Below are 288,358 nucleotides of genomic sequence, written 5' to 3' on the forward strand. Positions count from 1 at the left end.
GCGGGCTGCGTGTCAGGGGGAAGGTGCTAGGCCCTGGAGGTCAGGCTGGAGGGGGACCTCACACAGAAACGGGACCATCGTCTCCGTCCTGCGCTGCGGCCGCTTCTCGGATTTCAGGGCCGGGGCCTCCGGGAAGTCCGGGGCGAGGACGGAGGGTGGGCGCTGGCAGCTGGGCCGAGCGGGCGGAGCTGGGCTGAGGACACGGCCTCCCTCCCCGGTCCTCTCAGGTGACAGACCCCGCGGGCCCCCCGCCCCGCCCCGCCGCATATTCAGGGGGCCGGGCCCGCGGCGTTCGAGAGCAGCCAGCGCCGCGCGGGGAGCCTGTGCCGTCGGTGCGTGCGTGGACCCGGGACCCCGTCCTCCTCCACCCCGCCGCTGCCATGGCTGCCGGGGCCGCCCCCCGCAGCTTCCTCCTGCTCCTCCAGGTGCTCGGGCTCGCCCTAGCGCAGATCGTAAGTCCCGCTACCACGTAGGCGCCGAGGTCGGGGTGCGGGGTGCGGGGTGTGGGGTCCAGGACCCGGGGGTCTGGTGAGGGCTCTGCCTGTCCTCCATCCTCTATGGACACTCCCTAACCCAGGGGGCCACTTCGGACAGCCAGGCGGTGCACGTCCCCTAGGTAGGTGCACATTTGGGACACATCCCGGCATCACGAAAGGAAGTCGATGGGCCGGGGAGCTAGAGGGACCCTGTCTCGAGACGCTCGGCTCTGCCAGGGACAGCAGCGTGGGACAGGAGCTGGCGCTAGTTCCTGGCAGCCCCGCGAGCCCAGGTGGCGGGGGAGACAATGGTGCCCATTCACCAGGCTCCGGAGCCTCCGCCCCCTCCGCCGCCCAGGGGGCGCCAGCTCCAGCCAGACGCCGCTCTCACCCCGCCACTGCTTCTCCGTGGGGCTCGCGAGCCCGCGTGTCACTTCCGAGGGCCGCCTGGGGGCTGGGGATCTAACGGGACGCGGGCGCAGTGGGGCAGGGCCAGGGTGCCGTCTAGTGCCCTGTGCGATTCGCGCTCTCTGCGGGTCTCCAGCCTGGGGGGGTGCGGGCACCTGGCACACGCGGAACCCTAGCTTGGGTCGGGACTGGCCCCCGTAAGAGTGTCACCCTAGGGAGAGGGGTGCTCTGAATGGGAGGAGAGAACAGGCTTCCCCTCCCCACGACCACCCCCGCCCCCTGCACTTCCCCACTTTCCGTTGGGGTTTTACCCACACCAGGGGGAGGGGAGGGAGGGCTTACTCAGCATGCATACCCGTTGTTCATCTAAAAATAATAGAACAACCTCTCCCTTCATTGTACCATCGGTGACTTATTTGAGCCATCGGGACCTCCATCTATTCCCCACCACGACAGCACAAGGGTGGCGCGGTGGAAGGAGCTGGGCGGAACTAGGACGGAATCCTGGCTCCACCACTTCTTCTCTGTAATCATTCTTAATCTTTCTGAGCCTGTTTCAGCTGCAAACTGGGGCTCGAAATAGTATCCTTCTCACGGTTCTGAGCTTTCAGTAAGATACTATATGTAATGGTACACAGTGTCTGGTATATCGTAGGTTCTCAATAAACGGGAGTTTGCTGCTCCCTGAGGAGCTGTCTTTCCTGGGGGAGGTGCACTCCTGGGCCAGCTCCCTGCACTGTCTGAAGGCTACACCCCTGTGTGTATTTTCAGAGAGGTCCGCCAGGAGAGCCGGGGCCCCCGGGCCCCCCGGGGCCGCCGGGAGTGCCTGGATCCGACGGCATCGACGTGAGTCTCTAACCTGGGGCAGGAGGGGGAGGGAACTGCGGACAAAGGCGAACTTTGTGAGCCTGGGGGCAGGGTGGTGGATGTGGTGCCTGGAGGTGCAGTGCCCCCTGTCGCCAGTAGGCGGCGCCGACCCACACCACAAGGAGCCCATTTGTTCTGCCAAAACCTCAAACCAGCGGGGAGATGGAGAGCCCTTTATAGCTGCCCACCGACAAGGAGCTGCTGTGCTGTCTGCCCACCACAGATCACAGCGATTCCTTATCCCCCTCTTCTCCTCCCCCTTCTTGGAGTGGGAGACGCCTTAACCCCTCGCCCTGCGCTCTGGCACGTCTGGATGCTTCTTCAGAGGAACGTGGGAGCCTTGGCCAGACCGCTGACTAGTTGGGGCCAGACCCTTGTCTCTTCCCTTTGCATGTCTCTCCCCGATTTAGAACCATCTGGGCTTGTTCCCTGCTCTCCCTAGCGGTGACGGTTAAATACCTCATTCAGGAGGCTCCCCCAGGAGGTCAGCTCCATGTTTACCCATCTGGACAGACTTCTATTCAACCCCATGCCCCCACCCCCCAAACACAGCACGCTGGATCCCAGCCAGGCCCCTGGATGCTGCAGGCTCTGAAACGCCTAGAGGCCTCTCTGGGGCTGGATCTGACTCCAGACCCTTCCTGTCCTCCACCAAGGGTCCTTTGTCACCAGGGAAAGGCGGTCCTTCCTGCCTTGGGAAGATTGAATCTGCCTCCTTCATAGGCCCTCTTGGTCCTTGCTTCTGCCCCAGTCTCTTGTTTTCCTGATCCCAATCCAGAGGACAGCCACTGCCTACTTCACTCACCTCCCCTTCACGCTTTTCTAAAAGTTTCTTCCCACACTTCCCCAAATCCAAGAGGCACCAGAGCTCCGAGGTAACTTGGAGCCCACAACCCCATCTGCAAGTCTTATAACTGATACCTTACCAGCACTGGCTTGCCTAAAACCCACATGCATGTTGATATCACCCTCTCCAGCCTAGCTGGGGTTGATATCAATCAACCTATGAAATTTTTTTTTTTTTGAGGAAAACAGAGCTACTTTCCTAAAACGTGCAAGGCTGAGGGGCCCCACGACAGAAGATAAGATAGTGAAGAGAGAGGCATGTGGGCCTGGTCATCTAGGGCCTGCGTGGGCCCATTGGGGTAGCATGAGCCAGGGCTTGCTCTCACCAACTTGTATCTTGCAGGGTGACAAGGGGCCCCCTGGGAAACCTGGCCCTCCGGTGAGTGCTTTTTCCTCTTTGACCTTTGATCCTTCCAGTTCTTGCTCTCTGGCTAATATCTGCCCCACCTCTGTTTCCAAGGGACCTAAGGGAGAGCCTGGCAAAGCAGGGCCTGACGGGCCGGACGGGAAGCCCGGGATTGATGTGAGTAGCCTGGTTCTGGCATCATCCCTCATATTCTGCTCAGAGAGGGGGAGCAGGATGGAAACTGCAGCTATGAGCCCCCTTCCTCTTCACGTGACTTGTAATCTTGCTGGAACCCTACAGCCACCCTAGAAGTATTGTATCATGGGCAAATGGGATCCGCAGAGTGGTTCTGTTTGTCTGCAGCAGCCAGGTTTTGTTCCCACATTTCTGGCGTCCAAGTATCAGACTGAATACTCTAGGAAGAGCTGTCCTTGTTCTCCCCATTCTCTCCTCCCCTCTTCCTTCCCCACCCTACCCCCTCACAGCCCCAGGTGAAACTCAGGAGAGGAACAATATTTGGCTAATATGACAGAGTTCCCAGAGACCCCAAGGTCACAGGCTCCTGGACACAGGCAGGGCCATTGGGCCAGTCATCTGGTTGGGGGACGCACTTGGGTCAGTCACTGAAGGATGGGAAGAGGAAGAGGCCCCCATGAGTTGCCTTTGCCCTTTTGGCTCAAGAGGTACCCACCAGAGATGTGCCCAGCCACCAGGGCCCTCCAACATGTCCACACCCTATAAAGATTACAAAGCACATTGCTTTCCACATCAGTTCTCATATGTACTAAGAGAGGTAAGCATAATTATTAACCCATTTTGCAGATGAGAAAACTAAGGCTCAGAAAAAGTTGCCAAGGGCAGACATGAAAAAAAAAATCACCATTCCAGACTTATACCTAGGTGTTCTAGACTCCTAAACTGGGAGGCATGAGGCCTGGGCTGACAAATCTTTGAGACTTGGTTTCTCATCTTTCAAAAGAGGATAATCCTTCTGCCTGTCTGCCTCCCATAATTACCATGGGAACTGGGCAGAAGGGAAAGTGAGGTGTTGAGGCTCCTAGACCCTCAAGGAGTGGGGTGGAAGCAGTCTGGGCCCACCCAGGAGAGACCTCTGGACCTCCTTGCCTGATGGATAAGGGAGCAGGTTTGCCTCTCACTGATCTACCTTCTTTCTTCCCCAGGGTGTAACTGGAGCCAAGGGGGAGCCTGGCCCTATTGGGACCGCTGGAGTCAAGGTAAGTGGCCTGCTGGAGACTTAGCATGGGCAATCTAGAGCCAGAGTTTGGAAGGGGCTGCAGTAGAGAAGAGCAGGGACCCAGGAGATCACAGCTTCTGAGCCTCTCCCATTGCTCTTGCAGGGCCAGCCTGGGCTCCCAGGCCCCCCTGGCCTGCCGGTGAGTATAACCTGCAAAGGCTTGGATGACCCCTTGTGGGTAGGGAGGGCTTGAAGAAGGTGCCATGAACTCAATCTCCTTTTCTTTCGTTTCAGGGCCCTGGCTTCGCTGGACCTCCTGTAAGTCCTCGGGGTGGGGCAGGGTCCCTAAGACTCCTAGGGAAGAAGAATACAGAAGGGCTTCTAGGGAACTAGCCATCATGGGGAGGGGCCAGCGTGTTCTGATAGTGTCAGGAATGGGGAGAATTGCCAGAAATCTCTGGGCCTATCCACTGGCTCTGGGATTCTCTCATCCTTAAAGCCCTCCTCTGTCAGTCCTCTGGGCTTTGTTGCAAAGTAAAAGTGGGGAAGGGGGCTCTGGGTGCCTGTGCCTACCTTTGCACGTGGGTGGGCTAACTCTCCAAGGCATCCTGGCCAGTGACATCTCTGTTCCTAGGGACCAGCTGGACCTGTTGGGCTCCCTGGTGAGATTGGAATCACAGGCCCCAAGGTGAGGACCAGACACCCCTCTGCTCACTCTGCCTCCAAGCTGGCAGGCTAGGGATTTTGCCAGGAGTTCCTGGGCCTGCTTTTGGCCATCAGGGAGCTCCTCCAGGGCTGGGGCCCAAAGCCCGCCTGCCGAGCCCATCCTGCAGTAGTTCTTTTGGGAGGTCAAGGGCTGGAGCCACCCCTTGTCAATCAGGTCTTGGATCTCTCCGAGAGCCCAGACCTCAGGGGCTGACCTGGAGGGAAGGCTGGGCAGGTGTATGATTTGGGCCCCTCTTGCTTCCAGGGGGATCCTGGACCAGAGGGACCATCAGGGCCCCCGGGCCCCCCTGGGAAACCAGTAAGTGTCCTCAGATCTCCCAATGGCAGTGTGCAGCTGGGGAAGGAGAAGGGTCCTTGGCGAAAGCCTGGAGTGGAGAAGGTTCGGGTCAGGCTCCATCTCCACTCATCTCCTCTTAGGGCCGCCCCGGAACCATCCAGGGCCTGGAAGGCAGTGCGGATTTCCTGGTGAGAGGTGGTCCTGGGGTGGGGCCAATGCAGGGAAGGGGTGGGTCAGCTGGAGAGGGACAGCGGTGGAGATAGGGTGGGTCAAGGGGAGACCGGCATCAGTGGGAAACGGGGAGGGGCTGCACAGAGCGGCTCAGACAGGTGGGGTAGGAGGAGGGTTTGGAAATTGGTAAGATGGGGAAGCACTGCCCAGCTAGCCTGAGGCAGGTCCATGACCACAGGCCCTGTGGAATTTTCTTTTCAGTGCCCAACTAACTGTCCAGCAGGTGGGAAAGGCCCCCAAGGGATGCGGGGAGTGAAGGTGAGCTAGCCCCTGGCCCGTCTTGGGAGGGCGGAGCAGGAGATTGGAAGGGGACCTCACACTGAGCTCTGTCCTTTCCTTTAGGGGCATCCTGGCAAACGTGGGGTTCTGGGAGATCCCGGCCGCATGGGAGAGACGGTATGTATAAGGGCAGAGGGCTATGGCAAGGGTATGTGGAGCGGACCCTACCCGTGCCGCCCCCTTCCTCCTTCCTCCTCCTTTCCTTGTGGGTCTCTGGGGACAGAGCCTTGAGCTGGGGGGCAGGAGGCCCATGTTCTAGGTCACTGTGTCCTGGGCAAGTCTCTTCTCCTGGCTGGGCCTCCGCTTCCCCTTCCGTCTCTCACATGGGATCGGGAAGGGATGGTATCTTTGGTTGTCTGTGTACTTGTCCCTCGATCCACTTGCCCGTCTGATCACTCATTTCTGCCCCTTAGGGTCCCAAAGGAGATGTGGGTGCCTCTGGAGAGCAAGGCATCCCTGGACCGCCGGTAAGGAACACTTCTCCTGGGGCCCCTCTCCTCGTCCTATGAGACCTTCATGGAGTCAACCCCCTGCTCTCGCCTCTAACTTGGAAAAGAGATGCCTGTGCTCAGCTGCCATGTCTCTGGGTGGGGAGAGGGAGACTGAGGCTCTCAGGACTTGGGGGGCAGGAACCAAGGCTGTCAGTCAGCAGATGTGGGTGAGGCCCAGGTTTTGCCACCATCCCTTTGAGTGACGCTGGCGAGTCCCTTCCCATCTCTGAGCCTGGGTGTCCCCTCTATGAGATTGGGACTCTGCTGCCTATCTCAGAGGGGCATCGTGAAGATTAGGTGTGGGGGTCAGAAAAGGTAGCATGAAGTGGGTCTGGCAGCTACCATCGCTGGCATTCTTCTGTCTTGACAGGGTCCCCAGGGCGTCAGGGGCTACCCAGGCATGGCGGGACCCAAAGGAGAGACGGTGAGTCTGGGGGTGTCCTGCAAGAGATGCCCTGACAGCCCTCTGGCTTCAGGGGTCCAGCCAGAACTGACCTGTGCCTCCTTCCTCTCCCCAGGGTCCTCGTGGGTACAAAGGCATGGTGGGCCCCGTTGGCGCCGCTGGGTCACGCGTAAGTCTGTTCTTGGTACCTCCCCACACCTCCTCCATGCTGGAGCTCCCGGGGCTGCCAAGAGGGGGGATATAGCTCCATCTGAGGCCTTTAACCTGGATTCCTGTTTGTCCTCCTTGCCAGGGTGAGGAAGGTCCGCGGGGACCACCAGGCCGAGCTGGGGAGAAGGGCGACGTGGTGAGTCCTCAGGCACCTCTTGTCTAGTCAGGGCTCCTGGGGAGCACTGGGCAGGACTGGGCTGCACCTAAGCCATGTGTGCGTGCCCACGAGTCACTGGTTCAGGGAAGCAGTGTTTGTGCCCTGCCCAGTCAGCTCCCCCAGCCCCCAGTCCTCCAAACCCAGCCTGCTGTTGATCAAATTCAGACTTTGGGAGAGACCATGAGATCTAGTCCCACAGTCACTGGGGCCACACAGTGAAATTCCAGCAAATCAGCCATGGGGCTAATGGGATTTGGTACAGATTCCGGTTCTCTTAACTCTTTTTTTTTTTTTTTTTAATAAATTAATAGACTTTATTTCTTTTGAGGAGTTTTAAATTTACAGGAAAAAATTGAGCAGAGAGTAAAGCTAACTGTCATTCTTTTTTTAGTCTTTATTATGCACGTTTTAAAACATGCAGAAGTAGAGAATGATATAATGAACTCCCATTTAACCTATCTCCCCCAAATTAACATTTTGCATGCTCACGTTACCCTTCCCTTTTTCCCCTTCCTTCCTTCACTTTGTTATTGCTTCACTCTGATATTTCAAGAAAATCCTTAATGTCATGTCATTTTACCCCTAAATACTTCCGTACCTATCTCTTAAAAATACTGATTTTTTTCTTATGTTATCACAATATCATTATCACACCAACAAAATGATCAATAATTCTTTGACATCATCAAATAGCCAGTCTATGTTCAATCATTCCCAGTTACCTCAAAGGTGTCTCTTTAGGGTTCTTGTCCCAATTAAGACCCAAACAAAGCCCCCACATTGCATTTGGTTCTTTGTTACGTAAGTGGAGCTCAGGGCCTTAGTGGGGTCTCAGTGAGTGCTGGCTCCTTCTCACCACCCCCAGCCCTGCGCAGCCCAGCCCCACTGCTTGGCACCAACCTCTACTCCCATCCACTGGGTCCAGGGCCAAAAGGGCACTCCCAGGCCCCTTTCCTCCAGCTCCTGCACAGTGTAGCTTGTGCCAGAGGGACCCTTGGATAGAGGTCACTGTTTTCAGCTTTTTGCCTCTGAACAGACAGGTTCAGCATCGTGAAAGTGAGCTCATCTCTATGTACTTTGCAGGGCAGCCAAGGTGTTCGAGGACCCCAGGGAATAACAGGCCCAAAAGGAACAACTGTAAGTGACCCAGGCCCACCTGGACAGAGGGTGGGGTCCAGTCAACTCTGTCCAAGCCCCCAGAGGACGAGGAGCCTGGGACTCTAGACTGAATTGTTGTAGGCTCTGTCACCTCAGGAAATGCCCTTTCTGCACCTTAGTTTTTCCATCTGTAAATAGGGTGGTGGTGCAGTAGGAGAGGTCATGGGAAACTTGCAGCAATCTGGGACCCTTGCCACCCACACAAGAGAAGGACTGTGGTCCAGCCCCCAAAGTCCTCTTCCCACTTCCTCTCCCTTCCCCCGGTTGGCTGGTGGGTCTCCGCAAGATGACCAGACCCACTTCCTACCTGCACAATGCAGCTGTCACAGAGGGACATGTGTGGGTGCCCTGAACCCAGGCATCTCCTCCTTGTGAGTCTACCCTCAACTCTACTCCTGAGCAGGGTTCCCCGGGCGTCGATGGCAAGGACGGGCTCCTCGGCATACCTGGGATGAAGGTAGGAGTGGGGACTGCTGGTGGGATTGGGACAGCGGTCAGGGCCCTCCCAGCTCAGGCCCTCAGTCCCATCACACTGATCCTGGAGGCCTAGGAGCCTGGGACCCTCAGGTGTGTCATTGACACATCCCTTCTTGCCCTTGGGCCATAGTTTTCCTGCCTGCATTCGGGTAGAAGCCATGGACTCTCTGCATGGAGCTCTCATTTGTGTCTCTGGTTCTCTGTCTCTCCCAGGGCAGTACAGGACTGACAGGGCGGCCAGGAAACCCAGGCCACCAGGGCCTTCCAGTGAGTATGGGGTGGAACCATGGGAGCTGCCCCACAGGGGCTGCCCCACGGCAAGCTGCTTCTCCTCAGAGAGACCAGGCACTCTGTCGCCCACCTCCCCACAGTGGCATGAGTGGCTGATGAAGTAAAAAGCCACACACCCAGGGCTCTTGCTCTAATCCTTGTCCCCGCCCAGCCCAGGCCTCATCACTACCTCCGTGGCGTCTGGCTGGCTTAGGCCTCATCTTTTGGCCATTCCAATCCTCCGTGGAGGCTAGGTAGAATCAGCATTTCCGTGCTACAGCACCTTCCGTGGCCCTCATTGCCTCCGTGAAAGTCAGTCCATCAAGTCAATCAAGAAAGTTACTGAGTACCCGAGGTACACTAAGTGGTAGAGACTTGAGGAACAGGACAGCTAGTCTGGTCCCCACAGCTCATCTTAGCATTCAAGGACCACCTCAGTCGGAACAGCTTACCCCTGCTGCCTTTTCAGCCACTGCTGTTCTTCGTCCTCTCCTTTCTCAATCCCGCCTTGGATTTTCTGCCCCCACTGCTTGAGGCCTGTGTGTGTTCCTCTGCTTAGAATGCTCTGTGCCTTGTCACCAGTCAGCCCTGCCTGTCCTACTTTGGGAGCCCCCCATGGGAACACATTACATCCTCCCCTCTCCCTGCCGCCTGCTCCCTGCTGGAGGTACTGAGACCAAGGCCTGCTAACGTGCCCATGTGTAGACTTTGTTCCTGTCTGCACCCATGTGTCACATGTGCCGATGAGCACAGTGTGCTCCTCTTCTCTGCATGGACCACCGGCCCCTGTGTCCCCCCATCTTCTCCCACTAGGGCTTGGGGGCTGGGCATAGTCCAGCTCACGATGACATATCTGGGCCTTCTGTCGTTCAGCTCCCACAACGGGGAAGGAGATCTGGATTAGATTTGGGGGAGTAAGGCACAGGTGCATGGAACTCCCCCATGCCAAGGCAGAAACTGATGTCAACTTCTTTCTACAGGGTGTGCCAGGCCAGGCTGGGACAAAAGGCGGCCCTGGAGACAAGGTGAGGTAACCCCAAGTTGGAAGCAGAATGGCTTCATCTGAGCAAGGGAGCCTGGGGGCAGGGACCAGGGGTGTGTTGTAGACCGCAAGGCTCAGGCCTCACCCCAGGCTCAGCAACTCAGCCTGGAAACAAGTCTCCTGGGCTTAACCACCTCCCTGCTGCCTCCCACCGCCAACTGCTCATCCCAGCTCAGTGGAGACAGCATGGCATGGCTCCAAATTCAGAGAAACAAACACAGGAAAATCAATGAAGTCCAGAGGACCTGACCAAGAACCCCCTTTCCCTTCCCCAACTCATTTGTTTCCAAAGTCTGTTTAGGGTTCACTGGGCTTCTCCAAGGCCAAGGGCCTGACTGGGCCACCCAGACTGACCTGAGACTTGTCTTTTCCTGTAGGGTGAGCCAGGTCAACAGGGCCAACCCGGATTCTCTGGTCCCCCCGGGAAGGAGGTAAGTGCTCCTTCCTTTGACACAAGAGTTTTTGCTTTGCCCCCCATCCCCAGGCCAGAGGACCCTGCACTCAGTATGTGGCGCCTGGGTGAGACTGTGGGGTGAAGCCCTAGCCTGGGAGTGCCCTGGTCAGGGCACTGCCACTGATCCAGGGAAGCTCCCTTCTCTCTGTACGATGCAGTGATGGTGAGGACTTGTTCTGTTCTGGGATATGACCTCCCCACATAACCAAGCTGACTGGGGCTGAGAATCCAGCAGACATTCATTCATTCATTCATTCATTCCATAAACATTCACCAAATACCTGCAACTATGCTAAATGCTGAGATAGATAGTCTCCTATTCACAGAGCTTAGTTTAGTGGAAGAGACAGACATTAATTAAATGACCACATGACAACTAATTATAATTGTGTTGGGTCCTATGAAGGAAAAGTAAAGAGACCTGAAGGAAAAAAAGGGAGTGAGGGAAGGCTTCCCTGATAAAGCAAATTAGCTGTGACCTAAGAATGGGTGGGCATTAGCTAGGTGTGGAAGGGAGGAACCCACCAAGCCTACTGCTTACCCCCAATTTCTCTGTCCCCCAGGGAGAGCCAGGGCCTCCAGGAGAAATCGGTCCCCGAGGTCTCATAGGGCAGAAGGTAAGTACCTGGTACAGTGGCGCCTCCTTGGGGTCTCTTGCAGCTGCTGGCTCTGCTGGACCCAGAATCTGGGTCCTCTCAGTGATTCCAGCACCTGCCTGTCCTGCCCAGCCTTGTGTGAGGCCTCCCCAGCTAGGGTCTCAGTTTGTTGGTCTGTGAAGTGGAGCAAAGGACCTCCATGCTGGTGACCACAGAAATGGAGGGCACCCTGACCATGTAAGGTCAGACAGGGGGAGGCCTCCCATGCTGATAGCCTGGGTGTGACCATCTCTTTCCATTTCAGGGTGACCAGGGTGAGAGGGGGCCAGTGGGGCCGCCAGGCCCTCAAGGACCGTCGGTAAGTGCAGGGCAGCTTAGATGGGGGTGGGGGGAGCATGTCTGGGCACCTCATTTGATTTACTCCTATGGTTTCTTTTCCTCTCAGGGCTCCAAGGGGGTGCAGGGGTCCCCGGGAGTTCCAGGGCCACAAGGCTTGCCAGGCATCAAAGGAGACAAGGTACCAAATGGGGCTGGAAAATATCTGGGAAAGAAGCCCTAAGACCCTGTGGAGTGGAGCTCAGATTCTTCCTGAGCTTCCAAATCTTGGCAGAAAAAATTACTCCCTGCGGGGGACTCTGGGGGGCGTGGCCGGGAGCCGGGGTTGGGGAAAACTCACCAAGTCCTCCACTCCCTTCTTCCTCCAGGGCGTCCCGGGCAAGACCGGGCCCCGTGGCGGAGTGGTGAGTACCAGTGTCCCGAGCGTTGCGGGGGTGGGTGGATGGGGTGGGATGCGAGGTGGGCGTGGTGGTGTTACAGCCTCAGCGCAGACCAAGCGCCGCTCAGACTCGCGGTTCTCCATTTGCAGGGCGACCCGGGGGTGGCCGGCCTCCCCGGAGAGAAAGGCGAGAAGGTGAGCAGGCTGCGGGGCGGGGTGGCTGGGGAAGCGGCGGGTGGCCTCGGGGCCCCGTCACTTGGTGACCGCGCTTCCTTGTGCTTGCAGGGCGAGTCTGGAGAGCCGGGACCCAAGGGACAGGTGAGTCCTGCCCCTGCGACACCACTTTCCTCCTCTCCAGCTAACGCCCCCCATCAATCGGCGCGGTGGGAGGACCGCCACTCCCCAGGCCCCCGCCCACCCTCCCCTCCCCCTTCCCCTCCCCCTCTACACGCTCTCCCAGCCGTCCTTCCTCCCCCTTTTATATCTCTTCTCCCTTCTGGCGCGTGCGTCCTCTCACCTGGCTCTGCACCCACCCCACCTCGGCAGCAAGGAGTCAGTGGAGAACCGGGCTACCGGGGCCCCAGCGGAGATGCGGGCGCCCCCGGGGCGCAGGGCTTCCCAGGGCTCCCAGGCCCTCGAGGACTGGCTGGAGACCGCGGCGTGCCGGGACAGCCCGGGAGACAGGGCGTGGCGGTGAGTTGGCTCCCCAGGGAGGGGGTCTCCCGGATAGGAAATCTCCTCCTGGTGACGCTTAAGCCCCAAAGGCTGGGAGCTCCCCGAGGGAGCTGGCGTCCCTGAGGCTGGTTCCACGTTCCAGGTCTGAGAGGATGGGTGTGGGTGCAGCAGGAGGGATTTCAGGCAGATGCTGGAAACACATCGGGGGAGAGGGTGGGAGCAGGAGGGGGCACAGGGCACAGGGCAGCAGCCCTGGCAGCCAGGAGAGTCTTCCTGAAAGGCCTTCCCTGCTCCCAGGGCCGAGATGCCAGCGACCAGCACATCGTGGACGTGGTGCTGAAGATGCTCCAAGGTGAGGGGGCGGGCAGCAAGCCCCCCTCAGACGAGGTCAGGGCGTCACTCCCCCGAGGCAGTCTCTCCAAGTGCCCTTTCTCCAGTGTCTGGAGTCCCGGGCGCTCATTCCAGCTCTGCCTCTAGGGGCCTGGGGACCTTCCATACATCCCTGCCCGCTCTGGCCTCTGACTTAAGCAGATGGCCTGAGGAAGGGGGTGGTTAAACAGGGGGTTTTCTGTCCGCACACTAAGAGCCTCCCAACGCTGTCCAGAGGCTCTGCCTCACGGGGTTTCTGAGTTGGGATCCATGTCACAGACCTCTTTATCTCCCTACTTCCCTCCCTCCAGAGCAACTGGCAGAGGTGGCTGTGAGTGCCAAGAGGGAAGCCCTGGGTGCAGCCGGCATGATGGGTCTCCCAGGACCCCCTGGGCCTCCTGGGTACCCAGGCAAACAGGGACCCCATGGGCACCCTGGGCCTCGGGGCATTCCTGGCATCGTGGGAGCTGTAGGTCAGATTGGCAACACGGGGCCCAAAGGTGAGTCGTGTTCTGTGGTGGGAGTAGGGCCAAGTGATGGGATTTACGCCAGGCACCCAGGGGTCTCAAGCGGGCTAACTGCTCAGCCTCCTGTTTTCTTTTGTTATTCCCCTTCCCAGCACAAAATCTCCTGGGCTTTCTTTCTAGGGAGCAAATTGATGAAAACGAATGTACTATTTTAAAACTTCGTTTTTTGCGTGTGGGGTTTTGGTTTTTGTTTTAAATTTGCTTAGTGGCACCCCAGAAACATCTTCCCATGTCTCTAGAAGTGGGGAGGCAGATGAACAAAACAGTAAAGCAGGGGGCTGGCCCGGTGGCTCAGGCAGTTAGAGCTCCATGCTCCTAACTCCAAAGGCTGCCGGTTCGATTCCCACATGGGCCAGTGGGCTCTCAACCACAAGGTTGCCAGTTCAACTCCTCGAATCCCGCAAGGGATGGTGGGCAGCGCCCTCTGCAACTAGCAACGGCAACGGCAACTGGACCTGGAGCTGAACTGCACCCTCCACAACTAAGATTGAAAGGACAACAACTTGACTTATAAAAAAATCCTGGAAGTACACACTGTTCCCCAATAAAGTTCTGTTCCCCTTCCCCAATAAAAAAAAAAAAATAATAAAAAAAAAAAAACAGTAAAGCAGGCAGAGTCGAGTCACAAGATGAGGTTGAGTCCAGACTCTGCCACTTTCTCATTGTGGCCCTTGGACAAGTTACCTGTTAATCTTCCTAGGCCTTAGATTTATCATAGATTTATAATGTTATTATTAGATTTGTAATAGCCGCATCTGTAAAATGTGGATATTAATACCAACAACCTCATGGTGTTGTCATGAGGATGATATTTAGAGGTAATTTACATAGAACTCTTAGTTCACTGCTTGCCAATAGTGGATACCAGTTATCCTTATTGTTAGACATGTCCCTGTAAAGATCTTTATCGGCTCTATAGTCTTACATCCTTTGTCTGGACCTTCTATTTAACCAGTTCTGCAATGATTTCCAACTTCCCTTTATTGTAAACTAGCACAAAACAGGAGTAACTGCTATGTGTGAAATAGAAATTAAATAGCAAGCAAACTAAAAACAAAAAACATTTTCCAATTCTGAAAAACTAAGGCCCCCTTCTTTCTCTGCAGGAAAACGTGGAGAGAAGGGTGACCGGGGAGACATGGGACGTGGACATCCTGGAATGCCTGGGCCCCCAGGGATCCCAGGTAAGACCTTGGCTCTGCCCGGCAGCAGTTTTTTCCCTCAGCTCTGGGATTAATGACCTGTAGACAAAGGGGCTTTTTTCCATGGAGGCCTCATGCTCGGACAGCTCAGTGCCATACACCCAGCTTTTGCTTCCCTTTGGAGCACCCAGGAGCCTCTGGGTGAGGTCTGGCTGGGAACTGGAAGCTAGGATTCTGAGTACTTTCTGGGTAGCACCAAAATCTGCTTCATGGGGGGAAAGAGCATTTGCTCCCAAGACTCACTGATTGAGAGTTGGGAATAATGTACCATCTGTGTGACTCTCAACCTGTGTGTCTGGGGCAGAGTCCCTTCTTCCTGGGGTGTGTTTGGCTTCCTTCCCTGCCCGCCTCCCGAAAAATGGAACTTAAGAATTCTAGACAGGAGGAGGCCCTGATATCTTGACCTTCTCCATTTCACAGGACTCCCTGGCCGGGATGGCCAGGCAATCAATGGCAAAGATGGAGATCGAGGGTCCCCAGGACCCCCAGGAGAGGGAGGCCGACCTGGTATGCCAGGCCCCGTGGGGCTGCCGGGCTTCTGTGAGCCTGCGGCTTGTCTCGGAGCCTCAGGCTATGCCTCTGCACGCCTCACAGAGGCTGGGTCCATCAAGGGACCGTGAACATCAGGCCAGGACAGAGCCCAACGAGCATCCTGGGGGGAAAGGCCTAGGTCCCCTTTGGGGGGCCATGTGCCCCATCCCTCAGCCCAGGGAACTAGCTTTCCCAGGACCTTCTGTCTGGGACCCCGGAGTCCTGAGGAAAAGGAAATTCTAAAACATGGGGGAAAGGAAGGGAGGGCATCAGAATGAAAAAGTGAGGCCAACAGACAGGGCAAGTGTCCCTGGAGAGTCCCAGCTCCAAAGAGGATGAGTGGCTTTCCTTCCTGGAGCACCGCTCAGATGTTACCAAAACAAATGTCTCCTTAATTTGCGCCATCCTCCACAGGCCATCTTGTCCTTGGGGCAGGTGGACTGAGGTCTCTGCTGGTTCCTGATTCCATTTCACCCCCTGGGCTTACTGGGTGACTGCTGATGGGTGACTACCTGAGGCAGCCATCGTTAAGCCAGCCCCACTACTTCCTCCCTGCCTCCCTCCCATCTGAGTATTTAAACACCCATCTCCCTTCTTTTTCTGGCATCACCTTCTCCCACCCTTCCCCTAGGTCCACGCAGGCCTTTCTGTAAATAAAAGCCCCCAACTTGGGTACAAACCAGGATGTGAGTTGTGGGGCTTCATTTCTCCTGGATTGGGGGTGGGCCTCCACTGCCTGGGCAGGATGGTCAGGGACTCTGGAAGGGGAGGGCAGGGGACGGAGTACCTTCCTCTGGGCACATCCTAAATTGTGAGCATTAGGATGGCACTGCATGTTTGAGGAACATCTGTGGGAAGAACCTGGGGGTGGTCAGAACAGTAACCTGTCTCACTTTGGGCAGATCCCTTCCCAGCCTTTGTACAGCTATGGCAAGGACTCAGCCAGGTCTTACATATCCCTGGTGTCTCGCCAGGGCCTGGCACACAGGAAGTCCTCTGTGAATTTTGGCACCCACTGCGTGCTAGTCCTGGGGCAGGAGCTGGCAGCAGATTAGAAGACTTGGCTCTTACCTTCCCTGAAGAAGACTTGGCTCAGTCTGTCCCTGAACAGCGGTTCACAGGCCCATGAGGAAAACAGACATGGAGTCGGATGATGAAAGCAGAAGTGACATTCACTCCTGCCACTTTTACTAAGGGGATGTTTAGGGGAGATTGGCTCAGATCTGATCTGTACACCTGGGGGCTCCCAGCCTCACAGCTGTGTAAGTGAGCAAAGCTGCTCCAAGCAGAAGCAGGGAAGGGCACGGCAGGTGCCCCTGGCCCATGTGAAGATAAGGCTTTTGCAATTCAAGAGCGACCAATCCCTTTGCTCCATTATTAATTTGGGCATTTCCTCCCAAATGAAGCATTCTGCCAGCCCCAGACCCTCCTGGAGACAGGACTCCAGCCAGAGGTCTGAGCATTTTCTGAAGCCTGCGCCCTCCTGCACCTCACCCTAAACTTGGCTGTAAGTCGTCACCCGTGATGGAACACCCTTCTCTTCCTCTGGCCAGCAGAGAACTCCCCTCACTAGACCACCCCCTCTCCTCCGTCCCTCACCCAAAACACACATACCCCACTGGTGACATCTCAGCTCCCTTACCCCAATCCAGGGACAGACAGGAAAAATAAGGTGGGATAGCCTTGAGGGCCAGAGGTGGCTTCGCAGTCAGTGCTTTGGCAAATCCTGAATCACAGCATTCCCGCCCCTTCACCCCACCCCCGCAATAAAAAAAAAAAGCCCTACTGTTGCTGTGGCTGCTGGAGCCTTGGAATCCAGAGAGAACTAGGGCTCAGTGAGGAGGTGAAGAGGATGAGTGACAGGAGGCAGCTGCAGCCTGTCCCTGAACAGGCTCTCAGGCATTTCCTATCTGCTGGGGAGGGGCTTCCCCCTTCCACAGGCCAAGTCACATTATTTGTCCTGGTGCCTGAATCCTTGGCCTTCGAGAGTCATTTATTTAAAACAGAAAAATAAACGAAAGTTTCAAAAACAACCCAGAAGAAAACCCCAAACAGTGCCTGACACATTGCAGGTGCTCAATAAACAGTTATTAAGTGAATGAGTATGTTCAGGTGCTCAAAGAAGACCCACCCATCACCAAACCAGGAAGGAAAGGATTTGGTCTCAGGGAGTCTGTGGCTGAGGCCCAGAGCATCCAGTTTATTCCTTCCACCGCCAAGAACAGGGACCTGCTCCTTAGTCACTGAACTTTGGGAGACAAAAATCTAATCAACAAAAATGAAGTAGGAAACCACCTCCCCCATTTGCAATTAGGAAAAAGGGGATTTAGAAAGCTGAACAGAGTATCACATTAAAACAACCCAATCCCTTCCTGGAGGTTCAGCAGTTTCTCCTCCAGAAGAAGCCCGTGAAGACTCAGAGTCCCAACCCTGGCCCTGGCAGGGCTGCAGAAATCTGCATGATGGGATTTTGTTTCAAGTAATTTAGCAAACTATTAATATTTCAGCCCAGCTGGCCAGCATCCAACACGTGCCACCAAAAAATCAGTGAAAGGGGCCTTTAGCCAGAGCTCTGCTGTTTTACTAACAAACAGGGTCTCAAGTTGGCGGCTGGTTATTCAGGCAATTTCTGAAGCGGGTAACGAGATGGTGGCACTGGGTGGGCTTAGAACTGACGAAGCCCTCTGCAAGGAAAGCACTGGCAGAACAGTGGAGCAGCAGTTGGAGGCTGCTCTAAAGAATCCTGGTAGAGACAGAAACATTCCCAGGCTAAATGGCGGGCCTGTTTCTTCTCCATAAAGCAGGACAGTTGAATTCCCACTTTATTTTTGTTGACTAGGTTTTTGTCTTCCATTGAGAGGACCCGTAAGCCAGGTGCCGTGGTGCTTGGGCCTCTGTCATACTCTTCATGAGGTCACAGTCAACTAAACTCAAGTGAATTCAGCTCCAGGTGTCCTTTGCCCCCTTTGCGTATCCTGTCTGATAAGCACCGCAAACTCAACTTGTCCAAAACTAGAGTCAAAACTGGAGCTGCTCCCTGACCCACTTGCTCCTTTAGGGTACCCCATCAGTGATTATTTCTACTATCTCCCTGGAACCCAAGGCCTGAAAGCTGCATCATCTTTAACTCCCTCTGCCTTCATACCTTATCGCAAATTCTTCTTCAACCCTGTTGATCTCTCCTTTTCACTCATTTGTTCAGCAAAAGTTCCTTCATTCCGTAAGTATTGCTCATTATCTCCCCAACTAGAATGTAAGCTCTATGAAGGCAGGGGATTTTGTCCTGTTCACTGCTGTACCCTCAGAGCCTACAGCAATGTACAGTATTTAGCAGGAACTTAATATATGCATTAGCTAAATGAATGATTATATTATTTAGGATAATAGCCACACGCTTTATTATGGCACACAGCCCTTTAGACCTGGACCACCTTCCTCTCCAGCCTATGTCTCCTAACTTCTTGCTATTCCTAAAACACCCCATGTTCTCATGTTTTTATACCTGCTGTTCCCTGGAATACCACCCTCCTGCCCTTCCTTGTCTAGCTAATTCCTACTCCTCTTTCAAAACTTGATCTTGTCCTCTAGCAATGCCCTCCTCACCCCAACTGCCAGCTGGGCTGGATATTTTTGTTTTTATATTTATTTACATCATGGTGACTATGGTGATTATCATTATGACCAATTATTACGATCGTTAATCAGTTACTGAGCTCTCATTATCATCAGGCACTGTACTAAATACCCTGCAAACATTATCTCATGCTACCTTTATAACCACCCTGTGAAGCAGGTATTAACCCCATTTGTCATGTTAAAAAATACAATCTCGGGGTGGCCAGTTAACTCAGTTGGTTAGAGCATGGTGCTATTACCGTGTTTCCCCCAAAATAAGAGCTAACCGGAAAATAAGCCCTGGCATGATTTTTCAGGATGACATCCCCTGAACATAAGCCCTAATGCGTCTTTTGCAGCAAAAATTAATATGAGACCTGGTCTTATTTTTGGGGAAACATGGTAGCACCAAGGTTGCCAGTTTGATCCCCGCATGGGCCGCTGTGAGCTGTGCCCTCCTTAAAAAAAAATTTTAATAAATAAATAAAATCTCTCAAATCCACTTCCACCTACAGCTACCATCCCATATTTTTGGTCCCTTTTATGGGAATAAAGGATTGTCGAGTATGGCTCCTAGCTCATCGTACTGTCCTTGGACTCCTTGCTGGCTTCTCATCTCCCTGGTCTCTGAGAGTCCGAGTGTCACGTGGCTTGATCCTTGAACACCTTCCTCTCTCACCTCTCCTGTGATCTCATTCAGTTTCGTGGCTTTAAACTCCACGTATACATCCCTAACCCAGATCTCTCCCTTTACCTCAATCCATTTATCCAACTGCTATTCAACGTCGCCCCTGAGAGGTCTAGTAGACGCCTATCTCAATTTTAATGTGGCTCAAATGTTAAAATGATCGGCCCTCTCAAAGCCCTTCTTCATCTCAGTTACTGGCATCTCCATCCTTTCAGTTCCTCAAGCTAAACTGTCTTGTACCGCACATCTGATACATCAGCAAATCCTGTTGGCCCGGCCTTCAAAATATATCCAGAATTCAGCCACTTCTCACCACCTCCCCGACTACCACTCCAGTCACCATATTTGTTTCTTGCCAGAAGTTTGGCAAAAGCCTCCCAACTAGTCCCCTGCTTGCACCCTTGCTGCTCAACTAGCAGCCAGAGTGGTCCTGTTAAAACTTAAATCAGATCATGTCCCCCTGGCCTAAAACCCTCCAATGCTTTCCCCTGTACTCTAGGAAAAGCCCGACTTCCTACAATGGTCTACAAAGCCCTGTAAAATCTGCCTCATCCCTACCCTTTTGACTTTATCTCCCACAATTTCTTCCCAGCCACTCTGGCCTCCTGACGTTTCTCAAACACACCTGGCTCCCTCCCGCATCAAAGGTCTTTACACGTGCTGTTCCCTCTTCCTGGAATGCTTTCCCCTAAACATCTGTGTAGGTCACCCACTCATTACTTTCAGGTCTTTGTTCAAACATTACCTTCAGTGATGTCTTTTTATGACCACCCTATTTAAACTGCAATTCCCCTCTACTACCAAACACCCCGGGCCCTCCTTTTTCTCCAAGACATGCGTCATCATTTCATGTACATTTTATATATTTCTATTGTCCCCATACTAGAATGCAAACTATAGGAGGTGGGGATTTTTCTGTCGTTCATTTACTAATGTGTTCCTTAGCACATAGAGCAGAGCTTGGTACAGAGCGGGAAATCGCTATTTTTTGACTAAATAACAGATGGAGAAATGAAGACTCAGTCAAGTTTCTTACCCAAGAACTTACTAATATGTGGTATATTGGATTCTAGAGCCTTCGTTATTACCCTTAAGTTATACCTTCCCTGTTTATCAACCACCACCCGGAGAGCCCCAGGGGAGCTCTGACCGGAAGGCAGAGGCTGTGATCTGAAATGCGGGCTGCATCCTGCTCACCGCATAAGGACCGTCCTGGTTTCATAGGTTTCAGAATACATAGGGGTATCTTCCTATCCATCTCGGGCCAAACTGTTTAAGAAATCCTCCTCCCTGGAAACCATCTGTATAATAAGAGTCAGAGGTTTCCCCATCCATCCTGTCTGAATAGGGCCACACTATTCACTACAGACCATTTCTGCCTTCCCACCAAACTGTACTTTAGTCTGACAAACCAGTTACTCGTTCACATCACTGTGGTCTTGAATCAGAAATTTCAAGATACAAGTTCTCTGTAGTTTTCTTTGTATAGAACCTAGGACAGAACTTAAGTCCCTCAAGTGGTACTTAGTAAGCTTTCTGCTAATGATGATAGAACACTCAAAATAGTCAAAGCTATATAAAGTATACGTGTACAGAAGAGTCCAAAGGATTGATGAAAAAGACCAAGTGGAAGAAGGCTTCCTCAGGGAGAGGAATACTACATAAAGGACCGCCTTTAGCACTAAAATCTCTAGCAATCCCGGGAATTCTGCTCCTATCCTAAACAGGTAGAATTTACTAGCAGCTCTAAGACTTCAGCAAAAGGGCAACGCAGATGAAGGCACTTTATATACACGACAGAGACTCTGCCTTACATTCAGAGATCAACCCTGCTGCGGGCAAGCATATTATTTACTTGCGGCCTCGATCTACTTCATTGAGCCCCCTGCATATCTGCCGAGTATTAAGGTGCAAAGTGGGTGCAAAGTGGCACCTCTTTCCCTCCTTGGTTGGCCTGTCTAATCCTTCCCCCGATTGGTCAAAACCTCAGGAAGCTACCAGTATCCTCTGGCTATTGCTATGCCTCTGCTATCCATAACCAATCCCATGTTAAAAAGCTAATGACTGCCGCTACACGTAAGGAGGACCGAAGAGGCAGCGGAGCACACCAGACAGGCCCAAGGTGATGCGAGGTCAGGAACATGGAGAGGGAATGGTTCCGAATGAAGCTTCTAGGGGCACACCAGCCAGAACTGGTTAACACTCTGGAATGGAGCAGGAGCAAGGCACTGAAGGGGATTGTGAGAGAGGCTCAGTGATGGTGGTGACATCACTCAGTGGTAGGGCTACTCTTCATGTCCCAGCACTCAGCTCCTCTAGATAATAAACATACAGCTAGGTAACAGATGACACAAGTTTTGTCAAATCAAAGACAAAGTACATCAACTTGCATTGGCAATTTTTAATGTTTCACTTGTGCAGAACTGAAATTTGTATTTAAAGGCACAGAAGGAAGGAGAGGCAGTTATCACAGCCTGAATTCACGATAAAGGATGCTGGATAAAATCAGAGGACGGCTCCTCTTTAGCCATAGGAAAATAAATAATGCAGTACTAAACTAGAGCTTTATTTTATTACATTTCCATGTAAAGACATCACCCAAATAGGAGTTAAGCAAGACTTTTTGGCCAGATACCAAGGGTGCACAGTTGATCCCACTTTGGAATAAATGCTCAGAAGGCAAGTTTTACCAGTGGGTGGGAGCTTAGGCACAAAGAGTTCTCATTCAGGAAGTGACAGATTTGAAGCAGTCAAACACGCAGCTTTGAAAACTGGAAAAGAAATCTTTCAAGACATTTGTTTTGAAAAGAAAAATTATCTGCCTATCAAGAACTGCAATTTTCAAAAATAGAACCAGGCCTGATTAAATAGTACTTATGACTTATTGATAAAAATTACAAAAATAAAAACTGAAACTCTTCTGTCCTTGAAAGAGATATAGAAAACTATATTTTTTTCCTATAATATCATAAGAGAATTGTCAGCATTTCACCCTCATGTCTCTTAAAATGTCATTTCTTCTTCTTTCCACATTCTGCCACTTTAAAAATAGCAAAACCTGTTCAATATGGCAATATCTGCTAAGTGAAAGTATGCACTATCTATTGAATAAAAGAGTATGAATGAGGAAAAAGCTGAATGTTTTGAAAAATACTAGTTTACCCCTTATGGGATCATACCCACCAGGTGGAAGAAAAGATAAAGACTAAGATTTTCTTAAAAACATAACCCAGTGATTTGAAACATTCTATACATAATTTCTAATTTCAACACACAATTGGAAATTCCTGATTGGTACGTACACCAAGAGAGGGAACAGTGAAATTTGGTAGAACAGTAGGGCATATTTCTGACTACTTTCATTTAAATAACATCAGACTTACCAATTATTATCTTTCTTCCTTATTTAAAACACTGATTAGCCAGGTTAAATCCTAAGAGTATGAAAGTAAAAACAAGTCTCGACTTAGATCTGAGCACGGCTGGGTGCCACTGGTTCTGCATTACAGAGAGGACTCAGGTGACCTCTTTTAAATATACGCACGAGCATGCCCCCAAATACCTTATATGCAGATTCTGTGTTAAGTGTGTAAATAAAACAAATTCTGTATTTTCTAAAATAACTTCAGAAGCTGATGGTAAATTCGATGTTAAAGATAAAACTATACCTTTAAGAACATTATGCCTTAAAATTTTATCCAGTGTTTTAAGAAATGGATTATTAAAATAATTTTTGAAATGAGATATTAAATGTATTTAAATCTGGGCTTTTCTGTACTTAATAATTTTTCTTTAAAAAAAAAAAGTTTAAAAACATCAAGAGCCGGAACATGCTGCCAGGACAGAAATAATCAGAAATGTCTTCAGTCGCAGACCCTGGACAACTCAGTCTTGCTTTGAATTTTTCAAAGCTTGAAGTCTCTCTAGTAGTGGAGGATGAGAATAATGCCACATTGAAAACAGCCAGTCAGAAACCGGGAATCCCAAGTTATCTTTGTTTAGTTTGATTAAAGCAGAATACAAGTCTTTAGCCTTCCCAAGTTTCTTGGCAAATGCATCTGCTTGAAACTCAAATCTGCGGCTTAGGACTGTTAGGCAAAAAGAAAGAACCTGGAAAAGTAAATAAAAGGGTTTTAACGAGTGCCCAGGCCTTTGTTGTCACTGAAGGTTTTATGAACTAAGACTGGAGAAGAAGTTCAGCTCAGGATAAGAGAAACAGCAGGCCCAAAGAAAGAGCAGTAGTATTTAGGGAACCTAGGATGGGGGAATTATTATAAATTGGGTCCCCCCCACCAACCCCGCCAAGCATCAGACCAGAAACAGATATATATCCAAATGAATGTTATCTTTACCAAAAATTACTAGTTTTTAAGAATCTGCCATGTGCCAGGCACTTTACATATTCTCCAACAATCCTATAAGGTAATTACTCTTACTCCTGTTTTATAGCTGAGGAAGGTGAAGTTCAGAGAGGTTAGATAACTTGCTTGAGGTCACACAGCCCGAAGTGCTGAAATTCTCAGTGACTCCAAAGTCCACACATACCACCTTCCTCAGAGTCAGGGTAAAGTCCTGGTAATTTATATCCAGATTCTTTTTTCTTTTAAAAAAACATTCTTGATCATTTATCCACTTTTAAAGAATAATGAGTCTACTGAGAATATTCTAAAAAATATGCAATAGATTCTAATGACAATCTCAAAATTGAATTTTCTAAAGTGTCTGAGCTCTGGTGGCATTGCCAGAATAAATATCCAGTCCCTGAAGGTGACACTATGAAGGAGACAAATTTCATTTGAAAATATAAATTTCTAAGGGAAAAATAACTTCTCTGCATACTAAAATATTGCAGGTTAAATGACATGATATTTAAGATATTTCTTATCTTAAAATAGTTCAGCATTAAAACAAACAAAAAAAAGTTTAAAAATTCTCTCGTTTGTACCTCTAGCAAATAGAAGAGTCTCAAAGTAAAGTCTGAGAGTTCTTGATAAATTTTAAGATATATCCAAAGCTAATAACTGAATTCTGCCTGAAATTTCTTTCCAATTCTTGAATATACTTTTTAGGATAGAATCATTAACTGGTCTGTGTGTGTGTGTGTGTGTGTGTGTGGTGTGTGTGTGTGTGTGATGATATTAAGTGCCCCAAGCAAACTTTTTTGAATCTCACTGTAAATAAATAAAGACATAAGTAGATACTAATGTGCCCTATCTGCTCTTACGTAGGTTTGCAAACTCTTCTTAGTTGGGCAATTTTCCCAAAGACAGTATCTCTTTCCTATCATGACCTCTTAAACACTGACATTAAACATAAGATTTTCTATTAAAGTATCTAGTCTTTTTGAAACAAATCTTATGGGCTCTCAAAGGTTTTAAAAATTAGTATCTCTATGATTTAATCACATTTCAAATTACTCTAATACCCCACATTTATTTAGATATGTTTTGAAGTGAACTCAACTATTCAATATAAGGAAACAAAACAAAAAGCCCAGAGCAACCCAATTAAATGCACAAAGGATAACCACCAACACTACTTATAAGAGAACCTGATACTCAGTCAGAATCTAGGAACTTTCACTTAATGAGTGTGATTATCTGATTTCCCAGTCTGTGGCAGTTTAAAGAAGAAAATTAGAACGGGATAGTGTCCGAAACGAAAAGTCACCATTGACAGTAGAAGGGATTATCAGCCTCACTGTGAGGGAAGAGACAAGAAAATTACTTAACTATGTAGCACAACTGCTGAGAAAGCAGAGCAATCTGAGGTCATGAGTATACATGACCCAGTGTCCTTAAGGCATTACTGAATTGTGACAGAAGACAGAAATGACAACATCATTATAAGGCGGTCTGTAACCTCTTTAGGAAATAACAAATAGGCATTTTATAAATATTTTCAATAAAAGTTAAATACAAACTTAAAACATTTAGAGTTTAAAGATAATAAATCTCAGTTCTCTGAAAAATTAGTTTAGTTTATGTGGACGATGCAATACAAATACGATTTGTTCCACTCTATTTTTCTTTTCTGATACCTTATCCTTTTCTCCCTTCTTACAAAGAAATAAGATTCATTTAGTTTATCTTAAAACCTTAAATCTATAGCCTGTCCCAAGAAAGAAGTCTTCTGAAAGGAGATAGCTCAAGATCCCCAATATTACTTCTTGGCTTAACCTGGAGCCTTATCAAATATTCCAACATGTTGCCATCATCAGATTTGTTAATAGAGAGTCTCATTAATCCATGTCTTATCATATGTATTGGGTCCCACTACTGAGCAATCACAGAGTAGTGCTTCTTAAACTTCTCTTACCGTAAAGTAGCCAGTTCTGATTTAGAGGGTCTGGGGTGGGATCAGAAGGTTATTTTGAAGGTGGTCAGAGAAAACAACCAGAGAAACACTACTGTACAGCCTCCTTTATCTAGACATACCTATACCCAATTATTGTTTGTCTTGTCCCCTTGCACACAGATTTTCACTCAGGCATTGGGGAATATGTGGTCTAGGACATAGTATTGCTACAGTCAATCTCCATCCACCATGTCTCTGAGGTATGTGTTATACCAAGGTTTATACTACTAAAGTCTAATTCTCTATTTTTCCCCCAAAACATACGCAGCAAACGTTTGTTTATCTGGGCTTGGATTTTTCTGCTACTTTTTAATATTGCCCAGTAAAATCAAGGGACTGAAGACTTTGTTTCATCTCCTTGTTAAAACTATAGTTTTTTTGTGTGTGTTTTTTTTCCCCACTGCTCTAGGGATTCTAGATTTGAAAGAGACAAGGGCATATGTGAGATAATTTTAAAGATTATACGTTACCTCATTGTAAGGTGAAAAAATAAACTGGAAGATGATCAATAGTCCGATTAGAGTGGGTTGGCTGTCATAAAAACCAAATGCAGCAAAAAGCTCCTTTCGACCAATTAATACAGCAAACAAGAAGAAACACAGGAAAGAATTCATCTAGAAAGAAGTATACAAAATTTCTAAGTTATTACTAAGCAGTTTTCACTGCAGTACCAAAGAAGTAGAACAAGACATTATGGCGTGATTTTAAAAATGCTGTCAGTGGACACAAAAAGTTATTTGGGTAGTTTTATAGTTTTTATTCTAGAAAGAAAAATAGGGGCCGGCCTGGTGGCTCAGGAGGTTAGAGCTCCATGCTCCTAACTCTGAAGGCCACCGGTTCGATTCCCACATGGGCCAATGGGCTCCCAACCACAAGGTTGCCGGTTCAATTCCTCGAGTTGCGGGATGATGGGCAGCGCCCCCTGCAACTAAAAAATTGAACACGGCACCTTGAGCTGAGCTGCCGCTGAACTCCCAGATGGCTCAGTTGGTTGGAGCGCGTCCTCTCAACCACAAGGTTGCTGGTTCAATTCCCGCAAGGGATGGTGGTCTGTGCCCCCTGCAACTAGAAACGTCAACTGGACCTGGAGCTGAGCTGCGCCCTCCACAACTAAGACTGAAAGGACAACAACTTGACCTGGAAAAAAAGTCCTGAAAGTACACACTGTTCCCTAATAAAGTCCTGTTCCCCTTCCCCAATAAAATCTTAAAAAAAAAAAGAAAAAAAGAAAAAGAAAAAGAAAATTTCCCCAACTGTATAAACTACACAGTTTTCTCTAAGGACAGGCTTAAGTGCAGCCTCCTAAGATTAAGGGCTTAAAGTAGACAATAGCAATAGGATATTTTCTTTCTGTAACAAGTTAAATGGCTAGAAAGGATTCTGACTTTGTTTTCACCAGACACAAGGCCTCCCACCTGACCTTGTTGTGGAGGCGCCAAAGAAAGAGGCATCCCTTGAATGCTCTCTAGGACCCTGGGAGCTGTACTGAATAGTTAGAAAGGCCCAAGAAAAAAGCAGATCTGTTTTTAACAGTATCTGAGAGAGAGAAAAATAAAAGTCTGCCCCAAAATACTTGTAAAGGAGTATTGGAATAAAGTTGGAGAACAAATACTTTTCCCTTAGCAGATGAGGCTCTCGGAGGCCACATATACCACATTTAAGTGTGCTGCTCCACACCATTTACCAGGTGACTCAAAAAGCTGCCAGTTTAGAGTAGGGCTCAGAGCATAAGGCTCACCAGCTGGCCCAGGATGAAGTGCCAGCAGCTCTGCCACGCAGCCTTTGTAACTCGGTGGATCCAATACAATGAGCTCCAAGATAAAACTTTACTCTCAGTGAAGGCCCCTAGAATTACGAGCTATGATGCCATTTCCACCAAGTAACCGCTGTCCTTTTGAGAAACGACTTTTGGTTTCCTACTGGAACCTACTAGAGACTGATTCTTGCCCATGGGACACCGTGATCCTGTAGCCTGAGCTGCTCCTCTGGAACTGGACGCTAGGTTGATCCACATAGTAGCAAGGAAATGGGTGTGCTCAGAAGTACTCCAACATCAGGTGTAAGTGGTGTATGTGGGAGTGGGAATAAAGAAAGTCATAAAAGAGGAAGCTAAATGAGCAGGTGGCTTATACTCCTAGTATGCCAACTCCTGACATTCTGCCACCCTTCAATCAACCCTCATTCATGGGGAGTTTCCCATACTCATTTAACTGAGGAGCAAACATTTGAGTCTCTTTTACAAATAACTTAATATATGTATGCTGGCACCAGCTGAAAGTGGACTGCTGTGGCATTACAGTACCATCTTGGAAGACAGTCATGAAAGGAAGTACTCTCAGTAAGGAACTTTAAGCAGTTTAGCTCACTGTTCACTCGGACTGGAAGGAGAGAGGGCCTGAGCTGAGGATATATATACTAATTCATTGGCAGTGGGCAACTAATGGTTTGGCTGGATGAGCAAGGCCTTGGAACAAACTAGAGGATTTTGTTTGGGAGATTTTGTTTGGGAACTAACAGGGAGATTTGGACAAGAGGGATGTGGAAAAACTTCCAAAATTAGCTCTGAGTATGGTAGACTTTGGTCTACTGTGAATGTTTACCAAGTATCACAGCGGAGGGGCTCTCAGTGATCTGGCGGAGAAGACGCCTGTTCTGTGGTGTTAGCCAGCCTTTCCCCAGCTGTTCAAGGACTTGGTCAAGGGGTCCATGAACAAAGTGGCCAAGGTGACAGGGATGGAGTCAGTGCATTAGTCAACAACGCAATTAGTCAACATCCCCCCATGGCTCCTCTGCGGTGCCCAATCTATCAGAATCAGCAGTCAACCCCAGCCCTGAAAAGGTACCACATTTCAGGGACCGGCCCGCCACCTCATGGTAGGCTGATTCTATCAGAACCCTACCTTCATAAGGTTCAATGATTTCATGTATTAGACTGAATATTTGCTTTGAACTTAGGTTTGGACTTATTTAATGTTTCACTCACTGCCACGTATCCATACAACAGAACTTCAAGTCAAAGAACTCATGTTTATACCTATGGATGTAAGGCAAGAGGAAAGTGCCTATAGGGTCCACGAGTCTTCCTGTAATCCATCACCCAGAACCAGGTGGCCTTTTAGAAAGGTACAAAGTCCCACTTAGGACTCAGTTAAGGCTACATATGCTCGAACCAGTCAACAAGATACAGTATATTTCACCCAGAGCCTGCAAACTATGGTTACTCTGTGGGTTTAGAGGTATTAATACCCAGAGGAATGTTACAGGAACTGCTATTTTCTTCTTTATATTTACTGCATTTTCCAATTTCTTTTCAATGGACGTACAATGACTATTAAATGAGAAAAATTTTTTTTTTTTAATTGGGGAATATTGGGGAACAGTGTGTTTTTCCAGGACCCATCAGCTCCAAGTCAAGTCATCGATTTCCATCTAGTTGTGGAGGGCTCAGCTCACTGGCCCATATGGGAATCGAACCGGTGACCTTGGTGTTATGAGCACTGCGTTCCAACCAATTGAGCCAACTGGCTGTCCCAGAGAAAAAGATGTTTTTAAAAAAGCATTTTAATTCCAACTTTTCTAGGTTCACTCCTTTTTATCTTATAGCTCCTATGGCTGAGTAACTCAGGAGGTAGTGATGACAGTGGTGATAACAATAAATGTTATAGTACCTACCACATTCCAGGTGCTACTCCAAACTCTTTACATGTATTAACTCGTTTAATTCTTACATCAGTCGTATGAGGTACCATCATTCAAGAAGGGAAGAGAGGCAAAGAGAGAGGCGTTTAGGGACTTGCCTGAGATCACAGAGAGAGTGAGTCAGGGAACCGGAGCACGAAGCCAGGCAGCCTGGCTGTAGCGCTTGTCTTAAGCTCTCTACAATATGACCTCTGATTTGACTTCCATACCATAAAAAGAGAATCGTCACTCCAAACTCACCTGGCTAATAATGATGTTTTTGACTGTGTGTCCCAGCTTCCAATGCCCCAGTTCATGGCCTAGTACAGCAAGCACCTCCTCATTTTTGCATCCTTGTTTCTTATTCTGAATCAAAGAACAAATTGAAAATACGTTATCAAGAACCTTCACATGGAGCATAGAATCATGAACAAGACAGATATACTCTGAATGCATGAAGCTTACAGTCTAATTTAGATGAGAGAAAAACTGGCGAAAATATATAAACCTTTATCAACAGGACAACAGTTAAATAAATCATGACAAAGTTATATGATAGTCATCTCATAAACCCATTAGAAATTTTGTTTTCAAAAATTATGTTGTGACATGAGAAATTGCTCATGATAGTGTGTCAAATAATAGATATATTATACATCCATTAGATATGTTTTCAAAGATTACATCTTGATGTAACGGTTTATTCGGTGAAGAAAACAGGAAACAAAATAAAAATATATAGCATGATTCTAATTATGAAAAATGTGAATGTGTCTGTAAAAATACATAAATATAGGAAACAGACGGGAAGTATATCAAAATAGTGACAGTAGTTTTTTTGCTATGGTAGAATTACAGTGATGTTTACCTATTTTATATCTTTCCTATATTCTAAATTATCTACAAAGAAGCACGTATCACTTATGATGCCCAGAAATATACCCGGAATTGCCATTTAAAAAATTGAGACTTCCCAGTGAAGACAGCAGAAAGAACAGTCACATCGAATTTTATTCCCTACAAAAGCCCAATAAAACTATAGTCAAGAGATACATATAGTTTTTAAAGACTAAAAACCCACAAGGATGGGGGAAACAGTAGAGGTGACAATAGCGACAGCATTTTGGAAGAAGGAAAGGAGATGGACAAATGATAACAGAGTACACAGACCAAAGAAGGCTGAATCAGAAGCCAGCCGTGGGAAAAAGAGAACCAGTCTGATTTACACCCCAGTCTTCAAAGGGCTTGGGAACTAACAGCACCAGGTACTTCTGGAACTGGGGGAAACGGGAGAGGTGACTAAAAAAAGAATTGGGTGAGAGCTGTTTGAGAAGTGGTTAAAGCTCCAGATTCCTTCTCCAACTCCACACTAAAAGGCAACTGCTCCTCCCTCATCCTGGCAGAAGCCTGAAAGTTTATCCTCTGGATAGGGGAAAAGAAGAGGACCTTACAAGTGGGGGTTCACTAAGCTTGTCAATAAAAAAGACAGTGACTATCCAGTTTGGAATTAAAAACAGCCATAACAACAAAATCTATCTACATGCTATGTACAAGACATCTAAAACATAAGGATGGCAAGGTTAAAAGTAAAAGGATAAATAAGACAGTGGTGATGGTTGCACAACATTATGAATATACTAAAAACCCCTGAATTATCCATTTTAAAATGGGTGAAATGGTGAATCTGATCTCAACTTTTTAAAAAAGTAAAATGACGACATGACATCTAGTGAACATTAACCAAAAGAAAGCTGGTGTAGCTATATTAATATCAGACAAAATTAACTTACAGGCAAAAAGCATTATTAAAGAAGGTCACAAAAGAATGCTAAAAGGATCAATTTTCCAGGAGGATGAATTTAGTCTAAATTTGTATGTACCTCATACTATTTCCGCAGAATATCTTAATTCAAAATTGTCAGATTTGTATAAAAAAATCTGACAAGCCTGTCATAATAGAGGATGTTAGCATACTTCTCTCAATAATTGAAATATCAAGCAAATAAAATATCAATAACGAGACAAAGATCTGAACAAAATAATACATGAGCTTAATCTATTGAAGACATATCATAGCCTGCAATAATTAGAGAATATATATCCTAGAAAGTCACGGCTACAGGTTTTGAAATAAACTTCCAGCTACTTAGAAGGGTGAAGAACAAAAAACAGATGAACATGGAACTGATTTTGTTTTATACAATTTATAAAAACGCAACCTAATGGGAACACAAGCAGCAAGATTTACTGGAATCTAGATATTCTACCACTTTTCCTCTCCACCAATTCTTCATTTTTAAGGAAAATGATCACTTAAAGCAAAGCTGGTTAGATGTGTGAGAAAAAGGGATTAATTAAAGAGACCTGCAAGATAGTATTTACATTTATTATCTCTTCTCCTTTTAAATAGTAGAATTTAGGTCAGTAAGTTTGGTAAAGAAAGGAAACAATGAGATTTACCTAATCTAGTTCCTTAAATGGCTAAGAGACACAGGTGTACCTTCAGGGCATGGCCATTAAGAGGGAGCAATGAATTAAAGCAACGATTAACAGACATTTGTTCTAAGGGGGGAAGTTAGGAGGGGCAACCAAAGATTTACATACAAAGACATTCACTGCAAGAATATTTTTAACAGCAAAAAAATTAGAAACAACCCATATATCCAACAAGAGGGGAATGATTAAAAAAAAAATGATAGTTTAGAAAGACTAGAAATATATATAGTAAGATGTTTATGGTTAGTAGGATCATAGATGATTTTGTCATTGATGTTTTCTAACTTTTCTATTACTTTAGTAATTAGCAAAAATATGGCTGTTTTTGTTTAATAATGACAATAGCTCCCACTCACGAATGAATGACCTATGTACCAGACACTGAATATATTAGGTATTTTAAATACAGTTCATTAATCTTCACTTGTATAAGGCAAGTATCATTAGCCTCATTTTATATAAATTAACAGTCTTCAGGTTTCTGGTTTCCTTAGTTACCTGCTTCCCAATATGAACTCTGAATTCTTTTATAAGACAACCAGTTCTCTATTGGATAGCATAGGCTCTTGTCTTTTGGTTTGATGTCTGGGTTCAGAAGCTATTCAGAACTACACTAGAGTCACATTCAAAGGTATGGAATTGAAAAGACCATAAACAAGGATCACTTTCCACGAAAAGGAAACTTGCTTATCTGTGGTAGAGTCTTAGGCAGAATTAGATTTTCTTTACTTCCCACACTAATTTCACATAAAGGAACAGAAATACATACCACACATCTTTTCTATAGTACTTGCCTTTTTATAAAATTCATACACTGATTCATTTGATCCTCACAATACCAAGCTGGGCTGGATGGAAAGTATTATCTTCATTTTAGAGATGACAAAAAGGAAGCTGAGAAATTAGAATGTCTTGCCTAAGATCATCTTGCTAGTAAGTAATGGGTAAAACCCAAACCCACGTCTTTGGAGCCTGTGCCCTTTCTATTACACTTAGAAACTGGGAAGACTGACCTAACCTTAACACCTACTGGGGAAGTACTTGTTTTCTTCTACAAAAGGGCAGCTTTTCTTTTTTCTTTTTTTTTTTTTTTAATTTATTGGGGCAACAATTGTTAGTGAAATTACATAGAATTCAGATGTACAATTCTGTATTACATCATCTATAAATCCCATTGTGTGTTCACCACCCAGAGTCAGTTCTCCTTCCATCACCATATATTTGATTCCCCTTACCCTCATCTCCCACCCCCCAGCCCCCAAAAGGGCAGCTTTTCTATACAGCTTTTATAGTTTTAATTTTCCTTTTACTTAAACTGCTTTTGAGATAGGTTGTTCCAATGATATATTCCATTTGTCTTCTCAAGGGTAAAATTCCAGACAGTAAGTTCCCTAGATAGCTTTTAAAATGTTAATAGCCAGTATAGGGACATTCATCAAAATGTTCACTGTAGTTAATTCTAAGAGGAGGGATTTGAGATTAACTTTCGTTTTCTTCCTTAAACTTCTGTTAAAAATGAAATGCTTCATCTTCTCTACATCATCCAGACTTCAAACCATTTTTGCATCCCCCAGTGCACTGAACATAGTAGGCAGTCAGTAATAAGTCAGTTTCCTAAACTTCTGCCACATCTGGGTACTCTCTATGTGATTAGTAACTTAATAGCTTTCTTTAAACGAATTCATTTTTTAAAACTTAGCCTTATCTTAAATGACAATATTCATGAAATCATGCTGTTAGTTTTATCTTTTTCCTAGAATACATTAATAAATAAATAGCTATTCAAAATATTGTATGTCAACTATAATTTAATATATATATAGGTACGGTATATAGAGTACAGCATAGGGAACAGAGTCAATGAAATTGTAAAAGATATATACGATATTAGAGGGGTAATAGACGGGGGGGGGTTATCACTTTGTGACAGGTGAAATGTATAAGTATTACATTGTTTTGTACACCTGAAACTAATAATAAAAAGTAAAATAAATAAATATATAGCTATTCAAATTTAAAATACTGATATACTACCTAAGATCATCTCACTGGGGTGGCCAGTTGGCTCAGTTGGTTAGAGCGCAGTGCTCATACACCAAGGTTGCCGGTTTGATTCCCACTTGGGCCAGTGAGCTGCACCTTCCACAACTAGATTGAAAATGACTTGACTTGGAGCTGATGGGTCCTGGAAAAACACACTGGTCCCCAATAAAATTAAAAAACAAAAAAACCCAGAAAAAATAATCTCACCAGTGGTATATGCACTGGAAAGCAATACAGTTAATGAGTGTTGAGTCACTCTTTGACGTTCTCCTTCACTCCCCTTAATAGCTGTCACCAAGTGCTTTAAATCCATCTTTTATTGTGACTCTTCCACTCTTTCTGACCTCTCACTCTAGTGCAGTCCCTCATTATGTCATGCTTATCTTGGCTATCACGATACGACAGGCCCCTAGAAGTCTCCCTGCCTCCAATCTTTGCTCTATCCTATATACTACCACCAAATTTTAATTTTCCTAAAACAAGTTTTGGCCTCTATCCAAGTCAATCTAAACTTTCCAGGCCATTGGAAACAACCACTTGATGTCTTCAGAAGGAAGTATTTTACAAACTGGCTCTGGCCTATCTTCTATCCCCATTCATAAGAATCCACTTAATCATTAGTCTCAGAATAACCATTGTGTAGGGGTGTTTTTGTCTCTATAGTTTTATTCATTCCGTATCTTTAACGTACAAAGGCTCATCTCCAAGTCAAAACTGTCTAGTTAAAACATCTTCTCTTTTAAGAAGTCTGTCTGGCCATTAGAATCTGCATTAATTTCTTAATTTCTAAAAGCCACACTATTTCAACCACTTATGGTATTTACCACAGTATGCCTTAAACTATGGGCTATTTGTATGCATATCTAGTCTCCTTTACTCTAGGTTCTTTAGGATAGGACAATGTCTAATGTATTTTCATCATGTAACTTATACAGAGATGCTACAATGTTTGTAGTTATCAATGAAATAAAGCAGACTTCAAGAAGCCAGGAAAATAACTCAAACTCCATTTAATACACTTCAAAGGACTACCCAACCTTTCTAAAGATTTAAGCCAAGGAATACTGTTGTCACATATACTAAAGGTCGGTAATTCCATTACATTGCTGGCAAGTAGTGGCCACTAATGTCCAGGTTTGGCTATAATGTAGTCCACCCTGTACGTGGACACCTCTTAAGTAGGCTGACTTGGTGAACGTGTACGATTCCCCAGTCACTGGGTCACCCTTTCTGGACTTCAGTTTTCCTATCCGTAATATGACCTGAAGATCTCTTCCTAGCTTAAAATCCTATGGCTCTTGGTCAGACCAAAGTGACTTTTATTCCAATACCCCAACTGGCAGAATAACCTCACTTTAAAAAAACCAAATACAATCAAAGGGTTATGCCTATCCCAATGCTATTTAAACCCATCACAGAATTTTGTTCCACCTATATAACAGGCTAGGCACTGTACATCTTTAGGGTCACAACAGATGCTCAAATGATAACAGTTATTTTCTGATACTTAGAATACATACAATGAACTACAAAGTATTTCATATGTTTTTTTCCATTTAATCTTCATGACCCATCTCAACTAGGAGTGAGCTTGCCCCCAAGCCGCAACCCCAGGGGTATCTGGCAATGTCTAAAGATTTTTGTTGCCACAATTGTTGGGGGTGGTGGTGGGGGGTCGATGCTGGCGTGTAGTGGGAGAAGGCCAGGGGTGCTGCTAAACATCCTATGATACACAAGATACCTGCTCACAACAAATTACCTGGCCCAAACGTCAACAGTGCTCAGATGGAAAACCCTGCTGGCATCATCTTTTAGTTAAGAACAAGATTTGGAAAGCTTAACTTACTTGCCCAGAGTTACACAGATCCAGAATCATCTCTGAATGACCAAAGCCAAAGGCATATCACTGGTGAGTTTTCTGATTAAATTTGTATCGTTTCTTATCATTGTACCCTCTGCCTCTAGTCTTGGTACTTTAGATTTTGCTAATCAGCATCAGCTGACCTCACCCAGGAAAGGATTCAGAAAAAGCTTTCTAAGACTCTTAGGTCAGATTTAAGAAATGTCTTTTCTTGTGCTCTCACCGTATCCAGCATACATACAGTACTGTGACTGTATGCCTGTCTCCCCTTTAAACTATAAGCTTCTTAAGAGCAAGGTTTGCCTCTTTAATTTTGTATTCCTAGTGCCAAGCAATGTATCTCAGCATAGTGTATATGTTTCATAAATATTTGTTAAACAAACAAAAGAAAACTGACCAAATTACAGCTACTAAATGACAGAACCAGGATTCAAATCCACATCTCTCCATTACCAAAGCCTATGATTACTATGTCTCAAAGAAGCTAAAAATGAGATGTTTATCTCCTCTTTATCCTGCATGTGGAAGTTCTTTGATCATAAACATGTGAAATACATATAAAGTCCCTGTTTTAAAGATAACTTATAGTCATAGAATTTTCCTACCTTATGCTTCCAATTTTAATGTGTACATTCTGGAAAAACTTGCAAGAAAGTTCGCATGTAACAATAGTGATGATGTCTCCCAAATACCAGAATTATAAAGAGGCCATGGTGTTTGCATTTGACAGTCTCCTTGAATTCAAAATTCATTACACAGAAATTGACGTTATTTTGAGTTGTCACAGGAACTGTTTATAAAAACTAAACCAGAGCCTCTTAGGAAAAGAAGAACTCACTTTAACTTTAGCTTTTATTTCTTCACTGTCCCCTTCTCCATCATTGCGGGGTTCCATGCCAGACTCCTCCTGGATGTCTTTGTTTAATACAGAATACTCTTCTAGTAGAGTGTCGAACAAAACTATTCGCTTGTTCTTGAAGAAGCCATAAAAATAGGCATTGCTGTGGGAAGAGCGTTTAGATCCTAAGGAAAAGACAGTTCAAAGCATGGAAAGTAATTAAAAAGTCTGGGGTCATTTGGAGAGACTCCTAGAAGTTCAATCACTGGAAAGGACATTAACATTTTCAAATTGTTTAATACATGAGGAAAACTGTGTCAACATAAATCACCACCAACAGTGGACTGTTTACGTGCAGTCTTGCCAACAAATACCTATGCTCGTCACAGCTGTATAGCAATAAGTAAATAAGTAAAGCCTAAATATCCAGCAGTACTAGAATGATTAAATTATGGCAAAGCCATGAAATGGAATTTTAAGCAGCCCCCAAAATTATGCTTTCGAAGAATTTTAACAAGATAGGAAAAAGATCACCAATATACTGAGAAGAATATAAAACTTAATGCATATAAGGTTCCATTATTGTCATGAAAAAGATGTACATGTAAATAGAAAAGCATAAACACAAGCTTATTAAGAAAGGTATCAAAATGTTGGTGTTTATCACTGGCTTCTAGAACTATGAATTTTTGTTCCCTCCTTTATACTTCTCTTTTCTAATGCTTACTTCTATACTTAGAAAAAAAATTAAAGCTATTTTTCAAAAGTCTGGAAAAAATATACCTAAATGTTTAACAATGGCTAACAGTTGTTGATTTTTATTTTCTTCTTTATATATTTTTGTATTTTCTAAATGTTTTATAGTGTGCAGTGAATTTAGTAGTTAAGAGTAGACTTTGGATTCAAATCTTGGCTCTGCCATGTATTAGTTGTGTAAATGTAAGAAACTTTCTTAATTGCTTTGGGCTTTATTTTCCTGTGTATGTTGGAAGACTAGTATCTACTTCATTGGACTGGATTAAAAATTACATGAAAAATTTTATGTAAATCAATTAGTAGACTGCCTGATCCATATAAACTATTACTATTACTTACGTGTTTTTTTAGAAAAGAATAAAATGTGTTTCTCTTGAGAATGTGAGATCTCTCACAGAAAATGTAAATTTTGTATCTACTCCTATTTCTAATGTAAAGTGTTTAGCTATACATTGAGAATATTACATATTCTACATACGGGGTGCCAAAAAAATGTATACACATGACTTGTACTCATCTTTTGTTATCAGTATGTATTAAGTATTACAATTTTAATATAGTTTTTGCTTTCTTAAAATGTGTATACATTTTTTTGGCACCTTCTGTATATAACAATATATTTGGCAGTATGTTTAGAATATAGTAAGACTTTCATAAACAGTAGCTTTTATTTACTTATTTTATTTTTTCACTTTTTGGTTTGGTTGCTTAGAAGTTAAGAGCCAAACTTGTGGTCCAATTTTGCCAAAAATATAGGTCTTTAGGCTCTGGAAAGCTGTGTATCATTCTGAGGTCTTACATTTCTAACTCATTTCTGTTTTCTCTGATTCTAATTTTTTAATTAAATTAAAAATATTTCTTAGAAGCTGCCTGAAGTTATTTATGGAAGTAGACAGATTGTGTGCATATAAATAAAATAAAATTAATGTCTCACTATCTCCCACTGGTTCAAGTATCTCAAAGTGTGGCTTAAGGAACACCTATACCCAAATCATCTACGGGTGCTTGTTACAAGTAGATACTAGAAACACGTATGAGGTCAGAATCTCTGGGAATGGAGCCCAGGAAACTGTCTTTTAACAAACACTGCAGGGAATTCTTACACAGTAATCACTAAAGGTTAAGAGTCCCTGCACTAGACCATAAGCTTTTTGTATTCCTGTGCTTGGGACGCAGTATATATTCAATAATGCTTGTTTACTGAATGAATTAACTATACCACTTGAGGTATGAAGCAATGTATTTGAGAACTCTGAAAATCAAAATATTCTGTGCAAATGTAGTTGAAAGTCATTGCCATCTGTGTCTTCATCTTTTGTTTATGATGTTTGATCTTAATCAACCGCTCAGCAACATTTGCAATTGTTGACCACTTCCTCCTTGAGACACTTTCTTTTCCTATTTCAAGAAAAACACCATTTTCTCCTGTCTTTCTTTCTACCTCAACGGTCTCTCCTTCTCAGCTTTCTATTCTGGCTTTTCCTCCCCTGCTGACTCGGACCTGAGCCCCCTTCTCTTCTCTAAGTGCTCTCATCTATGGCATTAAACACCATTTATGTGCCAGATACTTCCATGTCAATATTCTTGGCCCTGACATCTCCCTAGAACGCCAGACTCATACATCCAGCTGCCTATTTAACATCTCTGCATCTCCACATGGATGTCTATAGTGCATTTTTGTTGTTTATATTCTTCTGTGTGTTTTTTCCCCTGCCCAATATCGGAATCATCGGAACCTCCTTTCAGGGAATTCACACCACATAAGTCCTGTGAGAGACCGCTTCTCATCTGAGAAATCTACAAAGCCAGGCAGTATTTGCTTCCCCAGCATTTCTGAGCTAGCCCCATGCCCTGGTTCATTCAGTTGGATGCACCCGCTGGGGACTCTGAATAGTCAGCTAATTAGCAAAGAAGCAGGGCAGTGAGAAACTAATTGCACAGGTGCTAGTAGCAGGAATGTCAGGGGTGAAAACTGCTGAATTCAACAGGAGGAGGCCGACAGCAGTGTCCTCACCAGACTGGTTCTTCAGTGCGATTGTGAGTTCCTTGCCACCTAAGGAACAGCCCATTTTCCAAGCTTGGTAAACTTAACTTTCCTGGTGATTCTGTGAGCTATCAAATGTTTCAATAAGTAATATTTTTTTCTGCTTTAATCAGCCACAGTTGGTTTCTATTGCCTGTTTGCAACCAACTACTGCTTGCAGAACTCTAATGCAATGTCCAACAGATATCTCAATATGCAACACATCCAACAGAACTTAATCCCTCACAAACCTGCTGTTCTCCCAGTTTTTTCCATCTCAGTAAACAACCATTTATCCAATTGCTCAGGTCAAAAATCTAGGTCGTTATCCTTCATGTCTCCCTTTCCCCCTTATTCCTTTACAAGTAATCTATTAGCAAAGTCCATCAACTCTGTCTCTAAAACATATCCCCAACACACCCACTTCTCTCTATCGGTTACTACTGTCCTAGTCGAAACTACTGTTATCTCCTACCTGGACTGCAACAGACTCCTCACTGCTCCCCCTGCTTCTTCTCTTGCTGCCCCTACAATCTATTCTCCATACAAAAACCCAAAGTATTTTAAAAGTACAAAGCAGACCATGTCACTTTCCCACCTAAAACCTTCAATGGCTTTTCCCCCTGAACTTAACATAAAATCCAAGCTCCTTTCCCTGCCTTACAAAGGACTGACTACGTAATCTGCCTCTTGCCTGTGTTTCAGGTTTCATGTCATAAAACCCTTCTCCTATGTGGCAGCCACACTGGATTTTTTCCTGTTTCTTGAAGATGCAAAGCTCTGGAAGGTTTTCCCATTCATCTCAGCATGGATGGCTTCTCCCTTCAGGTTTCAGCTTAAATTCATTTGCTCAGAAAGGTCTTGCTTGATGACCCAACCTAAAGTATCTACTTAGTCATTCTTCATCATATCACACTAGTTTAATTCTCTGCACAGCACTTACTATCTGATATTTTTGAGAGCAGAAATCTTGGCTTCTCATTACAATATCCCTAGTAATTTACAAATCTGTGTGTTCTTATTGTTAGTAACTATATTCATTCACTTAGAGTATTTTTCAGGATTTTTACCATTATTAACAAAAAAAACATACATTACAGATAAGTAAACTTCTGTTGCCCAAAGTCACACAGGTAACTATGCTAGAGCTAGGATTCACACTGAAGACTGCTGACTCCACAGCCTGACCTCTGAAAATCTACCTCACCACCTACTCAAATCTTGATTTTCCATAAAGTCCCAACTCATGTTACAGCCCTCCAAAAAGCCTTCCCTATTTCACCTAAAATTATGTAGCACTGGTGGTATGTATCACACATCTATCAATTACCTCTGTTGTCACATCATTAGCTGTCATTTCATGTGACCTGATTATAACTTAAATGATCAGCAACACAGGTTGTCTCCTCAGTAAAAGACCCTCAAAGACGGTTCTGCCTTACTGATTGGTGTTAGTAGTTTAGTATTAACTAAGAGTGGCGAGCTCAGAGGCTAAAGAAATAGTATGAATCGGCTTATTCTTCCACCATTTCCCCATGGAAATTTTCCAATTGTGCCTTTAGTTGGGCTGTATAACCTCAGAAGCCACCAAATGTGTGAGATTTCTATACTCTTCTAGTTTCTGTAGATTTATTCTTTCCATTTGTGACCATCTCTGTTCTCCCCTGACCCTGCAATTACATACTTCTCAGTTTCTACTCCTTCATCCAAAATAACGGCTTCTCACTGGTGATTTCTTAGGTTAGAGGAGAGGTGGGCAAACTATGGCTTGCAGGCCTAATCCAACCTGCCACTTATTTTTATAAATAAAATATTAGAACACAACCATGCTCATTTGTTTTATGTATTATCTATAAGTGCTTTTGTACTATGATAGCAGAGTTCCATAATTGTGACAGAGAACATATGGCCAGCAAAGCCTAAAATCTTTACTATCGATGCCTTTACAGAAAACATTTGCCAAACCGTGACTTAGAAGAAGCAAAACTGAAACCTAGAGGAGGGAAGTGATTTGTTCTAGCTCTCACAACTGGTACGTGGCAGGGGCAGAACCAGTCTCACTCATCTACGTGCAGTTTAATTTCCAGATTCTGAAAGTCATGGTGCCACACAACATTTTTACTCCAGTACTTTGTAAGCTTCCTTGAGCGTGTAGTAGTCTTACATAAGCTAACAGACATTAGTTTAGCAGACTATAACTAATCTGAAGTACCCAATGGCACTACAGATTTTGGTAATCTGCTGGTGAAATCAGAGTTCCCCAGAACACTGGAAGTTTTGTTAAAGTTTTAAGAATAATGTACTCAAATAATACAAACCACCCGAATAAAAGCTTATTATCCCCAAGAGCCTTACCTTCAACAACATACACCTTAGTCAAAGGAAAGTCAATACTCTTTGCCATTACTTCAATTTCTTGTTTAAGCTTTCCCTCAGGCAGAGGTGTGAATTTGTCAAATAAAGGGGCAATATAATCAGCATAGATTGTGACAAGCACCTGAAAAGTAAATGTCAGAAGAATCTATGAATATGTTCTTAAAGAAAAACTACTCGTTATACAGATTCAATTACATTAAAACAGCTACTGTGTTTCCCTGAAAATAAGACCTAGCCGGACAATCAGCTCTAATGTGTCTTCTGGAGCAAAAATTAATATAAGACCTGGTATATATATTATATTATATCCAGTATTATATTATTATATATCATATTATATTATACCCGATCTTATATTAATTTTTGCTCCAAAAGACTCATTAGAGCTGATTGTCTGGTTAGGTCTTATTTTCGGGGAAACACAGTATGTGATCCCAGTCTTGAGAACAGGGACCTTATCTTATATGCTCTGATATTCCCAGCCCCAAATAGTACCAGATAGTAAGTGCTCAATCTATTTGATGAATTAAATCAAAATGAGCAGTCTACAGGTGGTAATATAGTTGAAAAGTCAAATGGTCCATTCAAGACTATCTTGAGGATTTCTGATACTTCATTAGCTCATAATAACTTGGAATTCTGCCTGTCAGAGTAATCATGATAGATGTGAAGTCACTGCTAAAAAGGAATTACTAGAGCTTGATTGTGTGCTGTTCTTTGGTTGGTCTGTTAAAATTAACTACCTGCAGTTCACAACTGTACACTTTGGTGGAAACATCACTTCCTTACGCATTTTTGGAGCATTTCCTCTGCTCTCTTTCTTCTCACTTCAATTTGTCATATGAGAGATATTTGTAAATTCAACTAGCCCCACTTTCTGATCTTGATCCCACCAGAGGGAAGTGAAGCAGTGAGCAGCATGGTAATTCATACTAAAACAAACCTCCTCATCAATGAAGAGATGATAGATAATATTTTCTGGAGGCTGTGAACAGACCACTTTGATTGTGTTGTAGTGTTTGTGCTGTGAAGCAGTTTAGAATATGGGAAAGAGAAGAGTAAAATAAGATATGAGGGAGGGAAAATGAGGGAGGTGAGAGAAAAAGGGAGGAAGAATAGAGAGGGAAGGCGAGGTGACAGTGGGGCAGTAAAGGAGAAGGGAAAGCAGGAAGAAGGGGGGAAAGGAACAGAGAAGAAGGGGTAAAGAAGGAAGAAAGGAAGAAGGGAAAGGCAGGGGAAGAAGGTGCAGAGGACAAAAGGTGTTTATGCTTTCTTCTTCTTGTCCCTCTTAAATATATTCTCTTCAAAACACCCATGATTTTTAGCAAATGGAATTTGGTCAAGTCATTAAATTATCAAACTTTGTTACCCATTCTGGTGGCAACTCACAAATGCATAGCCCAAAATTGCCCGACAACTGGATCATTAAAAGTAACTTAACAGGCGGCCAGATGGCTCAGTTGGTCTGAGCGTGAGCTCTGAACAACAGGGTTGCCAGTTCGATTCCCACAAGGGCCAGTGAGCTGCGCCCTCCACAACTAGATTGAAGATAATGAGCTGCCGCTGAGCTGCTGGAGGGGCAGCCAGATGGCTCAGTCAGTTAGAGCAAAAGATCTCAACAAGGTTGCTGGTTCAATTCCCGCATGGGATGGTAGGCTGCACTCCCTGCAACTAAAGACTGGAAACGGCAACTGGACTTCAAGCTGAGCTGCGCCCTCCACAACCAGATAGAAGGACAACAACTTGGAGCTGATGGGCCCTAGAGAAACACACTGTTCCCCAATATTCCCTCATAAAAAATTTTTTAAAAAAGTAACTTAACAACTAGCTCCTAGAATCTGTAAGAGTCAATATAAGAAGAAAATCAATGGTCAGAGTCAACCCCTATTTCTATACTCAAAAGCAGAAACCAAGTGGGGAGTTAGGAGCTCCTATTTATATTTCATCTGCTTCTAAAGAACTGTTTACATGCTAATGAAGATTAAATCACAGTTATTGCACCTAAGAACTTTTATAAAAGAAAATGAAAAAAAGATTTTACTCACCAGAGAAACAACTAATGTGAACAGCCAGGCATAAATAAAAAAATAGTCACCACCGATTTTAATAATGTAAAGTAGAAGCGAAGACACAGGCAATAAAATGCACTGGGTCACAATAAATTTTTTGATTGCGTCTTTCATGAAGAACCCCAAAGTCTGAAAAAAGAAAACATCATCACAAGAAACTGAGACACTGCTTTTTAAATAGCTAATAAATGAATACAAAGGAGACATTATTAAAGCAATTTTAAAAATTAAAAGGCAGTGAGACTATATTATTTGACTCTAGGTAGCCTAAGACAATAAGTAAATGTCTTGGATTTTACAGTTTAAAATAAACTCATTTAGGGGCTGGCCTGATGGCTCAGGCGGTTAGAGCTCCATGCTCCTAACTCCGAAGGTTGCCAGTTCGATTCCCACATGGGCCAGTGGGTCTCAACCACAAGGTTGCCAGTTTGATTCCTCGAGTCCCGCAAGGGATGGTGGGCTCTGCCCTCTGCAACTAAGACTGAACAAGGCACCTTGAGCTGAGCTACCGCTGAGCTACCAAATGGCTCAGTTGGTTGGAGCACAGGCTCTCAACCACAAGGTAGACGGTTTGACTCCCGCAAGGGATGGTGGGCTGCGCCCCCTGCAACTAGCAACAGCAACTGGACCTGGAGCTGAGCTGCGCCCTCCACAACTAAGACTGAAAGGACAACAACTTGACTTGGAAAAAAAGTCCCGTTCCCCTTCCCCAATAAAATCTAAAAAACTTAAAAAATAATAATAATAAAATAAAATAAACTCATTTAAATGTTATTAACTGCAAAGCACTCGACAGCAGTGCTAGGAGAGTTTATGGCAGGACTTTACGATCTTGATCGTATTTGCAGTTCCTGTTTTCTCAATTAGTTCATGCTCTAAAACAGCAAATTAGGTTTTAATTACTTCTAGCAGAGTACAAGAGCATAAAAGGTCTTCACATTTAAAAGAGAACATTTGCATACTCTATTATACCTGTTGATTGAAACCATGTTTTTCTTCTATCACAAAAGTATTATAAAGACTCCATGGCAAACCAGTCAATGCACTGAACAGTGTAGCCATCAGCAGAAACACCAAGGATTGAGTGATCTAAACACAAGAAGGAACAAAAAAATGGCAGTTTCTACAGTGTAATGTTAAGTCATTCTTGAATAAACCAACAAGTGATTGCTGAGTACTTAGTAGATCTCAGCAATATGCTTGATTCTATGGGTAACACATGGTCTGAAACATCATCTCTGCCCTCAAAGTTTACTTGCTAGCGGAGGAGGCAATTCCTCTTTTATTACGTAGGCACCGTATGAAAGTTACCTGAAGTCATATAGACAAAACAGTTAAAAGATTTGAAAATAGACATTTGTTCATCTGTAGTCTTCTCCCCCATTCTCCCTAGTTTATTAACATCCCCCATTCTCCCTAGTTTATTAACATATACCACTGCAGAGCAATCTTAATAATCAATATAAAAAACGATTATTCTGTTATCTTTAACAATTTTGGCTAACATACTAAAAACTCTCCTACTGGTAGGTCTAAATATATAGGATATGGAAAAAATAATAAAACTAATATTTATTTACTACACTGTAATTGAAAATATTAGAAATATTGAGAATTAGTTTTATTTCATTGTAAAACTTTAAGAGTAGTTTGAACAATGCCTGCCTTCTCACTGTGTAACTTGTCATACAGAAAGGGCATCTTTTCTCGGCCTTGGTGAACTGTCATACTCCTCTGAAAAGTTACATCAGCTTCTAACATTTTACCCTTTGAGCTTTCAATGTCACGAAGTATCTTCAAGAGGTCCTTGAACGTGAGAGTTTTTGCCAGTCACACTACTGCTGGGACATCGTCATCCTTTCCATCACAACCACTGTCCTCTTTTATATCAGTAAGGTGACCTACACTAAGCACTTCTGGCTGCATACGTAGCTCTGTCTAACGGTAGCAGGCTTAGCATTCCCAGGATCAGCTATTTCTTCTATGACGCCACATACATTAGACTCGAATTTGACTTCCTGCGTTATTTTTCATTTCTTTGCTCCACTTTGATGTTCACTGGCCAATTCCCTTTCAGTTATCCATCTTTGTAAAATGCAATGTGGATATTTAGCTGGGAGACCAGAAGGCAACACAATGCACACTCTGAATAACTGAATAACAGATGTGCAGTGACGGATCGCTGAAAGACTTTGAAAAAAGTGACATGGTTGGTCACTGAGGACCATGATCATTTATGTTTGCACGTGATTTGTGGACTGAAGAGCTAGCGGGCAAATTTGTACTTGATGCAATAACTAACATGATATACTATGGTAACTGAAATTTGAAGCATGTTATTTAGGGACTCATGTTATTGAACTAAACCATGGTAACTGAAATTTGTGTATACCAGAACCGTGCAAAGCAAGTTCCACTCAGCCATTAAAGAAAATAAAGATCTATATAAAACAGACAGGAAGCGATCTCTAAAACAAACTTAAATGCAAAAATAATGTCTCAGAAAATTATACAAAATATGTCCCATTAAGGTAAGGAGTATTTTTAATACGCATATGTATATAGATTATGTTCATTCATTCAATAAATATTTATGGACTACCTACTCTATGACTGGTATATTCTAGGCACTAGTGACACAGCAGTGAAGAAAACATATAAGGTCTCTGTCCCCTTAGAGCTTAAAATCGTCAGGAAGATACAAAGTAAATAAATAAACAAAATAACTGCAGATAGCAGTGAATGCCTTTATAAATAAAATAAGGTCATGTGCTTCACTGAAAAGTGACGGGGGCTCTATTTTAGATGGAGTGGTCAGGGAAGGCCTCTCTGAGAAAGTGATATTTAAGATGAGAACGGAATAAGGAGCCAGTCGTGATTATTATATGAAATCACCCTAAATCCTTTTTGAAACAATGCAGACTATGTATAATAAGTAAACTGCAATACCACATATGACAGGTCTGGAGACGGAGTCTGTGAAGATACAGAGACATCACAGGAAGAAGAGGTCTTAAAAAGAATTTGGCTGCTTTAGAAAAAGGTATACAGAAAAGGGGCATAGGATGAATTGAATTAAAGCCCAAGGTACCTATACATGTAGTAGAAATCCATCATTTCAAATAAGCAATGAGGAAGGAGGGACCAGACTTGGCGGTTTCTAAGGAAAAGTCAGGAAGCAGTGTCCCAGCACCCATCATGGTGGGAAGTCTCAGGTTCAAGGCTTTGCCCAGTAACTGCAGTTCCTGGAAGAGTGTGTAGTCGACTCAAGCAGTTTAATGGAGAGTCTAAAAGATACACACTCTGTCTTTGTTGAAGTATCTGCTAAGTGTGTGTGGCACAGAATATCTGATTAGTGTGGGTTCAACAATATTCATGCTTTCTCTTTCATTGCACAGAACAGTTCCCAAGAAACAGCTGCCTAACCAGAGACTCCAATACCGAGCTCCCTTGGAGCTGAGACTAAATGACTGGTTCACCAAGGACATGTGTATGCAAAGGTCAGGTATCACTTCAGAGCCAAGGGAGTTAAGAAGAGGGTACACATACCTCATACTCTGGTCCAAAGCCAGCATAGCCACAGAACCGACCAGAAAGTCTCCAGAGATAAGGGATTCCTCCAAAGAGAAGAATAAGCTATAAAACAAAGCATACTTTGGTCACATTTGAGCAGTACTAGAAACTATCATCAAAGGGCATGTTATAAAGAAAAAAGGACCTATCTTATTTAGGATAAAATATGCATTTAGATAAATACAAACCAATTGAGATTCTAAATTTAGACTGTGAAAACGTTTTTGCCTGTACGTTTTATATGGATGAATTGTATAGTATGTGAATTATTACATATAAAGCTCTTTAAAGGAAAAAAAACTTTTGCCAAAAGTCCGTAACAGAGGCTTTGTGAATCAGGAAGTAAGCTTAAAAAGGCTAAACAACTTGTCCAAAATCCCACAGCTAATAAGTGATAGGAACCAGCTTTTCCTTGAAAAGAAAACAGCCCACTCTAGTCAGGACAAAGTATCAGTGTCGGTCTGAGTGGAGAATCATGTCCACTTACCAAACTGGGGATAGAATGGGCTATCTGTGCCTTCTCTGGGTAAAGAAAAAAGGTGAGTCCTGAGGCCGCAGTCAGGGTTTCATAGCAATAGGCCCCTTCCTCGGCACACCCATTGTCTGGGGCAGATCAAGTGAACACAGATCTTGACCAAATCACCAGGACATTCAAATGAGAAAGCAGCTCTTAAAATCTGAGAAGAATATATGCTTAAGAAATATGATTTCCCACAACAGATACCACATATGTAGAACTCATTTTGTCAAAAGGAATCAATTTGTTTCTTTCTGTGGAGCTTCAGGAATACAATGATCAACCACACTGCTTGGCTAGAAGCACACTATTCCCACCAGTTCAGACGTGGTGGTTTGGGGCACCATGGTGGTTTGGTGCTTTGGGGGTTTGGGGCACTATAATGCAGTTCATGGGTAGCCTCCCAATCTATTTTCCATTTTCATGTATGTATCCATGAATAATACAGTGGTTTACGTGTTTCTTTAAGACTGTATATGACACCACATTGTACTTATCATTCTACAATCTGCTTTTTACACTCTACAATTTTGAAATCCATTCACAGTGAATTTTAACTTTATTCGGTATTACCTGCTTGTTCTCTAAAGTGTTTATACCAAATTACGCTCCCATCAGCAGTACCTGAGTGTTCTTGCTTCCTCACAATCTCACCCACACTGGGTGCTATCCATCTTTTAGAGTTTTACCAGTATGCTGGGTTAGTTAGCATGGGTCTCAAATATGATTCCTGGACAGCAGCGTCAACGTTACCTGAGAATGTGTTAGAAATGCAAATTCTCAGGCTGCACTCCAGAACAACTGACTCAGATACTGGAAGTGGAGCCCAGCAGTCTCCAGGTAAATCTGATGTACACCCAAGTTTGAAAACCACTGTTTTAATAAATTGTTTCTATAAAGGCTCCCTTTGCTCTATGCCCAGCTATTTCCGCTTTTCTATAACTAACTCAAACTTGGATGTAAATTCCGTTTTCCCAAGAGAAATGCTTTGGCATCACTATATGGTATAAGCTCCATTTGTTGATTTGGGATGGCATTTCTCATCCTATTTTCAATACTAATAAATTATGCAGAATTAGGGATTTATAATGCTTTTAGTAAAAGGCGGCAACACTTATTACTAAAAGTCCAGCTTTTAAATAAGTACCAAAGGTAGCTTTAATATGAAGTTTATGCATCTTTGCATTTGGCAACTGCTGTTGCAACCTTGTTTAGTATACTTTGGGGAATGGAAAACAAAGCACAGTGAACAATAAAGTTTTTCTGTGTTGATAATCTCACTGAGCATGCTCCCGGAGATGTCTTATGAGAACTAGTGATCTCAACAAAATAAGTCCAATGTCTTTACATATATTATTTCACTAAAGTCTTGAAAAGCAGGCAGGGCAGGAGCACAGTCATCTCTATTTTATAGATGAGGCAACTAAAACTCAGAAAACTTAAGGTAACTTGCACAAAGAAACACAATGAATAAGTAATTGCTATGTGTCGAGCACTCTACTAGTAAGTACTTCATTTACATTATCTTTCTCACTTAGTCCTTCCACAAACCATATGAAATATGGTTTAATACCTCTCTACTTCTCATCTTAAAGGGGAGAAAAATGGGGCTCAAAGAGGCTAAATCGCTCACTCAGAAACAAGCAGAAATTAAAGTAATAACAATTTGAACTTTTCTACTCTGTTCTGCTCTATTCCCAGCCATTCCATTTCTTAAGAGAGCTCTTTATTGACATCTATGAGGTATCAGGAAAGTCTGTCTCAGAGAGGCTGGACATTTTCTCTCTGGGTGTTTTGTCACATTTGTGTGAACAGTGGCACCTGTGGTCACATAAGGCTTCTGCTTATGTTCCCTCAGGTAAAAAATACTGAAGTAAAAAACAAAAAATCTAAATTAATTTTTGTACTTGGTGATGAAAGCATACAAAACTATTAATTTTAATCTACACAAAATGAAACTGTTTTCAAACAGAACAGGATTTCAAAGTAACACAAAATGTTTCTGATCTAATGGTAAATGTAGCTACTAATTCCCTAAGGATAAATTTAGCACATTCATGTTGCACTCCACGAATTTCAAGAATGGTATGTAATTTTAAAGACTCAGGAGAGCAAAGTTTGAAACCCAGCTCTCCCATTTATTAGTGTCACCTGGCTATTAAATGGGTAAGCCACTTAATTTCTCTGAGCCTTCGCTTTCTCACACATAAGAGAGAATAATAATGCCTATACTTTCTACCTCAGAGCACTGTTGTAAACATCAAACAAAACAATAAAGATAAAAACAATACATAAAGTGAAAATATAATTACTATGATGATGATTGTTTCCAGCTTTCGCCCATCATACTGCTTCCAGTGTGAGCCACAGCATATTACAAAGCTCTCGTTCTCTATACGTATCCTCCCTGCCTCTAGCACCACCTAGAACAAATTAAACCATTCCCATGGTCACTAACCTTAACAACCCAGCTATCACCCATGTTTTCTGGAATTATTTACTAACGACAACCAAGGAGACTGAAAATATTTTTCCTATCACTTTATAATGGCCCTGTCGGGGTAAGACAAAGAACTTCAAAGAACCAAATATCAATGAGGAAAGATGACAGTGTCTAAATTTACCAATTCTACTACCGTCTCTGAAGGCTGATTTCTTACTTAGGCCCTGTCCCAACCAGAAAAATGCTTCAGACAAGTTAACAAAAGTCAAATATAATCCACAACAATGCTGTCTTTCCTGGCTCGGTTGGAAGGCATCACATTTTAATACTAATCTTCAATATCTCAGTAACTAAACTTAGCTTGGACTAGTAAAGTTAAAAAATCAATACTGAAAAGACTAATTACTACTATCACTGTCTACCCCAAAAGCCAATGCAATTTTAGTTTTTAGATCATTTATTGATTTTTCTACAATAACAAGATTTAACTCTTTCAGAAGTTTTGCCATTTTCTATCATCGTGAGGAAAAGGGAGAGATCTCTAACAACTTGGTTCTAACCACACTAGTCTTACTATTACGTATTTGTCAAGGCAAATTTTGTGACTGGGTAAACAATTCTGTCATCATTGAACAAAGCTACCAACAGCCGGTTTCTTCTCATTAACTAATGAACCAAGGAAGATAGCCGATCTCAATTCTTTTCAATGTAGGAATACTTAGTACTTAGTACTTAGTGGTACTGGAGGATCTTAACCAGTTCTGGAGGAATAGTGATGACCGTCATGACCACGATGATAAACATAATACAAACCAACACTTATGGAGCACTTAGAATGGACAGGCACTGTCCTAAGCATCTTACATAGATTAACTCATTTAATCCTCTCAACAACACTGTGACTAAGGAACTATTATCACCATACAATTTGAACGGATGAGAAAACTGAGGCACAGAAGTGTTGAGGGACTTGCGGAGGTCACACAGAGTTGGTATGGTAGACCTGAGATTCAAACTCAAGCCAGCTGAGTTCAGAGTCAGCTCTTAACCTTTACCCCATGCATGTCCAATTGTTCCTGGGGGTGGCAGACCAAGAACTGGTTTTAGGGGATAGAAAAAAATCTTAACTCATTTTATGTATAAAGCACAGATATACATACAGTATAGAGACAGATATACAGTGTATCTGTGGTATTAAAATTTCATGGAAGGGAGATTAGGAAAAAATGTCTAAAAAGGTACATGGTCAGGGGTCTGGGGAAAGTATGAAAAAAAGATGGAGAAACATTGCTCTATTCTATAGAGCCTCTGTTCTTTTAGCATGGGGTTAAGACTGGCCCTGTTTTGCTAAGTAAAAATGATCTGTCACTCATTGTTTCATTCAATAAATATGAATTATATGCTTACTATATGCCAGGCATTAGGCATAAAATGATGAACAAGACTTTAAAGCATTTTCTTTAAGGAACTACCAGTCTGTCGACTAAACAAGCAAATTCGATACAACGTGGTAAGTACTCTGATAGGAACAATGATGGAATGCTGCATCATGCAGACTTGACGTTTCAAATGGTTTCTTAGAAGAGATTATGTCTCAGCTGGATCCTGATGGAAAAACAGGGATTAATTGGCCTCCAGTGAAGTTGAAGAGGGAGTGGAAGGGCACACCAGGCAAAGATACCAGCATGTGAAAAGACTCAAAGTCACAAGAAACCAAGTTGGGTATGAGATGGGAAATAAAGAAGGGGAAAGAATTGGGGAAGGAATCAAAAGATGAGGCTCAAGTAAGCAATGGCCAGGTCAAGAGAGACCTCATAAACCATGCCAAGAAATCTGGACTTCACCCTGAAGGAAACAGCGAGCCAGGGAAAGGTTTTATGTAGGAAAATGACATAATCAAAATTATTCTTCAGAATTCCTTTGGCTGCCATGTTGAAAGAGGTTGTAGGCATGTAAGGGCTGCTACAAGAACAACAACCTAAGGTTCTTTTTCACACCTGGCCTCAGGATGACTGTTACCATATTCGATAATTTTCAACTGACTAAACAGTTATGTTTCTACCTCTTTTGCTCCACACCCATTACTATCAATAACAAAGGTTAGGAAAGCATTCTGGGATTTGTAGATATGGTACCTTCTTTTGTGGCACAAAAAGGAAAACAAACATTACAAAGGATTAAACAATCTGACAGAATGTCTCATCAGAAAGTAAAGTACTCACAGTGCCTTCAATTTCTGAATAGAGTCCTGACCAGAAGCTGAAGGTACTTTTATCCAGCTGATAAAGTCGAGATTTCTCAAATGTTTCTGAATCCATGATCTGTCCTAACTCCAGTGGTACATGAGTTGTGGTTTTATATATCTGTCTCTGAAATATTTTGAAGAAAATACTTTAATGAAACAGTCAAACCCACTCATTATTTATTACAAGTCATTTGTGATTAAACATCGAATGGTTTACAACATTAACTTGTCACTTAAGCCTGTTGAATTTGCTTTATACATACAAATATACAAATATTGCATTTGATCAAGGACACTGTCTACCAAAACAACTGATGCAGGAAAGTAAAAGCAGAACAAGAGAATCTGAGGCTAGCAGACTAGGTAAAATTAAAAGTAGGATTGTCATCACACTTCAGTTTGCATATGTAAACCAGAATTGCAACATCACAAACAATACCACTCATTCCAGGTATAACATACATCCTATAATAAAGAAAAATTCATGGAGAGAAGAAGGAAGCAAATATGCTAACCATGAATATTAACAGATATTGTGGCTAATCATTAAATTTGGCCCTAGAAGGCAAATTAAGGGAAATTTGAGGAGTGACAGATAGAAACATATCAGATCTTTGAGAAAGATAAATTTTCTCATTATCCCAAATTCTAAAAGGTAATTTCTGCCCATGCAACATAATACAGGGAATAAATACCAAACAACATAATGGACACCATTTTCTGCAATAGTTTTATGACAAATGACTTCTCTATTGTTGTGCATCTTACCAAACCCTCAATAAAAGGCATTACATGAAAGCATAACTGAGTAAAGAAGACAATGCAGAAAAGTAGTGACTGTAACTCGTCTTATTATTAAAGTAAGACAGATAGATGTCCAAATACCCCACCCCCCAATTTAGACACTACATATTATGTTTACTTTATGAAAGTATCTTCTGCAGGCCTACAAAGAGCTATGTCTGAGGTTGCTGTGCTACACATCTTAACATCTGGACTAACAATTGGTCCAGGATACCCTGGACTAAAAGACGAGATCAAGATATAACCCAGACATTGACAAATATAAAAAAAAATTTTAATTTCAATTTAAAGATCCATGCAGAATGTAAACCGAGAGAAGAAACTTTCAGAGGAAAAAGACTGCAATGCTCAAGAAAAAGACTTCCAGCAGTTAAACAGAGGAAGGTCTTCATAACCATCACGGTTGACATAATTCAGAAACAACATGGAAGAACGTAAGGCGGTAAGAAATTGCAATAAAGCAATCAATTAAACTTAAAATCTATCTCATTTAAAAGGTCAGTTCTCTAATTCATCAAGATGTTGACTCTAGGGAACTCTTATTAAGTAACTTTCAATTTCTCCTTTACTGTTTTAATTGTTTAAGCAAAAATACTAAAACTGTTTTTAAGAAAAACAAGAAAATACTGCTCTTTGGGCAAAAATAACATACTGTATACTTTTTTTTTTTTTTTTAAGGAAAAAGAGTTCAGATGCTTGGAAGGATTGAGAAGTCTTTATTTTCAGAAAATGGTTTCCTCAGCCTGTGGTTGAGCATGATTACACAACTGTCATGGAGAAGTTGTCATCCTAAAATATAAACATCTTCCTTTTGAAGGCTTATCAGTCACTGCCCAAGATAAAGAAGGCAAGTCTGGGTCCGGAGATCGTCAGCTGTGGAGCAGGCACAGAGCTAAAGCCCGACAAGGCGGCAGCCCTGCTTTCCCTTTCACCAGGCCCTAACCGGCCTGGGTCCCACGATCACATTGCTGAAAACGTCCCTGAGGCACCAGAACCTCTCAAGGCCAATCCCGCCATCAGCCAAGTTAGGAGGCTCAGTAGGGACCCAGAGGGTCAAGGCTAGTGCTGGGTCCACAACATTCATCCAGGAACCTGGGGTCGAGACTGAGGCTCGCCTAAGCGCTGGCCAGGTGTCGGGGTTAGATGGGCCCTGTCTAGGCTCACCTGCCGCTGTGCTAGGAAGGTCTCCCAGAGGTACACTGTCCAGGAGAAGAGCAGCACGGCCCCAAAGATACGCTTCTCGGCCGGCATCTCCCACATCGGGTCCAGAGACGCCCACATCCCCATGGCCACCTGGTTTCGCCGGCTCCTTCAGCGTGCACCGGTGCCACACCAACACAGTCCCCTCAGAGCGTCCCGGCAGTGTCACAGCGATATCCGTCCCTTCCGAGAGCCCCTGCGTTGACACCCGCCTCCATCCCACCCACTCCACGCAGCCGGCAGTGTTACACAAACACTCTTCCCCGTGCCGACGGCCCCTAGGATCGCCTAAGTTTTTGCCGGAAAAAGACCAGCCCCACCTTCCTTACTTCCGGCCCGAAGAAGGCGGAAGTCCTGATGCCAAGTTCCGGCCTCCGCCCACCCCAGCTCCTGCGCGGGACCTGATCGCGCTGAGCTGCGTTGCACCAACATTGTTCCCTTCCCCCCCCACGCCAAGTTCCTGCGGAGGGTTCCGGCTTTTCTTCTGAGCCCAGCAGCGTGGCAGAGCACTCCGCTTTATGGCTTCCAGAGCCGCGTTTGCATCTTTTCGCTTCGGGGCTTGCCTGACTGGGCCGCGGCCTGTGCCTTACTTTCCCTGGCCAGGACAAGTCCACTGGTAGTTGGGACTGAGCGGGAACTGATGCAGAGTGGGCTGGGAAAAAAGCGAGCGGGACAGACTTCCCAGGCTCTGGAGACCATTACTCTAGCTAGTGTTATTCAAAGTGTGGTATGTTCATCTCTGGGATATTTTAAGACTAAAGGGATAGTTTAGAGCGAGACTAAGCATTATAAGAGGAGTATTTTGGCCTGTATCGGGGTGTTCTGAATTCAGGCGTGTTAAGAGTGGGCGGTAGTGATGAGATTTTCATTAAAGATCTTGCCTCTTCCACCGCAAGAGGGGCCGGAAGCGGCATTTTGCCTGAGAGAGTGCGCCCTGGAGCAAATCTGGCAAAGGGTAGCGTACGTTAGAAATACCTGAACTGAACGGGCCTTACTTGATCCAGGACCAAACTCGTATCAAAGCTCAGTGCCATGTCTGTCTGGGAATTCAGAAGTGAAAAGTGGTCACGCCTGTTAACACATCTGTTTGACTTGAAAAGTGAAATTTTTTTCTAACCGAGGATAAGTCTCACTTGGTTAATTGATTTGACAAAGACACTGGCGTTGCTAATTTACATAATTATTATTTACAATAAATCGAGCTGAATCTGCAGCTGCAACTAAAATATATTTACAGTGATATTGTAATGCTAAAGAAGTGTTGAAATTAACAGTATCTTGACTTTCCCAGCTTTCCCTAAATGCTTCTGAGAGTAATATAATTAAGTCACTTGAGAACATGACGGACTCTAATGACATGATAACAACTTCTTTTGCAAGTTACATTGTTTCCAGTTCTTTGCTTTGAGCAAAATTGTTGGACCTAATTGAACTATCAGCTAATGAACAGTATTTGATTTTTGGCGTATAACTCAGAAGGAAAACAAAGAATTGATTGACATTCCTATGACAAAACTGTTATTCCCATCTATTTATGAGTAAATCTTTCTTGGCACTATATCTACGAAAACAAAAAATTAATCTAGCGGTAAGAAATAGTCATTCAGACACATGAATTAATCTCACTGAGAGATGCATTTCCAGTAGAATTTTACCTTTTATGTTTATGTATTACCAAAATTTGTAATTGTATCATTTTGAGCAGATCATTAATTATAATGATTAGTCAATTCAAAGAATTCTAATACATAGGCCCATACAATTACAGGAATTTTTTTAAAAATTTTTTTTTTTTTTTTGGTTGAGAGCCCACTGGCTCATGTGGGAATCGAACCGGCAGCCTTTGGAGTTAGGAGCACGGAGCTCCAACCGCCTGCGCCACCCAGCCGGCTTTTAAAAATTTTAATACGTACAAATTTATCAATTTTATCGCAAGGGAGTGATCAATAAAAGGTTTTTAAAACATAAAAAGTATTACATTTGGATAACATTTTATCGGGAGTAGAATGTAAATGTATCGGGGAGTAGAATGTAAATGTAAATTAGAACAATGTTAAAAAGCTACAATGTAGAATTAACAAATGTTAAAAGCGTATTTGTGTAATTTTAAATGGATGATGATACTTATTCAATTGTTATGTAGATTTTGTTGGATACATTATAAAAGGTGATTTTACAATTTTATCTTAAATTGTCATTTACAATTTGCCAGAATTTACATCTATTCCCAACTATTTAATGATGAAAACTTTTAGGTATCAACTTTAAAATATGATAGGATAAACACTTTTTCAGAATTCTCTCTCCCTTGGGCTATCATTGCTTTGCTTTCTTCAGTCTTTTCTTTTTCATCTGTCTGGGTCCATCCAGCCTGCTACAGTTAGTCCAAAGCCTCACAGAAGGTCCCCCCACCCACACTTTGACTAAGAGCACAGGTTCAGTTAAGCTGTGTGAGTGCCCATCACAGCTACACCACATATTAGCAAATCACTTAACCTCTCTGTGAATCCATTTCTCATCAGTAAAATGAGAATAATAGTATTTACCTACTCCTATTGTATCAAATGAGAAAAATCATGTAAATCCCTTAGCAATGTATCTGGCTTGCCCAATAAAGATTAGTTACTAGCTCTCGATACTTGGGAGAATCATACCAGCGTGTTGATCTGTCACCATGTGTCTGGAAAGATAGGGGAACAGGAAGCTGATATGAGGTTCCTAAAAGTCAAGACACATTCACTTATTCATTTGACAAATATTGAGTGTGTGCTAAGTACCAGACATTGTTCTAGGTCCTGGGGATGTACGAGTGGACCAGCCTCTTACTGTCTGACAGCGTACATTTTTAGTGGGCTGGGGTGGGTGGGGGGGTTGATAGATGATGCCATTATGCCCAGTCTCTTAAGAACTTAACTTTTACTCAAGAGTTAAAGAATAAGCCACTGGAAGATTTTGAGAATAGTAACATGATCTCTTTGACTATTGGGTAGAAAACAAAATGAATGGGGACCCAGATGGAAGAACGTAGTCCAGTTAGGAGGCTATTTCAAGAATCCAGGTGAGAGATGATGGTGGCTTGGGCTAGGGTGATAGTGGAGAGAGAAGTGAATTATGAAAAGGGAATAATCACTTGTTCCCCTTTGCAGATAGTGTTAATAGAGGGGCTTGTCTGTCTAAATGGGAGCCTCAAAATAGGCTACAATCAGGATTTTGCCAAAGGAGAGAGACTGAATTTGGAGGATAAGGATTCTTTTCCCTATAGTGGTGGTACAAGGTAGTTCATCTACCCCAACTAACCTGAATGATAAAATAACCCTCAAGCCCTTTCCCTATCTTGCCTTAATTCTCTGTTGCCAAACATCCAAGTTCCTTAATTGATGCCCTGAACATTAGTGCTCTGATGGCAAGAATCACCCCTACTGGGAATGAATACTTTGTATCAATTTCTTATGATTGTGGTGTGAATCACACATTCCTTCTGGGGAGCTGAGAGCCAGGAACAAGGTGACCCCATAAATTTCTACCACACTTTGCATCTAGTTCATTCTGTTTTCCACACAGACTACCAAATCGATGTTAATCCTGTTTAAAAACCTACCATGGTCCATTTCTACCAATGTGGTTTAACTTTTAAAGGCCATTCATCACCTGACATGAGTCTACTCTTGTAGTCCTGGGCACTCCTTCAGCAACATAGTTAACAAACTTCTCATCTACACTGTCAGATAATGCACGCTGTTGATAACTCCCATCTGTTCACTACATGATGAATTAAAGCTGATTTGAGGATGAAGTTACTGTGTTTTGCCCTAAAGCCAAAATCCTTCACTGTAGCTCTGGAAATAGCCAGTTCTTCAGCCACCCTGAAACTCTCCTTGTTCTCCAAGCAAGCTACCCTCTTCTTTATATGGCTCCACGATGATCCCACCAGCAGAAATACTTTTCATTTCACTGCCAACCTATGTAACCCTTTATGGGACAACTCAGTGTCACCTCTGCAAACCTTTCCTGGCCCCACCAACCTGCTTTTGCACTGAGTACACCATACAGTGAGGTGTCATTTTACTTTTAACACCACAACAGTGGACAAAAAAAAAACAAACCATGAACAAAATTACCCTTGGAAATCCCTTATGAAGATGCCACTTGGGAGACTGGTATATTGTCTCCTGTTGAACAGCATAGCCAATTTTTGTCCAGCACAACAAAAAATCACTTTATTGTAAAGATTTTGTTGGGTATCCGACGGACATGTGTCCTATTTGGGAGACCACCTCAGGGATACTGTGGATACCTGACCATGGCATTGTACACCAGAAGCTAAACAATAATGAATGCCAACTATAATTTTATATATATAATGTGATGGCTCGGTGTGAGGTCGGAGGGATAGTGGATGGGGGGAGGGGGATTCACAGTGTGAGGGATATAAATGATGAATGTCAGAGTATTACCTTGTCTTGTATGCCTGAAGCTAATAAATTAAAATAAAAAATAAAATAAAGAAAACAAGACCCTTAAAAAAAAAACAGAGAAAAAAAACCACAATAAATCACTTTATTTGCACACCAAATGAAATATTTCATTTAGGTGTCAGATAGTGTTTCAATGAATGTAATCATATTTGTGACAATGACACACACTAAGGCTTGTGGACCATCTATTATCTTCTCCCCAGTAGGCCATCTTTCTTGTAAGCATACACACTCAAATTGGGTGTAACGACAGGTAGGTGTCGTCTCCTTCCTTTTCTTCCCTCCCTGCCAAGCCGGGATTCACATAAGCAGAATTCCCCTAAGTTCGAGATGCTATGACACCACCATATTATAATTCCTTGTTCTGAAATTACCTGTCCGATCAGCCAAACAGTCCTCCTGAAGCACTCAAGACAGATTTCCAAGGATTATCACAATACTTAGCACAGAGGAAGTATCAGTAAAAGTTGGATAAAATGAAACATTCTTCTTTATATCTACCCCCACCCTTGCTTACCTCTGAGTAATTAATGCAGGGAGATTCCTGGGCCAAATGTTTACCTTTAGGCCAAAGACCAGCATCAGGGCCAGCCTAGCTCTCCAGGACAGTCCACAGCATCACCCCTAAACAGCATTTCCTTGCTCTTTTTATTATATCCAATTCAACCTTTTCAGCATGGAACTCAAGGCCATGTCCCTGACCACCCTCTCTTCCCCCCCCGCCCCATTTATGGATTCGTTTGGCTATCCTTTACCATATGGTCTCCAGCCTGCCAAGTGAGCACCACAAGCTCAGAGACATTTTTAACCCACTGTACCCCACATTGCCTCACCACACACACAAGTAGGGGGACCCTACTGAATAGAGAGCCAGTCCTTGCAGGGTAATTTCAATATAGGTCTCTATCTTTATTGATACATCACTGCACATGAGGGAAAAAATGCTTTTCTGGAAAAGATTGGAGTCCATCACATCTCAGATGTGGAAGTGAATCCAGATGTGGGCAAGGGACTCTGGCAGTCAGAGCAGCTGCAGTAGGGCTCAGAGGAACAATCCCTCTTCGTGGCAGGTTTTTTGGAAATCATCATCCCCTCCAGGTCCTTCACTTTGTTTTCCACTGTCTGAAGTTTTTTCAAAATTTTCTCTTGCAGACCCAAAGACAGGAGCAAATTTTTGTTGTCTTCAAGTAGGAGACTTCCTTCTGGGTTGACCATCAAAGCCTGAAAAAAATCTGAGCCCTTCTTGTAAAGTTGGTAGAGTGTGATTATAAACAACAATATTTTCTGAAATAAAACAACAGAAGTTGAATGTTACTTGCTTATTCATGTAAAATGTCAGCTTACTACAAATGCAAAACAAAACAAAAACCTAACAGTACAAATAATCCCTCATTCTTTTGCCAAGCCTTCTGTTTAACAAAACATCCTCACACCTATTTCATACTTGATCTTCACCACAAAATAGAGTGGTAGGCAGCTCAGGGATTATTATTTGCTTTGAATTAATAAAGATTATAATCACAGATACCATTTGCTGAAAGTTTGGTACACGCAGGGCTTTGTGCTAGGAGTTTCCTTGCCTAGGCATGACCTATTTCTGTAGAAAAAGCAGAACTGAATATCCATTTAGATACTTTCCAGTTTGGACCCTGTCATTGTCCAAGTTCATATACTTGGAAATGGTAGAGCCAGTACTGGAATAAAGGAATTCTAAAAAACTAGATTTCCTGGTCATGGGAAAAAAGTTTTTTTTTTTTTTAATGTACCAAGAAAGATTCCTGCCACAATAAGAAAAAACCAAACCAACCCAATCATCTTTTTTCCTTATTGTAATACTAGCACTGTTTATTGAATACTTATTATGTGCTAAGCTTTACCCATACAGTATCTCTTTGAACCCTCACAACAACCCTAAGGGAGACACTGTAAGCAAACCCATCTTACAGATAAGGAAGCTGGGGTGTAGAGACTAAGTGATTGCTCTCAGGTCACACAGCAAGTGGTGGCACCAAGACGTAAACCCCAGCAGTCGACTCCAGAGCCCTTACTTCTTACCATTCTGGTATATTACCTCTTTTTCTTGGCTGAAGTGTCCAGAGGACTGCGAATTCATCTTTGTAATTGAGCTAAATATTAACCATACAAGAGCAGAATCCAGAATTACAGATAAGAGTTTGGTTTTTTGCCTGATAGTCTATTAGCTAATTAAAACACAGGTATGTGAATATGTATACACACATATCCCTGTGGGGGATGATTTAGGTCAGTTAGATTATATTAAATGAGATTTTGGGGAAGAATTGAATTTACAATCCTAAAAGTTGGGTTCAAGCCTCAGCTTTTCCAATCTATGTCAAGTCGAGTAGGGGATAACCAAGTTCCCTCACCTACAGAATGGAGATAATCCCTGCCCTGCCTACCATGCAGGGTTTTGAGAAATTAAGAGAATGGCCTGGTAATAACTTCTCCGGAGAATAACTGGTTTCTCCATGTAAACCAGTCACTCTTTAAGAAAGTCCTTTTTAAATCATACCTCCTTCAATTTCCACCGAACCTCAATTTACCTCAGGTTCCTTGTTTGTCATATGAAAATAACTTATATCCATTTCATGGATTGTTAAGATTCTCAAACCATTTTGACCATATTGTAAATATAGCTATTATTATTGATTAAACAGAAGTATGTAAAGTCTTAAAATGTTTCTCATAATCCCAACCAATTATACTCTTATTACCCCAAAAGCCGCTATATATTTATAGAACCCTATCTTGTTAAAATAAGGAAAAAATAAAATGTCATGATGAGGAAATGAATATACATGCCTCCTAATCAGTTACAGAGCAACGAATGGCAGAGTAACAACAGATGGACCAAACCCAGGATCCCAGTTATACGTGGGGTGCCTGCTCTATAAGATACCCCATCGTGTCTGGCACATGGTTGATGAATAGCGATCAAATAAATTTGGGGGTAAGCTTGCCTTATCAGTTTATAAACTTGTTTTGATCTATTTTATCATAAGACAAGCCAAAGACCATTGTGAGAAAGAGCATTTTTATGCTCAAAACCTAATTGGTACAAGGTTTTAAGGTTACTTATTTTCAAACAACTGCAGAGACAAAGGTTCACCCTTCCTCATCTGCATGGTCTTAAAACTGGTTGGCAGGCATATGGGAGAGAACAAATTTTGAATAATAACTATTTAGATTTCTCCGTAACAAAAGAATATAACCTGCATTGACCGAACACTTCGTTTCCATAAGGTATATAGTCCTATTCCCAACAAAACAAAAAAGAAAGTCCGCAAGATAACTTGCACAGCCGAAGCAAAATTATCTAGTAGCCCCAAACTGGTTTGCTGAGGTGCTTTTGTCTTGCCCAGAAGAGTTGCTTGTAGCCAATTCCATATCGAATTCAGAGACTCATTATCTAGGATGTTGTCCCAGACAGAAGATGGTGAAAATGTTGACATTTTAATAAGACAGCAGCCTCAGGAACTACATGTGCAGAGACTTCATATCTGAGTTAAGGAGAGTGGCCTGGGTGGGAGGCCTGGCATTGGAGCCATTGTGAGCTGTGCTTTGTGATGTCACAGTTCCAAAGGTCAGCTTGCTTCCCACTCACTTAGTGAACCTTCTCACTCAAAACCAACTGGCCTGGGTTTTCAGTTCAGTCATATTGTTTTCTCTGATCTTTGGCAAGTCCTAGTTCTAGCACAACACACTGTCCAACAGAACTTTCTGCAAAGATGGGAATGTTCTATATCTGCCCTGTCCAATATGGTAGCCATTAAGTCACTTGAAAGGTGGATAGTGTGGCTGAGGATCTGAATTTTACATTTTATTTAATTTTAATGAAATTTAAGTAGCCCCAGGTGGCTAGTGGCTACCTTCCTGGACAGTGTAGATACAATGTCCAAAAACCCATGGAAATGGACAGCAATTATTTTCACACAACAAATGAGAAAATTGAGGCTATATGGAGATTTGTGGAGACAGGATTTCGAGGGGGCTTTACTAAAGAGTGAATAGTTTGCTTGGTAAATGTGGAGGGAGGTTATTTTGTAGCATTCCCTTTTTTCATATGTCACTACTGTTTAGAGATTGTGATCTTTGGGAAGGCTTTTAACATACTTGATCCTCATTTTGCTCATCTGTTTAGGGGGGAGTCCACCTCCTTCACAGGGTTTCTATTAGAAATAAATGGTCTTATTTTCTAAGCACTTTGTAAACAGTAGCATGTTGCACTGTAACATATGACATGTCATCAAATCAGTTATTTACTGAGTAGTACCCACCTACTCAACAAGGAGGTATGAAAATATAAAATGGTCTGTTCCCAAAAAGCTCACATGAAAAAATCTAGTTCACACACAAATATATAATCTAAATTGCAAGATCAGTTACAAAGACAGCAAGAATCCAAAAGAGGGTTTGCACCAGGAAGCACCATAAGGAAGGTGAAAAGGGGTCAGTTATGACAAATAATGTTTAGAAAATACTGTCTGATGCAATCTCAAGTTGTTCATTATGGTTGACTGAAAGAAGAGGAATAAGGAAGGCTCGTGGGAAGGAATAACTTTTGTTTTTTGCAGGAAGGGGAGCTATGATAAGTTGCTTGAGGTGTCAGAGACGCATCCACAAAACGGAGTCTAGAATGCTGCTGGAAATATAGCACTTATGTCAAGGCGAAAAGGTTTAGGAGTGACTGCTACTGATGTTAAACCGAGTCAGCCAGTGACTGACCGTCGCCGGAATCCTTTCTAGCAAGGACTGAAAGTGACTCAGGTTAAGTCCTAAAGTTTGACTCTAACAGGTTAAATATAGGTCAGAAACCATTCAAGAATGGTAACCAGAAACTTTTTGGAGAAAGACAGGGTTGTGACAACTGAATCATTATCTGACTCCCTACACTAGAGTAGATCCCTGTTACATGTACATGTAGAAGTACCTTCTACATGTACTTTAAAAGCACTTAACACAGCTGTAGCTATTTGTGCAATTTTTGGTTTAAAATCCATGTTCCCTGACTATTGTAAACTCAAGGAAGACAGGGACCATGCCCATTTTATTGACTACCATATCCCTAGTGCTTGGTACATAGCAGGCATTAAAATGTTTTTAAGTCAATGAGACATCCCCTAGTATTCCAAATATCTTTATAGCCTAAATTGTTTATTCATCAAGTGCCTATTACCATTTGTGTATTATTACGTTGGTGCACAATTGCAATTACTTAATTTTAATGAAATTTAAGTGGCCCCAGGTGGCTAGTGGCTACCTTCCTCGACAGTGTAGATACAAACTATGTCCAAAAATCCATGGAAATTTTGCAATTTTTAACCTTTTAAACCTTTAACACAAAAAAACCAAAAAACAAAAAAAAAAAACAACTGCAGTGATTTTTGTATCAACCCAATCCTTTGTACAGAAGCTTTATAGAGTAGCTGATATGAGGACAGGCCTTTGGGAATATAATAAAACTGGGTTCAAATTTTGGCTCTGCTATTCATTAACCTTGTTACCTTGAGCAAATTACTTAATCTGGGGCTCAATTCTTCATTTGTAAAGTGGGAGTAATTTTTACCTCGTAGAGCTGTAGAGAGAATGCAGTAATTTGTATAAAAGAACCATGCATGCTACACGTATAGATAAGGGCAACTATTATCTGTAGTGATGTTTATGACCCAATACATGGTTTTATAAATCTCAGTATAAGGTGTCTCTAAGAGAATCTAGGCCAATAAACCCGTTTGATTCCCCACTTAGACACCCCAACACCTCCAATGACCAAGAATTATCAGAGGAAGGCGTCTCAGCCCACCTTTACATGGTATCATCCATCCACCTATCCAGCCAGCAAGCCATCACTCTGTCACATGCACTCAGTGGCCTTCCACATCATGCCCTATTAGGACTTTCTGACTTACACACTGAAACTTATGACACATGTAACACTTACTTTCGAGCCTTTGATAGGTTCTTTGTTGCCTTTCAAACAAAACTCAAAATCTAGAACACTGTTACAAGGTACTCAAATACCTGGTTCTTGCTTACCTATTCAACCCTCTCCCCTTCAAGATTTTTATTAAAATATTGCTAAAATACAATATTGTTTCAGGTGTACATCAGTTATTCAACATTCCTTTTCCCATTCATTCTTTCAACTCTAGCTATACTAGACTTGTTAATGTCATTACCACATCAAGGTGTTGCACCACAAACACCTTTGCACACAAGTGGATTATCCTCTCTGGCTCTTACTGATTCCTCCGATTTCAGTTTAAACATTGCCTCAAGAAAACTTTTCTTGTTCTTTTTTTGGTTCCAATCAGTCAGAGCTTCTATTGCATTTTTAACTAGTTATTTTTAGTGTTTCATTTAATGTTTACCTTCCTTACTAGACTTTAAGCTCCATGATGCCGAAAACTTAAGTGTGTCGTGTTCAATCTTTTTATCCCCAGAAGCCAGCAGATGTTATGTGCTTTGTAAATATTTGGCTATGGCTTTCCTGTGCCTCCTTTCTCTTCTTTTCCAGGCTAAACATACCAAACACAGGTTGACAGGTTACATCTCCTGACTATGCTGGGTACCTTACTCAAAGTGGTTCAGACCTCCAAATGTAGTCTATCACAGCATCTATTCCTGCAGGTGTAGACCCAGCAGGTCAGAGTAGAGTGGGCCACTCTTTCTAGACTCACCTTTACATAACAGAAGCTTTGCCCCTGAATCAGCAGTACAAAGCTAGGAGGCATCACAGTCTACTGTGGGGGAGGGAGGTGGGGAAAAGGGGATTAAGCAACTTTTCTGACTTAGAAGATTCAAGAAAAATTGATCTTTTCCCAGGTTACATGTTATTCACAGAAACTATGCATCAGTTTTCCATCTCTTTCCTCACATGAGTAAAAGTCAATACTGGATGTATAACTGCAGTTGGAGCTGCATGAGAGGATAGGTTGGGAAAGGAATTCCTAGGGAGGCTAATTAAAACTTTCTTCTCCATCGTTCCCTACCCTTTCACATATGTGCTCATCAACATGGGGAGACACTAAAACAAGAGAATTCTGGGTTAAAAACAAGAATGAATGTGTCTGGCACTCTCTATCACTACCCATCATTTTAGACGGCAATCTTACATTGAAAAAGGCTTTGAAAGCAAAGTCAACGTTTCCAGGTCTGGGACAAATCCCAGAAACATCAATAAAAATAATAGTACAAAAAGCTACAAAAATAACCCTTTGACCTGTATTATCACATAGTCACAGACGCTGCTTTTAACATAAAATGCTGTCTTCAATAACAAATGAAGCAAGCTGCCCCAATTGAAAAAGAAAATTATGTTAGAATCAACCATTTGACCCTAAGTACTTAAAGCAAACTTTCAATTGCATTCTGAAAAAAGGTTTGGTTCCATTGCAAATTGACTCACTTGGTCTTCCCAAGGGGTAGGAGTTAGGAGTGGTTGAATGGATATAGCCCAGCCTTAAACAAATCAGCACTCTTTTTCTGGGCTAAAAATCTCTAGTATGAAGAACTTTAAAAATGAAGCCACCAGTTTCTCATGTTCAGATCACAGAAAGGGACCTTTCAAGATAACCACCCGTTATCTTCTCTGTCTTTGTGATGACACTGAACCCTGCAGAAGAAATCAGCTCAAGATGCCAAGCAGTCAGCAGTGGCCTCAGCCTCTAAGATGTCCCACTGTTTCTGCTACTTTTTCTTTCAACAGATTCTTGACAATCCTGTTACCTACTGGGATCTGAGCCAAGCAATGACTTGGGTATAGAAGGTGCTTTAGACTTAGGGTGAGAAGGTGGCAGAATGACATTTCTAAAGAGAGGACAAAAAAGGCAACAAGGTTTAAGGGTCAGAGAAAAGGTCTTAAAATCCTAACCACAGGCATAATAAAGGGATGTCAGAAGTGTTTGTCATGTCATTGCTAATGAAAGTAGTTGAAAACTTCACAAGGAAAAGAGAATAAAGCTATCCTATTTATAAGAACACATTGCTATCCTTGTCATTAGACACAGATGTCCCACGGTGCACTGAAACTCCACATATCCAAAGACCAAATTCATCTTGGCTTTCCAACCTCTTCCCCATAACCCATTCCTTCTTTTCACTCCCACCTCAATTGGCTGCATCACTACTGAATCTGTTTTCCTCAAAATGTTTTCTTCACCCTTCAAGACCCAACAACTCTCTTTAAATTTCTCAATTTCACTTACTCTTCCCTCTGCTGCAAACGCCAGTACAGACTCTCACGAAGTTTGCCTCAATTATTTCATCTCATTATCTATTGTTTCCGTTCTCAACCCCTCAAATCACCCTAACCTGAAGTGATCTATAAATTACTGTTGTTTAAAATCCTTCAGACTCTCAGCTGCCTATGGACTCAAGTCCAAACTCCTTAGTGTTCACGAGTTGGTTCCTGCCTATCTAGCTCTAAACAATCTCATCTACCCTGGTGCTCCCACTCCCCATTCACTGCCCGCCTGTTCAATTATCTGTAGTTCCCTGGACACGATTTCATACCTTTGAACGTGCTAGGCCCTTCATGTCCTGCTTGGACATACCCTCTCCTTTCTACCTGGACTACTGGACATCATCTTCTGGGAGCTACCTTGACTCCCAAAATTAACTACTCAATGTGAGAATTTTCTTTCCACAAAAAATTGTAAGACAACAGTCATTCAAAAAGAAGCTTGATCTAAATTGTTTGGTTAGTAAAAAATGAAAAACTACTGGGGTAAAATAGAAGTGCACATTCCAGAATATACAAGTGCAATTCCAGTTTATGTATGGCATGAAAACTCCTTATGAGTAAACAAGAAATGGGTGAAAAATTGTAATTTATTGAAACTCAACTCAAAAAATATAAGATGCTGTAGTGTACAATATATTACACAAAGCACCCTGAGGTGCACATTCAAGTCAAGTAAGAACTCCATATCCCTCTCCCTAGCCCTCCCACCCTGGGATCTTAGTATTTGTTCCATATACAATCATGCACACTTAATTTGAAAAAGGAAGCCCCAATATATTTTGATGTATTAATTAGCACCAAACAAGAATACAGTTCCATTTTTTTAATAAACAAAAAACCCAATCAATAAATCAACTGGAGAGCTAATGGACTCAGCCAATAGTGCTGACATAGATATTACACATTCATGTAAATACACAGCCTATTCTACCCTAAACAATGGTATAGCTGGTTCTCAGCCTTTGTTCGAGTTGGCAATTGTCCCCATGTTGCAGTGTTGGAGCCAGTCTGTTTTGAAAACAAAATTGCAATTTAGGAACTTCCAACGCAAAGCTCATCTGTCTTTTTTGTTGGAAACAAGTCTAAAATTGGTGTGGAAAACTTAGATCTTTCAAGGACAACCACTGGCCGAAGATAATGAAGCTGTTTTAAGGCAAGCTCTCCACAGTCTGTTAATGCTTTGTCCAATACGACCCTCAAGTTTTCCAAGGAAGGAACTGTTGTTGTCTCAGCTACTATTAAAGGTGGGATTGCAGTCAGGTTCTCATGAATTGCAGAGTCACTGGAAGAATGAGGTATGTCAACTTCAGGGTCGTTGTCATTCACCATATTATTTGCCAGAACAGTCCCTGTTAAGTCATTACTGGGTTGTGAAGAGTTACTTAATGTTAAGTGCTCTGAAGGCTCCCAATCATCAAAATCATCTTCTTTCTCTTCACTTTCCTGAATAAATTTCAGAAATGAAGATTCAAATCCCATAGGCTTATAAGTCTTCAAATCAAATGACCTGGGCTGTGGGTGCTTCCTAAAATTCTCTTTGGGGACATGGGTTGAATTTTTTACAGTGTTTTCTTGCCCTGAACTTTGCTGCCCTGTTTCTGAGTCTTTAATCCTTGGTAAAGGCAGCTGGAAACTTGTGAAGTAAGTCCCATTTTCAGTCCCATCAGGATTAGGTATGGAATTTTCTATTTTACAAGGAGGAGGCTGAACTATATTACATTGTTCCAAAGAAGTGGTTTCTGAACTATGGTTGCATTTCAAAGTTCCTCTGTACAGCAGAGTATCTGCCTCAAATACTTGGTTGCTTTCCGTACATCCTTTCTGCCCATCCATTTCACCTGGATGAAGGGAATCAGTGTTCTGGACAGGTATGCTATGGTCACCTGGGGAATGGCTGTGCTTTGTGTGCTCTGATTCACAGCTTCCATCTTCTTCTTTCTTTATATAGGGCTCTATTTCAGAAGGGGGTTCCTCCTTAATTTTGGTACCGTACTTAACACAAATGACAAGATTTTCCATTTGTTGCTCTAAATAGGCACTAGTCATCTGATGGGTACGTTTGTAATGCCTCACTATGCTGCTCTCCAATTTCACCACAGATAAGCATCCTTGAACCATGCAGGGGTACTGTGTGTGCTCAGAATGTTCCACACACATATGGAGGGCTTCAGCTCTTGTTTTAAAAGTAATTGGAGCTTTCTTTTCTTTGATTAAACCACACTTCTTAGCCTTAGCACTAAATGACCTCCTGGTAGTCTGATGTTCATACCCCTGAGTGAGAGCTGTTTGACATACCTTTTCACTCCTTAGTAGCCTTTCATTTGCCACTTTCTGGCTTCTAAACAGATCATCGTAATAGTCCTTATGTCGGTAATAGACATGTTGAGAATAGTTACTGCGATGGGTGAAAATCTGGCCACAGCCATTAAGATCACAATGAATTTCATAATCTGAATGTATTTCTCCTTCAATATTATGCTGTTCCATCAAGTGGTGCTTCAACTTGCTGAATGTATAAAAAACAGCAGGGCACTGAGGCTGGTTGCAGGAAAACCTTGCTGCAGATTCAGCTTCAGAAAGCACTTTAGGCTCTTCAATATGGTCTAGATTATGAGAGTCACTACAGTGCTTAGCAAGAGCTTTGGAACACAGGAAGCGTTTGTTACATTCTTTATATTTGCAAGCAAATATCTTTTTACATTTGACAAGTTCCCTTTTGGTTCTTGCTTTGTCTTTCTCTAAACATAATTGTTCTTTGTTGTATTGATGTACAGTTCTGTAATGGCGAATCAAGCCTTTTAGATTGGTGAATGAAGAGTTACAAGTTTTATGGATACAATGGAATGGTTTGTGGTATTTATTCAAAATATAGCAGAGATTTCCTTTAGCAACAGTTCTCCTGCTACCTCTCCCCTCTCTTCCTTCTTGTTCTTCTCTATGGCTACCTATTGGTGATGAAATATCAGATGTTTTACTTTCAGTTTCTTCACAAGATGACTCCAAATCTGTTTCTGAACTGCATTCATCCTTTTTAGAATGGCAGTGTGGCTTCTCAGAGTTACTGTTGGGGTCACCTCCAAGTTCTGCAGAACAATCATTTTTCAACATGTCTACTGAGCATGGGCCTTCGTGATCACATTTTTCGTTATCTAACAGTTTGTGAGTTACTCTGTCACTGCCAATTTGATGTTTATTTTTATAATGAATCCGAAGGTGTGTTTTTCTTGTAAATGACCTTTGGCAAATGTGACACTGGAATGGGGAATACCGATGTTGAAACATGGTTAACTGAAGGACTTTTTCTTTTGAATAATTATGCTTTTTAAGATAATGCATTAACAAAGCCTCTCTGGTCACAAATTCATATTTGCACCCTTGAAGCTCACAAAAAAAAGGCTTAGCTGCCAACTGTGCAAGGTACTGACTTGGCATATTTTCATCTTGATTCTGAAAATTAAGGTCTGTGATAGTAGGTGAAACTGATTGAAGAGACTTAGCACCACTGGATGGGTACGCCTGCAATGACCCTGAGAAAGATCCATGTGTTATTGAGTTTTTCAAGCTTAAATGTTTCAAGCGTAACAGAAGTTCCAACATGGTATCCTCTGTACATGGCCTTTTTGAAGCACAAATGGAGGCTTCTGAAGAATAACCTTGATGTTCTCGTTTACATTTAGTATGAACACTGTGATCTAGACCTTCATCTGGGGAGTCACTGTTTGTATCTGAGCTGGGTTTAGGTTCTGCATCAAACTTTTCAGTCGTTTGTTTATGTTCATTGTCCAAACAGGGAAAGAGATCTTTCGTCTGTATCTTTTTGGGTTTGAAATGGTATGGATGAACCTTTCGCAGATGCTTCTGCATCCCTTTTGCATTTTTGTACGTGGAACCACAGCCATCAAAACCACAGGTGAACTTAGTCCCATCAAAACAAACTGCCACACTGGAACATTTTTCTTTTAAACCGGAGGACACAAAGACTTTCTCATGAGATAACAATATATCCTGCATGGTTTCAGAGTGATCCAGAGTGTCAATTAATTCTTCATTCATAGAAGCTGAAGAGCTATGACTTAACTGATCACTAGAATTACTGTCACTGTTTTCTTTCAGATTTTCTGCAGTTTCTGTTTGAGAACTCGCTGGTCCTGCACAGAAAAAAAGATCTTCAGGTAAATGTGATTTATCAGTTTGGTCAAGTAGATGGGGCTGATCAACACACTCTTGCTTGTCACCTGCTGCAGGCTCCTCAAGTTTCACTGATTTCTTCACATCTCCATTTGAACTTTCAACATTATGCATCGAGAGGTGATTCTGGTATTCAATTTTGGAATAATAGAACTTTTTACAGCCAACAAAGTTGCATGTGTAAGATGCATCCCTAAAGTGTTGTGCTTCATGGTGGTAAAGCTGTCCCAAGTCACTGAAAACAATATTACAGCCATTTAATTCACATTTATAACGCAGATCGTCATGTTTTTGTTTATGGTTAAGTAGTTCATTCACGGATCCAAACCTAGCATAGCAATCTATAGATACACACATGTAAGGTTGAGGACCACAGTGCACTTGTTCGTGCTCCCTCAGGTGAAAAGCAGACATGAAATGTCGTCGACAATAAGTACACTTCTCTCTTCTATTTTTCATATCCAAGTAGTGCTTGGCATTTTCATCATTATTTTGGTGTTCAGCTTTCAAATGCACACTTAAGTATTTAAATTGCTTAAACACACGGGAACAGTCTGTGCCAGGACATGGGTACAAATCTCTGTCTTGCAAGTGGCAGTCTTCTAATTTGCTGAATGTGACGTATTCATGAGACTCTCCTTTGGCTTGTTCATTCAATGACTGATTTTGCTCCAGGGCTGCAGAGGGGCTCTTGGGACAAATTCCCTTTTGAGAGCCTTTCAACACTAATTTCTTTCTAGAGCGGTCCCTTCTACTTGGTGGCATTTTAACATGTTCCATCACATGAGGAACAAATATTTCTTTTCTCTTGAACTTTTTAATACAAACTGGACAGGTATAAATTCCATCTTCCATATGCATCTTAGAATGATGAAGAATCCTGGCCTCTATACATTCCCGCTTACATAACAAACAGAAAAATTTATACTGAAGCCACCTCTGGTATCTTTCAGAAGAACCAATAGGTTTTTTATCTCTTTTCTCTTTGTGCTGATCTGCCAAATCTCTTCTTCTATATTGTTTATCTTCTTTACCTTCTTCATAGTCACTGAGAAATGACTCTAAAACATCTGTGTCATTTATAGACATTTCATAGCCACTTAGATCATCGTCAGAATCTGAGGCTTCCTGTCCTAGGAGTTGGTGGCAGTGTCGTTTTAAAGTTTTCCAGTCCCAAAATTCAGGATCAAAAGGCCAGTGGGCTTTTAAAGCCAGTAAGAGCTCACATCGGAGAGAATTTGGAACTGGTGCGTTTTCTTCATCAAATTTTTGATCTGGTTGCAAATATAGTTCTTCCAACATATTAAACCCATCCAAACTGGGTTCAATTAAGAATTCTGTAAGCTGACAGGCTCGTCTAACTTCTAAATCTTCTGGTAAAAGACAAGCAATTGTTTTACAAACTGATGCCTTCATTTCTTCATCTTCACTTGATCTCAGTTGAAGAGCTCTGACACAGAGTAAAATCGACACCCCAAGACCAACATCTTGTGCCTATAAGATAAGCAGGGAAGAAGTTATTTTTTTATAGAAACATTACATAACTTTAATTAATAAGATATGTATCTTATACGTGTGTGTATATTTCTTAAAATTTTTAGAATTCTTAAATTTTATCTTAAATCTCTCTCCCTGCAAGTTACATTTAGATCCTTCTTGTCTCAACATGCATTAGATGCTACAAGACGAACAACAACAATTTACATTTATATACAACTTTACAAAGCAGTGCCTAACCCTCAAGGAATTTACCTATGTGCCAAACCTGTAAAAAACAAAGGCACACGAATTTAAAGGAATTCGGAACAAAAAAGGTCACCCAAGGACTCAAAAAAAGGTTTGTCTTAGTTAGGTAGGAAGAATAGGGCTTGAATAAATGGGTACAAGAGGAAACACATGGATAAAAGTGAGTCTAAGATAGAATTCAATTTAAGAAACTCAATGTCATAAACATGAGTATTTTCAAAAACTCAAGTCTAAAATAAATGATTCTCTTCATTTCCTTCTAAAAGAGTACTTTAAAGTTACAGGTGTACTGACTCTTGGCTTCTCATGGAAAAACAACAGAAATTAGAAAATCTATAGCAGCAAGTTCTTAGAAACTAATCAATAATCAGGAAAAATAGTTATTTTGATAAAAGGCTAGTGCATACAAGATAACTTTTTTTATGTGAGAGGCTAAAATTGAAATAGAATGTGAAAATAATGAGAAGAAAAGCAGGATCGTTTGGCAGAATAGGTTAGAATGCATTACTTAAAGCACAGAATTTCAAGTCAGACTTTGACTGCCTCTGAACTCAGCTTCACTACAGGGACAAGTTCTTAACTCCTCTATGCCTCAGTTTCCTCATCTGTAAAATGATAATAGTGGTAGTATTAGATTTTCCTTCTAACATTATTATAAAAACAAAATAAGATAATACAAAGTGATTACTACAATGTTTGCACACAGTAAATATTCAACAGAATACCACGTAAAATAACTGAGGATAAATTCCATTGTCAAATCAATAATCAATTTGCTAAACAATTATTCCATATTGGGCACCATTCAAAATGCTGGGAACACAAACTCTTTGCATACACTTTGCACAAAAGTGTTCTTACTGATTTTACAAATTTTACTATTTCAATCAGATTAGGCTGTTTAAGAAAAAATGGACATTCTTAGCTATTTATCTCTTCCAAAAGGAGTGAAGTAATAGTAACTTGAAAACTTACAAATTATTTTAAAACTTACCTGACTTTCTCCAAGTCCTCCGTGCTCTGACTTACAAATGATAACCTTGTACCACTTTATGCAATTTGTCAAGATACCCTTAGTATAATCCTGACTCTGCTGTGAACTAGATGTATGATCCTTACAGATCACACGTCCCTAACTTCTGGCTTTATTACTAAAGAGAAGGGATTAAACTAGACAAAATCATGTTTTGCAAAACATTTGTACCTTATGTTCCACCAAAAAGGGCTCTGTGACTAAATAAACTGGATTCAAGATAATCTCTCTTCTTGAAGTACCCTCTACTTCAAAATACACCCACATCTACATTCATTCATACTATTTTGAAAGTCTTGAGAGAGACCCGGGATTCTCTAAAGTCAACCCTTCTACTTATGATTTCCTCAAGTCACAGAAATCAAAGTTTAACAACTCTAACCATCTTTATTTAAGTGATAATCTGCTTTAAACTCATTATTTATAGAAAACTAAAGCCCAGAAAATAAAGAGGTACTATTTCAGGGTCCTCTCCATTATATACTGTTGCTTTCTGCAGGAGACCTAATGCCCACACAAGCTTTTCAGCATCATTAACCTTTTCTATCCCAAGGACTACATGATTGGTTGCTAACTGTCTCCCAATATCCTTTCCCCTCTTCTACTACAAAAACAGAACACCCAATGTTTATCTGGTTAAAAAGTCACCTGGAATAATGAATGTTATCTCCTAGCCTCCCTTGCAGGTGGCGGGGTGGTGTGTGTGAGTGCGCGTGAGTGCGCGTGCGTGTGTGCATGTGTGTGTGTGTGTGTGTGTTTTGACGGGAATGGGGAAAGGTCTGTCAGAATGTGTTTTGCCCCATACCTTCCTTCTTGCTATCTGGAATGGAGACATTATAGCTGGGATTGGAATAGTTAGGTTTTGGAACATGAGACGGAAGCTATATGTTGAAGGAAGACAAAAGGAACCCGGGTCTCTGTAATGTTGAGCCACTAAAGCAACCCTAGCCTGTCTTCCTGAATTACCTACACGAAGAGGGAGAAACTTCTATCTTCTTTAGACCACTACTATTGTGGGATTTCTACCATTCACAGCAGAACTAGATTCAAATTAATATAGATTAGATCACCTCTCTCTGTTAAAAAGCTAGAGGTGAGTCTCTCAATTTGAAAGAAATTCTGCTCTCACTCCCCTTCCACCTTCTAGTCCATATCTTTTCTACCCTTCAAGCCATACATTATAAATAAGGATTATAGTGGAAAATACCCTCGACTGGAATTCAAGAGAAATGGGTTCTGGTATACAGCTGTACAGGAAATTCCTTGTTCTGTGTCACAAACCCACTTTCCCTAATCCTCTAGCAGCTTTTCTATGTTCTATGGTTCCTTGTGGTAAGCAGAATTCTATGATGGTCCCCAGTGACCCTTACCTTTGTATAATCTCCTTCCCTTGAGTGTAAGTAGAACTTGTAAATATGATATCATTCCTGTTACATGGCAAAAGGGACTTTGCAGATGTAATTAAGATCGCGATTCAGTTGATCTTAAGATAGGTACAGTACCTAAGTGGGCCTCACCTAATCACCTGAGCCCTTAAAATCTAAGTTTAGAAGTCTGAGGAGGTCAGATTCAAAAGAAAAGAAGTGCCTCTGCGAGCTTGAAAATAAAGGCATGGAATGAGGGAGGCTTCTAGGAGCTGAAAACAGACTGTGGCTGACAGCCGTCAAGAAAATTCGGACTTTTGTCCTGTAATTGAAAGGAATTGAGTATTGTCAACAATGAGAATGAGCTTAAAAGCAGATTTTCTACAGAGCCTCTAGATAAAAGCTCAGCCTGGCCAACACCTTGATTGCAATCCTATGCTACTCTGGGCAGCAAACACTGCCACATTGTACAGGACTTCTGTCCCATGAAACTGTGAGCTAATAAATGGCTATTGTTTTAAGTGCTAATTTTGTGGTAATTTGTTATGCAGCAATAGAAAACTAATACTTTCATTAAAGATTAAAAACCAAAACAAAATTTTTTAAAGGCCAGCGTAACACTAATTTTTTTAAAACAAGGTAAGTTCTATAATTACTTGAACATGTTCTCTCTGTGACAGGAGACACAACTTCATTCATGGTGATTAGAAATAATTAGAAATCTGACTATGAATGTGCTTCATAGTTTTTACCTTTTCCTATATTCACTGGAAAAAACTAGGTCAACATATTTCAAATGAAAAACAGGATCCATGCTCCATTAAAAATAGGGAATATCAAAGATAGAACTGTGCCTAGATTTTAGTATAAAAACAGTCCTTGGGAAAAAATAAATTAATTAAAAATCAAAACAATCCATGGATGTTCTCAAAAAAGAAGTAAGCCCTAAAACATCCCCATGAGGCATTATAGATGTGCGCATATAGAAAGACCAGTCATGAGTTAGATACCAAAAACAAAACAAAATAAAAATAGAGCATAGCATAAGACTCCAAATCTCTAGGCTGGTAGCCCTAGCATGTACCTATTGGGCTGTACTCAAAAAAACAAGGTTTTTTACATATAGCACTTCATTTCATTTTAAGCAATATTTATTTCCTAAAAATATCTAACTTGTTTCCTGTATGCACAGAAGTCTAAAATTTGCATAGTTGACTCTGGAACTGTTCTATTACTCCAAAACCCAGAAAAACGTATCATTCCATCTTCAAAAAGCTGAAAAATACAGTAATAGTTTCTCCATTTATAATTATGCTAATTTACAAATAAACATGCCTCTATACAATATAGAACATTATTCGAGGAAAAGCAGATAATACAGGGTGGTTAAGGTGACAGCCAAGAAACATAATCTTCCCTTCTTCCAGTGGTCTGTCACTTCAAATCACTATTTTCCATTAAGAAAACTTGGGGATTCCTAGGAAGTCAATCTACAGAAACAACAAGATATGTCCAATTCCATAACTGTACTGAACCCCACGACTTCTCATTTTTTCTTATCTGAAAGGAATTGCCTGAGAAGTTATCTCCCCCTTTATTTCTTCCATCCAGGATAATCAGCATAAAAAGCATAAATTACTCACTTCAGTTTGTATAACTCTAATGAGGCAAAATAAATGCTGCTGTGTTTTAGCTATGACACCAAATTGACGACAGCGTTCCAAAAAAGTGTCTAAAGAAGGGTCAATTCTTCTTTGCAGTTTACTCCAAAAGAGAGTCAATTCCCTATGAAAAGAAAGATTAAGATAAAAACATTTAAAGCAACTGGTGTTTGCTATCCACCTCCCCACCCCATTTTTTTGGTGTGTGAAAATAAACTGACAGTAACCAAAATCTAGAAGAGAAAGCTGTCTACATTCTCTATTGCTTCCTCCCAAACTATTAAAATTGTTATGAGTCCTTCTTGAAAATTCCAATTCTTTCTTCTGTGTGTCTGGGTAAAAATAAAAACAACAAAAGACTACTTCCTTTATGCTGACATTTTAAGACTTTAGATCCCACTTTGTTCCAAAAGGTTTTACCCTTTACATTGGCAACTGCACTGACTATCCTCGTGGGCAGGTATCATCACACATCACTACACTGCCAACAAATACATACTGCCAATAAATATTCTAATGGTACATTTCTCCACACTAATCTCATGGGCCTTTTCCAGATCTAAAATGTCATGATGCTACTTAGGGCCTATAATGTGGAATGTTTAAACATTACTAATTAAATTAATAAAATGGTACTCTTGGAAAACGCTAAAACACAAAAATCCTATAAATATTCATTATGGAAACAAAGAAATGCTTAAAAATAATAAGTTAAATAAACCCTTGAATGGGTTAAAACTTTCAAGGAAAAGTACTAGAAAGTCGAAACTGCCCAGGAAAGAATTGCTAGTACAAACGAACGTGAAGTGTGAATGCAAGGAAAGTTACTTAGCACAACTGAAGAGAATGTTATCACTTAAAAAACATGGTTCTTTTCTGTACAATTTCAATGGATATTGTATATTTAGTAAGTGATTTTCATTACAAAATAACCATATTATTTTCATAATCTAGTTTTAGAACACTAATATCCTATTAACTGCTTTTAATAACAGACTATTCCAAGAAGCTGGTTACAAATGGAAAGCTTAAGAAATCAATATACCTCTTTTTATATTGATGGAAAATAAACATTTAACAGAGCTTACTTTCTCACTTTTAAAAGGTAACTGGAAAAAAAAGGTAACTGAGACTCTCATAAGGTGAAATTCTTACATAGATACAATACTTGCTTCAAAGGTTGAAATGAGTATCTGTCTCAAAAGATACACGATTAAAGCTCATAATATTTAATGATGGCAAATTTGAGGTATAAGAAATTAAGTTAATATAAAAGGCTTTTAAATATTTGTCTTTGGTGACTAATGTTGCTTTCCTAACCAGAAAAAATAAAAATCTGAGATAGGTCAGCTTTGAAAACGGATACCATCCAGGCAAGTAACTGGGATGATCATTCATTTTTAAACTCACAAAATTGCTTCATTCAGATGTAAACATCTTAGTAACAAAAACTTTTGAGAATAGTGCAAACTTCTGAAGAACAAAGGAAATGGGAGAATTACGTATGCTTAGCGATATAAAGGAGTATATCAAAATATATGTATGTGAAATCTATCCTACTTAAAAAGAACAAAATTGTCAAAGCCAGTAAAACCTGATTGTAAAGATAAAAAGGAAAAGGATGTCTGCTATCTAAAATTCATCAACTAGCTAGAAGTTTAAAGTTGGGCAAATTGGATAAGGTGATAAAGAGGTTGAAAATTAAGATCTCTCAAATAATTTTTTTAAAATCCAGAATGTCTAGGGCTTGATTTATTCCAAAGTATTTCAAGCTTTAGCTATCTTCACTCCAAATAACCACAATAAAAAGGGTATTTTGTCATGTATTTTATATTTGTATACATATTTACACATTACAATTCACTGATTTAAAAATACCATTACCCCCACAAACATGTAAATGTGCCTGAAACCATGACAACCAGTATATTAGTCGTGAGAATGCCAGTATACGATTTTAATCATCCATTCCAATCTACACACTGGAACAATGAATTCACTAATGAATTGTAACTTGTAGCCTGCTGGATCATCCATGCACAAGGACAAATACTTCTTCAATTAGTACAACGATGTGGTTTTTAAAAATGTACAACAATTAAAGAATATACAAAAAATAATTCTATTGTAGATGCTTCCAATGCTCAGATGACTTACTGCATCCTCAAATTAGCCCACTGCCTATCTCAAATCAACGAATTATAAATTCATAAAAATTGGAAAGGAAATTTATTTCTATAAATAGCAGAAATAAATGGATTTTGGCAGAGATCTAGCTACCAAGCAAAAACTTTAAACTACACCGTGTTTCCGCATAGCAGGACGCCCCTGGAGTCTAGTTAACATGTCACACTGAGATCCAGAATTTAGGCATTTTAGAAATGAGGTAAACAAACAAACAAACTTTGTGGAATTAAGTAGGCCATGCCCTAAAGAAGGCTCCTGAAAATATTAGGTTGGTGCAAAACTAATTGCTGTTTTTGTGATTTTTTAACCTTTTAAACCGCAATTACTTCTGCACCAACCTAATATAACAAACAGTTGATTCTCATGACCTCTTTTTTTTCCCCCTGCAAAATTCAGGTAAATAAAACACACATAGATAGATATCTGGTCTTCGCCAGGTACCTGGGACTCAACTATGAATTAGACAACATAATGACAACCCTGGTACTTCACAGTATAGTTAGGAGAGAAAAGACAGAACATTACGTCTGAAGACACAAATATACAACATATAAGATTGAAGCTCAGAGATGTTACAGAAAGCAAAGGTAAATCTATTAAACACTCAATGAAAGCTTAGTGTGGAGGTTTAAGGTTCAACTGTATGATTTTATTTTTAAAGTAGCCGTGGTAATTTCACATCTATATGTACACTGTCCCATTCAAAATAGTTATCTTTCTCACTTGCATGACTAAATTATGCTACCATTGCCAGGCATTCACAGGGTACACATTCCTCCAGCACTTCTTTGATTTTTGCAGATAGCCAAACATTTTCAGGGGCCAAAGTTAATGAAAAACTGAATAATGTACCTTTTGAGATCAATACTACAGTCACTGCTATACAGTAGTAACGTGGTTTGTAAATGTCTCTGAAGGATATTTCTAAAAGAATAAAAAAGTGTTTGGGGTGATAGTTATATAGTTTACATTTCAAATTTTATCTTCCTTGGTGCCCACATTCAAGAATGACATTTCCAATAAATAAATGTCTAGTACTCACAAAATTGCTGTGTGTTTTTGTGTGTGTTAAAAATATGCGTGTTTAAAAAGGACTGCTTTATTATCATATTCCAACTTCATTATCAGAGTTTTACAAATATCTCGCCAAAATATCACTTACTTAAAACAAAACAAAAATTTCTTTTCTAGACAAATACTCCATATAGCCCAAAATAATCTATCTTATTTGAACGGGAATTCCTACCATGTTTCCCCGAAAATAAGACCTAACCAGACAATCAGCTCTAATGCGTCTTTTGGAGCAAAAATTAATATAAGACCAAGTCTTATTTTACTATTAAGACCCGGTTTTATTTTACTATAAGACCCCGTTTTATTTTACTATGAGACCCGATCTTATATTAATTTTGCTCCAAAAGACGCATTAGAGCTGATTGTACGGCTAGGTCTTACTATCGGGAAAACCTGGTAGGATTCATTTTCCTTAGTAAAACTCACTGTTTTATGTTATGGCTATTCTAACTCCAGTTTAAAAAAAAAAAAAAAAAAAAGAAAGCCTTTGAAAACAATAGGAGGGTAAAAAAAAAAAAAGTTTCCAAATTCTGAAATTCTAGATTCTATTTCTCTTTGAATTGCTTGGAAGAGGCTTACTTTTAACAAAGTGTGAAGTGATTTAAGATTTTTCTTTACTCAGTATAGCTCCTCAGGAGGCCAACAAGAGGGAATCCCTGTTAATCCCTTCCTGCAACAGGGGAACAGCATTAATCCCAGGGCCACTAACATCCTTGACAGGGCTAATGGTGGCTGAGTAAAGAAGGGAAGACAGAAAAGCAGGGGTCATTGTAAAAGGGAAACTGTATCAGGGTTGTTAGAAGAACTGTGTGGCTATAGTTTAAAAAACTTTATAATACATCCCATACTGGTTTAACGTATTTGCACTGAAAACCTAGCTATAACTAGTGGATATTTTTTCATTATAGACAAAGAAGTTAACTGTAACAAGAAAAATTGAAGTTTGTTCCTCAAGTGAATACATCTGTTTTACTGAAGCTAAAATCTCTAATGCATGACAAAAAACTCTTCTACCTGACTTAGTAATCAAAAACCTCACTGCTACTTAACCATTCTTTTTATTTGTATCACTTCTTTTTTGATTTCCTAACAATGCCCACAATGATTATTACAAAATATTTTTAAGTCCCTATGCCACTATCTTCTTTTCTCATAGGAGATACAACTCTGGCAAAGCGGATTTGGTGGTAGAAGACTGCAATTTGAATTCTGGCTCTGAGCCAAGAAAACAACCATGCAGAAGCAAAGCACAGGATTAGGAGCCCAGAACCCTGGACTTGAATCTCAGTTCTACACTTTAGCCCTGAGACACTGGGCAATCACAAGACCTCTCTGATACCTCTGACCCTCCACTGCTTCATCTTCACAATGATTATTATGAGAACTGGGTGAGATCATTTACACGAATAATATTTCTATATAGAGTAGCTAAAAAAGAAATATACTAATATACAAAATGCTAATAACACAAAACTATACAAATACATACAGATGCTCCAGAAGGAGATGAATGAAGGCTAAAGTGTATGAAAGTGTTTACTAGGTTTTCCTAGAAACAAAATGCTCATTTCCAACTTCAAGTCATCCTTAGGTTTTGAAATACTCAAATCAAGATTGTGCAAATCTAACCAATTTTCTGAATTAAAAGCTCAAATGCTACCTCTTCCCTGACATCTTTCTTAAACACTGGTGTACCGTGAGTACCTTTCGCTAACTTCCTGTAGCATTATCCATACCACTAAGCTGATTTCTTGTTGACAGAACCTTGCATTTTAGAGGTTTCCTGTGTATCAGGTTTGTCCCTCTGGCCTAAACAGATTCAGTGCAGTTAGAATGAAAGAACCATGGGTTACAGTGTTTCCTTTCTAACAACTAAGTCCTCACTAGGCAAATAAGATATAAATTGAACTAAAACCAAAATAGTGTAATTCTGCCATATAGTCCTAAAGTTGCAAAAGAAATTACTATAAAAGTGGATTTCCTCTAGTGTACGTTTGAGCTAGAAACCTAGATAATTAGCGGGTTTCTAAATCAGAGGGGGAAAATTGACTACCAGAAAATAAATAAATATAAAGGAAAACAACCTAACACCAATTTGTTTCACATTGCCATAATTTTATCTTCAAAGAAAAAAGCATACATTGGAGTTAACAGACAACCCTCTATGGGATCAAGACAAGCTCAAACTTTTTACCCTATATTTTTGGACTCTTCTGGAAAAGATTAAACCAATAATATCATTAATTAAATTATAAGCAAGATTTTACTCACAAGTCATCATTTAATTTACTTGAATTTGAAACAAACCAGTTTTACATAAACCTTAAATGTTATACTATATACTAACAAATAAAGGGAATAAAAAATAAATATACTCACCAAGAACAATATACACTTGCTGTTTGGAGCTGCTGCGTAAGGTAAGTTGTACAAAGAACAAATGCTGTGTTATCCTGACCCTCGGATTCCAGATTACATATGATATCTAGTACTTCTTTGCAGTCCACCTTTGCAATCTATCAAAAAATGAGATGACTAAGTCAAAAAGAAAACGGTGACTTTCCTGTACACTGTGTTATAAAATGCAAAGCTTCTTCTCTGTCTTTGATAATTGATGAGGCTAGAATTAGATAAAATTTTCTTTTATGACTTAATAATAACTGAGTCTTTTGGAATGAAATATTTCAATAAGAAAATATTAAACAGAGAAGAGATGCTATAAGGAAGCTCCACTGCAGTCCCAACACAGACAAAAACATTTTAGTAGTTTTTAAAAAAATTACTCATGAATATTGCGACCATATAAATTAATCAAATTATGTCGATTAACTTCAGGTTATTTTCACCTGAAGTACCATCATTTTTTCTTCCTTCCTTTCTTCCTTTCATTCATTCTCTTTCTCTCTCTCTCTCTCTCTCTCTCTCTCTCTCTCTCTCTCTCTCCCTCTCATTCATTCATTCATTCATTCATGTCACTCTAGTTACAGATAGAAAAATACAGGGCTTTCCCTTGCTGCCAGTAGGACTAGAGGAAGACAACTCAGAAACTGTTTTAGAGCATTTAAATACAAATGATCTATTAACATATCATTTTCTCATATAATTAAGGAAAAAATCTTGTGTGTAAATGAGTTTTCCAAACAACTAAAACATTTTTAGAAATATATCTTTTTCATTTACACTATTTGTAGAAATCTTAAAAAAAGACCACTTCTGGGCAAATCAGTAGAATTTTCTGGGGCTTTTTCGTATACTGGTAAAACAGAGAATAAGACCTCTAAACACCCTTTCTCACTCTCTATTTTATCTTCCCTGTCTTAATAAACAGAAGATAAAGAACATAATCTATTTAATGACTGTGTCAGCATTATAAACGTCAATTATACCAGACACCAAATATACAAAACAATGATAATTTCAGGACAAATGAGGTGTGTATCAGGGCAAATGAGGTATACAGAGTTTAGCTCATCTCTTCCAGAGTGCTATGCAGTTCCAATTGATCCGTCTAAGTCTCTAATTTTAGTCATACCCTCAGGCAGGCACAGAAAGGCTTGTTTTCAAAGCTTAACTCAAATGCCATTTTCTCATAGGATCCTTCTTTAAGAACATGTCAAAAACTCTACTCTCAAATTCCTCCTTTGCAGCACTTATCATAACTGCAATTCAGTCATTGGTTGAACAACTTATTAGCATGTCTTCTCTGTTAGAATATAAAATCCATGAGGTCAGGAGCTGCATACATCCTGTTAAAATTTAATACTGTGTCTGGAACATAGGAGACAGTAAATTGATGCTGATGAACTGAAAAACAGAATCAGGTTTTATCAGGGTAAAAAGCCCACGTTTACAAACTGAACCTTATACAATTCTGTGTTTTCTAATCTTTTCAGAGACAACACAATAACATAATAAGCAGTATACTGTAGTGCTTAAAAGCAATTATTCTAGAACCAGATTATGTATATTCTCTTTCCAGACTAGCTGTGTGGATAAGTTACTTGGGTAAGTTACTTCTCAGTAACTTAGTTCCTCAGTTTCCGCATCTGCAAAATGGAATTACAGAATCTCCCTCATAAAGTTGTTATAAGAATATCTTTTGGTATAATATATGACTATATTAATACCACATTGCATATTTTAAAGTTGCTAAGAGAATAGATCTTAAAAGTTCTCATCACAAGAAAACACTTTTTTTGTAATTTGTATGGTGATAGATGTCAACTACTCTTATTGTGGATCATTTGGCAATATATACAAATACTGAATAATTATGTTGTACACCTGAAACTAATGTTACATGTCGATTATACCTCAATAAAAAAATATATGTGTACCTATTAAAGTAACAGTTAAGTCTTTAAAAAAGATACTTCAAAAGGGAATTGGCAAATCAGTACCACTTTAATTAAAAGTGTTGTTAAAAATTGTTTTTGTGAAATATATAAATTTTTAAAAGGGGGGGAGAAATAAGAAAGTGAACCTTAAGAGTACTATAAAGTATTTCAAAGGATCATTCTCAGATGCAAGATCACTCTTGATGCAAATTTCTATCTAACGAGTACTGGGAAGCAACGTTAAGTGGTTCAAGATTAAAACATAATTCAAGTTAGATTCCATTTTCAGGGGGAAAAAGACACCTCATCATACATTACGAAGATGAAATTTTACTAAAATTTTCCCTAAACAAATATGTCCTCATCCATAGCTGAATTAATCAGAAAGGTCAGCCAGAGAGGAAATGCCCAGCACATGGTCACTTAAAACTGCATTGACTGAAGGACCAAAATGACAATTCCACGGTAAGTGAGAACAGCTGTTCCAGGGCGAACACCCACCTCCCATCTGTGCATGTTAAAGCTCTTGTCAAAAATCAAAAATAACAATCAGTCGCATTTCTAGAACATTGTTTTATCCCGTTCAAATAACTTTAATTGTATTAACTCATTTTATCAACATGATTAATTGTAAAATTGGCAAGGCAGGCAACATTATTTCTACCTCACAAATAAAAAATGAATCAAAGAAGTTTCTTATCTCAAGTCAACAGTGGCAAATAATCAGAATAGTAACAAAATAAAAAAATAATCTCATGTCATTTTATTCCTACAGGGAAGCCCTTGCATTTTAAAAGGGTACATTTCAGAAATACACAGGCTTTCATCTTATGGAAACAAAATGTTAAGAAAAAAGAGACAAAAGTGAAGTAAATTAGAAATATACATTTTAAGTAAAAATTCATTATCCTGAGATAATAGGGGAGGAGGAAATGATACGAAAAACCTGGATTAATAGTTTATAAAGCATAGTTTTATTATTTCCATTTATTACCAATAGTGTAGAGATGAACACTGTCTAACAGTTAGTGTAGAATAGGCCTAAACAGTCCCTCCTCTTGCCTGCCTAGGCAATTCGTCTCATTTGTCAAAATCCAATTAAAACTCTTTTTTCATTATGAAGCATTCCTTTATAGGCTACTCTAGCATCTAGTGATCTCCTGCCCTGCTTTGAATTTACAGGATCTTGTCAACATTTTATGTTTTCTTCTACTTTGGGTCAACTTTCGAACTAGTGACTCATTTCAGCCTTTATGATTTTACTTTTTTATGTGCTTTTACTTTGGCTCTCCAACTAGATTTTGGTCTCCTTGTAAGAGCACAGTCTTATAAATGATAACTAAAGTCCTCTGTGCACAAAATCCCATAAGAAGGAAAACAGCCATGTTAAAATGTACCTGTCTGTCAAAGCAGTGCTATTTATTAAGTACCTATACTGTGCTAAAGTACTGGAGATACAAGCCAGCTTGATTTTTGCCCTCATGGAACACGACCCAGTCAGGGATAATAAAAGAAGCAGGCAATTACTAAGAATTATAATGTATGTTAAATGCCACAATAGGGGAGTACAGGGTATTTTTCAAATACTTTTGGTAAGAAAACTCTAACCAAGATTTGGGGGATGAACAACAACTTCCTGTATGAAGTCACAACTAAGATGAGAATTAAAGAATGTAGGAATAAGTCATGGAAAACAGTAGAGTCAAATAAGAAAATTGTTCCAGACAGGGAGAAAACACATGCAAGAGCCTTAAAAAGGTCAGAGTGAGCATGGTATTGGAGGAATAGAAATAAATTATTTCAACTTAGGGTATCCCTCTTAGTGCCTGCTTCAGGATCTTTGCATGATAAATAAGCGTTCGATTAACTTGTTTTAGTTGAAGAAAATCTTAGTATTTTGCCTCCAAACATCTGCATTTTCTTGAATTTAAAGGAAAAAGAGGTATGACAAAGAAATAAAAGTAAGTAACAGAAAAATCCAGGTAAATTAAAATAACATGCTTTTAACACCTCACTAATAATACAATATGATTACACAGCTTATCCTCAACCTTTTGCAATAAATAGCTTAAGGCCACACTAAAAGCCAAATATATGCCACAAAACACTTTCCAGCTAAAGTAAATTAAAATGAAGGTCACTGACAAGCTTTTGAGAATTTCAATGATTATCTAGGAAAATAAATACCTTGTACCTAGAAAGGTATTGAAATAACTTTTTTGTTCTTAAATATGATTCCAATCTCTGGGGTTTACATTCTGTACCTATTAAGACAAGTAGGTCACATGCATCAAACAATTAAATCTTTGTTTACTATCCATCTTATCCACTACAAAATATATTCCATGACAGCAAAAGCTTGTTTCACTCACCACTGTATTTTCAGTGCCCATACAGTGCCAGGCATACGGGGAACATCAATAAATATTTATTGAAATGAAAGGTTACAAGGTAAATAACGTAGCAGCCACAGAAAGGCAAGATGAGTAAGTGGGACAGATTGATGACAGGAAGAATAACATGGAGTAAGGAAAGAAGGCTTCAAGCACAACAGCTCTTGGGCGGACCTCGGGGTCTAGATGCGTAAAGGTGGGATGGCCCAAAGAAAGATGCCAGAACTAGCAAATTACTAAATGTGAGAGTAATCATGGCATACGAGGGAAAAGGTTATCTGATGTAAAGAGTGATATTTACCACTTAATTGGCACTTAGTGAATGAAAGGTTATATGAATTAAATAAGGTTAGAGACTTAGGACAGAGATAGATTGTACACTGGAAGAGATCTTGAGTGAGGCCACGTCATAAAGCTGTGTAGTTTCATGCTATACAAAGTACCCAGCTAAGGTTAATGGGGGTTGAAAATTCAGTCTCTCTGCCAAGTCCTAAGTTTGGGCATGAGGCTCTTCCTCTCAGAAGGGAGACCTGTGAAAGGCAGCAATGTAAAGGGGAGCATAATGGAGTACTTTTTTACTGACTTCCATTAAGGTACCATACAGTGTACTGTCTATTTATTGTAATACTCCTGATTATAAAAATGTTTATAATAGAAAACCTGAAAAAGAATAGAGAATAAAAATTATCCTTAGAACTTTCAACTCAATAACTAATGTTAACAATGTCCAGTATTTTGTCTATGCACACTAACTGCACAGCATGAATTCAATATATGACTACTGAAAATAGGTACCTATCTTAAAGTGTGGGATTATGCTGGTTGTATATTCCTTCTTTTATCATAACATTCTGTTGTTACTTAAGTAAGAATTTTTATCAGCCCACAAGATAGACAGGAGAAGATGAGCAGACTGGAGAGGCAGAGAGAAATAAGGAGATGTGAAGACATAAAGGCAATTGAAAAGTAGTAACAATAGTGATGATAATATTTCTAACTATATGCCAGGCTCTGTTCTACAAGTCTACATAAACTAAATTATTATGTTTTCACAATAACCCAACAATATAGGGATAGTACTGTTATCCCCATTTACAGATTATAAAACTTAAATCACAGAGAGGTTAAGAATTTGTCAAAGGTTATACAGATAGTAAGAGGCCCAGGATCTATCCCAGTCTGGCTTGACTCCATACTCTTAGCCAATATGCTAAACTGAGATGTTTTAGACAATCCATTATGACTAAATTGAAAGGCAACAAACAGTATACCCTTGGTTTTCCCCCAACTATGTGCTCTTTGAAGACAAGGAATACGCTGTTTTATTTCTAAGCGCAGTAAATAAACATTTACTGAATTGAAATGAATGGACTGTGAGCAGAACCAGTGAAGAACTTAGAAGCATCTGAAAGACTATTCAGTATTCAGGATCATTCATTCCACACCATGTTCTCACCTTGAGCTTCTCCTAAATCCTTACCAAAGTCTACTTCATAACAAAGTCTGAAATGGCAACATATTGTATGATTCTAACTATATGACAGTAAAAATAGATTTCCAGGGGTTTAGGGAGGAGAGAGGGAATGATGAATAGGCAGAGTACAGGAAATTTTTAGGGCAGCAACAATATTCTGTATAATACTGTGATAGCAGATATAAGCCATTTGAATGTCAAAACCCAGAGTGTACACCACAAAGAGTGAATCCTAATATAAACTGTAGATTTTAGCTAATAATAATGTACTGGTTCACCAATTTTAAGAAATATAACACACTAATGGCAAGATGTTAATAGGTGAAACTGGGGATGGGGGTGGTATATATGGGAACTCTGCACTTTCCACTCAATTTTTCTGTAAACTTAAAACTGCTACACACACACAAAAAAACAAAAAACAAAAACAAAAAAAAACAAAAAAAAAAAACTGCTACACACACACAAAAAATCTATTCATTTAAAAAAATCACTTGACCATTTAAAAACTGGATTGTTTTTCTTTTTATTGTTAGCTTGAAAGAGTTCTTTATATATTCTGGATTCAAGTCTTTTATCAGCAATATGGTTTGCAAATGATTTTCTCCCATTCTGTGGATCAACTTATCACTTTTCTGAAGGTGTGCTTTGATGCACAGTTGGATGAAGTCCTATTTATTTTTTATTTAGTTACTTGTGGTTTTTGGTGTCAGATATACAAAACAATTGCCTAATCTGAGGTCTTAAAGCTTTATTCCTAGATTCTCTCCTGAGTTGTTAGTTTTAGCTATTAAAGCCTATGATCCATTTGGAGTTAACATTTGCATATGGCCAACTTCACGTTTGTGCAGGGGGATCTCAGTTATTCAAGAATCATTCATTGGAAAGACTGTGCTTTCCCCCATTTCACTGTCTTGGCATCTGTGTAGATAGATAATCAACTGACTGTAAGTAAGAGGGCGTATTTCTGGACTCTTGATTCTAGTCCAGCGATCTTTTTGCCAGTACTGAACCACACAGTCTTGATTACTGTCATTTTACAGTAAACTTTGAAATTAGGAAACCCATGGACAATAACACCAAAAGGAATAGGTTTTTTTAGGGACAAATTTAAAAATAGAAGTGCAAGACTTATACAGTGAAGACTGAAATGTTAAAAGAAACTCTAGGGCCGGCCCGGTGGCTAAGGTGGTTGGAGCATCATGCTCCTAACGCTGAGGTCCCCGGTTCGATTCCCACATGGGCCAGTGAGCTATGCCCTCTACAGCTAAAATTGTGAACAACAGCTCTCCCTGGAGCTGGGCTGTCTCAAGCAGAAGGTTCATGTCCTGGGGGCCCTGGATGGCAGCCATCCTGAGCGGCCTGCAGCGAGAGCTGCCATGAATGGCATTGGCCAACTGCCTCAGCTGGGGGAGCAGCAAGGCTCATAACACCAGCATGGGCCAGGGAGCTGTGTCCTATACAACTAGACTGAGAAACAAGGGCTTGGAGTGGGGAGGGGAGGGGAGGGGAGGGGAGGGGAGGGGAGGGGAGGGGAGGGGAGGGGAGGGGAGGGGAGGGGAGGGGAGGGGAGGGGGGAGAAAGGGGGGGAATAAAATCAGAAGATTTAATATAAATGACTGTGCATACTCCCCAAATCTGCAGATTCGATGCTATTATATTTGAATTATCTGCTCCCCTCTTCAATTCTTCAATTCTGTCAGCTCATATATTTTGGGATTCTGTTGTTTCTCAGATTGGATAATCTCAATTGACCTATTTCATTCAAGTTTGCTGATTCTTCTGTAATTTCAAACCTGATGTTGAGCCCCTCTAACAAATTAATTTCAATTATTGTAACTTTCTACTCCAGAATCTCTATTTGGTTGTTTTTTATAACTTCCATTTCTTTACTGCTAGTCTCAACTTATCGAGACATTGTTCTCATACTTCCCTTTAATTCTTTAGCTATGCTTCCATTGGTTCTTTGACTATACAGTTGTTCTTCATTATCTGCACATTCTGTATTTACAAATTAGCTTACTTGCTAAAATCTCTTTTTGACCCCAAATTCAATACTCATGAGGCTTTCACAGTCATCCACAAACATGCACAGAGTGACAAAAAAAATTGAATCCCATGGTGTGTATGTTCCCAGCTAAGGTCAAACAAGGTGACACTATTCCTGTTTTAGTTCTCATACTATAACAAGCGTCTTTTTCACGTTCTATTTAGTGCCATGTTCTGTGTCTTTGTGCTTTTGGCGAGTGCTTTTGGAGAGCTAAACAGTGAACTGAAGAGTTCACTGTTTAAAACAGCCCCAAGTGTAGTGTTGAAGTGCTGTCCGGTGCTCCTACGTGCAAGAGGCTGTAACGTGCCTTACAAAGAAAATGCATGTATTAAATAAGCTTCACTCGGGCGTGAGTTACAGTGCTGCTGGCTGTCAGTTCAATGTTAATGAATCAACAGTATATATTAAATAAGGTGTCCTTAAACAGAAACACACATAAAACAAAGTCATGTATTGGTCAGTTGACAAAAATATTGTGACAAGATGCTTGCAAAAATCTAACCTTGTATATATATCCTCATAGAAGCAATGGTTTCAGTATTTCAGTGTTTGTAGTGACTACATAGAACATAACTACCATGAATGACAAGAATTGATTGTATTTGTAATAGGCAATTTAAAGTCCTTTGTCTATTAAGTACAATATCTGGGTGTCCTTAGAAATAGTTTTTATTGGCTGCCTTTTTACCCTATGAGTGGACTATCATGTTTCTTTATATAATATGTGGATATATTAAATAATATATTGTGGTAACTCTGGAAATCTGATTCTCCCACTTTAAGGTTTGTTATTGTTACTGTTTGTTTAGTGACTTTCCTGGAATAATTCTGCAGTCTGTATTCTGTCACATGTGGCTACTATAGTCTTTGCTCAGTTTCCTTAATGGTCAGCTAGCTACGTATTCCACATATTTGCTTAAATGCCTTGAACAAGTTAAGTCTGCTTTTGCCAAGAGGCTCTGTGTTTGTGTGGGGCATGCTTTCAATATTTCAGTAGGCAGTTTACAACTCTGCCTTACCCTTCATTTCCTACTTGTGCAGAAAACCAAGGTAAGTAAGAGGTGAAGGATTAGGGCCTTCTCAGGTCATTCCTTGGCAGACACACAGCCCTGTACATTACTTTACAGAGCCCTAGGAATACGTCAGAGGTTTTCAAAGTCCCCTATGAACATCCCATATCCGTTTTTCTTTTTAATTTTTTAGCCAGTCTCTTGTTAGTCTGACTGGTAATGCCTCCTCAGACAACTGTCATGTTAAACAATTACCACTGACTATTTCTGACAAATGTCATGGGGACAGAGCTTCTGGCAGAGTAAACTCTGAGTCAAATAAAGACAAGTCCTAAGAATGAAGCTTTTTAGAAAGTTGCTAGATAGGTCAAATAGTTACAATTCTCAGGGGATAAGCTTTTGCAGAATTCCAAAAACATTCTGCTTCCTCAGGTGGCTGCTAGGCTGCTGGTTTTCACAGCCACTGTAGTTTCAAGGCTGTTTTTAAGGTTACTGTGAAGCTGAGGTGAGAGTGATGGGAAGTAGGGAAAGTTAAAATGCCACCAAGCTCACTGTTCTTATCGAAATTCATCTGTTTTTCTTGAATAAAACCTCCTAGGATTGTGGTAATTTCCAGAGTTCTGAAAAAGTTAATCTCATCCACTCTTTGGTTTCAAATGCTGATGTCTTGAACTCTTAATTTTCAGCTCAGACCTCTCCCCTACGTCTCACATTGTCATTACTGTCTGCTGTTTCACTCCATTGTACTGTTCATAGGTATAGCCCCAATGCCTAGCCAAGTCCTCCAGTGAATATATGTTACATGACTGGGAGGCGTATCATTTCTTACAATAATGTGAATCTAAAATCTCAAAATAAAACGTTATTAAAAATGAAAAGAAAAAAGATCACCTTAGCTACTATAGAAAATAAGCTGTGGGGACAAGAATAAATGCAATTAGAAGACTTTCATAACAATCAAGCTAACTACCTACCAATGGCATGACAGGCAACCAAATGTAATATGAGAAGGTGGGTAACGGAGGCACATTTATCTTCCTAAGTTATTTTCATGCTTAGGCTACCAAGGTAAACTAGTATTCTGGCCAGTGCTATTACTGGAATATTTTATCAATTAACTTTCTCTAGAATAATGGTTTTCAATCTAGAGTTTTCCTGATCATTCTGAGATATAATGCAAATAATATGTTCCTAACAATACATTTTAAAAACTGAAACTGGCAAAAGTCTTTTCAAAAAGGAATCAAAGTGGATTTAAGGTTATCCATCCTCTCACTTGAGTAGAAGTGAGTAGAAGAATCCTTGAGTAGAAGAAAGGTGGGAGTTACAATTAGCAAGCCTACATTTCAGGTAAACCTAGGTCTACCTTTAGGAGAATCATCCCTGTTTAGGTTGATAGACATTACTGGAAAAAAGGCTGTGCTTCTAAAAATTGGGCTTCTTTTAAGCTTCAGCAATACCACAGACAAGCATTATGCTGAGTGGTCTCATGTAGGTTTCTTAAAGAAATAAACCGTCATTGATGCTTCTAATTAAACTCTAAGCTTGCTGTGTATCTGAGAGAAGCCTGAAACGTCCTACTGAATTTTTGAAAATGATGTGTCTGACTACTCGTAACTCTCCATAATAACCCCTCCAGTGTAATTATACAATACCCACATATAACCCACGAAAGTGAGATTAGAAGTGAGATCCAGATACACACTCAGCCATGGGAAGATGTCTTTCAAAGCTATTTAAAAGAACTCTGCTTTAGGAGATACATATTTAAATAGGCAAATCCTCAATTTCTTCATACAGCCTTTCTATCTTCAGTATATTTCTTGAGTATACATCTCATCCCCCATATAATCATAAGGATTATAAATAAAATTATTCAGATTTTAATTTTAAATTTAATTATATACTTTGTTATTATTCCTTGTTCCGGATCCATCTTAATCCTTATTTCTTATTTAAGCTACACCTGGAATTTCTATGTTCTTGTTTACTCCCAAACTGAACTCCCAATGGGTCCTGTTTAAATGTATTTGCTGTTTATCATTTATACCTAGTGACTGTGTCAATTCCCAACAGTGTTAGACTAGTGAGTAAATTAGGTCCTGTTTGTCTTTTCCCTTCCTCATCAAAAGAAACAAGCCTCTTCTGTTATGTCTGCCAACCACATTAGACACTGAAGATGTGGTTCATTCAGGGATCAAGGCTGACATGGACCCCTACCTTAACTGTGTAAAGAACTCTGCTGACAGATTTCTTGGTTCTTCATAACAGAAGTGCTTCATGTTTAAACATCATTATCCTTCATATTGTATGTGGAAAACTTGATCTTTGCAAAGATTTCCTCTTTCAGTAGTGGAAAAAAAAAAGGAAACATGCACTTGGGGCAGCAGGCCATGGCCAAGTCTGTAACTTTCACTGAAATCTTTTCATATGCAAAATTAATAGCAATGCTATCTTATTCAATTCTAAATGAAGTATTTACAAACTAGAACTTGAGGATTCTATGGAGTTCTGAATTTTGGCTTTCAAGCTGACCTTCTCAATTAATCTTAATTGTATGTGTCTGGCTAAATCTTCCCCAGCAGAGGTTTCCCATTACACACACCTATTACTGTGATACCCATAGGTGCCAACATACAAGTACTTTTATTCCCAGCTGTTGCTCAAGTTAATTTGACTCCTCTCCTGAACTCAGCTGAAGTAGATGGCTAAATGTGTAACTCTGCTACCTTAGAACACATGTTGATTTTAAATTAATGAACATCTAGTGATTCATTAGTACTTTTCCAAAGCAAATTTTAAAGATTCTCTTTAATTCTGTGGTCTCTTGCAAAAGAAAGCATCTCTGGATGAGACTAATTATGATGGAACCAGTGTTCCTTTTAAAATAATTTTATGATGTGTGCTAAATGTTTTTGCACTGATCTATTCGACAAATTAACCCCAACCATTAAAAAGTATTTTAAATCACACCTATATATGAATGTATAAATGTGAATGGAATAATATACCACCAAGACGTTTCCTATTAGAACTTGGCTCATCAATGCTTACCAACTGAAAATAAGTTGTACAGTGGAAAGAGAGCTGGCCAGGGAGTCAGGAGGTCTGTGTTCTGGCCTGGGCTTGGACTCTGTCATTAGCTTAATGCAGGTAAGGCCTTGGAAACAACTATCTGGACCTCAGTTATATCGTTGGTAAAACACAGAGGGTTAGGCTAAATGATATGAATGGTTGTAATACACTGGAAAATCTGATTCTTGCAAAGCAAGGGTCGGCAAACATTTTTCGTAAAGGGCCATATAGAAAATACTTTCAGCTTTGCAGGCGCAATGGTCTCTGCTACTCAACTACTCAATAGCTACTCAACTCTGCCACTGAAGAGAAAAAACAGCCATAGACAATAAACAATGGGCATGACTGCGTTCCAGTAAAACTTTATTTACAAAAATAGGGACTTGGGTGGATTTGGCGCACAGGCCATAGTTTGCCAACCTCTCAATTTTTGTCCTTTCAGCAAGTCCTGTCCTTTCTCCTTCAACTAATAACTCCAATTTCTTCTCCTAACCTAATATATACTCTTTCTAAGCTTCCTAAAACACTGTTTCAGTCATTTCACTTCCTACCTTCAAAACCTTCCTAATGTCTATTGCATCAAATCTAAGCTCTAATGCACTGGATTTTCCAAGGCCTAACTCCCCCGCCCCCAACAGGTCTTATTTCTCACAACACCTCAACACCCACTCTGCCCCAGGCACAGTGTTCTCCAGTGGGTCCGTGCAAAGTACACATTCATTTCTGTGCATCTGCTACTACAGTCAGTTATCCCAAAACTATTCTCTCTACCCATCGAAACCGCACCATTATTTCAAGGTTCAACTCAAGGATCAATGTTTTATAAAGCTTTATATGCCAGTCTACAAAGATATTCTCTATCTCGACCCATCTGCTGAATTTAGGGGCAGTATCATATGGCTTAGTACTTATCTTCCTATAATTGTTTCTGGCAAACCACACGAGGCCATCCACACTCTTCTGTACTTGTCAATACTTAATACAATGTTAGAAACAAGGCAGATTTTAAGTAAATAAAGGCTAAGACATTAAAGAAAAAGTTGTTATTGTTAGGATGAAGAGGAAAATCCAAAATCTAGCATTTTTGGTTCTTCTGAATTCTTTTGGCATATGTCAGGTGCTGAGAATAACCACTATTACATCTTACTCTGAGTAAGTTTCCCAAACACAAAATATTGCGGCTGTACTAGAGGTAAGCAGTCTTCCATCTCTTTATCCTTCCCAACACTGCAAACGCATATGCTTAGCATACGGGCTTGTAGTTAGTCCCTTATGAGTGCCTACTATGTGACTAAATATTCTTCCAGAATGTAGGGATATAGCAATTGAACAAACCTATGTCCCTGTCCTTACACAGTTTTTAATCTAGTTGGAAGAAATAGAGAATAAGCAAATATGATTTCTAGTAGAAGCAGTAATACATACTATAAAGGAAAAATAGGTAGATAAGAGGGCAAAGAGTGATGGGGCCATTTTAGATGGGTTTGTATATATTTATAATAATGATAGGAGATTTATTGAAGAAAAATAGGACAGTAGGGGGTTAGGGTATTATTTTAGATGGGACTGTGAGGAAGGCCTCTCTGATATGGCACCACTGAGGAAAGATGTGAATGCTATAAGGGAATGAGTGATCCAAACTATCTTGTGAAAGGGCATTCCAGACAGAGGAAATAGTAAGCACAAAGCTCTAAGGCAGGAATACGTTCAGCTTTTCAAAGAACAGGAAAGACAAGATGGCTGGAGAGCAGTTGAAAATTAAGTTGTACAAGATACAGTAAGAGATGGTTGGAGAAGTAGCCAGGGGCCATGGCACACAGAAGAAAGACTTCTAGATTTATTATGAAAAAGATGGAAAGCTGTTGAATGGTCATGACCAAAGGAGTGGCATGGCCTGACTAACTAAGAGATTATTCTGGCTACTTTTGAGAAGAAGAAAATGTAGGGGGCAAGAGTGAAAGCAAGTACACCAATTGAGGCTTCTGAATTCATCTTTGTATCCTCAATGCGTAAGGCAGCACTTGGTATATAAACCCTTACGTATATAACACCTTGGAGAATATTTATTATCCCATATCTTTAATATAACATACCAAACTCAGGTTTGCATCTCACCATAACCACTTTAAGCTTTGTAATCATGAACATACTACTTAATCTCAGCCTTAGTTTCCTCACCAATACAATGGAGCTACCTAAGAGTTGTGAGGATTAAATGTGACAAAGTATATAAAGCACTTAGCCTAATGCCTAACACATAGTAAGGACTCAAAAAAATGGTTGCTGGTTATTCATTACCAGCCCCCTCAGCTCAAACATTGAGAATACAATTGGAATGCAATGGACTTCATTCAGAAAAAAGTTCATAAAAACAAACAAAGCCCTAATACCAGGAATATCAGGAGCTTAGTTACGGACATGTTAAGTCTGATACACTATTAGCCATACAAGCAGAAACATTAGTCAGTTAGGTATATAAGCCTGGAATTCAGAGGAAAGGACTGGGCTGGAAATAAAACAATTGGGATTTACACCATAGTTTGTGTTTACAGTCACGAGTCAGATGAGATCACTAAGGAAATAGATAGAAAAGAGAATACACTCAAAAACAGAATTCTACAGTACCGGTAGAAGTGAGAAAGGGAAACCAACCAGGTAGACAGAAAACCAAGAGAGTGTGCTAGAACCAAGTGAAAAAACTGTTAAAATTTTAAAAGACAAAGATGTCAGATTGAGTAAGATGAAAACTGAGAAATCTTCATTAGACTTAGTGATGTGGGTGAACTGGCAGGGGTGAACGCCATATTAGAATGTGTTCAAGGAGAAAAATGTTCAACAGTAAATTTAGACAATTCGTTCAAATTACCCTGAAAGGCCAGGAGAGAAATGGGGTGGTAACTGGAAGAGGAAGTAGAATCTAAAGATTTCTTTTTTAGAGATGGAAGAAATAACAACATAAATTCTGACAAGATAGTTACAGAAGAGGAGGAAATGGACGATGCGGTAGAGAAAAGGAGAATTGATATCGCATTATCCTTAAGGGGGCAAAAGCAGATGGGATCTGATACAGAAATCAAGGGGATTGGCCTAAGCTAGGAGAACAGATACAGTTTTCCTTAATTAACAGAAGAGAAGCTGTATATGCATAGATGCAGGCAGGTGAATAGGTGTCATAGAAGAAACTTATGGAAATTCTCTTCCAACTACCTCAATTTCCTTAGAGAAATAGGGAGAACGTTCATCAACAGAGAATGAGATGGGGCAGGAGGTATTATATAGTAACCTAAGAGAGAGGGAGAGTGAATGGACTAAAGAAATAGTGTGACTGATTTAAAGTAAAATCAGTTGGCAGAAAAGCAAGTTTGGCTTCATTAGTGCAGGTAAAGATACACAGTTGGTGAAAATTTCAGAATAATCAGGATACTCATTAGTCAAATAAATACAATTAAGGGAGAGACCAGCAAAGGAATTGAGGGTGCATGCAAGGGATTGATAACAATGACCGACTATGGAAAAGCAGAATAAGGAGGGAAACGGGAACATGAGGAGGATGAGGGAGAGTGAGAAAGTGACAGGATTAATAGATTGTTGGTCCTAGTGGTCTTTATATCAAAAGGAATGAGGTGGAAAGATAGTTGCATTTGAAGAGGAGGATGTTTATAGTTTAAATTGTCATACAAATTTAAGAATTACTACAGCATATACCCAGATTCCTGGGATTCCTACATTTAACAAGAAAGTTCAGTGTAGAGGTAAAATGAGAATCCATATGGAAGGTAAGAGAAGTAAAGGGAAGTGGTGGAATACAACCTAGGAATTCTTCATTTTCCTCTGTATAATTTATCAAAAACTATTAGAGAAAACTAATTTCAACTTTTCTAAGGAAAACAGTGATTCAAAATTTAAAAAAAGAATGCAATCTGACCGATAAAATAGTTTAAGACTCATTTACTTTATTATTTTCCATGGCATCCAGTTTGTCCACTTACATCTCTGTTCAAAATGTACTCGTATCATGGGTTCTAAAGTCCTATATGTCTCTGCTTACAGTTAAATGTATGAAGTCACCTAAGCTAAAGTTAAATGCCATTCTCTTTAGTTTATCCTTTGACACCAGTATTAACAAATTTCTGCATTTCCCCAACATAGAGAAATCATTCCTTTAAAAAACAACTTACACATTTAAAGATTTCAAAACAAACTATCGCCCAATCATGAACATCCACCTGCACATTCTTTAATTATCTACTTTACAAATCTGCCTACAACGTAACTTTATATTAAATCTGTTGAACAGTTAAACATACAATGAAAACAGCACTTTTCAGTAGCCTGGGAAAAAAATCAGTTTTGGTTTTCATCCTGTCATGCAACATTTATCAAATTCTATTAAAGTTCATTGTGTGACCTACAATAGCAGTTATTTGCTTTACTCACCTCCTTAATAGCATCTTCATTAGGAAGAACGGAACATAAACATGTGATATAGGCTTGCTGGAAAGATGACACATTTGAAATTTCTTTAGATTCCGCACATAGCTTTGACAAAGCAGTAGCCTGGGGGATGCAGTTAGATTTCAACAAATGTTTTATTCGCATTTGGAGAAAGAAAGGTCCTTCTTGTGCAATCAATTTATTGACTAGAAAAAGGAAAAATAAAACAGTTTTATTTTTTTAACAGGTTAAGATGAAAGTTGATATCTTTTATTGATGTTGGTTTGTTTTTAGTGAATAAAAATTCAGTTGATATAACTGGGAAATTGATTCTGGTCTCAATACTCATTTAATAGAAAAGAGGGCAAAATAAATTAATTTTGCTAATGATTCCCACATTACTTAGTTTTATCTGGAACACCAAATCTTTTCATAAAGCTACTAATATATTATCAAAATTAATTATCTGACCTTCTTCCTTACCTTCTGATAAAGATAGTAAGGAATAGTGAAATGAACTATAAGCATAAGCGCAAGAAAAAGCAAGTAACCTATGTGATATTAACAACTATAACTTGAACCCGTTTAAGGTACCAAGCTTTAAGCTGAGTGTTTTATATACCTCTCATTTATTCTTCACACCACCACCAAGGCAAGTATTGTCGTCCCCAGTTTAAGGTTAGGAAAATTAATATTCAGAGAAATTAGGTAACTTGCCAAGGATTCCAAAGCCAGTGGTGCTCTTTCCTCTAAACCAGGCATTTCTCAAAGTGTGTTCCACCGACCAAAAGACCTGAGAGATAGTCCTAGAAAAAAAAAGGATTCCTTGGTCAAATCTCTGAACAGTCCTGCAATAAAGAAAACTGTTCACTTTTATTTAACCCAATTTTTCCCAAACTGATTTGACCAGAGAACCCTTTTACACATATTATTATTAGTATAATGTAAAATATATGTTCCTGGTTCAGTACACACTTTGGAAAATGCTGCTAAGTAGTACTGAATATTAAGTACCTGAGCACACTGATTTGCAGTGTTCTAGACAAGCCCTCAATTTTTGAATAGTAAATACTCAACAAGTGTGTGGCGTCATTTTACATAGTATTATTTAAAGAATAGAGGTGGAAACATTGCATGTCACGACAAGGGTGAACAATTAAACTGCTTTAGGTGGCTCATCTAAAATAGCGTTCCTCAAACTTGAAAGTGCCTTCTGAAATCACCTGGGGAATCTTATTAAAATGCAGATTCTAATTCAGTAGTTCTGGGATGGGACGTTGGGACCTGAGATTTTGTTTTCCTAACAACCCTCTCAGGTGATACCCATGCTATTATGTCTATAGGCCACATATGGAGTAGAAATAATTAATATGAATGACAAACCACTGGTTGGGGGTGTGCGTGAACATAAACCCTGAACTGATCTTAACTGTGTATCAGAAGCAACTGTAGAGTTTTAAAAATTCTTTTTTTAGGTAGTACCATATATGCACATGACAAAAACTCAACAGGCATACAAAGAGGTATAGTTAAAAGTTGTCTCCCTTCTCCCCTGACTCCACCCCCCTAGTCTCCCTCCCCAAGAACAATAACCATTTCCAATTTCTTGTTTATACTTCCAGAAATATTCTGAGTACAGAAAACACATTTTTCCCCATTTACTGTATCACACAGGTTATTCTATCATCATTGTACATTTACAGCTATCTCAATACTTTTAACAACTGAATAGTATTCTACTGTGTAGATGTACTATAATTGATTTAATCAATCCCTTACTGACATACTTGCAAGTTGTTTCCAAAATTTGGCAATAGTCAATAATGCTACAATTTACAGCCCTATAAATAGGCTATTTCATACATGCATGACTATATCTATAGAAAAAAATTCCTAGAAGTGGAACTGCTGCCAAAATGATCTCCAGAGGTTGTACCAATTTACACTCCCATCATTTTACAGGTGGAAGGTACCCATTTACTGTGGCACTTCAAAAATATCTGGATCCCAGAGCTCCAACTCTGGAGATTCTGACTTAGTAGGTGAAGCCTAGAACTGGAGTGGGGAGAGGGGTATGTGTGGGTTCGGTTTTAAATTCCAAAGATACTCTAATATGTAGTCAAGGTCAAAAAGCATGGGCAGAAAACAGATCACTTTTATTTGGACTTTTCCATTTTAGTCTGACAGGCACTAAATTCCACAAAATGAACTCATAATCATATCTCTCACTCAAATAGCTCTTCATTCCTTAATTCTATTTTCAGTAATGGCAATTCTCTCAATCATACAGAAATGAAGTTTTGGCATTAGTCTGCCTTGTCAACTCCTTTCCTCAAGGAAATCAACTTATTTGTTGTGTCCTAGCAATTCTTTTTAAAACAGTCCAATTTAATTCCTCCACATTATTTCCTGCCACATCTGTCAGCCTTATATTCTATTCTGCCTAATACCAGATTCTGCTCTATTTATCTGCCCTACCAGGTTGTAAACATTTTCACAAATCCCATACCTGAAAAAAGGAACAATGCCTACACAATCCACCCCCTTCAAATGCCCACAACATTTATTCGTTCATCACACTTAGTTTTCTCTTTAAGTACAGTAATAAAGGCTTACAGTGTACAAATGTTAAGACCTCAGGTGTTGGAATCACCAGTTTGAGGCTGAATCATGACTCTGACACATACTAGCTGTGAGACCTTTGGACAAATTAATTGACCTCTCTGAACCTCAAGTTTCTCCATCTGTAAAAAAAAAAATCAGTAATATCCACCTCATAGGGATGAAAGAATCATAAATGAAATACTAGTGAGGCAGATATGACACTTAGCACAGGGCTAAGCACAGGGTAAATGCTCAATACCAGTTGCTATCATTTGTTTTTGACATCCCCCTTATTACACTATCGGAAATTTGTGCACAAATACCACATCTTGTTAACTTTTGTATTCCCTATAACCCTAAGCACAATGTCTTTTATATTAGAGATGTTTAATAAAACCATGTATTTAGCAACTGAACAGTTATCACTCCTCAATCAAAAACCTTTCATATTTCCTCACCTGGACTAAAATTCTTCTCCCATAATTTTAACTATGTGGCCGGGGGCATGTGTAATCTGATTTATGGATTAAATGAGGTATGGAAAGCACTCACACAGTGCCCATCACGTAAGAGGCACTCTGTAAGTCATAGCTATTATTTCTATGAGGTAAAACTATTTTACTCAATATATTACAACCACAGTTGAACTGCTGTCAATTTTTAACATAAGAGATCAATCAACCTTGTATTTTAAAAATCATTTTAAGTTATGTTAAAATCAATCTTAACTTTATTTTTTAAAAGGAAATCCATACACTTCAATATTTAAAGTGTACACTGAGAAGTCTCCCAATTGTGATCCTTTCTGTATTTTTTCCCAAACATGTTAATACAAAAATCTTTTTAATAGTATATCCTCTCCTCCATCTACATTCAACAACTGAACAGTTTTTGGCATATTTCTTTACCTAGTTTTTCTCTTTCTGAATCACTTAAAAGTTGCAAACATCATGACAGTTTACCTTATATACACTGCATCATATAAAAAATGGTAACATCTAAGGTCCAGTTTAAAAACAACTTTTTTTGGGGTGGCCAGATGGCTCAGTTGGATAGAGCACCAGCTCTCAACAACAAGGCTGCCGGTTCAATTCCCACATGGGATTTTGGGTTGCGCCCCCTGCAACCAAAGATTGAAAACGGCAACTGGACTTGGAGCTGAGCTGCGCCCTCCACAACTAGATTGAAGGACAATGACTTGAAGCTGATGGGCCCTGGAAAACACACTGTTCCCCAATAATCCCCATAAATCTTTAAAAGAAAAGAAAAAAACAGCTTTTTTTTTCCTAACAGGAAAGCCTATTTTTGTTTTTACTGGAGACTCAGGTGGCACATGAGAATTCATCAAATGGCTTCAGAGGTGTAGAAGGGAAACAAAAATTAAACAACCGGGGGAGGAGGTCAGAGCTGGCTGGTTCCTTCTCAGCCTGATTTAAGCGAGGGAGTTGGTGCCTCTGAACAATAAGGACAGATCCCTTCCTTTAATCCTTGGTAGGGGAGAAAAAGAAAAAACCAAAAGGTTATTGCATTGGCCCTCCTGAGTCTCAAGGAAATAGAGGGAAAGCTTGTTTTGATATCATAAATTATGGGAAAGGGGGGAGGTGGGTGCCGGGTAGGGTACAAGTCAGTTAGAAAATTGGCAGATACCAGATGGTAACTCTGGGTGACCTCTGAGTTGGGATCACTGCAGTGTGGTGGTGGGAGAGGCCTCACTGTTGATGGGGGTTGAAATCTCTGGGCTGTGGGCTGCCCAGGGCTATGGACTGCACCTACTTCCAGGGACTGCCATCATCCCGAAAGTACAGGAGGTTCTGTGGGAACTGGGCCTTAGGCCAAGAACCTTCCGTGGGCCTTGGCTAGAAAGGCCTCTGGTACCTGGGCCAGAATCTGAGTGGGAGAAAACCCCTCATTTCCCTGCTGATCATGCCAGGCAGAAGTATCAACAACTGGTACTTAGTACACACTTCAGTAATAAACTTTTTCAGGTGGGCGGGGGATGAGGGAGAAGCAGAAACAAAATTCAAGATAGGAAAAATAAAAATCTTATAAGCTTTTTTTCAAAAAGCTAAACTGAAAAGCATTTATTAAGTTCCTCAGAGATTAAAAAATATACACTTTCATGCTTCTGATTACTATATTACTGACCAGAAGACAATCAATAAGATGATAGTCAACGTTTTCTAAGCATTGAATATGTTGATATCTGGGCTGCAAGGGCAGTTGAGCTTCCTATAAAGGAAGCTTTCTTTTGATCTGAAATTAGGGTGAGGGTCAGTTGAGAAAGCAGGCAGGCCACAGGCTGCTCACCATTTACACTGTGGTTCTCAGAATAACTCCTTACATATGTAGGTATCCTGTATTCACAATCTTATAGACAGCGAGTGCTTAATTAATCTTTATTGAACAGAGAGGATATCATGGGATGTTACATAAACAGTGCATCTCCCTGCTTCCACTGTTTTTCTATGTGAAAAGAAATTAAGTATTGTTAGCTCCTATGGTGGGGTGGTATATTTGATTAGTACATCAGAAGAAAATTAATTGGGGGCGTTTAACTCAACTCTACACTTTTTCTTGGGTTTGGGTCTGACTACAGAGAGTACGAGTTCTTCTCTACCCTAGTCGAACCTTATCTAAACCCCAAATTCTGGGATCCTTTTGAAACTATCTGGTTGTGTCCTCTAACAACTTTTACTAATAATAAAGGTGATATTTTAGCCTCCATGTGCCTATATTTATAAAGGAATGCCATTTACTGGGAACCTCAAAAGAAAACAATAAACACCAATCTCTTTTCTATTTAACAGCTCTCTTCCTAATTCTTTTTTTAGTCAGTGTAACTGATAAGCAGAATTATCAAAGGAAAAGGACCAAGAGAAAATCTAAGTACCCTTATTGTTAATCTTCTCACTATACAGAAAAACTCAAACAGCATATATACAGTAAGCTGTCAATCTTGGTAAATGAAGAAGCTAACTGGATATTTTAACATTCAAATGGCCTGTTTTAAGACCTAAACTAACTAACTATATGTCAAAAGTGAAAATATAAACTATTCTGAAACTCGTTTTTATTCCAGAAACATATTTAACAGAATGTGATCCTTTAAATTTTTCATTAACTTAAAGCAAATGAAATCACAATTGTTAGACATACCAAATGAGATACTTTTGTGTCTAAAATGCAAATGTCAACTCAAATACATAAATCTTGTTGTCTTACACTGACAATATTGCAAATAAAAATGTTCATTCTTTGCATTTCTCTACAGAACACTAAACTCCAATTTTTGTAAGTTTAAAATAAAATAGCAATTTTTTCCATGGTCTTCAGCTGTAGCAACCAGTGAACAAAATAGAGGCAAAGCTCTACTACAAACCAAGTAAAAGCAGATTGTTCATTCCTAGCTTAAGCACTTTGTAGGAACATTGTTATGCAATGCAACATTTTAAAATAACTGCAAAGGGACACTTAAAACACTATGTAAAAATGCAAGAATCCTTAGGGCAAAAAATTAAATGCTAATGATTATTTTTAACTATTCCAAAGAGGACAGAATGACTAAGTATAGATACACAGATGAGATTTACAACATTTTAACCCATAAATCAATTTTAATTCTCTCAGAAGTAAGTCTTCCTTCAATACAGTCAGTAAAGTTTTAAGGCTTACCTTCTTCTGTTTCTACTGGCTGTTGAGACAGAATTTTAAGAAGAACCGGATTTTTCCATACCCCTTCCTTGGTAACATGAACCAATATTTGTAGGTTATTATTCCCAAATTCCAGTAATGCATCATGTGACTCCTAAAACAAAAACAGCATATCCAGAAAACAGGGTAATTAATAAGCAATATAAATAGTAGTTTTGCCTTTTCAATATATCTGAATGTCTAGGAAAGGACCTATATCTTGGATTTCCTGAAAAGAAATAAGCAGGAAAAAAACTAGTCTCAAAGTTTTGTAAAATTCTGTTGCTACTGTTTTTAAGTGAAACTAGGGTGTTTTCACAAAGTTAAAGGGTACCTTTAAAATGTTTTCCTGAATTCCCCGCAGGTAAAATTATCATAATTTAATCTATATGCTTGCATTACTAAATTATTTTAGGGCCAATATTACAGTTTTCCTTTAAAGTATTTCCTTTAAAGTATTTAAAGTATTCATCCAGTCAACCTATTCCTTTGAATAGAAATATTACTTGACACCAATTGTTACACACTTTTTAAATTGTTTAAATTCTTCTAACCAAATGACTTTTTAAAGGAGAGATGACCCTATGTAAAATATATATGGTAACCAGACAGTATAGGTTATTAGCTATCATTCTATCTCCGCAGAAAACAAATAAAACATTACCAATAGGTTGTTCTTTAAAATACTTATATACACAAATGGTGGGGGGGAAAGGGTCAGAAATTTAACTAGGCATAAATAATCAAGTATATGTCTCACTGTCCTTTATTATTGGGGGGATTATTGGTTCTTCCCATGCTCAAAAATCTTAACTTGTTCTCTCTTATTTTATCCTGCTGAAATTCTCAAGGAACATAAGCTTCTGTTTATAGCAATATATTCCTTTGAAAAATATAAGTTAAAAAAAGTTCACAGACCTAAGAATATAATGTTATATTCACTTAAGAGAAATATAAAAAATAAAGTTCATTTCCCCCGCTTAATTTTCATGTCAAAATAATAGGTTTTATTCTCTCTCTCTCTCTCTCAGTATGCTGAATTATCTTCTATTGAGAAAGGGCTTAAGATATAATATTGACACAGAAAGTGATATCTGCAATTAATAGTTTACTAATAGCAATATTTTACTAAGGCTGCAGTTTTTCTTTAATAGTTTGACTTGTCCTCAGGCTTCTCTCTCCTTATCTTAGAATGTCAGGTATCAAAAAAAAAAAAAAAAAAAAAAAAAGAATGTCAGGTATTTACTTTGCAGTGAAGATGAAAATTCCAGAACATGCTATGTGTAGTTACCATATTTGTAATATCTAAACATACAGGTGCCATTATATTTTAGCAAAATATACTATTACCCACAATGATATACAGCAACTAAAATAAAAAGCCACACTTTAGGTTAAAAACAAAAACAGCTTTCTACTTTTTCATATGTTCAAACTACAATTTATTCTGGGTAAGAACGATGTGTTTAATCCTTTGTTACCATTGGATACATACTTATTACAGCAAAGTTACTTTTAAAAATAATAAATAGGGGCAGCTGGATGGCTCAGTTGGTTAGAGCTCGAGTTCTGAATGACAGGGTTGCCAGTTGGATTCCCACATGGGCCAGTGAGCGCGTGCGCCCTCCACAATTACATTGAAGACAATGAGCTCCCACTGAGCTTCTGGAGGGGCGGCTGGATGGCTCAGTTAGTTAGAGAGCGAGCTCTCAACAAGGTCGCCAGTTCAATTCCCACATGGGATGGTGGGCTGTGCCCCCCTGCAACTAAGATTGAAAACGGCAACTGGCCTTGGAGCTGAGCTGCACTCTCCACAACTACATTGAAGGACAATGACTTGGAGCTGATGGGCCCTGGAGAAACACACTGTTCCCCAATATTCCCCAGTAAAATTTATAAGAAAAAAACCAAGCAGGTGAAATAAATTTTTAAAAACTTAAATAGAATTTTTTAAAACTATGGTGGAATTTAAGAAACATTTTTTGACTTAAATTTGTTTCTTTAAGGTAAAAATATCCTAGTCCACATCTTGAAATCTACAATACAGAAATACCAACATAAGATGTTCACTCTAGCACTATTTACATAAATAGCAAAGAGACTTGGTCAAATGATTTATGGTGCAACCACACAACAGAATCCCAGGTAGTCATCAAAAAGGGAGACCTATATGTACAATCCTAGACATTATATCGACCACTGCGATATGGTGATTTATACGATACTTGGTCTTCATCTATATAGTTCTCGGTTCATAGCTCCCCAAACTCTTAAAACTTCCTTATCGAGTGTTCAAGTATCTTTTGTTGTTAATGAGGCCACCTACGGACTCCATCCAAGGGTGAGAGCTGCTGGCCAGGAGAACGAACCACATGACACGAGATTTGGAATTTTCAGTCCCCCACCACCTTTGGGGAGGGGAGGAGAGAGGGCCTGGAAGTTGAGTTCAATTACCAAATGGCCAATACACTTAGTCAATCATGACTATTTAATGAAGTCTCCATAAACACCTAAAAGGACAACATGTTAGTCCTTTTTAAGGCTAAGCTTTAAGAGAGCTTCCACATGGAGGTACTGGGAGAATGTTGCATCCCGGAGACGGCATGGAAGCTCTGCTCCACTTCCAACGTACCTTGCCCGATGCATCAATTCCATCTGGCTATTCCTGAGTTATATGCTTTCATAACAAACTAGTGATCTATAAAGTCAAATGTTTTCTGAGTTCTGTGAGCTGCTCTAGAAAATGAATGGAACCCACGGAGGGAGACTGTGGGACCCTCTGACTTACAGCAGTAGGTCAGCAGTAGGACTTGCACTTGGTATTCTGAGTCAGAGGGGGTCATAGACCCGCCAATCTATAGCCAGCCGGTCAGAAGTCCAGGTAACAACCTGGGTTTGTGGCTGGTGTCTGATGTGTGTCTGGGGGGAGAGGATGGGGGCAGTCTTGTAAGACTAAATCCTTAACCTGTGGCATCTAGTGCTATCTCCAGAACTGTGTTGAATTAATTCTTCAACATCCTACTGGTGTCGGACAATTGCTTGTTGGTGTGGGAAACCACCGCTCATGGTGGAAATGGGTCTGGGGAACCCCATTTAATGATAATGTTAAGTTTTCAAAAAGTTACAAAAGATAGGATCTCATTTTTATTTATTAAAAAATCCACTTCAGAATGTATTTTTATATCCATAGGGAAAGGTTTTGATGCGTTACACATCTGTAAATTGTGATTGAGTGTTCTATCTGTGGCCTGCCTGCTCTGATAAAACTATTCTCTTACCAAAAGTATCCTCAAAACCTTTTCCATTTATCACCTAAAATAAGAAAACTTCAGTTTTACCTTTTAGATTTCAACAGGCATGTCTTACACTTATCTGTACCTCTAATGCATTTATTTTATTGAACACATTAAAAAATATATCCTAGATAGCTGATTAAAAAAACTTACACAGATGGGGGAAAAGGCAAACATTTTATTTAGGCATACAATCTAAGAAAAGAATGAAGAGATGTGAGAGTATTCTCTCTGCAAAGAATGCTAATAAAAATAACAGCAATAAGTAGATTTGCCCTTCTAGAATGTCACGTATCAGGACAAAACTACAGGCAGGCCTCAAAACAAAAAGCAATAAAATCAATGTGCAATGATGACTTTCGTAGCTATATGATTATGTGAGAAATTAGTACGGCACTACAGGGATTAAAATAGGCCAAGAACATGACAAAGAACCGCTTCTCCCCAAAGAGAAAAAGATTAACATTATATCATTTCATTTTGGGTTATATAGCACAGAGGGAAGAAATTTCCAGATAATGGACGTGTGTCTATTAATATGCAAGTCTTCACATGTGTCTACACAAAATAGGTGCAAGCTATCATGGAGTTTGGGTCTTTGAGAACGCAGTTAACAAAGAAAGCTCTGGGTGTTTAACTCTGGGCAAGATAAGTAACCTCTCTATGACTGTCTGCCTATTTGTAAATGGAGATTCAAATGTTTATAAGGTTTGTAATTTGATTAAAATATACAAAACATGTAAAGCATAATGTAGAGCAGTATTTGGCACATAATTAGTGATAATAAATAAATGACAGTTATTATTGTTTATATTATGCCTATATTTATAAAACAGTTTTTCTGTCTCTACCAGTAACAGGCAAATTTGCTTCCTGTCACTGGCAGCACACTTGCTTTTTCTTCCTACCCTACTCTCCCCTTCCCCAACTCGCTACTTGCTCTGATCTGTTTTACCCTAGGAAAGCTGATAATCAAGCCAATATGAAAGCCAACGAACATAAGCTCTCCTATAAGTAAAATGCACTAAATAGAATCTAAAATGACTATTTTGACACAATCCCTGAAGTGTTAGGGAGAAATTACTAGATAAATGTTCTACGAATGATCCAAATACTGCTACCTTATAACCATATATGAGTCTACATTTTTAATAGCTTTATCCTCTCTAAAACTGTTTTTGAATAATGAAAACTTTTTTGTTGATTTCTAAGCTATGTAAAGGTTAACAAAACCAAACGAACGAAAAAAAATTTTAACATACCCACTTCATCTGAAAGGTCTCTCATTTAATGAACTTACTATCAATATATAAAGAACTTTTTTTTGTTCTAAGTTTCCAATTTTAGTTTGCTGGGAGAAATTCATTAGGCCTCTTGGATACCTAAACAGAGCCCTTTTCTTGAACCCAAATCAACTCACCTGTAAAGACTGAAGAAAGAGTACCCAGACTTCACGTGGCAGTTCACTTTCAGACACTGAAAGTAGTAATTCAAAACAACTCCTACAACATAAATAAGTTAGTAAATAAAAGTGGTTATAGTCATAATCAAATACAGTATGATAGTGATACTGAATATATGTTTTACATTTGTTCAGACTATTTTATATTTGTTTTTTACTTTTCAAAATTTCCTTCAACATTGTTACATTGACTTTTCAACTTTAGAAAAGAAGAAAAACCACCAGGCTTTATAATTACATCGTTGCTTTAACATATTTAGTGAGACTATAAGTCTTTTATAAATCATATTCAAAGCAGTTTTATTTAGTTTATTAGGGTGTGTGACTATATAGGAACCATTCTGATTCCAGAAGACAAAAACAGGAGCTCATGCTATTGTCAATTTAGCTGATAAAGCGATAAATATATGTAACTGCCATCTCTGTATGTTCTTGTCACTTGCAGAAGTAGCAGAAAGACTATCAAGACCATTTTTTTACCTCTAACAAACAAATCAAGCAAGTAAAAGTTTTCTTCTTTCTACCCTAAGCAATTCCCCAAACACATAACAGAGAATTTAAAAAAATGAAATGCATAACAATTTGAATAAAGATCAACTCAAAATACCTATCAACCAACACCTCTCTAAAATCTTGCGGAATGCTACTTTACCACTTAGAAATTAGCACAGGTAATGTAGAAATTGGGATTTAGTAGAAGGAATAATGTGATTATAAAACCAGGAATGTTTGGATTCCATAAAAGGCACAATATATTAGAGGTTTCGCGTTTTGGAGAATGGAAAGGAAAATATATGAAGCCAGAGAAAAATAAAATGGACCACCCAGATTAGAAGTTATCCCACCAAACAATCTATAAGCTGAACCCAAGTGATTCCCCAAATAACAACTGAATAGCTAGCATATTTTTTCAATTTGCAGATGAAAATTACATTAGTTATAATTTTGTCTGCCACTACCCAGCCAAATATTAAACCAGCAGCTAAATTATCATAGATTCTTAGGGTGGTAATCTTTTGATGTACCCTGATATTTTCTGCTGGTCAAATGTTTAGTTCCAGTAATATAACTGAATTGCAGAATATCAAAATGTTTCCCCTCAAAGTGTTCCTCAACGATCACAAGTTTTCACATACTGTCACCTGAATTGATACCTCAGGACAGAGAAAATATGTATCATCATTGGATTCTAAACCTGAGTATGAAAAGAGACTCTAGAGGCAATTTAAGATTATGTTGCTTGGCTTGTACTTCGTCTCCAGGGAACCTGAGTGTGAAGGCTCAAAGCAAAGGAGATTACATTCAAAGGCAGAACTCTAATGGTGCTTTGAATAACAAGATGCATAGTAAACAAAAGTCAGGCAAACATTACAACCAAAAGCACTCAGTTTTAAGAGTGATTTAAGTTCTTAAACTTACAGTACTAATCTGCCAAGCACTAACAGGACATCTTCACATTCAGTAGTTAAATATGGGCGTGCACTGGCAAAGCTTTGGATGGCAAGTCGATATACCTCCAGAAGATACACCATATGCTCTGATGCATTCTTGTTGCTTGCATATTGCAAGAGAGTCTAAAAAAATAAAATTAAAGTTTTAATTATTTAGAAAATAAAAACAATGAAACAAACATTGTCAACAGATGCATACACCTTTTATTTGCCTGTACAGGCTCTGGCTTGTTTACGAGCCTATTTTCATCACTTAATGAACTACTGAGTTAAAGAAAAGGTACACCTGGTTCTTCTGACGTGAGAATAAACCCATGAGTAGTGGTTCTAGAAAGAACCACTATAGGTCTGGAGTTACCATCTCTGAAATTTAGCAATGAGTTTGGTATGCTACGACATTAAATTGAGCACCAACCACGTGCCAGGCTCAGGTATACAAGAACAAGACTGATCCCTGCCTTGTACAAGGAGGCTTATTCCTGAGTGTGGCGCTCAGCTCTACAGCTCCATAAAATCCTTTTCTTCCCCCTCCACACATAGGATTGATTATGCGTAATTTATACTAACCAATTTATAAAAGGTTGATGTTATATTTTTATTGTTAATGAAGTTTATTTTTAAAAATTAACATATAAGCCAAATGTTTACTTGTTTACAGTGGGGGGAAAATCATCAGCCAGGTACCCTTTTATGTACGAGATTATCTAGTGAGTACAAAATCTAAAACAAAGAAAAATGGAGCCACAATAAGGCCTGATAAATTCTGTGTTCAACACTAAAAATTTGTTCAAGTGATGGTGAAAAGCTGGCTTATGTTCTCTTGGACAGTGCTGGAAAATCACTGCCAAGTTCTTGTCTGGGGACTCTCTAGGTTCCGTGGAGTTGCTCTCTCTTCTATTAATGTATTTCTTCTAACAACTGATTGGGTTTTGCTTATGCTTAACTGATACAGCTGGTTAGGTTAAGACAGGCAGGATACAAGCTTTTCCCCACTAGAATACACATTCTGACAGGGCTAGGGAGTTCCTAGTGTTCTTAGTTTGGTGCTACTTCTATAGGCAAGTCTTCTTTTCAGGGGGCAGCTTTATCTTGAGTTAATTACATTATGTGAATTAATTACCCCCAGAATCATCTTTTCCAAGATTCCTAACTTCCTGTCTTCACTTTTTCTGCCTGAAGAACTACATATAGCTGTAGCGGCACTGGAGGATTCCACTAAATTTTCTGCAGCTTTAGTTTCCACAAACCAGGCACAGGTCCCGATATCAGTTATCAGTTCTGACTATAAAGAACTGCACTGGTCTTGATTACTTAAAAAAAAAATCTTACAAGGAAATATATAACTAAACATTATACAGTAAAATCTCTCTTAACTAACACTGGATTATCTGATCTTTGTGTACCTGAATGATCAAGCCAGTTAAGCTATTTCAGTATATCCATACAATTAAAATCAAGAATCCTGCTGCTTTACTAGTCACTTTAGAGAAGTGGCCTCCTTCTGTACTCTCAGAAGAGCATTAGGCCCCCATTTAATCAAATCCCAACTTTTAATAAAGAAAAAAAACAGTAACAGGATTACAAAACTGACCCCATAAAAACCCTGTTCCCAGCTAAATGAGAAGGAACACAGAATACGTGCTTTCTGTCACGTAAATAAGATTTCACAAAATATCTCTTAAGAAATTTATTAAAATGTATGTTATAAAATTCTGTTTTAGGTCAGCAAATTATTTAATATCTACATTGTTTAATCTAAAAACCAGAGAACCTTACAGATTTGTATTCAGTACCAGATTTTATGCTCCTTCAGGTCAGATTTACATCTTATCAATCTTCGTAGGCCTAACACTCCTACACCCTTACAGGACATTCTCAAGTGGCACTAAATGTTTGCTGAATACATGCACCATTTTATTTATTTGACAAATATTTATTGATAGCCTCCTCTATACACAGTGCTGAGTGCTGGGGAAAAAGACATGGGGGCTTATCCTCGTGGAACTTTCAGAATGAGTCAATACAACATAACAGTTGAAACCACACATGCAAATTAACCAATTGCTAGCTGAAGTATGCAAAGAGAAGGAAGAATGCATACAGATGAGTGGATCTTTCCACAGTCCACCTTTGCATTTAGAATGCTCCTGCCACCAATCTAATTACCTTCTAACACAGACACTCCATGAAGACATCCACAAGTTACACAATTTCAATTCTATACCCCATGGGTATTTATGCTTACAGTTTGCCTTATACTAGTTTATATATTTTTTAATATTCCTCAGTCTTTTTCCCATCATATGTTAGTGCAATTAAATAGTGAGGTCTCCTTAACATACCCACTAGGAGTGTACTCGGACATCTGAATCATCACTGGAAAAATCTTTACTATAATCCTTTTTAAACCACAAGATAAAGATGAATGAATTATAGCCATCTAAATAGTATTTTAACAGTAAAATGAAAACAAAATTCCATCAGAAGCAGTAAAGAAAAATGGCAGTCTCTTATTTCTCTTTAGAAATTTAAATTTTAGAAACCAACAAAACTGAAAAAGAAAGAGGAAATAAAATGATAAATATGACTCCTTTAAGTTCATCGGCATTCTACACATTGCAAATCAATGGCTTCTTCTCTTTGTTTCAGTAAACCCATTTATTCCACAAATGCCATGATGTGGCAATACTGTGCTGGATATTGAGGATGGTGCTATTCCTGCCCTTAAAAAGCTAGGTATTCTGACAGGTCAGAAATACAGCATGAAAAATTAGCCCACTTAGGCACTATCTTTGATGGTTTTAAACATTCTCACTGAGTGCTCTCATTCACATCCCAGGCAGATTACCTCTCAAGTTAAGTCCCTGCTATTACGTATACCTCAACTGCCCCTTTAGACATTTCCATGGGATATCCTATTCCAATCTCAAACTCCAAACATCTTTCCCAGCAAATATGCTCTTCCTCCTATGTTCTACCTGCCTCTTTTTAGGAACCAGAGCTAGAAAACTATCTTTGAAACCCCCACAGCAAAGCTTGCAGATTCAATCTCAGAATCACCTGTCTCCTGCCCCTAAGCTTTATTTCTAGAGCCAGTGACCTAGACCAGATCCCCAATGGCCCACACCTAGACTGCTTACTTCTCTAGGCTAAATAACCTCCAGTTCTGCATATGTGTTATCACAACATATCTGCATATAAAAAAATGCACAAAAAAAAAGGACCAGAAGAAATTTAACTAAAATGCTAATATGAGTATTAGAACTGAACTAGTAGTAGGATTATGAACAAATTTTTGTCTTTGTGTTTTTCAGAACGTCCCACATTTTCTTTAATAAGCAATATTACATTTACAATGAAGGAAAAAATACCTCCCCTCATCCCAATTCTACCTGCATTCCTCACTACATGGCAGTATCGTGACTAGTCTCTGAAGCTATCAAGGAGGGAGAATTTCTTTCAAGATGATATTTGATGTGGGGATGCATTCCAATTTAAAACTCAAATGGTTTAAGACTCCATTTCCCTAGGGAATCATCATGTTGGTGTTTGAGCATTTAGTGTGGGTTGGGCATTTTCCTAAGAGCTTGCTGCTAATATTTAATATAACAATCCCATGATCTAGGTGATTTATCATCACTCATTTTAAAAAACGAGGAAACAAAGGCATAGAGAGACTAAGTTATTTGCCCAAAGTCACCCAGTACGTGTTGAATTCAGGATTTGAACTGAATTCAGGTCATCTGGCTCCAGAGCCCACACTAGAATCACTGTGCTTCATGCCTTTTCAGAATGCACAAGTCTACAACTATTTTAAGTGTACCTTTAAATTCTGCTTTTACCCACTACTCATAAACTTTAATATTCTGCAGCAAGTAGTATGGTCATCATTTGGCTTTCTTCCTCAGAGTTTACAACATCTCATTTCCATTTAAAGCGATTGCTTCTGGGGCAAATTTTCTAGCAATGGTCCTGATTGACACCCCACACTTTAGCATGCTGGTGGTTCACGAAGAAATGACAAAAGATATCTGGTATTTATTGTTAAAACTGCATGTCCTATGGCAATAGGAAATTATGTTAAGAAAGGAGGATTTGCATTATTTCAAATTTTGCACATAAAGCAAGAAGCCTATTCTGATTTTAATTTCTCAATACATGAAATTCCCAGAATAAAATAGAGTAAAATGTGACTGCACTATGATAAACAGCTGGGGTAGCACTTGAGCTGGGTTTCTGAAGTATGGGTCAAGTTTGGAAAAGTGAGGGGAACAGGAGGACTCCAAGTGGAAAAGCACCTTGAACAAAGTCAGAAAAGACAACTAGAACAGATGGTGATGAGACTCAAACATCAGTTGGTGAGGAAGCACAGTTTCCCATGAACAGATGAAGCTGGGTGTGAGGTGAAATGGAATGAATGGGAAGAGAACTGGTGGCTGCTTACATTGAGGAAGTGGCTCGAGTAAATTAAAACCTTTAAGTCTTTCACATACGGTCCTATCAGACCTCACTTTGCACTTTCTATATTAGTTAGTTGTTTTTTTTAAATTCAGAAATATGACTGCTTATTTATCCTTCTACCTATTCATCCTGATTCTGTCGTGATTAAATTTCACTGGATTCGGCCCATCATCCCAACCTAACAAGATTATTTTTAGATACTGATTCTGTCATGGGATTTAACTATGCTTTCTAGCTTCATTTCATTTTCAATTCTTAAAAATACCTTTTACTGTTATGTCATAAAAGTTGTATCATGTTGTTTAAAAAACACATGAAGAAGTAAAAAGTATAATACTACCACCATACTACCATCACCCAGAAATAGACCAGTTAACAGGCAATATTAAGTTTGGGGGGTTTTTACACTTAAAAAAAGCATTTTAATGGAATCGTACTATACACTGTTTTGAAATTTTTCTTCAAAGTCAGTATTTCTATAACTGCACAGCCTTAGATGTGTACCACAATTTATTACCCAATTCTCTATTTCTGGACACTGTGGTTTCTAACTTTGCATTATTATACATAATGTTGAGAGCACCTCTCCACCCAACTTTTTCCATGTATGTATCCATGACAATTTTCTTAGGATGATGTCCTACACATGAAATTCCTGGGTCAAAGAGTGCTTAATTTTTAAGGCTTTACATAGTGCCAAATTCTGCTCCAGAAAATTTGTTCCAATTTACATTTCTATTAGTAGTGTAAGATAGTGACAGTCTGAGGAGTTGTAACAAGTATTATATGTTATAACCTAAGTACAATTTTTGAGGGCCAGCTGGATAGGGGAAATATAATGTTTTCTTTATTCAATTTAGAATCTTTTCCTTACTGTTGCAGTGAAATAAAATTTTTGCATGTTTCCTTTATAATTTTAAAATTTAATTTTAAATTTAGCATCTGTATGGTATCGTCATCTGAGTTATAGTAACAGTAAGGAAGGGAGTTTGGATGAAAACAGCATCAATAGTTATCTTTAACACTCAAAAAAAAAAAAATCAAAGATGAGGGACCACTTCCAATTCATTCTATGAGGCCAGCACCACCCTGATACCAAAGCCAGACAAAGACTACAAGTAAACTACAGACCAATATCCCTTATGAGCACTGATATAAAAATCAACCAAATACTAGCAAAATGATCCCCCAGTTTATTAAAACAGATTACATACCACGACCAAGTGGGATTTATTCCTGGAATGTAAGGATAGTTCAGCATATGAAAATCAATGTAATATAGTCATGTGCCACTTAATAATGGGGATATGTTCTGAGAAATGCAGCCTTATGCGATTTTGTCATCATGTGAACATCATATACTAGATGGAATAATCTACTACAAACCTAGGCTATATGTTTTAGCCTATTGCTCCTAGGCTACAAATCTTTACAGCATTTACTGCAGTGAATCTGTAGGCAATGGTAACACAATGGTATGTATTTGTGTATCTAAACATATCTAAACATAGGAAAGGTGTAATAAAGTATGGTATAAAAGATAAAAAATGGTACACCTGTACAGGGCACTTATCACAGAACTTCCAGACTGAAAATTGCTCTGGATGTGTCAGTGAGTGAGTGGTGAGTGTGTGAAGACCCAGGTCATTCCTGAACACTATTGTAAACTTTATAAACACTGTAAACTTAGGCTACACTAAATCGATAAAAAAATTTTTTCTTTCTTCAATAATACCTTAACCTTAGCTTATATAAAATGGCGTAAAACAATGTATACAGTCAGCCCTCCACATCCATGATTCCCAACTGCAGATAAAAAATACAGAGAATATTTTGACGGTTGACAGATGACAAGGATGTTAGAGGGATGGGTGAAAATGGGGAAAGGATTCAACTGTACAAGTTATAAAAACAGGGATGTAAAGTACAGCATAGGGAATAGAGTCAATAATATTATAATAAGTATGTATGGTGTAAGATGGGTACTAGACTTATCAGGGTGATCACTTCATAAGTTACATAAATGTCTAATCACTATGTTGTACATCTGAAACCAATATAGTAACATTGTATGTCAACCGTAATTAAAAAATCAGTCAGTCAATAAACAGACAACAACAACAAAGACAATATTGTTTTTGATCTGAGGTTGGTTGAATCCTCAGATGCAAAACCCAGGAATACAGATGGTGACTGTATATTTATTGGAAAAAGTACACATATAAGTGGACCAGTGCTATTCAAACCCATGTTGTTAAAGGGCCAACTGTACACTGTTGCACTACCATCAGCAACATCCATCCACAGAACTCTTCTCATCTTGCAAAGCTGACACTGAACCCATGAAACATTAACTCCCTCCCTCCAGCCCCTGGCAACCACCATTCTACTTCCTGTCTTTATGTGCAATATAGTTTTCATAATATTTTACTTTCTATTTTAAAAAGCAAAACAAGGGGCCGGCCGGTGGCGCAGGCGGTTAGAGCTCCATGCTCCTAACTCCGAAGGCTACCGGTTCGATTCCCACATGGGCCAGTGGGCTCTCAACAACCAAAAAAATAAAAAATAAAAATAAAAAGCAAAACAAGAATGTGGTAATGGCATCAGGGTAGACAAATAGATCAATGGAACAGAATAAGGTCCAGAAATAGACCCACATACTTATGGTTAATTGATTTTCAACAAGTTGCAAAGGCGTATTTCTTAATGCAGTGAGAAAGCAGTCTTTTCAACAAATGATGCTGGAACATTTAGGTAGTCATAAAAAAGAAAACTTCCACCTATCCTTTATACAACATACCAAAATTAACTCCAAATGGATCATAGATTTAAATGTAAATCTTAAAACAAAATTTCTAGAGGAGAACAAAGGAGAAAATCTTTGTGGTATTGGGTTAGACAGATTTCTTAAGATATAACGTGAAAAACATAATCCATTAAAAAAAAGCTAATAAATTGAACTTGATCAAAATTAAGAATTGTGTTCTTCGAAAGATATTGTTAAGAGAATGAAAGACAAGCCACAGACTAGGAGGATATCCTTGCAAAGGACATATTTGATTCCATTTTCTCTGACCCCATCAGCTCTGTGGTTATAGGAAGGATCAACCTAATAGTAATTAATCATGGCTTGGCTGCTCTTGTGCTCATCTAGTAATGTAGTACTTTTCTTGTCTGTTAAGCCTCACCCAGTTTTTCCTGGAAGTTCCTGATAGTATCTCATGAGTTCACCTACAGTTCTGTCCAGAACATGTGACATGCACCATGTTGTTCTACGTCAATTTATCCTTGTTAGGATATATCCCTGTAAGCCTTTCCACATGCCCACATCACCACAATGGAATCTGTGTCATGGCCAAGGGTGTTCCCTCCAAAGAGACACAAGTGAAACAGAGGCAGAATGTGTATAACTTAGAAGTGATACAAATTACCACCTCCATCTCTCCACCCTTTGCCATCTAAGCCTCAACACGTTATTTTTTTTAAAAGAGGAATATATCTGATAAAGGATTTGTGTACACACATACACTTACACTTCTCTCAAAACTTAACAATAAGGAAACAATCCAATCCTTTTTAATAAGCAAAAGATTTGAAAAGATACTTCATAAAAGATACAAGAATGACAAATAAGCACATAAAAACAGTCAACATAATAAGTCATTAGGAAAATGTAAATCAGAACCACAATGAGCTATCACTAATTTTAGAATGGCTGAAATTAAAAAGACTGGCCCACCCCAATAAATTAAAAAAAAAAAAAAAAAAAAAAGACTGGCCACACCAAGTATTAACCAGGAGGTAGAAAACTAGAACTCTTATACATCAGTTGGTGGGAATGTAAAATTATACAACTAATTCTGAAAAACCTGCCATGTGACCCAGCCATTCCACCTAGGTATTTACTGGAGAGAGAGCACTTTCCACACAATGGCTCGCAGCAGCTTTATGTGGAAACAAGCCAAATGTCTAGCGAGAGGTGAGTGAATAAACAAATCATGACATATCCATACAATGAATACACAATAAAAGGAATTAATTATTAATATATATAACATGAACAAATTTCAAAATAATTATATGGAGTAAAAGAAGTCAAACAAAAAGAGACTGTAATTTTATTAATTAAAATTCTAAAAAATGCCATCTAACTTATAGACAGAAAGCAGATCAATAATTGAGGGAGTCTCTGTATTGCGCGAGACAAAAGAGCATTTTAAAAATGGGTGATGTTAAGAAGAGCAAGAAGGTTTTTGTGCAGAAGTGTGCCCAGTGCCATACTGTGGAAAAGGGAGGCAAACACAAGGCTCGACCAATCTCCATGGTCTGTTTGGGCAAAAGACAGATCAGGCCCATGGATGTAACAAGAACAAAGGCATCATCTGGGGACAGGAGACATTGATAGAATATTTGGAGAATCCCAAGAAGTACATCCCTAGAACAAAAATGACCTTCATGACTATAGAAAGAGCAGACTTGATAGCTTATCTCAAAAGGGCTACTAATAAATACTAGTTGGTCACTGTCTTATCTATTACAAAATAGAAATGTCTCATGACTTTTTAAATGTGTATCATATTTAAATTGAATTCAGACCATGAATGGCTGACAGAACATTTCTTTTGGGCAGTCCTAATTTAAATAAGATTGGTTTGTGGTTAAATGAATATGATCAGCTTTTTTATCTTTCATGGTAATTTCGGGTCAGCAAGTGCTATCACTGTTTTCCCCTTCTAAAGATATGATTGGACATGATTAATCATGTTCAAATTTTTGGTACCATTTTAGAGATGGTAAATGTCATCTCAAAACCTGTAGGAAATTGATTTTATATTTTGATTTATATAACTGGTTATATTAATATGTTTAAATACTGAGGAAATCCCTTCACCATCTCAGAACAAGACTTGCTTGTGTTTCAAGTTGTGTTCCGTAGCTTGTTAACAGGCAAGGGCTGAAGGATAAGGTGGCAGTGTCCACTTTTATCTTTCTGGTCCTAACTGTGCCAATTTAATTAAAATTCCCTATATCTAAACTGTTGCCTTTTACTAAATGAAAGACATTTCTGTGTAGTTTATGTATAATATCAAATAAAGAATATTTAACACTTCTCACATTTTATAGATGATCTACAATTCCAGATGCTTTTAAAATTCAGTGTAACAAGATATAGTAGCGAACTTCGCTTGTGAATTCTTTATTAACTCAGACTAAGTTATAATTCAGGATTGTCTTTTAAACAACTATTCAAAAACACAACTGGAGAACTACTGTGTATGTGTGATTGGTAATGGCTTTTGACAACTCACTAGAAGGATTAAAGTAGAGGAGAAAAGACCATAAGCACAAAATTGTAAATTATGTAATCATAAGGCTTCAGATAATTAAAAACAAAATCACAAATCAAAAAGAAGTTAAGTGAGGATGGAAAAATGCGTAGGGAAGGAAGGTAAGAAAAGAGGAAATACTTAGGGGTAGGAAGAAACTTTAGGGGAGATGAATACATTCATTTTCTTCATTATGGTGATCAGTTCATTGATGTACAGATATGTTAAGCTTATCAAACTGTACATTTTAAATATGAGTAGTTTATTGCATGTTAATTATACTTCAATAAAGCTGTTTTTAAAAAAGACAAATGGGCCACAAAATGTACAAACTCATAAAACAAATTTGAAAAATTTTACGTTTCAGTTGTCAAATTTACAATTTTTACTGCAATAAAATGTAAAACTTCTGTGCCTAAGATAAACTAGACAGAAGATAATTCCAAAGTATATGACCAACAAAGGACTCATGTTCAGATTCATAATTTCATAAACTGTTAAGAAAAAGACAACCCAATTGAAAAATAAGCAAAAAATAAGAAAAGGCAATTCATAGGAAATGTAATATAAATAGCAATAAATACACACTAAAAAGATAAACAATTCCTCACAAGTAATCAGATGAAAAACAAATTAAAACCACAATGAAATACCCTAGTCCACTTACCAAAATGCTTAAAATTAAACTGACTACATCGAGTATTGGCAAGAATGTAGGGTAATGGTAACTTTCATACACTGGTAACTGGAATAAAGTGCTACAAATACTTTGGAGAATAACTTGGCAGTATTTATTATAGTTAACAATAGGCCTATATAAAAACCCAGCAATTCCACTGTAAACATATAACCCTAAAGAAATTCTTACATCCATGTATCAAGATATTTTGGAAAAATGTCCACCCCACCAGTGTAAATGCCTCTAAACCCATCAATAAAAGAATAGATAAATGAACCGTGATATATTTACATAATAAAATACTGCACATCAGTGAAAAATGCATCAAAGCTACAGATACCACCAATACAGATAAATCTTAGAAACATGATGTTGAATTTTAAAAGCTTGAAAAGAATACGTACAAGTACATCATTTAAGCAATGCTGAAAAACAAAATAATGCACACTGCATTAAAATGTACAAATAAATTTTAAAAAATAAAGAGATGCAGGGGAATGATTAAATATTCAATCATTTTATTTCTTAGGTTGTTTTCATTTTATACTCTTTACTACTTTGTATGTTGAAGATACTTGATTTTTAAAAAAGTAACACATGCTTCAAAGTTCTGAGCAGAACTGATTTTCAATCTAGACTCATATACCTAGCCACAGTAACATAATCAAGAGTGAGGAGAGACCTTGGGAAGCTACTAAAGGGTATCCTCCCACATTCAAAACAAGAAAAATACGTGAGGGCCAGGAAACAGAGGATCTAACAAAAGAGAGAAGCAAAGAGGAGTAAGTATTAAAATAACAGTTGATAAAATGAAAATTAATTTAAAACGGTAACATATAAGTACAAACTGTATAAAAACACAAGAAATAAATGAATGTTCCACTAATTCTTCACTGAAATGCAACAAATGGTAATACTTTAGTAATTGTCTTTTCAAAACTTTCTATACATCATTGCAACTTTTTCTTTAAACAACAGATCTTGTTGTTTATATCAATATATAGAGCACTGTTTTTGCCTGTAAAATTTTATTTGAAAAAATACTGAAATACACAAAAAATCACAAATAAAATTCACACATAATACCACTTTAAAATTTTGCATGCAATGAAGAAGTGGTTCTATCTAATTCCACTTCTGCTCCTCATCCCCAAATAACCTCTATAAACAACTGAGCACATATGCCTTATATACATAGACAAAAGCTTTCTAATTCTTTGTAATAATATCCTGGGTTCAAATGTTTTATGGCTGTGAGATGTCAAAGGGTACTTATTTTTTGGCATTTCCAAACCTAAAATATCTTTATTAAAGCCCTCATCCAGTCCAAAATAGATTCCTGCCATTCCTGCTCTTCCTTAAACAAGTAGGGTCTTCGCTTCTTAATCATACACCTGCTTCAAATTTTGAGTTTGGTAACCAACACCAATTAAGCTGATTATAGAAAAATGGCATGGAAAATCATGTCTTTATAATCTATACCAAGTGGCAAAGAGCAATAAGGTTGTCTATTTAAAAATCATTTACATTAGGCTTCAAAATTATTATGCAATAGTCAGGCATTGGGAATTGTTTTACTTATTTATGCTCCTGTTACCTAAAAAACTAGTTGGAAGGTAGATAAATACACATGATCATCAAACTATGACTACTGACTATGGTATCTAAAGCAAAGGTAATATGAAAAATTGTTTAATGTTTTTCCTCTCCACCAGACAATAAACTCACAGAGGGCAAGAACCACATCTGTTTTTTCATCCCTGTAGACCAGAACCCAGCATACTGAGTAGCATAGTAGGTATTCTGTAATTACTTGCTTTTGATGCTTTGCACTATTATTAAAGGATTTTCTAACTTTAAATTTGGTTAAGACAGTTTTACAGGTACACATTGTTGATTGGAGTGAAATATGCCTGATATATTACTAAAGCAAATTCAACTATGTGAATTTGATTCCAAATTCCAAATTCTCTCTACTTTGATTCAAACCCTAAAAAGGAGAGCAGCATTTTGACCAAACTGCACTTGTGTAAATTTTAAAAAGGAAATGCTTAGATCATATTTTTTAGAAGGATGCTTACACCAAATCACAATGATACACTAGTCCTGAATTTTGTTTGGTGGTAAATAGATATGAAAAGTACAGAACGTCAATGAAATTATAACCTATTCTGATGCTCAGCTAACATTCTAGACTGAGAGGGAGTTTCACCTTTAAAAGTTTTAAACGGAATGGGCTAGATAACCTCTAATATTTGTCCCCCGAAAATAAGATTCTATGATTTTATGAAAATATGGCCACCTTTCCCCCAGGCACTCAAATCCAATTATGTTATAGATTCAAATGACTTCTGCTAAATGCATATTTCAACATAATGAAATACATAATTTAAATCCCAAACAATAAACCAAGTTAAAACCAATAGCCAAATGAATAAAAAAATATTTTATATAGAATGATCTGTTGATTATAACAGGTCAAATCCATTACATCCATTATAAACCCAAAGAGCATTCACATTGCTTCAATGTAATAGAAATTAACTGCAAACTACATTTCCAGTATATAAAGCTCATCCATCATAGGCTCTCTGAATCTAACACTATGCTAGCAAACGCGCTGTGAACATGTAGGAAACTTTTTTGCTTTTAATGGGCTGTACATTGACAAAAAAATGGAGGTGCTCTACATGAAATACTTCTTTAAAACAATATTCAGGATAGAAAGAAAATAAAGAAACTGACACTGTGTACCTATCTGCTACCAAAAGCTATGCTACGGGTAGTGATATACTGTTCCATTGGGTCCTCACAACCACCTACGGGGTAGCTTTCTGTTACCCCAAATTTTATAGACAAGAATATTGATCCAAGGCAATGTTTCAAGTCACAAGTGTTGGAACAAGGATTTAAAGTGACTTAACGTCAAATCTACTTTCTATTGCATATGTTCTCCATTTCATAAGACAATAAAACATGAGACTGACCAAATGTGATGCTTTATCCATATTTACTGCTAAACTTTATGAGATAATTTGCTCTAGGTTTAACATTTTCATTTACCAAGTTCTTTAAACACTGAAATCAGGATTTTGCTATGAAGGAAAAAGCCAAGTAAGGACAGTGAGCATAACAACTAATGCAAATAAATAATTTCAGTTCAAATTTGTAGTGTTTTCTACTGGTTGGGCATTTAGAGGGGTAAATGATAACCCACCAGGAGGCAGGACCTAATATTAATTAATACTTTTATTTATGTAAATGAGTTTTCAAAAATCTTATCCCTCTTGTATTTTTCTGTTTGCTTATAATGTATATATTGATACTATATAAATCAAACATTAAGTATTCATTTATTTCAATACAGATGCACAAGACAAATATTTGGAGATGACTTAGAAAATAATCCTTAGCAAATGTTTTCCAGTAGAATTATATAATTTTGGAAGAGAATCAAACCTTACAGGTCATCTCATTTAAGCAGCAATTTGAGGCCCCAATTAACAAAATGATTTGACCCGAGGTCATACATCCATTCAGTGGCACTTTATTTGAAAACATATAAAGGTAGCAATATAAGAAAAAATTAGCTAATGGAAAGCACTATTTCCAGTTATTCAGCTATGACTTAGCCTTCCCAGAATGTAATAGCATTGATATATAAAAGATAAATAAATATATGTTGGAAATCAGTACACTGACAAATCTATCACAACAATCAATCACTATGTAGCATACATTCCAATGGCTTCAGATTAGGCTGCATATGTTCTGCTTCTGGAGAACTTCAAAGCAGCACAGAATCTCAAAATTACATGGTTATACTCGATGATTAGACACAATCACATTTTAATGACTTTCACCTAATAATTTAAAATACAGGTATGTAAGAAAAGTAAAAATAAAACTCATAGGAAAAAAGTTTTAAAATCTAATACACATGAAAAAATACCCAAATGCTGTTAAAATGCAAATTAATGTAACAGTGTGATAGCAATTTTTTAATATCAGATTGACAAATATTAAAAGGTTTAATAACACCAGGGTTGGCAAGAATATATTGAAACAGGGACTCCCAAACACTATTGGTGGAAATACATATTCAACTTTTTATAGGCCAGTATCCATTAAAATTTAAAATAAACATTCTCTTTAATCCAGTAAATTTCATTTCAGATATTTATGCTAGCAATATAAACAACCAATGTTTAAGGTTTAAGGATGTTCACTGCAAGTTATTTGTGAGAACAAAAAAAAGAACAAAAATAGTTTAAGTATGGTACATGCTCAACACGTACTGATATAGAAAATTGTCTTCAATGTATTAAATTAAAAAGTAAATTGCAGAAGAGTACCAAGTGGCAAAAACAAGCTGTTAACAATACATAAGAGACTGTTAACTCCTCTGAGGAGTGACTACATAGGGATTGAGGGCAGAGGGGGTTTTCACTTTTCCATTAAACCTTTCTGTATAGCATTATATATTTTGCCTTACACATTGCTTTTATAGTTAATTTGTTTTTAATTAAGTGTTGAGGGTTTTGCTACCTACAGAATTTTAAATCAGTGCAGTTGTCAATGAAATACTAGTTATTTTTTTAATGTAGTAAATATGTATCCTACATGGAAAGATGGTTACAATATATCAAGTGAAAGTAAATTTTAGTATGTAAATTTGACACTATTTTCCTAAAATTGTACATATATGTACATATCATACAGAAAAATTGTTTAAGGATACATTCCCAAACTGTTAACCTATGAAAACGTAGAACTGGAGTATAAGGGGATATGTGAGAGTTGTCATATTTTAGTCTCCTTCTTTCACATTGTTCTAATTTTTTACAATTATAATATATTCCCAAATTTCTTGGACACTTAAAAATTTTAACATTTATAGATACACACATAATACATATGTATTTTTTCAAAAATCAGATAGAAACACCAAGCTATTAACAGTGAGATTACATGGTAGTTTCGCTTTCTGCTTTATGCATTTAAACATCATCTTAAGCTTTTAGAATGAGCATGTATTAATTGGAGTCACAGGAAATTACATATATATTTAGTTTTACTACTTTAAGATACCATATATATTTTAAATATATATATATGAAAAAAGCAAGTTAAAAAAATGAAATCATAAATAAAAATATGCCTTGTTTATACAACCATATAGCATAAAAATGCAATTCCCCAGCTAGTCCATTCATTCTATCATATCTGGTAATAATTCTTACAAGTGCCCATATTAATGAAGCATTATTGTGCTAGCTAATGTGACACTCAGTTTATTTCCTTGAGTAAAAATACTCTGAACTCAAATGTCAGCACAGTAAGGTACTCAAAACAACACATTAGAGAAATCAGACATAACACAAAAGTGATGAGAAATAGACAAATACATTACTATTTCCCAAGCCAGCTATGTTGCAGAAATATTGGTAAACCTGAATAAATGTGAAATCAAGATATGTCTGAAATATAATTCATTTTCAACTTCCAAAATTATACATTGAAATATTTTTTCATCTGTGACAATAACTTAAAATCCACAAAGACTTTGGAGGAAATTTTTTCATAGAAAACTCACTCATATTTTAGGCTGAAACTAGGGAATCAAAACTCAGTGGTGTGCAGAAACATGAAGCACTCAACTCTTTGTGATGTTTTGCTTTATTATAATGAAAGAAAAGCAAGTGACTTTGGGGCTGGTATACGGTTTAGAACATGGTAAAATGTTAAATGTTTTGAACCTGCTAAATTTGGCAAATGCTGCACAACATTTAATGTCTCTCTAGGAGATTCACAATACATCTTAAATATAAAAGACACATTAAAAAATATAGTCAATGTTATAACTATGTATAGTGCCAGGTGGGTACTAGACTGATAGAGGCGATCACTGCATAAATTATATAAATGTCCAACTATCCTACTGTACACTTGAAACTAATATAAAATAATATCAACTGTCAACTATTTTTTTAAAAAACGACTCTTTTAGGTTCATGTTTTAAAAGAGCTAATATTAAACAAGTGGTACAGAGAAAAAAAACCCACTTATCCCAACTTATATGAACACAGAATCCTTACTTCAAGTACATGTACATACACACACACACGAACATGAACAAAACAGTTTAGGAAATGCTGACACAGGAGAAATAGATGGGCTCTGGAATCTAAAGACTTTGCCACAGCTTACTATCATGTGATCCTGGAAAAGTTACTTAATTTCCCTGGTCCTCAATTTTCAATCTGTAAAATAAAAATAACACCACCTACCCCAGTACTTGGCACATAAAAGATGCTCAATAACTTAAATAGCCCCTCTAATTTTTCATATACTGGTTTGTATACTGGCTTTATGTCTACAATGAAAGTTTTAGGAACTTATTTTTTTATACCATCTTGCTCAATCCCTTATCTGTGGTTCAGGTTTTCCAATACGATGTCAATCATATCCAAAATAAATGCTTCAATCTGGCTATGCAAACCTTGTGGAAAAAATCAGTACTTTAAATATTTATGGAACATAAGCTACCACGCGAAGTTCTTAGAAAACATAAAATAAAAATGAGGTTCTACTCTTAGGTAATCAAGATACTAAGAACAATAAGGTCTGACCCCTGCTGGGAAGCAGCATAAACTGGTTGACAAAAAAAGGTCCCTGTTTCTTGATAAAGACAGGTAGGACTTGAAACTGCTACCCTCAAGTAGTCAGGAATTTAAGGAAGGGAGGATAAAAGATCAATAAATACTGAGTAACCATTAAGTGCTAGGGATTATTCTAGGCACTAAGTAAACAAAACAGTCAACAGCCTCATGATGCTTACATTCCAGGAGAGAAGACAGACAAACAAACATATCAGATAGTATAAAGCAGTGAAGAAGTATACAGTAGTGTTAAAGAGTTAAAAAGATGGGGACATGCTATTTTAGATAAGATAGTCAAAAAGGCCTCTGGGAAAGGTGACAGTGTCTAGAACTGAATGAAAACAAAGTACATCGTAATATACTAATGCCTTTGCAGTCTTGAAATAAGTGGTGCTTTCTAGTCAGATTTTTTTTATTAACATTGTTCAGAAGAGCATGATCCACAGGTAGACACAGAAATCACTAGGGGTCACAGTACACAGCAAGAGACCCCGTGGTTTCACAGTAAGTTATAGCACCCAAAGTTCCCACTACTTCACAGGTCACAGTTATAATATGTTTTGGTCAAATGCACTGCAAAGCTAACTTCTGCTATTACAACTACCTGTTAATCTAGTTTCTATTTAGACATCTTACAAGAGATGGCAGTACAGAAAGAAATGCAAATGTGTCAAAAATCCTTTAAAATCAATGAAAGAGGTAAACCTCAAGAATATTCATGGCTACCAACCTCAAGGCAGACAGATCCTCCCCATCTCAACGTTTCCAAACTGTTGTCCTATTAGGCTGCTAACTCTTTCTCCATACTGTAATGCCTCCCATTTTCTCCCTCCATCAACACTATACTTCATTCCACATGTGTAAATATGTCCATTATTATATGAACGTATAAAATGATTTTTAACATACAAGATTTTACATTGGGTGTTCCTTTTGAAGTACTCATCTCTTGAGTATATCATGAAGTCCCTACAATATATTAATAATTCATTCAACAAATTAGTTTTGTGTGCCTGGCACTGTATTAATTGCTAAATACCAAGAATACCAAAAACAAACAAACAAAAAAACTAAACAAGACCCACACTCTTACTGGCTTACTAGTCAACACAAGAGACAAACATGACATGGAAACAAATATTCAGGCACCAGGCTTATGTATGAGATGCTAACGGAGCACACAAGGTGAAAGAACCGTGTCATTCTGCCTGCTGAAATAAAAAATGGTTCTGAAAGACGGTTAATATTTGAGTCAGGTCTTAAAAGGATAAATAGGCAGATGGGGAGGGAGGACCCTGGGATTAATCAGGCCACCTGAGACACTGTAGTGAAAGTAGACAAAAAATAAAAATAATTAAAAAAATAAATAAGAGGCTGGAGGGTGGGACCTGGGGAGGGAGAGGTCTAGATTCTAAAAGCTTTCCTATACTAAACTAATGATGCTGAATTTTATCTTGCCTTCGGGGCAAGAAACCATTTAAAGAATTTTAGGGAATAAAATGACTAACAACATTATATTTACAATTTAGAAAGAACACCAAACTAGATTGTAGATAAGGCCAGTCAGAAGGCAAGCGATAACTGTGAAGAGGTTGTTGCAGTAGGATATTATGAAGCCTGAACTGAGACAGTGACAACAACAAAAACAAGAGTTGAAACCATCGGTATGTACAAAGTATCAAAAGAACATAAACAACTATAAGGAAACCTATTTAGTGAAATCAGAGAAAATTCACAGAGGAAGCCACATTTGCACTGGGCCCTAAAGAAGGAAAAAGCACCATGCAGAAAATGAGAGAAAAGGATAGAGCAACACAATGAAAGGGAAAGACGTAAGTGTGCTTGATGACCTGAGAATTGTTAAAGTAGTCATTCTATCCCTTTGGAGATCAGTCAGTTGGTAAATATTTACTGAAAGCCTAACATGTGTCTTGAATTTTGAAGAATCAAATGAAAATTAAGATCGACTTTCCCAATATAATGCACTTGGAAATTCACAGGCAAAAGTTTACTCACAGAAGTAACAGTGATAACACTTTGATTCATGGACTCCAAGTACCCCTGAGTAAGTAAGAGTAGGATTGGGACAACAGGATTGTCTAGGTAAAGAGCTGAAAAGTAAGTTATGGGCAAGTTTTTGAAGGCTTCTTGTTCCAAAGCTAAGAAATCTGGATAACTCAGACAATTGCGAGGGCATTGTTTTTTCCAGAGATTGTCTTATTTAGTCCACACAACAATGTATTTACACAGAGAACAATAAGTACTATTATCATTCCATTTGCAAATGAGAAAACTAAGGTTTAAAAAAAAATTGCCCATGGTCAGACAGATAGTTTAAATGGTGAAGCCAAGTATGCCTATCTGATTTAGATCCTATGTATTCAATCTCTAATCTAGAAAAACTGCAATACATATATGCAGTACTTCTTATTTTAACAATTAAAAATTTACAAAGTCACTGTTAGTCTAGAAATTAAAAGTGTCTCATATATACAAGGTTTACTCATGAAAATACTTTGCCTGGAAGTCTCAAAGTATAATCATTCACCTAGTAACTTCAAGTTTGCTAATGAAGGCTACTTTAAAAGTCTTCAAAATTTGTGTTACAAATAGAACCAGTTGTAAAACTTTACGAATCTTGGTTCCCAAAATACAGCAAAAACTTGAGAGAATATCATCATTTTTTCAGCAAAACAAAGGGAAGACTGTTTTTTTGTAGTTAATCTTATCCACACTGTCTGGCAGACTGTTTTCAGAAAAGGAACCGAGGGAAAGAAGTAAAAAACAAAACAAAACAAAAAAACACATCCCATAGTCACTGAATACAAATTTTCACTGAATACAACTTGATCTAAGTACCATTTTCTTAGTAACTATTACTTCTGAAGTTTTGTTTTTATTATCTTCACAAACTTCTGAAAATTGAACACAGCCCAGAATGAGACAAGATTCTCTATCCTTTAATAGATTAGTTTATTTCTTGATTTCAAAGATAAAGCTATTTCTTTTAAGTGCTGTAAGAGATGAAGTGGATATGGTCCCAGTCTGCTGCAGTAGGGATCTACTTGGCACAATCTAAGTCTCCAGGATAACATTTATAAACTAAACACCTGATGAAAATACACTTGTGGCAATTAAGCATCCCAGAGAGCACAGGTCAGGCCTTTATGACATTATCATGTAATGCTACTAGTACCTATCTTTACACATTTATGTACTCCAAGAGAGCAGGTTTCCATCACCCGTATGTCAGGCACACACACAATCAGTATTTCTTAAAAGGATGGCTTTTAAATGTGAAACCAAGACTTATTAAACCAAATTTGAACGGTGAAATTTTTCCTGCTTCATAAAAATTTTAAAAAGTTTTTCTGTATCTGGGGAGAAAGAACACTCTAAGTTGACTTTATCTGGGCTATTGGAAAAAATGTGACAAAAATATTGTGATATTGTAAACAGCTGTATATAAACTTTATATTCTACTGTTTGTATAGGTATTAAAAGGAGATAAAGATCAGAAAACAAAATATAATTTTACAATCATAGTTTGTCCAAGGTTATCAACTAACAAGTGGGAGTCACAATTAAGATTCAACTAACTCCCAATCTTACATGCTTCCTACTACAACATACAACAGAACACCTTTTCATTTCATTTATTAGTCCAAAAAAATGTTTAGGGAAAAATTTTAGGCCAAAACAAATCACAGAAAAGACAAATTACAAAAGTACTTTCTTTTTAAAAATCCTCTGTGCCCTCACATCTCTAGGTGTGACTAAGACTCAAGACATTAAAACATTCATTTAAAACACAATCAGAGCTGCCAGAACTAGGCATACAGAAGAATATATATATGATATCCTCTGACAAGTTTCAATTTGGTTACATTCATTCTTGTTCTCTTTCTAGGAAAACAACTCAATCTTGGAAGTCTTACGCCAAATCCACAATTCTGCCTTCCTCCTCACTACTCCTTGTCCAAGTAGTTCCCCTTTCTCCCAAAGCTTTGTGTTCCTTCTCATCTCCACCTGTGGCACTGGAATGCTACACACACACACACACACACACACACACACACACACACACACACACAGCAAACATTCACATGGCTTATTTTCATCTTTTCAGCTACGGGGCCTTCCCTGACCACCATATCTAAAGTGGTCTCTCCCAGTTACTTCTTTCTAAGCACATATTGCAATCTATAGTTAATCTTTTTATTTTTACTGGTTAATTATTGTTCCCATTAGGATGTTCCATCAGGGCTTTCCTTCACCACTATCTCTACCCCCTTTCCCATCATTACCAAAACTGCACTGGAAATTCTGTTATTTCTACCAGCTGTTGTCTTATTCCTGTTTCCTCAGCACTTGGGTAAGTGCTTGGCACCATCCTATGGAGTCAGTAAAAGTTTGTAGAATAGATATGTGTAGTAAGTACAAATGATCATTACTAGTGAATAGGCAAAGAACAATTACACCTTAACACTTCATGGTGCAGGGAAATGCTGCAGGTTATAGACATAGAAACTGGAGTGATACAATGTATAGAAAACATTAGCAAGGACAAAATCCCAGAGATGAGGGGCTCCTAGAAAGGCAATCAAGCAAGTGCTCCGGACCAACAAAGCAAATTGTCCCACAAACTTATAATCTTGAAACACCACAATTTATTCAACACAGTCAACTACTTATTAAGAGTCCAACTGCCAATATTCTATGATTATTTTGCATTCTCCAAGGCATACCAGGTGAGGAGCACAGGGGTGGTGGCTCTGGAACCTGGTATAACAGAAGTAGAAATAGCAATGGCATGCATCTTTAAATTTATAAAGGACTCGGAAACATTGAGAAAAATCTCTGAGCGATCATGCAGACTAAACATACCAATAATACGTAATCACGGGTTTGAACCCACCATGGCACAGAATGGTCACAACGACTGCCAAGAGACCACACTCCACATCTTTCCCGACTCTCCTCTACTCGGAGATCTTAAGAATCACTACAAGGCTCACCAGCCTAATTCCTGGTAGCACAATCCTCGAGGGAATACAGAAGAGTCGAAAGAACGGCTTAAATGTCAAAAAAAAAAAAAAAAAAGAAAAGAAAAAAAGCAAAACCAAACCACCAACCCCGCAATCCCTCACCAGAAAGCCCCAGACGCCTTTCAAAGCCAACTGTCATACCTTTCAAGGACCCAGTAGACGCTGACTCTAAAGATAAGTCTCTGGCCCCAACACGTATCCCCGGATTATTCAGGGGGGGGGGGAAACCCATAAAAAACAGGTTTTCCATTTTGGAAATCTGCACGCTACTCAAAAACGGATCTCCTGGCAAGACTAGCAATCAATCCCTCGGCAGGCAATGGCGCTCCAACCACCCGGCCGGGGGCACAGGCAACGGGGACAGGGCACGGCCCTGCCAGGGCGCCGCCGGGGCCCTCAGAGCTCTCAGTCCGGCCCAGCGCAACCCGCCCAGGCGGTGGCTCAAGTCGGGCAGTGGCGGAGGGGGGCCGGTGGTTGAGCTTCCGAGCTGGGCCTCCCCGGCCCGGGGGCGCGGCGAGACACTGAGGTAAAGCCTTTCGGTCTGGCCGGGGCTGCGGCAACGGATTTGGGGCCTTTTCCCCTGGCCTCCCCGCCCCGCCGCCCTCAGCCAGCCAGTCAGCCCCTCACCTGGCAGAAGCTCCGGCAGTAGCTCAAAGATGAGACCTCCGACACCTCCTGCTCCCTCAGCTCCGTCTCCAGTTGCCACAGACACGGTCGCAGTCCCGGGGCTCCTGGCGCCGGAGATGCGGGGCGCTGACCTCGAGCCATGGATTCAGTCTCCGTTCCGTCTCCGGCTCCGGCCCCAGCCGGAGCCTCAGCCCCAGCCCCAGCCCCGGCAGCGGTGGCGGCGTCTCCCTTTCCGTCCGCCATCTTCCCACGGCCCAGCAGCGCGTAGGCAACCAAGCCACGTGACTCAACCCTGGCCCCGCCCCCGTTCGACCGCGCGTGGTGACGCACTCCCTGGCGACGCTGGCGCCCGCCGGATTCCGTCACTTGCTCCTCCTCTCCCGGCCTTCCCAACAGCTGCCTTGGCAACAAACTGGCAAAACTGGCCACAGAGGTTCCTGCCCACCTGGGTCCTTCCGATGATGTTTTATCATAATTGGGTCACCGAGCCAGTCATACCTAATAACTGCCACTATTCCGACTCCAGGGAACATCTCCACATCTCTTGTTCTGTGGACTAAAACTGAAAGGCACCAAAAGAATTGAAAGCAAGGACTTAAAACAGATATTTATGTACTCATAATCACAACAGTATTATTAATAAAAGCCCAAATCTACAAATAATCAAGTGTCCATCGATGAATGGATAAACAAAATGTGGTCTATATATACAATGGAATATTATTTAGCCTTAAAAAGAAAGGAAATTCCCTTTTTGTCCAACATCTTAGTGAGGCTGCAGTGGTATCCGAAGCTCTCCCAGCTTCGCTATGCCGCCCAAGGACAAGAAGAAGAAAGATGCCAAAAAGTCAGCCAAGAAAGAAAGACCCAGTGAACAAATCTGGAGGCGAGGCCAAAAAGAAGTGGTCGAAAGGCAAAGTTTGGGAGAAGCTTATGACAAACTCTGTAAGGAAGGAAGTTCCCAACTATAAGCTTATAACCCCAGCTGTTGTCTCTGAGAGACTGAAGATCGTGGTTCCTGGCCAGGGCAGCCCTTCAGGAACTCCTTTGTAAAGGACTTAAATTAGTTTCAAAGCACAGAGCTCAAGTCATTTACACCAGAAACACCAAGGGTGGGGATGCCCCAGCTGCTGGTGAAGTGCATGAACAACATGTCCCACCAACTGTACGTTTTGAAAAATAAAACTTTATTAAATCAGAAAAAAGGAAATTCTGACACATGCTGTACTATACATTAACCTTGAAGATATTATGCTGAATGAAATACATTCATCACAAAGAGACAAATACTGTATGATCCCACCTATGTGAGGTATCTACAGTGTCAAAATCATAAGAGACAGGAAGTAGAATGGTGGCTGCAAGGAGCTGGGGAGGGGAGAATGGGGAGTTAGCGTTTAATAGGTACAGAGTTTCAATTTGGGAAGATCAAAAGAGTTCTGGAGGAGGATGGTGGTGATGGTTGCACAATAATGAGAAAGTACTTAATGCCACTGAACTATAAACTTAAAAAATAGTTAAAATGGCAAATTTTACCACAATATAAAAAAACTAAAAGGCAATTGCATCCTAACGCCTTTAAAGTTTTGTGTTGTGCCACTTAAGAGAAACAAGAACAGCTTTGAAGTGCCAAGAGCATGTGAACAGCAGAAGCGCTTAGGTAAGAGAAAACACAAATTAACTTGTCGTGCCCTTCCTCTCACATAGTACAAATGCAATATATTCTTGCATAATCAAATATTGTTTCCCAGTAGTAGTGAATGTTCCTTTTTTAAATTGCCTCTCTTCATGTTCCAATTTATGGTTCTGAAACAACATTTCCCATGGTGGCTGAACAAAATTTTGCAACATTAAATCATTCCTATGACCCTTAAATTTTATAGGAATATTATATATCTGTCGAGATGTAACATGAGTGAAGAGCAATACTGATCCTTTATATTACCAATAGATGAACAATGAATGCTAGCATTAGGAATAATTTTATTTGTATAAAAATATTTAATAAGACAATTTACTTTTTTAAAATTAAATTTATATTTTCAGCATTATTTATATAATTTTGATTTAAAATTTTGATATTTTTGTATTTTCTATTTTTCATCTTAATTATAATAATTTGAATGTTTTAAGATGAAAATAACCTCTGAAAACACATGAAAAACAACTTTTGACGTTTTACAATTTAACTTTGTATCAAAATATATTTGTTTTGTACACTTTGAATAAATTACATTTTATTTTAAATCCTTTTTAGCCCATTATTACCATAGACACAAACTATGAAAAATTTTATTATAAAAATTTTTAAGTAGTGATTTTGCTAAGGCAAGAAAAATTAGTTGTATGAAATAACTATGTATTTATCAATTATACTTTATAATTTATCTAAACATCACTGGCCTGTCAATATAACATCCAGACATGCACAATAATTAAATTCAGTCATATTTGATATTTTGCCAATATTCAGTTATAAAAATTACAGCTTTATAATGTGTCTTTTTCAATTTTATTGTTGTAACGGTATATTTATCAACGTAGAAGGATAGAACATGTTTTATCTAACTGTGTGTTATTAGCTTGGTTATAACTTCTAAAGAGTTAAGACATGTGAGCCTCTATTTGTGTTCTTGCTCCTGACCCTACAAATAGTAAGATTGAACCTGCTGCTATTACCACAGACCTGAAATCCAGATTCAGCCTTTTAACAACGTCGTTTGAACATCTACTAGTAGGCATCTCAAATAAAACATGTCCAAAACAGCTCCTTTCCCAGTAAGTGACACACTATTCATCCAGTTGCTTAAGCCAGACTTTCAAGTCATGCTCAACTCCATTCTTTCTCTCATACTCCATACCTAATCCAAGCTCTAGATCTTAAATTTGACCCTTTCTCACCTCCTCCACTCTACCTCCTAGATGCCTTCACTACCACCTCCCATCTTTAGTTTAAAGTAATGACGTTTTTAACGGACTAGCTATTTCTATTCTTGCCCCCTGCTGCAGTCAATTCTCCACAAAATAGACACGTTAATCCTTTTAAAACATAATTCAGGTCTCATCACTCCCCCAGCTCAGGACAGTTAAGTGATTTTCCATCACCCTTACCAGAGCCCATTAAGTCCCACCTGTGTTGGCCCCTGCTGCCTCTCCATACTCACTTCCCACTGCTTCATCGCTCATTGGGCTCTGGCCATACTGATTTTACCATTCTTAAACAAAATAAACAAGCCCCATGACTTTTGCACCTCCTCTTTCCTCTCTGGAGAACCCTCCCTTTTTTCAGGTCATTCAGATTCAAGTATCACCTCAGAGAGGCACTCCCTCATGACCCTAGCTAAAATAACCTTCTTTATCCCCTTGCTCTCCTTTCATTTTTCCACATTAATTGGCTTTACATTATCACCATGTTGTGGCTCCCCTTGCTAGAAGATAAATTTTTTTTAATACTGATATATAATGGATATATATATAACACAAGGTAGGTTCTTTGAAAGTAGAGTGACTTGTTTTATTCATTGCTGTATCCCTAGAGTCTAGTAGTTCCTGGCATATTGTGGGTACTCAACATTTGTTAGGAGGCAAGGAGGGAGGGAGGAAGGAAAAAACTTTAAAATCTTATGGTATTTAAATGGGACTGGATGAGACCACTTGGGGGAAGTCTAAGTCAGGGGTCACAAATTCATATTCCCATATGCCTTAGGCAGGGAACCTAAATGAATGAAGTAGGCTGGATACCATTATTTTGGAAAAAGTGAACTGATTAAGAAAGGACCCAGGCAGCAGGTACTTAGGTCCAGCAAATTATTGCTATGTGAGAAAGCAGATCCCATTCTTTTAGATCTCCTCCAAGAGAAATTGGAAATTCAGTATTTAAAACATAATTTCCCATTTTTAAAACTGCAGGACATATCAGGTCCACCTGTGAGTTTGATTTGGTTGATGAGCCAACAGTTTGTGACCTCAAGCAGAATAAAGAGGAGAAGGGTCCAGGATCACTCCAAAACCGACACATCAGAGAAAGAATCCATCCAGCAAAAAATGTTGTGAAGGAGCCATCACAGAAGTGGAACGGAAACGAGAAGAGCGTGATATTCCTGAAGGCAAAAGAAGAAAGTGGCAGGGAGAGAACAGTCAACTGTGTAGACTGCTAACAAGAGTTTGGGTAAGATGAGGACAGAAAAGGGATCTCCTGGTATGACATCATGGGTTTGTCGATAACCTTGACTAGAGAAGTTTCTGTGGATTTCTGGTATGCAAGCCTGACTGGAGAGGGTTGAAGAATTCACTCAAGGTGAGATAGTTTAAAAAGAAAAAAAAAGGAGGGAAGGAGAGGAAGTTAACCCTTTTGAGAAGTTTTCCTGTGAAAGAAGAGCATAAAAATGGGGCTGTGCTATAAGGGCACATGAGGTTTTGGACAGAATTCTTAAAGAGAAGAAAATTTTAGAGTATGGTTGTATGCACAGGAAAACAGGGGAAAATTGATACAGTAAAGAGGCTGGGGGAACTGCAAGGAAAAAGTCCTTGAGAAGATAAGAGGAAATGGCATCCAGAATACAAGAAAAGGTTTTGTCTAGGATAGGAATTAGAGACACAGTTCTTTTTTTTTTTTTAATTTCTTAGAGACACACTTCTTTTTCTTTTATTTAGAGAATATGGGTATAGCTGCAGGTAGGTGTGTAGATTTGGTAATTGGAGATTCGGGAGGTACTTCCTGGGGTTTTGTTGTTTTTTTTCTCAGTTAAGTATGAGATGAAGTAATTAGCTGACAGTGAGGTGGGAGAAGAGAGGCAACATTAGACATTTGAGGAGAAAAACCTTTGTTAGAGTTGATTCAGAAAGAGATAGGAAAGAAAACTTACTAGATATATACAGGAAGATTGTAGGGCAGTGTTGAGCGGGATTTATTCCTTTGTTTAACACATATTCATTGACAGTCTACTGTATTTCAGGTACTGCCCTATCTAGGGATGGAAACGTGTCATGAATAAAAGAAGTCCCTGTGTTTTGTATTTCTTTTTTTCTCAGAAGTTACAATACGGTTAATTTACTTGCAACTTTCTTTAGTCATATTCCAGTTTTAAGGATACTCCCAGTTCCTCTTGATTGAACCTGGGGATTTCTCAACACACCGTCAATAACACATTTACAAGTAACAACTCAGGGTAGTTTTATTTTGAAGAGTCATCTACTCAGATTCAAAAGGCATTGTGGATGCCTACTATGGTTGTAGCATTTCATCTGAATATAGGTAAAAAGCAGAGAGTTCTGTTGTCAAGTTTGCTGGGATCGAATCCCAGTTCCACTGTTTATTACTTATGTGCCTTTATGTCATTTAATTTCCTTGAAACTCAAGTTCCTCATCTTACAATGGGCATAATAACATGTATCACTTAGAAATATTGTGGGTTCTCATGAAATATATGTGAAGTGTCCAGAAAAGGCCGGACACATACTAAGCACTCCATAAATATTGTTACTATTGCTTTTATGAGGTTCAGTTTCAGAGGATTAACTTTAGCTTCCCTTATTGTAGACCCCCACACATACTGACTTTGGAAACAATCTATTCTCATGACTGTCCTGTGAGTGACAAAGTGATCAGAGGACAGACCCAGAGTGTGTATCATGAAAGGAGCTGTTTAGGCTAGAGTTTCTATTTGCAAGTTCAGAAACTTGATTCTATCATTTCACCTACATAGTGATTAAGTCACAAGAGCCCAATTTACTAATTTACCCTAAGAAATATAATGGCATCCCTGTAGAAAATTTAGTTTGGGGAACAAAATTAGCATGAGAAGTTTGCTTAGGGAGGTTAGAATCGGTGTAAAGGGAATTAGAAGATCTTAAATCAACCCCCATTCCAACATGCAGGCGTCTCTCATAATTATTTTCTATTCTCTCTTTCACCTCCTAGAAATCTAATCAGGTTAGATTCCAAATCCTATTAATTTGTCCTCAGGAAATTATCTTCCATCCATCTTTTCTCTGACCCATTTCCACTTATTCATGCCCAGGGAATGAGAACATACAGATAACACAGTATAATGTCCTCTAAAAGTCTGAGGAGAGCATGAAGGGTGAGAGTAGTGGCCAGGTGAGGGAGCAGTATTTCTACTCCAGAACCTTCTTTTGAATGATTAGCCCCCTTTACTGTCAGCACACCCTCCCAAACCCTCTCCTGTGGACCCCAGGAGTATTGTTTCTTAAGGAGTTTAGTGTTCCTTTCTGGGAAAGCGGCTTTGTTGCTGTATTTTAATGGATACCCAGCAGGTATCCCTGCTTCTAGGTCATCCCACTCACTCCCTGAGGTTTATCTTCCTAAATTTATCTCCATTGCTTAAAAATGTTCAGCCCCTTTATGCTTCAAAGAGAATAAAAATCTTCAGCCTGGCTTCTAAGTCCAACCACTCGTCACTTGCTATTCCTAAGAGCACAGAGGTCCTCGCTAGCTCCCCAAACGTGTCACCACCCCCCCGCGCCCCCCCATTATATACAGTTTTCCTGCCTTTGCGTCTTTGCTGAATTTGTCACCTCTTCCAGGAACTCCCCCGCGTTTGTACTAAGTGGAATTAAGAGACAGTATCATCTAGTCATGGTAGAGGGGCCCCCGGCTATGTTAGCCTTCCTTCAAGTGTTTTGAATGCTAATCTTTTTCTTACCTCAGGGCCTTTGTACTTGCTGTTTTCTCTGTCTGGAACATTCTCACCTGTCCAGCTCCTTCTTTATCTTCAGAGTTCTTCTCTTAAAGTAGGTTCCTTGCTTTTCTCTCTTCTAGCATCCTGTTCTGTCTTCCTTCATAGCATTTATCACATTCTGTAACTATTTAAGTATCTGTTTATTTAACTCTCCCCTCCCACACACACCCACTAGATTGTAAACCTGCAGACAGTGTTCATGTCTGCTTGTTTCCCACTCCATTTCAGTGCCTAACACAGTGCCAGGCCACAATAAGCATCAATATTTGCTGAATGTAAGAGTGATTGAATGGGCTATAAAACATGGACCTCACTGGCTATCATCAGCAAAATCTCTTTTTGCTTTCACTTAGATCTAACTCTTCCCAAAGATCACTTCTCCCAAAGGCTGTCTTCTCTCTTTTGTTCACTTCATAGATTGGTGCCTAGCACAGAGGAGGTACTCCGTGTGTATTTAAGTACTATGGTATTTACTTGCTGTGTTGTTTTCCCTTCAATCTAATGAAGGGTCAAGAAGATTGCCCAACAGACTGAAAAGCAGTCATTATTCAGACAGACTTAGATTGAATTTGCTACTGACTAGCTGGTGATCTTGACCAACTCCTCTGAGCCTTAAATGTCTTCCTTGTAGGAGTATGCTTGACAGAAGAGAGCAGAGGTGTGGTGGTAGGTTGGCCTAAGGAGTTAATCTACACTGCCCCCTAGAGGACTTTTGTTTCTAGGGAGTGGATTCTGAATCCCCTGAACGTTTGTTGAGTATCTTTGTGGTGAGAGAGGAATGCTCCAGCACAGCCCTGCAAGGGTTGGCCCCAGCATACATAGTGGGGCCAGCTCTGGCATGAACAGATGAAAAGTTCAGTGGGCTACGACATGGCAGCACAGACTTCGACAAAGGTCAGCAATTCTGAAGAAGAAGAATGTCAGTGGTCGTTCTAGTTACTTCTGCAAATTAGGGAAGGACCTCACCGAAAACCTGGATTTACTGCTACTTAAGCATGTGGTGGGCTGATTAGAGCTTGGAGATTTGGGATATTGCTAAATGTCTGATACATTTGTGTCAACCATCCTTAGGTGAGGTCAGGGGTATTTGAGCCACATATAAAATGAAGATAATAATACATACCCACCTTTCAGGGTGGTTGTGAGGATCAAATGAGGAAATGGATTCATGTAAAGTGGGAATATGGTGCCTGGTACAAATAGATACTTAGTAAATGGCAACTGCTATTATTGTTCTTGAAAATAAGGCAACCTTTTCACTTTTTTCCCCTATGCCAAGTGAAAATTTATTCCTTAATAATAGAGAATCAGAAAAAATGGATTGAAACAAGAACATGTCTACAAACTATGCACTTTTTTGTAGACAGTGCTTTGCTTTTTGGTTTAATAATAAAATAAAGACAATCTGTTAATAAATTAATTGTGTGTAGTTAAATATATTTAAAATCCATTAATAGAGGATAATATAATTTTTAAGTAGTTGCCAGTGGCCAGGTGTGGGAGCTAGAAATTGATTGAGAAGGGGCACATAGAACATTTTGGGGTGACGGAAATGTTACATTAATTCTAATTCCATCAAACGTTCCTATTCAATCAAGAAATGGAATCTTGATTGTGGTCATGGTTATATGTGTATACACATTTGTCAAAATTCATTGAACTGTGCACTTAAGTGGGTATTTTATCATATGTAAATACCTCGTATGTAAATAGAGCCAATTTAAAAAAATGCAATGCTTTCATAGGTTTTATTATTTTAATAATTATTTAAATTAATTTAAGTAGTAATTGAATTTGAAATTATATTCATTATTCATTTATTATGCTGTTCACAGAATTCCTAAATATTTAGCTATTAGCTTTTGCAAGCCCTTGTGAACTGACTCCAGCCCCACACAATATCTGTGTTTGTGCGTATGTATATCCATACATATATTTCCTAGTTGATGTCCTATTTCCTTGTCCTACTGAATCGCCTATAAGAAGGACACCCTAAAAGCAATGAGCACACCTAGCATCTACATCTTGACTTCCAAAATACCATTCTTCACTAAGAAGGAACACTAGCTTTTTGGAGAAATGGCTGATTCCATGACTGGGGCAGTAAAAAAATCTTACTGTTTCCTTACTAAAGAAAGGAAGTGCTCAGAGAATGATGATGCAGTAAACTGAATACTGGCCCTCACAAATACCAGGTTTTAATCTCTGGAACCCACAAATGTTACTGTGTACGGAAAAAGAATCTTTGCAGATGTGGTTAGGATCTTAAAATGGAGAGATTATTCTGGAGTATCCAGGTGGGCTCTAAATGCAATCACAAGTGTCCTTTGAAGAAAGAGGCCAAGAGAGATTACATGGAAGAAAATGATAAAGCAGGAGGCAGAGACTGGAGTGATTCAACCACAAGCCAAGGAATATCAGCAGACACCAGAAGAGGTAAGGAATAGATTCTTCCCTAGAGCTTCCAGCATGGTCTTTCCCCCATTGTGTAGACTTGCCACTCTTGTCAAAAATTATTTGGCCACATATGTGAGGATTTTTTTCTGGACTCTATTCCATTGGCCTGTATCTGTCTTTATGTTAGTACCATGCTATTTTGATTACATATAACTTTGGATTAAGTTTTGAAATCAGGAACTGTGAGACCTACAACTTTGTTCTTTTTGTGGACAAAAAAGGGGTGCTGTAATAAATGTAACTAAAAGTAACCTCACATGGTGGTTTGATCATATATTTCTAACTGGGGAGGTCATGGTGGGTAGTCACACCCCAAGCATATATTTACTAGTATACTATATTTATTATATACATTATATATATATTAGTAAAAGGTCTATCTTTGCTTTAAGTAACCCTTATCCAGTGTTTTTGTGAACTAGTTTAACACACCATTGACATGCCTCTTTTTCAGGCCCCTCAGAAGTGTGACCACCCTCAAGGGAGCATTTAATCTTGTTAATTATCCTGTAATTCAATCCCTGCCTTGCTTTCTCCCATCTTCCTATAGTCTTCCTTATGTTCCCTCCTTAATTCCAAATGTATAGAAGCAACTGCAAAACTGTAATTCTCAGGAGATCTTGAGATCTTGCTTCTTGGCAATGCCATCAGTTTTGGCTCAAATAAGTTCTTATAAAAAAATCTCTACAGGTTTGGACGGTTTTACGAGAAAATTTTTGACATTGTTTTGGGGTCCCTTGAGATTCCTTTTGAAATTTAGGATGGATTTTTTCTATAAAACAAAGAAGTGTTAAAAACATTTTTCTGTATAAAAGATGGTACACATTCTTAAAAGTCAAGGTTATCCTTAAAATGGTCATGACTGGCCACAGATGTAAAATTAAGGACTGTTTGAGACACGCCTTAACGGTACTGGATCCTTGTATGGAGAGAGATGAAAAGCTCTAGACTCAGCATTTTATATCTCTCTTCCCTGTTTCTACCCAGAAGAGAGCAAGCTCAGTACTGGTCTACTTTCCCAAAGGACTATTACATCAAAAAACAGAGCTTATCTCTTATAGGTTTGTTTCAAAAGCCTTTTCAGAGTCGGGAGGAGTTTAGTAGTTCTTGATAGGATTGCTTTATCTTATTCATGAAGAAAAATTTAACAAGTACTACACAGTCACACATCTTTCATGGCCTACTGTCACTCAGCAGTATAAAATGATGTTCCATGAATGCATTTGAAATCAGACCACTCAACATGACCCTTCTCTTTCTGAGACAAAAATAAATAAATAAATAACGTGTATTTTTACAATGTATGTACAAAGATTCTGGCTCTGCACTTACTAGATAAGGCTCTTAATCCGTTTGTGTCTCATGTCTTTAAAATGGGATAAAAACAGAAACTACATCATGGGGTTGCTTGAGGATTAAATGTATTAGTAAATGCAAAATGTTTAGGAAAATGTTATATAAATATCAGCCATTATTATTACCTTATCAGGTGTTGTGAGGATTAAGGTAAATGAGGTAACCTTTGTGAAGCTCTTGGTACAGTGTCTGGCACGTGAAAGTGCTAAATAAATGTTGGGTATCATTATAAACAGATATTTCTGTGATTTCTTATGAAGCCCACCCTTTTATTAGGTACATTTTACCTTTCTTTCACAACTTGGACATATGAGGAACTTGTTATGATGATAAGCATTGATTTTTTTTCACTGTTATTCTTCATCCAAGCAACTCATTTTTGAGTCCTTATGGCTGCCTTGTCCAACATCGCAGCCTGTGGTCACATATGGCTATTGAGCACTTGAAATATGGCCACTAGTACAGATTGACATGAGCTGTGACTGTAAAACACACACTGGATTTCAAAGTTTTACTATGAAAAAAAATCTAACTAATAATTTTATATTGATCATATGTTAAAATCATAATATTTGGAATATATTGGATTAAATAAACAGAATTAAAATGAATTTTACCTGTTTTTTACTTTTTTAATGCAGCTACTAGACAATTTAAAGTTACATGTGTGGCTTACATTGTAATTCTATTGGACAGTACTGCTTTATAGGGTTAATTTGTGATTGTTTACTCAAATCATGACCACAGCTTTAGACATCTCATAATTTGGCTTAATCTATAAAAAAAATATTTCTAAATGATTGTAAACATATTTTGGTCACTTACTTCTTCATTGCAATTATATTTTAACCATACTTTGTTAATATCTCTTTTTCTTTCCATATTATCCAGGATTCAAGGCATTTTTATAGAATCAACTTGTTTCCACTCATTAGTCATTGATTTCAATATTCGGCTTGTCATGGCTTGACTGTTCGTGGGTGTGAAAACTTTATTCTCAAATTGCCCTGTTTACCTCCTCCAATACTATACATGAAATTCCCCCAAAACTGCTGCTTCCCACCAGAAACCAGGAAGAAACCAGTGCCTGAAGATTTGGCACTGTCTGCCCTCCTAGAAGCCCTGGTTTGTTTTAGTGGATAATGTAAAGGATTTAGGCATGAGGGCTGCATCTGTATCATTCTCAGTGACAACTGAGTGTCAGCTGGCAAAAACAAACCTTAACCATTTCGCTGGCTGAGTGGAAGCCTTTCGGATTCATAAGTTCAATTTAACCCTACCTCATTATTTTTATCTAATACAAATAATAATTCTAAATAAAAATTAAAATTCTGTATAAAAATTTGAATCATTTAACGGTGCAATTCCCCCTTTCCAGCATTCCTGAATCCTCTTATGCTGCTGTTTTTCCATGGTACTTACATTTTCCAACATACCATTTCTCAATTTTCATTATTTTCTTATCTGAATTGTAAGCTTTTTAATTTTAATACATGATATATTCATACCATACATAACATTATGGGAAAGAGAAAAGCAGCCTCTGACCTCCAGAGCTGTCCTGGCACCCACACCTGGGCCTTAACCCAGCTAGGAGCCAGTCTGGTACTCAGAGCTCAGCCATGGTTACCTCCCATTGAACACAAAACATTGTACAGAACACAAACATCAGATAGAGGCAGACAAGGATACAAGCAGACTAAACAAGATCGCTCCATAATCATATCTGAGTAGACAAAACCCAAACTGTTGTCTAAACCGCAAAAATGACCCAGCACATGCCCCTTTACTGGATAATCTGAGTGACTACTGCTTATTTACCAAGCACAGCTTTAACTTTGCTTTGTTCCTTCTGCTTTCTGAATAAAAATTATTAAAATACTCAATAACAGTATTACTCCGGCCTCCTGAAAGCATCCAATCCAAAGCAAAGTCCTGCTACCTTAAATCCTCCTCCAAAACATCTACCCCAAGCTCAAAGTCTATAATAAACACTTTATGACATCTTGTTACTGAGATGCCACACTGGCCGTATGTTTACTTTCTCCCTCATTGCAATGAGCCAATAAACCCTACTTCAATAGACTACAGGTGGTGTTTCTTCTAGTCTTTGACTGACAGACATCAACCCATGCTACAACTGGCTACATCAAATCATATGTTTACATTGTAATGCAGCCCAAAGTTTTAGAAACATTTATATTCAACTTTCAATGTACGCAGCTGGTTCCCATTACATTTATTCTGTCTACTAATTTCCTTTGGCTAGAAGGTCTGTCCTTGAAAGACTTCTGAATTTAACTTTCTTAGTTTACTTAGTATATTCACAGCTAATGGATACAAGATAATAGTAGCAATATCAAATTCACCAAAATTGATCTCATCTAAGGACATGATAAAGAAATATTCAGGAGCAGGTACATAAGGACTTGATAGGATAAATTTTTAGACATTTGAACTAACATATAGAATCATTTAACAAACAATATGCATTCAATTAAAAATATTACTTTTGAATTGAAGCATTGAAATATTGAAACATTACATAAAATCAGTATCACATCAAAAGACTTGACTAGCTCACTCATAGCAATCTTAATTGAGACGTCCCATAATTGAGATATCCCATAATTTACCATAAATCTTAAATTTGTTATGTTTACTATTTTTGAGTAAAATTTTTCATTTATTTTCATCTTCCCTTTTGAATGTTTACTTCCAAGGATACTGGCTGAGAAATCTTGTCCAAAAAAACCCTACTTTGGCTTTTTCCTGTCAGTAGGGGGGAAATGGGCTCCTTTGCTCATTTTTGTGTCATAAACCACTTGGTCAATAATTTAACTTAAAAAAAACATAACAGAAAAAAAATACCTAAGCAAGAAAGGAAATATAATTAATTTATATACATTATAATTCATGATTTGACTTTGCTCTGAATGATAGTCAAAATAACTGACATATGCGTATTATGTTGTTGATTTCAACTTTTGGAAGTTATAGACAAAGCACAGAAGATTGAATGTAAATGCTTTCCATCTTGATCACGTAGAAATAAAAGCACAGATGATAGGTGTTGGGGGTGAAAGTGGAGAAGAATGCTGACGTCTGCATGTTATGAGATGTGGAGTCTAGAGATGTTTCTGCTGTTGAGTAGACATAAAACAGATACGTAACCACATTGATTAGAATTACTAAATTAAGAAGAAATATCTAAAATAGTGCCATGACTGTACTAAGAGAAGGAAATGGGGTGTGTTTAAATAAGCTCCCTCCGCTTTCCTTAATGCTCACTCTCCTTCAGTCATATGGCCTATTTGCTGGTTCTCAAGTTCACTGGGTACACTTCTGCTTTGGAGCCTTTGCATGCATTAGTCCCTTTGCTTAAGAGCCTCTTCTCCCAATAGGCACATGGCTAAATTCCCTCTCCTTTGACAAATCTTTAAACAAATGTCCCTTCTCAACGAGACCTACGTTGGCTATCCTATTTAAAGTTACAACACTCCCACTGACACTAGCAATCCTTCTTGCCCTGTCATATAGTTTTTATTCCATTTTATATATCACCTTCTAACTTTATTTACTTTGCTTATTTATCATGTTTATTGCTGTTGTCTGTCTTCCCTATTAAAAGCACCCCAAGGATCTTTGGCCAGTTTGCTCACTGACTAATCCCAAGTGCTTAGAGTAGTGCCTGGCATATAGTAGCTATCAATAAATATTAATTGAATGAATGAACTTGATAATTTCCAAAGCCTTTAAATACATATAGGTATTCAGTATTCACTACCAATCTCAAATTTCCAAAAGATTTTCTAAAATCAAGATTTAAAAAGAAAAAATCCAAATTGCACATTATAAATTATAGTTAACAGTACGCTCTCATCTGCAGACAAGACTTTGAAAATCCATAGGTTATACTCTTACTCTACTGTGCTTGTATCCAGGAGATGAATTGCACAGCCAGTTAAGCTCTAACTGGATTCCCAGGATCTCAATGCTTTCATATTGAGAATTCAAAGATAAAATTGCATTCTGTTAAGCACTGAGTCAGCCTGCCTACCCCAGCCCAGCTCTGTCGATTGTATTTTGAGAAACACATTGCATTTAGATATTAACAAAATTAATTAAATCAACCTCTGTACATTTTTGTGTTTGCCCCCAAATTTTCCAGATAACTGTAGACACAAAAGCCACTCCGCCCATATAAACATTTGTACACATGTGCACAAATTACAGCAATAATTTACATTTAAAAGCAATAGTTTATCTTTGCTCATAAAAATTTTAAAAACTTTCAATTATTTCCATGAGTTGGGCAGGTCTTATTTAGCAATCAGCAATTTCATCACGTAGAATCAAATGATTCTTAATCTTTAATTCATGATAACTTAAAAGTGGATCAGGAAGGCAGCTTTTGTTTATTTTTCATTTTGTACTATATTTGGTCCACAAACATATCCATATTAAATTTATATGTTGCTAAATCATGAATTTTCTTAAATAATTAACTCAAAGTAAACTGTGTGTCAATTGTCAAATTGGAAAAAAGTCTAAAATTACCTCCATATTATAATCAAGAATTACATTAAAAGGAACTTTATAATAACATTTAGAAATATGCTAACCTAATATAAAATGTTTTACTAAAATCTACTTTATCATATATACAAAGTTGACAAATTTATCAACTTAGGTAGCTCACAAGAATATAGGTTACTTTGAAATGGGTTAAAAAATCAACAAAGTATGTTAAATGTTGATCTATAACATGAGTTGAAATAATTTAAGATTATTTTATTCTACTGCTTTGCTCAGTATCTGGCTCATAGATAATAACTTAGCTTGTTACATTTGTATTGTCTTGAACTGAAATTTAAGAGTACTTTATTTTCAATATCTAAATATGAAACTGTTGCCTACAACTTTTAATGTAAATTCTTAGACATGGTAGTTTTCTTTGCTCTCCTCTTTATTGGGGTTCCTTTTTAAAAAATGAAATAGGAAACTATTAAATTAAATTCTACTGGTAAATCTGACACTATAGAAGCACAGAATCTTGGAGCTGAAAGAATTAAAAACTAATTCAGTCTATCACTCCCCACTCCCAGTTTTATAAGCGAAAAAACTCTGGTAAGAGATGTTATAGAATGGTCTGGCTCCTACTCTTGGTCTCTTTGTACCAGGTCCATCTCTCATAAGTTAAAAAAAAGCTTCTATATCAACAATGTATGACTTATTAAATAGATTTATTAATGTCCAAACTCACAAAAAATAAAAATATTTGAAGCAACTTACAGCAAGAACACACGAAATACACTAGAAATAGAAATGAAGCACCATATGCATTGAGAAAACCAAGCACCCAGCTTTGGGTGCAGAGGCCTACAGTCCTTGGGCACCCTGATCCGATCTCTCTTCCTCTTATTTCTCTTCCAATAGTATATTTTACAAACTCCTTTGGAGTATGGAGAATAGTTGGAGAAATGTTCTTAGAATTTATCTTCTCTTTCTGTATTGCTAGATACTGGGGAAGAAATAGCCTTGTTGCGAAAGTATCAGGCATTCTTGAGGGTCCATCTGAGGGCTTTCCCGAGGCTTACGGGGAGGTGCTATGTGTTTCAACATTCCAAGATGCCACACGAAGATAAGGCAACAGGAACTCCACACCTCCCCAGGAAAACATCTCTTAATCTAGGCCACATGGCTTCCCCTTTCTGTATCTCCTGGTCAGAAATCTCCTCCAACCACCACTGCTTAAGTGCTACTGGTACACATATAGGACTTGACTGTGATGGGGGCGGGAGGCTGGCCTGGGAGGGAATGGGTTAACATGTGCAGGCTTAGACCATATAAAATCCTTTGTAAAAGTTGATTCCTCCGAATTGTGACTACAAGATGCCATTGTGCCTTGTGAGTTCATAAGTCTCATAAGAACTTGCAAGTCACAGATAGCAGTGAGGTTAGGCTCTGGAGTCAGGATTGCTGGCTTCAAATTCTATTTCTTATTTGTTGTCTCGCCTTGGCCTTAACTTCATGTCTGTTTCTTCATCTGAAAATTGAGGATGATTGAGCTCACTTCATAGGGTTGTTGACTTAGATAATCCCTATAAACTTCTGTGAAATAACAGAAAATATATATGTTAGTATCTGCCTCTGGATTCCTGGCACAGAGTTCCTAAAACGCTTGTAATTTCTCAAGTGATAAGAGCAGTAGGAACATCTTTTGTTCTAATATTTGGTCTTTGACCGTGGTTCCTGACACAGAGCTCCTAAATCCCTTGGAATTTCCTGAGTGAGAGGAGTGTCTTTTGTTCCAATGAGGTGACTCTGGGTGGGCTCCTGGATGGCTTCAGGATGGGGATGGTGACCAGAAAAACCAAGCCATGCTTAGACTCTTGGAACTTTCAGCCTCCACTCCCCCATCCTTTGGGAAGGGGAGAGGGGCTGGAGATTGAGTTAATGATCCGTCATGTCTATATGACGCAACCACCATAAAAATCCCAGAAGTATGGAGTTTAGAGAGCTTCTGGGTTAGTGAACACATTACATGCCCGGAGTGTGGTGTACCCCAACTCCATGGACCTTGCCCTGGATGTCCCTTCATCTGGCTGTTCATTCATATTCTTTATTGTAACCTATACAATATACCTTTATAATGAACCCATAAACATAAGTGCTTCCCTGAGGTTTTTTTGCTAGCCATTCTAGCAAATCAGTGAACCCAAGGAGTGGGTCATAGGAACCCAAACTTATGGCTGGTTGGTCAGAAGTACAGGTGAAAACCTGGGGCTTGTGAGTGGCATCAGAAAGAGGCAGGCAGTCTTGTGGGACTGAGGCCTTAACTTGTGGGATCTGACACTATGGCATCAGGATTGAGTACAACTGTAGAACATCCAGCTGGTGTGGAATAATTGCTTGATGTGTGGAAAACCCACACATCTGGTGTCAAGTGAAGTGAAATGTGGTGGTAATGTGAGAGCAAAGGAGAAAGACATAGGAGAATTGTAGATTTTCCTTTACAACCTCTAACAAAGTTCATGGCTCATAGTAAGTGCTTAATAAATGTTAGTGATAATTACTGGTCTTCATCTTCATCCTGGGCCTCCAGGGAGGCTAATGACTACGAACAAATATACAGCCTTCGGGTGATATTGATCTGACCCATAGATGGTGTTAAGAGTACCAACATGAGGGACAGATTCTACACTTACCCCTTCCACTCCTTTTTCTTTTTGTCCCTAAAATGCTCCCCTGTTCATCTCCAACTCCAGTTTTACGAAGTAAACATATGTTTCAGATCGCAGCTCAAGTGCGACTTCTTACAAAAACTTTCACTCACTTCCTAGTTTGGTCAAATCCCCTTTCTACACCTGCTCTGCATAGAACTGATCAGAAATGTAATTTTATAATTTTCTACATAGTTATTTCATTTATATCTGCCTCCCCACTAAGTTGCAGGTCCCTTGAGGGCAAGGCCTACTCCTTTCTGCTCACTTCTGTATCCCCAGAACCCAGCAAAGTGCCTGGAGTATGGTAGGTATTCAAAAAATATGTTTTTGTTTTTTTTATTAAATTTATTGGGGTGACAATTGTTAGCAAATTTACATAGATTTCAGGTGTACAATTCTGTATCACATCGTCCACAAATCCCATTGTGTGTTCACCACCCAGAGTCAGTTCTCCTTCCATCACCATATATTTGACTCAAAAAATATGTTTTAAAGAATGAGTGTCCCTTATGTAATCATCCATAAATTTAAGTTCTTTTTTTTAGGCTTTAATTTTTTAAAATTAATTTTGTAGTTGAAAAATTCTTTTTATACTGATTAAAATACTCGTAGACTTTTAATGGATGTTGGCAGCATAGAGTTGAAACTTGTATTCCCTGGTAAAATCCTAGTACACTGACCTTCTAATTTGCTGGCAGAGGTGACCTTAAAAGTAATGAGTGCCAAATAAAAGATGTACTTGTAACAGGCTACATTCTCCAAAAATTTCCTACTGTGGTATGTTTGCATAATCTAATTAAAAACTTAAAGCACTTATCCAATGTCTTCTGACCTGTAGATTCCCCCCTCCCCATGGCTATAATCATATTATTCTACAAAGATTATAATTCAGTTCTTCTACTTATTGTAAATTGCCATTCAGCTATTGTTAATAGTTGAGTTATCAAATTCTGGCAGCTGGCATCAAAATAACTCTGAGGGCAACCAGCAAGCAGTCAGGGATTGCTGGTTTCTATATAGTTCAATTACCTTGTATAGTCTGCAAATTTGGGTAACTGCTCCTCTGGTGAAATAATCCTGTGTCCATTTTCTATTTCACTTAGACATAAGAGTTTCTATTTGTTCTAAGTAAATAACTGACTGTGTCCACTTGAATAGACTCTGTTTACTCTAATGGCCTAGTGCTTCTGGCAAATATCCAATAAAGCTCAGCTTCAAACATCCCAGCGCTTTTCAGGACTAGCTTTTTATTTTGCTTCTCAGCAGACCAGAGCATCTCATCAAAGAGAATATTTATTAATAAGATGGCATCTGTTTTGTTCTGAATGGCTCCTGTGTGAGCCAGGAGAATTAAGGACAGAAGAAATTCCAATTCTTAACCCACCCACAAGAGATAATTGAATGGATCCCTCCTAACACGAGGCTATTAATAAGAAGAGGAAATAATTATTGGGTACCAGTACACAAAGGAATAAGCAATGGCATCAATAACTTCATTCTCCCAATTACTCATCCTTTTCCCAACGGCATTTGCCCTCAGGATGGAGGTGACTGGTAGTGCCGCTACAGGCCCCTTCCGAACCACAGACTTTTCCTGGGCTAACATCTTGTTGTGTATTCAGAAGGAAAAAGCCACCGAGTCACCTGTGGTTTCAGGATATCATCTGCACAAGCAGGGTGCATCCAGCAAGAGGCCCCCCCAGAGCACTCAGTCCTCTTAGAGGGTTTCCAACCCTCTGCCACCAAACTATCCCCCTTTCCTACATGACTAATCCCTGTACTGTTTGTCTCTTCTCTCAGGGCACGACCATCACAAGCAGAACTTTTAGAACTCCTTTAGGAAGCTTAGACGCCTGTGAATTTGGTTATTGAGAGTCAGCTCTGAGCCCGATCTTCTTTGGGCACACTGCCAGAGCTCAGACCCTGGGCTAGGAGACCCGTCTTTGGGCAAGCTTATCCACCTCTGCATGTCATCCTCTGTTTATCTAGAGGGAACCATAAGAGTTGTAACATTCTGTATTTTAATGAACACTATCCTACTAGAAAAAAGGTAGTAATGGTTTCTTTCCAGTTGGAGCATTCTTGTCTCCAAATTGAGCGTCTTCTCAATCCAGAGTTATCCTGTGAGCATGCTACGGATTTCTTACCTGGAGCAGGCCTCTCAAAAATGGTTGAGAAGCCTGCACTTTCCTAAAGAGCAGAGGACCATTTACCTTGGCAGAATTCCTAGACCCAGTCGGCAGTTACAAAGATCAAGAAGAAAGGAGCATGTGTTCAAAACTTTTTCTTGTTCTTAGAGTGCATGCCCCAGGCAAAATGCTGCAGGTATTTTAAGACGGAAAGACTATGCTAGGAGAAGCTCTAATTAATGAAAGGATTCTTGGCTAATGAGGAAAATGGGTTTAATGGAACACTGAGTCCTGTGAGGAGAAACAATTGGCCTCTTTGAAACTTTCCCTGATAGAGACCAACTCCCTATTGTGACTGAAGTAGATATATTAAGGAATAGGTTGTTAAAGAGGGCTTAAACAGCAGTAATCAAATGGGCACAGGGTTTGAAGAAGAGGAACAAATAATAAATACATGCAACAATATTCCTCCTTGCTAGTAATCACGAAAAAAATAATAAAGACAAAGCACTTGTAGGACTCTATATGATTCTTTTCAAATAAAGAAAATTATATTTAAAATAATAGCCCCCATTGCTGTTGAGATTGTGATAAAATTGAGGTGAGAATAGGAATGAAAATAGGAATATCATTTGAAAAAATAAAATAGCTATAACTAGCTATAATAGCAAGTTTTTTATATTGTCACCCATCACCACAATCTAGAAACAGTCTTGAAGTATTAATACCCCTGAAATTACTCCTGGGACAATAATAGTAGTAGTTATCCCTTATTGAATACTAACTCAGGACCAAGCATTTTACATGTAATTTCTTTCTTTCAATTCTTTCAACAATCCTATGAGGAAGGTGTTGCTAGTGACCCTATTTTACAAATGAAAGACTAAGAGTAAGTGGGGCTGGCCCGGTGGCTCAGGTGGTTAGAGCTACATGCTCCTAACTCTGAAGGCTGCCGGTTTGATTCCCACATGGGCCAGTAGGCTCTCCACCACAAGGTTGCCAGTTCAATTCCTCGAGTCCCACAAGGGATGGTGGGCTCTGCCCCCTGCAACTAAGATTGAACACGGCACCTTGAGCTGAGCTCCCGGATGGCTCAGTTGGTTGGAGCATGTCCTTTCAACCACAAGGTTGCCCGTTCAACTCCTCGACTCCCGCAAGGGATGGTGGGCTGCGACCCCTGCAACTAACAAGGGCAACTGGACCTGGAGCTGAACTGCGCCCTCCACAACTAAGACTGAAAGGACAACTTGACTTGGAAAACAGTCCTGGAAGTACACACTGTTCCCCAATAAAGTCCTGTTCCCCTTCCCCAATAAAATCTTAAAAAAAAAAAAGTTTAAAAAAAAAAAAAAAAAAAGACTAAGAGTAAGATAAATAATTTGACCAAAGTACCACAGATAGTTGTATGGCTTGTGTTAAAGACCAGATGTTCTCTTTCCAGAACCTGCAGTCTTAACTACTACATTACAGTAGCTTCCCCTTATCTGTGGGGGATAAGTTCCAAGACCCCCCGTGGATGCCCGAGATTGCAGATGGCACTGAAACTTATACATACTAGGTTTTTTTCTTATACATACACACCTAGGATAAAGTTTAGTCTATAAAGTAGGCACAGTAAGAGACTAACAATAATAACTAATAATAAAATAGAATAATTATTATAATGTAGTGTAATAAAAGTTACACGAATGCAGTCTCTCTCAAAATATCTTATTGTACGGCACTCACCCTTCTTGTGATGATGTGAGATGATAGCATGCCTATGTGTTGAGACCAGGTGAAGTAAATGAGACATTTTTAAGTAAAGTAAGGGTTACATGAACACAAGCACTGCAATACCACAACAGTCAATCTGATAACCGAGATGGCTACTAAGTGACTGATGGGTGGGAGCATACACAGCGTGGGTACACTGGACAAAGGGATGATTCACATCCCACACCGGACACAGCAGGACAGTGAGAGATTTCATCACGCTACTCAGAAAACAGAGTCCAATTTAAAACTTATGGATTGTTTATTCCTGGACTTTTCCACTTAATATCCTTGGACAGTGTTTGTCGGTAACTGAAACCATACAAAGCGACACTGCAGATAAGGGGGGAACTACTGTATAAGGAAATAATACAAGGAAAGTAAAAAACACTCCATGCAGGACGAGTTAACTGTACAATTCTGTAAGATTGAAAACTGGGCATAAGTTAAATGCTCAATAATCCAATACATAATAGGCTCGATTAATTATGGTATGTATACTACCGGCCATTAAAAGGAAAAAAGTAGAGCCTATAGAATTAAGGAAAATATTTATGAGATTCTACAACAGAGTATATTGATTATTGGATAAATGAATAAACCAGCAGAACCCCTGCCTTCCTCAATTTCTGGCCCCAAATGATCATCAATTTCTGTATACCCAGGGACGAGCCCCGTGGCTCCACTCACGGGGCTTTCCAAGTACCTGTGGGAAGTGAAGACTTCTCACTCAGTGAGCAACAGGCAAATGATTCTAAGGTCAGGCTCCATAGATCAGATCTGCAGACCTTGACCTTAGAGATATCCCTGTGGACAAAATTTTTATGGCATTTTCTGTGTTTGCAAAAGGTTGTAAAGATGTCTGCATGTGAAGAAAATCTGGAAGGTGGCGTGCAAAAATAAAAATAGTTGCAATGTCTGCTGAAAGAATTGTATGAAGTTACCTATTAAAAATTTTTTGTCTTCAATGGTGTTACACTGACTTTTCAGCAACATTTTTCTTTTTTAAGAAAAAGGTTCTCAATCTTCATCTTCATGTTCCTATGACAAAAGTCAAATCAATTGAGGGCTTACTGCTGGCTGCATCCAGGCAATTTTTACCTTGGCAAGAATTCATCCTAGAGAATACTTTGGTTAGGGATATTTAATTTTTCTAGGTTTCTGGTGGTATAGCAAAGCATAAGATAAACAAAGTCCTTGCTCTCTTAGAACTTACATTCTAGAACTGCATTGCCCAGTACAATAGTCACTGACTACATGTGACTATTTAATTTCAATTGATTAAAATAAAATGAAATTTAAAATTCACGTACTCTGTTGCACCAGCCACATTTCAAGTGCTTAAGAATCAAATGGTAACTAGTGGTTACTGTACTGGATGGCTCAGATATAAAAAACTTTTCCACCATTGCAGAAAGTTCTATTGGTCATCACTCTTTTAGAGAGAGGAGTCTGACTATAAACAAGTAAACAAAAATGGACAAGAGTAGAATTACTCTGAAGTAAATAAAAGACAATGATGTCATGTAGACAATGGTCTTTGGGGAAGCATCTCTAAAGAGCTGACATTTGAGCTGAAAGACTAACGAAAAGAAGGAGCTAGTTATACAAAGATCTGGGGGCAGAATGTTCCAGGAGGAAGGGGACGCAAGTGAAAATGCCATGAAGTGGGAATGAGCTTAGGGTATTTGAGAAACAGAAAGATCATTTTGGTGAGAAATTTGTGTGCAAGGAGGAGAATGTTCCAAGATGAGTTTGGAGAAATAGGTGGGGGCAAAATCTGTAGGGCTTCCAAGGTCATGATGAGGAGCTTGGATTTACCTTCTGCCTGTCTTCACAGGGTGGCCAGTCTTGAGGTCTACAGAGAAGCCTAGAAATTTTGTTAGGTTTCTGAGACTATGCATTGCGTATTCAGGCACCTGACACCCTACGGCAGAGCAGAGTTGAAGAGTCTGACAATGGTTCTAGAATTGAGTAGAAGATGGCTCAGCAAAGTTGATCTTGCCAAAGACAAATAAGAGGAGTTAGGAGACCAGCCAGCAGCATTGACAATCCCATTATTGGGTCAGGCGATTGACTCACTCAGGCAAGTTGGTGCTTTCACAGGGCTGCAGAGAGCTACTCCTTGGAGGGTGGACTTCAAGTTATAGCCACTTAGTTGATTTCTCCCTAAGAACAAAACATTTGATATTAAAGAGAGACAGCGTGGTTCGGTGAGCATAGAAGAAGCTGGGAATGGGGAAAGGAAGAGTCACATCCCCTTATCCTGCAGTGTTTCAAAAGCAGAGCTATCTTCCACCCTTATCTAAGACCCATTCATTCCCTCAACAAATTCGTGCCCTCAACAAATACTAGTTGTCTACTTAGGCTATGAATTGTTTTAGGTGTTAGGGATATAGCGGTACACAAGACAAAATTCTTGTTTTTGTGTAGCTTACAAAGCAGATAATACATGGATATATAATACATGAAAAATTAAATAGTAAAGGGACAGAGAGTGACATTTATTTTACATACATATTGTTTGGGGAAAGCTCTACGTAGGTGATGACTGAACAGAGATTGGAATGAAGTGAAGGTGTCAGCCACGCAAATACTTTGGGGCAGAGCATTCCAGGCAGAAAGAACAGCAGGTATCTTGAGGGGGGAGTCTGTTTGGTGGGCTCACGGAATGGCAGGGGGCCATTGTGCTGGAGCTCACTGAGTGACAGTGCAAGGGATGAGAGATGCAGTCAGGTGTGGGAGGCTGAGGTGGGTACAGATAACGTAGGGCCTTGCAGGCCATCATAAGGATATTGGGTTTTATTCTAAATGTGATTGGAAAGTTGAGAGAAAGGAGTAACGTGATCTGATGCAGATTTTCAAAGAATCACTCTGGCTGCTTGTAGAGAACAAATTATAGGGGCCAAAGTGGAAGCAAGGAGACTTGTTAGAAGGCCTTTGCAGGAACTCAGGGTACAAATGACAGGCAAGGATGGTAGCAATAAAGGCAGTGAGAACTTGTCTGATTCCAAATGCATTTTGCTGATGGGATTGGATGTGGCTTTTAAGAGAAAGAGGAGGGAAGGATGACTCCAAAGTTTTTGGTCTGAACAACTGGGTGGATATAATGTCATTTATAGAGAAGGAAAATCCTAGAAGAGGTTTTTTGGGGGTGGGGTTGTGGTAAAGAGGGGGATGATCCAGAGTTCATTTTAGACATGTTAAATCTGAGATGACTGTTAAACAATCAAGTAGAAATGTTGAGTAGACAATTGAAAATACATGTCTGGAGTTTAGGGGGAAAAAGCCAGGGTTGGAAATATAAATATGGAAATGTTCAGTTATACAGATTTGTATGTATGTATTTATTTACATTCTTGATTAATTTTAAGCATATACAAAAGTAGAGAAAATAACAATGAATATTCAAGTACCCATTACTTAGCTTAATCAATTATTAATGTTTTGTTAGTCTTATCCTGCCCCATTTTTCCCTGGGTTGGAGTATTTGAAAACAAATTTTGGATATTCATTGCTTATCCTGTAAATACTTCTGCTCGTAATAGGTTGTTTTTAAAGTCATTGGGCCAGGGGAGGCCGGTTAGCTCAGTTGGTTAGAGCCCGGTGCTCTTAACAAGGTTGCCGGTTCGATCCCCACATGGGCCACTGTGAGCTGCGCCCTCCACAACTAGATTGAAACAACTACTTGACTTGGAGCTGATGGGTCCTGGAAAAACACACTTAAATAAATAAAAGTTTAAAAAAATAAAATAAAAAAAAAGTCATTGGGCCAGATGATATCACCCAGGGAGTGTGTAGAAATAGAGAAGAGGTGGGAGATTCATGATCCTCCATCTTCAGAGGTGAGAAGGAGGAACCAGCAAAGAGGACTGAGAAGGAGCAGCAAGTGAGACAGGAGGATAGGAGGAAAAGTGTGGTGAATGAATGGTCTTGGAAGCCAAATGAAAAGTGGGTTTCAAGAAGGATGAATGATCAATTGTGCCAAATGCTGTTGAGAAGCTAAGAAAGATGAAAACTGAAAAATAACCCTTGGATTTAGTGAAGTGGTGATCACTAGTGCCCTTGATGAGAGCAAGTGAGTGCAGTTATACTCATAAGAGCTTGATCAAAAATGGGTTCAAGAGAAAGAGAGGAGAGGCAACAGAGACTTCAAGTACATACAATTGGATAAGGAATCTTTTTTTTTTTTTTTCCTGTACAGAGGAGCTGAGAAATAGGGTAATAACCAGAGGAAAGTGTAAAGTTCAAGGGAGACACATTTTTAAGATAGGAGAAATGACAGCATGTTTGCATGCTCATGGAAACAATCGAGTAGAGAGGGAAATTTTGATGACATAGAAGTGAGAGGGAATAAATTAATGAGCTAAGTCCTGGAAGTAAGTAAGAGGAAGTGGGATCTTGGGTCTTCAGAATTCTGAAGATCTGGGTCTTCAGAATTTACTGTAACTACTGAAATGAATTTAGATTTTTAAAAAATGTGCTAATTTATCATTTATTGTGGAGAGATGGTTTAAAATTGGTAAACGAATAAATAACTATACTGGTCGAAGAAATCATGATAAACATCAGGAAAGCTAAACAGCAGAAATTAACAGAATTGCATCTAGGACATGACTTAGTATGAAATGGAGAGGAAGAGAGACCGTATCTTCTCTTTTATGCCCCTCTTAAAACTTAAACATTGTACGTGTCTATATATGGTAAAAAAGAAATTTCAAAAGCTTTGAAAGTTGTTGCCATGTTACAAAATACATGATAGTCTTTTCTACTGGGCAAGAACATGAAAGCATCTTCTCAAAAGTTTTTAATGTAGGGCGGATGGTTAGCTCAGTTGGTTAGAATGTGGTGCTAATAACACCAAGGTTGTTGGTTCCATCCCCATATGGGCCACTGTGAGCTGCGCCCTCCTTAAACAAAAAAGAAAAAAAGAAAAAAACAAAAAAAGTTTTAAATGTAGATGGCATGTCTAATATAACTTTTTCACTTTCAATGTCATTTTTGTAACTCCCAATAGTTAACAAACCAAGCAATCTTGGTATTACTTGTATCTACTGCTGCCACCAGGTAATGGTATCATGATCTTTTCATGGTTCAAATGATGGAAATAAATAGTTTATCAGTCTAAGAACATTTATTATATGTGGTCACTTGGTGAAATCTCTGTTCGTTTTATTGAAAAGCCAGTAGGTATGTAGATCTTGATTATTAATACACGTTTTTAATAGTAAGAAGCTTTATTAAAAATTTGGTTTCTAAAAAGCATTTGTTTTCATCACTTCTGTGCAAAAAGGAAAACCGAAAGCAATGAGCATTCACATACTTCTCTATGTTCCGATTGTTCCTTGTTTATCTAGGGAATGGATATGAATCTTATTAACTTTCAGTACTCTTTGAAATTATACTGAAATTCAGGCTTTGCAAGTTCTCACTTCCTATTATAATATTAATAAGCTTCAGAAGCTACTCATTAAAAAAACTTGGAATTGACTTAAATTGAGAGAACTTTACTCGTTTCCCATTAAATGGTTCCTCTTAAAACCAAATCCAGAGGAAGTAAGAATTCTGTTGCTACTTCTCTACATGGATAATTTTAACTACTTGATTTAAAAATGCTGGGGCAGGAGGTGGGTGAGCTCTGAAGAGGTAGATGGAAGAGATGAACCAGAGGCTGAGCTTTGTGAGATGGGCTGTTATTTGTCTAGGTAGAATGAGGATGGCAAGCCCATTCTAGTTGGTAAAAATGATTTGGGAAAAGGAGCAGAAGCAGGGACTTTCAGAGATCACCACTTATAGATAAGCTCCATTAATGTGGGAGTAAAGGAAGATAGGTTTGGAATATAGTTTGGGTTTTTATTTTGAACACAAAAGCTTCACCCATATACTGAATACTAAGGAGAAGTGTTAAAGGTTTGTTTTACATTTTGTTTGTTTTTTAAAAATCAGTTTATTGGTCTTATAAAAATAACACATTTTCATTGTAAAGAATTTAAGCAACGCAAAACAAAAAACAAAAAAGGCATAAGGAAAAAGTATTTAAAAACTCCTAAACCCCACTATCGCAATATTAATACAACCATTATTAACATTCAGTTAACATCGTTCTAAATATCTTTCCATGCCTTTATACAGATAGAATAATAGATTAATAGGTATATCGATAGATATATCTACTTTTAAAAATGGTATACTATATGTGTTATTTAAAAATTAAAAGCTTACTTGAATTTAACAGAATAAAAAAACTGAAAAAAAGTTGGACATCAAATAAAGGTTTATTCACTACAAGAGATATTATTTCTTAAGATACCAATTAAGGTTAGGAAAAGCAATTTTGGTATTATGTTGTTTTATTTTGTTTTCAAAAAACATGTTTTAAATTAGCATCAATTGAGCCTGCTATGGAAGATCAGAAGATCACACTCTCACACAATCTTTCATAACCTTTCCCCACAGGGCCCATTATTTCTTAGTCATATTATTTTACACTGTTAATTTGTATGACATATATATGCTCTAAAACAAAATCCACACAAATGATTAGCATTAATGCTGTATTTAAATGGATTCACTGATCATCACATATCCTTTTACCAAGACTTCTCAATTCTTAAAGTCTTAATTTTTGTCCTATTTCTTAATTGACTGAATTTCACTTTCAAGTATTTCTCTTTTCTATGAGTTTTTTTTGTTGTTGTTTTGTTTTGTATTGGTGGGAATCTGCCTGGTACCTTTATTTTTGAATGACATCTTGGCTGGATATATTATTCTTGGATCACACTTTTGTTCTTTCAGAATTCTATAGAAAATGCTCCATTGTATTCTATCTTTGGATGTTGCTGTTGAGCAATTTAAGGACAGCGTGACCTTTTTTTTCTTGCAGGTTATTTGCTTTTCCCTCTTGAATACCTGAATTTCAATACATTAATTAAAATATGTCCCAGGATTGAATATTTTGTATCAAAATATCTTATTTTGACCTTTCAAACTATAGATTAATTAATTCATCATTTTAGAGGGAACTTCTGTTTTTCTATTTTTGAATACTTCTATTCACTTAATTAGTTCTCAACTCCAGGGACACCAATAACCTCCGTCATCTGAATTTATTAGCGTCTCCTTGATTGTTTTAATCTCTTTGTGATTTTCATTGGTCTGTATCATGATTTGAATCCTTTTTTCCACATCAATAATTCCACTTCCAGCCATGTCTATTCTGTTTCTTGCTGTTTTGATGTTTACACTAGTTCTATACTAATATTGTTTTGGTCTATGCATTATCAGATGTACAATTTTCTTTCTAGGTTTTTCTAGAGCTCAAAGCACTTGGGTAAATTTTTTCTTTACTTGCCTCCTGAATTTCTTGCCACTTTATCTGAAACTGGTTTGGTTTTCCTATTGAACTGCAATTTGAGGGCTGTTTTTTTAAGCTGTATGCACTTTTTCTATGCTTTGTAAGCTTGTCTGAAGGAGGGGGGAGGGAAGTACTCAGGGGAGGTGGTGTGTAACCTTTGTTAGAACATTTGAGTTCTGCAATCACTTCTGAGGTTTTCAATGTCTGTTACAGAGTTCACTCTACTAGGGGTTGGTGTATCCCAACTCTCTGGGGAAGAGCCTCAATCTCCCCCAATTCAATATGATGTCCTGGATTCCTCACTGCTTCCTACAAGAGTTAGTCTATTCTTCACTTCTCATTTCACCTTCTTCTCTCCAGTAGACATTTTCACCTTTCCGGAGAGAAGAGATGGAAGATAAGGAAATCACTTAATTTTCTTTTCTCTTGGAATACATGTGCAAGTCTATGTGTTAATTCCCAGGATTTTGTGGACCTAACAGTATGAGTTCTGATGGAATGGAGGCAGGGTTTGAAGCCTTGACAAGCTCCAGACGAGAATCTTCTATTTCTTTCCGTGACTGCCACTTGTTGATATCTAATATACTGAGTTGTTACCCTTTGTTTGCTGTGGATAAAATTTTAATTTTTTAAACTTTCTTAGGTACTGGTAAAAACAGAGCCTATAAGAAAGCTTTATTCCATTATCTTAACCTAGAAGTACAATATTTTTAATGCATATTATATTTATATTTTTCTGATTATAAAAGTTATGTATACATATATCAAATCATTATATTGTATACCTTAAACTAATACAATGCTGTATGTAGATTATATCTCAATAAAACTGGGGAGAAAAACCTGAGGAAAAAATAAAAGTTATATGTCCTAGCTGTAAATTCAAATTATACAGACATGTATAAAGCAAAAAGTGGAAGTTCCTTATAATACAGGCCCCAAGAACAATCACTTTCAACAGTTCTCTGATTTTTTTTATATATTTCTTTTTTCTTGTCAATGCCTTTCAGTGAACATCACTAGAAATGTGTGAATCCATAAATGTTTTTTTGAATCCATAAATGTTTAAAGAACAACTTTATTAAGGTAGGTTTTACATACCATAAAACTCTCCCATTTCACGTGTACAATCCAGTGATTTTAGTAAGTATGAAGTGGTGCAACATACTTTGCAAAAATACAGTTACTTTCTTAATTCCTGTTTAACCCACTCTCCCTATCCTACAATGTACTTACTGAGCCCGCAGCATACTAAACATGGTTAGGGGGCTACTTTGGAGAATTTCTGGATAGTTCTGTTCCTGCCTACTTGAACTTGACTACCAAATGTTAGTTGGGTTTATTTATCTTATTTATATCAGTAATATTTGCTATTGTAATTTAATTATATTTTGAAAACTTATGAAATATCAGTGTAAGATAAAAGAGATGTTTCTATGAAAGCTAAGTTCAATGCTTTGGAAAGGCTTGTTAAAGGCAAGTTGCTAAAAAATTGTTAAATTAGATATGTGTGAGAAATCTGTTGGAAAACTACAAATCTATGAGAATTTGCATTCAGATTGCTTCACAAGTGTCTTCTAGTTATTGCTCCACTTTAAGGAAACATTTGAAGAAATCACAGATGATTTGTGAAAGGCAAGAAGTACAAATCATTCCAAGAAACACTTCAGTCAGAGGTCCCATAATCACAGAAAAAGCCTGAGGCTATCTCAAAAGATTGGTGAAGGAATTTACATTTATAACTTAAAAGAAAATGCTTGTAATATACATACATTTATTTTTCTTAAAATAAAACAAAACTGTATGGGGTATAATGCTTTATGATTCTGCATTTTAATTGACTTTTTTAATTAACAACTAACCACCAGTCCCAACAGCTTCTGGTGGGTGTGTAACCAGTTTTTCCTTTACAATATATTTAGGACGTTTACCAGGTCACTATATATTAAATTTATGTTGTCCTTTATAATACCTGCCTGATAATATTCCATTGCAAAATGGATGCAATTAAGGAAATTTAATTTACTTAAATTCTCTATTTAAAATATTTCAATGTTTTTCTGAAGAAAAAAAAGAAAACAACCTTGAGCAGAGAACTAAGATGATGAAAGTGAATTGAGATAACGAATCTGGCAACAGAACAGAAAATGGATTAAAGAGGGAGGGATGTAAAGGGGGGAAAATGGTGTATGAGAGACTCCTGCAATAATTCAGCTCTGAGATTAGACCAGGAAGTGGCAGTGGCTTTTCCATCACTATTATACATCCAACAGTTGCTCGTTAGTCCTGTAAGCCCTGCCATTTCCAGAAAACACACTGTACTCTTCCTCCTCTCTCCCTTAGCCCATTCCAGTCCTCCCGTATTTCATTTTTGCCTCTTAAAATCGTACCTTTCCTTCAAGATCCCTAATACCACACCCTGCCTTAATTGGCTTTGCATGGAAATGATCCCTCCGCTCCTATTTCTAAGACAGCTGAGTCTTCCCTTCCATTCTTCCTTCCCGAAAATATTTTTTCTTCCAAAGGCAGTGGTTAAGAGCAACGACTTTGGAACCACCAATTTGCTGTTACCTTAGCACCTTACCCGAATTCTCAGTGCCTCGGTCTGCTGACTGTAAAATGGGGCAAAGGGTACACAGTTGTTATGAGGATATATCAGTTAACTGATGTAAAGTACTTAGAATAGTGTTTGATGTGTGACAAGCACTGAATAAACGTTAGCATTCCTTTTGACTCACCGTGGCGGACAGTCTACTAGAGCAACACGCCAGTGCCGACGCCCACCTCGCAGAGCAGCCAAGACAGAAGCGGCTGGAGCGCGGTCACGTGACTGGGCAAAGATGGCGTCGCCCAGCTCCTTGTGGTTGTTGGTTGTCTCTGTCCTGCCGGGGTCCTTCGCTGCCCTGGCGCTGGGGCATGTAGACCCGCCGGCGCCGCTGCCGCTGGTGATCTGGCATGGGATGGGTGAGTAAGAGGAGAAGCAAGAGGGTTTGGCGAATCTTCCTCTTCCAGCCTGTGTTCGCGTCTGCAATGGGCGAGTATGGACGGCGAGTGTGGTGGTCACAAGGCACCCGGCTGGCCAGACGTTAAGATTTGGGGGCTACTCTGCATTGGAAAGGGAGAAGGGGAAGGAGCTGTCTTTTGGTGAGCGCTCACAGAGGGCTGTGCACTGCATTCGGGCTTTACGTGCTGTCTTTGTTTAATCACAGCAGTGGCGTCAGGATGCAGCATCGGGCACTTGCTCGAAAGAGCTGGGCTGTGGCTACATGACCCGGACATCCATCCTTTTATTCATTCACGCATTGAACAGAGATTTGTTGGCACCTAGTGAGCATTTATACATTTAACATATCGTTAATGAGCACCTGCTAGATGCTGAAGATATAGTAGTGAACGAAACGGACTGTATACATTCTTTGCTCTTTTGGAACTTAAAACTTTCCAATGGGAAAGACAAAGTATAAAGAAATAAGTAAAATGTATAATATGTCAAATAATGATAAGTGCCATGGAAAAATAATAAAGCAAGGAGGGGGATAGAAACCAGAGATAGGGGCTTGCGATTTTGTAGAGCAAAATCAGGAAAGGAGTTACTGAGAAAGTGACATCTGAGCAAAACCCTGAAGTAGACAACAGAAGATGGCCATGTGGCTAAGTGATAGAAGGAGACCCAAATGAAAAGGCCCTGTGGCAAAAATATGTCTGATATGTTTAATAAAAAACATTTAGGTTAGTGTGGCTGGAACTGAGTGAGCAAGGAGAGGAAAGTAGGGGTGTAGGTTGTGGGGCGGTGCAGATGTTGGTACTACTAAGGCTACTGTAGGGACTTGGCTAGAATGAAATGGGAAGCCCTTGGGGAAGGGGTTGAGATGAGTGACATGATCTTGACTTACTTTTTTGTTGTTGTTGTATTGAGATTAGATTATAGGGGGTCATGGACATTTGAAGGGAGACAAATTAAGAAGCCATTGAAGTAATTTAAATGAGAGATGATGGTGGCTTGAAACAGTATATGGAGATGTTGAGAAGTGGTCAAAGTTTGGAATATTTTGAAGATGGAGCCAATGGGATTTGCTAATAGATGAGATGTGGGATAAGAAAGAAAGGAATCAAGGATGACTCCATGAGTTTTGGCTTGCACAACTAGAAGGATGAAGTTGTCGTTTTACCAAAGTGGGGAGGCCTGTAGGGAAGCAAACGTGTGGTGGGGAGAAGATCAAGAGTCTGCTTTTGGACTTACTAAATTGGAAATGTTTTAAGGGCATTTGGACTATGGAGTTTCGGACAGAGATACAGGCTGGAGATTTAAGTTGGGGGAGCCTTCAGCATATAGCTGGTGTTTAAAGGCCTGAGACTGGCCGAGATCACCTGGGGAGTAAGTGTATACAAAAGAGGAAAGAGGTCTAAGGATTGAGCTCTGAGGCACTCCCATCTTATGGAGGTTGATTAGATGAGGAGGAACTAGCAAAGAAGACCGTGATGGAACAACCAGGGAGGGAGCTGGAGGAAAGTCAGGAGAGTGCAATGTCCCGGAAGACAGGTGAAAATGTTTTAAGAGGAAGGGAGTAATCAAATGTATGGAATGTTGTTGACAGCTCAAGTAAGATAAGGGCTGAGAATTGGTGATTGGATTTAATGATATGAAGATCACTAAAGATCTTAACAAAAGCAGTTTTAGGGGAGTGGTGAGAGTGAGAGCCTTATTGGAGTAGTTTAAAGAAAAATGTTCAGAGAGGAATTAGAGTCAGCAAGTATATCAAGATTTTGTGCCAAGCCCTGGGGCTGCTACAGTGGAGTTAAAAGAACACAAGATGATCCATGTCCTTCCAAAATACAGTCAGTCCATAGGAAGGCAATTAAGTAACGAACAATTAGTTCAGTGCCATGAATGTTATTATGATAGAAATAGAAGATGCTTTCGGTCTTAGCTTTTCTTCTTTAAAAACTAATTCTTAACCTTCCTCTCAGGGAGGGGAAATGGGATGATTAAGTTAAAAGTGGAAAATGATCTCAGCCTCTCCCTCCCACTCAGTGGCTAGTCACTTTCCTTTCCTCTTTTTCATCCATCCTCCACAACCTCTCTCCCAACTGGCAACTATCAAAATGTTCTAGAGTGTAAAATTTAAGGAAGCACTCATTCTCTAGTTTGTATATGTTCAGGGTTAGCACTTGCATGAACCTGACAGTGAGTGTCTCCTTAAATTTTTTGTCCTAGATGCTTCACTTGACTTACCCTTGGCCCTAAAAGAAATCTGATTCTAAACTGCCTTTGAATCTATTAACCTCATGTTCCTGATGATAAGGGAGGGGAAATATGCACCTCTGCTTATTTTTCAATTGTAAATTTGGTGTCCCAATTATATTGTATGGGCTTTTGAAGTTTGTTTTTACTTGATAAACATGAGCTAAGCGTTAAAAAGAAAGTTGTTCTTTTTAAACTTGAGGTGAAATTCATGTAACACACAACCATAATATAGTATACAATTCAATGGCCTTTAGTATATTCACAATGTTGTACAAACACCATTTCTCTCTAGTTTCAAAACTTTTTCATCAACCCAGAAAACACCTGTACCCATTAATTAATTGCTCCTCATTTCCTCCCCTACAACCCTTGCAAAATGGCTAATCTGCTTTCTGTCTGTATGGATTTGCCTATTCTGGATGTTTCACATAAAAGGAATTATACAATATGTGACCTTTTGTGCCTGGCTTATACTAATATTTTCGAGGTTCATCCACATTGTAGCATGTGTCAGTATTTCATTTCTTTTTGTGGCTGAATGCTATTCTGATACACACACACACACACATATTCCAATTTGTTTATCCATTCATCCATTGATGGATATTTGGGTCATTGCCACCTTTTGGCTATTATGAATAATGCTTCTATAAACATTCACGTACAAGTTTCTGTATGGGTGTATCTTTTCATTTTTCATGGAAATTGCTGGGTCATACGGTAATTGTATATTTAACTTTTTAAGGAACAACAAACTGTTTTCACAATGGCTGCCTCATATTTCTGCCAGCAATGTACAAAAGTTCCTATTTTTCTATATCTTTGCCAACACTTATTATTTTTTTCATTTTTAATTAATTAATTATTTTATTAAAACCATCCTAGCAGGTGTGAAGTGGTATTTCATTGTAGTTTTGATACTGCGTTTCCTTAGTGACCAGTGATGTTAAACATCTTTTCATGTGCTTATTGGCCATTTGTATATCATCTTGGGAGATATGTCTGTTCAAGTCCTTTTTCCATTTTTAATTAGGTTATCTTCTTATTGTTGAGCTGTAAGAGTTCTTTGTATATTGTGGATATTAGAGCTTTATCAGATAGACGTTTTGCAAATATTTTCTCCCATTCTGTAGTTTTCACATTCTTGATAATGCCCTGTGAAGCACAAAAGTTTTTAAAAAATAAATATTGTTTTGATTCATGAGTTCCCACCGTTGTGTTTGTTGTCTAGGAGACAGCTGTTGTAATCCCTTAAGCATGGGTGCTATCAAAAAAATGGTGGAGGAGAAAATACCTGGAATTTACGTCTTATCTCTAGAGATTGGGAAGACCCTGATAGAGGTAAGGCTCTTTATAGCTCTGTTCCTTTGGAGGGTTGCTGACTAATTTCATCAAATGTACGATAAAAATGCTTTACCTTGTATTGTTAGCAGCAAATTATACAATGATATTTTAACTCTGGAGTGGCTTATATAAGGATACCAACCTAACCAAGTTCGCTTCTTAGAGAAGATGCCAGCAGTTGTTTTCAGCCCCATCCTTTCACTTCCCTGTGGTTCCTCTTTTAGGACGTGAGGAACAGCTTCTTCTTGAATGTCAATTCCCAAGTAACAACAGTGTGTCAGATTCTTGCTAAGGATCCTAAATTGCAACACGGCTACAATGCTATGGGATTCTCGCAGGGAGGCCAATTTCTGTAAGTCCCCTTCTGTTATATCAAACTATTTACATTGATTTTTTTTTCTTTTACTCAGATATATCCACTCCTCAGATTCTTTTGGGGTTTTTGACTGTGTATCTTGGAAGGGAAACTGCTCTAAAATGCTTTATGGAACTTAATTTGTTTTCTCTGAAAGAGTAAATATTTGTGTTTGGTCATATCAGAAGAAAACTCTGAAATTTTGTGGCATTGGGGAACCACAGAAAATTAAGTAGGTTAATCTGAGAAGTTGATTGTTGATGATACATTTCCATGTGACAGCTGGAGCTGATAATTTCTTTTTTCTCCAGGAGGGCCGTGGCTCAGAGATGCCCCTCACCTCCAATGATCAATCTGATCTCAGTTGGGGGACAACATCAAGGTAACTTTGACCTCTTTCCCTCCTTTTTTCTCTGTTCTAACCTACCTGACCACTTGATTTTTTAAAAAATTCTAGCAGCTTTATTTGTACAAGAAGTCAGCCATTTTTGCAAAATCCTGTTTTTTCAGCTTATAACGGACTAGCCAGCGTTCCTGAAGAAATAGGAAGAGACTTAGGATTGCAGAGGCCTAGAATCATTAGGTTGACATCTACTTCTCTCCAATTTAATTATCATGATTTCCTGGATTTCCTGGAGGTGAGATGGTTGCAGCCACATAGCAGGTGGTGGTTGAGGAATTAGGAAAGTCTAACAACCATTCCTGTTTTCTGACGTTGTGATGTCCTGTTGAGTTTAGGCTTTGGCAAAGAATAGAGTCTAATCATTTTTGTCTATAAAATTAACAGTAGAGATTAAATTTCCCTCAAAAAACAACAAGTTTTCTATTTAGATAAAATTATTAGTTTGGGGGAAGGATGTGTCTTTGGAATAGAACTTTATCTCTGTTCTGATGGATACAGCTATTAGCCGGTATAGTATAGGGGCAGAAGGAGTCTTATAATCAGGAAACCAGGTTCACCCAATTAACTGTTATTGATGGGCAACTAGTTTGGTATCTTAGATCCCTTTCACAGATGAGGGAAACTAAAATAAGGCTCTGCCCATCTTGTGGGAATTTTTCAGAGAATGAAACGAAATAATAGGTAGGAAAATACTTTCTAAAAGTATAAGTATTATTCAAATACAAGTAGGTAAAAACAGCTTTGTAATTCATTCATTCAAAATATTTATTGAAAACCCAGAAATAAGACAACGTCCCTGCCTTTGTGAAACTTCCATTCTAGTTGGAGTGGGAGCACAGATATGGACTTAGTAAACAAACAGTAAATATAGACAGCTGTGATAAAGATATAGATAAACTTTGATAAAGAAAAAAATGGGTTAATACCTGAGGGACAGAATCGTGGTTGCTTTGGTTTAAGGTGTGGGCTCTGGAGCCCAAACTGCCCGTGTTCAACTCCTGGCTCTATCACTTATTGTCTAACGTTGGACAAGGTTTTCAACCTCTCCGTTTTAAAGTTTCCGATCTGTAATATGGGGCAAATAATGATTTCTACTCCACAGTGTGGCTGTGAGGATTACATTAGTGTCAATATATGCTTTAAAGTATGTCCGGTACCCCCCCCCCCCAAATGTTATTGAGGAGGATGGTGAGGATGAAAGTGTCACTGGGGGAGGGGAAAGAAATGGGGTTGGACACTACTTGAGTTCGGGTAGTCAGATACGTCTTCTCGAAGCTTCGAGATACAAATGGGTCCAGCCATTGACGCAGCAAGAGAAGTACAGGCATACCTCGCTTTATTGCGCTTCACTGATGTGCGTTTTCATCAACATCCAGGCAGGACCCTCCACCAGCAAAAAGGTGACAACTCGCTGAAGGCTCAGATTATGGTTAGCGTTTTTTAGCACTAAAGTATTTTTCAATTAAGGTATATACATTGTTTTTTATGCTATTGCACACTTAGCAGATGACAGTATAAACACAGTTTTACATACACTGGGAAACCAGAACAAAATGTGTGACTCTATTGCAACCTTCACTTAATTGCGGTAGTCTAGAACTGATTACCTCTGAGGTATGTTTGTACATCCTCCCAGGAGAAGCAGGCGCAAAGGTCCTTAGGCAGTCAAGAGTGGTACCAGGAGAAAGCTGTGATAGTAGTAATCCTCGGTACATTATTTTCTTGAAGAATACATGAATGAGATCAGGGTCGAGCTCTGGTTTGTTTTTGTTTCTCATAGTGCTTTGTACGTAGGAGGTATTCCATACATGATTATTGAAAGAATGGATATTTGTCTTCTACTCTAGGTGTTTTTGGACTCCCTCGGTGCCCAGGAGAGCACTCTCACATCTGTGACTTGATCAGAAAAACATTGAATGCTGGGGCTTACAACAAAGCTGTTCAAGAGCGGTATGTATGGTTAGCTGAAAGGACACAGAACTAGCACTGCGTGAAAAGATCAGGCTGACTTCCGTGCCAACAGTGGTTCTAGGAGTAATTGCTAGTGATGTTCCAGTGAGTAACTTTTGGTAACTATCTCTATTATCTACTCAATTTTACTGTAAACCTAAAACTGCTTTAAAAGGGAGGGCAGTTTTCTATATAGGAAGAATGTAATTACAACAGAATACATTTCCATCTTTAAAAAACAAACTAAAAAGCTTTTAGAAAGTACCAAACTCAAGGAATTACTGTTAATATTGGAGGACAGATTCTTTATGTTGTCAGCAGCGAGGGGTTCGTCTCCTGTGTCAGTGTCCCCAGCTGCTCGAATGTGTTTGGCTGTTTAAAACCACACAGAATCACTTTTGCAGTGTATTCTTGTTCAGTTGTTTGCAAACTGAAATATACATCAGAACCCCTAGGAAATCTATTAACAATGGATTCCAAGTCTCCATTCCTAGAAATCCAGATTCAGTAAGTCTGGAACATTCTAGATGATAACTGAGATTTGGGATCAATTACTCTGGTTATGGTATCTATCCTATGGGTTTTCCAAGTGCATCATTCTTGTCTAATAATAACTCTTCAATACATTTCCTTGAAACTGTTTTGCAAGGGACAGCCTTGTGAGTGACACACATAGAGAACCTGTAGCCGGCTCTCTTCCTGTCCTTCCCATTGGCTCTACTGATAGTCACAAAGCTGTGTTGGGTCAACAGTGCCACTTGATGGTCAGTGAAGGAAACTAAGAAACTTTATATCTCTACCGCCTTCCCTCTCAGGCAATTCAAACCACTGTTATGCTTTTCTCCTTACCTAGTTTGGCTAGTCACAGGTTATATATGTCCTACATGTTCTCTGTTCTCATGGATATATGTGGCCTCTTTACGCCTTATGGTTCTTAATTGTTTACTCTTTATTCTAATTCTAGCTCAGATGCCTCAGAAAAATTCATCCTTTTCTTTCTTTGTATTTGTTTTGTGAACCAGACACAACCCTTGGCAATCACAATTATTAGTGACTATAAATGAGCAGTCAGTAGGGGGCTGGGGAAACACTGACACCTAAGTCCTGGTAGATTGATGTGTTTATCTTCACTCCCTCCTTAAACTTTAATAAAATGGTAGCAAAAGAATAAAAAGTGATAGATCCACAAGGGCAAAGAGAATGGGAGAGGAAATAAGAGATAATAAAGGATTTCAACAGGTTTTTGAAAGACAGAGAGCAGGTGAATGAGTGATAACTGTTGTAGCAGAGCAGAAAAAGCTGACGCCTTTAAGTCTGTAGAGGAATGATGCACTGACGACAAGGGAGGAGAGTCACTTCTTAGAGCTTCAGAAACGCTCAGGAGTTAGATGCGTAAGATACTTTGGGAGGTAGGGGTAAGTGCGCAGGACTGAAACAAGACATTTTGTTGAACATCTATGTAAGAAATGATCAGATTCCCCATTTCCCTTAAGTGCACATCCTAGTGACTGATCCTCCCATCCTTACAAGAGAAGCAAAATTTATTCTCTGGAGCTGTTTAACTAGAGAAGTACCAGACTTTGAGATAACAAGCACAGGACGGTGGTAAGATGCCATATTGAAAACTCATCCCCTCCCACTCCGCTTTCCTCCCACCTGCCTCTCAGAATGATAGCAGCCAGGCTTAGTATCTACTAAGCAGAAGTTTGGTGGACCCTTCTCTGGGAAAACTGACCGGCCCCAGAGAAAAGACCAGCAGGTTGATGTTTTGGCATCTTCCAACAAGTTGGGACTTCCGACTTCCATGTAGTGAAACCACCAGTGGACAAGCTCTGCTCTTGGTATGAAGAGCTTTCAGTCAGCTTTATAATTTAAATATGGACAGTGAGCCAAGGTCCCCCAGTCAGATATCCGAGGAAAGCTTCCAACATGAAAGGCAGACCAAAACAAATAAAAAGTAAAAAGATGACAATTCAAGGAATAGAAGAAAACCTAAAAAAAAAAGCCTATAATTACCTTCAGAGATGAGATTGCATCCATGACACTAGAACAGAATGCAAATAAAACCAACATCAGAGAGTAAGAGAGAGCTCTTGGAAATTAAAAATAAGATAAGCAAATTTTAAAAAATAAAGAGGTAGGAAAAAAAGGGAGAACAGAAAAAAATTAGAGAAGCCATTTCAGAAGCCTGAAATCTGACGAATAGGAGTTTCAAAAAGAGAACAGAAGAAAGGGTAGATTGGAATTATTAGAGAAGTAATATGAGAAAACTTCTCACAACTACAAGAATAAGTTTCCAGATTGAAAGTGTTTACCAAGTAATCAAGGCAAGGAATGAAAAAAGACCCACATTAAGATATATTACTGTGAAATTTCAGGGCACCAGGGACAAAGACCAGATCTCAGGGAGGCCACTTAGGAGTCCCAATGGCAGCACACCCCCTGACAGCAACACTAGTAGCTAAAAGGCAATGGTGCCTTTATTCTGAGGGAAAGTGATTTACAACCTAGAATTCTATCCCAAACCATAAAGACATCTTCAGACATGCAAAAAGAAAACACTGACCTTCCGTATATCCCTCTTTCTAAGGAGTTGTTGGAGAGCCGCAGTTTTACACTGTCCAGCTGTGTGGCCTTGAGTCTCCTTCTCCTCATCTCTAGTGTGAGGTTAATAGTAATACTTCGCTACAGGGTTGTGAAGATTAAACAGACCGCATGGAAAGTATTCAGAGAAGTGCTTAGTTCATAGTAAGTAGGCAGGTGTGGGTTGTGACCACCAGTGGTGCTGTGTTTAAAATATTAATTCAACTTGAGCTTTCTGTTTCCTTTATAAGTATTGCAGCGGTTTTGTTTTCTCTAACTTTTGGTTGCAATTATAAAGTATTTCTTAATTTCATCAAATATCAAACCACTGCTGTTTGCCAGGCCCTATTATAGGTCTCGCAGATACAATGGGAAATAAGACGATTAATGGAGAACAAGACAATTGGGGTCCCTGCTTTCATGACTTAACGTACTAGTGGGGAGAGGGGGTGTCCAGGTGAACAAACACACTAGATAACCTTGAACAGTGCTATGGCCATGAAGGAAATAAGCAGCGTGCAGGGATGGAGAGTAATGCAGGGGGTAGCTACCTTGCACAGAATGGTCTTTGAAGAAGAGCTACTTAAGCTGGGATCTGGGGGAGGAGAAGGAAGGAGCATAGGAGGAGCTAAGGACAGATGGTTCAGGCAGAAGGGACAGCAGGCACAAAGGCACTGAGCCTGAGATAAGCTTGGCTCATCCTAGGCCAGGGTGACTAGTGATCGATGGGAGAGTTGGACAGAAAAGCAGGAGCTATATCATGCAAGGGCTTGTAGGCCATGCAAGGAGTTTGGGTTTCCTTCTAAGCATCATGGGAAGCGGTTGGGATATGCTAAGCAAGGGAACATGAAGATGAGTGAGATGAAGAGAAATGGAATGACTTGAGATACATTTCATAACATTGTAGATGGACTAGACTGTGAGCCAGGATACAGCTCACCATTTATACGAGTTTCCCTGGGAATTGCATTCTGAGTTCTCAACAGCTCTTTTACAGATGAACTTTTAAGATGCTTTTCTGATTTTATAGTTATTTGCTTTTTCTTTTTTAAATTTCTTTGTAAAATCTCATTTTAACACATGGCCACCATGAGATTTAACGAGGCAAGTAGTCCAAGTAGAGTAGTGGGAAAGGAGATGGTAAGACTTAAAGTGACAAGAAAATAGTTTTCTCTTGGCAGTGTTGTCCTAGGTTGCCTTTTGTATTAGGGAGGATTCTGGTTGCAAGAAACAAAACCAAATCAAGCCAAAGTAGATGTCAAAAAAATTCATAATTCCGTACCCAAGGCCTCAGAGAGACTGTATTCAAGAAATGAGAGCTATCAGGGTGGCTGGTTAGCTCCGTTGGTTAGAGCATGGTGCTCTTAACAACAAGGTTGCTGGTTCAATCCCCACATGGGCCACTGTGAGCTGTGCCCTCCACAACTAGATAGAAACAACTACTTGACTTGGAGCTGATGAGTCCTGGAAAAAACACATTTAAATAAATAAAAGTTTGGGGAGAAAAAAGAAATGAGAGCTATCAAGAGCCAACACAGTCTTTCTCCAACTGTTGTCATTGCTTCTCATTCTGTGTCACTGCTTTTTTTTCTCTCCATGCAGATCAGCCTTTCCTGTTATCTACATGGTGAAAGGTGGCCTTGCACAGCTTGCAAGTTTTTAATCTTTTCTGTTGAGGAGATTATCTCAGTCTGAGGCTAGAATCTCTGTCCCAATTCACATTTTTAGAGAAGGGACCGTGCCCCAGCTCAGATAAGGTTCTCACTTGCTCTCTCTCATTAGCTGTGGCCAGAGAAGTGGGACCATGTGGTACCAACTATACCCGCCTTGTAAGTAGTGGGGGTAGAAACTGCGCAGTTCCCACTCAAGGGAGAATGGTTTTGATTTAGGCAGAGAGCCCAAAATGTGTCTTCTACTCTGTTGAGAAAATTTAACCTTAGCAATACCCTAATGCCTTGAGTAAGCAGTGAGGAAGTGTTTTTCAGGCACCAGGCCCTGACCAGGCACAGTGGGGGCAATGAGTACTGGTGAGTGTAACAGCTTCTGGATGTGAAATGTGCCCTCTAGTTCCCCTTTGAGATTCTGGCAGCTCTTCCTGATTTCTCCTTCCTCGTTTTCTCCCTGCCACCCGCCCCCACCCACCCTAATGTTGGCCTGGACTTGGCCTCTTGTCTTCCCCTATGCCAGCTCTGCTCTCAACTTGCCCTCTCTTCGGTACCCGGCTCCCAGCCTACATGCCCCTTGCTTTGCAGGATCTGTGCACCCGACCCTCCCACCCCTACCCCCTCCATGGCTTTCAGAGTACTTTTCCTCAGTTGTCCTCCCACCCCTACCCCCTCCATGGCTTTCAGAGTACTTTTCCTCAGTTGTCCCACTCTGCCCTCAACTTGCCACTCCCTTTCCTGGATATACTGAGTCAACCACTCAAGCTAACTCACATACTTTTCAACTGTTTAGAAAAGTATAGAGAGTAATATAATTACTGTGTACCTAGGACCTAAAATTTATATTTTATCATATTTGCCTCCAATATTTTTAAGAACAGGAACATTTCAGGTAAAATTGAAATTTTCTTCATATCTCTGCCAGGTCTCATTCTCTGCTTTCCCTCCATAGTGACAACCATTGTCAAAGAATTCTGAGTATATCCTTTCTGTCTGTTAAAAAAAATTTTATATGTACATATCCATAATCAATATATAGTGTTATATATTTAAAATTTTATGTAATGGATATCATATTGTGTGTATCTCATTCTACAGATGATTTTTTTCACTCAATATTTTTGATATCTAAACATGTTATTACATGTACTTCTAGTTGATTTGTCTTTACTGCTTCATGACATTTTATTGTATGACTTCACCGTTTATTGATTCTCATATTGCAAACATTTCAGCATTTCCAGTTTCTCATTATAACAAACAACTTTCAGAGATCATCCTTGTGTTGAAAAGCCCAGTCTTCCTGTGAGTCTCTTGTGTGTCTCCTTTACTATTATACTACTACACAGGACACTTCACTTCTGGTCCCCAAATGTGTATGGGGGGTGGGTTTCCCCCACCAAGCAATTCTCTCAACACCAGCTGGGTATCCTACAATTTAATTCTGACTACCTACCTGGAAAGTGTCAGAACCGCGGTGAAGAGCTCAGTTAAGGGCTTGGATGAAGAGGAGGCAGAGGTGGTGGGAATTGAGCTAAGTCTTGAAGGATGAATAGGAAGCAATGGAGCGTGAGGAGGTGGGGCTGTGGGAGGGAATAGCATGTGCCACCATGACCTGGAGGCATGGTTAAGTGTGATAAAGCTCGGTGCCACAGGGGACCCATATTGACGAGTCCTTTTCCTAAAGCTCTAAGGACTTTCTGTACAGTGTTAAGTAGCACAGCCTTGCGTCAGTTGCCTTGGTGATGAACTGTTCCATAGGTGGAGGTCTTGTCTTCCCTATTAGAGGGCAAGGCCTGGGACTCGAGGGTTCTGACCTTTTGTCATTTCAAAGTCTTGGTGGCCTACGCACAGGGGCATGCCCCAGGCTTGCTGATTTGCAGCTTGGTCACCAGCATTCCTTCTTCTTCCTGCAGCCTGGTGCAAGCAGAATACTGGCACGATCCCATAAAGGAGGACACATATCGCAACCACAGCGTCTTCTTGGCAGATATTAATCAGGAGAGAGTAAGCACCCAACCCAGGCTACCATAGCTGTGCATTCATGTTTTTATCCGGGGCATTATAAACAGGTCAGCAGCAAGTATTTACCCAAAATACCCCAGGCAGAACGTGGGAAACAGAAGTTCTGGTGTTTGGGTGGAGCCAGTGCTTCTGAGCTCCAGTTTCTTTTAGGGAGGCTGAAATCCATTAGGCTTTCTTCCCTTATGTCATTTCCCTTTCCTAGAGTTGAAGCACAATAAGCGCTGGGGGTTGGTGGCTGGCTTACGTGGAACCTCACAGCTACTTTTTTGCTGAGGGAAGCCTTCCTTGGTGGGTCTCTTTTGGGTCCAATTTTCTCAGAAGAGAGATGTACCTAGAAGAGAGACTGCAGAGCGGACTGAGTGTGTCCAAGGCACGAGCATAGTTTGGGAGATTCTGGTAAACTAGACGGCTCATGTTATATTGGGCTCATCTGGAGGTTTTAAAAAAAGTTGTTTGAAAGGGGCAAAACAAAATGGTGTAGCAAAACCACTCAACATTTGCAGTTTCTTATTTTGCATTGGCTTTCAGTGGCTAGAAACCTTTAACCTATGTGACAGATGCCTGTGGAGTGCATTGACAGATTCATGGTGGCATTGTGGTTGCCGGGGTTGGTGGAGGCATGTCAGACAGGATGGCAAGAAAAGGCTGTACAGGTGTATTCTGGGTGGGAAGCTGGAAAAACAATCCGGACCATGGGGAAGAAACATGGGGGCCCAGAGCCAGAGACCGGAGCACTGTAAGGCTTTCATCCCCCTGCTGGAACCTGATGATGAAGTCCCTGAGACACTGCTGGCCTTTCCTCCAGGGTGTCAATGAGTCCTACAAGAAGAACCTGATGGCCCTGAAGAAGTTCGTAATGGTGAAATTCCTCAATGATTCCGTTGTGGACCCTGTGGATTCTGAGGTGAGACACTGCTCAGGCAGGCTACAACATTCCAGGAGACCACAGGACTAGATGACATTAAAATACACCTGCCTTCCCTTCCCAGGACTAAATGACATTAAAATACACCTTCAGTCCCTTCCACCCTCCTTTGTGTAGAGCAGGGGTTCTTCACCCAAGGCCTGTACATGGGACACTGAAGGTTATAATGCCCCAACCCCCTAAAATTATGTGCAGAATTGTGTGGCTGCATTCTCTGAGGAAGGGTCTATAATTTTGATCAGATTTTCAAAAAGACCCAACAAAAGGTTCAGAACCACCAGACCCAAGTCAATAAATCTCTAAGGTTGGCATGTAAGGTCTGCCTTGACATGTCTCTCCAAACTAATCTCCCTTGACTACCCACTTCATCCTCTCTGATCAAGCCATACTGTAATATTTGAAATGCCCCAAGCTTTTCCTTTGTTCATGCTTTTCAGTCTCTAGAAGACCCTTCCCTGGGCTTCTCCATCTGACACGTTTCTATTCATCTGCCAAGGCCAAACCCATGTCACTTCCTCCATCCAGGATGCCATCCCTACTCCGAGCAGAATTTGCTGCTGCTTCTGTAGAATCAGTCAGCCTGTATTAGTGCACCCATCACATCATGTCAAACCACAGGGTCTAGCAAAACCATGGCTTGCAGGCCAAATCCAGCCTGCCACCTGCTTTCGTGTGGCCCATGAACTAAGAATGGCTTTTACATTTTTAAATGGTTGCAAAAAGAAATATTTGCTGATGTGAAAATTATATGAAATTCAAATTTCAATGTCCATAAATACAGTTCCATTGGAACAGAGCCATCCTCATTTTAAAATATTGTTTGTGGCTCCTTTTTCATTACAATGGCAGCATTGAGTAGTTGCAAACACATGGCTCTTAAAGCGCAGGTATTTTGTATCTGGCCTTTACAGAAAAGTTTGCTGACCCCCCATGCTAAACAATTAGCTGTTTCTGTGCCTCATTAGACTAGACCTTCTTGAAAACAGGGACTATATACATATATTCATCTGTAAATGTCTGGAGTTTGGCACAAGGATTTTCTCAGGGTAGATGCTCAATTACCGTATTTCCCCGAAAATAGGACCTGGTCTTACATTAATTTTTGCTCCATTAGGGCTTATTTTCAGGGGATCTTATTTTTTCATGCACAACAATCTACATTTATTCAAATACAGTCATGTCTTCTTCTGGAACATCATCATAACGTACTAAATGCATCCGTCTGGCTGACGATCTTCACTGGGCTTATTTTCGGGGTAGGTCTTATTTTGGGGAAACACAGTATAGGAAGCAGACATTCTGGAAAATTGGAAAGCTCTTTGGAAAGATTAACTCATCCTTCATTATCCACCCTTAAAAAGAGATGAGTCAAGACATAAGTCTCTTTTTCCTCCTTGCTACAGCTTTATGATGTTCAGTTTGTTGGTAGTCTTAGCTACAAGCCAAATTAATTTGGCAGGGTGTGCCATGTGTCTGATCTGCTTATTTCTTCTTTGCCTGCAGTGGTTTGGATTTTACAGAAGTGGCCAAGACAAGGAAACCATTCCCTTACAGAAGACCACACTGTACACACAGGTACCTGGGAGGGGAGAGGCGCTGTCCTTTTCAGCTCCCGGCTTCTGAAGCTGCTAGGTTCTTTGACAAATCCCATGCTGTACATCCCAGAGCAGTAGGTGCTCGTGAGGCGTCTGGCTCATGTCTGATACAGGTGAGGCTGGATAGGCTGCTGACTGTTGCACTAGCCTGGCAGGTGCAGGTTTACAGAAATTTACATCCTGAAGGCTGAAGGACCTGTATGTGCCTCATGGTTTTCAAGCATGTTCAAGGGACACATCATCTCTAACTCCTTCCTTTGGATAAAAAGGTTTAGAACTGGCTTCCTTTGCTGAGGTGCAGACTGGAAGAAATCCAAGAAGCCCCCATGCATTATAAAAAGATAGAAAAAGGGGTGTTACTTTAAAACATCAGTAGATGTGGAAGTTGTTTTTAAATTAGGCACTGATAAGGGGAGCTCCGCCTGCAGGGGAGTGAAGGGGAATAGAGTCGTGAACTTTCTTCAGTAGGTGGTTTCTCAGAGGTTGCAGCGTTTCACCATCTCCAGTTCCACTCTATAAAGATTTTATGTTGGAGATACTCTCCCCCAAATGCACAAGTGCTATATCTGAATCAATTGCCTTCTACTAGAGTTCCTTCCAATTTCAGAAGACAGTTGTCTCCTCTCTTGGCTTTTCTCCTGCATTTGGTACCTCAGCTTGGGTGAGGTAAAAGGAAAGGGAAGCTAGGGGCTGTTAAATTGTGGAAATTACAACTAAGAACTTCCTTCTCATGAAACTCAAACTGACGGTAGTCACAGAAGCATCATTCTGGCCATTGAAGTGCTCACCTTCCCAGCCATCCTTGTTCTGAGGCACACAGGCATTTTCCACTGCAAGATCTGAGTGTCCCACGTTTGTTATCAAAGGGTTGGATATGTTTTAAGTTGTCTAGCTAATGTTCCGTCTGGCTCAGTTCCACTTAACCAACATTTTGAGGCAATTTTGTCTGTGGCTTGCCCACCCGTAGTTGGTCCTCCAGAAAGAAACTTTGGGAAACTTCAGAAAGCAGAATATAAGCAGAATATGAAACTCGGTATAATGTCTCAACTGCATATATTTTTAATGCTTAAGGGGGGAAAATGGAAGGAGGTATTCTTTCTGGCATCTTTGACAATACACCTAAATTTTAATACTGAGGTAAAAGATTTCGTTTTGAGACTATATTTCAAGTTAACATTCTATTTCATTACTATTTTACTTCAAAACTTTTCATTAAGCCTCTTGACTAATTATGGCCTTTCTCTCTGCAGGACCGCTTGGGGCTAAAGGAAATGGACAATGCAGGGCAGCTAGTGTTCCTGGCTCTAGAAGGGGACCATCTTCAACTGTCTGAAGAATGGTTTTATACCCACATCATACCCTTCCTTGAATGAAACCCTTGCAATTTGCACCAGAGCTCAGGGAATCCCCAGCACTTCCAAACCAGTGGAAGACCACTCCCTTTATGCCCAAGACTGAGCTCAGATCCAGCTTGCAACTAATCCTTCTCCCTAATCATCTAACATGCCCTGTTCCAAAAGATCTAAGATCCAAATCTTCTCCTTTGCCTTATCCTATCAGCATATGGTATTGAATACAAGTTTAATTAGTAACCAGAGATTGTTTTACAATCATTTGATGTGGTCAAGCTGTCATAGGAAACAGTCTGCTGCAGGTCAGTGCCAGAACTGTGCCCAGGCCCAGAAGAGACTGAACAAAAGCAATGAGCTGGATTCTAAGGGCAAACACCTTTCTCAGGAAAATCTAGCCCCATTTCAAGCCAAGAGAAGGCCAATACCCAGGCCTGAGGCATTCCTATAAATGCTTTGTTTTGCTGGTAGAAGTTTAACCAATGCTTGGAGAAATATTGCTTGGGTAATGTTTCTGCAAAACCTGAGACTGCCCTCCTCTCTATGTTGCCTTCTGTGATACCTTAGCAATTATTAGACAAATTCCGCTAGCCTACCATCTTCCTTCGGTAGCCGTCTTTTTGTCTCCTCAGGTAGTAAATTAGTTGCTCTCACAAAAGGAGGGAAGTAACACCCAACTGGATTGCTTAAGGAAGGAAGTGTATATACATTGCTTAACTTAGATTGGGGGCGGGGGAGAAAAACGTAGAAATGGACCTGAAAAATGAAGAGGCAGCCGGTTCTTGCCATCCCATCCTTGATGAGCCTGTCCTTTAATATGACTAGTGGTCTGGATTCTACACTCAGTTGCTGGTATCACAGAGAATGGGAGGAAAAATATGAAGAGATATGGCTAACTTCCATGGCAAAAAATTGTATTTACCAGTACATTCCAAAATTGTTCATGATGTGTTCTTACTCAAAAAGCTTGGAGAATATTGCATACCCCTTTTCTCCTCTTGGAGATCAACCCACATTAGAATATTAAGGACTCAGAATTCCTGTTTTGGTAAAGTAAACTAACTGTAACCTACCATTTCCCACACTTTAAGCGGGACGTCGTAGCCCCCACTGTCCCACCCATGGAAACCTATCAACACTTTTGGAAGACTTGTGTGGAATACCAGTTTGGGGAAATGATTAGCTACACGTGAGGAAATACCTTGTTTGTGCTGTGAAGTTTACCCTTTATGATTTTTCCTTCACCTCTCTCAAGCCTTATTTTTCAACTAAAAAAATGAGGCTGAAGGGCAAAAAGTAGAGGGATGTTAAAAGAATTGTATGAGTTTGTCTAAAATAAAGAGTAGCTTCTTATCCTTGGAGTCGTTTTTTTCAATATTCTTACATCTCTGTCCAGCAAATATTACAGGTAAATACTAAGCAAGTTTGGTATTAATTTTATTCTATTTTCTGTATAACTTTAAGTACATAAAGGTTTATTTCCACAGGCCTCAGGAAATGGGCAGAAGTCACAGGACAATCTCTTCCCACCAAAAAAATGTTGCATATTTTGGTGTTTGTCCTAGAGGGAAAAACTGAAATTTACATTAGCAATGCTGTGCGCGATTCTTACGTAAGACCTAAAAGCAGTCTGCAGTGGAGATTTTAGTCCTTTGTTCAGGTGCCTGGACAGAAGCCAAAAGCTGATGAGCATAACAGGGCAAAGGAAACAGTGCAGATGGATGACAGGCACCTAACATGGAAGGAGGAAGGAATGCCAGATTCCTTGGAATGGTGTGTTATTTTTTTTCTTTTTTAGTCATCTCTGTGGAAGGTGCTGGGCAGGGATCCCAGAGAAAAAAAAGGGTCCAAGACTCCTTTAACTGGTCTGGGTGCAGGGCACTGCCACAGCTGCTGATATAGGAGAACCTACTATCTCAGGTTCAGGCAGAGCCAGGATGGAGTGCAGAATAAAAGGAATGCTATAGGAAACAATTTTGCTTAGAATGCTAGCTAGATGGCCAAGCTTCAGCCTTTGGTCCAGTGCAACCCTTGCCTCACTTGTCAACAGTGAAAGATTAGTCTGGTTAGAAGAGTCAGCTGGACTCACACCAGCTTCTGGTACCTTCATGCTCATTGTTAGAAAAAGAGTGACTTGTGTGAACTTTCTGAGCTGTTAATGCCTAGGGACCGCTTTATTCTTCCCAAAGACTGTTGGTCAAAGGCTGAAAGCTAAAACACACCAGTCTGAAGTTCCTTAATGGACTGGCAGTGCAGTTGAGCTGATATGGAAAAGCTGCACCTTCCTGCAGAAGATCAACTGACCTGCTATCCCACCCCAAATCTCAGCCTGAGGTATATTTCAGTGAAGGCAGGTAGCTGTGCTTCTCAAAGCAGAGAAGCAGTTTAAGAGCAGAAAGGTAGAGGAAATCTAGAAAAGAACCGTCTCAATACAGATTTATCCCATGGTGTGAGGGAAAGGGCAAAGAACCCAGTGGCACTTTGCTTATCCAGCTATTTCTGTCACTGTGGTGACCAACTTCTGCCCGTTCCATAGGGTCTTGAACTGTTCTGGGACAGGGAACTCATTCTGAAAATAAAGAAACAACAGGTGTAAATCTGAGCTAAAAAAGTAAGTTGAGGTTAAATTCTACACTTTTCCAATGCTTGCTTCCACTAAACTTTGAAAGCAGGTAGGACATAGTGAGAGAGAAACTGAAGCCACCTGAAAAGGCATGACTATGTAACTGGCAGCACCCCATCTTCTGTCACCTCCCCAACCACTGACACAACGAAGGAGCACTGCAGCGTAGGAATGAGAACGGCCCCAAAGCCAGACAAATGTCGGTTTGAATCTGTGCCCTACTGTTCACTGACCAGTGTGATCTTGGACATACTGGTAAGCCTATGAGGCATAGATGAGAGTGTGTATAACTTCATGGCACCAGCTCAACAGGGTTCTGTGACTCAGTGCCTGTACCTTTTTACTACCCTGAGCATCTGCTCAACCTAAGAAAGGCAGAAACCACCCTCCGCTTCTGTGTGTTCGAGGCATGCATCACTGGGTATGATCCACTCTGCAGAATGCCCATCAACTAGCTTTGTCTATGCAGGAAGTCTTCAGTCCCTTCTGCTTTGGTCATACTACTAGAAAGATCAAGACACTTACAAAGTCACCGCCTTCTGTAGGAATGAGGACATTCATCTCAGAAGATTTGGCACTGACTATCTCACACTCCAGGGAATTCTTACTCAGGTAAACGTGGCAGCCATCTGTTTTGTTGATGGAAATGGTTGGCACTTTACCCATTACCTGCAGAGAACACCAAGAACACTAAGTCTCAGCAGCTGGGGAGAACAACAGTAATTTGCAGGAAAAGCTTTCACTGCTTCACGTGATTCAGCAACTGCATGAAAAGCCACAGGTGCACAATAGATACTGGATACTAGGGGCAGGATGGGATGGGATGGGATGGGTGCTGGAAAGAGCCGCTCTAGGAGCCAACTCCTCTCCTGCCACATCCAAAGCAGCTCAGTTTACAGACTTTGTAGAATCAGATTCCCACCACAGCAACATCTGTGGGTCGGCTGTGTCTCTTTCAATTAATTCCTCAGGGACCAAAGGAAGGAGCCAAGATATCAAGTTACCTGAACTTTGACATCCCTACTATTGATTATCTCCACAATGCCCACCACGTCATCGAATACCAGACCGAGTTTCTTACAGTTATCTAGGAGAAGAAAGGGAGGTCAACAGTGTAACTCGAAAGGAAAGTATTATATTTAGAAATCTTTAGGAATAAACTAAGTATGGCTCCAACCCTCTTAGGTTCTAGAACAGAGCGTCCCCAGGACAGTAAGAACTTACCTACTGTAATGGAGTTAATTTTACCCTTGATTTGCAATGTCGTGTTGACACACTTGTATATGTAAGCCACCTGTTTCAGCTCTGTGCCATCTATCACCAGGTTGGAAACATTCTCCTGATTTTCCTATTAAAGAGATACACGTTTCAGGAATCTCATCACCAAGCACACACTACCCCCAAAAACAGGCTATCCCAAACTGTCATTCTTGCAATCTACGCCAGAACCCCACATTCATTTGGCTGTGCTCCATCCAACCCCATCCCCACTCCTTATTTCCCCAGTCCTGCCGTTAATAACTCACCACTCTCCACTTCTTGCCCTCTAGTTCAAGTACAGCTGGCTCCTTCTTCGTGGCAGGTTTGGGGGATGGGCTGACTCCTGGTTTAGGTGCAGAGAATGGTTTGGGGCCACTTCGCACTGGACCGCTCTGAGCCTTCAGGGCAGGGTTCTTGTGAGTCTTCATGTCATCGGAAACATGTTTCAGGGCTGTGAGAACAACAGCTGCCTAGTACCTGTCCTCAGCTCAGGGCTTTGGGCTGAGGCAATAACCAACTTCGGCTAGCAGAAGTTAGATTGACCCTTAACAAAACATTCAAAGCCAAAACCCAGAGCCTTTGAGATGTTCTCTCACAAGCAGTTTTGGAGAAGCACTTTCATAATTTCTCTTCTACCCTAAGGTTAACTTATATAGTTCCATTCAAAAAAATAAAACATGGCATATGTGGGGGCAGGGATGCATATATAAATCCACAGAAAAAGATCTGGAAGGACACATACCAAATATATACTCACAAAATACATATGTAGTTTAAAAAGCAACAGAGGAAGAAAAAGTAACATGTAACAGTAAAGAAAATTTGTAAAAGAAAAAAATCCTCACCCACAGCTAACCCAAATCAGTGTTAGCATTTGAAACTCTCCAGTATTTTTCCTAGCGATGATAGTTGTTTTTATTTGGTTAAAACCATACACACTGTTAAATTTGGTTTAACCAGCTAACATTTAATAAAAATGTTCTTATGTTAACCTACAGTTTCTAAAAATATCTTTTTTTTAGGGAAAAGGTTCCATAATCCCCCTCAGCAGGCTGACCCCCTCCTTGCTCTTGAACATGGCCCAATCTATATAACCAATACTGAATGGCCTTTTTAGTTCCACTACTCCTTGCAGTTGTAGTTTAAATATTAGATTTTTCTTAAACACTGCATGGTTCATTGTAGAAAAGGATTTAATGGCTGCATAGTATTTCATCAAGAGGACATACTACAGTTAACCATTTCTTTTATCATTGGATATTTAGGTTGTCACACCATTTTTAGCTACTATAAACAACACTATAAAACTTGTTCTTTTAGATACTTTTATAGGTAGATGTCTAAAAGAGGGCTGTATAGTTTAGCCTTCCACCTGCTGTGTATAAGGGTATCTACTTTCTCTATACCAACATTAGGTAATTCTTATGCAAATTTTCCACATAGGCTATGTAGTAATAGGGAAAAAGCTCTGGGGAAAACTGCTGGCACCATGCCTTGGCACAATAGGGTACACCACATATGCCACTTAATATTAAATCACTTTCCTATGGGGCAGAGGGCTTCCCTCAACTATGAATCACCCATTTTCAATATCCATTTAAGCTACCTTTGCTGTCCCTTTGGGCAACTTGAAGGAATGTGACACCCAAATTAATTCTCCCCGCCACAAACCAGGGTTCTGGTTTACAGACTGTCCAGTCTCTAGTTGCTACGGTCTGGCCCAAACGACTTACACTACTAACTCTTCTTGCCAAAGTACTCACTTACCATGTGTGATGCTCTCCCCCTGGTTAATCTGTGCAAACAGTGCTGAACGTGAAGCAGAGTCATCTGAGCCTGAACTGGTAGGCATTGGGGGAGGAGGTGGACCTGGTGGTGGTGGGGGAGGCCCTGATCCAGCAGAGGGTCCAGATGGCAATCCACTCAGTTCTTTTGCCACAGGTCCCTGGAACAGTAAGTGCAGACAACAGTCACCCTCTCTTCCCCTCTATTCCATTCTCAATTGGGTCCTACGTGTATGCGGGGCACACGGGGGACCTACTGTAGCCCTGATGCAGTGATCAATGCTTCCTTCTCACACCCAATTTGGCTTTATTCCTTCTCACTCTTTCCCAAGGATCCAACTCAGCTCCACTCTTCGACCTTCTCATTTCTCCTTTGGCCTCTTCCTAATCTCAGCTTAAACCCATTCCTCTAAAAGTCTTCTTAAGTGTCACCGGTACCTGAGACTGGTCCAAGACTGAGCTCATCATCTCCTGCCTGCTCCCCGACCTGTACAGTCTTTATTTCAGTGAAAGACATTACCATCCAAGCTTGACTGGTCAATCGTGTTGAGTCTTCAATCCCCTCAAGCTCATTAAATCTTTCTTTTATCTCAGTTTTTATGTTCTACAAATTCTTTGGTACCAGACTCTAGCACCATGAGCATTTCCTGAGGGTGAGCATGAACCCTTATTCCTAACCTATAAAACTGAGGCGTTTTTAAGGACAAATCTGATCGTTATTACTCTCTTGCTCCAATGCCTATGATAGCTATCACCTGTTATAAAGTCTAAAACTCTCAACCGACCTTCCTTCCCAGCCTTTTCTCCTGAAAATCTGACTATTTCTCCATATTGAATCCAGAGATGACCAATCTCTACATTTATTCTGCATTTACTTTGCTAAAGTTATGCAGTTTGCTGGTATCCCCATTGCTCCCACTTCTCACTGCCTTACACTTGCAAAAACTCTCAGATCAGAGTATATCCCTTCAAAGTACGATCTCTCCCAGTGAGAATCACTCCTCTTTCTCATACTCCGTAGTGTGTTTATGTTTAAAATAGTATTTATCTAGGTGTTTTATATTGGGCTTATGTGTCTGTATTTTGAAGCTTCAAGAGGGCTGGGATAATATAACTCAATCATCTGTCTTCCCTCAGCCTAATCAGTCCCTGACCCATGTTTACTAAAATAGAACAGAAATGAATATTCTTTCTCTGACCCCCACTTTCTTTACTCTTTCTTTTTTCCCTTTCCTTCTCCCCTTTTTCTTTCTATTCTCCACTGAAAAAGACGAGCATTCCTTCTTGAACGTTGGTAGTGCCAAAGTCTAAGAAACCTGTGGACCCCGTCCTGGAGGAATAAAAGAAAGAAGGCAGGATTCACTGACCGTTTTGCTCCAGGTCAGTCCGGTGGTATGGAACTCCTTAATGTAAGCCTGCAGCTCTGTCCATATACTCAAGTAAACTTTGACCCAGTCCACATGCTTCTTATCCCTGGGAGAAGTAAAGAGGAACTCATCACAGGCAGTCAGGATACATTACAACAGTGATTCCAAAACACTTCCTACCTATATGCTCACATCCTCCTACCTGTGGTGTTTCTTAGGCTCTGCTCAACGGCAGCTTTTCTATCATCACTGAGCTTTTCTTCTTTTTAAAAACGTACTCCATTACCCTAATTAGACTCAAGTCCATTAGGAAAGGAACTCCAGATTATATCAGTTTCTCTTATAGCAGCATTCCTCAAACTTTTTCCATAGTAGACCTTAGGCAGAACTTAATACATAAAACTGATAAAAGCAGACATTCTGTGCATGAAGCCATAGCAGAAATCTCTTGAGCATCACTGTGGAATTCTAGGACTGCAAGAAACTCAACTGCCGCAGAGCACACAGTACCTTGTCAAAATATGACCCATACCAAAAAAATAAGAAGTAAAAAACTTCCCTTTAGGAAGAAATACTCAACATTAAGTGATAGAAACAGCTCTGCAGTGTGGTTCCAGCCTCCTTTCTTCTTATACATTAGCTGGAAGACTTTATGGTTATTTAGCATAAGACCTAATTTCCTCAACTACAAAGTGATGGGGATATAATGGTGAGGTATAATGAAAACATTGTGATGCTTAATTCCAGGTTGCTGGAATGATCAGGAGGGGCTTGGTGTTCTGGGACATACTTCACACACATGAACGCTTACTCATTGACAGAGTAGTTACTCAACAAATGCTGACTGATAATGAACAGAAGAAAGGAAGTTTGGGTAGCTTTGCAGCTAAGTAATAGCTACCTACCTACAGTCACTCCAGCTCAAATCCAGCAATGGAGAAGTCAGTTAGGACTGGTGCACATACATGGTTAGACATACAATGAATTCCTCACTTAATACCAAAGTTGGCCAGGCAGCTTTCCTCTCACTTTACCTGACTCCATCAATAGCCAAGGTAATTTCCCAGTAAATCTTACTGAATCTTTTGCCACTCGGCCATTTCAAAATTCTCAACAAAGGAACAAAATCTTGTCTAAACAGGGAAATTAAAAGGCATTAGTCCATTTTAACCTCCAGGAAAACCTCCTGAACTTGGAAGGTTAAACATCAGAAGACTAAAAGGGCCTCTACAAACCCTGGGAAAAAAGCAGAAATGGAAGCAGAAACACTTCCTGCTTACAAATGCAGCTTGTATGAGCCAATCTCTCTCCAACTTTCCACAGGCAGCCCTAAGATAGCAGAAACAACACAGCAGCCAAGGGTAGCCTTAACCCCGAAGTGTTACTCCAGCAGGTATGCAGCTGGGTTTGTACTCTACCCCTTGAGGAATGGCTGGACTTACACATCTTTGTACTCCTTGAGGACTCGGTTTGTATAAAACATGGCAGCATCATTCATTTCTTTCACATAAGGACCAGGCTTGGGAGCCTAGAGAAAAAGAAGGTGTCAGTGTCTCAGAGCCTCTATAGCCCTATCTCCTTACCTTTTTCATCCTATCCCTTCCCTCCCATGGAAGTTGCGCTGCTTACCATAGCCACCCAACCCAGGGCCTGGATACTTTCACTGACAGCTGACAGGTGATTGAACAACTTGCTGCCGCGGTTCTTCTCCCGAAAGGTTACCACTTCTTGGATCTGCTCTGAGATGGGTGCTAACAAATCAGAAAGCTTATTCTGGGAAAAGATGCAAGAAAAGATTCAAGTCAGAGTCTTTCTACAAAACACTTTGTATGTTGGTCAGCTCTGATCCTGAAGGCAAGAATTCTTTATGGACTGCGATGAGTATCCAAATAAACTTTGTATCCGTCCTGCAGATTCATGAGCTAAAATGCTGCTCATCATCTCTCTCTCCTCAGAGTTCCAACTCCTCAGGCTGGATTTTGTGGTTCTTCATGATCAGGACCCACACTCCAGCTATACCAGAAAATTCTACCACTTCAGCCACTTGTCTCTTTTCTGTACCATTCATAGAAGATATCAGTTCATTTCTGGGCCTTTACTCATGAATGTCTCTTCTTTTTCCATCGACCCAAACACTCCTCATGCTTCATGAGGAACAGCCTTCCCATTCCAGTCACACTGGCCTCCTCCAGCATTTATTGTAAGCATAACCAATTTCGGCACATCATCACACACCGGCACAAACTATTAATGGACCCATGTGAATGTTCTTCTCATTAATTCTTCAAAGACAAGGGCTTTGTCTTAGCCCTCTTTTATAATCCTTATAGCCCTCAACACATTGCTAGCCATATAGCAGCTGCTGAGTAGAGATCTGTTGAATCAAATGCAATTAGGGGGTTTGAAATCTGAGCAGACAATGTAGCAAAATGGATGAATCTTATGTTTCTGTGTTTTCACCCTTCCTCCAAAGCTCAGTTTCCCGAACATCTCGATTCTTAGCTCTCAGCATGAAAACAGTCTAAAGCAGGGTCAGCAAACTTTCTATAAAGAGCCGGACAGTAAATCTTTCAGGCTTTGCAAGCCATACAGTCTCTGTTACAATTTCTCACTCTGCCATTGTAGTGTATAAAGCAGCAAGAGACAACGTTTAAAAGAATGGAATGGCTGTATTTAAAAAACCCACCTCATTTACAAAACAGGTGGCAGGCCACATTTGTCCTCTGGGCTACCATCTACCAATCCCTAGTCTAAAGCAAAGGAAATGAAATAGTGTCTCAGCTACCTGATTTGTTTTGGAGAAAAGGTTTAGACAAAATGCTTTAACCATTTAAGACAGATTAAGAGTTGGAGTCTAATATCTTTAACATCACCTTATGCTACTTTTACATTATTTAGGCATGCCGAGGGTCCAAGGATTTTAATATAGCATTAGCAGGAAGACTTGTTTGATTGCCCCGCTGTCTAGCAAAGCAAAAAGCAAAAAGAAGAAACAAAGCTAAAATCTTTGGCTCTGAGAAAAATCTAAATTCTCTATAATTCGTTTCACACCTTGGCAGCATAAAATTCTGAGGTAGAGGTAGAGTTAAAGGGAGATTCCCCCACCCACTGAAGGATGAGGGAAGAAGCAGTACTTGAGAAGTTTTCGGATCTCCATAGTAGCATTATTAAAGCTCACTCACAGTGAAGCAAAAGAACTACACTCTCTGTGACCCAAAGGGCTTATGGGATAATGTGATGAATTTAGCCTCAACGAAGAGGCTAAAAAAAAACGCTGACAACTAAGAGAAGCAGCAAAGTCCCATGGGTAACTACAGTCCTAAGTGAAACGACAGAAGAAAGGCCAGGAAAACCCAATACTCAGTGGCATGTTCCTATACTGACACTCTAAGTGTGACTCTACTTCTGGAACTTGGTGTGATAGTACATGAGCCTGGTGGGTCTATTTTTGCAAGTTGTGATAGCTTAGCAGAAACCTCCCAACTTGTCCTGAACATCAAACCGAAACAAAACCAACCAGTAGTGAACTTACACCTCCTGGCTGCTGGCACTGAGAGGCTGTAACCAAGAGAGCTCGCTCCAACTTCAGACCGGTGTGGACCATCTCCGCCTGCCGGAAAGAGAACAATCAGCTATCGATGACACATTACAACTGGAGAGGTCCTGATAAGAATAACCTGAAACCTCCACTTCCATGTACTCTAGTAGGAACCCAGGCACTTCATGTTGCTTTCCTCAGATATTCCAGATTATAGGGACTGAGAACAGAATTCCATATCCCACTGTTTCTATTGGCTATGTATCAGGGATACACATCCAGGAAATTAGGATCATCAGGGCTAGCCTTAGAGGTCAAGTTAGCAACTGCACATGCAGTGTGACACGAAGTGCACTCCTCCCCCTCATCACCAAAAAGACCTCTTTTCTCAAAAAAATAAAGACAGGAATAAAGGCAAAGGCCTAAGTTTATGCCTAAAATTTTCAAGGTATTTACTCCTTTAGCTTAAAGCTATTACTCAAATGTTAGATCATGATCCATTCATAGGTAATTAATCAAATCAACTTAATGAGCCATAACCACCAATACTTTATTAAATGAAATAACCAGCACTTTACTAAATGAAATAGAGCAATAAATAACGAGTGCAGTACATCAGCTTGAAATTATTTCCAAATAAAAAGTTTTTTAAAAGTACAATAGAACTAATACAAGCAGTATTTTGTGAAACTTATCTGTTACAAAGATGTATTTTCTTACTAAGGGTCATGGTCAAAAAAGTTTAAGAAACATGAGGCTATAAGAACTATTAAAATACAAAAATTCAAATGAAGTAATCTATTTTTATCTGGATTTGCATTTTTAAATACAAAAGTGATATGTTTTTAAAATTTTTCAAATGTTACGGACGATATAAAGTAAAAATGCAAACCCAATAGAGTGTGGAACTATTGAAGTCCCAGTTCCACATTCTAGAGCAGGGGTGTCCGAATTTTTTTCAACGTTTTTTACCAAGGGCCATATGCAGTAAAATACACAAACAGCTGGCCCACTCACTCGAGGTGAAGTACATATTGCCTCAACTGGTTTATTTAAGTAAACTAAATATATTTTTGGAATTTGCTGCGGGCCAATAAAAAATGGATCGCGGGCCGCAGTTTGGACAGCCCTGCGCTAGAGCTAACACCACTGCCGACAAATGGTATATAAGAGGTTCAAAATAGATCTTTCAAAGTAACCAGTCCTGCTGGAGGGTCAGGAAGATCCTAAACATGGCTATTACTTCTCAAAGATCAGTAAGAAGACCAGCAGGAAGATTTTGGGGCCCAAAGAGAGAGCCCAAAATATATACGTGAGTGTGGGGTAGTGGTGATGACGTGGGTGGCAGAACATGAAGGGAGGTGGGTGGAGAGGCAGCAGCACATGAAGGGAGGTGGGTGGAGAGGCACCTGTCACTGCCTACTTCATATTCTTGCTGTGGGCTAAGTGTAAAAATAACTCATATTAGCATAACCAATAACTCTGAAGTACAGTTTTATAAATGCTAAGTCACAATAATGACTCTTTTGAACAAGCCACCTAAGCACGGTTATATAACATGTTAGGATGAGACTGGTAGCATGTTCTCACTACAAAGATGAACGGAGTCATATTTTAGGCACCAAGCAAGTTATCTATATTTTAAAAAGCCCACACAGAATATGTGATAAAAGCAGGGGACCTGGGAAAATCTGAGGAACCGCTCCAGTGCCTGGACTGAACTCCAGCAGAAGTTGGCAAGAAAGGAGCCAGAAGCCTCTTAAGGAGCTCTTAACCCAAGGGTGAGTAGGATTTGAAGAAAGCCCCCAGTCCTTAAAAGAGGGGAAAAAGGGAAAACATCCTTACATGTTTCTGCACATCTCCTCCGATCTCTTTACTGATCTTCAAGTACTCTGCCACAGGACCAGCAAGCAGTGAGTCAAATGCTTGCACATAGGGAACTGCTCCTGCTGAAGACAGATACATCACAAAGAATCAGTCACGCATCAGAAAGTGATTTGTTAAAAAGCACTTGCATATTAAAGTGGAAAGGGAAGGCTACACAGTAAACAGAATACTGGAACATGAGCCAGGAAACCTAGGTTCTAGTTCCACTGCCACCGCTAACTGGTTGTATGACCCTGACTTAAGTCCCTTTTCCTCTGAGCTTAATTTTCTTTATCTATAAAATGAAAATAAACAGAATGATCCCCCAAGGTTCCTTTTAGCTCTAACATTCTATGATTCAATTGGTGCATATGCAAAATGGCCAATTTGCCAATCATTTAGAGGAAATTTTAATATCACTTGTCATTTGACTTACACTGGAGTCATTTTGGTAAAGAAAGAACAGGAAACAGCACACAAGCAGGAAGTTCTTGTGTTAAAATAACTTAACCACAGGCCTCCCTGTACAAGTCACTTCCTCCCTTATCTGTTCAGAGCAATTCAATTTGCAGGCGATGAACTTTCTAGATTAAGCGTTTTTTGGAAGTTAGCTTCAAAGGAGAGAATACACTGTGAGAGAAAAATTCTAGGCCAAGACACTGAGTCTTCATTCAAAGTATTCTGCTGGGCTGCATATACTGCTTACCTTTTGTAGCACTGTCTCCGTACCCACAGTGCATGTCAGAGGCATGGGATACTGCTTCCAGGCGGCCCACTGCCCTCTCCAATCTTTCTACCAGATTTTGCATGTCAGCCATAACGTACCACCTGCTGAAACAGATCAAATGTCATTTGTTATTTTAATATTACATAGTACCTAAGGAGAAAAGACAGAATACTCTAGAGGGTGAAGAGGATGCCAACTCTGAGGAACAGAATCATTTAATAATAAAATAAGATGGAAAACAGTCTAGCATATTTGCAAAATCATAGAGACCTCATTAAGCAAGAGAACTACCCAGGAAAAGATGTTCACTGAAAGCAAATGCTTCCTCATTCAAATACGTGCTGAATATTTATGACACCACGGACATCATAATTTAGAATTTACGAAGTGTAGTAGCATACATTGTCTTAGATTGTGCCTTCCAACAACTATTCAGGGATGGAAAGAGAATTATTACACTCTTAGAGATAGGAAACTTAATGTCAGTGAAGTTAAATGATTTACCTACAGTCACATAATTAGGTAATAGGGAAGCCAGTACTCAAATTCAAGTCTGGCTCTAAGTTCAGTGTTTTTTCCTGTAATATCCTGCATATGAATGCCCAAAACCAAGATAAATAGAATATTTATCAGGCCCTCAATAACTTACAGTCTAATATAGGAGACTCAACATCTACAACTATACAACAAATAGAAAACAATACTGCAGATAGAATAATACAGGATTTCAGAGAGGGGCAGAACATATCAGCTGGAAGGATCAGATAAGGACAGCATGAGAAACTGCCGTTTGAGCCAGGCTTCAAGTGAGGATGGTCGGATAGATCTGGATATGCAGTAGGGGAAGAATGGACACATCCAGAAGAGCTTCTCACGGATCTTTCACAAGTACTAATTTATCTCACTCACCTTTCTCTGGCTCGTTCCCTATTATACTCTATCATCTAGACCACTCTCTGACAGGTAGAAGTTCAATAAACATTTATGAAATTGAATGTCAACTGTAATTGAAAATTTTCGTATTATATTATATAAAGTTAATGAACCTGAAGTATAGCAAGCCGAAACTTCAAAGGGACAAGTGTTCTGAAAGCTGCCCATAAAGAAGTGTTAACTGTTATCAATATACATCTACATAAAATGCTTGAGACCATAAGTGAGCTCATAAAAATCAGTGAAATTTCAACCAACCCTTGACTTGGAGAGATTCCACTTCAAAGCATTAATGACTTCAGGTAACTGAAACCAAATGGACTCAACTCCCTTGAAGCCGCCTAAAATGACCATAGCAATTACAATTCCCCCAAAGATGACGACGTGCCAGAATATCTCAACTCAACACATTGTTCTCCTGTGGAAGAGATAAGCAGCTCACAGGATATAGTATCCCTGTCTATTCTTTTCTGTGTATGGGCTTGGGTCTTTCTGGGCCTGGTGACTTGCCAGAGAATGTTGTTTAAAAGAGAATCAAAGAAAAAAAAATGAGAATGCGAACCAAATAAGCCTTTCCATTCCGTGTCCTGGAGACATGACAGCAGCCTCTAAGTCTCTGCTCTGCTCACAAATGGAGCGGATTAGAAGCAGCCAATATACTACTCTCGCTTATGTTATGCCACCATCACCTGAGTCCCCAAATTGCTGCCCATTCTGGGTACTGACTAGGGACAAACTTACATATAATTCATCACACTCGATAAATCCCAGGGGAAAAGACAGTGAATGCAATAAACTCCCAAGCTATCTTCCATTAATAGACATCGCCCGTTCTGTTATAAAACATGTTCCTTCATACACAATGACTGCTATGGGTTGAGACAAGTGTTAACATGAAAACACAGTACAAGTATCTCTAAAGACTGCCAGAGTTAGTGAACACTTACCAATATTAAAAGCTTAACACAGGCTTCATGGGATTTGGGTTCCTTTTCCCTACTTCACTTGTACTTGTAAGCTTTCATTGCTAAGCAAGCTATAGTTCTGCTGTCTAACTTAAGCAAAACAAAGAAACAATACAATTTATAGCTAGTGTCATTCTACCACTAACCGAATATAGAACAGTTCCTAGTTTTTTTGTTTTTGGTGGGGGTGGGATGAAATGTGAGATGCTATGGGAAAGAATGCCCAGAACTGAAGGCACCAAAAGACACCTTGTCTTATTGTCGACGCACACATATTCACATTCTTTAGGTGGTCGTGTCCACTCCCAAACCTTCCACTCCCATCCTTGCAGTACCATCCAATCTGCTTGCCAAGTGGTACCACCACAACCACCTATAGACTAACAACTCCCAGAGCAGTATATCCAACTCAGGGCATTCTCCTGGGATTCAGAATTTTAAATCCAGCTTCCACTTAGACACCTCTACCTGGATGTCTCAAAAGCATCTCAAATTGAAATGTCCAATACAGAACTCATCATTTTCCCACCCTCCATCCCCACCTGTCTCAGTATTCCAGCACTATCATCAATCACTGGATTGACCAAGCCAGTAACCTAGAAATGATTAAGCAGTGAAGTATAGTGGTTAAGATCATGGTATTTAGAGAAGTCACACAGATTGGGGGTTTTAATAACAGCACTCACTGGCTCTGTAACTATAAATGTTACCAAATGTTCTGGGCCTCAGCTTCCTTATCTGTGTAATGGGGACAACAGTACAAAATCCAAAGGGCTGCACGAGAATCAAAAGGAAATACATATAGAAGTATATGGCTCAGTCCTGAAAAACTATTAAGGATTCCATATATGTTAACTCAATTATCTTCTTCCTTACTCCCCAAATCTAATCAGTTGTCAAAATCCACAGGCTCTATCTTATATTGCTCTTGAATAACTAACTGCCCCTTGCCTTTATCCTCATTGACAAAAATTAGGTCTTTATGACTTTGCCTACATTACTGCAATAACTTCGTGGCTAGTCTTCCCAAATTTCACTAATAGAAGGTCTTTATCCATATTACCACAGTGACCCTTCTCAAATGCAAAGGTAATTATGATAATCTTTGCTTCCCCTTCCCAATCTGTCCCATCTCAGAACTACTGTCTTTTAAGACTCAGCTAAGGTGCTGCCTTCTCCAGAAAGCCTTTCCAGTTTGGTACGCTTTTCTTTCTCAATCTGCCCCCCTTTCCAGAACTCCTGTTTTCCATTAAGTCTCAGCCAAGGTGTCACTCCCCAAGAAGCATGTCCAGTATGTGTTCCCACAACATTGTGCACTTTCCTCTACCACACATTTAACACACTGGTTTAAAATCACCTATTTAACAGTCAACAGGCAATTAGCCACCCCAGAGCAGAGACTCTATCTTCTTTTTGTAATTCCAGTACTATGTATGTAGTAGGCACTATAAATACAGTAGGTTGATAAGGGTCCCTGAAAAAAAAAAAGGGCCTTTACCCTCTCTCCACTCAACACAAGACTAGCTGTCTCCTCTTTCTGACAAATCTGGGAAAAGTCTGTTGTTTTTCTCTTTCTTTTTTCTTTTTTGCTTATTTATAGGATCTTATAAATATTCCCATCTTTCAAATAAAAGCTGCCGTCTTGGGCACAAATCACATTGATATAGGGATCTTTAAATCAACTATCATAAGGAAAATAAGCTTGTTTATTAGATGATATAATATTAATTAAAAACAATACTCTCTTATAGTTTCAAGTGCTTTACATCACCAAGCTGTGGCTTCTTTTGAGACTTTAAAATATTTCTGTGAGGTATGTTATGAAGATATTGATCCCCATCTTTAGAATGAAGAAACTGACAGAAGTTAAAAAAGGTTGCCCAGTGTCAGCCAGTGGGGAAGAGCACCTGGACGTGAGCACAAATTTTCTGAATCCTCGTCTGAAGCTCTTCCCACCGCTCTATTTGAGTCCCACAGCTTTCAAACAATCAAGTGACTGTGGTTCATCAGAGCACCCAGCCCAGTGTCTACTGAGCACAGCACTGGGGATTCAAATTCTCTTTATGGTGTCTTTAGTTACATTAGCAGTTTTCAATTTTCTCCATGGAGGCTAATATTTTTTCACATTCAGGCTGGATGACACGTTTGGAAGGCTAATGTTTAAAATAAGGGTTTTCCCAAAGAATACAGAACTGCCAGAGCAGAAAACTCTGCCTAATCTTGTTTCTTGCCATTTCTGATTGACAATAGCCAAGATCTGTATGTAAGCCTCCATAAATGAATGTACAAATTCCCAACTATTTAAAGTCATCATAAAAGCTTCAGAGAGAGAGGCAACCCCAATTACACAAATCTAAATAAAATTAGGATTCAGGAGACCAAGGTTTGAGTCCCAACTCTGCCATGTATTAACTGTATAACTTTAGGGCAGTCATTCAGTAGATTCTCACCCAGCACCCAGAGAGGTTAAGGATTAAAGGAGTACATTTTATAAATGAGTAGTCACTTTGGGAGCCTTAAAATGCAGTTCAAATGTAAAATGTTATCAGTGCATACTGTATGCTAAAATATAGGCCTCTAGAAAGATGGAAATTTATCCATCCCCCCCACCCCAACCTCAAGCCCCATTAATTCACAGCACCTAGACAACCTGGCACACAGAAGATGCTCACAAAATGAAAGTACTTAGCATTGTGGCAGCTGCAGAAGATATAGAAGACACGTGGTCCCTGTCCTCCAGAAGCTTTCATTCTTATTGGGAAGGCCAAGGCAGACTAAAAACTGAAGACTGTACTTTTAAAAATTCTGTTAGAGATTACCTAACTTCACTTGGATCAGGGAAAGTTAAAGTATCAGTCTTTGTACTAAAGCTTTGTCTTTGCAGAATGTTGTATGGTTCTGAATTATATAATATAAATGACTATGTGGTCTCAGAGTTCAGAAGAAATCAATGAGGACTAGAGGTGATCTGCTTTCAGGAAGGAAGTGGGGCATGTTGGTGGAAAACGGTAAAAGGAAAAAGGAAAAAGAGAAGACATTCCAGAGCAACCAGAAGCAAAGAGAAACCAAAAAGGCTATGTACATAAAGTACGAGTAGGTTAGCCCACACAGAGCCTGCAGCATGAAGTGTCATGGGAAATAAGGCTGGATAAGCAAGCCAGGCTAGGTTAATGGAGCTGCACTGGAAGCCAGACAGTATCTGAATTTGATGTTGTGATAAATATGAAGCCATCCAGGGGTTCTGAGTGAAGGAATAATGTGATGAAAGCAAAAATTGTACAAGTGCTGTCTGATAAACAGATGGCATTTGGAAAAAAAGGGAAGATATTAGGGTCTAGGTTAGGTTGAAGCTGTTCATCTAACTGTAAAATAAGAGGACCACTGCAAAAAATATTTTTTACATTCCAAAGGAAAAAAATCCGTCACATCTAGTGTTTAAGCAGATCTAGAAACCAAATGAAAAGAATCAACCTACAAATAATCAATTTTAGGCAACTAAGTAACCAGTATCTGAATTAAGTGCTGTGGAAATACAAAAGAACAGTAAAATAGTTTTTCTGCTCTAAGGGAGTCTAGCAGGAGAAACAAAGCTACCTTCCACTGAATCTCTGGTTCTCAGGATAAGGAGGGAGTGTAGAAATTATCTTGTAAAAACACCATCGGATGCCAGAACAGACCTTTCGACATTGTCAGCAATTAGCCAGGTAACCTCTGTTCAAACACCTTCAGTGTGGAGAACCCGAGACTTCTGGAGGCAGTCCATTCCATTCAGACAGCTCAAAGTATTAAAAGTTCTTCCTTATATGGAGGCAAAATCAGCTTCCCTGCAGCTTCCACCCACTGACTTGGTTCTGCTCTTAGAGGTCACACAAAACAAGTGTGCATTAAACACAGAACAAGTACTAACTGTGTGGTACTGACTATTGAGGAGTACAGGCATTCAGAAGGGACTCCGGAGTTGCAAATCCAGTAGCCTAAAAGAATGATGAGACTATAGGCAGAAACATGTTCTGCAATGTTCCAGTTAGGGCAAGAAGATGAAGTCAGTTTTGGATCCACAGAATGTGAAGAGAAGACGAAGCTTCTAATTGGAAATATCCAGTAAGTAGTTAGAAGTAAAGCTTAGGGAAGGATCGATGTTTGCAAGGCACTAGCAAAGAAATGCTATCAAGTCACAAGAATGGATAGGCTCTGGGAGGGGTATCATGCAAAGCAAATAGAAAGTAGGAGCTCGATTCTCCAGCAATTTCTTTTGTAGTTTAAAACAAAGAAAAATCAGAAATGGCTACAGATTCCAGTCAAAACTGCTTCATTCATCATTCTAACAACTCAAACAACCCAATTCCTTCTGCCTATTCAAGGAAGTGGTTCGGAAGTAAATGGAACCAGGTTACTCCTGCAGTTCTTGTCCCATCTCACCAGGCAATTAAGACAGTGGTACGAATTTCTACTTGAGTAGGAAGGAAGTTGCGACGCTTAAAATGTTTTCTACTTTGTTTGGTAGTTGTTCCTCTAAGTCATACCCTTAAATAAAATTGAAAAGAAATCAACTATACAAGTCAGCCTGTATACTACGGTAACCCAACTGATCTGCTTCAAAATGTTTCTCTTGGCCTTGACTTTGTAATTCTCTTCCTGAGATGTTATCCTAAGAAAGTAATCCCAATGTGGGAAAAGTGATAGGTGGGAAGGTGTTCACTGCAATGTTAGGTTACACTTCTGATTATAGGGGAATAGCTAAAGGCACTGCAGAAAAACACTTGAAGAAAACACAAAATTTAAAGTACTTGTCACACAGAGTGATGGGAGTTTGGACAATTTCCCCCTCTATTTCCCGAATTTCTTTACCAAAATTATATAATTTCTTTATAACAAAAACAAAACAAAACAGCTCCACTAGGCTATATCTCTTAAGCTACCACTGAGCTATAAGGCATTAGTTCTACTCCGAACAACATAGAAATTCTCATCACTAGGCTCTAACATGTCACAAAGCAAAACCTAGACATGATAATAGGAGATACTTACAAATTGGCTGTTTTAACCCAGAAACCAAAGAACAGATACCACTTTGCCCCAGTAAAGATGCCATCTAAATCTAACCCAAATCAGGAGCCACTGTTCTTCCTCAAGCATTTGGTTTCGCTGATGAAACCAATGACATTTAGTGCCTGAGTCACTGCCACCTGAGGTTTAGATTAAAAGAGAAAGAAAAGCCTATCTTCCAGGGAGGGAAAGAATCCAACTCAGTATCAGCACTAGGCTCCTGTTCCCTCCTTAAACACAGTCTCTATCTGAAACTCCAGGAGTGAGAAAAGGTAGTAATGGTGTACGAGTTGCAGTCAGACTTGGGAACGAGCTGTTTCAATGGTCTGGGGCAAACGGATAACTGTGTGTCCATGGGTTCTGCTCTCTCTTACATTCAAGAAATATTATGAAGACTAGCTCCATCAGAGCATTCAGCAGGAATCTTTGACACTATATAAGGAAAAACTGCATTGGCTGATTCCAGCTGGGCAGTTGCTTTAAACAGAACATTTCCCATTCTCATGCAGAAAAGATAGATTCAAGGATGCCATTTGTCCCTAGCCATGATTCAGCTACAACTAGATGTATAAAAAGATCTCTGACTGTTAAGTCTATAATTAACTTAAGTATAGGAATTTTTGTGACTTTTGGAGGAAGAAACCGAAAAGCACAGAAACAAACAAACAAAAAAGCAAGCTCATTCCTTCCATGAAACATTTCAACGATAACTATTTTCCAGCTGGATGGAAAAGTTTCACACGACAAGGTTTGGTAATACAAGGCAAATAAAGCTGCATTGTAGCTGAGGAATATTTTTAGAGTTAAGATTCTTTTTATGGGGTTTACATGATGGTATATCAAGAAGAAACAGTTCCATGGTGGATGCTATAGCTGCATTTAATTAATTTCTTTAAACCAATCAAAATAAACGTTGAATACCAATATCATAAACTATATGCAATTTAAAATAAATGAAAATTCCTGTCCACTAAACCAAGCTGCCTAAATGCAGGCGACAGGATCAAAACAGGAATTTATATAGCCCCAGTGTGGGGGACATAGAAATCTGCTGACTTGCACTGTCAACTCAAAGCTTTGGAGTGCCTGCCTAATCAGTAGTATTTCTCAAAGATCACATCCCCTGAGGAGAAAAACAAAAACAAAAAAGAAAGAAAAAGGCAAGTCCTTCAAGGAACACCCAGGAATTCCTTGAGTAAGCATTTCTATTTGTATCAAGAAAACACAATGCAGGGTACCCAGTGCTTCTCATGTGCCATACACTGTGCTAAGCATGGCCATGGACCCTGCCCTCAGAGAATTTGGTTGGAGAGATAAGACATTGTTGCACAATCATAGCTATATTTTCTGATGCAGTGGTTCTCGATCAGGGACAATTCTGTCCTCCAGGAAACGTTTGGCAATGTCTGGAGACATTTTTGGTTGTCACAATTGAGGGAGTGCTACTGGCATCTAATTGGTAGAGGCCAGGGATACTGCTAAAATCCTACACTTCACAGGACAATCCCACAACAAAAAATTATCTGGCCCACAATGTCAACTATGCCAAGGTTGAGAAACGCTGTTCTAATGTGATAAGGAGCAAAAGGGAAGCAGAAGAGATACAAATAAAATGCTAATGTAGCAGTTTAGGACGTTCTAAATTACAATGTCAATCTGTACCATCCACTGAAAGGAATTAAGATAAGGGTCTGATTGTGGAGAATTTTTTAAATTGGACAATGGAGTTTAGACTTGATTATTTGGGAATATGAAGCCAGTGAAGGAGTAATGAGATGAAAATAGTTCTTTGTAAAAGATAAGACTGGTTGTGGTAGACAAGTTGAAGTATAGGCATGAAAGTCAGGTTAGCAGAAAGTAAAGAAACTAATGATAATTCAAAGGAATAATCACTAAGACTGGGTAAGATTTGGCTTGAGGATCCTCAGATTTCAAATCTCAGGATTAAATTTCAAACCAGAGGGTTCAACTTCCAATGACACTTTGCATTTGCTCACTTAAGTAAAATGAATCTTTGGAGTCCTAATGCTTCACAGAAAACTGAAAGGAGGAAGTCACTTTTTAAAGACTTAGTCCCTGGTTACGAAAATAATTGCAGCTAAACAAATGTATGTATAACCAAGAAAAGGGGTGAGAAAAAGATCACCGCTCAGATTGCAAACAAAAAATTTTACAAACTAAACAACTAACATCCTCAAAGCAAAAATACACTCACTCTGAATCTTAACAATACCATCATTTTCTGTTTGCATGACAGGTTGTATTTGACAAAGTACTTTTCACTGCTGTCATTTTATTTAATCTCCTCTGAGACATTATGTCCATCTAATTGGTAATGTATTTCGGGGAAAGAAAAAGGCAGGAAATATCTAGAGAAGTTTCTTTATATTGGACTGCAGCAACTCAAACAAGAAGCAAACTGCTAACCACAGAGTAATATCCAAATGCACTCAAACAAGGCATCAAAAGCTCTTCACAACCTGGCAGCCGTCTACCTTTTTCCTGGTTTTATCTTCTGCCACAAACTCCAGGCTCTGGTACTTCATTAAACAACGTAACCCTCTAGGGCATCCACATCGTTGCTCTTGCTGTTTCCACTAGTTGGGATACATTAGACATCTTTGGCTAGACGTGCTGCAAACACCTTGAACTAAGTATGTCCACAATTCATTTTCTTTCCGAGCCACCTCCCTCCAACTCCCCGCTCCCTCTCCCTCCCTCTCACAGTACGTATCTCGGTGAATGGTACCACCCAAGTTCCTTGAGCCAGAAAACCAGGCAATCATCCTAGACTACTTTTTCTTCATTCCCATAAACAATCAGCCTCCACTTCAATGGATTCCATCTTTTTAATATTGTTCAAAGCTGATTCCTCCTCTCTTTCCCACTGTCTCTTAGTTCAAGCCATGAATACGGCAACAGCTTCCCAACACTGTTCTATTTCCTCACCTGTCCCTTCCCATTTGATAGACCGAACTTTCTAAAACACATCTGACTACATCGTTTTTCCTACACAAAACCCTTTAAAGCCTCCCGATAGCTTTCAGGATAAAATCCAAATTCCTTCGCATGGTTTATAGGGTCCTTCATATTTGACCCCCAACACTTCCCATTTCCTCCACTTCTCCAAGCATTACTAGAATTCCAGCCACACTGAACTAGTCATGGTCTGTCACAAGTCCAGATCTCCATGTCCTTGCACTGTCTTTGCTCGGAAATCCCTGTTCCAGATTCACCATATGGCTAAATAGATCCTGCAAGACTGAGCCTCCTATTTCCTCCTCAAAGCCTGAAAACCTGACGCAGGTATTCCGCCTGTGGTCTCATGCTTCATTTGTCCACTCCCTGCTCCACTCCATGAGAACGGTATTCTCAGCCACCAGGGCCAAGTGCCTCATTTAATGTGCCTTACACATATTAAGGGTTTAAGAAATAATTGGTGGATGATAAATGTGCGGAGCTGCCCTGTTTTTCACTTGAACAGGGATCCCTACAAAGAACTTCGACTCACACAGTTCTGATATTCACCACCTCTGCCTTCAAATGTTGTCATCCTCTCTCATCGACCTTATTCCTATTCACCCTTCAAAATTCACCTGAAACTTGCTTCTGCACAAGGCATTGTCCTGAGCCCCATGTTACACACTTCCAAAGCACCCTGTGTTCTCGCCTAACACTCCCATTTATGATGACTTCTTACACGTCCTTGCAAACACTGTTAGCTCCATGAGGGCAGGGTCTAGCTGGTTTTGTTTCAAAAACTGCTTTCCCCGGATGTGGCAGAGTGCCCTGAGAATAAACACAAAAGTATACTGAATTTAATCCTGTGCAGTGAGTAGATGTGCACGTAAAAGATGAGCAAAATAAGGCTCAAAGCAGTTACACACGGCATCTATGTTACAAACACTCAGCAGTGGAGCCAGACCAAACCGGAGCCATCTGACTTCAGGTCCAGAAATATGCAACACACTCAATCAAGTTAACTCGGCTTTTCAGAGGAAGAGCGATAGACTAGGAGGAAGGGGAGGCTATCAGAATGCAAATGTAACGACCAGCCCTTCTCTTTTTAAAGTCTCCCCCCACCCCCGGCATTCCAAACAGGCTGCATTATAAAAATTTTAAAAAAAGTTCTAACCGGCGGGTGGTCTTTAACTTGTAGATGCTCAAGAGAGGACACCAACCGGAAGACCGCTCCAAGGTACAGTGGTTCCCGGGAAACGAATGTGGGAAGGATCTGCGGCTGATAATCTAAGGAACCGAAATCATGATTGCGATTCCTCATGATTCACTCGCTCTATCTTAGACCAGTCTCTTCTCTACGGAGATCAATCCACGCAATGGGGGCGAGATGGGGATAGGGAAGACTAAAGTCTCGGAGGTTCCTTTCAGTCAGGGCACCTTAAGAATCATCCCTCAGCCGCGGCTGATACCAGGACTGCGAAATCCAGTGGAGGGGCCTCCCCCAGGAGAGGCCGGCTCAGTTGGTCACCCCCGCCCCACCTCAAGAGACCGCGCCCAGGATCCCAGGTCGGCCTGAGGGCCTCGGCCCTAGCCCCCTCAGCAGGGTTCAGCACACGCGCATAAACCAGAAAGGCCACTAACAATGCTAGGGGCCAGAGGGCTGCGGAGGAGACCCCAGTCCCCATCCCGTCGTACAGCCTCACCTCAGAGTTCTGCCTCACCTCGGGACTGCGAACAGCCGTTCTCCACTTCCGGCAAGAACCGCCCAGCAATCTTCGCGCGACCCACTTCCGGGCCCTCACTGGGCGCGGCCCCCCCACCGGAAATGAACGGCCGGCTGAAGCGCCAGGCTAGGGGAGGGCCCGGGAGAAAGTCCGCCCGCCTCGCTCGTGACTCCGCCCCCTACTCACCAGGCCGGAGAGACTCCGCGCTAGCACGGAGGACACCTGGGAAAGAGCCCCGCCCCCTGGTCAGGAGCTACTCTGGAGGCGTGCTCAAGGTTAGCCACGCCCTCTGTCAACTGTAGGAGTCGAAATCGCTCGGGCCAATGAAGTGACGAAATTACTGGGTAAGCGCCACCTCCGGAGAAAGAGGACAGGTGAGTGGCTAACTCTCCTATCAGTTTTGTGTCAATGGCAAAGGCCCGTCCTTTCTTACAGCAGTCCGGAAGGGATATTGGAGGGGCCGACTGGCAGGTTCTATCTACTAAGGGCGCGAATTCCCTGCGGCCGTCAGCTATCTGTGGGGATGGAGGCTAAGCTCCGCCCCTCTCTGGGGGAGCGTACCTCGGTTTCTCTGTTTGTGACTTGGGAAGGCCCTTGGCTGGACCAGTATTCTGGGTGTGGGGAGGGGAGTCGGTGAGGGCGCGTGGGCTCAGTCCCGCGTTTTGGGGCGTCCCCGCCGCCGTCCTGCTCGCTCTGCACGCGGCTGGGAAGGTGGAAGCTCGCCCTATTTCCTGTTTGTTCTCTGCACTGTGTGACCATAGATGGTCAGGCCTGGGGCCGCGCGAAAGCCTCCGCCCCTCGGTTTTGGAGTCCTTCCTCTGGGCGCGCAGGGTGTGGTCTCTGAGAAAGAGATGAGAGGAATTAGAGAAGATCCTACTCAATTCCGCTAAAACCTAGCTTTTGTGGCAGCGTGCCCCCCGCCCCCGGCTGGGTGTGCCCAGCCGGCTGCCACTCAGTTCAAAGGAGGTGCCACACGGTAGCTGCAGCCCGCGGGCCATACTTTGCTTCGGGGCTCCGCACCTGGACATCAGAGCTTTGTTCCCTCAAGGCTTACACTTTCCAACCAGTGATTATCCTCCCACAAAGATTTATTTCCAGAAAAAATTGGCAAGTGCTACAGTTCCCACCCTTTCTGCTGAAGGGCTGTGACAGTTCCAAGCTTCAAGTTTGAATGCAGGCGTTATATGCCAGAGTCACTCATTCAACAAATACAGTTCTTATAATAAGAGCTACCATTTACCGGGCGCTGAGTCCATGCCAGGCCTGTACTTCAAGCTTGACGCACATTTTCATTTAATCCTAATAGGAAATCTCTGTGGCAGGTACCATTAGGGCCTCCAGTTTTCAGATGAAGAAGCTGAATTACTTGACAAAAGTCACAAAGTAACTGTTGTAACTTTGAAGGGAACACATCTGTCTGACTAAATCTTACCAGCTTAACCGCTATGTGTAGACCATACTAGAATCCTTTGAGGCAATGGTGCCTCTGGGTGGGGAGACATCCTGGGTTAGGTGCTTTACTAGGGGTCAGACTTTTATCAGGTTACCTAACTTCTCTGAACCTGGGCCTCTTCCCAATTTTATGACTCCTAGTATGTTTAAAAGAAAACTGAAAAAAAAAAAATAAGGTACGAAAATTGTAGTACATTTTAAATAGTTACACTTACAAAAAAACTCACAAGCACACAAACTTTTACATTACAAACTTTGACTTTATTCAGACATACAAGTAACATCAAAAGGTTGTATTTGAGTGCTTCATATATGTATAACCCAGGGCAAATAGTCTCCCTGTCCCTCATTATAATTAGCTCTACATTTAGCTCTTCTAAATCTCTTTCTCAATTAGAGACAGGAAATACGTAGACCATACATGCATCCGAGAGGAAGAAACAGGAAGGAGAAGGAAGGAAGACAATTTCCCCATCTGTAAAATGGGGAAATTAATTTATAAGGCTGCAATGAAAAACAGAAGCTTAATAACCTATGTGAAACCATATTGTAAAGTGATTTTTCAGTAAAGAGAGCACACGTGAGTAAGTCAAACCCTACCCCTAGGAACTTCTAATCTAGGGGACAAGTCAGTGTCACTGCCCTCCTGGAACTTACAGTCTATTGTGGAAACAAGTATTGCCATCTGGGGTGGTCATCAGAACATGTGCTGACTACTGGCTTCCAGCTTTTTCCTCTTCACTGATCTTGCCCAGTGTCCAGTACCCAGTGCCTCATCCATGCTGGGTTGTCATCAAGCACATGTTCAGTGAGACCCTTGCATTCAGAATAGTCATTTACAGGGCTGAGATAGATAGGTAAAACATTGCAAGGCAAGCATGAGTAAATAGTAGTGGAGATGGCAATCTGTGACTGGCCGAGCTGAGAGGCTCCTGTTGAAGAGGAATAAGAGATAAGGCTGGGGAAAAAAAACATGAGCAAGCTGTGCCAGACAAGACAGGTAAAACCTTAGTGTGAAAGCAAGGAAGAACTGGTCAGATTACATTTTAGAAATACAACTCTAGCTGCAGTGTAGAGCATGGGCTTGAGTGGGCAAATAAAAAGAGGCAGGGAGACCTGTTAGAAGATAGATACAAGAATGTATGAAAGAGCTGAGATAAGGCTGTGATCTGGGGATGCAGCAAAGGGAACAATACAGAAGACACTATTCTTACAAAGGGGATAGTGAGGAGAAGAGGATGATAAGAAGGAAGACAAAAAGAAAGGGGATGATTTGATTATGAACCTTCAGATTAGATCTAGTCCCCCAGGGATAGGCTCCCATTGAATAGCCCTGTTGCCCCGCAAATAAGACCTAGCCGGACCATCAGCTCTAATGCATCTTCTGGAGCAAAAATTAATATAAGACCTGGTATTGGATTACATTATATTATTATATTATACCTTGTCTTATAGTAAAATAAGACCAGGTCTTATATTAATTTTTGCTCCAAAAGACGCATTAGAGCTGATTGTCCAGCTAGGTCTTATTTTCGGGGAAACATGGTACTACTTTTCCTTCTTGGCAGGTCTCACAATCCTAATTAAATAATTATTTGTGCGATTATCTTGTAATGTCTTCTCTCTGTAAGTACCTTGAGGTTAGAGTCCTTGCCTCTCTAGTTCAAAATTAATACTCAATAGATATTTATGGAACTTTTGACTAAATGCAAAGAGTGAGAGGGGCCAAGGTGGCTCTGAGCATTGGAGCATAGTGAATGGAAGGTAGGAGGAAGACTGGATCGGGATTTTGAAGTCTGAACCTCAGACTTCAAAATCCAGCCTTGGGAAGAGAAAGGGAGAAAAGAGTGCACTTAATCATTTTGCAAGCAACAATTGCCAACAGAGAGTTGATTGATTCTCACACATGCCTCCTTTTCGTGTATTTTGCCACTTTCTCATTTTGCCTAGATTTCAGCACATTCTAAACCCGCAGAATTGCTTTGTCTCTAAGGGTGCCACCCAAAATTCTTCCTTATCTTTCAGAGTTTCAGACACAGAAGTCTGGCAGTTCATCTGGAGTGTTTCCCGGCCTGGCTCAGAGGGTTGTCTGCATCTGTGCAGCCTGGCTCCAAGCCTGTCTGCATTTGGGCAGATCCCCTATCTCCCTGCCAGAAGGGGCTGATGACAGACAATAATCTATGCAAACCCATCTTTCTTCCCCTCGCAGGATGGACCCCAGGCTCCAGCCTGAGTTAGGGTCTCAAGTCGAAAAATTATAGGTTGGCAAAAGATATATTGGCAATATAATGTAGTGGTTAAGATATAACTTTCAAAAAAAATAAAAAATGACCTAGCTTTTGTGTCACTCTGACCTGAACCTCAATCCCAATGCTGCCACTTGCTATCTGTATCATCTTGGTGAAGTCAGTTAACCTCAGAGAAGGATATTGATACCCACCTTGAATGATTGATATAATTAGGAGAGAAAATTTATAAAATACTTGGCTCACAGTAAATACTCAGTGAGGAGTAACAATTATTATTCAGTACAGAGAGTCTATTGTCTGTGTCCCTGGTGAAGGCTACCAGGAAGCAAAAGAAGTCTGAAGTGTCAACACACTGAATGGTGCCACCATAAGCACTGCCACGACTGCCCCATCACAAGAAAGGTTCCCTCTAGTGTCTGCTTCTTTATGTACTACCTATTGATTCAAACTCCAGGCCTGTGCCCTTGGCTGCGAGTAAGACTAGATAAATCAGTTGGGAATGTGAATGCTTCTGGATGCACATAACAGAAAAGTTGATTGTGGTGACTTTTTGGGGAAGGGAGGGGAACAGTGTGTTTCTCCAGGGCCCATCAGCTCCAAGTCAAGTCATTGTCTTTCAGTCTAGTTGTGGAGGCTACAGCCCAGCTCCAAGTCCAATCACCGTTTTCAATCTTAGTTACAGGGGGCGCAGCCCACCATCCCATGCGGGAATTAAACCGGCAACCTTTTTGTTAAGAGCCCACACTCTAACCAAGTGAGCCATCCGGCCACCCCTCCGGCAGCTCAGCAGCAGCTTGTTGTCTTCAATCTAGTTGTGGAGGGCGCAGCTCACTGGCCGATGGGGGAATCGAACCAGCAACCCTGACTTTTTAAATATGTGTGTGTGTGTGTGTGTGTGTGTGTGTGTGTGTATATATATTTTAAATTGTATTTTATTTTTCTCACATACAGGAAGAATGGAGGTACCTAGGCAGTTTTACTGGCTTAGTAATATCAGAGCTGGTATATCTGAGCTGATATCTCTAATTCAGTTTGATTTACTTTTATAGTTGCAAGTCGGCTATTGTTGCTCAAGCCATCTTTTTCCTGTTTAAGGAAAAAGAAAAGAGGAAAGAGTAGGTGCAGTATCTGAAACTAGAAAGTTGAAGTTTTCTAAGGAACCCCACAAAGCATACCCTGCTTTCTGTTCTCATAGTCAGAACCAACAGTCAACACATATTTCAGCTTCCTTGTCCCTTAAAGGGACACTTCCAAGGTGTTCAGTTCACACTATTTCTGAGAGTCCCCAGAAGGACTGAGCTCCAGTTTCTCACAGCAGTAACCCTCTCATTCATAAACCCTTCACTGACTTTTCTTCCATCTCCAATTCACTTTTATCAGGGAACGCAAACTAAAGAGAATGGGATTGGCTGGGTCTTCCACACTAGCAAAGTGACGTGAGCATCGTCAGCTTTGATGGTGTAAGGTGCACTCTCTCTGTTTGGGATATAGCCCAAATATATGAAAAGGATGCAGATACTGAATGTCCAATAAGAATGATGGAAGTCCATGACAACAAACCCCTGGAACGGCCCAACATCAACATATACCCTTCTTTCTATACTTACACTTCAAAAAATGAAACAAAATTCCTAACTAAAACAACCCTCCCTTATATCACCTAAATTGTCATCACTACATTCATCCCCCATCCCAAAACAGAAATCAAACAAAGTCTCATCAGTTACTTTATCCAACTCCAAGTCCATGATCCCTGAATAATGTTCATTCTTCTTCCAGTTCCATAATGATCCTGCTTTAGTGTTCTTCAGTCTGTGGACTGAACTTTAAAGTCAACTACCACAACATACTGTGCCCTACATATATTGGGGATAAGGAGAAGGAAGGGAAAGAAGAAAATTAGATACAGTACGTAACTGTTGAACTGACATGGCAAGAAACCTTTCTGTAGCTGATCACAAGGCATTAGTTGATAGTTTTGACTTCACATATCCACTGTCCATTCCATGCTTTCTTTGTCTTCAACCAGCACCTCAGTTCATCAGAGTCATAGTAATGGGAAGAGAAAGCGGGCATGAAGGAAGCATGCTACTGTTTTACAGGCCCCGATCCAGAAGTGACATAGGTCATTTCCACTTATATTTCATTAACTAGAACTTAATCATATAACTTACAGTTCGAGCTATAAATGAGTTTTCTGTAAGTGACCCAAACTTTCTTTTTTGAGGGACTGGAGACCTTGGTGGTCCTGCCTGTATGATATTTCCATAATTTTCTGCATTAAACATGGCAGGAGTAAGAGGTGCTCTAGGTATCCTCCAGATTATATCCACATTTTTCCCTTCCTCTATTGCATAGAGACGATTCTCTTTTGCCTTGATAATAGACTCACTCACCCCAGTTAATCATCATAATCAGAGATACTTGTATGTAGGTAAAGTTTAACAATAAATTCTCCAAGGATAAAATCCCTGATTGGTAGTGTATGCCAATTTCTATAGTGTAAATACTCCCACAATGGCCAATTTTAAGCTACCAATGTTATGTCACTGAATGTAGAGTTGAGAAAAATGCACTGTGGTATGTGGAACAATGTCCCTCCAAAGATATCCACGTCCTAATCTCTGGAATCTGTGAATATGCTATTTTACATGGCAAGAGGGACTTTACAGATGTGATTAAATTAAGGATCTTGAGATGGGGAGATTATGCTGGATTATCCAGTTAGGCCCAGTGCAATCACATGCATCCTTATAAGGGGAAAAAAGGAAGCAGGAAAAATCAGAATTAGGAAAAGAGATATAACATTAACACGAAAGTAGAAGTCTTAGTGATAACACCAAGGAATGTGGACATCCTCTAAAAGCTGAAAAAACCAAGGAACAGATTTTCCCCTAAAGTCTCCAAAAGGAACACAGCTGTGTTGATACCTTGATTTTAGTTTATTTCAGATTTCTGATCTGCAGAACTGTAAGATAATAAATTTGTGTTGTTTTAAACATTAAATTTGTGGTAATTTGTTACAGCAACAATAGGAAATTAATATGTGCACATACTTGACTCCTGTAAGGCTGTATGAGCAGGCTCTAACACACCACTGAATTCACCTTTGTGGTTTTTTTTTTTTTTTTTGGTCTGTTCACCTACTGGCATGACAAGCCTAAATTGGCAAATGACAATCTTAGTTTCCAATCCAATGGAACTATTTATATGTCCTCTGGTGGGAGCATTTCTCCAGAGGGTAATAAAACTTGTGAATAGCCATGCTCAGAATCACAGAGACATGATTAAACATTTAAAAGTAGTCAGTTAGGTATAATAGAATTGCCACTTCACATTTACCCTTTGTCTTCTAGGATGCATCTATTTTGGCTATGAGTGAAACACTACCACATATTGGTTACTGGTTCAGAACTTACAGTACATCCTGTAGTTCAGAACTCCAATCTGGCAAGGTGTTGTCTCTTACTTCTGGCCACGTATAGCCCTTTCGTGCCTATTGGCTCATCTTTCTACACCAGGTGCATGTAGGTGTGACCTGATAGTCCAAAGCTTCAACTGTTTTCTCCAAATATCTCTTGCTTTCTGCCCCAGGGCTTCTCTCATGGAATTTACCTCATGGGATGTTGTGGGAACTTGCACAACCATTCTGACTCGTGTGTCAACCTGAAAGTGCCACCTTGAAAGTGCAAGGGAGTTAACCCTTGACCAACGAAGATGACAACTGGTGAATGAATACGTCCCTCTTCCTTCCTTTGGTTGGACAGTTGAGAGACAATTGAGAGTCTCCACATGCCCACAGCAGTGACCTTCTGGATCACTCATCCGTGGACTGCCTTTCCTGGTTTGCCTGTTTTACTCTTCTTAGTCTTCAACTCCTATTCCTCGGGATCACTTCTAAGTAAACTACCGGTTTGCAAGCCTTGGCTCAGGCTCTACTTTTGGAGGAAATTAAGTCTAAAAGATTTGGTAGTAGAAGTGACCCTAGAAAGCAGAGTCTCAGGCTGGGATTCTGTAACTATATCAGACAACAACGAGGACCCCATCTTGGTGGTAAGTGGAGTGGTGATGACCCTTGACATGCAGTAGCTTCATAATTACTAAAATTCTTCCCCGTGGTATACTGTAATAAGATGTAGAAGGAAGGTAAAGCATGGATTTAAGAGGAAGGGTAGCATATGAGTAGTCTGGGCAATGGTAATATAAGGATTACACTGTCAGTTGGCTTTTGTTAATGGCTGTTGAAATCTTGAAAAACAAAAGACAGGATCAGGTTACTATCGACGTAAATATATATATATGAACCCTGGCTTAAGTGATACACTGAACTACTTGCTCGGTTCTCTTCTCTTTTCACTTCTTTCTGTCCCTTTCCCTGACTTCTCCGCTGCATGTGACAGTTCCTAAAAATACTGACCAGTCAGAGGTTCTTTATTCCCTTACTCTTTCCAATGATGAATTCCCCTTGTCTCATGTCTTTAGTTATTATCTCCATTCCAATGTCTGTCTGGTATGTCTACCATCCTTTCATGTAGCTTTAGGTTCTGGAACATCTTGAAATGTGCTAAATGACATCGGACAGTGTATCAGTAAATCGCCACACGATGGCAGCCTTGCTAATTTGGGCTGTACTGAATCCAGTTATTTACTCCTTCAAGTTGGAGGGGGTAGGAGCACTTCTAATAAGACCTTAATCTTACTTATTGAATATTTGTCAATATGGAGTCTTTTAATATATTGGTATTTGTTTGTTTGTTTTTAATATTCTCAAAAGTTAAGTATAATCCCCTCTGCAGATGAGATAATTGAGTTGAAAATAGTTAACTTGCTCAAAGTCAGGACCTAGATTACAGATCAATTTTCTGACTCCAAAGCCAATTCTCTTTCCATTACATAAGTGAACCTCACGCTGCAATGGTATTATTTAAAGTTTTTTTAGTTTGGGTTTTGTTTTTTTAAATTACAAGTAACAGGAAAACCAACTTGAGCTGGCTTAACAACAGCACAACAAAGCATGTGGCAGTGCCTCATGGAAACATAGACAGAAACAATGCTCCGAGTATAAAAGAGAGAATAATGCCAGAAACTGGAAAGCCTTCAAGATTTGGGGGAGGAGGGACAGAAAAATGGGGGAGAGAAAAGGAAAAACTAGGGAGGCCTAAGAGCTCAAGCTCTGTCCCATCGACTAGAATGGCCCCATCTTAACGCAACTTACATACTGAGCCCCATGCAAGGCTCGTTTTGAAAAATAAGGCTTAGCTATGTTAGACAATACTTTTAAACCACTGGTATAATATATGAAGCCTGTTGCACATTTAGGGGCTATTGTTTTTTGTGTTTTTTTTTCTAATTTTTCACTCTAATAAGTAAACCGATAAGTGTTCTTTCATATTATAGGCAGTGCATGATGTCATCAAGTACTTCCATTTCCCCTGGCCGTTACGACTTCCCTTAAAGGAGGAAAAGGATGGGGGTATAACATCAGGCAATTCTAGTCTGTGCCCAAGGCCAGTGCTACTTGGACCTTCCATGATTGTCAGCCAGTCCAGAAATACTTAGTGAGCATCTCAGTACATGCCAGACACTCCTGGGCACTGTGGATACAATAGTGAATAAAACAGGCACAGTCTGTCATCATGGAACTAACAATCTAGTGGGGAAGACAGACATGAAAGGGATATGGCGCTAAATAATTACAAGAATCACAAGCAAAGTGCAGCCAAACAGAAGAAGTTCAGAAGGTTAAGGAAACAGAGTGAGCTGACTTAATCTAGGGGAATTAAGGCAGGCTGCCCTGAAGAAATGTTATTTAGTCTGAGACTTGAAGGATGACTAAGAGTTAGCCAAACAAAGAGATTGGAGAAGAGTGTTTGAGTAGAGAGAAAAAGTGTGAAAGTCCAAATGTGAGAGAAAGCTCAGCAGGTTCAAGGGATTGAGACAAAATCGGTGTGGCTGGACACAGAGACTAACGGGAAATGATGAGATTGAAGGGAAAGAGACAGCAGGGTCTAGATCTTGCAAACTCTTATAAACTATATTAAGGATTTTATAGTATGTTCCAAGGGTATTAGGAGATCACTGAAAGACTTAAAGTGAAGGCATGCATGGTCCTATTTTTGTTTGAACAAGAATATTCTGGCCATAACATGGAGGCCAAAGTGGATGCAAGGCCAGCGGGATTTGGGGGTGAGGGTCTAATGCAGAAGTCTGGGCAAGAGACGGTGGTGGCTTGGACTACAGTGGCAGCAGTAGATGGAAAGAAATGGACAAATTTGAGAGTGAGTGATCTAAGAGGTGGAAATTGCAAGAGCTAGATTGTCCTTGAGTGTGCATGCGAGAAGGGGAGTAGTCACGTTGACTATTAGTTTTGCTTGAGCAGCTGGGGAGATGGTATTTCTTTTTAGAGACTGGGAACACTGGAGGAAGAGTAAGGTTGAGGGGGAAAGGTGATGATTTCTGTTTTGGACATGTTCAGTTTGAGGTGTCTGTGGGATTTCCTGAATATGCAAATGGACATAGAACTGGAGCTTTGAAATCAAGTCTGGCCAGAGGTGTGGATTTAGGAGTCCTAAGATTGAAATAGTATAAAGTGAGACAAAAAAAGGGTCAACCAGAGCTCCTGAGGGGCTACATTAGTAGTGAGAAAAGGATATATGGAAAGAACAACCAGAGAGGTTGCAGAAAATCAGAAAAGCACACTATTCAAAAAAGCCAAGGAAAGAAAATGTTTCAAAAGGGCTGTGGATGCCTGTACTAAGTGCAATAGAGAGATAAAAATAGAAAGATAGAAAAGTGTCCATTGGATTTAGAAACATGGTGGCCATTGGTGATATTATCAATAGCAATTTTGCAGAGTGGTAGTAGGCAGAGACTAGATAGGAGTGGGATGAGAAATGAAAGGTGAGAAAATGGAGACTGTAGGTCACTCTTGAAACTTTTGCTCTGAAAGGAGACAGTCAAAAGAGATTAGAGGGAAACATTTCATTCATCCAGTTCTTTAAGCTAAAGACTGTGGAGCGTATACAACTCTCCTTTTGCTCTCCTGTCCCACTTCCAGTGCATCAACAAAGCCTGTGGGCTCCAATTTCAAAATATATTCTGAATCTCACCACTTACCATTTTCTCTATTGCTATTTATTCCAAACCATTATCATCTCTTGCCTGAGCTATCTTACGAGCCTCTTAATTTATCTCCTAATTTGGTCTCTCCCTGACACTCTCCCTTCCCTATACAGGAGATCTGTGAACTGAAGAGGCAAGTTATCTCTCCCCTTCATACATTGTACATACAATGAATGGTGGGAATAGCCTCAATAGTCATTCCTTTTCAAAAAGAGGGAAAGAGAGATGCGTACAACAGAACCAATTCTGAAGTCCAGCAAGCATATGTTGGTTAGAGCTTAGTGCAATTGCCCGAGAGCCATTCTTTTTCATTGTGGATTTTGGCTCCCATGTCTGGGCTCTTGGTTTCACCCTCTGCATCATCCTTCCTTTTCCATAAGAAAATTGAGTTTACAACTGAGTAGCCCACTCAGCCTGCTCCTTGCCTATAACAAGTTAGGGGTGCAAAAGCCTCTTTTCATTTTAGACTGTCTGTGTCCCTGTTAGTCTGAACTGATGATGCTTCCAGAACAATTCCTGTAAAAGCTTTGTGGGATTTTTATGCATCAATTTATAATCCACCCCATTCAACAAAAGGCACTGCCACAACTCTCTTTTAGACAACTTCTTCTCTACCTTGGGCTCCCTGAGAGACTGCTGTGAAATAATATGCTTAAGGTCGTTGGAGAGACCTCCGTAGATCTTTTTGAACCCTTAACTTCTTAACCCTCCGTAGATCTTCTTAACCCTTAACTTCATTTTCATTGTTATTGTTATTTTATTTATTTATTTATTTAAAACATGAGCAATCCATTATTTATTTATTTATTTTTAAAGATATTATTACGGAAGGGGAACAGGACTTTATTGGGGAACAGTGTGTACTCCCAGGACGTTTTTCCAAGTCAAGTTGTTTTCCTTTCATTCTTAGTTGTGGAGGGCGCAGCTCAGCTCCAGGTCCAGTTGCCATTGTTAGTTGCAGGGGGCGCAGCCCACCATCCCTTGTGGGAGTCGAGGAATTGAACTGGCAACCTTGTGGTTGAGAGGACACTGGCCCGTGTGGGAATCCAACCGGCAGCCTTTGGAATTAGGAGCACAGAGCTCCAAGTGCCTGAGCCACCGGGCCAGCCCTTAACTTCATTTTTAGATAATGTTTTCATGACAGTGTCTTAGATTTTATTTTATTTTTGCCAAGGGCATTTCTTAATGTTAGAAGCATTTATCATCTGGAGAAGCTGACAGTGAAAACTAGTTTTATATCCAAATCTAGTAAGTTCTAGATAAATGTATATATTTTATTGAGATATAATTCACATACCGTATACTTCACCCATTTAAAACATATAATTAAGTGGTTTTTAGTATATTCACAGACTTGTGCAATCATTACCACAATCAATTTTAGAACATTTTCAACACCCCAGGAAGGAACCTGATACCCGTTAGCAGTTACTCCTCGTTTCCCTCCAACCTTTCCTGCCCAGCCATAGGCATTCACTAATCTACTTTCTAGCTCTACAGATTTGCCTATTCTGGGCATTTCATATTAATGGAATCATACAATATGTGGTCTCCTTTATATTTAGGAGTATTTTGTAATTTATCGCTCTCCTCTCATGTTTTATCATAGGTAGCATGCAGAAGGCAGATAGCACTTTCAGAAATTTCCTTGGCTAGATCACTGAGCTCATTAGAGGTATTTCTTATTTTTTGTATTACCTCACTTGACAGTGTTGCCAGACTTTCTGGAACAGAATCCCCCTTTCTCCAGCTTTCAATAACATTTTTCTCACTTTCCTTCGAGTCTCCACCAACAATCTCCTCGCGGCCCCCGAGGCTTCCACAAACACGCTCCCTGGGGCCCTCTGGCCTTTCTCCTCCAGGCCCTTCTAGCCTCTGTCTGCCATGCAGTTCCAAAGCCAATGCCACATGTTTTAGGCTTTTATAATCGCAACATCCATACCATACGGTTTCATTATCTATTGCTGCATAATGAATCACCCCAAAAACTTGGAAGCTGTATAAATTTGAGTCCTCTTGCAAATGGATGTCGAAGATGAAATCAGAAGTTCAAGTGGGAAATGCCTATGAAGGATCAAGATGAGAAGAAGCAGGAGTAGGTGGGGAGAGTCTTCAGACCACGATGCATAACTGACACTTGTGAAAGGAGGATTGGGTAAGAAGAGCCTCAGAGTGTAGTGCAGGCAGCCTTGAGAAAGCCTTGGCCAGGCTGGTTTCCCATCAGAGGAGTCCCACACGAGGCAGAAATGGCGCCACTGAGGTCAGTCTTTGGCTGGGCTTCATCCAGGGAGAGTGTGCCTTGGCATGAGTGCTGTGAGAGATACCAATGGGATAGCACTTGAGAGCTGTCAGCTACCTACACTCCTCAGAGCAGTTCTCTTTATGAAGGTAAATCTAAGAAGTTGTGCGCATAGTCCACCTCTTGCTAACGTAGTCCATTCTTACACTACTCAGGGATCCACTCTTCCACACACCTTTGGAGAGCAGCTCCTCCTCTGCAGTTCTCACAGACCCTTCTTCCTGAGCAGAAGCTCAGAAGAGGAAGGTTAGTGAAATGAACCATAGCCCATTGCTGCAGATGGTTGAATTGTCTTTTTTAAAATGTATAGACTCATTGTTTGTTACTGGTATTAACCTCTTTTCAATTCCATGTGTTGCCAACATTTTTCCAACCTATCATTTATATTTTGGCTTTGCTATCTTTTCCCTTATCAAAAAATAAAATGGATTTTAATGAGAGCAAATAATTCTAACTTTTACTTTACCTTTTTAGTTTTTTTCTTGTTTAAAAGGTCTTTCTAAATCTTAAGTTATATGTTTAAACTCCAAAATATTATTTAAAAATTTTTTTTCCCTTTAAACTTTAATGAATCCAGAATTTATTTCTGAATGTAGTGCGTTTGGGAGTCCACTCCTATTTTCTTCCAAGCAGCTAGCTGATTGTGCCAGTGCCATTTATTAAGTAAACCATATTTTCCTCACTGAATTAAAATACCATTTTGTCATTCATAAAATTCCAATGTACACTTTCTGAACTCTATTTCTAGGCTAACATATATAGTCATGTACTTCATAACAACCTTTTGGTCAACACTGGACCACATACCGTATTTGCCGGCGTATAAGACGACTGGGCGTATAAGACGACCCCCTAACATTTCCACTCAAAATACAGAGTTTGTTATATACTCGCCGTATAAGACTACCCCCTCTTCCGCACACCTTCCACACACCAAATAACTTTCAGTTTAAAATTTGCATCATACTTCTTTCTTTTGGCTGGTGCCATGATAGGGATGATAGGGGTTTGACTGGTCGACATTTTCTATGCTGTACTGTACAATGGTGCAGTATTGTGGTTGGCTGTTGGCTGTATACAAAGCCTGATTTGATTGGTCCCTGCTCCCTGTTTGCCCGCCCTGTCACTATAGCAGTCTGGTCCACCCTTGCATCAGCATCTCCCTGGGACCTCACTAGTGCGCAAGTGCGAGCTCTTCAACATTCTAACAGGCACCATGATAGCGCAAAATCGCGAATCTTCAATGCATATGTAAAGAAATATACGGTAACCCGAATTTACCACACTCGCAAAATCGCACACAGCCGACCATACACCCAGTATGGTATCGCGATTCGCGATTTTGCGCTATCATACTGGGTGTATGCTCGGCTGTGTGCGATTTTGCGAGTGTGGTAAAATCGCATAACAGCAAAATCGCATAACAGCCGAGCATACACCCAGCAGCGCTGCTGATGCCTGAACGGTATGTGGAATGAAGTGGGCGGGCATCGGGAGGCCACTATGGCACGGGGCAAGCACTATGGGCAGTCTATCTGAAGTGTACCTGGCGTATAAGACGACCCCCCCACTTAGAGGCATATTTTTCGGGGCCAAAAAATCGTCTTATACGCCGGCAAATACGGTATATGACAATGATGTACCATCGAGCCTGTAGCCTATAGAGTGGTCTGTACCATCCAGGTCTGTGTAAGTGCACTCTATGATGTTTGCGTAACAATGAAATCACCTAGTGACGCATTTCTCAGAAATAGCCCCATCATAAAGCAGCACATGACTGTACTTTTTTATAACCAATATTTTATTACTTTTGTTTGATGATCAGAACACAGACACTGTGAACCATCTGTACATAATTCTCAATTTAAGTATTGAAAATTCTCTATAAAGTACATGGTTGTAATAATTTTCTGAACAATTTTGCAATGACTTTCCAACTTAAAATTTGGAGTCAATTTGTTCATGTAAAGAGGATATCAGATACCAGTGTCTTAAAATATTGACAAACTATTAGGTGTAAAACTCTACAAATTCATAGTTTAATGTCAAGCACTCTGACTATACCATAAATTTTTTAAATATTTCATATCACATTATCAAAGAAAGGAAAAATTGGATTATCCCCTGCAAAAGATGTCACAGGTAACATACAGTTATGATGGGAGATCCAAGATGAAGAAGTAATTTTTTTAAAAAGTATTTGATTTAATAGGCTATATTTAGAAAAATTTACATAAATTAGAGAATATATATTTTTATCAAGCATTTCCATGGTGCTATTGACCACACTCTAGACCATACTCCAGACTTTTTAAAAAACAAGTCTGAAATAACAAAGGATCAGTATTATACTTACCACATGTGTGTCCACATTATAATTGGAACACAGTAACAGTAACAACTTAAAATACCATGTATGTTTGGAAAATCCAAAACATACTGCTAAACTGATCAAAGAAGACATTATATAAGAATCAAAAAATACTTAGAACTGAATGACTTTAAAAATACTATATATTGAAACTTGTGGGATGCACTTCATGCATAGCCTTGAGTGCTTATATTTAAAAAGGGAATAGGCTAACATTTAAAGCATTAAGTTTCCCGTCACGGAGAAAGGACTCTGAGAACTACAGAGGAAGAACTGCGCTCCAAAAATGTGTGGAAGAATTTAGACAAAGAACAACAGAACCGATCCAAAGAACATAAAAGTAATGAGAATAAAAATAAGAGGAAAAACTAAATAAGCAAAAAACCAAATACATGTGATTTTAAAAAGATTGACATTGCCAAAAGTTGATTCTTTGAGAACAGTAATCAAATAGACAAACCTTTGGTAAAATGATGAAAAAAAGGCATAAAAAATGTTTGGAGAAAGGAAGATACAGTACCAACATAGCAGAGACTGACAGTGTACGTACTAAAGACTATTCACCACAGCCCACTCTCTGGCCGACATAATTCACATCCATTGAATGTGTAAAATATACTCACCCTCCTCCCAAGGCTCCCAAAGTCTCATCACGTCACGGCATTAGCTCAAAGTTCAGAATCTTACCATCTAAATGAGGTCTAGGGGCAAATGAAACTCTTCAGATATGGATCCTTGGGTGGGATTCCTCTTGATCTGAAGATCTGTGAAATAAATAATCAAGTTGTCTGCAGCACAAACACAGCATATGAGGTTGTTATGGGGATAAGATAACTGCAATAAATGGTTTTGTTCCAGAAGAGGGGGAACGGGAGGCACATAACAATTCTGAAATCCCAGCCAGGTACCAGTTTCCATTTCTTTCATTGGAACCCAATCCTGCTCCCTGGGAGTGATTTTCTATGGCTCTTAGCAGTGCCTTCTGGACTCTGGCTCTTCACTTTGAGTCATCCGTCCTTTCCCATAAGAAGTGGCTCAAATTTGTTGCTGTGTAGCTTTCACAGCCTGCTTCTTGGCCAGAGAAAGTTGGTAGTTCCAAGGGCTCTTTTCATTTTGAACTGTCCTTTTCATTTGAAGCTCGTGGTGCTTCTCCAAACACAGTACTAAATTTTTGTGTTTTCTATGAATTTGTTTTAGGTTCTCAAAAGCCACACCCACAAATGTCTTCAAGGTAGGCCCCTCTCTACCTTGGTCTGAGATTCAGTATGCTATAGGAAACATCCTAAGACTCTTAAAAGCTCTCTTGTCTAGTAGGAAAAAGAGTCAAAGAGGCATTCTACCTTCTTAGAAGTGACTTCATTTACTTCAGCAGATCTATGAAACATGCACTTAAAACTTTATAAAGTTTTAACAAAGTCTTTTAATGTTCTTTTGACTTCACCTTTATCTTAAGAGTATTCTTCCTTTAAAAAGTTTTGGCCAGAAAGACTGTCCTGAGCCCTTTATAAATCCTCTACATTCTTCTAGAAAACTGAACATTTCCCTTTTTAACATATCTCTCTTTTCTTGTACGTTATCATTGATAACTAAAAGAAACCAGTTGGCACTTTGAACATTCTGCCTGGAAATCTCCTAAGCCAAATTCAGCCCATGCATTAAGTATGCTTTCCATTTTGTGTTTTACCAAAGCAACATTCTTCTGAACTTAGATTTTTGGCTCACTGAAAGACTGTATGGACAACATTAAAACACAGATGACAAAATGAGAAAAGATATTTTTCATGTCTAATACCAATAAGAGATTATTATCTAAAGCAGAGTTTGGAAAACTTTCAATAGAGGACCAAACAGTGAATATTCTAGGTTGGTTTTGTGGTCCAGATGTTTTCTGACAAAACCATTCAACTCTACCATTGTAGAAGGAAAGCAACCATAAACAGTAAATGAATGCATGTGACTGTGTTCTAGTAAAATTTTATTTACAAAAACTGGGGGTGATAGATTTGGTCTGTGGGCCATAGTTTGTTAATCCCTGATCTAGAAAAGACAAGGAACTCCTGCATATCCACAAGAGGAATACAGCAACTCTTGTCTCCATAGTGATTGTGTTCCGGATACCAGGACTGGAAAGAACCCAAGCAGCACTCAGAGAGTTAGGAGAGTCAGCTTATTATGCCGGCGGGCTCAGTGGGATCTTCCCCAAAATACTGAACACCTAGCAAGGTTTTGAGCAGGTTTTTATGGGTTGGGGACTTCCTTGAGTCAGGGAAGGGGTAGGTGTCGTCTGGTGATTGGCTCGGGGTGTGGCTTGGAGGGGGTCATGGGGAAGTGGGCTGGGGCTTAGGCTGGGGACTTCTCTCTCTGCTCGGGCCACCATTTTAGGTCAGTGCCATGTGACAGGGAACCATTTTAGGTCAGTTTCTCCATCAATTGAACAAAGTTGACACAGAAAGAGAAAGAGCATGGAGAACTGTCCGTGATTCCACTGGCCAGACCGCAGGCACATAGCCATACCTATCTGCAAGAGAGGCTGAGAAATGTAAGCTAATGAGTGTCCAGGAGGAAGAGGAAAGAGATTTACTGCATTGTTGACCAATGTCTGCCACACCCATCCCATGAATAGTTTAGAGCAAAGTCCTACAACTCTTTTTAAGCCACCCAGTCTGTGGTGTTTTGTTATGGTAGCCTGAGCTGATTAAGACAGATTTAAGTAGATAGGTGGAGGTTTTACTATGCGACCCTCCTAATTGAGCTTATTGCTAAGGGACCAACTACTAGTTAAAGTCCTTTGCTACAAGCAACAGAAACCAACTCTGGATAACTTAAGGGGGAACATGAAAGAATTTATTTAAAGAAAATAGGAAAATTCACAAAATCAAAAGACGATCTGGGCAGGCAAGTATCAAGATATTCAAGAATCATGGCAATTCTGGATATGGATATGTAGGTAACAGAAACAAATATAAAGTCTCTTCAGGATGCTGCCCCAGAATGAATCAGCTTCAAGAGTTTTCCATCGTCCTGTCTCCCACTAAAATATTCTTCTAGAGCAGGGGTGTCCAAACTGCAGCCAGTGGGCCAACTGCGGCTCACAATCCATTGTTAATTGGCCCGCAGCAAATTCCAAAAATATATTTAGTTTACTTAAATAAGCCAGGTGAGGCAATACGTACTTCACCTCGAGAGAGTGGCCCAGCTGTTTGTTTATTTTACCACATATGGCTCTTGGTGAAAACCGTTGAAAAAAGTTTGGATACTCCTGTTCTAGAGGAAGCACTTTCAATTGGCCTAGTTGGGATTGGATACTACGCTCTGACTAAGGAAGGGCAGAGAACAATGGTTGACAGCCTCATCAAGCCAGTGTGCCGTGGAGGAAGAGGCATTCTACAAAACGAGATAGAATGCTGATAGAGAAAAACAACAGATGTGTTGCCAAGCAATGCCCTCCCACTTTTTTTTATACCATGTATAATTTTCTAATTGCCTCTGCCTAACAATATAATTATCTCACATGCAAACAAAAAATACACTCAACTCCTTTCAAAAGTAGACAGCCCATGGACAGTTATGGCATCCATTCTTCCCCTGGTTCCATCATGATCCCTCTCCATACTGTGCAACTTAAGGAAAAAATGATGAACTTAACCATCACCAACCCACACCACACACAATTCTAGGGGAAGGGAAAAGGAAAGAGAAGGTTAATTACTTTTTAATTATATATGACTTATTTCATATTACTGTAAGTAAGTTTGAGGGGGAAACAAAACTTTTCTTCCTGTGTTTCTCCTTTATTCTTGCAGTCACACTTCTGACATCAGGTGTGTTTTGCCCCCCACAACAAGCAAGTCTCTGTGACACTAGCTGTGTGTCATACAGTTTAACTCAATTCTAACATTATGTACCTGGAGATAGTGTCAGATCCCACAGGTTAAGGGCTCAGTCCTGCAAGACAGCCCCCCACCCCTTCAGACACCAATTGCAAGTCCAGGTTGTCACCTGTGCTTCTGACCAACTGTAAATTGAACATTCCCACAATCCCCTCCTTGGATTTGATTAATTTGCTAGAGTGGTTCACAGGACTCAGGAAAACCTTTTATTTAGTTTATTATAAAAGGTAGGATAAAGAATACAGATGAACATCCATGTGGAGGAGATGCACAGGGCCAGGTGTGTGGGAAGAGTCAAAGAGCTTCCATGTTCTCTCTGGAGGCACCACTCTTTCAGCACCGCTGTGTGTTCACCCTACTGGGAGCTCTCCAAACCCCATACTACTGGGATTTTTAGGGAGGCTTAACACATAGGTATGATCAATTATTAACTCAATCCAGCCTCCCTCCCTTCTCTGGAAAATGGAAGGTGGGGCTAAAAGTTCCAAGCTTCTAATCATGGCTTAGTCTTTCTGGTGACCAGCCCCGATGCAGAGGGCCACCAAGACTCACCTCATTGGAACAAAAGACACTATTATCACCCAGGAAATTCCAAGAGATTGAGGAACTCTGTGTCAGGAACCGGTGTCAAAGACCAAATATTAGAATAAAAGATGCTTCTAGTGCTCTTATTACTTAGGAAATTACAAGGATTTTTAGGAGCTCCATGTCAGGAACTGGAGGCAGAGAACAATATGTGTATTTGCTATTATCTTACAAAGTTAAACCTCATAAAAGAGAAAAAAAATATCCATGACACAGCAAGGAGGGAAGTACCCGTAGAAGCAACAGTCCACACTCACTGAACTGATTATGGTGTTTGTGACTTCCCTCCCCGCCCCCACCCGTTCCACATTCTCTTGTCACTAGCCGGTTTCTCAGTTGGTCTTGTGCTTTGCCAGGTGGGTTTGGTAGCTAGCCTTCAAGATAGCACCCAGTGAATTCTCACTTCCTGGTGTTCATGCCCTTGTGTGTCCCTTCCCACATTAAATAGACCCTAAAATATTTTAGATTACTGGGATTAAGTCCTCTTCCAGGACAGCTACATCTGCATCTGCTTTCATGCTTACCACTCTGGTTTTCACCTCTCTCTTCACTTTAGAACCTGGAGATTTCTCTTTCTTCCTACAAATTCAGTTGAGTATTTCCTTACTTTTTACCCAGCATTTCTAAGAGTTTATCATAAGAATATCATTTTGTGGTTGTCTAGTGTTCCAATTGTCTGAAGTTGGAAGTCCCCATGTGTTTACTTTGCTATCTCCCCAACTTGACCGCAAGCTTCTTAGTGACAGAGAAGGTGTATTGATCATAATTGTGTTCTCATAGCCTAGCACTGTACCTGGTACATAATAGACATTTATTACATGTTTGTTAAATAAGCAAATGTAACCAGGGAAGGAATGGATGCATAACAACATACGTTGTCCCTTTTGGGAAGGAGTTGAGTATATTTTTTGTGAGTTTACTACACTAATTAATTAAATAATCAACTAATTAATTAATGAGAAGGCACATCATAGAAGGCTTTCCCCATTTAACAAAATTCTCTTTCAGAATTGTCTATTGCGATAATTAACTCTTTAGACTTGTCTTTTAGATATCGTTTGGCCTGCAAACATGGTGGTCATTTGAGTTTACTTCTTTTTTTTTTTTTTTAAATAAAGGTTGAGTATCTTTACTGTCTTAGTGTGATATATAACAAATATATATTTGGTCTTTGTTCCAGTTTCTGGCAGAGCTCCTAAAAGCCTTGGAATTCGAGTTTACTTCTTATATATTGTTTTTTTTTAAACTTGAAAGTCTCCAGAGGAAGTAGAATTTGGTTATGCTGACCTAGTTATAATACTGACAGGACATGGACTTCTCCATGTCAGGCTAAAAGAAACAAAATTTATTTATATAAATGTATTATTTGCATTGGTATTTATAGAGCTTGTTCTTTAATAGGTGAATATTTTAGTGAACATTTGCATTGTTTAGAATAGGTATCCCATAATATGTGTAGTTTGACTTGGTCAATTTTATGATCAAAGGAGAATTGTTGATTTTCTTTTTCCAAAGCTACACTTGCCCCCATCTTCCCCTTTTCTGAAATGTTATCTAGTAGTTTAAGCCAAAACCCTAGAAAGCAACATTGAATCCTCTTTTTCTTCACTCACTCCACATTCAGTTCATTAGTAGTCCTGTTGACTCTCCTTTCAGAAGATACCCAGAATCCAACCTCTTTTCTGAAATCCTACCAACCAAGTCTAAACCCCGATCATCTCTGGCTTAACTTACTGCAATAGCCACCTAACTCACCTGCCTGCTGTCACTTTTGTCCCCACTATCAGCTCCCCACACAACAGCCAGAGGAAACTTTACAAAATATAAATCAGATCATATCAGATATAAAAATAATAAGCCAATTTAAAAGGTAACCAGAAAACATAGCCTCCTGTGTCATGCCTGGTCATACTAGGAAACCAGGGGCTATCTCGTGAAAATGGTGTGATGTTCCATCACTAGCAAATTTAAAAACCGAGAAAGGTGGTGCTGCTATGGGACATTATAAGTAGCAGAACTTGGCCTAATCGTTTTGGCTCTTCCCCACACTTTATTGTGTAGCTAGCGCAAACAAGCTCTGAGCCATCAGCATGAGGATGCTGGAAAAAATAGTAATAAATAACCCAATGTTTTCCAGACAGGTTCCTACTATTCTCCTTGCTTCTCTCATTACCAAGTTGACCTTTGGTGAGCTACTAAAAGGCTAGTTCCTATGATGAACCCGGGGTTTCTGCTCTGATGTTATGCCACCATTCAGCAGGAATGAATATGGTAGATTTTGGTCCTTTCCTACAATGCCTTCCAGAAGGACCAATGGCCAGAAATACAGTGGACAAAAAAAGTTTTCTAGAAAGAAGAGACATATTTACTGTGAAACTACTAATGAAACTTAAGATTTAGGACCCCTTCCTTGCCTGAGAGCCTTCCTGTACCAATTTTGTATTCATACTTTTATAGTCTTTTGTCTTTAAAAGGACCTCACCTGTTTACCAACAAGTTTACAACTCCTCTTCCTAGATTTTCTGATAACTCCCAGGAAAAGGAGATTCAGGATGTTGATAACTTGAGGAGCTAGGGGAAAAGAGCAGCAAAGGCTGTGTTCCTGGACCTTCTATTTTGCTCATAGAAAAATAGAAACCTTCTGTCCTTTGAGAAACCTTCTGTCCTAACTATTCCAAGTCACTCAACGTCCACACTCTTAATTCAGCAATCATTACTTTTTGTCCTGCCCAAGAATCCTGGCAGATTGCCAGCTGCATAAAGATCTATGAGATTTCATTGGAAAAGATAATCTTAAGTATCTTGATTATGAAACTGCATGTCAGCTAGATCATTTCTTCCCTACAGAACAGCGAGAGACCAGTTTGTAGTAGATAGTTCCACCTGGCCCACCGCTCTACCTAGATGTGAGCTGTGATTCACTGAAGTCCAGGTAGGTTGTATTTGAACTTGGAACACAGCAGACTCTCCTACTAAACTTAATTACAAAAGAGACCTTTTGCTTTGATCTCTGCCCCTAATTTATAGATAATTGAAAACACTGGAATTTCATTGGTTTCGGTAGCTCTTTACACGAAATTGCACAGTCTTAGTACTTCCTGAACTAGTCTTAGCACTTCCTGGGTGTAGTACCCTTCCCCTTCATCATCTCCAAAGCAGGATATTTAAGACTCACTGAGTTACATTTTTAATAATAATTTTTTAATGTTTAAGAATCACCATTATAAAAACTACCCCCCAAAACTATATAATCCTCAGACCCCACATAACCCAACTTCAACTCTTTCATACTTGAGGGAATGGCAAATCAAAGATTTCATTAGTGAGAGACCTTAATTTCTACTTACAAATCAAGTTAATAAAAGATCAATATATTCCTGACTGAATTAGATGTGCAGAATATTCTACATCTCTCAGCAATGTGGCGGAGGTCAAGGTGACAACTCGAGTTTTCAACCTGGCCAAAAAAAATCACTGTACTTCTAACTTTACCTAATATTCTATGCCTCCTATGTATTAAATATCACATTACCCAGGAGGTTTACCAATAAATTGTGTGTTTGAAAAAACTAAAACTAACATTTTTTTCCCCCTAGGTTCTCTTAACTGTGTCATATGTAATGGTATTATAAGAAGGTATTATAATGGTATTATAAGAAGGCCAGGGGCCAGCCCAGTGGCTAAGGCGGTTGGAGCTCCATGCTCCTAACTCCGAAGGCTGCTGGTTCGATTCCCACAGGGGCCAGTGGGCTCTCAACCACAAGGTTGCCAGTTTGATTCCTCGAGTCCCGCAAGGGATGGTGGGCAGTGCCTCCTGCAACTAAGATTGAACACAGCACCTTGAGCTGAGCTGCCGCTGAGCTCCCCGATGGCTCAGTTGGTTGGAGCACAGGCTCTCAACCACAAGGTTGCCGGTTCGACTCCCGCAAGAAATGGTGGGCTGCGCCCCCTGCAACTAGCAACAGCAACTGGACCTGGAGCTGAGCTGCGCCCTCCACAACTAAGACGGACAACAACTTGAAGCTGAACAGCGCCCACCACAACTAAGATTGAAAGGACAACAACTTGATATGGAAAAAAGTCCTGGAAGTACACACTGTTCCCCAATAAAATCCTGTTCCTCTTCCCCAATAAAATCTTTAGGGGAAAAAAAAGGCCATTAAATATAAGGCCCCCCACTTGATGTGTTTAGGTATCTACGTTGCAGACTCAGAGTTGGGAAGAACTAAATTGCTCTGTGTAATAGAGGAAAACAAATTTGGACTACAGAAGGCAATTCTAGAAGGAGGAAGAGACAGAAAGGGGAGAGAGATGGGAGCCAGCAAAATTCTGGGGGTTAAATGTCAGTGAGAAACCTGTAGAATGGCAGCATAACGGAAAATAATTTTAAGACTGGAGTTTTCTCTTGTACAAAGTTTAAGTGTGCCTCTTTTCAAAGGAAACACTGCCTCCATCTTTTCCCTACCCTGCCACCACGACCAATCTTCTGTCATACCTACTATTCAGAAGAATGCTTAGTAGGATTAGCTTTTGTAAAACTTGGAGAAGGAGATGATGTCATACATGTGGAAAGAAGCAATAACCCAGAGGGATATGTAATCCCTGGGCATTAACAGGATTCTTAAGGAATCTGTGGGTTTGGGATTGGAGGTTAGAGGCAATTTTACATAAACTCAGAAGGTAGGAGTCTGGACTATCTATAAATCCTTTGTATTTGGCCTCTCTTCATCCTACCAGGTGTGTCTTGAGATGGGGGAGAGTCCTGGGCATCACCCTTGTTCTGTCTCCACTTGGGGCCTCTCCTGCCAGCCTTCCTGGCAGCTCACTAGTCTCCAATGAGGCCTGGCACTCAGGACCACTGAGCGTGGAGATGGTGCAGTGCATTAGGTGTCCAGCCCACACTCCACTCACCAACCTCTACCCACTCAGAGAGGGAGCGTCCTTTACTAACTTCCTCTAAGCATCTGTGGGATAGAGGTGGCCCTGCTGCCACTGGCTGTGTCAGAACAGGAAGGGGAAACCTACCCCTCCTATACCTGTCCTGTATAACACCTCCTCAACTACCTTCCTCTGGAGGTATATACAGTTCTCTTGAGTTTCACTGATTGTTCCTGCCTTAGCTACTTCACTCCCTATACCCCCATAATTTGCAAAGCTGCCTCTCTCACAATGGAGTTAGGACTTACTTCTATTTGCAATGCAGAACAGTTGTATTTATTTCTTTGATCCTTGGCTTTCCAACCTGTGTTCTCTCCGGCCTGCTGGGAATAATGAGCAGGCCTATTGAAGAGTCAGGTGCCTTTTAATGGCTTCTCCCTTTTCTACACAAAGACACAAAAGCCCTGCCAAAGCTTTGAAACTAAACCCTTAGACTCCTCCAGTTTGTGCTTGTGCGTGTTACATGAAAAGGAGCCTGGTGAAAGGGAGAAAGAAGGGGACAAAGAGTGTGGTTTTCTTTTTCTAGTTACAATTGTGTTTGTATTTTCTGATCTTTCTAAAATGAGTACATAGAGGCTCAGGGAGCTTATGTAACTTGCCCAAGGTCACACAGTTAGTCAGTGGTTAACTGGATGTCTATCCCACCAGGACTTCAGGTTGCATGTAGGGCTCTTTCCACTTTAGCTGAGGCTGGCTGCCAGGCCTGGAGTAGAAAGAGATTTTCCCATAAGGAGGTAGACAAGTTATTATCCCTCATCCAGGGAAAACTATCGTGTAGGACCAAGAGAGCTAAAGTACCTAAAGTACCTCCTCCTGGGCTATCTGCCACCTCACTTCCAAGTGGGCAGCTCTACATTCCAAATATAGGGTCTCTAGCCCTCTCTCTGAAATCTATAATTAGAATGAGTGTCCAGCTCAATCTGGGAACGTCACTTGAACAGAGATGTATGCTTGGGAGCTATGGGTTGGCCATCTTCTACCTGCCTTGTGGAACAAAAAGCTGGGCCGAACTTGCCAGTCCAAAAACATAATGGATGAGGATGGCAATTTGTCCAAGACTTGAGAGCTATTGACAAGATAGTTGTTTCCAGTTATTTCAAACCCAAATACCTCTTTGTCACAAGTTCCACCAGATTGAAGATGGTTCACCGTTGTAGACCTCTGTTCAGTCTTTGTCAGTGTCCCTGCGGACCCCAACAGCCAGTATCTAATCGCCTTTACTTGGAACAATCAAAAACATACCTGGACAGTCATGCCTCAAGGGTTCTCCGAGGCCCCTTCTTATTTCTCCAAGTACTCCACCAAGATTTAAGCACCCTCTAGTTCCCTGGGAAACCAACCCTTTTACACCATGTAGACGATCTCTGGCTGTGCTCAGTTACCAAAGAGTTGTCCATAAAAGTTGTCTAAATTTCATTTATTTGCTGCAAAAGTTAGCTAAAAAGGGACATAAAGTATCTAAGGAAAAATTACAATTATCTCTAGACACTTTGTTACGTAGGTCATAAAAATGCTCAAGGAATCCAGCTATCTCCAGAAAGAATTAAGCTTATCAAAGAATCCTAGGCCTACAACTAAGTGACAGCTTTGTGGATTTGTACATCTTTCTGGCTATTGCAGACTATGGTCCCTAATTTTTCTTTATTGGCTTCTCCACTCTATGAACTTACTAAAACTTTCGTCCCTGAACCCCTTCCTTGGGAAGATAAACATGAGCAGGACTTTATAAGGCTAAAACTAGGGCTGCGAGAGCCACCTGCCCTAAATTTACCTAACTATTCAAAACCTTTGCCTTATTTGTGCATGAGACGACCAAGCCCGAGGAATGTTCATGCAAGAACATGACTTTTACTTACAAACTCAACACACTATCGAGAAAGTCTTAACTCTGAATTGACTGAACACTTCTCTCCAAGAAGACTAACCTCCCATGAGATCTTTATTCTTTCACCACCTAATCTGCATCTTAAACATCACAACATTCTTAATCCTGCTGCTTACAATCCCTGCCTGACAAAGGTGAGCCCCAGGACTGCAGGCTAACAGCATCCCGTTTAGTGACACGTGTCCTGATTCACAAGACACTTCTTTGACTAATCCTGATCTAATCTTGTTTGTTGATGGGTCTTATGGTAAAAATGAAAAAGGGAATTACCAAATTGGTTATGCTGTTACTACTCTGTTTCCTCGAAAATAAGACCTAGCCAGACAATCAGCTCTAATGCGTCTTTTGGAGCAAAAACTACTATAAGACCCGGTTTATATTATATTATATCATATCATATCATATCATATCATATCATATCATATCATATCATATTATATACCGGGTCTTATAGTAAAATAAGACCAGGTCTTATATTAATTTTTGCTCCAAAAGATGCATTAGAACTGATTGTCCGGCTACGTCTTACTTTTGGGGAAACACGGTACCCTGTATCAACTACTTGAGAGGGGAAGTCTAAATGAGCCCAACAAGCAGAGCTCCACACCCTTACCAAAGGACAAATTACTATTTATACTGATAGCTGCTATGCCTTTGGAGTCATCCATGATTTGGGGATACTATGGAAACAAAGGAGTTTTCTTACATCCTCTGGGACCCCAGTCAAAAATGGACAAGTAAATGACCTCCTTACTGCTGCTATTCTCTTACCTTGTGAAATTGCTGTCATCAAATTGAGGAGCACACTCAAAAGACGGAACCTGAGTATCAGGGAAATGCCGTAGCTGACTTTCATGCCCAGGCGGCAGCAACAGAATCTATAAAGGTTATGGCACACGTGAATGAAGTCCATTCTGCTTCTGCAAAAAATGACCTCTCGATGCTAGACTTATCTTACCCCTTTTCTGCCTATTAAAATCTTCCATTTTTTACAGCTCTTCGGCACTCCTTTCTATCTGCTAGATGGGACACTGCCCAATTCATGAATTGTTGAATAAAGTCAATTTGATCTTTAAATTCACTCAGCTGAATTTTGTTTAGCAAGACTTTGAGGAGACTGTAGTACTGAACCAGGTTGGAAATGATGGTTGTCTGGACTAGAATGGTGGCAGTGGACAGATCTGAGAGATATGTAGGGTAATAAAATCAAGCCCAGAGAGCTAAGAGAACCTTAGCTAGCCTAGGACTTGGGCACCCGCGCCAAAACTTCAGCTTTGACTCCAACTGAAATGAGGAATCCTTTCAGGGTTCTGACTAGAGGAAGGAGCTGATCTTAGTCACATTTAAAAACATTTTTTTTTTATTGGGGAACAGTGTGTTTTTTTTTCAGGGCCCATCAGCTCCAAGTCAAGTCATTGTCCTTCAATCTAGTTGTGGAGGGCGCAGCTCAGCTCCAAGTCCAGTCGCTGTTGTCAATCTTAGTTGCAGGGGCCACAGCCCACCATCCCATGCGGGAATTGAACCGGCAACCTTTCTGTTAAGAACTCGTGCTCTAACTGACTGAGCCATCCGGCCACCCCTAACTCACATTTTTAAGATGATCACTGGCTGCCATGTTGCAGATAGAAAGTAAGCACCAGGATGGAAGCAGGGAGACCATTTTGGAGGCTATTGTAACAGTATAGGGAGATGAAAATGGCTAGACCAAAGTGGTAGTGATGGTTGTTGATGGAGATGGTAAAAAAATGATCATATTGGAATATATCTTGAAGGTAGAGCCAGCTGAGTTGGCTGATGGATCAGATGTGGGACATGAGGAAAAGAGAGGTGTCAGAAATAATGCTATTATTTTTGGCCTGAACAACTACAAGAATTAAATTGCCACTTCATAAACTAAAATAAATCTGGGAGAGAAGGGTGGAGGGTGCATATATTGGGGACTAGATTCAAGGTTTTGATTTTGACATGTAAATTTTGACATGCCAGTTAGTAATGTAAATAGAGATATCAAGTAGAAATTGAATCTACAAGTGTATATTCAAGAGAGAGGATGAGACTGACTGAATAATTTGGAAAGTATAGTGTATTTAAATCCATGGGACCAGAGGAGATAACCTAAGCCAACGATTCTCCATGGGGATGATACAACTACTAGAGAAAAATTTGGCAAATTGCGAGAACATTTTGGAGGGGATGTCATGGTGATTACAAGGGTGAGGAGCATTACAAGGCATTAGTGGGTGGGGCCAGGACTCCTCGGCATCCTGCAATGCACAAGACAGTCTTGCACAACAGCTATCGTCCCACATTTTACATGATTTTTAAATGTCTTATCAGACATTCATTTGGTGAAAAGTATGGTTATTATTTATCTCAATCTACAGCCTAAATCTGTTTTCCGCATAAACACACAGTACTTTTTGTATGGTTTTATTATACACCAAAATTCCCAGGACAGTCCCTTCCATGTAATTGATGGAAGAGGGTACTTTGTCTTGTTTGGAAAACGAGCAACACAGCTGCTCTCTGTATTTGAGATGCCAGTCCAGGTCTCCTGGATCAGTCTGCATGTGCAGCTTTGGCAGACACAGTGATGCCATTAGCGCTTCTGCTGAAGTTGTGCGTGACTTTTACACGTTCAAGTATATAATTTCATACATTAGTTTCCCCTTACATCTCCTTATTACAGAGAATTAAATTCATTATTTTGAAAATATGTGTGTAGTTTGGGATGAGGGGTAGTCTCATTTGCCCCTCCAGAACCTATCCACTCTCTGCTCTCCCGCACCCTGCTCCCTGCCTTAGGAAGCCGACTTTTATGAATGGCATCAACCAGCTCCCTTGCCCAGTGGCTTCCGGTTGGGTTCAGCCAAAGGGAAGTACCACTCTCTCATCTTGGCCCTTCAGGCCTAGGGACGGCAGGCACTCCCTCTCGTACTTTCACATTCCTTATTGGTTCCCTTAACTTTGCCCACATCTTTGTCAGTAATCCCTTCTATAAACTGGTCTCAATTGGATTCGACTTGAGTGTGCCGTCTATTTCCTGCCAGACCCTAACTAACATCGTCATGACATTATTTATGAATTTCACTTCAGGACAGTAAAGGGCAAATTACAAAAGATGTGTTATAAAAAGGGAGCAAATCCAGAATGTGGAACACTCTACAGATCAATTGAGCTGGTTTCTGCGATAAGTCAATGGTGTGAAAAATAAAGATGGGAGGACTACTGGAGATTTCAAGGGCACAACGACAAAGGGCACAACGTGTGTGTGAAAGGGCACAACGACAAAATGTAAACCTTGCTTAGATCCAAATTGGAACAAACCTGGTGTAATAAGACATATCTGAGACATTAGGGAAGGTGTAATTATGGGCTGGATAGTAAATGGTACCAAAGAACTATTTTAAATTTTGTTAGGTCTGGTCATGGCACTCTGGTTATCTGAGAAAATGGCTCATATCTTTAAGAAATGCACACTAAAGTGTACAGGAGTGAAATTACAGGGTGTGGAGAAGAGACTGTTCCATGACTTGACCACTGCCAGACCATGAGCTTGACCTGGGCCAGAAGAAAGAGACTGCTTACTAAAACCCCCCTTAGGGACTTTCTGATCATAATTGATGTTCATTCTGACCTAAATATTAACACTCCCTCTCCTGCCTGCCACTCATGCCTGGAACAGGCCATTGTCCTGACCTGGTCATGCATGTGAGGTAATTTCCATACCTGGTAGTATTCACGTACTAGTACTGGTGACTATCTCTCCCCAATATCCCTTTTTGTTCTTTGGGGCGTGCCAAGCTGCATTCATTTTGTTTTGCAGTTGCCCAACACATGCTTGTGTGTAAATTTCCCTTAACAAATTGTATGAGCTACCAGGGTGATGGGGGCAGCCTCTTTCTTTGGTCTTTCCCTGCCCTCCACTTAAGGATGTAGATTTTCAGTCTCGGGGCTTTTGTCTGGGTCTGCATATATGAACACATGGTGTCTGGGATTTGCTTTAAAATAGTTTTGCAAAGAAAAGAGAAAAAGATAGGTAAAGCAAATGGGGGAAATATTGTTAAATATTGAATCTAGGTAATAGGTATATGGGAATACATTGTACTGTTCTATTTTTGTTTTTATGTTCGAAATTCTTTATGATAAAACATTTAGAAAATAAGTTAAATTAAAATGGGGCATTGCAACTCATAGGGGTATCAACCAAGACAGGAAGTGTAGATGAGGGCAGAGGTCTAAGACTTGGTCCTAGGCACTCCAGATAGAGGTTGGGAAGATGGGAGGAAAAGCCATTGAGGGAGGAAGAGAACAAAAACAGAAGGGTGTCCCTGAGAGGTCAAGTGAGTGTTCCAAGGAGGAAGTGATCATTTGGGCTGCAGATAGGGCAAGAAAGGCAGCAACTGAAAACTGACCATTGGATTTACAACATGGAGGTCATTGGTGGCTTTGACAAGTGTAATAGTGGGGACAAAGCCTGACTGGATTAGAGTCCAATCTTCTCTCTCTAGACACTGTCCCTTTGCAGCATTCCCTGTGGATAGGGTAAGTGGATTGGAGTGGGTTTAAGAGAGAATGGGAGTAGAGAAAGTAGAGAGAAGATACAGTCAAATTTTCAAGATGTTTTGCTATAAAGTACATTAGAGAAAGGTGGTAACTAGAAAAAAGTGTGCTGTCAGAGGAGGGATTTGGTTTGATTTGGTTTTTAAGATAGGAGATAACATGGCATGTTTGTAAACTGCTGAGAATGAATCAGTAAAGAGGGAACAATGGAAAATGCAAGAGAGAGAAATAAAATAATTGTAGAAAGAATGTGCTTGAATGGAGGAGTAGAGATGCTGGCGGTAGGTTGATGTAGTGGTAGAATGTAGGGGTTCTCTTCTGATAGCCTTTCTAATGAAATAAAAAGCAAGATCATCAGTTGAGAAAGAGGACGAAAGGAGGCTTTGGGAGATGTGAGGAGACAGAGGGCATGAAATAGTTTAAGAGTGGGAGAACAAATGGGCTATGGAAATGAATAGCATTACAGGCCCATTTATAGTGCAACAAGTCAATATCATTGTGTCTTTTTTCTCAACCATGTTGAGCCTGAGATTTGGATTTAAACAGGAGTGTATTCAGGCAAGATCTATAGAGGGAAGAGGGAGCAGGGAAGTAAAAATGGTGATGAGAACATGGACCCTAAAGTAGGAAAGTAGGCAAGGGGAAGAGCAATAAAAGGTGGTCTGGTCAATGGGCTAGATGTCCTGAAGAGGGTGAAAAGTTATTGGATTGAGGATACAAAAGTGTGAGCCAGAAAGATAAGTGGTGATGGTCAAAGAATGGGATGCTCAAAAGTAATCAAAATCCTAACTTGAACTTGAAGATTAATGAAGATGTTTTTTAAATTAAATATATGGATATTTCATAGAATTAATAACTGAATTTAACAAGACTACTGGACACAAGGTCAATATACAAAACAAATGTATTTCTATATACTAGCAAGAAAAAAACTGGAAAATGACACTTACAAAACAATATAATTTATAACTGCATGAAAAATATTAAACACCTAGGAATAAATCTGTTGAAACGCATGCAAGACCTCAACACTGAAAGCTACAAAACATTTCTGAGAGAAATCAAAGATCACCTCAGAAATAGACAGATGTTCCATGCTCATGAATTGAAAGACTCAATACTGTTATGATATCAATTTTTTTCCGAATTGGTCTATATGCACAATACAATTCAATCAAACTTCCAGCAAGCTGTGTGTGTGTGTGTGTGTGTGTGTGTGTAAATTGACAAGCTAATTCCAAGATTTATATGCTAATCAAAGAACCTAGAATATGCAAGAATTCTTTTGATGAAAAAAAGTGGGAGGACTTACATCATCAGATTTCAAGATTTACTATGAAGCTATAATAATTAATACAGGACAGTTTTAAAGCAATGATAGACAAGTAGATCCCTGGAATAGAATAAAGAATCCAGAAATGAACCCACACATATATACCCTTCTGACTTAAAGCAAAGGTGTCACTATAATTAAGTAGGGGAAGGATGACCTTTAAGTAAATGATGTTGGAATAATTAGATATGTGTGGAGAGAAATGAAAATGAACACTGACCCTTAACTCAAACTATACACAAAAATTAATTTGAGATGGATCATAGACCAAAATATAAAAACATCAACAAACTTCAAAATAAAAACATAGGAGAATTTTTTGATATCAGGGTAGATAAAGATTTCTCCCTTAGATCACAAAATGTACTGAACTACAAAAAATTGCTAAGTTGTATTTAATTAAAATTATCAAAAGGTATCATTAAGAAAGGCAATTGGCAAGGTATAAACTGATAAATCATATTCAGAATATACAAAAATCTCCTACAAAGCAATAAGAAAAAGACAAATGTTCAATTCAAAAAGGCAAAAGACTTGGGGCGGCCGGTTATCTCAGTTGGTAGGAGCGTGGTGCGCTTAACAAGATTGCCAGTTCGATCCCCCACAGGGGCCACAGTTGTGCCCTCCACAACTAGATTGAAACAACTGCATACTTGACTTGCAGCTGGTGGGTCCTGGAAAAACACACTTAAAAAAATAAAAGTTTAAAACAAAAAGCAAAAAGGCTTAAACAAGCATTTCACAAAAGAGGACATTTAAATGGCCAATAAACATGAAAGAGTGCTTAAAATAAGATCTCATCGAAAAAATGTAAACTAAAGCCATGAGATGGTTAATACAGTCAGCAGAAGGGCTTTTTTTTTTTTTTTTTTTTTTTTTTTAAGCTGTCATTAGCAAGGATTGCTGAGCATGTGGAGTAACTGGAACTCTCATATGTTATTTGGCAGTTTCTTATATAGCCAAACATACATCCACACTATGATCCAACGATTTCACACCCAGACATATACCCCAAAAAGATTAGTCCATATATCCACCATGGAACTTGTACAGAATGTACATATCAGCTTTATTCATAATAGCCAAAAACTGGACAAAATTCAAATATCCATCAATAGGAGAATAAAACAATTTGTGATGTGTACATAAAATGGAATATTACCAGCAATAATCAAAATGAAAAAAAATACTAATACAAAGAACAACAGAGATACATCTCAAAAACATAGTGATAAGAGAAAGAAGCCCAACACAAAAGAATACATACTATATGATTCCATTCATAAGAAGTTCAAGACTGAGCAAAATTAATCTCTGGTAATAGAAACCAGAATACAGTAGTCCCCCCTTACCTGTGGTTTCACTTTCTGTGGTTTTGGTTACTAATAGTCAACCACAGTCAGAAAATATTACATGGAAAATTCCAGAAATAAATAATTCATAAGTGTTAAATTGCGTGCCTGTCTGAGTAGCATGATAAAATATGGAGCCATCCTGCTCCATCCTGCCCAGGATGTGAATCATCCCTTTGTCCATCGTATCCACGCTGCATACGATCCTGCCTGTTAGTCACTTAGTAGCTGTCTCAGTTATCAGATCGGCTATCATGGTATCACAGTGCTTGTGTTCAAGTAACCCTTATTTTATTTAATAATGGCCCCAAAGCACAAGAGTAGTGATGCTGGCAATTCGGATATGCCAAAGAGAAGCTGTAAGGTGCTTTAAGCGAAAAGTGTAAAGGTCAGTACAGTACAATAAGATATTTTGAGAATGAGAAAGACCCACTTGCATAACTTCTATTACAGTATATTGTTATAATTGTTCTATTTTTTATTAGTTATTGTTGTTAATCTCTTACTGTGTCTAATATATAAATTAAACTTTATCATAGGTATGTATGTATAAGAATAAACATTGTATATAGGGTTCGGTACTATCTGTGGTTTCAGGCATCCACTGGCGGGCTTGAAATATATCCCCCACTAATAAGGGGATCTATCATAGTGGTCACCTCTGGTGGAATGGGTATTGATTCAATGGAGCACAGGGAACCTTCCAGGGAGATGAAAATATTCTATATCTTGAAAATATTCTATGTCTTGGGTGGAGGTTTATGGGGGTGTACGATTGTTTCTTAGTATTCTCTGGGGATTGGTTCCAGGACCCCCATGGATACCAAGATCCATAGGTATCCATGGGTGCTCAAGTGTCTTAAATAAAATGGCACAGTATTTGCATATAACCTGTGAACACCCTCCCATATACTTTAAATCATCTCTAGATTACTTCTAATACCTAATACAATGTAAATGCTATATAAATAGTTATTATACTGTATTGTTTAGGGAATAATGATAAGAAAAAAAAGTCTGTACATGCTCAACCATAGTAGACCCCTAACTACATAGTACATACCAACAACAATGGAAAGTTTATTTAGAATATTTTCAATCCTCGGTTGTTTGAATCAACAGATGAAGAACCCACAGATACAGAGGGCTAACTGTATGCATATAGATAAATCGAACTATTCAGTGAAGATTTGTACATTTTCCTAAAATTCTACCTTAATAAAACAGTTTAAAATAAGGGGTTTCTTTTTAAATTGCAAAATCAAAAAAATGCATACTTTTTACAGGAAATTAAAACAAGTGTACCTAGAAAAATGAAACCAAGCCTTGAGTCCATTTCTGGGGACATGGATCTATCTTCAACTCTCTGCAGGTATGAGATGGGACAGAGGGAGGGGGTATTTTGTGCAGATGACGAAGGGCAGATCCAGGATCTGTGGGGACAAGCCAGAAGGACAGAGTTTCCCTTCAAGATGAGGAGGATATTTTTTTTATACCTTTCTCCAAAAGTGGAACCGGCTGACTAGAACCATAATAATGGTTCATAGTGTCAAAGGTGGCGTGTAGGAGCAGAAGGCAGATGTGCTTGTAGCTTGATCCAAACATCAGATGGGGCTTGAATTAGACAACCTACGTCTCTTCCCCTGTGGCCTCCCCCTTTAAGAAACAGCAGGGAGTAGAACAGTTCCTCTCACACACTATATTGTCCCTTGGTGTTAACGTTGATGACCAAGCCCATCTTCTGGCAGCCATAGACTGCTGGGCAACTAGCTCTAGAGTCTAGACCCTGGTGGAAGTGAAGGAGGAGGAAACAGCACAGGACAAGAACCTTGGTCCTTAAGAAACTGACAATTTGGTGGGAAAACAAAAATAACTCTGATCTTGGGAGTGAAACCAGATTCCATCCTTTTCTGCCTCTGATTGACTGTGTACCTTGTGTAACCCCCTAACCCTCGCTGAGCCTGGTGGCTAGGCTGGGTTGTTCCCCTGCCTTCCCCAGTACAGACATCCTTTGAGGCTGCACGGAGTTCTGAAGAGGAAGGTACTGGGATGAATGACTGTTGTGATTGTAGTGGGAGACTGCAGAGGCTCCAGGTCTCATTCCCCATCTCTTACGAACTATTAGAAGGGCAGACAGTCTTGCCCCCTCCCTTCTTCTCTCACCCTACATCAACCCAAGACATCCCAGACTCCTTCCAAGCTGTTCAAGTCATCTTGGAAAACTTTGGGGTGGGGACCCAGTCCACCCAACCTAGGCCAGTTTCAACAGGATCTCTGCCAGGCAGAAGGCAATTTCCTGGATGGTGAACAATCAGAGTTCACTCTGGGCTGGGTCTCGTTAGGGCCACACCACGGAAATGGCCTTAGGCCACAGAAATCAAGGATTTCCTTGATTGCCCAGGAGATTTGACCCCACTCTATGCTGCCCAGCTGCCTTGGAGAAAAAGGGGGAAGCTCTGGATCTGGTCTAAAACACTTTCTCTGGCTCTCTACCTCCTCTGTTATTGCTGCTTCTTTCTTCTCCCTGCTCTCTCCCGTCTCCTTTCTTGGGATTACAAACACATTTTAGCAAGGAAGCAAATTCACAAGTACCAAATCTGCAAATAATGAGGATCAACTGTATGTTTTACTGGGGGAGCCTGGAGGAACCTGTCACTCTGCCTGGGAGAGACCGAGAAGGCTCCCAAAGAGAAGCTACTTTGGCTGTGACCTGAAATACACAGAAGTCCAGACAGGGGGCCTGTAACGAAAACCTAAGTCATGTGGCTTGACAAGGAACTGTTGTTTTCCCAGTCCTAGGTATTTTATTGATCTCATAAATGTGGTCTTCTCTTCCACCATGTCTTCTAACTCAGCAGGGGACAGCAGAACTTCCTGCAGTGATAAACATGTTCTATAACCACCAATATGGTGGCCGCTAATCACATGTGGCCGTTGAGAAACTAAATTTAAGGTTTCATTTCATTTTCATTATTTTAAATCTAAATTCAAACAGCCACATGTAGCAGTGGTTATCATGTTGAACAATGCAGTTTTAACTGATTTCAGTTTGTATACATGAAGGGTATTGGTTTTTGTATATTTTATACCCCATTTCCTTACTGAATTTTATTGTTTATAGTTGTTTTTCAGTTGATTAATTTGGTTTCTCTTGAAATGCAAACATATCACTGACAAAGATCATTTTACCTACTCCTTTCCAATTTTTATTTCTTGTCTAATTGCATTGACTATGTTCAAAAGAAACAACATGGAGTCACTTGTGGAAAGCCCCCCCAAGACTAAATGCCGAAGGTAATTGCAGTGTCAGCCTCTCCCAGGAGTGGAATTTTAAGCCAATCAGTCTGGAATTTCCTGATAATACTAGTGAGGTAATCTGCCTGTAAGACCTCCTGCCTTCCCCTAAGGAAGGTAACTTTGCCTGAAATAATCCACTTTTAACTTCCTTGTCCCACCTTCTTTCTGTCTATAAAAGCCTTCCATTTTGTACAACTCCTTGGAGTGCCTTTCTATTTACTAGATGGGGTGCTGCCCAATTCACGGCTCATTCAATAAAGCCAATTAGATCTTTAAATTTACTTGGCGGAATTTGTGTTAACAGCTAATACCTTCAATTAAAGGACATATATAGTCATAGTGGTGAAAGTATGTATTCTTGTTCCCGACTTAATGGAATTTCTAAGTGTGATTTCTTCTTTTTTTCATATGCGAATGATACAAACAGGTGACTAATCAATTGTTCTGTCCCCCAAGCTTGTTCCTCCTCCTGTCCTCCCTGTTACTGAGTTGAGGAGCCATTCTGTTTCCCAAGTTAGAAATCTAGGCATCACTCTCATTTCTCTCTTTCTCTACCTCTCCCTCACTTTATTATCCAGGCCAACCAGCTGTCAAATCTGTCCTCTCGTGATTTCCACTGCCACCCCCCAGTCTGTTACCTTTGTCGCCTAGAAACATCGCAAGAGCAGCCTCTACAGGAGCCATCCTGCTTCCATGTTCACTTCCTTCAATCCTTTCTCCACAAAGCAGATGATACCGCCTTTCTAAACTCTTTGTTGATGTAAGAGCATCAACAAACCTGTAGAGAATTTTTATCAGAATGTATTTGAGCTAAACTGCCGACATATGCCGGGAAGCAAGCTATCAAGTGCTGTGGGGAATGACAGTTTTGCAGTTCCTTTGATACATTTGGAATTAGGGGGAAACTAAGGAAGGTTACACGAAGGGGGGAGAAAGCAAGGTGGGGATTACACATAGTTAAGATTATGTGCTCCCTTGAGAGTGGTTAGAGCTCCCAGAAGTCTGAAAAAGAGGATTACTCTGGCATTTCAAAGGTGTGTGAACGTAGATGTACAAGAACAGTGGACAGGGCTTGCTTAAGGCAAAGATAACCTTTTTGTTGGCCTGGGCCCCCACATGACCTGTCCAGTTAGGAATTTTATGACCAGACACTCTCTGAGGTTGCTTTCCATCAGATTTACTACAGAGCTTTTTTTTTTTTTTTTTATCCCCATCTTGATCTAGCACTTGACCCTTGACTCTCCTACTTAAAACTTACCAATAGCTTCACTCTTCTCTTAGGATAAAGATCAAAATGTTTAACGTGGCCCACAAAGCCCTGCACCACCTGCCTCTGCCTTCGTTTAAAAAAAAAAAAGTAAATCATTATTCTGTTTAAATCTCTTCAATGGCTTTTTGGCTGTTCTCAAAATAAAATTGGAACTCTCACTGTGGGCAGCAAGGCCCTAGGTGATCTAGTACCTGTATGCCTCTCCAAACGCACCGCAGACCACCTGCCTTCTTGTTCACTACACTCTGGCCACACTGTTTCCTTTCAGTACTTCAGATACGACAAGCTCTTTCCTACTTCTGGATCTTTGCAATGTCTCCTTTACCTGCAACACTTTCCTGGAAGCCCTTTGAATGCCAATTCTCTTTGTAATTCAAGACAAACATCACTTTCTCAGAACACTCTTTTCTCAATTTAAAATAGCCTCCACACAAGTTCCCTCTATTACACCACCCTGCTTCTTTTTTTCATGGTGCTTATTACAATCTGAAATTATCTTATGTATTCAGGGTCTGACAATTAAGTTCACGAACTTGTTGCAACCATCTTGCTAACCTTTTTTGATATCAGAGGGATTATTCATGATGAATTTGTACCAGCTGAACAAACAGTTCACCAAGTTTACTATTTGGAAGTGCTGAAAAGGCTGCGTGAAAAAGACGACCTGAACTTTTCGCCAACAATTCATGGCTCTTGTATCACGACAATGCACCAGCTCACACAGCACTGTCTGTGAGGGAGTTTTTAGCCTGTAAACAAATAACTGTATTGGAACACCTCCTACTCACCTGATCTGGCCCCCAATAACTTCTTTACCTGAAGATAAAGGAAATACTGAAAAGAAGACATTTTGATGATATTCAGGACATCAAGGATAATACGACGACAGCTCTGATGGCCATTCCAGAAAAAGAATTCCAAAATTTCTTTGAAGGGTGGACTAGGTGCTGGATTCGGTGCATAGCTTCCCAAGGGTGAAGCTTCACCGCTTCGAAGATGCATAGTGATATTCAGCAGTGAGGTATGTAGCACTTTTTCTAGGATGAGTTTGCTAACTTAATTGTCCATCCTCATATGTTCATTTATTTGCCATTGGTCCCTACTGAGAATGTAAGCTTTATTTTGTTCACCACTCTATGTTCAGAGCCTAGCCAGTGCATAGCACATAGTAGGCCCATTATAAATATTTGTTCAATAAATGGATAGCCAAAATCATAGAGCCAGTCAATGATAAATTTGGAATTCCTTCTTTGCAATGTTGAAAGATATAGCCCCTTCCTTCCAGCAGGTGGAAGCAAAGCCACATCTGGTCTTTAGCAGGGACTGGGGATGTGAGGGGTATTTGCTGAGTGTAGCAGGACAATCAAGAGGGAGAGGCAGAGTTTTAATAGTAATGCTGGATCCAAGTATAGAGGAAGTCGAGACAGCACTTCTCCCGAAGGATGAGCAGGTACGAGCTGTCCAGAAGGGACCTGGAATAGCCAATAACCCAAGGGGTGTCTGGGATCCTAGACTGCTTTCCGACTTCCCTTACGTGTACCCAAACCATCCCGCAACCTGGGGGATGGGAGAGGGCGGTTTGTCTTTGAAAAGGAGAGCTATTTTCCATGAGCATGAAACTGGAGAGAGGCAAAGGTTTTCAATTCCAAATCCTCATTGTACAGTTGGGGAAACGGAGACTAAGGGAGAACCATCATATTGGGTCATTAGGAATTGGGTCTGGCTCACAAAGCCCTCTTGTCATAGCTCACATTTATTCAGCACCACAAGTCCCTCTCACCCCTCCATGCCTGGCCCTGGACTGGGGGTGGGAGACCACAATAAAGGGGGCATGGACTCTTGAGCTGCCCCAAGAGGCACAGGGGGCAGGAATGGCTTCAGAGAGGCGTGCTGGAGCCAAGACACATTGGACCTATGTCTGCCAGGGGGACCAGAGGCCAGACGTGCATTCCAGGTCCAGGGAGGTAGGCTGCAGAAAGGGCTGCATCTAGATCTGGGGCTGGCGAGGTCAGCAGGGGTTTTGGATTTCCTCCTGAAGGCAATGGGGACTCACAGAAAGGTTTTTAAACAGGAGAGCTACTTGGTTATCTTGGATAGTTTTCAGAAAAATGTGAGATCAAATCAAAGACAGAGACCAGTGAGGATGCTAATATAACCATCCAAGTGAGAGAAGATAAGACCTGGTAAGTAACTATAGGGATGGGGAAAAAAGCAAGCTTGAGTGGTTTAGGAAATTAAAAATATTTTAAGAAACTGGATTTGGTGGCTATAATTGACCGATTGAATTGATATCTATTAAGTGCTTGTTGGTAACACATTATAAATTTATAAAAGTGGCTTGGCAGGACTTCATTAGCAAAAAATGGAGCCCCACACGCAAAGTCAAAACCCTAGCCTAAAGAGTCTAAGTGCTTCTCTTCTCTGGACCTCATTTATACATCTAGAACATAAAGACGTTGGGCTGGTAGCTGCTGATCATGACAGCTTTGCTTTTGCGATTTTTGGAGGCTGGCTTACATGTGTGAAAGCCAGTGATATGCAGAGGCAGGCTCCTACCCGCTTGCAAGAGCCAAGTGTTAACTTTTCAGGAATTTTGCAAGATAGTACCATTGGTAACTTGAAATTGGCTATCATAGGAGTATTTATACCGTAGAAATAGGCAAATGCTACAAACTAGGCCTTCCCCCGGCCATCCTCCGCCCTTCCAGAGGTGGTTTTCACCAGCACCTCTCTTCAACACACACACACAGAGCCAGGTACATTCTCACCCTCCAACACTGTCATTAACAGTTGTGGAGAAAGAATCTCAGGTCTCTACGACCCCATAGGGCCTCAGTCCCCAGAACCTGCCCCAGCACAGCCAGGCCCACACGGCGGGAAGCACAGAGTTCTGGGCAGAGCAGACATCTGTCTCACAGTATGGTCGTTCTCAGACACAGGAGAGCAGAGGTTGCAGTCTCACAGTCCTGACATGGAGTCCCACAGCCCCAGAGCTAGATGCCACCCCTTCTGCAGGCCGCCTGCCTAGCCCTGGAATGCACGTTTGGCCTCTGGTCCCCCTGCAGTTCATAGGTGCAATGTGTCTTGGCTCTAGCACGCCTCTCTAAAGCCATTCCTGCCCCCCTGCCCCTTGAGGCAGCCCCACTTAGGTCACGCTTGGCTATTTGACAGTAGCCAAGTCCCTCTTGACACTGGAGCTCAGTGTCCTCATCTTTAAAGTGGGGACATGTCCTGACTTAGCAAGATGGTTTCCAGGATTAAGTGAGAACACCAGCAAAGTGAATGTAAAGCCTACACAGCGTGCCTGGTACAGGTAGGTGTTTAGTAAATGTTAGCTAACACTGTTATCACACCTCCAGACACATTCTCCCCACCCAGGGCCCCTTCGGCTCAGGGTTTCCTCTCACTATCTGAATTTTAGCACAGTGGCCAAGAACAAAGACAGAAACAGGCAGCTCCATTTTCTAGCTTTTATGAAAATTAATAACATTAATAGCTCACAGACATATACATACACACACACACTGCTATGTACACAGTCATTAAGTTATTAATTAGTCTCCATATAAAATGTTTCTACATTAGTGTCCCGGGCAAGGCCCGATCAGTCCTTGGCATATTCACAGTAGCAACCCCAGGGCTCGGCCCCATGTTCAGGGAGAGGAGAGGCAGGTGACTGTATGAATAGCTTGCCCCAAGGTGGGCACCATTGTCGTCCTGGGCCGCTTACTCTCAAGTCTTTGGCTCCCTTCCTGGCACCTGGAGACCAGCTGTTCAGTGAGCAGTCAAGCAGGTCTGGATTCCTCACGGGGCCTGGTGACACAGGCCCTATGCATGGTGGCTTCAGGCAACATCGGAGGTCCTAGAGGATGCTGGCCAGCTCTGTAGAATCTGTGTCAGAGCAGCCTGAACTGCTGGCCTCTTCCCTGCAAGAACCAGAGGAAATGGGTTGGAAGAAGCATCTTTGCCTCTCCCTTGCCCCTACCTGCATCATTCCTCATGGGATCTTGGCTGGGCAGTCTTAGACAGCTGTCAGCAAACCACGGGACATATATAGTTTGCTCGCTCCTACTCCCAGCCTAGAAACTGCTGGTTGGTTTGTCCACGCTTCTTGCTGCCCAAAACGTATCACAGGCCCCAGGACTATGCTCTGGCCTGGGCTGGCTGATGATCTGGCATGACTCACTCTCCTGCCCTCTGATCTCCTGAAAGGCAGGGCTCAGGCCACACCTGAGGTCCTGTATACCAGGAAAGCCATAAAGAATGCAGGTGGTGAAGTCAGAATGCCAGGGCTCAAACCCAGCTCGACCCTCTATCAGCTGAGCCAGTCACCCTTCCTGGTTAAGCCTCAGTTTCTTCATCTGCAGAGAGAATCACAGGACTCTGACACATAGGGTTGTTGTCATGGAGACCATGAATGCACTCCTTGAGAGCAGGGATTTTTGTTTGTTTCATTCACTAGAGCAATGCCTGCCACACAGTAGGCTTCCAATAATCACTTAGTAAATTATTCATTAAAATGTAAAACCATCCTGCGCAGTACCTGGCAGGCAGCTGAGTTTTCAAGAAATGTCAGCTGCCACTATTATAAATCAGCAGAGGGAAGGGGCAGAGGAGGAGCCGTCAGGGGAAGACGTGTGGGAGAGAAGTCTGGACGTAGTCACATTAGGCACCTGCTCCACCTCCCGGTCCCCTCCCTGCTCTCACCTCAGAGCCTGCAGGGCCTTCTTATTCTGCCGCCGCCTCTCCTCATCAATGGGGTACAGCTTGAAGAGCAACAAACCTAGCAGAATGAGGACTATGGGAGCCATTGTCACCAGCATCTTCAACGTGAACCTGACTTGTACCGGCTGGGAGCAGCCACGGGTCTGGTACCCAGCAAAGCTGTGGGACGCAATGGGAAGGAGAATGGTGAGGAGGGGTACGTAGGACCTACACCTGCCCAGCACTGCCGCAGGCCCCCACCCCACTCACTCAAGACTGAGGGTGGAGATGCCCAGTGAGACTCCGGAGGCGAACTTCGTGAAGAAGACATAGAAAGAAAAGAAGATGGGCTCGGTTCCACGGGAGTGCGGCTGCTTCAAGTGGAAGTCGTCAATGACGTCGGGCAGCATGGACCTACACAGAGTGGTGGCAGCCGTGAGGACCCACCCACCTAGCAACCCCAAATCCCCACTAACCCATTTGGCACCTCTGTGTCAATGAGAAGAGGAGGCCCCTGGGCACACAGCTCAGTGAGGAGAGAGAACGTCATGTGAATAAGAAACGAAGAAACAAGAAACGAAGGCCCTGCATGATGACGTATCCCCCCTGTGCTCAGCTGGGTCAGTAGAGTGCAGACCAGATTTAAGCCCCCGTTTCCCACTTGATTAGGATTTCTTGCACAGTTGCAACCTGTACAACTTTACTGGAAGACGTGCCCTAAAACCTGGACCTACAGAATGGCCTGCAGGTGGAGAAGCCGCCGTAGAATTCTCCAAGGAGCTTCAGAAGTGGGGGTGGGGGACTGGGGAACATACCCAGGTGTGCCTATATACTTACCAGGGTAGTAAGAAGGCGGCTGCTACACTGATGCCAGCTGCCACAGCTACCACGTATGTGACAATCAGGTTCCTCTCGATGAGAGCCATTAAGATGAGAAATGGCACTGCTGACTAGAGGAGAGGGGTGCAGAAAGATGAGTCAGCTGAGAAGCTCCCGCCAGCACCCCCCAGCCCAGCCGAGGTGCTGTCCCTTCAGCCCCACTCACTGAGATCCCAGTGTATACGGCTGTCTTCTTGCCAAACTGGGTTAGGAACCACTGCCAGAAGGGAATGGTGAATGTGGCCGAGAGCTGTGGATGGACAAAGTGGGTGAGGGAAGTGGGTTCGAGCCATGGAACCCCTCCTGCCCTTTCCAGGACCCCAAAGGTGCTCCCAGCCCTGCCTGAGAGCAGCCAGATGACATTATCTGGGCAGTGAGGAAGTTGACAGCCACCTTTGGTGGCTCCCAAGCGGGCTGAGAGCGGGTCCCAATCTCATCTTCTGCCTTCTCTGAGCACAACTGAGCCAAAGTTCCAAAGTTCCTGGCCTGCACCCCTTTGGTCTTGCTAGGCTCTTTACTTGAACACCTAACCGCAAACTATTTCTTTTTTTCTTCCTAGTGTCACTGAGATATAACTGACATATATATGTAACATTATATTAGTTTAAGGGTACAACATAATGATTTGATATATGCACCCAAACTCTTTCACAGTCCTACCTAAGTAATTGTAGGTCAGATCCAACCAAATATTCTGAGAAACCTCCCTCATCTCTTCATGACCTTGGGCCAGTCAGAGGATTCTGACTCTCCAAAGAACCATCTCGCAGCCTGTGCCACTTCAGCCCAGGCTGTCTATCCACCCATGGGGTCCCGCACGCACCATGATGGCCAGGAGGAGATTCTGGAATTCGTTGCGGAAGCCCAAGGTGTAGGTGCAAAACAAGGCAAAGTTCCCCTCCACCAGCTATGGGGGGGAGCAAGGCAGAGGGAGGGAAACACAAGGAAAGATGTGATTGGAGCTGAGTCTCCCAAGACATTACCCATGCCCCAGGGACCTCTGCTTACCCATCCCCCAACTCCACCTGTCCCTCAGGCTTATCACATCCTGAGTCCTGGGCCTACCCCATCCCAGGGCACACCCCCACCCCAGACTGAGCGTGTCAGGCCCCCACTCACCATGAAAGCCAGGGAAGTGAAGAGGAAGCCGGCAATAAGCTTGACATATGGGCCATGGCTCATGACCAGCCGGAGGCCCCGAATGTAGGATATCGGCTCAGCCTGCTGACTCTCGTAGGGTTCTGGGGGCCAGAAGGGACAGTGAAGAAAAAGCAGAGGTCCAGGCAGAGGGACAAAGCCATTTGTGCTGGGGCCTGCCCACCTCCCCAGGGCTTCTCACCTCTCTGCTCCCGCACACCTAGCACCAGGATGACTGCACACACAATGTAGATGGAGGCAATGACGCCTGCTGCCAGCAGGTATGCATTTTGCTATAAAGGGAGATAAAGGCAACAGAGAGAGACAGTCAGTGTGATCTCCTCCCAACTTCCAGCAGCTCCACTCAATGACTTAGACCAGTCCCTTGTTTTCTGGGGCCTCACAGTTTCCATCTGTGAAATGGGAGAATCATCCTGGGCCTACTGCAGTTTCCCAAGGCTGGGCAAAGTGCAGAGGAACAAAATGTTAAGCAGCCGGACTGTGGAGTCTGAGAGCAGGCAGTTCAAATCTCCCCCAATCTAGTTTCTAGAACTCACTAACTCTGTCACCCTGGGCAAATTGTGTAGCCTCTCTATGCTTCAGTTTCCTTATCTGTGAAGTGGGCACATTAACAGTTTGTATATCAGATGCTCAACATTTAACAGACACTAGTATGATTACTATTTTGGGGATGAGTACAAATTACCCCATCGTTCCTCTTTTTCCCAAACCCTTGCTCTGCCAAGGGCCTCACCGTTTCTCTGAGTGAGGTGGTGCTGTGTGTGCGATTGGCACCTTCCGAGGTCACTGCCGAGCCATTGGGGTCCTGGAGACAAGGTATATCCGCTTGGCCTACGATTTGGCCCTGGATCGCTGTGCCCAGCACTGTGCCCAGTACCTCCACAGTCATCCCTGAGCAGGAAAAGAAGGTCCTTTGGAGGGGACCCACGGCTTGTGGTTCCCAGGGAGGCAGGTCACATGGATAGATGCTCAATTCTAGCCCCAGGTGATGGTAGCAGCTCCAAGTAGGGTCGCTATCGGGTGGTAGAGCAGAGGGCACCTTGGACTAAACTCATGGCCTTGCTCTACAGGGGACACAGGCTTCCTGATGGGTAGGATCAGTGGGCTGGGGAGAGACTTACGATAAGCAGTGGCCGAATCCCGCTCACTCTGCTCTGTGCTGATGAACATGGTGAGAGCTGAGTAGGGAACGTGGAAACACTGGCATGGAAGAGAGGCCCTCGGCCAGTCAGACGATGGACAGACAGATGTGGCTTCGGGCACCAACCCTGAAGGCCCCAGGGACTGCCCTCACCCCTGCCCTGTTAGCCAGGTACCCATACTCACCGTGACCAGTGTCTCAAAGAGGCAATAGAAGAGCAGGTACCACAGGACCTGGACCTGTGGGAAGTCAGGCACAAACCAGATGAGGAAGTAGGCAATGATGGCCAGGGGCGTGGAGAAGATGATCCTGAGGAAGGGGGGGACACGTGTTATACGCATACATATTAACTCAGCCTTAAAAGGAAGGGGATTCTGACACGTGCTGTAACACACATGAATCTTGAAGACATCATGCTAACTGAACTAAGCCAGGCACGAAAGGATAAACGCTGTGTGATTCTGCTCTTATGAGGCATCTAGAGTAGGCAAATTCCTAGAGACAGGAAGTAGAATGGTGGGTGCCAGGGGCTGGGGAGTTATGGTTTAATGGGAACAGAGTTTCAGTTTGGGATGATATGAAAAAATTCTGGAGGTGGATCATGGTGATGGTTTCATAACCATGTAAATGTACTTAATGCCACTGAATTATACACTTAGAAATGGTTAAAATGGTCAATTTGTTATATATGTAATATATATAATATATATATGCACATATATATTATATATATATATAATCACAATAAAAAAAGTCATGTAAACAATTATGAGGTGATTAATAAAACTGGCTAAATGGGGACTAGGAGTATGGGGACACAATTCACAACCCAGTAGACAGGCCAGCCTTCACTGAGGTGCCATCTGTGCCAAGGCTTGAATGAGAAGAGGGAGTTAGCCCTGCAGACGTCTGAGGCAAGAGCGTGCCAGACAAGGGGGACAATCAGCGTAAGCCCCCTCAAGGAGGACAGGTGCCCAGCAGGTATGAGGAATAGCACGGAGGCCAGTGGGGCTGGGCTGGACTGAGCCTGGGAGATGGAATTAGGAGATGACGTTGGAGAGAAAATGGGTCGTGTGGGGCCTTCCAGGCCAGTGTAAGGACCTTGGTTCTATTTCCTAGGGTTGGAGTAGTTTGAGACTTAAATAAGTTGACATTAAAATATAGAACAGTGCTTGGGACACAGTGTTTGCTGTGATCATCACACCAGGAAATCTCAGGGGGAGAGTACAGGCCACAGACAGGGAGCTGTGGACCACGCTGGGCTGCAAATCAGACCTTAGGTCCAACCCTGCTGCATCTCAGCCTCCCCATGTGACCCTGCTGACACCCTGCCTCTCACCAGATGGTCTTGGGAATTCCAGAGAAAGTGTCTGTCAGTCTTCCTGGTCTGAAGGGGTTTTTAAATGCTGGCTGAGGGCACGTCTGGTCTAAAGCCTGGAAGAAGAGTGAGCCACAGGACTCACAAACCCGGAAACGCCCAGTCTCTTCCTACATTGACAGAAAGGGTGCCAGGTCCCAGGCCTGAGGAGGGGCCCAGGTGCCGACTGGTACGGACAGGCAGGTCACATATACTACAAGGCATTACAGCCTACAAGAGGTCCAGTGTGCCCTCAGACACAAGGGTGGAGGTACCACCAAGAGGTATCACCAGGAGTTACCACCCAGACAGGTAAGGACATGTACTAAATCAGAAACCAGCCTGAAGGGCCTCAGTAACTTCACCAAGCTGGCTGCCACACCTGCCCAGGGAGAAGCCACAAGGAGGGCCTCCCCTGCTCTCCCTCCCTGCCCTCCTTCACCCCTCCCAAATCCACGTGTCTCCTCAGAGAACAAGGGCGTCAGCCTTTGTCAAACACTCCATCCTCTCTTCGTAAGCAGCAGCGTAAGCAGCCGATGAGGAATGAAAGTGACTGGGAGTAACCCGGACTGCTGCCGCATTGGCCTGGCCAGAGCAGCCGCCTCCCATTGGCTGGGCCACATGAGGAGATGTGGCAGCAGAGCCCCGCCTCCCACAGGCTGCCAGGGAGGCGGGTACAGGGTCCAACCTCACGAGTGGCTCTAGCTGCCAGTTTGGAGCCCAGAGCAGCCTGCCCAGGTAAGGCAGGCTGTCCTGCCCCCTGGCCCTAAAGCCTGGATCAAAGGCCCTAACCTGGGCCTTAGCCAGGCACTGGCAAGATTGCAGTGGGAGGTGGGAGGGGGGCCTCGTGGGAAAGGAAGCTATGGGGGGCGGGGGCTGTGGGAAGAGCTTTGAAGGCCGGAGACCAGGTATGGGCACCCCTGGGGCAGGAAGGCGCCCACTTGAGCCTGGATGGGCTGGAGATAAAAGGAGTACGTCCCCCACCACTACCAAGCAGGATGTCCTGGAGGGAACCAAAGCTCCAGCCAGTCAGCCTGTGCTGCGTGTCTCCCTTTACTGTCTGATCTGTAGCACCGCCTCGCCTCAAGTTGCCAGATAGCCTAAGGCTGAGTACTGTACGCTTTGTACCAAGGGGCCAGAGGTTATGGGTCTGCTATCTCATTCTTGGTATTGCCTTCCACTCTTGCCCCACTAGGAGCCATCTGAAGGGGTGCCAAATTATATATTACTTAATATGTACTAGCCACTGTTCTAAGTACATTACATAAAACAAAACAGAACAAAACATTTCTCGCCACAACCCTGTAAGATAGGCATATTATTATCCCCATTTTATAGATGAAGAAACTCGAGGCTCAGAGATATTAAGTGACCTCCCCAAAGTTAAACAGCTGTAAGGAGTGAAGCTGTTATTCAAACGGAGGCAGGCTGGCTTCAGAGTGTAACCTTTTAACCACTATGCAGTACTACTTCTGCCACTATGGGGAGAGACTAAGTGGGAGAAGTTAGAATTCCAGCTTCACTGAAGGGAATGGACCTTGGGGAGCAATAGGGCCTGGGCCGGGGTAAGCTGCTCACTAACAATTTGGCCAGTCTGGGAATGAACTGGCAGGGTGTCCCATGGCCCTTGTCTGGGGCAGCTGAGGCCTCAACTGGGATTTCGACACTCAGGTTTTTGCGTCAGTCCTTCTTTTCACCCCCCAGCCTGTGACAAAACAGATGGAAAAAACGAAGGGTAGTAGACATACCAGAAGCCCTGCCTTCTGCTACCTCAAAGGAATCTTTTCTACTCACCAGGGCATAAGGCGGCCCAGACGGGTCCAAGAGGATTTGCTAATGCAGAAGCCCACCAGGGGGTCTGTGAAGGCATCCCAAGCTCGGCCCAGAAACAGGATGATGGAGGCATAGAACGGGTCGACCTGGAATGGGAAATAGGCAAAAGATGACCCCTTCATCTTTCCACTCACCTCAACCCTCCCTGGTAGGCAAAAGCAGGGGCTCCCTCCCCACTTCATCCGTGGTCTTGGCAGTCTATGCTGCTCCCAGGCCTTAAGCATCTCCACTTGCCTTGCTAATAATGACAAGAATAGTTCTCTGATTGCAGTAGCACTATGTGCCTCCTGAGAAACTTTCCCTGAACTGTCCCTTACATCCTCCCTTTCACTTGCCCTTGAAAACACTCAGAATGAATGAATTAGAATGAATCTGGAATATATCCTTGCCTCCCTTTCACAGCCCTGAGCCCCAAACCACCTGATACCAGAATTAGCATTTGCTGGGTGACTACAGTGCACCTCCCATCTGTATAATGGCAGTTATGATTCCTATCTTACAGGGTCCAGCTCTATCTTGGACGTGGAAAAAGGAACCTACAGATGTTTTTTTAAAAAGTGGCCTGTCACTACCCATTCAAGCTATTCCCTCCCCCCAAACCTTCTGGGCCTGAAGAGATAGTTTCTCTGGACTTTTCCATCCATCAAGGCCCTACTATTGCTATGGTTCCAGGAAGCTAGGAAACTGGTGGCCTCGCCCACATGGCGTCTCCCTAATCCGATTTTTCCAACACTAACACTCACTACAACATAGTTTTACACTTTAGCTGCAGGTTTCTATTATTTGAACTCGACGCAGGTCCAACCCGTGAAAGTTGCTTAAACACTAGCTGCTGAACAATGCCATTTGTGCTTTCTGGGGCTCAGTGTTCCCCATCTATAAATGGATACAACTAAGATGCCCTGCTTGCGAAGTCAGATGCTAAACAGACAAGATGGCCAATGTGTGAGCCCCAAGAGCTGTGGCCGTTCAGCGCCCCCCTCTCCTATCCAGGCAAGGATGCCAGGCTGCTGACCAAAGCTTCTCAAAGCACAGAGGAGCCCTGCTTCATCTTCAGCACCCCTCCCAGTCAAAGACCCTGGGTACTGGGGCACTGTAACTCAGACCAGCACTTGCAGGCCCCCTGACATGCCTATGCTCCTCAGGTGAAAATGGGTTGCACTTCACCCATATGCCTGGAAACACCCACCAAGAGAGACAAACCAGCTAACTGCTGTCCAGTTGGGGACATAGTGTACCAGTCTCTTCTAGGAACAACATCACCAGCGGGCTTCATTCTCCCTCACACCACCGCCTAACCCTTGCCAGGCAAGGAGGAGTTGCCTGACCTTGCCAGCTAAGACTCCTGGGGTGGATAAACTCCCCTTCTGGATACTTTCCAAAGCCTTCTTATTTCTCATCCACTGTGACTCTAAGAGGCAGCAAAGTAGGAATTCCCAGTCCCATCTCACAAATGGAGAAAACTGAATCAACCTACCCGGGAGTCCCTAGTCTGTCCCACCTCGGGATGCTGCAGGAGCTCCTGGCGGGCTCAGTACACTCACCTGTGCCACATCCAACAAGTAGATCTGCAGGAAGAACCCCAGGGCACAGCCTGTCACCTGGTAGGGGGCCCCCCCAACGGCATAGCAAAGCTTATTGCAAATGGACAACTGTTGTTTCTTCTTTGATTCCTTCTGGGAAGAAGAGAAAAAGATGAAAAGAGATCCACGATCCTGGCCTCCACCCTAGAAATTTCCAGAGGCAGGACCATCCCTCCAACCAACTCTGGCAGGAGGAACAAGTCTGCCTTGCCCTGTTTCCACCCAGGGAGACTTCCCACAAGAACGGTATTCTCTGTTCTTAGGAACCTAGAAAAGGGGAATCCATACTGAGAAAGTTGCCCCTAAGCTACGGCCTCCACCCCCCCACCCAAACCCTCCCCCCAGATTCTTATCAGCCCACCATCCCTAAAAAACTCCCCCCCACACACACACACACACAAGGCTTCAGCCATACTCTTTTCCAAGTTGGAAGAGCAGCATGTTCCAGCAGCGGACCTGTCCCCATCCAGCACCAACTGCCACAACCTGAATATCCTCTTGCTGCCAAGAGCTTCCTAAGTCCAGCCCCAGTTCCTGCCCTGGTTCTGAGGCCAGGACCCACCTGCCTGCTGGGTGAGGGCCCTAGAGAGCTGTAGGGGCCTAGCCCGGCTGGCTGCAGGCACAGCTGTTCCTCCATCTGTCCCAGAGTGTCCCTGGCCCCTGTAGGCAGCTAGAGACTCAGGCAAACCCAGAAGCTATCCTACCCTCCTCAGCATCTAGGGAACCTTGGAGGGGGGAAGAAAGGCCTCTAGGAGGAGGACTGGGCTCTCTCTGCATGAGGCATCGGGGAGCTTGAGGTTGCCCAGGGAAAGGAGAGATTACTCATTCATGGCAGCAGCTTAATTGCTTACCCGGGGTCCTCCCAAGGATCAGTTCATAAAATTAAAAGGAAAGGGCAGTCACCTCCCAGGCAGAAATCTATTTGCTGGGACCCCTCCTTGGGGCCACCCGATTTCATTCGGTCCTTTATTATGTCCAGGGAGCTGGGGACGGCCCCGAAGGTCAAGACCCACCAAGCGCGGGCGTGAGCCCCAACACCCACTCGCACACAAACGCCTGAGGAATGCAGCTCCTTTAAGAGCCGAGCCCTTGTTCTTATGAATGAACTTGAGCGGCCCTCTCAGAGTTGAGGCTGCGAGCGGAGGCGTGTGGGGGTGGAAAGCAGGAGGTGAGAAGTGAGCAACCAGGGGGCGTTGTCTAGATGTCTGGGGTCTCCTGCCCTCCTAGGGTCGCCCTGGCTTCTAAGCCGCGCGTCACACAAGAACGGAAACCAGCCAGGGTGCGGAGCCCGGCACCGCGTGGAGCTGCCGGCGGCGTGGCCGCTCCGCGGAGACGAGGAGTGGGGTGGGCAAAAAAGGGCGCCCGCGTCTACAAACCTCCTCCATCAGCCCCTCGCCCCGGGGCACCTCGGGGCTCCGTCCTGACGCCGGGCCCGCCTGTGCGGGGTAGCCCGGGGTGTCCCAGAATCGAGCTGACGTCTCGACGTCCCCATCAGCCTGCCCCCCGCCCCTTCCCCTCCACCCGGGGTGCCAGGCCCTCACCTTCACTTGGGCCGGGCGTTCACCAGCTTGTAGGATGCCTGTGGGCAGCAGCCCCGCTGCGGACCCGCTCTCGGCGCCCTCTCCTTTGGCCATGACCCGCGGGCCACGCCACCTGGGACCGGGATGCCGGGATGCTCCTCTGCTCCGCCGGCCTCCGCTCCGCCGGCTTCCGCTCCGCCCGGGCTGCGATAGTAGCCGCCGCCGCCGCCGCCGCCGCCGCCACAGTCACCACAGTCACCACAGTCACTACTCACAAGTAAACCAGGCTGGTCCGCGCACACTCCCGGCGCGCCCCCTCGCGCTTCTTAAAGATTGGGCCCCGCCCTCTCGGATTCGGCCAATCCTGGAGCGCTGCTGCCTCGCCTCCAGCCAATCCGCTCACCCGCCGGCCCTCGAGCCTGCCAAACCCGCCCCCGGGCTTTTTTTCTTTGGAGCCACGTTCTCAAAGCCTGGAGCGGGTATCCCGCCGCGATTGCTCGACGCAACCCGGGAGCAGGCCAGACCCACCTGACACGAGGAAACTGAGGCCTGAGGCTGAAAGTGACCAGCCAGTGGCCTCCCAGGGTGAGTTTTCCCAGAGTGCAGCCCTACACCCCATGACTTCTGACGCCCAAGCCTAGCAAACGTAGGGCTCAGAGGCCCACCACCCCCTTGAAAATCTGGAGTCAGGGTGAGTCTCCCTCTCCTCCAAACCTGCAGGATGTAGCGCTGGCATTTCCTTACCAATTACCCTCTTTCAATCCCCAAGAGCGACCATTTCCTCTTCCTGCCGTTGGCATCTTTGGGGCCCTGAGCAATGAGGGAGAAAGATGAGGCAACGCAATGGCAGTCGCTGCCCCTTGCCAGCAGGAACCGCCCAAGTTGTGGAGAGACGACGGGGCCGCAGGCGCTGGTACACTGTGATGATAGCAGCAGCCTTTTGTGGAGAGCTTCCTCCATGCTCCACATGATCTCCCTCAGCCCTCACAACCACCAAATGAGGGTGATGCTGTTATCACCCCCCCATTTTACAGCCGAGGAAAGGCAGACGCACAGGTGTGGCAGAGCCGGGCCTGGAAGGTTGTATCCCATCCCAAAGCCTTCCTCGTAGCACCTCTGCTCCGTCCCTCTTAGCAAAAATTGCCAGAAGACTGACTGAATGGCTGTCCCCAGCAAGAAGCCCTGGGAGAGACAGAGCTACAGTGGCGCTCTGTGTTGAAACCATCACAGAAAGGTCTGAACGAGGGGGACTGAGTGATCTGGTCCTTGAAAGAAGATGGGAGGACATTCGTCTAGAACAGAGACCAAACAGAGGTGCCAGAACACAGTCCTTTCTGCCACCTCTCAGTTCCTTATGCCAACGTCATCCCAGACGAGAGGCCGCTCCTGGAGGTCGGTGTGCTCTGATTAGTGAAGGGGCTGCTGGGAGAACTCTCAAAGGCCACTCACCCCTGTATCTGTTGTTGCTCAGCTTGGGGCTCTCTCCCCCCCCCCTTAAAATCTCTGCCAGGAGGAGATAAGAGGCCTGGCTGCCGCAGGATGGCCACATCAGGCCTCCTCATACCCCTCAGCAGATCTCATCTCGGCACACAGCCCTTGGCCACTGCTGAGCAGGAAGGAGCCAAAGCAAGGCCGTTGGATACTGTGAAAAGGGCAGGGACGGGCTCCTAGGGCTCTGCCTGAGCGCCGGGACATTGTTCTGTCTGTCCCTTCTCTGCGCTGAGGTGGACTCTCGGAGCCCTTTCCGTCCCACGAGCTTCACTCCTATAACATCTATGTCACGAGTGATTTTAGATCCCTTGCCAGACCGTGAATTCCGGGAAGGTAGGAACCACGTCTGTGTTTTTTTTTTCTGCTGTTGTATCCCCATTGAGAAGCTTGGGAACTGACTCTCAGTAGGAACTTAATAAATATGTGTTCAGTGATGCATGCTCAGTCTTCCTCAGGTACAAGCACAAGAAGGGCCCATTCGGAAAAGCCCCAGGCTCCTCCACTTACTAGCTATGCGGTTGATCCTGCACAACTCAGTTAACTTCCCTGTTATAAAGTAGGGATATGAAGAGTGACTACCTGACAGGGTTGTTTTAGGTCTGAAACAAGAAAATGCACATGAAGGGCTTAGCATGAGTGACTGGGAGCTGAGGCTGGGCGGGTCCCTCTCCTGGCCCTATTCCAGTCTGTCAGTGTAGCAATGCAAGATTCCAGATATGGCCTGACCAAGCCAGCACAATAGGCCTATTATTTCCCCAGTCTGGACACGACACATTGTTAATGCAGCCTAAGGCTGCTGAGCTTCGGAGCCTTTCTCTCTCATGATTAGTTCCCATCAGGTTGTGGTCAACTAAATCATTCAGATCCTTTTCACTGGAGCTGGGGTCAAGTCAGGTCTCTCCCCCTGCCTCTGCTTTGTGTAATGTCTTGGAGCTCACAGAAGGACAATGTCATCTTGCTTATTCCAGCCTGTCGAAATTGTTTTGAATGCTGATTCTATTGCCCACTGTTTTCTCTCCTTCTCTAAGTTTAGATCCAGGCTGCTCCTTGAGACTTCAACTCCGCCATGCATACTGTTAGTCAGGACCAAGCCCCATAATATACAACTGCAGGCACTCATTCACCATTAACCACATCAGGGCATTGCTAATCCAACAGCTCCCAATTATTGAGCAACCACTGTATGCTGGGCAAGCACTGTGCTAGTGCTTTATGCATACCATCTCATTTACTCCTCACAACACCACTGGGGAGGGTAGTTTTTGTTAACGCCATTTTCTAGATGATGAACCTGAGGCTAAGTATGGGGAAGCAAGGACTAGTTTTATAAACCAGAGTGAGGCCTCGTTTCCTGACATTGAGTTTGGTTGTAGACGTATCATTAGAGATGCTGTCCTCCAGGTGCAAACAATGCCACCCACATGTCCCCATTGGCACTCTTGGCCACTCTCCTTCCTACCCCCTGACTCCCACACCACCAGGCCTGGAGCCCAAGGGGCTTTGCTGAGGCCCCAGTCCACAGTGGGCAGAGGGCAAACTTACCAGCCCTATTAGCCTCGTGAGCCTAGAGCAGAGACCTGGACCCATTCTTTTTTTTTCACCTCATTGAAAAGAAAATTTTATTATTAGTTTCAGGTGTACAAAACAACATCATGATTAGACATTTACACCCCTCACGAAGTGATAACCCCACCAAGTCTGCTTCCCCTCTGCCATCGTGCATAACTGTGACAATACCATCGACTATATTCCCTATGCCGTACTTTACATCCGGTCACAAAAATATGGAATGCTTCACGAATTTGCATGTCATCGTTGCACAGGGACCATGCTAATCTCTGTATCGTTCCAATTTTAGTGTATGTGCTGCCAAAGCAAGCACTGGACCCATTCTTCATACCAACATTCTTTTTGTCCAGGACAGCAGTGAGGACAAGGGCGTCTCCCTGAGGAGCAGACAGACGGCTCCCCACTCTTGGTGGGACCACTCTCCCAGCCATCCCTGACCCTGTCTAGGTCTAGTCCGGTCTCACAACCTAGGGCAAATGAACTTCAGAGCTCCCCTTGTTGCTCTCTACCTGCTTGTGAGACCAGGTAGAGACCTCACAGTGCACCATACCCAGCCTGGACTTCTTTGTGTACCCAAGATATGTATGCCCTCCCCTAAGGGCCTTTGAGGTAGGTCACCACGTCCCCTCAGCTTCTTGGGAGGCAGAGCAGCAGAGTTAAGTGCAAAGACCCCAGGAGACAGATTACCTGGCTTCAGAGCCTACTCAACCATTACAGTTTACTCCTGGGCAAATCAGTAAATCTCTTTGAGCCTCACTTTCCCTACCTGTCTAATGGGGATAACAATTACACCTATATCATTGTGTTGGCATGAGGATTAAGTGGGGTGCTTAGAACAATGCTTGGTACATAGTAAGCACTTAAAAGGTGTTTATTATTTTTAATATTATCATTATCATTATTAGTACCCTGGGCAAAACCTCACCAAATAAGGCCACTTAAGTCAGAGGTGAGAACATTTGATGTAAATGGCTATGGACTAACTTTATGTCTAGGGACTCAAGGTGGTATTTCTAGCACAAGGCAGGATTGCCATGTGGAGCTGTTGGGGTTATTGGTGCTAGGAGATTGTTGCTAAGTAAAGCTGTTGTCAGGTGCCAGTGTTGCCAAATAGGATAGCTTACAGTCTGTTATCCAATAGTAAGATCTCTTCAGTCCCTAACGAGCAGACCCTCCACCATGACTTCTGGAGAAAAGGAGCCCAGCCCATGTCCCAACAATACTTAGCTCAACAGCCACCGGTAAGTTTACATCCTGGGTGCTAGCACTCTAAGACCTAAGGCCAGGGAATGGCCAGGTTGAAGAGGTACTGTTGGGCAGGCCCTGGAGCAAGAGCTTCCTGAAACAGGTGCTGTGTTGGGAATGCTTCAGCCTGTTCCCCATTAGCCCCTTTGTTTGCCCTGTGTGTGTGTGGGGGGGGGGTAGGGGGTAGGGGGTAAGGCAGGGCGAAAAGTAGGAAGGACAGACTCTTGAAGATCCCAAGAGAGTCTCTTTGGGGAGGAAGTAGATGCCGGTCCTTGAAGTCGCCTGAGGCTGCCAGTTCCTTCCTGGATGTTGGTTGGGCAGTTGTGCGGCAGGGGAGGCCTCAAGGCTGATTTGTGATAGACCACTCCACAGGGAAGCCCCCTCTCCTGAACTTCAGATCTGGGCTAGGTGATGGGTCTGGCTTCTAAGCCTCAGTCGTCAGGGGCCTAGGAGAAGGAAGAGTTCCCAGAGATCCCTTGTACAAGAAAAAAGGGGTTCTATGGAAAGTAACCTCACAGGATGATCTGATCATAAATTCTTAACCGGGCAGGTCATGGCGGGTAGTCATGCCCAGGCATATAACTTCTTTACTAAAAGGCTTATTTTTGCCTTAAGCAAGCCCTGTCCATTGTTTCTGTGCATCTAGGTTAACACTTGTAGATGTCAGAAGTAATACCCCTTGAAGGCCTAACCACCCTCAAGAAGCACATGGCCTGTTAACTATCCTATAATCCAATCCCTACCTTGCTTCTTCCCACCTCTATGCAACTTTCCTATGTCCCCTCATTAACTTCAAATGCATAAAAGCTGCAAAACTGTTATTCTCTGAAGCATTTGAGATCTTGCTCCTCAGCATATGTTGTCAGTTTAGTTCAAATAAACTCATAAAAATTGTCTATAGGTTTGGACAGTTCTTACATTGACACTTGGGATACTTGGTGCCACCAACCAGTGTCCCTGAATCTTCTCATCCTGGACTTCCCCAAGTTCAAGTTCCTCCCCAGAAGAGAGAAACAGCCCTACTCCCCAGGAAGACTCTGACTGCTGAGAAGATGTAAGAATAATGGAGTGGAAGAAGCTGAGTAGGTCAGCTTTGGCTCAGAGAACCACATCATCTCAGGCCTTGGCACAACTCTGAGGGAGCCCCAGGGGTTGGATCAACACACCAAGTAGCCTCGGGAGCTACAAGATCAGGTGAGGGCACAGGAGCCACTCCCTGGCCTTAGAGGAAGGGGTGGGGAGCGAAGCCTGAATGATACTTCTCCCTTCCTGGCTGGCCAGGACTCTGTCCTGGCTCTCCTCATGCTCACCCCACATTCCTGCATGGAGGTCCTGCCTTGGTCTTCTGGCTTTGACCCTGTCAGAGCTGAAAGAGTCTTTCAGAGTAAGTGACTTGCTGGACTCAGGCCAGCATGGCAGAAGCAGAACATGCCTTGGGAAGCCCTAAAGTCCTGCCTCTGGGCCTCCGCTTATCCATCTGCCCAAAAAGCATGTTGGACAACCCAGCACCATGTAATGGCTGCTTCCACCTCCTTTATGGTAGAGGCAAACCTCCAGCTTTTGGCGGCTCTCTCCATACTTCATGGCAATCCTGTGATCCTCATGCTAATTAGGAACAAGAGAGAATGGCATAGCTGTGGTCCTTAACAAGTGTGGCCTGGGGTCAGGCTCATCAGGGTTTGAACCTAGTTCTGTCTCTAGCTAGCTCTGTGACTTTGGGCAGGTCACTTAACTTCTCTGAGCCTCATGATCTATAATAATAACTCATAGTGTTGTCCTGAGGATCAGGTGAGATGATTTGTATGTACAAAACAAACCTTACAGTTGGCTCTCAACCAACGTTAATTGTCTTTCCTTTACATTCCCTCTGATTGGTAGAATGTCTTTGATTAATGGACAATGGAGAAACACATTTCTGTTCATCTTAAGACATGAGGGCCTCTAAAAAAAGGATATTTGGAAGAGGTGTAAAAGTTGCCTTGTCAGTCGTTCACTGAGCCTACTCTGAGTCCACCCAGCAACACAGAGATGAATAAGGTAGGGGTGATCTTGTCCATTGAGGGGATCACATCTCATTGTGGAGACAAACATAAGCAGATTAAGTTATAAAATAATGTGGCAAAGGCCTAATGGACATCCACGCTCACAGAGTTGAGAATATGAGATTTTATTTGTGGGGCAGAAGTCTGGGAAGGCTTCACAGAGAAGGTGATGATGGCACTGAACACTGAAAGATGAGTAAGAGTTCCTGAGACATGGAAGGGCATGCCAGGCAAAGGGAACACCACAGACAAAGAAGTGCGATGGAGTGGTGGGGACAGAAACAACGAGCAGCTTGGGCTGGCTGGGCATCTGCTGGATGAGAAATTGGTGGGCCCTGAGGCTGAGGAGATGAAAGGAGGTCTTGTATCCCTTGTCCTGCAGATGGTGGGGAGCCATTAAAGGATTCTGAGTAGAGGAGTAAAATGACCGCATCCCTATTTTATAAAAATAACACTGCCAGTTGCTATCGTCCTCAGGCCCATATCCCATTTCTCCTGCACTGTTGCAGCAATTCTCTAATGGGTCCCCTCTGATCCAATCTCCAACAACAGACAAATTTTGAAAAAAACAAATCTGACCATTTCACCCCCCTGTTTAAAGTCTATATATTATACATATTCAATAAATGTTTGATGGATGAAAGACTAAATGAATGAGAGGGGTATCTGTAATAGCTCCTTCCTCTGTGTTTCTGGATCTATGGGTCTAAATAAGGCACTTCCTGATTTCCTTTCTGGAAGAAGTGAGACCAGAGAAAGGAAGGGACTTGCTCAAGGTCACACAGCAAATTAGCAGCAGTGGGACTCTGCTTCCCACCGTGTTGGAATTCTGAGGGGCAGCCCTTGTAGAGAAAGCCCCAACCACGTTTTGTCTGGAATCTAAGTCCTCAGGATGGACCCTCCAGAACAGAGCCAGGAGGACCCCAGAATACTCCCTCTATCACACGCACACACAAACACCATCCCCTCCAGGCAGAAGTAGTGCTGAGATGGGGAATTCCTCCTCCTCAGCTTGCAGCCTTGATCTTTCCCTTTGGGGCTTCCCCTAAAAGGAGCATCAGGGATCTACTAGGCTATGGGCTGGGTGTCGGGTTCTAGGCCACTGTAATTACTAGGCTGGACTCTGAGTTCTGGAGCTAAGATGGATCTGGGTCAGGCTGTAGGCTTTTGGGTAGGTAGGTTCTAAGCTGAACTCTGGGCTGCTCTGGGCTCTAGATTTTGGGTTTAGCTTTGGCCTGAATTCTAGGCTCTGAGCTTTGGGCCTTTTGGTTCTAGATTCTAGGCTGTGAGCTGGGTGATAGATCCAGCGCTTAGCTCTAAGTTCTAAGCCCTGGTCTTTGGCTTTGACTGGACTTTGGGCCTGGACTGAGTTGTGCTGTAGGCTGTGCAGTCTTTGTTCTGGGCTCTGGGAGTTAGTTCTGGATTCTTAGCTGGACTTTGGACCAGGGCTGGGCTTGTTTGGGCTCTAGGTTCTAGGCTCTGGGCTGGAGTCTGAGGCTGGGCTGGGTTCTAAGCCTTAGGCATTAAGCTGTGGTCTCTGTCCTCTGAACCCCAGGCTCTGTGCTTATAGTGTTGAGTGGGAGTAGGGGGGCACAGAAGAGAGAGAAGCAAATTCTTGAACCTCTTCCTCACCCTATTCCTCTTCTTGGAGACTCAGTTTTGCTCCTTCTCATAGTAGAGAGGGCCAAAGCGAAGGTGGACTTTGAGTTTCCCAAGGACTTTCCTGACCATCAGGGAAAAACAAGAGGTGATGCGTAGGAAAAGTGGCATGTGGAGGTGTCCTGAGAGTGTCAGGATCTATCCTGTTTATTATCAAGGACCTCCCCCACGAAGCAGAGAGCAGTCAGGAAGCACAGGTTCAGCCCACAGCCTGAGTCCCTACAGGAAGGCAGGGGAGGCAGGCAACAACAGGGTCTGGGACCTTTTCTACCTCATTCCCAGAGACTTCGCCCCCACCCTTTGTTCCAGCCAGAAGTTGGGCTTGAAGCTCTCTGTCCCCAGAAGAGTTAATTCCCAGGGCTCATCTAAGCCTTTGCTCAAGTCTTGCCCCTTACCCTGACTGCCTTCTCTCTTACAATGGACTACTTCATATTTTATTTTCCTTCCTCCTACAGCTTCTCTGGAGCTTAATGCCCAAGAGGACTCCTCCCTAGCTCCAGTGTTCGACATGTGCACTCCATGCTGCTGCCACGTGCATGCCACAGACTTCACTTGAGGGGCAGGAATTCCTGTAGGGAAATACAACCAAAAAAAAAAAAAAAAAAGAAGATTTTAAATTGTGCATGTCACATGACTACCCAAGGGAAAAACAATTAAAACTTGTTAACAGGATGTCTCTTCAAGAGTACACTCAGTTCCTAACTTTATTCTCCTATCTCAGATCTTCTTTCCCTCACACCCACAGGAAGAGACCACCTTCTCAGTTCTCTACCAAGCAAAATCTCCATCAGGCTCTGTGCAGGAAACCTCACCCCCTAAGCCACGAGGACTAGGATCAACAGGATAAGAAGCATTTAGCATTACACTTCCCAAAATCTGAATTATTCAGTCTAGAAGAATATCACAGCAGGAGGATGGAGGGAGAGCAGCCAAATAGTTTATGGTGAACTCGGCAACTTTTACTCTCAATGTCCTGTCCCTTTAAAGTCTCTCCACCAACGAGAAGTGAGAAGCTATGCCTCCTCCTCATTGTTCAGACTTGGCCTTTGGGGGCAAGTGGGGATGACAAAGGGGGTGGTTGAAAGTAGAGCAAATACACACATACACACACACACACACACACACACACACACACACACCCCTACAAAAGACAAGTGTTTATTCTCAGGAACAGTATAGTCTAAATCTATATTGAGGAAAAGAAACACTTTCCTAAAAGCTCCATAATCTGGTCCCTGCCCATAATGGAGGTAAATCAAATTATTTTTTAGAGCAAGGTCAGTTGCTCTGGGTACATCCTCTTGCTTTAGGCCATGCCCCGGCCTACCATGCATTTAAAAAAAAAAAAAGGCCTGGCAAAGAACATCCATCCACGATGGTCCCTCTTAGATATATAATGTCCTTGTAAGAGTTTTGAAAACATTACTTCTGTCACTTTGGACCAGATGAAAATTATGGGGTTCGGGGGTAGAGGGCTAGAATTCTTCCCACTCCTGAGTACAGCATTCGAGAAGGGTGAGGCAGTGGGTTTTCCAAGTACAAACTCATTCTTTATGTTCCATCTCCAGTCCCCCACTCTGACTAATTCATCCTCCCTTACAGCTGTTTGTCCTAGAAAAGCCTCAATCTGAAACACACAGGGCTGTGAAACTCCCGGTTGTGCTCATTTCTTGACGTGTTTCATGTTTGTTCATTCTGTCTCCCCAGCCAAACTGGGGGCCCCTGGATGCAGGGACTTGGTCAGGATCCCTTCTTTCAGATGAGCATTTACTGGGTCCTGGCAGTGTCAGGCAGAATTCTTGAGGAGTTCAGAGTCTAGAGGGAGAGACCAACAGGTAAATACATCATTATAGTAAGTGTCTGATAAAAATGATGATAGAGGGAAACAGAGGAGAGATATAGGCAAGGTTGTCATGTTGTGTGACTCTGGGCATCTGTACAACTGGTCCCCTCAGAGTTAGTGCAATGAGATAGATCTGGTCATATGCAAGCCCCGAGGAGGCACCTGGCTCAGACTGGGAAGTCTGGGCAAGTCTCTTGAGGGTACCAGGTATTAGCTGAGGCTCGAAGGGCAAGTTTGTCAGGCAAATGAGGAGTGAAGGGCAATCCAGGCACAGCAAACACCCTGTGCAAAGCCATAGTGGGGTAACATGCTAGTGTTGGGAAATACCAGGAAATACATTTGGGCAGAAGCACTGGGCACATGGGGGAGAATGCCTGAAGCTTGTTTGTTAAATGAGTTAATGAATGCAACAAAGACTGTGCTTTAACCCTGGAACAGCATGCGCTTAGGGGCACCGACCCGTTCACAAAAATTCGCATGTAACGTTAGACTCCCCCCAAAATTAACTACAGTCGTCCCTCATATCCAGGGGAATGGTTTCAGGACACTGTGCAGATACCAAAGTCCCAGGATACTCAAGTCCCTAACATAACATGGTAAGAACAATGCATATAGTCAGCCCTTCACAACTAGATTCCCAACTGCGGATGCGAAACCCGATGATACAGAGGACTGGCTGTGTATTTACTGAAAAAAATCCACATATAAGTGGGCCTGTGCGTTTCAAACATATTCTTCAAGGGTCAACTGTAATAACAAAAATCATAATCGCCAACATTCATTAACCCCTTACTCTATCCCAGGCACTGTACTAAGTGATTTACGTGAATATTCTCATTTTAACTTCACAACAATCTCGTAAGGTAGGTTCTTTATTATCCTCCCCTCTGCGGGTAAGGAAACAGAGGCTCAGAGAAGTTAGCCAGCCTGCTCAAGGTCACAGAGCTAGTGAATGGCAGAGCCAGGATGGAAACCCAGATGTCCTGGACTTTAGAACCCTGAGCCCTTGATCACTGCTTCCCTCAATACTAGTGCCCTTAACTTAGGGCAGGGGTGGCCTCAGTGCAGACCCAGCTGGGCACCAGCAGTCACCTCAGCCCCCGTTGAGCTTCATGAGCAAAAGGACCTTCACTGGGCACAAACATGCCAAGAGTCAGCTTCTCTTGAGCAGGAGAAGGGGGAAACGGGGAGGGAGCCTCACAAGCGAATTCTCTGGGCAGATGAGAAACGCCCCTGGGATTCCCAGAGCTCTCTAGGAGGAGTCTGAGGAAGGCTGGGATCCTGCAGAAAAACACTATTTGGTGACTTTGCTTTTACCCTAGGCATGGCCTGGCCTGGGTATACCCTGAAAAAAAGTCAAATTCTCTTCCCCTCTTTCTTGTCTGCATGTCCACAGCACCTGTTTTTCAAACCCATCAGGACCTCCTGTCCCTCCACCCCTCTAGCATCCCTTCCTAGTTTTACTTCATCTTCCCTCCCATAGGGCTGGCATTTCTCTTGCCAACACCTTCCTCTGCCTTCATCCTGGGTCAGACCCAGCTGATTCCTTTCCTATCCCAGGCTACTGTGAACAGCTGGAGGAAACCACATGACCACATGTGACCTCTGAGTTCACTTGCCCCACAGCCCTTTGCCCAGCCCTTGCCAACTTGCTGGCTTTCCTCAGGCTCATTCTGGGGCTTTCCCTACTCACGTGACCTTAAATGTTTGAGCTCTAAGGACTTCTTCCTTTACCCCTCTTTCCTCTCTACCCCATCCTCTCCCACCCCTTCAGTGACCATATTTATATTTATAACTCCCCAATCTACAGCTCCACCCACATCTGGATGCCTGAATGTGTATTTCACATAGTTGTTAATACAACTAACATTTTTTTATTTGTTAGACACTGTGCTTGGTGAATGACGTGGACCCTGCCCTCATGAGCTCACACAGTCTTGTGAGCAGATTGACCTAGGCAATTAGAAAGGAGTGTGTTGGCAGAGAGCTGAGGGGATAAGAGAAGAAACAGCTGATCCAAGGAAAGTGTATCAATTAGGCTTATGTTTGGCTTTGGGTGACAGAAAACCCCAAATCACAGTCGTGACAACCAATTAAAAGCTGAGAAATAACTATTCCAGAGCTAGTATGATGGATCCTGGATCATGAGAGTCCTGGTGTTGTTTTATTGCTCTACCATCTTCTTTCATCCTAACACAATGCTTCTATCTCATTATCCAGTATGGCTGCTCAAGCTCTAATCATCACAATTACATTCTGCCAGTCCAAAGGAGGAAGGTATGAAAACAGTATACTGTCCCTTTAGAAAAAGTGCCTAGAAGTTATGCACAACACTTCTGCTCACAAGCTGTGGACCAGCACTTAGTCACAGACCCATACCTAGCTGCAAGGAATTCTGGGAAACATGGTTTTTCCTCCAGGCCTCCCTATACCCAGCTAAAAAGCAGGGTTCAATGATTAAAGACAAGCAGGATTGTGGATATTAGGAGCAACTAGTAGTTTCAGCCTCAGAAAACATCCTGACACATAACCTGAATCTTGAAGGATGAATAAGAGCGAGCTAGCCAGACCGAGTAGTGTTTTAGGCAGTAGGCTGCAGAGTACCTTTTTGGAAATGCAAGTAATTTGGTGTCTCCAGTATGGAGTGTATATCCAAAGTGATGGAAGACACAGACAGGATGACATGATCTAAAGAGCTATTCTAAGCAGGGAGTCACCTCTACAGTGGAGTAGGGAAGGGCCCGCTGGGATTAAAATTAGGTTCCTCCAGATATCAGCAGCCTGGGTGTAAAGTTCCAAGAGATGCCAACTTGCAATTGGGCTAACTTCCTCAGCAGGGAGGCTCTGGAAGCTCTAGAGCAGGGCTTCAGTACTGAGGCAATCATCTAGGACCGCTTAGTGGCAGCAAGGCCATTGGCCTCACTGGCCTTGACCGCTTGTCAAAGGCAGGGCAGTGGCCACACGAACTAGTGATTGGAGCATTCTCCCAGACACATCACCAGGACTTCCAAAGGTTATGTTTATTTCCCTGGGGTTTTTGCAGACATCAGGGCAGGCCAGGCAGCTGGGTGTGGAGCATCTTGGCACTTTAGAGAATATACCTCATCCCTTTGACCCTGTCCCTACTGCCCTTTTCTGATCCCGCAGCGAGTGGACAATGACCTTGGTCTGGGTCACCTCAGAGAGTTCATCAGGAAATACCAAACCCACCAGCACCTCCCACTGCCCAGCAGAGCTCTCCAGCTCACACTCTCCCCCTGTCCTACTTCACACGAGATACACATCACACACAGACACACCAACACACATTGCTTCCGCCACATACCCGGGTCCACATCTACCTCCACATATACAGTTATTTCCACACAGAAGTCACACATACATACCGCACCCATGCTACTTATAGGCACAGACCTCCAACTCCCCACATCACTTATAGACACACACACATTACACACAGATGTATACATGCTACGCAGGCTGTCCTAACGTGGCTATGCTTACCACACAGCATGCCATGCATACATCCATATCTCCACGTTTACTCACCTACATACCACACACCCAGACCCCCACTGATGTTGGGTCCTGTGTTTGGGGGGCGAGTTCTCCTATCCATAGGAACCCTTGTCTTCCGAGCTTTGACAAGACAGAGATTCAGCAAGGCCGTCAGAGGAGAGAAGGAAGCACCCCTAATTCCCCAAATACGTATACTCGACCCACAGCAAGGGAGACTGGCCTTTCCCCCAGTATCTGCTGGATCCATGTTTGCTGCCGACGTCAGCAGGGACATGGAGTTCTGGCCAGGGAATCCAGCGTGGCGCCTTGGCTCTGTCCCCACTGTCCTAGATGCCCTAGGGATGACAGTCCGAGTACGGGTCTGAAGGAAGGCTGTGCCAGACCCACCATGTCACAGTCACAAGAAAGCCCTTATGTAAAGGGCACCGTGAAATGTGCAGGGCACCTACAGGAGCCAACCCAGCGGACCTCAGGAAAGGGGGAAGAGGAAAGGCCCTCACAGTTAATGACGTCTACTCTGTGCCGGGCGCCGTGCCCAGACCCGCACTCAACTGTTATCCCATTTTACAGATAAGAGAATGGGGGCCCAAGGAGGTGCTTAAATCCTCACAGCCAGTAAATGGTAGGGTCTTGCTTTGAACCTGAGAGTATTTGTCCCCATAGCACTGGCCAGGGCCCTGAGGTTGGGCCAGGATACTGCAGCAAAGTGGCTCCAGGGCAGGGGTAACCCCAGAAGTGGGTAGGCTGCATGGGGCTCTGTTCTAGTCTTCTCCTGCTCTCCCTCCTCCTAACCAGGGAGGCAGGACACTTCAGCCCAGGAAAGTAGAGCAGGGGGAGACTAGGAAACAGTTGAATGGGTTGTGAGTTTAGACCCAGTGCTATAGGCTAAGCAAATATTAGTCCTGGATATTGAGCCAAAGCTGGTGTCAAGCCAGGAGCTGGAGCTAAAACTTGAAGCAGATCAGAGCTAGAACCAGAGTTGGAGCTGAGCCAAGAGCCAAACCTAGAGCTGCTATTGTCACCAGAGCAAATTCAGGCCAGCACAAGGGGCTAAACCAGGAGCCAGGGCCAGGACAGAGAGGACGGGAAATGGAAGCAAAGGTATTCTCACTGCACACTTACAGAGCCTCCCCAGTATGGCAGGTACGATGCTGGGCGCAGAGGGAGGGACACATAGGAGTTCACGTTGCTCAATAGCAGAGAGAGACAGGAACACAAAGAACTTTAATTCAAGGCACACTTGCCTCTGGCAAAAGGGCCCTCCATGAAGCTGGGCTTTCAAAGGCGACCAGACTTCAGTCAGCAGAGATGGATGAGGGAGATGGTGGTAGGCCGAGCAGGCAGTGGGAACAAAGGCCCAGAGGTGAGAAAGCCCAGCCCAGGGCTTGTGCAGAGGAGGGTGAGATAGCATTGTATTTGGCTGGAGCAGGGCAGGGGAGCAGTAAGCATAAGGCTGCTGAGCCTGGTGACCAGAGAGCACCTTCTCAGGGATTTGGATTTTATCAGAGGGCAGCAGGACATCCTTGGCAGGTGTTAAGGAGAGACATGGTGAGACTTACGTTTGAGAAGAGCCCTCTGGCTGCGGATGAGGAAGACGGACCGGAGTAGGGGTGGGAGAACTGGAAGGCAGGGAGACCAAGGAAGAGGCTGGTGTACTAGCCAGGGGAGGAGAGATCACGAGGACCAAACTGGGGCAGTAAATCCCGGACCGGACAGAAGGGGACAGATGCAAAATCTGTAGAGCAGGTAGGATAGACAGAACATAGTGAGCATTTTTTGACTGAGTGTGAAGGAGAGAGAGAAGGCTGGGAGGACACCCAGGTTAGAGCCCAAGTGTCAGGACGGCTGTGAGGCCGTTGCAGAAGTGGGGCCATCTCAGGAGAAACCAAAGGGACAGAGCCTGAGCTCCAGTCTGTCCTCCCAACTCTTCCTCTCACCAGCTGCATGTCCTTGGCATGCTACTTACACACTCTGAGCCTCAGTTTCCTCCTCTATAAAATGAGAGAAATTTTATTTCTTCCATAGGGTTCTCATGAAGATTAGACAAAACGTGTGATGGTGTCTGGCACCTAGTAAGAGTCAATGCGTGTTGCAAAGCTCAGCCCTGCCCCAGCCCAGATCTCTGGCTCCCAAGCAAGATCAATACCTAATACCTACCTGACAATCCTAATACCTCCTGGTCACAAGGGGTGGGGCTCCCTAGCACGACCTCCGGGTATCCTACCATGTGACAGTTACAGGCAGCTCTGGTCTCCCAGCTTCCCCTCAGCTCAGAAAAATGTCCTGCGCGCCCTGTTTGCTCACTCTCCAGCCAGGGGGGCTCAGCTGGGCCCTTCCTCTGAGCTCCCCTTCCCAATAGTGTCCCAGAGGCCCATGAAGTAACACTGGGGGGCAAGAAGGAGCCTCTGAGGGGCACTGAGGTATCTTGAACTTGACTGGTGTCTTGCTTGCCCCACATTCCCCTTCATTGGCTGCAGCAGGCTGTCGTCAGAATCCCTCCTGCCCACCTATTCCTCAGTCCTTCTCTGCAGTGAGGCATTAGGGAGAGTCCAGCCCTGCGGGATAGAGGCGAAGGTCATCTGAGGAGGCAGCTGGACCTTACAGAGTCTTACAAGCACCTCTCCTCCTCCTTTAACAATTTTTCAATCCCTTCAACATCCACAATGCAATCCCTCAACAGTCCTTAATCCCTTAATGTAAACAGGACCTCAGAGCCACCCAGGCATCCTGTTCTTCCTACGAAGCCCTGGGGTGATTTTACCCACTCCCCACGCCTCCGGTCTCCCCATCTTAAACCCAGCTCTCTCTCCTGAGCACCAGACCCCTGATATCCCACTGATCTCATGACATACCCAGACACTCAGACCCCACATGTCTAAAATCAGACTCCTTTTTCTCTGGACCCTCAGGTCAGTGATTGGGCCTACATCTCACCCAGTCCAGAAACCTGAGTCAACCTTGCCTCCTCTCCCCCACGCCACACAACCTGTCAGTTCTACTTTCTAAGTACCTGTCACCTATCTGCTCCTTCTGTCCGTCTCCACTCCACTTCCTGGTAAGGTCTCCACATGTTCCACCCAATCACTAACTTTTGGCCTCTAGCCCAGCTGTAAAAGGCCTATAGATCTTTTCTTTGATTCAGGATATTCCAAAGTTTAAACTGCCCCCATTCTGACATGTTCGAGAAATCTTTTATCAGAAGAAGTTCCCAGAAGGCAATATTTTAAAATCAAGCAATCAATAATCACAACTTAAATACAATATCTGCCTTTCAAAATAAACATGGCTTACAGACCCTTGCAACAGTGGAATTGCCCAAGAGTTTTTTTCTGGTGCAATTAACACCATTTTGCAAAAGGCATACAAAAATACACTATTAAAAAAGTGACTGCGTCTAGCAAAATACTCAATAGCAGCTTATGAAACACAAACTTCCCAGATCTTCGATCTTTTTAAAAGAAGCCAAAATCTGAATTTTAAATGACATTTCACAATGTTTACATGCTGGAAATTAGTTTTATATCAGCTTTAAAAATCTTTAAATCCACTGTTCAGACACTCAATATGCAACTTTGGGCCCCTCTGATGTATTCTCCACAGCCCTCTTAACATGGTCTTTTGCAATAAGAAGAATTATTTTTTAAAAACAATCCTACAGTTAATGAATGCTTAGTAGTTGCAGACATGGTTCCAAGTGCTTCACATGGAATTCATTTAATCCAACACTCAAGGAAGTAATGGATCACCAAATCCTCCACGCATTTAATCCAACACTCTACTCGCTGAGGCCCAAAGGGGTTAAGTAATTTGTTCAAGTTACACAGCTGGTGAGTAGAGGAGCCAGGATTCCAACCAGCCATCTGACCACAGTGCCACAAACTGTGAAGGTCCTTGGGATGATGGACTGTTTTGCTCACCAGCTCCTGCAACAGCTAAATAATTGATGGATGCAGGAATGAGTGAATGTACGCCAGTAAATGAACGAAAGTGCAGATCTAGTCTTCTCTGCCCAGTTCCTACCTGCCTGAAAGCCACAGGCAGCGCTCCAGCCGTGCACACCAAGCACTCGCGCCGGGGGTCTCGGCGGCTTAATGCAGAGCCAGGCGTGCACAATGCAGGTGCCGGCTGCTTCCTCCCTTCCGTCGCTTTGATGCTCGGGGACAGCTCCGGCTGCTGCTTCCTGCCCACAGCCCCGGCCCTGCGATGTCCGGCTGCCTGCCCTCCAGCCCCAAAGCCCCACCCAGCCCTGGAGTAGGAGAGAGGTACAGAGGAGGCGCCCCTTGCTCGCGGCGCCCAGCGTTTGACAAGTCCTAGCGAGAAGTCTGGTTTCCTGTTCCAAGTCCACTTCCTCCTGGCTGTGTGCTTGGGGGCACGCCTGCCAGCGATGCCACCACTGACTTGTCTCTTCCTGGTTCTTCCAGTTCTGCCTCCAACTCCTTGACAGGAGTGCTCAGGCTGCTCAGACACTCAGACCAAAATAAATTCAGTACCTACTCCACCGGTCCACAAGAATGGTAACAATAGCGTCTACATCATGGAACACCTTCTAGATGATGAGAATGTCCAGCGAGAGCTTCACATGGATTATCTCATTTGAGCTTTACAATAGTCCATGTATGATGAGTCTTCTTATCTCTATTTGACAAGTTAGGACGCTGAAGACCAGATTGTGCCTTTCGCAGGTCATGCAGCTATGGGTGGCGGAGCCCAGACCTGTCTGACGCCAGTGTCTGGCTTGTTCCTGCACAGTGTTCTGTGTAACCAGCCACGCCAATGTTTCAGCCCAGGGACCTGAGCTAGGCGTGTGAGTACAGATCCAGGTGGGCAATTTCTTGGCCCTCAGGAAGCACCCTTTCTGATGACAGAACACTTTCTAATGCTGGATGAATTAGGAACTCACTTCATCTGACTGCTAGGCAGACAGAAAGGCATGCCTGAGCACTTAAGCACAGAGAGATTTCAGGTGGGGGGAGCAGCGTGCACAAACCCTGAGACTGGGTGTGGACCTCTAGGTCAAGCTCCTGCAACAACACAACAGCATTCCCCCCCACACACACTGTACCTGGCTACAGCCTCTACCTGCTGAAATGGGTTGTTCCATCCATGGGGACATCTCTAAGTGTGTCTGTGTTGGAAAGACTTCTGGGAAAGCTTATCTGTTCCTCAGAAGACCTAATATGGGAAAGGCCTAGACAGTGATGTCCTGGTAAATATTTAATAGCTGACATTGAAGGGGGAAAACCCTGATATGTTGCATTTGTAATATTCCACCATGGAATAAATACTCTACCATGGCCAATGTCAAGCTACCAAAGTAGGAGTTGGACAGTAGCACACCATTATATAGTACCACAACAGAGACAGTAGATTACAGTAAAATAAGTAGGGAAGGATAAGTTTGGAGTCTTTACTATCTTGGTTTTTAGTATTTATTTAAATGTAAATTTATGTAATCAAATTTTTAATGACCGTGTTTAACAACCGGCTCCCACGATTCCTGAAAATGCAACAACCCTTCTCACCCAGCTGGTACAAGTGACTCCAGCACAGCACTGAGCCTAAGTAAGTCACTCAGGTCCTGGGACTGGCAGCTCCTTCTGCTCCCCGCTCCCCCCACCTCCACACCCGCACACACTCGGGATTCACCATCTCTCTAGCCTGGGTTTCCCTCTAGTGGACAAAAGAGTCATTCCAGGTAATTCTCTTGCTCCACCTGGGCCCAGAGCTCAGAACCCAAAGCAGGGAGTGGATGAGCTTTGTCACCCCTCATGAGAAAATTTTCTTAAGGATGGTCCATACGGTTTCACAATTGTCCTAAGGCACTAGGCACTTGGTGTTCCACCTCTCTGAGGGGCAGTACCTGGAGGACCCTCTCAGCTTCAGCCATTATCACAATCTTCAGAGCCTCTCAACAATCCCATGTCCTCCTCCATGTAGCTCAGGCTGATTACATCAGCCCTTCAAGCATGTGGATCCCCTCCCACCCCCCATCAGACCTATCTCTAAGAGGGCAAACTGAGAGACCCTGTTTGTGTTAAGGATTAAGTGTTCATATAACTCAGCCCACTGGGGAAACACTGATGAGGACCATTCATATGTATGGGGCACATATTAGAAAATGGACTCAATTAGATGCAGAGCTGGGGTTCAGGACTCGCCCTCCTGCATTATGCCTGGACTCTCTTCTTCCAGAAGTGAAGAATATACACAGCACAGATATATCTGTGTCACTCCTCTACTCACAAAGCTCCTATAATTCTCCATTGCTTTCAGCATCAGTCCTTAGGCAGGCATTCAGGGCATTGGTTGAGACCCCATCCATACTGTTTACCTTAAATCTCCAAAGAAAGAGAAGAAAACTGAGATTTTTGAAATTCTTTTCTGGGCCAGGCACTGTGCTAAACACTTTGCAAACAGTATCTTATTTGATTCTCCAATAATGCTGCTAGGTAGGAATAACCACTTTACTGGTGGGAAAACTGAGTCAGTACAAGATAGCTCAGTGTGACACAGTTTGCAAACAAATAAGTTTTATATTTAGCCTACTTCTCTTTGTTTTTGAAAGTTGCCCCTGTCTCTGTAGGCCTGGCCCCTTCCCCAGAGTGGGGCACACAATCTCCAGAACCCCTTTCTCACTGCACTTAAGGTAAGGCCACATTCTTTAGAGTTCTAAGGAAAGGACTGCTTTTCAGTGAAACTCAAGCAGAGGTAACAGAGCCACAGACATGGGATAAGAAACCAGACTTTAATCTGATTAAATTCTCCTGCTATCACCAAAGTCCTTCTTCTCCCTTCCTTTCCCCTTTCTCTTCTCTAACTCTCCCTTCTCATCCTCTCCCACCTTCATCTCCTTAGCTTCCACTGGAATCCTAAACATCTTTAAGGCTCAGATCAAATTTCCCTCCTCCAGAAAGCCCTCTCAGACAACCTGGCTTAGGAATCTATTTAATGAAAGTGAGAATTGTTGCAGTTTGAAAGGAAGAGCTGATTTCTGGCTAAATGTGGGGATTGATCACATGTGTTTATCTCTACTCACTCCTGAAATTCCACTGAAATGACAGTAAATGGATTAGGTTTGAAAAAAAAAAAAAGAAGTATGAACTCACAAGGAAAGGGAATAATATGGATATGGGATTTCTTTTTGGGTGATGAAAATGTTCTGGAATTAATGGTGATGGAATTAGTGGTGAAGAAAGAAAGAAAGAAAGAAAGAAAGAAAGAAAGAAAGAAAGAAAGAAAGAAAGAAAGAAAGAAAGAGAGGGGGGAAAGAGGGAGGGAGGAAGGAAGGGAGGGAGAGAGAGAGAGAGAGAGAGAGAGAGAGAGAGAGAGAGAGAGAGGAGAGGAGAGGAGAGGAGAGGAGAGGAGAGGAGAGGAGAGGAGAGGAGAGGAGAGGAGAGGAGAGGAGAGGAGAGGAGAGGAGAGGAGAGGAGAAGGATGGAAGGAAGGAAGGAAGGAAGGAAGGAAGGAAGGAAGGAAGGAAGGAAGGAAAGAAAGAAAGAAAGAAAGAAAGAAAGAAAGAAAGAAAGAAAGAAAGAAAGAAAGAAAGAAAGAAAGAAAGAAAGAAAGAAAGAGAAGTTAAGGAGAAGGGAGAAGTTAAACCTTTACCAGCACATAGATGTATAATATAATAATACACATAGAGTATTGTTAACCAGGAAAGCTCACCTGAGCTTCAGTGTCCAGAGTTTTTACTGGGGTTTCAATATGTAGTCATGACTGATGGAATCATTGTCAACTCAATCTCCAGCCCCCTTCCCCTTCATGGAAGTCAGGCTGAGATCGCATGGCTGAAAGCTCAACCCTCTAATCACATAGTTGGCCTTTCTGACTTGGCCAACCCTTATCCTGAATCATCTTAAAGTACTTAGGGCCCCACCATGAGTACCTTCAAGGCCCACCATGAATAACAAATATAGTCCTATCACTTGGGAAATTCCAAGGATTTGTGAGGTGGGGAGGCAAGGGCCAATCAAATCATTTATTATACAACAGACCCACACCAAGGCACATCATTGAAAAAAAACTAAAAATGCCAAGACAAAGAGCATCTCCTAATTCCAGAGAGAGAAATAGGTCACATACAAAGGTTTGGACAAATGATATCAATGATCAAATGATATCAATCTTCTCAATAACAACACTGGTTGCTAAAAAACAGGAAAGCAGTATCTTTAAAATTCTGAGGGAAAATGATTTCCAATCTAGTATTCTATACCCCATCGAACTAGCAAACCAATGGTGTGGGTATAATAGAGAATTTCAGAAATGCAAGGTCTCTAAATTTCACTTCTCAGGTACCCTTTCTCAGGCAGCTAATGGAAGATGTGCTCCTTTGATGGGAGGAAGTAAATCAAGAAAGAAGAAATGAGCTCCAGAAAACAGGTGAGCCAACACAAGAAAGAAGCAAAGGGAATTTCTGGGATGCTGGTGAAGGGAAGTTTCAGAATGACAGTTGTGAAGCAGGTCTAGAGATCAGTAAGTTCAAATTGGAACAGAAAGACAAAGGGCTCCAAGAAGAGATGTTTCCAAGAAAATAATGGAACTGAATGATTACCTCACATGTTTGACCATTTGTAGCTCTAGTGGGAATGTGTAGGGTTAAATTCGTAGTATATGCATAGAAATCTAAGCAAGAGAAAAAAATGAGACAATGTAACTCTGAAAAAAAAATTGTATAAGAAAGGAAATGTAGTTAGACTACTCCACAATCATACAAAATACTATAAATATTGAATATTTACTTTAAAATTGAATTATAATTCTATTGGGAGAATAAGGGAAGACCAAATATATGGGGATAAGAAGAGAACTATAAGAGCTACATCTTCTTCTCACATTTTAAAATGTCAATAAGAATCTAACAATCAGGAAAAGTAGATTATCTGGATTGGTCAATACATGGAAGTAAATATTAGGGACAAACACCAGCTAAAAGTGTAGCTGCTTTTGAGGAGTGGGAATTAGGGGTGGTGAGGGAAGGACAGAAGCTTGCCCTTTTTTTTTTTTTTTAACCTTGTCATACATTTAGTTGATTTTTAAAAACTATGTACATGTATTATTTTGATTAAAAACATATTTTAAGAAAAGTAAAGGAAATTAAAAATTGTAGAAAAATTAAGTGTTCCCTAGGGTAGTATTTTTTACCTTGGTGAATTCATCGCCATCCTGGGTCCAGAGATCTCCTCAGAAACCAGAGCAGTTAGCCCTAAAAACGGCAGCATCTCTATGGAACAGACACACATTAACCAGGCTCATGAGACTGATATTTCAAATCAGATGCCAATTCATTAATTTGTAAAGGGAAGCAAGGCTTTGAAGCCGACGGATCTTCTAGTTCGCTGATAAGTGCATTCTCTCCCTGGGGGCAGATCTACAAAGGGAACAGAGTGGTTTTCAGTGAATTGCTTGGTGATCCAGAGCATGAGTGAAGTGGGTGTTGAACTGGCTGGTTTCAAAGAAGGATGCCTCCATCTCCCTTGTTCCTGGACCAGCATCTTTGTCCCCAGACAGTGCTAGGATGGACATTCTGTCTCCATCAGTTAAGTTGACATTTATCTCTATTTTAAAGCATTAGAGGTTTGGGTCCAGTCAAACAGGCAATGTATTTACAAAGCACCCATGATGTGACAGCTCTCTTCTGAGCCCTGAAGTTACAGCGGTCAACAAGATTGACACGTCTCTGCCCTCATTGAGCTTACAATCTGTTGAAGAGACTAACATTAAACAAAGTGTGCAAAGTGAAGGAACAGCCTAACCTTCAGAAGACAACTTATTTTTGCAAGTTTTTGAGGTGGGGTCACCTCCTAGTTACCCTCAGGTATCACCTACAATGAACCATGGGGAGGCGCTGTTGAGTAAGGACTCATGTAGATAAAGAACATCCATTTTCCAAGCATAGATTTTCAGCCTCCCATGGATTCTAAATCCCAAATCCTTCCAGTGACGTGATTTTCTGTTTAAATTTATCTAGGGCTGTTTTTTGCCATTTGTCACCAAGAACTCTGACTGGTACAGCAACAATTTCAAACATCTGTGGACCAGATAACAAGTCCTCAAAAGGCAGTTCCAATGCCTCTGCCTCAGGGCTGCAACCAGAGCTAAAACCTTTCCGATCTGGGTCTTCTGTTCACAAAAAACAGGGCACACAGGCTTTCTCAGTAAAATCTGGTTGGCTGAGTCATTCAGTAAGTCCACAAATACCTGCCAGAAGGTACTGAGGTTACAAAGCTAATATGAGCTAGGTGCTGCTTTCAAAGATGTCCTACACACACCTTAGACCCAACATATCCAAAACTGAGAGTGTCATCTTCCCTGTCTTTTTTCCCAACCCATATATCAACTCACACCTTGTGTCCCATGTTCCAACAACACTGAACTGCTTGCACTTTTCCCTTCCCTCTGTTGGGATGCCAACAGTGAGTAGTAGGTGTTCTTAGACCCCAGGGATGGAAGGGAAAAAGACAGACAGCAGACAATCAGGCTGCTGCTTGTAGACAGGGACCAGACCTTGAATACCAGGTAAAGAATTCTAGATGAATTGGTAGCTATCCCAAATTACTTTCCTTGGCCTAAATAAAATAACTGTATGGTTTAGCTTTTCCTCTTCTACCAAAGGTAGTCTGTATGAAAGATGACATAAAGGGCTTATATGTCCATCATCTTGGCCAGAGATACAGTTGCAAGCAATGTCCCCATTTTACAAGTAAGCAAACAGAGGCTTCAAATGTCTTGGCTCTACAGCTAGCAAGTAGCAAAGCAAGGGCTTGAACAAAGTTTCCAGACTCCAAATCCCCATTTTTTTCTTCTTCTAGTGCAGCTCCTACAGAGTGTTTTTTGTGTGGTGTGAGGGAGGAGCGTCTCGATCTTGGCCTGGCCCCAGGGAAAAATTCTCCTCCTCACCAACCGCCCCAGAGGCTCAGTCGGTTCCTCTGGCCTCTCCACCTGGCCTACATCTCTTCTCTAGATACTCCATTTTCTTAAATGCTCACAACAATCCTGTGAGGTATTACCATCTCTTCGTCTTACAGATGAAACAGACTCAGAAAAAGTTAAGTTTCAGGTTCCAAAGTCCAGGATCTTCACCATCCCACTTCGCTGCGGTCCGAGTTTGGAACACCTACGGTAGCTAAAGAAACCGGCCAACCGTGATGAAGCGGATGCCGGGGGACCAACCCCAGTTCAGAGCTGAGGGCCGCCAGGTGGCGCGGTGGAAGTGCGTCTGCTTCCCCACCTCACCCACCTCAGGCCAGACGCACCTTCACTAAGCCGGGCCAGCCCAGGGAAGTAGGCTCGCCGGTAGGGCAGGGCGGGGCGGGGAGTAGCCCTAGTCCTCAATCCACAGTGCGCAAGGAGCGCGGTTTTAGTTCAGCCAGCTGGAACCTTCCGGGCTTTGATAGAGTCACGTCCCCACCAGGCAACCTCCAGGCTGCATCAGCTTGCCGCCTGCCCTGCGCTCCCCATGGGGTGTGCAATTCATTTTAGGGGTATACGGACTAGAATAGAGCTGGAGAGAGCAGCCAGCAGGGGTGGGGCGGAGACTCTACCGTCCCCACCTGTCGGATGCTAGGAGGGGACGGGTCTGGGGCGGGGCTTGTCCTGTAGGGCCCGCCCCTGGTCCCAGATCCCCGGGCGCGCGACGAGATATAAGGCGGCCGGGAAACAATGCGCCTGCATCTCGCGCTCCCGCGCGGATCCCGGTAGCGTCCGGACCGCCGTGCACGAGCGAGCGAGGGAGGGAGGGCGGACGCGCGTTGGGGGCGCGCTCTTGAATGCGGGCCGCGCGCTCGGTGGCGCGCATGTGCTTGTGTGCGGGCTGCCCGGCTGCCCCGAGCCGGCCCGGAGCCGGTCCGCTCCTGGTGGCGGGCGGCGGGAGCGAGGTGAGGCTGCGGGCAGCCGGGGGACGGGCGTCGGTCCCGGGGGGCGGGCTGCAGGCTGCCTTCTGGGCACAGTGCCCCCCCGACGGGCCCTGGGAGCTGCGCTCCGGGAGGCGCTGGCAAAGTTTGCTTTGAACTCGCGCCCGCAGCCTCGTCCGCGCGCTGTGAGCGGCTTCCCCGGGTACACTGACCCAGGGCTGGACTTTCCGAGACGCGAGGGAAGGGCGCAGGTTCCAAGCCCAGAGGTTCGGGAGGGACAAGAGCCTGGCAGCCGGCTGTGCTGAGGAGACCCGGGACGCCTCCTTCCCTGGGCCGGTACCTCAGTCAGCACGTCCCCCTTACCTCTCGCAGGGAACGGACATGGACTTCGACTCGTACCAGCACTATTTCTACGACCATGACTGTGGGGAGGATTTCTACCGCTCCACCGCGCCCAGCGAGGACATCTGGAAGAAATTCGAGCTGGTGCAGTCACCCCCCACGTCGCCGCCCTGGGGCTCGGGTCCCGACGCCGGCGACCCAGCCCTTGGAGTTGGTCCCCCGGAGCCGTGGCCCGGAGGGGGCGCCGGGGACGAGGCAGAATCCCGGGGCCACTCGAAAGGTTGGGGCAGAAACTACGCCTCCATCATTCGCCGTGACTGCATGTGGAGCGGCTTCTCTGCCCGGGAACGGCTGGAGAGAGCGGTGAGCGACCGGCTCGCCACTGGAGCGCCCCGGGGGAACCCACCCAAGGTGCCCGCCGCCCCGGACTGCGCTCCCAGCCTGGAAGCCGGTAACCCGGCGCCCGCTGCCCCCTGTCCACTGGGCGAGCCCAAGACCCAGGCCTGCTCGGGGTCCGAGAGCCCTAGCGACTCGGGTAAGGACCGCCCCGGGCCATTCAAGAGGGGGGCACCCCATGGGTGGCCAAAACTGCCGCTCCGCTGTCTGAGATGAGGTACTGGGTCTTCGCAAGCCCTTCGGCCACCTCCCCCTTTCTCTGGCTGAAGCTGCCGGTGTAGCCCCCAGCGGTGTCTGTCTGGCACGTGGGTGTGTTAGTAAACAGTTTGAAGAAGTGGCGTGGGAGCCAGCGTTCCTTTGATGATGATTGGAGCCCCAGGGGACAAGGGAGACAGGGTGAGGCTTGGCGCTTACGGAGGACAATACTGGGATTGGACTGCAGGGGATTTCTGTCCTCCGGAGGCTGGAAGGGGTCCCTTAAGGGTCACAACAGGCTTGAAGTTTTTTGTTGCTGCCTCTTTCCCTGGGAAACTCACACTCCCCTAGGGAGAAGAAGCTGAGGAGCCTTTTGTGCAAAGCCTTCATCCTTTTAAAAACCGGGTCTCCTGTCTGCTTTACTCTAAAATGCTCCCAACCCCTTACCATTTGTGCATCCACACCATTACCGGTGAGACAGGTAGGGAAGGAATGAATGCTCCCCTTTTTCAGATGGAAGAACTGAGACTTAGAAATAGGAAATCTTTAGAAGTGAACCCCAGCTTCCTCCCATATAGCCAGCCTCTCTTGCCCCACCCTTCATCGAAACCAGGCACTTCTTCCTTGATGTTTAGAGGGTCTTCATGGTAGTTTACCTGAGAAGGGCTACACCTTGCCTTGTTGCTTTGGCCTAAGGTGGAAAGGCATCCCTTGAACTCCCTCCCAATCCATCTGAGTTTGAGCTGCCTCCTTGCATTCAACAAATGTTAACTGGCCCCTACTTTGTGCCAGAGTAGGCGAAGTCCAGGGGTCACAGATAGGGAGCTCCAGACCTCCTCCTCCATCCTTGAATGCGACTGTAAACCTCATTGAGGGCAGAGGCAGACTTCAGCATCCTGTGCAACCACACTGCGTTGTTCTTAGCCTAACCTCTTCTTAGACCTCTGTACCCGTGAGAAATATTTTATAGGGCGCAGACAGTCTAGCATCAGGGAAATTGGGACAGAAAACTCACTGCTGCTTTTAAGAATAACTTTTACATGACCACCATTTAGAGGGAATGGAGGAATGGGGTATGGAAGTCGTCATACACTTGGGAAAAATAAGGATAACAAGAAAAATTAAAAGTCAATTTTTTCAGTCCACTGTGTTAAGGTCATTTTTAACCTGTTTGCTTTCTACAAGTGCTTGTGTTTGTTTAATGGCTGGAATGGGAATTTTGAGATCAAGAAACCAATAAATATTGATGCGTCTCTACAAAGGCTGATGGAGTGATAGAGTGGGAAGAGCACTGTTTTGGGGAGTTTGGAGACCTTAGTTTGAGATCCAGAATATTACAAAGTGATGCGTAGACTTGGCCGGCCGATCGGGGTCTGTTTCTCCCTTGGCACATGAGGGGGTTGGCCTTGCTGGTCCAGCTGAGGACATTTCCTTGTCTAGGTAGAGTTAGACCCTACTCTATGAAAAGGAGAATGGTGTCTTACATTAGTTCTTCCTTAGGCAGAGCCTGCCCCAGCCATGAGGTGTAACACTGAAATATTAAAGGTTTGGGATGTGGGGAAGCCTCCTTGAATCATTTTCTGACCTGCCCTTTAACCTGAACCTGTTTGCAAGCTCCTGGTTCACTCA

The 288,358-nt window shown here is 41.4% G+C and overlaps 8 protein-coding genes, 1 long non-coding RNA gene and 2 pseudogenes across 31 annotated transcripts in view; 5 read left to right on the plus strand and 6 right to left on the minus strand.

Annotated features, from left to right (window-relative positions):
* Positions 1–233: 233 nt before the first annotated feature.
* On the plus strand, positions 234–15,611 carry COL9A2 (collagen type IX alpha 2 chain). The gene is made up of 32 exons (XM_081057654.1): positions 234–452; positions 1,656–1,730; positions 2,941–2,976; positions 3,058–3,120; positions 4,125–4,178; positions 4,302–4,337; positions 4,433–4,456; positions 4,773–4,826; positions 5,109–5,162; positions 5,282–5,329; positions 5,574–5,630; positions 5,715–5,768; positions 6,065–6,118; positions 6,513–6,566; positions 6,661–6,714; positions 6,838–6,891; positions 7,996–8,049; positions 8,474–8,527; positions 8,761–8,814; positions 9,798–9,842; positions 10,237–10,290; positions 10,877–10,930; positions 11,214–11,267; positions 11,355–11,426; positions 11,614–11,649; positions 11,775–11,819; positions 11,910–11,942; positions 12,171–12,317; positions 12,597–12,651; positions 12,980–13,168; positions 14,302–14,379; positions 14,818–15,611. The coding sequence occupies exons 1-32, from the start codon at positions 381–383 to the stop codon at positions 15,015–15,017; spliced, it is 2,067 nt and encodes a 688-aa protein (XP_080913780.1). The 5' UTR covers positions 234–380; the 3' UTR covers positions 15,018–15,611.
* A 5,981-nt stretch (positions 15,612–21,592) lies between these two features.
* On the minus strand, positions 21,593–54,848 carry ZMPSTE24 (zinc metallopeptidase STE24). 2 transcript variants are annotated; one of them, XM_081057655.1, is made up of 10 exons: positions 54,475–54,848; positions 52,484–52,630; positions 47,278–47,364; positions 44,701–44,817; positions 43,705–43,857; positions 41,639–41,780; positions 36,505–36,689; positions 29,528–29,632; positions 26,059–26,202; positions 21,593–23,341 (listed from the first exon to the last, which is right to left on the minus strand). In XM_081057655.1, the coding sequence occupies exons 1-10, from the start codon at positions 54,595–54,597 to the stop codon at positions 23,117–23,119; spliced, it is 1,428 nt and encodes a 475-aa protein (XP_080913781.1). In that variant the 5' UTR covers positions 54,598–54,848; the 3' UTR covers positions 21,593–23,116. The 2 variants fall into 2 exon arrangements, with proteins under 2 accessions (XP_080913781.1, XP_080913782.1); XM_081057656.1 differs by having other exon boundaries at positions 21,786–24,931.
* Positions 54,849–59,954: 5,106 nt separating this feature from the next.
* TMCO2 (transmembrane and coiled-coil domains 2) lies at positions 59,955–62,587 on the minus strand (the record flags this gene model as incomplete). Its single annotated transcript, XM_081056931.1, has 2 exons — positions 62,219–62,587; positions 59,955–60,269 (listed from the first exon to the last, which is right to left on the minus strand). The coding sequence occupies exons 1-2, from the start codon at positions 62,456–62,458 to the stop codon at positions 59,955–59,957; spliced, it is 555 nt and encodes a 184-aa protein (XP_080913057.1). The 5' UTR covers positions 62,459–62,587.
* A 5,472-nt stretch (positions 62,588–68,059) lies between these two features.
* On the minus strand, positions 68,060–134,841 carry RLF (RLF zinc finger). Of its 2 annotated transcripts, XM_081056930.1 has the most exons (9): positions 134,583–134,841; positions 111,746–111,900; positions 110,285–110,366; positions 105,554–105,686; positions 99,995–100,083; positions 99,281–99,483; positions 82,884–83,020; positions 77,226–77,367; positions 68,060–72,933 (listed from the first exon to the last, which is right to left on the minus strand). In XM_081056930.1, the coding sequence occupies exons 6-9, from the start codon at positions 99,440–99,442 to the stop codon at positions 68,284–68,286; spliced, it is 5,091 nt and encodes a 1,696-aa protein (XP_080913056.1). In that variant the 5' UTR covers positions 99,443–99,483; positions 99,995–100,083; positions 105,554–105,686; positions 110,285–110,366; positions 111,746–111,900; positions 134,583–134,841; the 3' UTR covers positions 68,060–68,283. The 2 variants fall into 2 exon arrangements, with proteins under 2 accessions (XP_080913056.1, XP_080913055.1); XM_081056929.1 differs by lacking the exon at positions 99,995–100,083 and having other exon boundaries at positions 134,583–134,835.
* LOC308500930 (cytochrome c-like) lies at positions 120,461–120,753 on the plus strand (annotated as a pseudogene). Its single transcript has one exon. The product of its transcript is annotated as a cytochrome c-like (transcript).
* Positions 134,842–135,391: 550 nt separating the features above from the next.
* On the plus strand, positions 135,392–138,739 carry LOC308501532 (small ribosomal subunit protein eS25-like; annotated as a pseudogene). The gene is made up of 3 exons: positions 135,392–135,747; positions 136,188–136,242; positions 138,492–138,739. The product of its transcript is annotated as a small ribosomal subunit protein eS25-like (transcript).
* A 27,503-nt stretch (positions 138,740–166,242) lies between these two features.
* Positions 166,243–184,362, plus strand: PPT1 (palmitoyl-protein thioesterase 1). The gene is made up of 9 exons (XM_081056947.1): positions 166,243–166,527; positions 170,040–170,149; positions 170,377–170,504; positions 170,819–170,889; positions 172,758–172,860; positions 179,024–179,114; positions 179,938–180,036; positions 181,561–181,632; positions 182,903–184,362. Exons 1-9 carry the CDS (start codon positions 166,404–166,406, stop codon positions 183,023–183,025), a joined length of 921 nt encoding a protein of 306 aa, XP_080913073.1. The 5' UTR covers positions 166,243–166,403; the 3' UTR covers positions 183,026–184,362.
* A 59-nt stretch (positions 184,363–184,421) lies between these two features.
* On the minus strand, positions 184,422–208,528 carry CAP1 (cyclase associated actin cytoskeleton regulatory protein 1). 15 transcript variants are annotated; one of them, XM_081056946.1, is made up of 14 exons: positions 207,793–207,975; positions 207,246–207,358; positions 196,146–196,267; positions 195,419–195,522; positions 193,568–193,645; positions 191,665–191,808; positions 191,478–191,563; positions 190,036–190,141; positions 188,652–188,829; positions 187,151–187,335; positions 186,849–186,972; positions 186,629–186,711; positions 186,150–186,293; positions 184,422–185,570 (listed from the first exon to the last, which is right to left on the minus strand). In XM_081056946.1, the coding sequence occupies exons 3-14, from the start codon at positions 196,255–196,257 to the stop codon at positions 185,487–185,489; spliced, it is 1,428 nt and encodes a 475-aa protein (XP_080913072.1). In that variant the 5' UTR covers positions 196,258–196,267; positions 207,246–207,358; positions 207,793–207,975; the 3' UTR covers positions 184,422–185,486. The 15 variants fall into 15 exon arrangements, with proteins under 15 accessions (XP_080913072.1, XP_080913070.1, XP_080913065.1 ...); XM_081056944.1 differs by having other exon boundaries at positions 196,146–196,270; positions 207,775–207,865; XM_081056939.1 differs by lacking the exon at positions 207,246–207,358 and adding an exon at positions 206,707–206,899 and having other exon boundaries at positions 207,775–207,830.
* A 41,329-nt stretch (positions 208,529–249,857) lies between these two features.
* On the minus strand, positions 249,858–260,876 carry MFSD2A (MFSD2 lysolipid transporter A, lysophospholipid). Of its 4 annotated transcripts, none has more exons than XM_081056948.1 (14): positions 260,598–260,876; positions 259,018–259,149; positions 257,435–257,559; positions 254,469–254,592; positions 254,264–254,342; positions 253,876–254,033; positions 253,324–253,414; positions 253,104–253,225; positions 252,808–252,891; positions 252,151–252,234; positions 251,943–252,055; positions 251,376–251,519; positions 251,109–251,285; positions 249,858–250,327 (listed from the first exon to the last, which is right to left on the minus strand). In XM_081056948.1, exons 1-14 carry the CDS (start codon positions 260,688–260,690, stop codon positions 250,264–250,266), a joined length of 1,590 nt encoding a protein of 529 aa, XP_080913074.1. In that variant the 5' UTR covers positions 260,691–260,876; the 3' UTR covers positions 249,858–250,263. The 4 variants fall into 4 exon arrangements, with proteins under 4 accessions (XP_080913074.1, XP_080913075.1, XP_080913076.1 ...); XM_081056949.1 differs by having other exon boundaries at positions 259,018–259,146; positions 260,598–260,860; XM_081056950.1 differs by lacking the exon at positions 260,598–260,876 and adding an exon at positions 259,472–259,533 and having other exon boundaries at positions 259,018–259,146.
* A 6,159-nt stretch (positions 260,877–267,035) lies between these two features.
* Positions 267,036–274,198, minus strand: LOC308500531. Its single transcript, XR_013993744.1, has 3 exons — positions 273,975–274,198; positions 270,221–270,397; positions 267,036–269,151 (listed from the first exon to the last, which is right to left on the minus strand). It is a non-coding gene; the product is annotated as an uncharacterized lncRNA (long non-coding RNA).
* An 8,071-nt stretch (positions 274,199–282,269) lies between these two features.
* Positions 282,270–288,358, plus strand: part of MYCL (MYCL proto-oncogene, bHLH transcription factor) — a gene marked incomplete at its 5' end in the record, with an annotated part of 9,870 nt that continues 3,781 nt past the window's right edge. Inside the window, 2 exons of one of the 2 annotated variants that reach the window (XM_081055551.1) lie at positions 282,270–282,326; positions 286,169–286,673. In XM_081055551.1, coding sequence (XP_080911677.1) covers positions 282,309–282,326; positions 286,169–286,673 — 523 coding nt within the window. Of the gene's footprint in view, positions 282,327–285,712; positions 285,821–286,168; positions 286,674–288,358 lie in introns of those variants that run through there. The other variant, XM_081055550.1, reaches the window with a different exon arrangement.

This window comes from Rhinolophus hipposideros, assembly GCF_964194185.1.
Source record: "Rhinolophus hipposideros genome assembly, chromosome: 8".
In the NCBI taxonomy this organism is placed as follows: Eukaryota; Metazoa; Chordata; class Mammalia; order Chiroptera; family Rhinolophidae; genus Rhinolophus; species Rhinolophus hipposideros.

Excerpts from the sequence above, each read along its gene's own strand:
- COL9A2 (XM_081057654.1), top strand. The coding sequence starts at position 381 with ATGGCTGCCGGGGCCGCCCCCCGCAGCTTCCTCCTGCTCCTCCAGGTG. Across the intron at positions 10,931-11,213 it reads GAGGTCTCATAGGGCAGAAG|GGTGACCAGGGTGAGAGGGG; the intron begins GTAAGTACCTGG and ends TTTCCATTTCAG. Across the intron at positions 11,943-12,170 it reads AGCCGGGACCCAAGGGACAG|CAAGGAGTCAGTGGAGAACC; the intron begins GTGAGTCCTGCC and ends CCACCTCGGCAG.
- RLF (XM_081056929.1), bottom strand. The coding sequence starts at position 134,825 with ATGGCGGACGGAAAGGGAGACGCCGCCACCGCTGCCGGGGCTGGGGCT. Across the intron at positions 99,484-105,553 it reads GCCAGTAGAAACAGAAGAAG|TCAATAAATTGATTGCACAA; the intron begins GTAAGCCTTAAA and ends TCCTTTTTCTAG. Across the intron at positions 77,368-82,883 it reads GCAAGTGTATATTGTTCTTG|GGAATTGACTCTCTTTTGGA; the intron begins GTGAGTATATTT and ends TTCTTTTCATAG.
- MFSD2A (XM_081056948.1), bottom strand. The coding sequence starts at position 260,690 with ATGGCCAAAGGAGAGGGCGCCGAGAGCGGGTCCGCAGCGGGGCTGCTG. Across the intron at positions 254,034-254,263 it reads GGATTCGGCCACTGCTTATC|GGATGACTGTGGAGGTACTG; the intron begins GTAAGTCTCTCC and ends TTTCCTGCTCAG. Across the intron at positions 252,235-252,807 it reads ATCTCCTCCTGGCCATCATG|CTCTCGGCCACATTCACCAT; the intron begins GTGCGTGCGGGA and ends GTCCATCCACAG.
- ZMPSTE24 (XM_081057655.1), bottom strand. The coding sequence starts at position 54,597 with ATGGGGATGTGGGCGTCTCTGGACCCGATGTGGGAGATGCCGGCCGAG. Across the intron at positions 43,858-44,700 it reads AACATGGTTTCAATCAACAG|ACTTTGGGGTTCTTCATGAA; the intron begins GTATAATAGAGT and ends TTCTTTTTTCAG. Across the intron at positions 26,203-29,527 it reads AAAACATCATTATTAGCCAG|ATGAATTCTTTCCTGTGTTT; the intron begins GTGAGTTTGGAG and ends ACTTCTTTCTAG.
- PPT1 (XM_081056947.1), top strand. The coding sequence starts at position 166,404 with ATGGCGTCGCCCAGCTCCTTGTGGTTGTTGGTTGTCTCTGTCCTGCCG. Across the intron at positions 170,890-172,757 it reads AGTTGGGGGACAACATCAAG|GTGTTTTTGGACTCCCTCGG; the intron begins GTAACTTTGACC and ends CTTCTACTCTAG. Across the intron at positions 179,115-179,937 it reads CAGATATTAATCAGGAGAGA|GGTGTCAATGAGTCCTACAA; the intron begins GTAAGCACCCAA and ends CCTTTCCTCCAG.
- CAP1 (XM_081056932.1), bottom strand. The coding sequence starts at position 206,747 with ATGGGGCTCAGGACAATGCCTTGTGCAGAAGCAAGTTTCAG. Across the intron at positions 190,142-191,477 it reads CTCAAGGAGTACAAAGATGT|GGATAAGAAGCATGTGGACT; the intron begins GTAAGTCCAGCC and ends TACTTCTCCCAG. Across the intron at positions 188,830-190,035 it reads GACTGACCTGGAGCAAAACG|GGACCTGTGGCAAAAGAACT; the intron begins GTCAGTGAATCC and ends TTACTGTTCCAG.